We start from the raw sequence: 232,448 nt of genomic DNA on the forward strand, positions 1-232,448 counted from the left end.
TTGCTAATAGTCAGATGGCGTCTGTGCGTATGTCTGTGTGTTCCCACTTCCAGGCTAGATTCATTCTGTTATAGGTTATTACACAAATTTTTTCTTCCCCCCCTGCCCCAAATCTATATTAACTCTTGCAAAGATCCTGAGCAGTCTTTTCTTGATGGAAAAAATAAAAAAACCAGCCACCCAAACAGATTATTCTTTTCCCAGTTGATAGAAAACAGTAACCACCAAGAGTGCTATTTAAGCTTGGAAACTTGGATATTTAAGCTTACAGTGAAACTATTAATTACCAACCATGCTCACTGCTGAACAGGTAACCAGCTCAATTGATCTGGGGCTCATGGAGCTATAAAAAGAAAGCATTTCCCTTTGTTTTATCCACAAACATATTCTTGTATAAAGGTTTGTTTCTTCCCAATCCCTATTAATTGGTACTAATGTGAACAGCAATTATATTACTACACACTGAGGGCTGAACAAACTAATTGGTGCAGCCTGAACCAGACCCACTCCAAACATGGGAGATGTGGGCCAGGCAGGCAGCAATCTGTCCACGCTTTCTTTTGTGCTGGTTTAAAATTCACCAGGGACCTCACAGAAACCTTACCTATAGCAACTGCTGAAGAGAGTCATAAATGCAGCTGCTCCCAAGGCCGTTAGTGCTCAGACAGCACTAGCTGGTGCCACATGCCCCCTCTCCCTCCTGGAGGAGTCTGGTTTGTGTTTGCTGGAAGGCATTGCCGCATCCCTCTTTGCACACACATTTCTCCAAAGGCTCTGCCCTACTGCTTGGCCAAAGGGGTCAGCCAAGCTGAATTTAGCCTTAAATATACAGTGATGGCTGTATACTTGTCTTCAGTGTTTTCTTTTTAGATGTAATTCGGTAGCGGTTTTTACCTGACAGAGATCTTCTTTGCCTATTTTTTTCAGTCAGTCCCTTTCTCTTTTTGAGAGTCAGGTGTCAGACTGGTGGCATGTTTCTAGCACCATATGAAATAGTGGGGAAAAGGACATAGGCCTCTACAGTACACCAAATCTCTTGAAAGGATTTGCGTTAAATATTAATTTGAATCCGGTCATAAAGTTGCAGGAGTTGCTGGATTTAATTCCTGAGCAAAGATTAAAAATAAAAAGGTCCCCAAACCAAACAGATTGGCAAGTCATAAAACCAAACAAAGAGAGCAATGGCACAACCAGATGAGTTTCTATAACTATGTGACCAGTCCAAATGCTGCACTGTTTACATAGGTAGTAAATTGGCTGCTGTTCAAGAGGATATGCTTTTCCTGGAACACCGTGGCTCTACTTTGACCTGAAGGAGAGGCACACCTCATGCCACCAAGCCCTGCAGAGTATTCGCAGGTTGCAGCACGGCCGCTGCAATGGGCCTGAGCTGCAGGAGGCCAACACCTACCCACCAAAGGACTGTGCCTTAAGAAGGAGGGAAAACAGCAGGATCTCTGTCCCAGTGCCTCACAGACAATGCTGCCATCCACCTGTGTGGACTAGGGGGTGCTCACGTCATGCCTCCACTCCCACCAGTCTCACAGGTAATGTAGTCAATGACACATTGCTATTGCCAAGGAAGCTTTGGATCCACAAAAAGCCTAGGGCACTTGACGTGCTCGACTTCCACTTCAGGCACAGAACCATAGCCCTCCTGTAAGCCTGCTCTGCTGTCATCCCACTGAGGAAGCATGCAGCCCCCTCTGTTTCCAGGCTCAAAGCTCCCTAAGGGTTGTGTTCCAATCACTCGCAGAAGCACCTTAGGCTTAGCAGGACTGCATTGCTCAAACCTCCTCAGGCCAAAGCGGCATCAACCTTCGCAAACTATAATCCTTCACCTGTTTCATCGGCGAGAAGTTCTCAGACACACTTGATACCTGCTGAGGGGGAGCTTTTTACCAGTGATCACTGTTAGTACAGCCATCTGGGACCTGAATTCAGCTTCCACCTCCATGTGATGAGGTCCTCAACCATACTCCTTGCTTTCTACAAAAATGACCAAACTACCAGTCTAGGGGCTACCTAACAATACGAAATTTGTCATTAAGTTATTACTGTTGGTTGTCTCAGGAGAGAAAAAGAGCACACTCATTTATGAAACTCTGTATTTTAGTTGTTAGGGGAACTCATTTGCAAGAAGGGAGATTTGGGTTCCAGGCTGCAAACAGATAGTTTATATTAAACATTTTTTTTTTAAATGTTGAAATTATTATTAGCAGTAAAGTGAATGTTAGCTGTATCCAGTTAGCACCCTAAACATTACACAGCAGAGTATTACTCTTCTCCTCTGGTAGTGAAATCACACCATTGAATTTTAACCTGTGGCTGTAAATGCTGTAGTGGGGGAAACAACTGTGCTTGCACCGTCCACAACAAGGAATGTTTATCTGTTCCACAGCAAGTGGAACAGCCCCACAGCTTGGCTGCTAAGGCCCTACAGTGAGAAAAGCAGGTTTCAGTGCCCTCAGGCAAAGGAGGGGGAGTATGCTGGAAGAAAGCGCTAGCCGCTGAGCTGCAGGATACAAGGGACTTTTGAGGGTTTGTTTCAGAAATGAAGAACTAAACTACGAAAGCTGTGAATCCCCAAATGAAAGAGGCACCCCTCACAGCCCAGACACAAGCAGTGAAAGGTAAGAAGCACCACAGCAGCCGCAAAAGCTCTTTGCAACAGTTTCTGATAAAATGAAGGGTAACATTTCTCAAGAAGTGACACTTATTTTCCCAGCACTTTCTTACCACTCCATATGCTTATATTTGTATTTTCTTAACACAAGAATTTCTCAGGAAAAACCCCAGCCCCAGGCTGTTCTTTCACTTTGGCTTCTGTTGGTTCATTAATCTTTGAAAGTAATTTTTCCTGTGTTTTACTTCACAGTCTTGCATAAGCTTGGAATTTCGGATGATAAAACTTGTGATACTTGTTCTTCTGGTACTAAAACCGCACACCCTGAAAAACCGCACACCCTGAATTGTAGCCTATGGCTGTAAAACCTGTAGCAGGGCAATTTAAAAACAGAAGTTATCAAGCAATTTCCCACTGAAGATCTCATTAAATTAGAAAAGATGGGGTTTGCCCAGGCTGAAAGTGGATCTCAAGGACCATAGCCATTCCTGGGATTATAACCCATGGTTATAGTTGCTCAAAACCAGTTGTAATATTGAATTAATAACACAGCCTACAAACTGTTTTTCCACATCACCTTTGTCGAGCAGAGAGGAGGGAGCATCATAGCATACAGCATCACATCCACTGAAACGCTGTTTGGACCAACTGGCAGAGCACCCATTAAAAACTGCTCTGAGTCAGCAGGTTTTGTAGTCACTAGGGCAGAGTCAGACAAGGGATTTAAACAGGTCACAAAGCACACTGCAACTCCTACTCATCGTGCAGCTTTTGGAGCGTTCTCAGGGAAGATGAGGATTAAATGGGCAAAGGCTTTTAAATATTCTCTCATGCAAAGGAATGGAATTAGGCCCACAAAAGTAATTTGCCTGGAATATTAACCTGGGAAATGGGAGATACGTTTGAACTCCCTTGTGGCAGAAGAGAAACTGAACTTGGGTCATTTACAACCTGATTACCCTAACCGTGAGTAATTTTAAATAAAAAGAGGGAACTGGGATTTCTTCTCCAGCTGTGCTTGTCACAGGGCTTGATCTTATAATTGTGCTCTTAGGATATCTACAGGATGAGACAAGCCGAAATTAGACCTAGGAATGAGAAAGGTTGATGAACAACTCAGAAATTTTAATATGTAGAGAGTTCAAAAATACCTGATGTATATAATGTTATAATTAAAATGTATTTATCTAAAATGACGCACAGCTTATGTAATGTAGAAAATACATAAAAATATTGCAAAATAACCTTACCTAAGGACTACATTATGTGGCCCAGGGCTTAGGTGCTCAGCTCAGCCCTGCATCTGGCTGGATGCCACGTGAATTAACCACCGTGAAGCTCCACCCTGCCACGGACAGGCCAGCCACTGTACCCAGGTATCTCATTCACTGCTTTTGCAGGCACTGGTATGTTGCGTTGCAGGATACAGACAGGCCATCCCTTTGACAGCCCCACTCCTTCCTTACTGACTTTACTAGCAATACCTTAGCTGCCTAAAGACCTTGCCTATGTATGGGATTACATGAGCAACAGGTATACCCCCAAAGCCAGTAATAAATGGAAGAAAGGAAACGAAAGGTGTTATGAGAACCAAGGAAGCAAGTGGAAACACTGCAACATTTATAAACACCATTTTTCATTAGAGGCTGTCGTTTGGAGTTTCTAAAGCTGCACAAACCCGAACCGATGGAAAATATTAGGAAATAGGGAAAGGTAAAATGAGAATCAGAGCCATGTCCTCTCCCACAGTATCAAGACAACAGAAGTTTTACGTCTGCCCCTCCTATAGGGTTGGGGTTTTTTTTGGTGGGGATTTTTTCCTGGTAGATCACGCCACATGACGGCAGCCATCAGTGCCACCGAGGGAACGCGATTCCAGGCTGTTCCGAACGCCGAGCTGTAATGGATGTCCACCACAGTCGACACCTGTCCGTCTCCTCCCTGGCTCCACTCAGCCGTCGGTAGGTCTCGCTCCAAGTTCAGTTTAAAAACCGTAGTGGAACCCTTGCGAATTAGAAAGGCCAACTATATCTTCAAAGGAGCAAAGACCGCTGAACAGCCGCGAAAGCCACCGCTGCCTGACCGGGAGCGGGGCCAGGTGTCACTGGGACCGCCCAGGCGGGGATCCCGAACGGCCGCTGGGCCCGTGGGCATTCCCCCGCCGTTCCTCGGCGGCCGGGGCGGCCCCTCGCGCTCCCGGGGAGGGCTGGGGCCGCTGGGGAGGCAAGGGAGGGCCGGGCCGGCCGCGGTGGCTGCCGCCTGCCGCGCCGCTGCCGCCGGAGGGTGCCGCGCTGCCGTAGCGACCGGGGCAGGCCGGGCGCTCCCCCGGAAGGGAACGCGCACTGCCCGGCCCGGGCTCGGCGCGCGAGCCAGCCCCGCCCCCGCCCCCTCCCCGCTCGTCAGGCGGCCCGCGCGGGGTGACGTGTCGCGCGCGCGAGAAGCCGGAAGTGGCGGCCGTCAGGGCGGGGGGAGGCGAAGCCGCGACCGTTGCCGCCGCGGGCGCGCGCCAGAGGCGTCCAGGGACCCTCCCCCCGCCGCCCCCCGCCGCGCACCCCCGCCGCGCCCCCCGCCGCCCCGCCATGGCCCTGCGGCCGCTCCTCGTCGCCGCGGCGCTGGCGGCGGTTGCGCTCCCCGCCGCCGCCTTCTACCTGCCGGGCCTGGCGCCCGTCAACTTCTGCGAGGCCGGCAAGGAGAAGCCCGAGTGCAAGGTGGGCCCGGGGGGCTGGGGCCCGCCGCGCCGAGGGGAGGGGAAGGGGGGAGGCCCGGGCGCCGCCCGCGCCCCTGCAGTCGGGCTGGGGCGCGGCCTGGCTGGAGCCCTCCTGCCGGGGGGCTGTGCGTGGGCTGGGGGGGTTCCTGGAGGGTTTGCAGCTGCCTGGTTGTAACGTGCCAGGCGGCCCAGGGCCTGTTGCGACAGGGACGCGTGTTTCAGTTCCCCCTGCGATCGTCAGGGTCGGGGCTGTGGGTGACGGTGGCGTTGCGGGAGGAGGCGGCTCCGGCCGCTGGTCTCTCGGGCCCGTTTGAATGCGTGTGGGAAGGCAGCGGGAGGGCTGGCAGCGACAGGTCGAGCTGGGGCTGGGTGCGACTGTTGGCAGGAGGCAGCAGCCGGTGGCTGCAAGCAGGTATAAAACCAAGGCAGGCGTGCAGTGACGCTTTCCTGGCTGTAGGAATCTGAAGTGTAGGGGCTTCTAGGCCCCAGAGCCTCAAGTGAAGCTTAAACTTATTTTTGTGCCCACGTAAGTGGTAAGCAACGTTCAGGTAACCAAAGTACTTGTTTGTAAGGATGTTGTCAGGTTGGAGGTCTGTACTTACAATAGTCTTTGCTCCATTGTGTGAACTTTAGAGGTTGTTTGCAGCTACTGTGGTGGAAATTACACTAAAGTGTGCTTTGAGACTTGAATGAGAAAGTTCAAGACCAGTCGCTTTTATGGCCCATTGCTCTGCTGCTGAAAGTGGCTATCCCACACTTTATAATCTCTCTATATTACTATATTATTATAATATCTCTATAATCTCTGTTACACGAGACACTGGTCCATGATTCTTCAGAATAAGTCTATTTAGACTGTATGCTTTTGGCAAATACCTTGCACCTTACCCGTTTTCTTGTCATGAACCAGTAGAGTGGGTAATAAGCCAATCATATAACAGATGCGTAGTTGCTAGAAGTGTCTTTTCCCTTCTTTAAGTGTATTGGTCCATTCAGACCAGCCAAGTCTTGCTCCTAATACATAGCTGTGGATTTTTTCACTCTTGTTTCCATGCCGCTTCTGTTGTAGTAAAACATTCAGTGGACATTTTTTTATAGGATCATAGAAATGGTGTTTGGAAGTGACCTCAGGAGGTCATGAAGCATGACTGTTGCCAACACTAGATCAGCTCAGCTCTACCTTTGTTTCAGCAAGCCTTGAAAACGTCCAAGCACTGAAGCGTCCATCACCTCCCGGGGTGACCTGTTGCAGTGCTGTACTACCCTCTTAAGGATTATTTTGCTTCAGATACAGGCTAAGACAAGCTGCAGTTTGTAGTTTTTCACAACATCCCTGAAGAACATGGCTGTGTTTAATTATTCCCGCTATAAGCTAGGATTGTGGCAGAAGGATTATTTTTTTTTTTTTTTTTTAAGTCAGGTAAACCATTGCACACTGTCTTTTGTAACCAACTTGAGGCACTTCTGGGGTGATCTTTCTCAGATGTCTCTATGTTTTTTTCCCTCATATAATGTGTACAAAACATTTGTCTCATTATTTTGTAAATGTGAAGTGCTTAGGTAATGTAAATCTACCACCAGTGGCTAGCTGAACGTTACAGGATAACCCTGACAGCTGTATTACTGCAAAAATATCTTTTTTTAAATTAGCCACCTCTTATATTTCTCTGCCTCGTGCCAGCGAATTTATGTAGTAAGTGAGACTTAGCCACATGGAGAAGTCTAAATCACTCTTCACATCTCGTTTTCTCCATGTAGTCTGCAACTGAATGTAGTCTGGTCCCTCATGAGGAGAGACAATATGTGATCAGATAATTGCTATATCATAATATTTACGTAAGTGGGTAAAACTAAGCTTACTGGATAACAATTTTTTACATATTCTCATGGATTTCTTACTGTTGTCACTGTTGATTATGATGTCAGTAATAATATTGGGCTTTCCTCTGCCTTGAGGATTTAGTTCCACTAAATGGTACCTTTTATCTATTACAATCTCTGTGGATCTCCTGTCCTATATTGGCAACATTAGATGATGTTAGTGGACATGTGGGCACATAGCTAACAGTACAAGAATGATGAGACTCGTGACTTTCCCCCTTCCTCCAAGCTGTTTGCTAATCTGCTTGGGCAAAGTCAGTTTGGCTGCTTTTCCTGTTTCTGGTTGGAGTATCATCAGGAATGAGATGTGATCTGTGCAGACTGAAATGGTAACTCTTGCCTGAACATTCAGCATCCTTACTCAGTTTAAAAAAATTACTGATGACTCCAAAGGGATCATGCTGTTGTATGGGAAACTGTGTGTTAAAGATGCTGATCTACAGTAATGCTTATACTTTGCATGCAAAATTGGAGCATTCGGTTAAATCTGCCCTTCCAATGAAAAAAAGCTAATCTGAGGCCATGGTTCTGTGACCAACTGAGGTGGTCTAATTTCTTGCTGCTTGGTGAGAAAATAGGTGGCTTGCTGTTGAAAGCATTCAAAAAATAGGTGGCTTGCTTGTTCCTGAAAGCACTCGCCTTCCTCTTCCTGTCTCCAGCTCTTGTCTGATTGCGCAGTAACACAGTTCAACTTGCCATGCTGCTAAAAACTGCTCTTTAAAAATTTGTGGGGTAAGTCTTTTACTGTTTTAGCCAGTTGAATTGATTTACTGTGCAAGCAGGTAACTGCCAAAAACAGCGTAAGTTAAACAGTTGGAGTGTACTGGGACTGTGGGACTAGAATAAGGGAAAGGATTCTGAGACTAAGAAGGAACAGTGAGACACCTCTTCCTTTCTGTAGCAGCAGGTTACCCTGTCGATAACTAATGTGTATAGACCAAACTAGTATGAAACCACAGCAGACTGAATTTCACGCTCTTATGCAAGAGTTGCTAGAGTTATCGATAAACTTTTATAAGAAGGTGAATATGGATATCCTTACCTTCTCTTTGGAAAGAGCTTCTGTTCAAATTTAAAATAGTGTATCAGTCTGAATACGTTGTTTAAATCCTCATAGTTCAGTTTTCAGTTGCTACATAGATAAAATTGTGGAGCAGCTTAATTATATTTTTCATGTTCTTTTAAGACTTCTATTACACAAAGTTGTGGTGATGACTAATACAGCTGTACGGTACATTAAAACACTGGCAGCTGTGGTAATTCTTGTGCATGATTCCTTGCTATCTTGTAGTTTGAATGGTTTTGTTAGCCTTAAAGTGGTTTGTTTTGTCGTGTCACTGTTTTTGTGATGATTAGATAGTGTTTTACTTAAGCTCTCAGGAGATACAGTTCATTACACATAGATTCTACATTTCAAGACATAATTACACAAATCTTACATTTTCAGCTTTCCTTTATCTTATTCACACAAATCTGTTGAAATATATCTGTAGGAATTGAAGAAGTGCTTTAATATAACTGCTGATTATCTCCACTCTTTCAGTCTGGAATCGAGCTGTTTGTGAACAGGCTTGACTCTGTAGAGTCTGTCCTTCCCTACGAATATACTGCGTAAGTATATTATACTGTTTATGTCATTGTAGTTGTCAGTTCTTCCAAAAAGGTGAATTTAACTTACCTGAAAACTATTATCTAGATCTTGCTACAGTAATATGCCAGTGAGGAATATCTATCCATTTTGCTGACATAAGTTTGCAGATACAGAATTTTCAATGAGCAGATAGATGCATACATTGCTTACTTCTCAGTTGTCTTTGCTCATACTGTAGAAGTAGTGCCTGGATTTTTAGGCCCTCATGTAGGTCGGATCACTGCTTTAGCAGTTTAAAATGTGTGTGTGTATATAATACTTACTCTTCTGCATTAGTTGTCACTTTATAGATCAAAGTATTACTACTGTCTTTAGTTGCCTATAGCCAGATGAGTTAAAGTGGTAATGAGGTGTGAACTTCCCATCAATTATCTTAATGAGGTGTTAAATGTTTTCTTAGTACACAGCATAGGAGTGCACAAAATGTATCAGTGCCTAGTACCTTTAGGTAAAGTTGTTACTTCAAGGAATAGTTTGACTGTTAACCTTGGAGAGGTTAAGCACTAGTTATGTCTACACTTTAATGCATACAGATGTGATATACTTGAAATTAGGCTGGAAAAATGTGTGTGGGTTTTTTTGGTTTGGCTTTTTTTTTTTGCTTTTATTATTCCTCCTGCCCGAGAATCTGGCCTGCATGCTTTTCTCTCAGAGCCATCATGAAACTCTTATGAAAGTTTAATTCTTGGCTAAAATCCCTGTTCAAACAGGAAAATTCTAATTATTTAAGGAAATTATTATGCTACGTTTCATATAAACTGAGCTCTGAAATAGCTGATTAAGAGGTTTGATTATTGGTTTTGTTTTGTTTGTTTCAAAATGGGACTGTGATTTTCACACTTTGCAGGTTCAGGGAAGAAACTGTTGTCTAGAAGGAAAGCTGTATAGTTCCTTTACTTGTGGTGAAGGGGTTGATTTGGGAGCACGGTTTGAGGTCTAATATTTGCAGCTGAGAATATTTTATTAACTTCTGTATCTTTTCTCTAATTCAGGTTTGATTTTTGTCAAGCGGAAGGGAAGAAGCGTCCCTCTGAAAACCTTGGCCAAGTATTGTTTGGAGAGAGGATAGAACCATCTCCTTACAGGGTTTGTTCTCTGACAAGGGGTGTTCGGTAATACATACGTTCAAATGTAACCAAAGGAGATGAGAACCTTGAAGATCCTCTTCACAAGGGCTTTGCCTCCAATGAGGTTCAAAATCTGAAATTCCACATAATAGAAGTCTGTCAATTTAATCTAATTGTAACTGTGCACTTTGCATCATGAAGCTGTAGCCTCAAGTGCCCTGGAGGTTATCTTCTCTCTTTGGAACCTGCCAAAACCTGATTGCTCCTCAGCTGTCCCTTTATTAGAGAGAATTGAGTATTATTTATTGGAACCAGATCTGAAAGCACCACAGCTGTAAAATGGAAGAATTGGAAATGGTGTTAGCCAGCTTGTCTTCTGGTGACTGAAGCTCTTGCCTTCTGTCCTACATGTAGTAGGAGAGAAAGTTATCAATTGAATCTGCCTGGGACAGCATTGCTGCTGTGAGGCCAAATGACTTCTCTGTTAAATTGTTGCAGAAAACAGTTTTTACCAGTAACAGGGAGCTCTTAGTGTAGGGCTCCTACAGTGACCACAGGAGGGTTTTATAGCGCACACACTGATGTAAAAACCTCCTCTGGAGGGTTAATATATGTAGTCTTCGTAATTTGTTAGGTGGTTTTATTATAGTAGTACAGGCAATTATAAATGCATGGGAGAAACTTGTTAAATGCTGAAATGATGCAAAGAAGTTTTTTGCTCATATGTCTTTCATTTTTCTTAGTTCACATTCAACAAGAAGGAGACATGTAAATCTGTTTGTACAAAAACATATGATACCACAAAGCCAGAAGATAAACAGAAATTAGACTTTTTGAAAAAAAGTATGCTACTGAATTATCAACATCATTGGTAAGTTGATATCAAAATTCATAAATGGTTAGCCTAGTATTTTGGTGTTAATTAAATTTAGGTTATCATTTTGTGTTTGCGAAGTAATACAGATTGAACACTAGGTATTTGCACTGAATCTATTCCCCTTCTGTTCTTGCAAGACATGTTATATTGTTTTTCTTCATAAAAAAATTCTTTCACTTGAAGGATAAGCACCTGGTATAATGAAAATCAGTCTGTTTTCAAACACAAGGCCTTGTGTGTTTTTTATGCTGCCTCCGTGCTTACTGTAAAATACTGCTATTTCTTTGCATCTGTAAATGTACAAGTTAATCCTGCCCTAGCTTGAGGAAAGTCTTAAGGGACCTTCATTCTGTTACTGTGTTGTCTTTGTTTTCCTCGAGAGCCTTTGCATTCCCCTTCAAACGCAGTGTCCAGGAGATTGGATCAATGGTTCCAAAAGTTTTATGCAAAGTTTGTTTCTCTTATAGAATATGGAAGTGAAAGGTGGTTAGTGAAAATTAATCAATGAAATAATTTTGAGAAACTCACAAATACTTGGTCCTTTCCTGAGTCCTTGTGTAACCATCTGAGTCATCTTGGAGCGTGCTGGGGCTCTGTTTCTGTTTGTTCGTTGAGGTCCTCTTCCAGTGGGCACTAAGGGTGGGGCAGGGCTGAAGTGTCGGCTGAATCTCATGCTGATTTTCCGTTAGGATTGTCACCACGCTCTGCACCGACATCTGAGAGCTGGAAAATGTTTTGAGCAGTCTCCATCTTGAGACTGAAAATACCCAGCCACGCTATCAGTGTTCATATAGTGCTTTTGTATGTTGGTATGCTGTGCTAAAGCAGCCTTTGGGTGGAAGGAACAACTTTGGGATGAGGTTGTCAGAGTTCCTGTGGTGTGTCTTTGCAAGTAATACATGAGCATGATTAACCAGTGTTGCCCATATGGTTCCAAATATGTGTTCCCTGTTTCACAGAAACAAACATTTTGTTCTTCGTCTAGTTAGATTAAAACTTTCTGGGTATGTTAGTAAAAATGCAGTTGAAATATCAAATGTTGCCACTGTCATTAAATGTTTTTCTGTCATGCCACATTCCATTTCTTTGGTTTTGAAATGGCTACCTGTGCTGGAAAGGCAATGAGTGCATTTTCTACAGTTCTTGGGAACTGATGTGGGGTATCCCTTTTCAGGGATAAACTATGGCTTGCTGATGTAAATCTTTCTGGGAACCTCTTGAAAATTGGTGTAGTTGGAAGCTGACAGATCAGGTCAGAAGGATTCACAGGCAATAGCCATATGTTCACATAGGTGAACCAGGAAGTAATAAAGAAACCCTGAAAGGTACAGCTACGTTTGCAGGGATTCAAAGTGTATATACCTAATGCTGAAATAAGTAGAGCTTCAACTATGCTGGATTTGGTTATATTCCTATTAAATACTGCATATATTTATAATATTTACACCACTTTGCATTTCACTGATGCATGTTGGTCTGGCATAAAGCTTCAGCTTTAAAAGTTTGTGTATGTTTTAGTGTATAGATGAAAAATAGTTTCCCAAGGGTATAATCCTGTCACTCTTTGAAAGAAATTAATTTTTTTTAGGAAAACTTGAAACTTAAGCTGACAGAAACTGAAACAGACCTATGTAAAACTAATCACACAGACAAGTACTTTAGACTGTTTCCACACCCCCACCCCCTTAGATTTAAACTGTATTACAAATGTGTTTAGTGTATTTAAATATATTTTTTAGATGGTATGACTAACTTGACAGGAATGTTCAGATTTTAGTTAGATGTAGTTCTGTGTTTCAGTGTGAAAACTTACCTTTAAATTTAGGGTACTATATATATATATTCTTAGTTCTTTTAATAGCACTTCTACATTTAATTTTTTTGCTACGCCCACTGCCCTAAAACTTTAGAACTAGTGGCGTGAAGAACCCCTGTTTATGTCTGTCTGGTAATGATAATCCTTCTCAGCCACAGCTTCACAAAATGGAAGTGGCTGGATTTTGTGATGAATGATGTGTGGTCCTGGGGTATGTTGTACAGGGATCAGCAAGGTAGCATAAGTGAGGATTTAGTGGAGGTTTATTATCCAGCTTCAATTTATCATAAAATTCCTGGGGAACACAGATGGTGCAAAGTACTTTTAAGGTTTTAAAAGCCACTTAGTAAGATTAGGAATTGACATACTGAATTGGACTCAACAGCCATACTGGTATCTTGGCTGACAATGTTCATAACCAGATGTTCTTGGGAGACATATAAGAACACCTTTGTATAGCATATTTGCCCACATGTATAATCTCTTCAAGTCATTTTAAATTTGAAGATTAACTGTGAAAAATGATTTGCGTCTTAAACCATCAATTTGTTCCAGCATTGCTGCTTAAAGGCAGCTCAGTATGTCTTTGCTGCAGAAGATGCAAGGGAAAGCCTTAACTCCAGCCAAACTCATTTGCAGTAGATTAATGCTTTACCTGGTTTTGATAATGAAATTAAAATACTAACGAAAGCAAGAGGTATCTCTAGCATATATTATGGAGGTAAAATTCCAAATATGGAATCATAGAATCATTTAGGTTGAAAAATACCTTTAGGGTCACCAAGCCCAACTGTGTGATGGGCTGACCCTGGCTCTACACCAGGTGACCACCAAAGCCACTCTATCACTCCCTTCCTCAGCTGGACAGGGGAGAGAACATACAATGAAAGGTTCATGGGTCGAGATAAGGACAGGGAGAGATCGCTCAGCAATTGCCATCGTGGGCAAAACAGATTCTACTTGGGAAACTGGTTTAATTTATTATGAATCAAATCACAGTAGGGTAATGAGAAATAAATTCAAATCTTAAAACACCTTCTCGCCATACCTCCCTTCTTCCTGGGCTCAACTTCACTCCCTGTTTCCTTTACGTCCTCCCCCCACAGTGGCACAGCGGGATGCGAAATGGGGGTTGCGGTCAGTTTATTACATATTGTCTCTGCCACTCCTTCCTTCTCAGGAGGAGGAGTTCTCACGCTCTTTCCCTGCTCCAGCATGGGGTCCCTTCCATGGGAGACAGTTGTCCATGAACTTCTTCAACGTGAGAACTTCCTACAGAATCACAGAGTGGTTGGGCTTGGAAGGGACCTCTGGAGATCACCTAGTCCAGCCCCACTAAAAGAAGCAGGGTCACCTAGAGCAGGTTGCATAGGATCATGTCCAGGTGGGTTTTGAGTACCTCCGGAGAAGGAGACTCCACAACCTCTCCGGGCAGCCTGTTCCAGTGCTGTGTCATCCTTGAGGTAAAGAGGTTTTTCCTCATATTCAGATGTAACTTCCTGTGTTTCAGTTTGTGCCCATTGCCCCTTGTCCTGGCACTGGGCACCACTGAAAAGAGCCTGGCCCCATTCTCCTGACACTGACCCTTAAGATATTTGTAGAAATTGGTAAGATGCCCTTTTCATCTTCTCTTCTCCAGGCTAAACAGGCCCAGCTCTCTCAGCCTTTCCTTATAAGGGAGGTGGCTCTAGGCCCCTCACCATCTTTGTAGCCCTCTGTTGGACTCTTTCCAGCAGTTCCCTGTCTCTCTTGAACTGGGGAGCCCAGAATGGCACACAGTACTCCAGATGCAGTCTCACTAGGGCAGAGGATCACCTCCCTCAACCCGCTGGCCACGCTCCTCCTAATGCACCCCAGGAACCCACTGGCCTGCTTGGCCACCAGGGCACACTGCTGGCCCAGGGGCAACTCGCTGTCCACCAGAACTCCCGGGTCCGTCTCCACAGAGCTGCCTTCCAGCAGGTCAGCCCCCAGCCTGTACGGGTGTGCGGGGTTGTTCTTCCCCACGGGCAGGACCTTACACTGGCCTTTGTGGAACTTCATTGGGTTCCTCTCTGCCCAGCTCTCCAGCCTGTCCAGGTCTCTCTGAACAGCAGTGCAGCCTTCAGGGGTATCAGCCGCTGCTCCCAGCTTTGTATCATCAGCAGACTTGCTGAGGGCACACTCTGTCCCTTCATCCAGGTCACTGATGAGTATGTTGAACAGGACTGGACCCAGCAGTGACCCCTGGGGAACACCCCTGGCTACAGGCTCCAGCTGGACTCTGTGCCATTGATCATAGCTTTCTGAGGTCTGCCATTCAGGCTGACATTCTTCAAGAACTGCTCCAGCATGGCTCCCTTCCACAGGGTGCAGCACTTCAGGAACGGACTGTTCCAGCATGGGTCCTCCGCAGGGTCACAAGCCCTGCCAGCAAACCTGCTCCAGCGTGGGCTCCTCTCTGCACAGGGCCCACAGGTCCTGCCAGGAGCCTGCTCCCACGTGGGCTTCCCACAGGATCACAGCCTTCTTCGGGCATCCATCTCCACTGGTGTGGGGTCTTCCACAGCCTGTATCTGCTCCACTGTGAACCTCCATGGGCTGCAGGGGAATCTCTGCTTTGATACCAGGAGCATCTCTTCTCCCTCCTTCTTCCCTGACCTGGGTATCTGCAGTGTTGTTTCTCGCGAATATTTTCACTCCTCTCTCTGGCTGAAGTTGCCATTGCACCACTTCCTTGCTCCCCACCCCACTCCCGCTTCCCTTCTGAAATATATTAGCCCAGAGGTGCTACCACTGTTGCTGATGGGCTCACCCTTGGCCAGCAGCAGGTCCGTGTTGGAGCTGGCTGGTATTGGTTCTGTTGGACATAGTGGAAGCTTCTAACAGCTTCTCACAGAAGCCACCCCCACTACCAAAACCTTGACACACAAACCAAATAGAAACATAACCTAACACTGTCAAGTCCACCACTAACAATGTCCCTAAGTGCCACATCTACACTTCTTTTAAATACTTCCAGGGACAGTGTCTCAACCACTTCCCTGGGCAGCCTGTTCCAGTGCTTGGCAACCCTTTTGGTGCAGAATTTTTTCCTAATATGCAATCTAAACCTGCCTTGGTGCAACTTGAGTCTGTTTCTTCTCCTATTGCTTGTTATACTTGGGAGAAGAGGCTGATACCCATCTTGTCATGACCTCCTTTCAGGTAGTGGTAGAGAGTGGTAAGGTCTCCCCTCAGCCTCCTTTTCTCCAGGCTAACCAACCCCAGTTCTCTCAGCCGCTCCTCACAGGACTTGTGCCCCAGACCCTTCACCAGCTCCGTTGCCTGTCTCTGGACACGTTCCAGCACCTCAGTGTCCCTCTTGCAGTGAGGGGCCCAAACCTGAACACAGGATGTGAGATGCGGCCCCACCAGTGCTGAGTGCAGGGGGACAATCACTGCCCTGGCCCTGCTGGCCACACTGTTTCTGACACAAGCCAGGATGCTGCTGGCCTTGGCCACCTGGGCACACTGCTGGCTCACGTCCAGCTGGCTGTCAACCAGCACCCCCAGGTCCTTTCCTACCGGGCAGCTTTCCAGCTGCTCTGCCCCAAGTCTGTAGTGCTGTGTGGGGCTGGTGTAACCCAAGCGCAGGACCCGGCACTTCTAGTTGAACTTCATACAATTGGCCTTATACAATACGGTCCAAGTGTAATGAATCCGCACCTGGAATAACTCCTAACTAGCAACTCAATTGGACCTCATAGCAACATGGTGAAGCGAATAGGATTTGGTTGACATTGATGCTGCCTGTGACTGTGATAGTCTTTGGAGTCTCCTGAGAACCTGGAAACTGTGGTTTTGGAGGGCCTGTCTTCACCTCTTCCACTGTATCAGTATGAGCTAAGAACATTGCTACTTCTGCCTGATAGCTAATGGTAGGGGTGATGGGGATCTCTTCATGTTGTGTGAACAAAGGCATCAGGTGCAGCAGCTCTTTTTAGCCCCATCTGTTGGTGTGCTTTAAGAAATAGTGCTACTTTAGAAGACTGTTACAATACACAACAGACTAAATAATGCTTTGGGTTTGTTGTCTGGAGTCATAATTCCTGTGCTTAATTAGGGATTCAAAAGTTCCTAATGAGGTGTTATCAGGTATCTGTTAACATTAATAGCCTAGTGGTTATAATGATAAGACATGTAATTGTAAAGGATATTCAGTAGCTTGATAAGTTTTACAAAAACTGTATGTTGTTAACTTTCAGTGGGATTTCTTTTTTCAAGAAGTGGCACTTGTCTCATGTCTTCATGTGTGAAGTTTATTAATAGACCTTTAAAAACATGCCTTAAAGCAATTAGTGTTGCCCTAAAGGCAGCTGCTGAATTTTAAATATGCGTTGAATTACTTCTTTTGGGATTTATGTTTTAGCTAGTTAAAACATTTTATAACATAAAGGAACGGGTGTGGGTTTTTTTAGTAGTTCCTCTTACAGAGGGACAGGGCACTATTTTGGGTGTTTTTCTCTATGTTTGTAAGTATGGGTTTGGTTTTGACATTTCTACTGTTTGTATCATGTTGGATACTTGTCTTACTGTCTTACAATTTTCTGCAGCTCATGGAGTTGTGGGATTCCTCCAGAAATTTTTCATTGAAACTGAACTATAAACCTGCTGGGCTCAGGATTTATGGCTAATATGAATATAAATCTTGGGAGGCAATAAAATAAAAGCAGCAGGTAGACAATGGAGGGAGGTTTGAAAGTGATTGCTTTCCCAACTGTGTGGTGGCTTACAATTTTTTACTCATGTAAACCATCTAGTTAAAATACTGCATACTCTCAGGGAACTCCAGCTGAGGTCAGTGGTCAGGAATTCACTTAAATAGCAAAAAACCCCCACCAAAACCAAAACCAAACCAAAAAAAGAACAAAAAACTCCTTGCACTTTAGCTTAAAGTGCCATGAAAAATGTATTTTGCAATGGAAAATCAATGAGGAAGCTGGAGAATTAATATGTGTGTAGACGTATTTTTTTGTGTGTGTTTTGTCTTAAACTTGAAATTATCAAGTTCATTTTAGCTGGTTTAGTGGATGATTTTGGCCATTTTAAAAGACAACATAATGAAGTTGTTAGGACTTTGGAGTGGGAGTTTTATGTATTGGGCTATAAGGGGACTTCAGAAACTAGTCCAGTGAATAGAATGTTTTGGTGGTCACAGAGTAAGCCTCCTACTTCCAAGGCACCTTCTAAAGAAATAGATTGATTTTTAAAATATTTTTTTCGTAAAAAAAGATAAAGTTTCAGTTGAAGAGCTGCATGCTTTTATCTCATCTGGAAATTGGATTGGCAATCAGTGTAATTTCATGGGTTAAGATTTAAAAGAAGTATTCTTGTAGTTAAAGCTTCCAGTAATGAATGTAGCAAAGTTAGATTAATATTAATCTGGTTTTGTTTCCATTATACTGTGTATTTTGAAAGATTGTGGAATGTCACTATGCCACTTACAGGATTGTGGACAACATGCCTGTGACCTGGTGTTATGATGTTGAAGATGGTCAGAGGTTCTGCAATCCTGGTTTTCCCATTGGCTGTTACATTACAGAAGATGGCCGTCCAAAAGATGCCTGTGTTATTAATGTATGTTTATGCAATTATTATTATTTTTTAAAACCCCCTTTTTATTAATTTAAAGACTGGCATTTCTCCTATGTCATGTTTCTATGGTGAGTTCTCACTATCTTAAGAACTCTTGTTGCCTAAAACTAGATGTTTTGTTATCTCTGCAAGTACCACAATTTGTAAGCCTCACCTAAGCCTAAGAACTTTGGTTCCTTCTGTTGCATAATACAGAAGGGCTCTGAAAGACAGAGAGGAGGTGAACATGCATAACATTAATACGTTTAAAGGATGAAGGAGAAAAAAAAAACATGTCATCCTTCGTTTCCTAAACATTTGAAGGCTTGGACTTTACATTTTTGTGGTATAAAGGTGTTTTCATGGAAGCAGGTTTTCATTGATATATATGTACCACTGCATGGAAATTAATACTTCCAGAAGGATTGCTTTCCCTAAAACTGTGTGGGCTGATGGAAGAAGGCAGAATATAAGATTTCTGAGTGAACAAAACTGTGAGAGACAGATCTGCTGGATTAATGGGTAGAGGTCCAGATGAATGCACTGTAAGCATTATGGAAATAAGAATGCAATAGAAAGTCCAGGGTGTCTAGATTACCACAAAACTCCGTGGAGAGGTCACTGAGAACCTGGAACAGGTTTTTGGTTTTATCAGATGAGTTGGTTTTACTTAATGGATCTTACCAAACCAACAGTTTCTGCTGTTTTCAATTTTATTTCCATGCCTCCATAATTAATTGGTTTCAGAGGCTCCATATGAATGGATGCATTTATGATCAGATATGTAATCTGGCAATATTCTTTTAATCTTTTTTAAATACTTGTTTTTAGTAAGAGGAAAATAACCTTTGGAGTAATTGAAGGACTGTAGAAGAGCACTTCATCTATATAACATCTACATAACTATTCTCTAATTAGGGTGCTTTGTAGAAAGGGGTGGGGATAGAACTGTAAAGAAGTTCAATTCGGTAGACATAATGCTTGTGATTTAACAGCCTCCTTAACTGACCAAATTCCAAGCTGATGTTTCCCTTCACCTGAGATTTATATTCAGCATTCGTGGCTGCTGCTTGCAGTTCATTCTTGTGCATCTTTGGTTTCAAATGTCAGGGCGGTGCGATCACAGAGAGCAATTATTTGCATTGTTTGTCTTGGAAGGTTCTGTTTAATCTATGAAAAATACACACATTTTAAAATAGCTGATGCTTTTGAATACCCTTCTGATATGAAAGTTGTCGCATAGTTATCTATTGTTTGCTACTTCAATTAAATAAAATAGAACATCTTCAGTTACTGAAATAATAATTATATTTAAATTTATAAATATGTTTTATATTGAAATACTTTTTCTACTTTTCAGTTATAGTAGTTCTTAATGTTAACTTGTCTAATTTGTCGTCTTAATGCAGGGAAGCATGTTACTGTCCTTGTATTCTCAGAATTCTGCTTTATTTTTGTAGGAGAACTTCTTGACAGAAAAAATGTATGCAGTCTAAAATTCTGTTATGTAAGCTTCTGTCTAAGGCTTTTATGATGTCCTTTTTGATTGTTTAACATCATCTTTTATCATTGCAGTCAGAATTTCATGAAAAAGATACTTTTTATATCTTCAACCATGTTGACATAAAAATATATTACCATGTTGTGGAAAATGAAGCTCTGGGAGCAAGACTAGTTGCTGCTAAACTTGAACCAAAAAGGTTGGTACTCATAAGTAACTTGTCATCAAACAGTGGTCCATCCCAAGATACTTGCTTTGATCTGGGGACCTGTTGCTAGTCAAAAATGTTTTCAGATACATGACTAGTAGATTAGCTTTCCTGTCAATTGATATAGTGTAATGTAGGACAGTCTAACATAATTTTGTTCTGGATTTGATAGGACTTCGTGCACTATTTCCTATTTGGGCCAAAAAAAGATAAACTAAAACCTGGAAGTGGTGTGTGTTCTGTGAAGCAGCCCTCATTTCCCTACTGGGGAGCATTTTGTTTTGTGACAGAATAGGCTGCCAGTGCCTGATGCAGGAGTAATCGGAGTGCAACATTTGATGTTTTCAGCAATGAGGATTCAAACTGAATGAATTCGCAAATATATTTGTCAATTGTTCTGGTGTCTATGTGGCTTTTGCACAACTGATGACTGTTTTGTTATTTCTTAGCATCTTGTCTTTCCTTTCTTTTGTATTCTTGGTATAGCTGAGCTTGTTGCATTGTTGGTCCAGCATCATAATGAAAGTATTTTTTTCTGGCAGAAATTAGTAATTCTGTTGTAACTTCTCAAGTGTTTTCGATGTTCTCAGCAGTACTCACACTTCTTTAATTTTTGGTGCTCTGTTTTTGAGACTGTGCTCTCTATAGTTTTCTGTTTAGAAGAGACAACTTTTAAGAAGTTCAAGTATCAAGAAGTTCCTTATGAGTTCTGAATTTTATGAGGCATTAAGAACTATTTTTGCAATTTAAGCAAATTTAAGCAATTTAAGGGAAGAATCCTGGAGGAAATCAATGCTTTTGCAAGATGAATGCATTTTTTCTCAAGGGTGTTGTCAGTGAAGCTGCTTTCATTCTGTGTTTTTTCTTCCCGCAGTTATAAGCATACTCATCCAGACAACCCTGATTGCTCAGGAGTACCTATGGATATAAGTAATAAGGCTAATGGAGAAGTCAAAATTGCTTACACATACTCAGTTTCTTTTCAAGTGAGTACTAAGCTTTCTGTGGTAGTTACCTCTCAAAATCATGCATTAATACTCTGAATTACAAAGATGGACAAAATTTATCTCAGAATACTAAATTTGTGGTTTTAAAATGTTATTTGAACTGGAATGTCAAAGATGGCTTGGGATTTAACCACACACTTTACAGGTTTGTATACCACCCAGCACACACTGAATGTGAAATGCATATGTGTTTTTTTAAAAAGAATCACATTTTCTGTGTTTACCTGGGCTTTCTGGTAGATTATTTTTTATCCAAGCTCTTTAAGTCTGAGAAATTGTGTGTTTCGTCAAATGACTGTTGTAGGTAGGTTGAAGCCGATCATTTTTTGCTCTCCTGCTGCAAAAGTTGTCTCCCCTCCAAGATCTTCCTTCCATGGAAATCAGTAAAAGGGTAGGAAGCTGGTATTCTTTTGTTCCTCTGTTCTCCATTTAAAAAGAGAGGAGCAGTATATTGAGCAACTGCAGGGAGCAGTGATGCTTGAGGATGTCTCATTCTGGTGACTAGCAAGAAAGGTTTCTTTATTTTTAAATTGAGTTTGCTGTACAGATTGTTTCCCAACATTTCCCACTCTTTCCCAAACTGTTTCCCGATTAGTCTAAGACCTCAAAATGCAAGTGACTCGCTAAAAAGTGCAGTTTATAACTGATTGGATTTCTTGACAGCTTGTGTATGTATTGAAGGGATAGTTCACACACAGATATTCATATTTTCATATTTTCACATTTTCAACATCAGTAATTCCATGATTCTTCTGGACATGAAGGAATCTACTCCTTTTTTCTTTCCTTGTATTTACAGACTTTAATTAAAATCTTGGAGATTAATAGATTAAAAAATAGCAATAAGGCATTTTTTTGTTTTTGTTTAACCTTTTTCTTGTTCTGATTGCAAGATCCATGGTGTCTTTCAAAATGATAGGCCGTTGTTATATCAAGGCTTTTCATATATCTTTCTTAATTCTGGACTTGTAGCCTGCCTGTAAGATTCAGTTCAACTGTGGCAAAATGGAGACTAAATAGTTGATCTTTAAAGTTAATTGGAGGGTAGCATTGAGTTCGGGTGCAGGATCCGCCACCACTGTTGTAAGAAGTATGCAGTAACACGCTGGTCTTAAAATATCATTATATTGCCACAGTATCCCATGCATGAACGCCTCTTATTTCTTATAAGCTGATATAGCAGTGTTTGTAGAATTACCATGATGATTCTTTGCTCTAGTAATGTATTGGATTACATCATAAAGTTCAAAATACAATAAATGGGATAAGAAAAATATTCAGAAGGGGTTATATTATGGATGATGTAATAATTCTATTTTGAGGAATTATATCAGTTACGATGCTGAAATTGATGTGTAATCTGAAAAGCAAGTACTTCTGGAAACCTGTGAGAAATTAGTAATTAAGAATGACCTTAGCTTCATGCTATTAGAGTGTTTCTCTTACAAAAACAATTACATGCCCAGCTCTGTGTGTGTTAGTGTCCCGTGCACAGTGTTGCATCACTTGAAGGTCATCTTCTGAAATTCCAATAGGTTGGCGGATCAAGTAATCTCAGGAAGACAAGAAAAAAGGCAGTGTAGGTATGGGGAAAAATGCGATTCTGTCCTAGAACCATTGATAACGATTGCTTGCTTTGAGACCTAGTTTTATAGTCTCAGTGAACTAGATACGTTATCTTGGCTAAATTTTTTAACTTGCTGGGTTTTATATTTTCAAAACCTGGCTTTACTGGAGAGCACTCTTGCTCTGGTATGTTATAAATTACGGAAATAAAATCCTGTCAGAAAGACACCTAGCCATTTTTATTGTTACTAGCGTTTATGGTTTAATAGCAATCTTCAGGTTGATCAGCACTGTTTATTCTTTTTTTCATGTTTACTCTGCAAAATAAAACAAAGAAAAGTTTTTTGAAGTTTTGAATGTTCAGTCTGAGTAAGTATAATCTGTTGAAATGCCTGAAGGAATTATTTGTTCCCCTCTACGAACAGTGTAAGTTCTGTAGTATTGTTTCCCCATCTGTTCTGCAGTATAAACTGCACGTAACTGGATTGGTAGTTGGTACTGAAACGATGTTATATGAAAGCAAAGGATAATTTGCACAGAGTACTATCTAGAAAGTAGAATATTATGCTGGAGACTATATAGCAGAGTTTAGTTTCTCAGCATCTGTGTGTTGCCTTATGCTAAGGAATGCATGTTCTTTTATTATTCTGCTCTTTATTTGAATTCCAGATGAATTATGTAATTCTTGAAGGGAGGAAGCACAATTGAATTAATTTGATAGGCCTTTATGCTTTAAGACATGGATGCTCAATACTATTCAGAAAATACTTTGGTTTAGATTGTATGGTCAAATCTTAGGTTAGTTCTAGGTAGCCATTAGTAGACTATTCTCTTTAAGGCATGCAACATGAAATTTCCAATTTGTCATGAGACTTACGATTGCTTTGCATGAACATCCACTTGTAAATGTACAAGTTGGATACTGACTGTATCTGAAACTGATGTATTTAATCTTTCAGGAAGAAAAAAATATAAGGTGGGCATCAAGATGGGATTATATTTTGGAATCCATGCCTCACACTCATATTCAGTGGTTTAGGTGAGAAGAAAGTTTGTCTTCAAGTGTACTTTACTGAAGTGTATATACTGCAATTTGAATGATGATTTTTGTAATTATTTTTTTTTAATTCAGTATTATGAACTCCTTGGTGATTGTCCTCTTTCTGTCTGGAATGGTAGCTATGATTATGTTGAGGACACTGCATAAAGACATCGCAAGATACAATCAGATGGATTCCACTGTAAGTCTAAAATGTACCTCCTAAAATTTATTTGGAATGTAATTTTTTCAGCTAAATGTTTTTCTGTAACAGGCTATTTAAATGGCAATCTACTGTATTAAAACAGGTGTATTTCCTTTACAGGAAGATGCTCAGGAAGAATTTGGCTGGAAACTGGTTCATGGTGATATTTTCAGGCCCCCAAGAAAAGGAATGCTGTTGTCTGTTTTTGTAGGCTCTGGCACACAGATCTTAATAATGACTTTTGTTACCCTGTGTAAGTAATGGAGTGGAGAGGAGTTAGTTGAGTACAGATGATTTTTCACTGTTAATTGCATAGTACTAGTAAAAATAGTGGTATAGTTTTTGTCTAGAAAGAAGTCTTAACGTTAGAAACAGCTGAGCTGATACAGTCGACATGGAACTTAGTATGCATAGTTTTTAAGATAACTGATATACTGGCTTTAAGTCAAATGTATAGTTAATTTTAAAATTGTGTGTCTTCTGTTTCAGTTTTTGCTTGCCTGGGATTTTTGTCACCTGCTAACCGGGGAGCTCTAATGACTTGTGCTGTAGTTTTGTGGGTACTACTTGGAACTCCAGCTGGCTATGTTGCTGCCAGATTCTACAAATGTGAGTAAACGTTATTTAAAATGACAAGGCTTAAGTTCATTAAAGTAAATTATCATCACAGAACTGACTTTTAGTTTGCAGTACTGTTTGTAGTTTCCCTTAGGGTAAGTTGGAGAAATGTACATACCTTAACAACAGAAAACACATAGAACACTGACATAGTTAGATTAGGTTTGATGTTCATGCCTGAAGACCTTGATTTGCTCTTGCTACTACGTATTTATGGAACTGGGAACCAAATTCCATTTTACTAGTACTAAGCTCATTACATCAGACAGTTTTGTACTTCTGTTTCCTACAGTGGGGGGGCACAATGTTAACTTGCATTTAGTTTTAACTATCAGTGTTGCTTGGTAACTTTTTACTTTATTTCATTTTATTTTCTTCTCCCCCAGTCAAGAACCTCTGTTCTTGCATGCCTGAGATTTGTTGCCTCTTTTTAGCTAGTTCCTAGATCCCTGGGAGAGTGGTACTTATCAGACTGTGACAGGGGCACAGGGGGAAGGATTATTAGGTGTTCTGTAGTTGCAGAAATCAACTCAGTGGTGTTTGGGCACCTGACAGTAGTTGGTTGATACTGTTTTCCTTCACTAATCCCAGCTAGCTAATGTTTCAAGGCCTGCCTACCAACCTCGAACTGCTGCTGTACCCTCTGGTTTACTTTAAGGTGAAGTACAGCTTGTTTTAATTACCTTACTAAAGGTAAAAGACTCTATGACTGGGTGAACTGGATCCTTCAGACTATTTTAGTTCTGAACATAAGGGACTAGAGAAGGAATTTATTTCTGAACTTCAGCCTGGCAGTAGCCATTGGAGTTCTTCATTCTAACCATTTTGTAATTTTCATGTGTGGAGAACCACTGGGGAAAGAGGGTTTGTATTTTGTAAGGAATTTTCCACAATGGTAGTGACATGATAGTGAACTATTCTTTTTCCTAATCCTTGAGCCAATTAGACTTAAATGGAAAGAGACTTTTAGACTAAGAGCATAACTGAGGACAGAAGTATTCTTTATATTACGTGAATATTATGTGTTTTGAAGGATATTTTGAATTGTCTTGATGGTAAATTGAATCCTGTGTCTTTGGTGGAGAGGTAGTTAGTAATAATTACACTTAATGGGAATAATTCAGTTGATACTTGAATATTGTGTTTAACTACAAAGACAGTGAGTGACTGGTGCAGAGATATTCTTGTTATAGCACAAGGTGGTCCATACATTGCATAGAGCATGTAAACATGAATGTTTCTCCTTATAGTATACAAATAATGTGAGACATAAACTGCAATGCAAATCAGATGGATATCCAGTTTTAAAAGGGGTGGGTCATTTTTTTAACATAGCATTTAAAAAGTGAAACCCGAGTTGAAATTAAATGGTTAATCATAATAACCAGTGCTATGTTCTACCAAGATTTTATGAAGAAATAGAAACTTAATTAAAATCACTCTAACCATAATCACTTCTGACTCTTGAAATAAAGAAGCATGTCATTATGGCAGTGCTCTGATGAAATTGTCAGCTTCACTGAATTCCAGCAGGATATTTTCATCTGAAAGTATGCTGACTAGAATTTTTATAAGCATAGTGCAAATTCATAAAGATTTTCTTAATAAAGCTATCTTAATAAAGGTATCGCCACTGCTTAACGCTGTTAAGACTTAAGAGAACATCACTACTTCCTGTAAGCATGTTAGTCCTGACTTTCTTGTAGGAATCATAGGCAAGAATTATTTCAAGAAAACTGTTAAGATAGCTTTTCACATATTTATGTATTTTTCTCCTACTGACACCTGCAGTCAAATGCTGGAAAGCTTAAACTTCTTAATCACTCCAGATTTAAACTGTTCTTTAAAGACTTAAAAGTACTGCAAATCTGCTTCCCCCTTTTCGCAGAAAAAGTGGTCAGAGACCCAGTTTTAGTTATATACTTTTCTTGACCTTGGTCTGAGGCTTTGCTTTGCTTTGCAGCTCTGTGATTAAGCAGTACGTTCAATTTTATTACTGAAGATTTGGTTTACTGTGTTAAACTTGGCATGATAACACGTTTTTTGAGTATTTGCGAGCTAAGTATAAGGGCTAAATGGACTGGAAAATTAATAGTTGTAAGATTAATGCATGTTTTGATGACTGTCAAATGTTTTAATACAGCATTTGGAGGTGAGAAGTGGAAAACAAATGTCCTGCTGACATCATTCCTTTGTCCTGGGTAAGTTGAGAATATTGCCATGATTAAAAGAATTAAATTGCTTCTCTGACATGCATAGCTAATAAGTTTCAGCTATACAAGTAAATGTTATTACATTGTCCCTTTATTCCAGAAGCTACAAGAATATCACAGCACTTTCGACAAAGATGAATATGTTAATGGCATATTGTCCTTAGATATTTTTTTTCAGTAAGCATTTGTTTACTCTCACAACATGAAGAAGTTGATTAAGAAAGAGCATTATGATAATATTAAGTTTTCGACAGGCACACTTTTTCATTGCTTGCTTTTACTCTCTAGGCTGTTTCTCTGACCACACTGTAGTTGGTCTTACATAGTGTCATACACTGTATAACCACTATGATAAATTTTTCTACTTAATCACAGCAAGCAGTCTTACCCTGAAGTGTAGTTAAGACAAGCATATATTTGAAATTGCTTAGTTGGAACGTCAGCTCCTGCTGAACTTCAGTGCCACCAGATTAACAAAGAATTGCCTGTCTGACCTCTTGCATTTTGATATTTTGTGTGTGTCATTTGGTTTTAACGGAGATTTACACTAAGATCTTAATACAGTGCTATTGTTTTGTTAACATTGTTAAATATTAAGGAGTATTTCTGTGTTTTAAGTGTGTTACGTATTTTTCAGAATTGTATTTGCAGATTTTTTTATCATGAACCTCATTCTCTGGGGAGAAGGCTCTTCAGCAGCTATTCCGTTTGGTACTTTGGTTGCTATTTTGGCACTCTGGTTTTGCATATCTGTACCACTGACGTTTATTGGTGCCTATTTTGGTTTTAAGAAAAACGTAAGTGTTTTTGAGAAACTGTGTTGTAAGTGTATGTATACATATATATATATACACACACACACATGTATATTCTTCACTGTATAGACTATGACTGAGGTAGCACCTAAGCATTGTCAGCTCCAGTTCCGTTTTGTTACTTTAGATCTGCATGAGATATCTGATCTTGGGATTCCAAGACTTTGATATTCAGTTGGTTGTTGGTGATAGTTCTCTGCAATGATGAGGGTTATCATTGTATTTAATTGAGTGACTACTCCAGATAAAGCAGTGATTTGGGTGTGGGTTTTCTTTTTTAGTTAGCATCTTTTCCATTACTAAAAGATTAGTTGACCCAGCCAAGCATAAGGGAAAGCAACTTACGCGTTTCTGGTTTTCCCCCATGTTTTTTTTACTGTCTGCCTTCTACACTGAGGATATTTTCTGATCAAATTGCTAGAGTTCTTGTGACATCTGTTTACATAAGTGTTCTGTAAATGGTTATTCCTGCTTGGCAGACATTAATTGGGATTTACTCTGAAACTGATCAGTTTTTCTTATTTATATGATGGCTCTTTCTGACACTGGTGACCAAACATTCTTAAATAATGAAATCGGTGCTTCTCTTTTTGCTTAAAAGTGGTTTATTGTGGCCCACAAACACAAAGATCTCGAAGTTCATATATTTCTGTGGTTTTCCTCTATAGGAAGCCAGAGTTCAAGCTCTCTGTAGCTCTCATGGAATACCTTCAGAGAACATTTAAGTATCTTAGAAGGCACTTTTTAAGTCGATTGTAGTTATTCTGTTTTTCTTAACCAGAATTCTATGTTTTTTTTCTGATAACCATGTTGAAATTTCAGTAACCCCCCTGCATTTACCTTTAAGAAAGGAGGATTTGATAAACTATAAGGCAACATGACAGGTGTCACAAATACATTCAAATCAAATCAGAAAGCAAGTACCTAGCAAGTGTCTATTGATGTTCTTCATGTAATCTTTACGAAAGGGGAGAGATGGCTAAGTATGCATTTATCTGCCTTAGATTTTTTCTCCCACCATGCTGATCTATGCACGCATCTTAAATTAGAATTTAATTGCTAGATTGAATCCTCTCAGTTTGTAAGTTTCCCTTAATGTAATTCTTGGAGTAAATCCTGAAAAACAACATACAGGGATTTTTAGGAGGGGAAAGCAAGAGGCTGCACCATCACTACCCCACAGCAGAAAATGAGAAATCAGCTCAGGCTCTGTAACAGATCACAGATAGGTAATCATAAAAAGGGAAGTCCAAAATATCTGCTGGTATGTTTTCAGTAAGAACTGTCTTTTAGCTTGTTTGCCTAACAAATGTTGGTGGCTAGGCTGGTAGCAAAAGCAGATGTAGTGGTAGCTGGATATGCACATGCTCAAAACAAAATGCAAAATCAAAGACTTTTGCTATTAGTCATTTCAAAAAGAAAGCAAAAAGTTAGTGTTGTAGTTCGACATTTTACTTATTTAGTAATTTCTTAATTTTCGTTTAAAGGCGATTGAACACCCTGTTCGCACAAATCAAATTCCTCGTCAGATTCCTGAGCAATCATTCTATACAAAGCCGTTACCTGGCATTATCATGGGAGGGATTCTACCTTTTGGATGTATCTTTATACAGTTGTTCTTTATTCTCAATAGTATTTGGTAAGTTAGCCATGATCTATTTGAATTTTCTCTGTCACAAAGGGTGGTAATTTCTTTGTGAAAAGTTTTTCTTCAAGATGCTTTGACTGATTTTTTGGTGACGCCGTGTTACCAGAATACTGGTTCAATAAAAATTTAAATGTTAACATCTTTTTAATATTTTGTGGTTTAGAAGGGAGGTGGAACTAAATGATCTTTAAGGTCCCTTCCAACCCAAACTGTTCTATGATTCTATACTCGGTGCCTGTTTTGCTTGTTGAGGTGTGAAGAGAAGCGGCTGTGATATGCTTAGCAATTTACAGCTGACCTACAGTATTCAAATAGCTAGTTTTCTCATGCTATTCCTCTGACTTCATGTGGAAGTGGCTCTGAAACTGACATATGGCATATAACTTGAAAGTAGTAAGTATAATAAAATTTATTTGAATTTTTTGTTGTTGTTTTTGTTGTGCTAGAAAAGTGTAATTACTCCTGGGAGAAAAAAGAATCAAGAACAAATTTTGTGAAATCTTTGTAAAGGCACCAGAGAGTAATTCTTTTCAAAAATAAAGCACCAAAGGCCAGTCCATTATAAGTGAATTCTGATGTGAGTGCATAGCACACTGACAAATTAATCTACTGTGAGGGATTTGTCTTCCTTCTGGCACAATTTAGTTACTGGATCTTGTTAAACTGTTTCTGAACCTTGAATAGGTTTCTCTACCCAATGTAGACAGCTACAGCATTTGACATCTCTTGTTAATTTGCAGCTCTGCCCCTTTGATTGAAATGTGAGGTGAAATCCAAGTTCTGCTGAAGTCAGTGGAAGAGGTCACGCTGACTTCACTGGAACTGTATTTTCACTCATTATGTCTAGTCAGTTCTTTCCCTAAAATCCCAACCAGTAGCTTTCTTTGGGCTTGCTTTTCTCACTGTTTTCAGGCTGAGCTGCCAAGGCTCCTGTTCTTTAGTTAGAAAATAAATAAGTCAATTTTATGGCTGCACAACTGGCAGTACTTCAATAGGAAGAAGAATACTTAAGGTGAAGGTGATATTACTGTATATGAAGAAATAATATTAGCACGGTGTCTATTTTAATTTTTATGGTTTTTTAAACTCCCTTTATAGGTCTCACCAGATGTATTACATGTTTGGCTTCCTGTTTCTGGTATTCATTATTTTGGTTATTACATGTTCTGAGGCTACAATATTGCTTTGCTACTTCCATCTATGTGCAGAGGTAATAAATACTCTTCAGTATTCATACTTGATATTGTTTTAAGAATGTTTCCAAAAATGTTTAAGGCTTTTATAATTTAAAATAAGTATTGCAGAATTCAACGTAAACACCGTAACTAAACGAGATGTACTAAAACCATGTCTTTAAAAAGTGAAGCTGGCTACTTCTGGCAAAACTTGTAACAACTATTAAAACACTGCACTGAGTACTGCTAAGTCAGATATGTCATCTTTAGATTCTAACACCCTGTTTTCTGAAGATGCTAAACTAATTCATTAACTTTGTTCAATCAAAGTGCATTTTGGCCATGCCCAGCCTTGGAGAGGAGGGGATCTCTGTGGTTGGCAATAGTAGGTCTGGCTTATTTGGGGTTTTAGATTTTTGCCTATTTGATATTGATCTTTTGATTTTTTTATCTCTGACTGCGAATGGTGTAGTTAAAGCAGTATTGATTATATATAGTTATTTTTCCTGTAGATAAAAAATAAAAACTCACTTTTGGATAAAGTAACAATAGAAAAAGTAGCTCTGCATTCAGTAATAGGGTCAGTGTGTTAGAGGTGTATGGAATATTACTCATACTTTTTTTTTTTTCCACCCCTCCACCCCTTCTAGGACTATCACTGGCAGTGGCGTTCATTTCTCACTAGTGGTTTCACTGCAGTTTATTTCCTAATATATGCAATACATTATTTTTTTTCTAAACTGCAAATCACAGGAACAGCTAGTACCATTTTATATTTTGGTTATACCATGATCATGGTTTTGATCTTCTTCCTTTTCACAGGTAAGTGTATTGAAGCTTGATTTTAAATTTTGAGTCTACCTTTAGCTTTGCATTGTAGAATTCTTGGAAAAACTTATCTTGATATACAGGATTATAAATTTAAATATGTCTTTGATTGGGTTGGGTTTTTTTTCCCCAGGTAGTTGTGTAGCATTTTGCAACTCTAATCACAAATTTTACTGAAAGAGATTAAGTGAGGATGAGGCAGAACTACAGCTAATTTGGGGTGTGGCCTATAATTAGTTCTTCAATTATGACACCTTTAAACATCATAAATGCTTCTCCAGATTTCTTTCCTATGTTAGACATGTGACCAACTCAGTTTTTTTGATTAGTTGTCTTTGGAGAAATGCACTTCAAATCACACACAATCAAGTATAAAGTTACAGTGTCAATTCAGGAAAAAATTGCAGCTTTTGTGGAATATGAGGAAGGAAGAGAGAGGAATAAAAGTTGACAGAGAGGGCTGTTGTTTTTTTTTTCATTTGCTCTCTTCTGGAATGTCTTTATTCTCCAGTTGCATTGAAGTAGCACGGGAAGCAGAATTTCTTAACCATTTTTTGATGCAGTCTTGTCAGCACCTTGTCATCTTTATTGTGAGCTTTTGGAAAAGCACCCATCTTAGGTGCTGTGTTTCAATTTCCTCTTCATTAAGTGAGATGAGGTCACAAGAATCTTCCTTTGACATCTTCAGCACTAAGAAGGAATCTTCAGTCAGACACTTATCCTTTGTTTAGGGTAAAAGAATGACAATGAAAATGGAAGAAGTCTCCTTTCAAACTCATGCAAGAGGGCAGAAATCACCAACTCCTCAAAAATTTTTAAAAATTATAAATTCTGTTCCAGCAGAATGTAATCTGTCTTTGTGGACTTTATCCTACAGAGCAATAGTTTTGAAACTCTTTTGAACAGATCAGTGCTTTAAATAATTTCAAGCTCCACATTTATGAAGAAGCTTAATGATTCCTAAGGCTTTGATACGTATTTGTGTCAACAGCTGTACAGGCTGTATTTTGAGGCCTCCTAGAATACAAATGGCTTGTCATCAAAGCTTTTAATACAGATCTCACTATAAGTAGAATTTTCATTTCCACTTAAAGTAGGAGCACAAAAAAAAAAATCTAGTGGGAAAAGAACTGACATTTGAGAATGGTGTTCATTTTAAGTGTAACTGAATATTAATTTCAAAGACATTGCCACTTCAGCTTAGGAAATACTGAAGCTGTTTGTGCACCATGACTGAATGCAGATGATGAACAGGAGCAAGAGCCTGCAAGGAGTTTCATGGGTCATTGCCTAATAAAAGGAGGGAATGGAACTTAAGTAAATTACATGATCTCTTTGAAAAGTGATCAAGCTGTGTTCCAAAAGTGGTTAGTTTTATCTTCCATCCTTCTTTTTAAGTCAGTCTAATGTGTTTTGGCATTGCTTGCAGATAGTTTGTAATTTACACATCATCTCTACTTTCTATTTTGTGTACTGGTTAGCAAGTCATTCTGAATGCGTAGATTAGTGATTCTGCCTCCCTTTCACCCTGCCTTTCTCTTAACCTTTATTTCTGATCTGGGTTTGCTAATACTCTCACTGAACTAAAGAATTTAAGAATGCATGGTTGTTCAACTAGAAATGAATGTGTGCTGCTGCATGTAGATCAGTTTTAAATGCGATGCAAACTTACGGAATAACGTGAAAAAATAAATAGGCCTTACATAAGTGTAAGGTCAATTAATTTAGTTTCACTAGCTTTTGCAACAGATACTCAGCATGTCCGCCTTTCATAGTAAACAGTTTTGGCCAAAACCAGAATTGTTTACCCTGTCTCTTTTGTTCAGTCTCTTTACTTTGGATGCATGCGGTAATTCTGGAGTGCACACTTTCAAGAAAAAGGGGATTTAAGTAAACTTTCTATGAGACATGGCTTAGGTGCAGAAAGGCAGCTAAGGTACCCATATAATTTCATTTTTTGCCCTTATTTTTTCAAGTCAGCCATGCCACGTGACATTGTCTAAAGGCATTAAGATGTGTCCAGTGCATCCCCCTTCTCCTTTGCTCACACGTTCACTTTCAGCTGACCAATTGGCTGTGCAGTGCCTGCCTGCAAATTTGGGGGGTCCTTTTCAGGGTAGGTTCACAAGCATGCAAAGAAGAGGTGGTTTATTGTCAGATCACTTCAGATGTTTTCCATGGTAGTCATTTGTATGTAATTGGGACAGTGGAGGTATGAGCTATGCTGTGCAACTTGAACTGAGCTTTCAGAGTTTGTACGCTTTGGTTTTTTCAGTTTGTATATTGAATTTAGGTGAGAATACGTGTGAAGTTAACCAAACAGAACTTTGAAACATCATATTTTAACAATTTTTTTTGTTTACTTCACACAAGATTCAGTGGAAATTATCCTTTAGTTTGAGGGAATATTCCTGTTTCTTAAGATTTAAGAATAATTTTATCCATTTAGGTTGATATGCATTCAAAGGCAGTATGTTCAGTTCTCTTAAGATTTACTGAAGTGCTTTGAGATAAGGTTTTACTGAAAAAGTTAGAGGCAGGGTAAAGGGACAGGCAGTTCTTCTCCAGTTTCTTAAATGAAAAAGCATATTAGCTATTTAGCAAAAACTGCTCCTAAAGGCAACTGACTTCCTGTGTCAGGATGATAAAGAAGCTAAAACGAAAAAACTGTAATTGTTGTATCAAAACTATGCTGCTGCTGCTTACTCATCTGTTAAAAATCGTCAGGATCAGGAAGCGTTTTGACGGTGCCCTGCTGCTATGTCAGTGTAACACATGCTTCAGGCACTTGCATCCATACTGCATTCCAGGTCATTGATCAGACTCAGCAGGCAAAATACCGGGAGCTACATGACAAATCTTTGATTCACAGCTGGGACCACAACTACGTATCATAGTAAATGAGTCAGTTAAACATCAGTAGTTTAGTAAGCGTGAAGGGAAAAAAAACCCAAAAAACCGCACAAAATTACCATGATATCATTCATGGTTCCTTCCAAGCTTGTATAATGAATGAATTAGCACACAACTTTTGTGGTGCCTCTTACCAGATCAAAAATAAAGGCCATTTTTTTTCTTTAAAGAACTTACTTGTCTATTGCGTAAGTTTAGGCTGTGATTTTTAAAAGAGGTACTCAGGCAAAAATCCGATAATCTTTAGGGCTTTTTTTCCTGTCCTAGTTTTTGTGGGAAGTGAACATTCCTGTAACAGGTGTTCTGAGATGCTGTTTGGTCCATTATCATTCTGATCGAGGCTGTATTTTGAACTAATCCAGTTAAATTAACAAAGCCCAGCTATATTAACTACTTTGCATTCAAAATAATATTTTTTTAAAAACTTTTGTTGAAGTTTCACAAAGAGAAGGGATGAAGCTATTTTTGTTCAGCTATAAGGATTGTTATCAGGGAAACAGGCTTTGTCCTTAAATTTCAGTTCAAGTTTGCTTATACCTTTTGACTGCCTGAAGTATTTCAGAAGTGTTTATTTTTAAGGTATGTAACACATTTTCAATAGGAAGTACAAGTGGTGTAGTAACTACACTATGGTTTGAAATGTGTGTTAGCTTGATTTTTGCAGAAATAAAGGGTAGTGCTCTAATTTCCCAAGACCTTAAAGTATAACTAATAAATGGAAATTCCGTTTGATGCTGTCAATCTAATTGGTTTGTTAAATAACAATATTCTGACCAGCTGAGCAGGTCAGGTAAAGTGTGTATGACTAGTCACTGATAAGGGTGAAATGGAACAATGTGAAGGAGTTGGATTGGGGAATAATGAAGCAAAAAAGAAAAATACCTTGGAAGGGAAATAATACAGAAACATCTTACAATTCCATGTGATCAGCTCGATGATTATGAAAATAACAAGATGCTTTATATAGTAGTTGATATATATAAAGACCGTAAAGACCAGGTACTGTCTGTATCTTTCCATTATCTGGTCTGATGGATGAAGACTAAAGATAGCAGATTGCATATATGTATGTATGTATGTCATGATTTATGAACTACAGATAGAAATCAGTGTTTCCTGTGTCAGTTTCCCTAACATGTAACATTCTTTTTTTTTTTTTTTTTTTTTTTCTTTCAGGGACAATTGGGTTCTTTGCATGCTTTTGGTTTGTAACCAAAATATACAGTGTGGTGAAAGTTGACTGAAGAAACCTATGTAAAGAATTAACACAGAAGAGGTTTAATCTTCATTAACGTAACTTAAAGACCTGGTCTAGTTGATGAACTTGAGCTTTATCAGAAGTATTGGCTTCCTATTCTTTGAGAATGATACTGAATATGCATCTACTTTTTCCACTAACACGTTTGTATTGTGACTTAACAACCTGTTTTCATTCAGATCTTAATGAAGATCAGAGTTCCGGTATTTATGCATTTGTAAATACAACTATAAAAAGAAATTTTAAATTCTAATGGCAGAAGTGGTGGTATTACACAACTTATTGATACTTCTGATCAAAGTACAACTGTAAATAGATTTTTCTAGCTTGGTAGGTGGGACGAATTATTTTTCTTTGAGGGAAATGAGAACTTTTTATTATGCTGACTTTGAAGGATGACTCTTAAGAAGTGTTGCTTTTAGTTTGGATGTGATTTTTATTTTTTACTGGTGTTATGTCCATAAATATTCTGATTTCTGTGACTTCATTAGTTTCAGTGTTCTTGGCCTTTTAAACTATGTGCCTCTGAGTCCTTGAATTTATAAATTCATAATCTAATAAATATTGTAAAAATGTCTTCAGTGGCTTATTACATACTATAAGTTCAAAAAATATGTAAATACAATTCTGTTGAAGACAGATGCTTAAAGATTGCATAGAGTATTTTATGGCATTTTCTATGGTTCAATGTATATTGACACACCCTTAGATCTACAAGAAATGTTATTTGTGCTACATGGCTATAACACAAAAATGTGATTGTGGCGCATGAGAATTAAATTATACACACATTTAACAAAACCACTCTGCAGCATTAATCCAGTCATTAACCCAGATATGCTTTCAGAGATGGCTATGGAATTGTCAGTATGTTGAGAAGATCTTACAATGCATGAGTCAGCATTCTCTGCTGATCTTGCTTTTAGATCTTGATGATGCGTATTCTATATGGCAACTATTGCTGCTTGTACCTAATGTAGGTTAAAAAAATAAAAGAAAATTAGTATTTTTGCCTTATTTTAAGAGACTAATGTTGATTTTGGATGACTAGCATTAAACCTATATTTGCTTTTTTTTTTTAAATGGAGTATTTTGATCATTTCTTGTCTGGTAATTTTAGACTCATAACACAATTCAGCTTTTGGCCTGTTTTCACAAGTCTGATAAAATTTTGTTTAAACTTAACGTACCAATTGCCATTCATAAGGTTGGGGGGTTTTATTCTTACCAGTTTACTTTTCTAAAAGACCTTGACCTGATGATGCTTGAATATGGAATCCAATAAAAATATCTTTGGTTAAGGTAACTTGTCATTATTAACCTCCTAAAAGTTGGCACGCAAAAAGGCTTCAGGTGACATTTCCCCAGTTGCTGTGCTCCACAACCCCTCCCAAAAGAACCACACCACTCTCACGCTCTGCCTGTCCCCCACCACAGCTCTGTTCACATGTTGTGGACAGGTTTGTTCTTGTGCCCCTCCCCACATGTAGTCATTAGGAAGTGCTGATTTTAGATAAATCTTCCATGTTTTAAGTTCAAAACAGGAAAAGGGCGAGTATAGGAAGCGTTTGCTCTTTACTAATGTAGTGAGCTGTAGTGTGACTCTATTTAAATTTTAGAAAGCATAAAATTGAATATTTTTAATATCCCTGGTTTTGTGATCACCTCCAGTATGTATAGTCAATGCTTAAAATCAACAGTAGTTATTGCACAAATGGCAATGCTTAGTTTGAGAAACATAAATCAGTTTTCTGTTATTGAAATAGGACTATAGGTGCTCAAGAATTTCACTGTAGTGATCTGAAAACAGATTTTTGTGATGTATTTGCAACTGCTGTTTAAAAATCAGATTAATAGAAGTGAGATCTATCTACTGTGGTATGTATATGAGTATATTTCCCGTTTTCCTTCCTACAGACTAGTTGACGAGTCATGGCAGCTTCTCAAGTACGTTATTTTTCACCTTTAAAGGGAGTTTGTGAAGTGTGTCATTATCTTCTGGAATTGAAACCTACTGCATACACAATTTTTCAAGCAGCCTTGTACCTTGCCTTGTAATAATTGCAGCTGTTTTGGAATTGAGGTTTCAGTGTGCAGTACTTGAGACAATCCGGAAAGTTTAATACATCACAGACTTTACAGAATAGCTATTCTAAAGTGGTCCCCTGCCTTGAAATCTATTATTGCCTCAGGTAGTTTCAAGTTTTTCTAGCATTTAGGCTTCTGGTGTGTGTTAGGGCATCCAGATGTTCTATTGCGTACCCTGTCTTTTCTTCAGATCTCTTGGGAGGCCTGAGTTTTTGTCTGAACTTTAAAAATACTGGCCTCATCCAAAATCTTTCTATACTGCCAGATATTTTCTTAAAAAGCACTTATTGCATGGATATCTGAGAAAATGTAAATTAGTAGGAGGGTTAAGAGGTAGGAACAAATTGTTGAGCTGCATGAAGGTAGGCCAAATTTAAACAAAATATAACGCTTGAGACCAGTGTCAGTTTTTTGGTAGCTGGCAGATAATTTGAAAACCGTTCTTGAGAGTCTGAAAAAAGTGACCATCACTGCCAAATGTAGTCTGAAAGTAATCCGCAGTCCAAATCGTGGTTTGAAAACACGATATGGGAGTTACTGGTTTGGCTTGGTCTGGTTTTCTTTAAGAAAGAAGAAATAAAAAAGCAGCTTTATGGCAAGTTGTATCTCATGGCAAGCTACCTGGTCCATCCATCTTTAGCCCTGGTAGCTGCACTTCTTACTCACATGCTTAGCTGTGTTTGAACAGCCGTAAGAGTCATTAAATTTTTGCTGTCGTACTGATTGTGTGTGCCCTTAGCTGCTTTGCTGGAGTCTTGCAGCCATATCACAAGTATTAGTTGACTGTGAGGTAGTCATGGCCAGCACTTCATGGGGTTTGTGTCATTTTCAGGTAAAAGGCAGTGAGGGGTGACTGCACTACTGACCTCACCACATTCCCAATCTCCTGCTTGCTGCTTACCTTTCTGCCATTTTGCAGTTTTGCGAACATGTTTCAACCCTCATGAGTGCAAAGAACAGCCATTACCCTACCTGGCTCTTGCAAACAGGACAATCCTTTTTGGAAACTCGGCTACCAGGACTGTGTGTGGTTACGGCATCTGGGCATGATGCAGGTGTAGTACCAAGCACAGAGGTGTAGACAGCATTGTGGAAGCCGTAGCTGTATTCCCATGTTTTTGTAATGCCACTGCTGTCCCTTTGGGGCTTGAGACAGAGTGATGGTATCACACAGAGGTCCATCAATATTTGTGGCTAGAGGAGAAAGCCTGTCCTGTGGGTGGTGGTGAGCTGTCTTGTTGTTGGATGCTGAGGTAGAAGGACGGTAACTAAAGTTTCTCTGCAATTGCCTGAAAAATGCTTTATGTGGGTACTTCAGTCCTGTCGTGGGTGGTACCTGTATTTTCTTCAGGAAAGGTTAAGTCTGGAAGAAAGTGAGGAAGAGAGGGCAGAAAAGGATAGCATTCAGGCAGGTGCCTGAGATGCTGCCACAGTTACACTGATCTGAATAACCGGTTTGAAGGGACGGAAAGCACACAAGTCCTGTTTGAACTGATGTACAAATCAAATAAAAAATGTGAAATGTGGATGAGAAACATCACTTTATTAGTACCAGTAAAGGCAAAAATACCATTCTCTAAGTTAAGAAAAGTAGGCTGGAAACATCTGCACTTAAGGGGAGGTAGGGGAGGAGTGAGAGACCTTGAAGGGGAAAGGGTTTGGTGCATCTGACTTCAGTCAGTAAGTGGAGTGTGAAATTATGGCCAAGTGTTTCTGGAAAGCTTTGTGGGACTGCTGGGGAGGGGTTGCTGCAGCCAAACCTGACTACGCTAGCAGGGCACAAGTCAAAACTACGGTTGCTGGGTGAATTACCGTAACTCAGCCGATAGAGATCTTGAGGTTCACAGGTAAGGAATGAGTTGCATGTAATCTTGCACCGGAAGTATGGTAAAACCTTAACAGTTGGTAGAAGTTTTTGTATTTGTTGGTTGATAAAACATTGTCCTGAACATCACAGAACCATAGAACAGTCCAACATTTTTTTTTTCTTTTTTTCTTTTCCTTTCTCCTTGAATGTTACTGCAGTGTTGGGTTTAATTTTCCTGCTCCAGGAAGGACTTCAATAAGCTTAGCTGGTGCAGGACGCATATGACCATGACTTTGTGCCATGAGGTTACATGCCATCCTCTTTCTCTGCCTTACTAGTCCAGACAACAGCTTCGTTTCTGGGGACAGCTGTAGCTGCAGGAGCCACCTCACACTTAAGTATTTTCTTAAAGGAAAGATTACTTCTGTAGAGATGTTCTCATCTTCTGCCAGATATACTGTTTCCTACAATTCACCTCTATTTTCATTTTTTATTCTTAGTATCCCACTGTTTCTCCTTATGCCAGACAGTTAATAGCCATTTACTTATTCATGTATCTCCATAAATCTGACTCCTGAAATACTTCTGTTACCTCATATATTGGCTTTGGGTACACGTGCATACACAAGTGCATGACCCTTCAGCACAGATCTTCAGGGACTACTGAGGGTCTTAATTTATCGGCTGATTACTGTACAGCTGTCATCCTGCACTTTTGTCTTACTTGAAACATCTGGAACTCACTGTTGATGAGATGAGAGTACTTAACTACTTGTCAATCAGATATACCAGAAGATTGCAAATGAAACCTGTCACGTTTGGGTGATGGCACACTTGCTGCTTCACAGGATTCTAGCACTTTCAATGAAAATGCAGTATAAATTCTTCCGTTCCTCAGAGGTATTTTAGCATCACCTGCTGGCCACAGCACATATGAACTTGAAGTGCAGGAGCAGAGTTAAGGGCATGATAGGAAGGTTTTACCGGAGTTCTCTACGGGAGAGGCTTATTGTTAACGTTTTTTGTCTTTAAAATAGGGATGATCGTTTCAAAGTTGCTGGAAGTAGGCAGCCAAAACTCAAGGCAAAGAACAGTAAACATAATTATACAACTAATTTACCAGTGAAGATGCTAAAAACATGTCTCCTGCATCTAGCTAGTATGGGCACATGGCTAGCAGGGGTCCTTTAGAATGAACTATATTTCAGCTAGACAGCCTTGCTTTATAAGGATTAATTGTCCTTAATCAGGTACCCACTGTGATACCTTCAAACAGTTTTTCTAAGTTCACCAAAAAAAGGCGTGCTTCAGAGGGGGCCTCACAGAGTGTCCTGAAAGGCTGGCCAGCCTGGGCAGTGAGACTGGCCAAAGGCCGTGTCCCAGCTTCGTGTCTTCAGTGGTGCCAAGGCCTCATGTCTGAACAGTTCAGCACAACTTCAGCTGTTTTGCTACTCCTGGTGCAGGATTTACTTCGGCTTGTGTGGTTTTGGGGGGATGGGTGGGGGTGGGGGGTGTTTCGTTGGTTGTTGGGTTTAGTGGTGGGGTTTTCCTTTCCACTGATCATATCAAGTCAAGAAGATGGTAGATTTAATTTTCTTTCTATTTGGGGGACGTTATTAAGGTAGTGAAAACCTTCTTCCTCATATATTTCCCGACTTTCCACAACATATCTTTTGATTTGTTCACAATTACCTATTCAGTAAAGGTATGTAAAATCACAGAATAAACTGACTCAGCTCTGGCTGCGCGAGGGAGAAGCAGCACGTGACGCCCTGCCAGCCGGGCGGTGCACGTGCACGGTCTGGCCCCCGCTCGCCCTCGGCGTTGCTGAAGATGACGAAGCTTCTCATTTGCTGGAGGTGGGTAAAGGCAGGTGGGCCACGTTCTGCTCCTGCCTCCAGCCTGCAGTAGGAATGAGTCGCTCTGGGATGTTTCTGAGGAAGTCAGTGGGCCGGCAGGGAGGCCCGTTCTCTCCCATTGTGGCCGGAGGACACAAGAAGCAGCAGGGTTGTGACATTTCTTCTCTAGCCTTGCTTAGGAGCTACAGAATGGAGCAATCGGAGGGTCAGATCTCTTTCCTACTTTTTTCTGCAGGTTCTCACAAGGAGTCCTAGCACTCTTCCCCTGGAAACTGCTCGTCTCTGCCCATTGCAGCAAAGCTAGCAAGACAGCTGAGAAGACACGGGTGTTTCGTTCTGTCACCCTTTTCCTGCTGTCTCCCGGCCATAGTGACAGCAACAGAGCTAAATTACACAATTATGCATGTTCTCCTGCTGCATGATGTCAGATCAGTGCAGCCCGGAGGCAGGTGAAGGACAAGGCAAAGGGAAGCAGCGGGTGGCCTTGAATTTACTGTTCGTCCCAGAAAGCAGGGTGACCATAGTAACTCTGGACATAAATTGCAGAGAGGAAGACAGAGGCTTCCTTGCCTTCGAGAAAGACAATATCCAGACCCAGGGGGGCAGAACCCAAACAAATCATTGATTAATGTACCAGAAAAATGCCAGTTTATTAAACCTCAGTCTTTTCTGTCAGCCAGTTACCAGTTTCAAGCGGGGGTTTTTGCTGGAAGAGCCATCTTAGATCCAGAACAGAATTTCTGAAGAAAGCAAGACAGGCAGACAAATTTAGGCAGATTAGGAACATGACTCTAAATCCCCAGAGATTTTCTTGACCAGTGAATCATTTTAGGGTTAATATGTCTTATCTTTCTGTCTTTCAAAACGGTTTTACTGACAGAGGTTTGTGAAGACTGCTGCTGCACCGAACGGGACAGAACTTGCCATCTCAATCGTTTTGGACAGGACACTCTCTCCTGTCCCACTCATCCCTGCCACTTCAGAGGACTGCTGGTAAAATAACCCGAGCAAGCCATCTGCCATGTCATTTGATGCAGAAAAACACCTCTGCGTGCTGTAAGGGCAGTCCCAGTGCACAATGTCCCAACAAATACCCAGCAGGAGCCCCTAGGGACAGAGACAGTCTGATGGGCCATCCCTGTGCGGGGCAGGGAAGGGAAAACTGCAGCCTTGGAGTCCTAATGAAAATGCTGCCAAAGAAAAAAGGGGATAAATAGGAAACAGAAATTGCATGGAAAATGTTATCAAGTTCTAGGGCTGCAAATAGATGATGGCAAAGACAAATACTCTCTCTTGCACTTTTAATAACTTTGAATCTTACAGCCTGAGCAAATATAGAGACAGCTGCAACACACTACTAGTTCATACACCGTGTATAGCAGAAATCCATCTAAGTCAGGGCTAGTCACACCAGAAGAAGTTAATGGAAGAACAAATAAATATGCTTTTAGAAGGTTTACAAGAATCAATAAAAGAGCTCTATTTACTGCAGTTAAGCTCCAAAGGAAAACCTGACTGGAATGAAAGGGAAAAGGAAGTGGGATAATTTGAAAATTTAAGATGATATAAAGTATAAGTTCTATTAAAATAATTTTGCTGGTGCGTAGAATTAATTGAATTTTTTGTTAGGTTTTGGTAAATCCATTGCAAAGGAACTGGGCGTTTTCAGAAAGTCATGATGCAAGAGTTGATGTTAGTTTGCTTTTGTTAATAGGACTGAGTACACAAAGAAAAGGAAAAGTGCTGTCATAACCCAGCTGTGCAAAACCACTGTCCAGTTGTGGGCACAGTGTTACACAGCTCTCTTGCCCCCATGGGTTACAGATTCCTGAAGACAGTAAAAATCCCGAGACCATCTCCTCAGCCCCACCAAGCTCTGCCCTTCTGTGAGGCTGCAATCTGGTAATGTTTCAGACTTCCAGGACCTTTTTGGTCTTCTCTCTCTTTCAGTTCCTCCTCAAGTGCCATGACAGCAAAATTCCTGCTCCCAACATCCCCACTAGCACCGCACGCGCATCCCACACTTCACTGTTCCCTGAAACTCTCAACCTCCACCACACCAGGCTTGATGCTCCTACCAGGTGCCATGTGTAGAAACACCATTTTTATTCCGGGGCTGAACTAATACTTGCCAAGTACCCAAGGCCAACAGATCCCAAACGACGCCTGTGGCAGGTGTTGGCCGTAGCTCTCCTGCAACAGCCGGCAGGAACGCAGTGTGCCATGTTCCATGCCCATGGAACATGGACATGTTCCAGCCCTCCACATTTATTTGCGTGGGTGCAAACGCTTATTTCTTCCTTTTATTTTTTAATATAGCTTCAAGGCAGTAGCTGCGTATTAACAAGTGGAGGCATAGGAAGAAGCAGGTGTTTCCCACCATGTCTTGCCAGCTGCGGCAACATCCACAGCAGGGATAAAAAAGATTGGGTAGGGCTAACAAATTAGAGAGTAATAATTATAACCCACCCCTTTTGTTATAACTTTAGGCAATTTGTTCCATCATTTCTCTGCCTGCCCTGAGAGCAGTTTTAGGGGGTTTTTGTTGGTTTTCTTCCCCTCCCTGTTAGCTGTTGCTCAGTCACGGAAACTCCCAGAGACGCTTGCCAAAATTTTGGTTAGAACCTGCAGGTCAGTGTTAATTATTAACACCTAATGGTCTTTGGGAAGTACTGTGGAAGTCTGTAGTAAAGGATCATGGATTGGTGTCATGCAATTGGTAACATTACCAATTAAATTTCAAAAATCTGGCATTTTTGAGGGGCCAGATTTATTCCTGCAGATGAACCCTGTCAAGATTTTTACATGTGGAAGGGGGACTGAATTCATACTGTGGTCACCAAGTGTAGCAGTCTCATTTTCAACTATTCTGTTAAAAACTGAGCAACTAAAGGCTACTCCTAAATATTCCGGTGCCACGATGGGTAATCAGGCCAACCATTGTTATCTGGGAGATATACAGGTGGCTGTCACAGTAGCTGTCACTCACAGCTGCACTAAGTATAAATCACAGCATTAAAATTACAAACAGAAGAGGAAAGCTGATCTGCAGAAGGATTATCCTGGGTCCCATCCATACTGAAAACACCACATGACCTTCTTCATGAAATGGTAGTCAAAGAAAATCACTTGGTCGCATAGCAGTGCACGTTCCCCTGGTGCAACTGTGGAAGGCAGCCTCTTCTCAAAAATACTCCTGCTAGAGATTTTTCTTGTACACTTAGCACACAGATTTCTCTTGGAAGATTATTTCAGTATTTCTGAAGATGATGATCTTTTTTTTGAAGACTCTGTGCTTCCACTGTGGATGACAATGGTTTTCTGTTTGGTATATGGTATACATCTACTGGCCAAAACGATTTGTAATTTTTACTTTCAGTTTAACTTAGGTTTAATTGTCTCGATTTAAGCCTCTTGTGCTAACACTAAGCTGCTTTTGTTTTTACTTTGGATCCAATAATTTTAATGTTTCCTCCATATGGCAGTGGGTTTTTGAATGAAAAAACAAAGTCTGAGATGGAGTTATTTGAATGGTTTGAAATTAGAAAAGTGAAACTAAAAATACAAATAGAAAATACCAGGCTAATATGACATATATGTAGGGAATTCCTGCATGATAAAAACTTATTCAGAAATTGGACAAAATTTTTCACATTTTATGTTCAGCCCTTCTGTATGTGCAGTGAATTTACCGCACCTTCAGCAGCAGCTGGATAAGCAGCACAGCTACTCTGGGGTGAATGTCAGAGAATAACAGTACTGAAATACATTTCAGTGATTCTAAACAATGACTTACACATCCTTGTCAAAAGTATTTTTGTCAAGCATAATTGGCCTGTGGGCTTATTCTGTGAGTGTGATGTACTTTGTTACGCAAATTTCCTTTATAGTCCGTTGGATTATTAGCACAGGGGCAAATACAGGTCTGCCAATCCAGTTGTTTAGTCCAATAGGTATATTGGTAAATATTCTCCCTTTGAGAACATTTAACCATTTGTTAAATTGGTAAAACCAGTGTTGCTTTACATGAAGTCTGAAATCTGGGTCCTCTTCCAGTTGTGGCTGTGTCCTGTGAGGCCAGGCTGGGGGGCTTCACTCCCAAAGGTGGTACATCAGAGACTCTGTTCCCATTAGCAGGCTGAGTTGTTCATGAGATGACCCTAAAGTCATTTCATTTCAAATATGCTAGGTTGGCCAGGACCTCCTACTTAAACCAGCTGATTTCCACTAAAGACCTTTAGAAGCAATTGTATGATCCTTTCGCTCAGGTCACCAGGCATTTCAGGAGGTCCTGCAGATAGCAGTAGGACATTTATGACCACAACTGATGCAAATCCAACTGAAACAGTTTCTACATGCTTTAATTAAAGCACAAATATTTTTTTTCCCCTGGAAAGAAGATGTGAGATATGGGAGGTGGCTAGGTGGCCTGTTTCTGCATCTGCTAGCATTCATCTATTTGCATTTAAGTTGTAGGTCACTCTCCATGGCTAGAGTCTGCAATGGGAAGTTCTCCAGTCCTTGGCTGATCCCAAAGTAGCCTGAATTGTTAAAGAACAAATTTCCTGCCGTGTGATAGCCATATGGTGATCTCTGTGAAACAATTGATGGATCCAGTCTAGTTGATGGCAGAAAATGTTTACATGTCATTTAAACTGTTGCGACAACCACTACTTTTCATGCCACATCAGTCGCAAAACTGAAGGTTAAACAGAAAGCGTATTTCCAATATACTCCTGTAGCGTCAGTCGCTGTGGAGCTACTGAGATGTGGGGGCTGCGTGTACTTGTTGGCCGTGATAAATGTGGATGACAAAGTCAGCAGATGCTTCGGTTCAGGATCTGGGACTGGCACTAAATTTACATTCACCTTGTGCACATGGAGTCTTCAGAGAGCTTCCATCTTGATTCTGCTGTGGCGTGTGGCACTGAGTAGACACGAGTCAGTGAGGGGGCTACCTGGTATTTTTACCTCTCCAGCCCAATGAAACAAACACAAAAAAACCCCAATTCTAATTAATGCAAAGAGGGGAAAGGAAAATTAAGTCTTTAAAATCCTAGCCAAGACAGAACATGGCATGCAGAGCATTTCTGTGCCTTTGCAAGGGATTGATTCCAAGTTCTCCCAGGGGCCAGAGCCCACTTGAGCACCTGTGAGGGGCCTGAGGGAATTCTGTTGTGTGAATGGTCTATGCTTAAGGAGCGGGGTGTAAAGTAATTATGTCCCACTATTCATCTGATGAAGATTCTCTGTTTCTGGATGGATTGCAAGGGTACCCAGGTTATTTGAGGAAAGCAAAATCATTTCACTTGATGTTTCACGCATCAAAAACATTCACAGAATCTTATCACACTTGCCAAATCCTTTTGTTCTCCTTATGAAAATGAGAAAATTACCTCATTCAAGTGATGTGAGACATTAGACTTTGGATGTTTAATGATCTTTGGAAAACTATTTTATTTTGAGATACACTGCTTTCTGACATGACGGAAAGCAGTAGCATCTGAATGATGTTTCAGTCTCCATAAACAGAATAATATATTCAGAGTACGTACTGTATTCAGATTATATATTTTTACCCTCTTGATCTTGGCAAATTTACTGGTTGAGAAAATCTTACTGGAATCAGTGAAAGCTCTGTTTTCTGGTTTTCTTTTTCCACTTTTTTTCCTTTTGGCATTAAAGGATAACGTACTACATACAGTCTTTTGTATAAGGACTTCAGAAATGTTAAAAAATGATGGAAAGTCTGTTAAAATGGTAGGTAGGCAGGCTAGATTTAACTTCTCTAAGACTTCTTCAAATGCTTCTTTCATTTGTTATTATAGTGGAGCATAACTTCTGAAGCTAGCAGCAATCTAATCCAAATTGATAGTACCACAAGGCTAAGTTATAAAAGACTTTTTAACTAAGAAATAAAAGCTAAGTTGTACAAACGTTAAGTTTAGGATTAGATAAAAATTGGACACTCTTTAAATGTTGCCTCACAGAGAGCTGTACAGGGAAATTGATTTATCAAAGCTCACCAGCTTTTTTCTAGGTATTTTCTCCTGTAGTTTCCTGATGCCAATTCCCCAGCTGTTTGGCCACAAGTGCTCTTTCGGAGCTGCGCTTGAAAGGCTGGCAAAGGTCCTTCTTTTCTTTCACATTGATTCAGGTGATACTTTTTAGAATATAAAGGTTTCCCAGTCCCTGCTGCCCCACCCTGGGCAAGAGCATCATTGCCTACAAGTGCAGTAGTCTTCCCTACGTGCAACTCGGGTTTGCTCCCAAAGCAATGCCTTTCTGGATGCCTTATGCTGACTTCATTTGCTGTGCCCTTCTGTATGGGGTTTCATAAGCTTCTTATAGACCACAGCATCATATGTCCAGGGGTTGTACAGATGTAGGAATGGACCTGAAAACTAACAGATACAATAAGCTGATGGATAGTCCATGGAAATCTCCAGCACAGGCACACTTGCAGGAGTTTAATTTGCTTGATATGGAAGTGTCTGAACCTTCATTCAGAAATACCCGCTCTTCTGTAAAGTGCAATACAGCCTGGACTAGCAACAACAGGATTTAAAAAACAACAACAACAACAACATAAACAACAACAACAACAAAACAACAAACAACCTAAACCTGGGATCAGAAACAATTTCTAAAACATGACTTGCAGTATAACTGAAATTTGATACAAACATGTTCCACCTTGGAAAAAAATGGCTCTGTCCTACTTACCTTTTAGTAAATATCACACGATTTCTATATACAATTTTTTTCTTTTCATGTTGGCATTTTGCAACTGAAATTTTACTTTGCCTACTACTTCGCTTGAAAACAAGTGTCAACCACAGTTCAGCTCCCCATTATACAAAGTGAGCTTTAAAGACAAGGATCTGTGGCAGGCACACAAACAAACCCAAGGGTCTCTGCCTTTTAAACAAGCCCATTTCCCTCCCCCTTCCAGCCAGTAAACAGCTTCTGGCTGCAGATTTGGTCCTTTTTATAGAAGAGGTTTTTAAGATGCCAGCTGACCTGTCCAGCAGCCTGGTAATCCTCAAATCATCTGCTCGCCATGCTCATGTGGAGATGTCACCGAAAAGGCTTGTTGACAACCTTCTGTTGCATTAAAGATAAGTGTAAAACTGCCACTATCTCACTCAGTTCAACTTTACCACACGGTTGAATAAAACTTCCTCTTCTGACAAATTCAGAAAGACTGTTGGCAGAAGAAAATTGTATGGAAAAAATACTTCTGGTTTCCAGTTCGCTTTGGTTTAGATTAAATTGATGCTGAACTGTGTAACAGCTTGCGAACTCTTTTAAAAAAAAATATTTGACAAGTTTTTATTTTGGAAGTCTGAATGTCCTTCCCATGAACATTCTCATACAATGCATTTTAAATCATCTAAGTACCATATTTTATATTAGTATGAAGATACAACATTTAAATTACTAACAGATTTATGTCAGTTATTCAGTTTTTACTTTTTCACACAGTGATGAGTTTATTCTCAGGTCTTAACAAGAACTCATGTGGCAAAAAGGCAGTAATTTAGTGATCAAATACAAACTGCAGTATTTCAAGCATCTATGAATCCTTCAATCAATTTTTGCATCGAGTAATAAATACTAATCTCAGCTAAACTGTTTTATTACATATATACCATGCTCTGATCCCAAACGACTCCTTAATCCACTATTTTAATAATAGTCTATGGATTAAGGGATCTATATTGTATACTGACACAACGTATTGAGTTCAGATTCTATAGATGAACATTTCTGTGATCCATTTTAATGGCATACAAGCCATCATAGTATTATGGTGTCAACAGCCTGCAGATTATCTACTGGCTTTCAAATCATCCTGCAGCAATGAGTTTAATGAACCTCCATAAAGGTGAACATACTATCGAATGTGTGGGGAGAGAGGACTTTGAAACAAAAGCACAGAGTATATAAATACCAACAAGCATTTATATATAATCAGCTATAAGAAATACAGAATGTTTCGAGTTTTGAAATCTTTTAAAATAACAATGTTAAGAAGGGCAATGCACTTTCTTGGCCCGCTCCTCATCTACATGTCCATCACACTTTTCTCCCAGCATCCTCATTTCCCTCTCACACCTTGACAGCATTTCATGCAGGAATTTCATCATGATGGATTTTACTTATTTGCTCCAAATAGCTCCATGTCTGTTATATTCCTGCTTCTGAGCTATAGCATTGCCTGCCTCTTGTTAAGTGAAATGGATAGCACGCTAGCAGCAGAAGCTCTCCACCACCACGTAAGGCAGTGAAGTGTCCTGACCACCCACCTTCACCTGGCACCCACACTGAATGTTTAAGGTTATTTTTCCCAATCTCTGCCTGTAGTCAGGCAAAGGATGCGCTCCTGCAGACAGCAGTTCAGGCAGGAGTCATTGTCACTCTGAGGTGCCCTCTTCTTGTATGTGGAAGGTGTTGAGTGGGGTGAGCCCCGGCAGGCTGGAGTCAGTGCCCATACACAGCACCACATCCCCTGGGAGCAGCATTGGCACCCTTGCAGGCCCTGCTCTGGGGAGAGAGCTGGGACCCCGTCTCCTCAGTGGCCAAGCCGGCACATTAGGAAGCCCAAGGTAACACATGTAGGGGAGAGCATCTTAAGCCATTCCTGTGCATCATTCACCCCTAAGTGACTGGCTAACACTCAGGAAACAGCCCCACTTCAGTCCAGTGAAAAATCTGCTCAATGTATAGTACCAGATGAAACGTGGGGATGTATAAGGAATGAAGAAGAAAACCAATACTGAAGCCACACCACTTTTTGTAAGAGATCACCTGCTCCCACCTGGAGGACTGGCAAGCACATCTCACCACATCAAACCCTCTTACAAACTCTGTTTTCCAGTTGTTTCCCCTTTTTTTTCCCCCTCTAATTGCTTCCAGCCAGTGTATAGAGCACATAGGGTGTGTGCTCCTTCCCAGCATGAAAATATTTTGACTTTTCTGAATTCCAGTGATTCCACACAGTCACTTTTCAGTAATTTTATCCCAAAGTTGCACAGTACATAACAACATCCGAACCGGATGGAAACAAATTCACTGTAATGTCCTCCTGATGTCTGAAAACAGGTCTCCCATTCTTGATACCACTTATCGAGCATTTTCTTTGATTTATGGCTGGACCTGCTCCTGTAGTTTCTGCTCCCTGCAGCTTCACCTCAGCTACCGGTCCTTCATTTTTTTCCAGACGTTTCTCCCTTTTTTGACTTTCTTGTTCCATCCGTTGGTGATGCTCACCAACAGCTCATCTGGGCAAGGGGAAGGGTTTGATTTCAAAGGCGGAGAACTCGACTTGGACAAGCAACCTCAAAGAGCATCTCTGGCAAGGAAGCTGAGGACAGGCAAGGGGTATTTACATTTCCTGAGGAGCTTCCTGTGATCTGGGGAGGGTTCACACGCATAAGGCTGCGTATTTCCCCTGGTTCGATAAGATGGCAGTAGCAGGTGCTCTGCTCTCCCCAGGAGGAGGAAGCGGCTGCCCGAGCTGGGCTTTTGAGGTCGATGAGAGAGGGAAGCTGGGGTGCTTCAGGCCCTTCAAGACTGCAGAGAGAGCTTTTCTTGACAAAATGATCCTGTCTCAATATACCAGGGCAATTTGATCCATTTTCACCAAAATCCACTTTCCATCACACTAAATGCATAGGCCCCAGACAATGTAAATCCATATATGGATTTGTGGTGGATTAAAATACTATGCACTGCTGGAATATGACACACACTGCAATTCTGTTAAACATAATGGTGCAATGAACAGACATTGGAAAATTAATTTTTCACCCATGCAAGCTATTCAGTGTTTGCTGGCTTATTTCTAGTCTTACATCAGTACAGCTTTGGGGGAGGTTCCTCAAGCTTTTCTTGTTCCTAGAGAGCAGGTTCTTCCTTGGGCTGTCCTCCTATGGGAGGAACAAAATTGTCCCAGCAGTTCCCCAGGACCAGCTACATCCCCGCACGTAGGCACACTGTTGACTCTGTGTGGAGCAGTGGGCCAGAACAGTTCTCCCAGGAGATGGGCACATCCATGACGGCCAGGACCTGTGGGCAACATTAGGCGGAGCAAATGTGGCCTGGGTGCCTGCTCCACCGGTGAGCCAGGTGCTACCATGCACCTCAGCCTCAGCAGTAGTGGAAGACAGGGGTCCTACCTGGCATGGGAATACAGAGTCCAGCTCAGCTTTCCAGATCACCAGTAAGAAATACAAGGTCTCAGGCAAGGAGGCTGGCGGTACCATGGGCCCCATTCAGTGGCCTGCCCATAGATGTCCAGTGCCACCTGAGATGCTCTTAGTTCGTCTTGAACAGATGCTGGGGCTCAAGAAGTGTCTGAGTTCTGTGGCATATCTGCTGCCTGGTGCAGATGTCTCACATGGGACTTAAGGGGTTATATTTGTGTGGAACAACCTCTCCGTGGACGTCAATCCCACTTTGTGTGAGGTCCAGGCATTATTTATGGTAGCCTGGACCCAAGGAAGAGTTTGTTGTCTTGGCATGTGTCTACACAACCAGTAGGTCCAAAGCAGTAGAGTGGTTTCAAAGTGAAATCCACCACTGCACTTATTGTGCCCTGGGTTGGCTCTTCAAGCATCTGTGAAGTTCAGGAACTGGATGTCTTTTGAAGGAAACTGAGCCAGAAGCTGTGCTCCAGTGCCTGCTGGGGACACCGGTGTCCAGTGTCTAGGACAGGGTTGAGCTGCACCATCATGAAGTCTCCTAACACAGATGTGCCAATGGGAGATGGCTCTTGCACCATCAGGAACTTCCAGAGCACTCTGAAATATGGGGCAAGTGTCCTGCCCTATTAGCCTTCTGACTGCACAAAGTCCTCAGTGCTTCATGACTCCCATGGACCTTTCTTCTGGCTCAAAATCCTTTTTCCACCTTTCCTTGCCCTTCCTTAGCCACCTGTATTCTTACCACCCTTTCTATTGTCTCCTTAATCCACTGTCCAGGCCAAGTCAACCCTGTCACTCTTCCAGAAAAGCCAGTGAGTCCTGACCCAGGTCCCTTAGGAGATGTCACTGTGGGTCACTGCTGTGAGGCCAAAGGCAGTTTCTCAATGGCCAGGTGATCCATGGTGGTACTGTGGAGGTGCTAGCCTCCTGGCTGCTACTGGGTCCAGGAGGGACCCTTAAACCAAAGGTGGCAAAGGCAAGACACCTGCAAGAGTCAGGACACCAGCTGGGTTAACGGGCAAAAGGTGGCCTGGCAGGCGTGTTCCCAGTGCAGGAGCTTGAAGATACCTTCTGACATCAGTGTCCCACCAGCTGCAGGGATGGCCATGTGGCAGTGTCTAAAGGGTAACATGTCCTCCCACCCTGCAGGAGACCCAGAGAGGGACACCGGCACCACAGCCTGCAAAGAGGGCCTCGGTGTGCCCTGCGGAAGGGGCTGGGGGTGCAGGGGTGTGCTCTGTGCTCCGAGGGTTGGCAAAAGCAGCAGCCAGAAGGGGTGAGAGGCCTTGGAGAGCCAGCGTCATCATCATCGTCGTTGGTGTGGGCAGAGCTCTCTGGCATGCATGGCATGAGGCAGGCATGAGGCCAGCAAGGGCTTCCTGGGGTGCTTGCAGTGGGGAGCAGAGTTTTAACACCTTCCCTCTGTGCCTTTGTTCTGCAAGCCTGGAAACACAAACGCAGGTGGTAGGGGAGACCAAACACCACGCACTGCTAGCAGCCAGCGTCTGAATAAGGGACTGACAATGCCCCTTCTTTTTCTCTGTGCCATTGAGCTAGAGCTGGCAAGTACAGAATACAGATGTATAACTTAAGGAAATGCCGTGAGCTGTTTGGTGGCACAGGAGGCACTGCAGGAGAGGGCTCCCACCAGGCAATGGGTGCACTTGGAGCCAGGAGGCAGCTGAGACTCACAACTCCTGCACTTGGCCAGGTGGAAGACCAGGCCCAAAGCAGTATGCGCACCACAGAGGCACTTCAACACCGCTGGTCAGCAAAAATGAGTGCCTGTCAGAAAGAGGCATGGAAATCTCAGCAAGATTGGTGCCAACAGTTATTTATTTCCCATTTTTGCATAATGAGCTCAGGAGAAGGACATTGCTTTGTGTTCACAATACCAAGAGGAAGGCATTCCATTCCTTAGCTGTTACGACGCTCATTTCTCTCTTAACAATCAAAGTAAATGAGTGTCAAGAGGACACTGATGTGCCACAGCTTCAGGCAGCAATGCAGGTCTTTTTTCTACTCAGACTCCACACAGACCAATAAAAGATTATTTTTATCACCATGGCTCATTAATAATTCTACGGTAGTTCTGTTCTACACTGCTCCTTTTTCCTTCTTCTTGTGCAAAAATACCTGTTTTAGCCACTAATCATATCATTGAGAAATAACCAAACAAACAGAAAATGAGCACAGAGCAGTGACAAGCATATCTTCTTCCAGAATATTTGGTTTACTCCTTCATAGCGACGTTATGCTTTCAACACCTCAGAAGCTACTAGACCACCATTACAAAGAAGGCATTTGAAATGTAACAATTGAAAAAGATAGCGTACATAAAATGTACGTTGGAGCACTGTGGTTGCTGTGATGCCTTCCTCGAATAAGAGAAGGAAGACTGGTAGGCATTTATATTTTTTTTAGACTATTTTGCCTAGTCCATAAAAAATGCTAAATGATTGTCAACAGTGCAGTCATTCAATCTTCGTAATCTGTTTTCTATCTGAGAAGTTTCAGGATTGCTTTCTCCCGTTAATTTCTGTGTGTAGTTATCACACATTCAGGTGAAACATTTGTGCAGATGAGGTCTTGCAAGGAGACAAAATAACCAGTAGCACTGACAAAAGTATCATAATACTGACTACCAGGCCCAGCTGAGCTCAGCAACCCTTTTCTCCACATACTCCTCACGTACATATGGCTCCAAGGGTCTTAGCCCCAAAGACACTGATGCTATAAGATTCACATGCTCATAAGTACCTAGGTGCCTAACTCTTGAGAACGTCGATGGGAGTTAGGCCCATAAATACCTTCTGAACATCCTGGAAAATGTTTTATTGGTGTAATCTAATTAATGGAAAACGCAGCATTTTTAAAAGGCTTCCAGTTTTAAAAGGGCGAGACAGACAAACAGTATCTTTCCCAGAATACAGAAGGGAAAAGACAGTAACGAGATCTAATTGGCGTCCCTGTGTTCCCTCGATCATTTGCAAGTTGAAGGGGCATATAACATTTGGAAATGAGCAGGCCAGGCTGCCCCGGGCTTTTTGACACTGGTTCATGCAAAACATACACTCAGCTACTAGTGCTGAAAAAATGTTTCTTTGTTATCACCCACGACTAACATGCAAGATTACAGAGGGGAGGGAAGTTGAGTGCAGGTCACTTTCATGCTTCAACACAGCTTATATTCAAAGCAGTGTATTTCATTTTGCTAGTAGGGGAAACTCATACTGGCTGACACCACTTCCCCAGTAAAGTGATGTTAAGCCAAAGCAGAAAATTTCTACGCAGCCCTCTACAAGCAAATTGTGTGTCAGGGAAAGAACAAAGTTACATGGCAAAAGTCAGCAAGTGAGAGAATAAAAAAACCTCTTCTGTGAGGACCTGAGCTTGACCTACATAGATATGAGCTTGGACCTTCCAAGGAGTTGGGGTGCTGGTTTGGGGTGTTGTTTCATTATCCTTCTCCTGTTTTTGTGAAAACTGTTGAAACCGAGTATCTTGGGGGTCTCTGTCTTGTGACCAGACTTGGTCCAGAATGAGCAACACATTCAGCAGTTGTAGGATGGTAGGAATGGGAGATGATGGGACAGATAGGTGGCATGATCCAAGCTCCCGTCCTTAGGAACCCTGGCAGAAAAATCCACACTATTGGAGGAGCTTGCTGGGATTACGCTTTGTGGCCACTCCAGCACATCTGAGCAGCATGACAAGGAAAAATAGATTCTCAGTCTAGCTGTGGACTGATGGAAAACAGATCAGCAGAATCCCCGCTCCGTTTTCAGGACCCTTTCCTTCTCAGTTTCATTTCCTTCCTGCCCCCTCCCCCTGCTACTTCACACTTTACCCTTGGTCTTAGCCCTTTACCCTCTGCATGAATGAGCTATTTCCACTCGCGACAGTTACTTCCAAGCAGAGATGTGTAGAGCAGAAGCATCGCTGCCAGAACTGACCCCTGCAGTGGAGCCACCTCTGCCGAAGAGCCCTGTTGTAGCAGCGGGCCTGCCTCAGTGCTCGGGTTCTGTCAGCGTTTCCCCATGTTCGTGCTGAACCCAGCAGCCCCACCACAAACACCCCCACCGCGTAAGCGCTGCTACCCCAAGGGCTATGCCAGCACCCGGCTAGCTGAAGCGGTTACCCCAGCGGCTGTTCCTGCACAGCCACCGCTGCCCGGGAAGGAGAACGGAGGGCGCTGGCGGGAGTGCCGGGCAGCGGTGCCGCTCACCCGCTCACACCCCTCTCACACACACCACCCCGGGCGGGCTTCAGGCGGCCGAGGCAGGTGCGAGCCCGTCTCCCCCTCCGGCTCTCTGGCTCCAGGGGCCTGGCGGGGGGCGGGAGCGCGGCCTGCCCGAGGGCGGCGGCCTGCCCTGGAGCAGCGGGGAGAGGGGGCAGGGAGCCACCACCCTGAGCCGCGGGGGCAGCCCGCAGGCCCGGGTCGGCCGCCAGCAGCGACTGAGGCCCGACAACCGGCGGCGGCCGGTAACGCGAGGCACGCCCCGCCCCCGTGGTGACGTGCGGCTCCTCTCCCGCCCCGCGGCGCCCGGCCGGCCCCGGCACGTGGGGGGCGTGACGCGGGGCACGCCTCCTCCCCCTTCCTACCAATCAGCTCCGCGGGAAGGAGTGGCGCCGCGGTGGGGGGTGCCGCAGCCCCAGCCAATGGGGCGGGACGGGGCGGGGCCGAGACGGGGATGATGGCGGCGGCGGCGGCGTGGGTCTGCTGGCGGGCTGGGCTGCGCCTGTGGAGGCGGAGACTGTGAGTGACGCGAGCGGCGGGCGCGGGGGGCGGGATCAGCGGACCCCCGGCACCGCCCCTCCCGCCCTGCTGGGAGCCGCGCTCGGGGGGTCTCCCGTGCTCCCCCCGGCCGGGGCGGTAGGGGCCGGGCGGCGGGTCCCCGGCGCAGGCCGGGGCGGGGGGGCCGGGCAGCCCCGCAGCCGGAGCTGCTGGGGCCGCGGCGCCGCGTCGTGGCAGAGCTGGTGTGGGCCCGGCGGGCGGCGAGCCCCGGGGCTGCCCGCGGGGGCCGGCCGGGGCTGGGGCGCCTGCAGGGGAGGAGCGGTGGTTCCCTGGCTCTGCCGCTCCTTTGCCCGCCTCAGCCGCGCAGCAGCCGGGGGAACGGCGGCCTTTCTCTCCCGCCCTCGGGCAGCCGCCTGCCCTGTCTGTGCCTGCGGCGCGGGGCACCGGTCACGGGCCGCGCTCGGGCACGGGGAACGTGGGAGCAGAAATGAAGTTTCTTCCAGTCACGCAGCGCTGCCCGGCTGCCGGCCCCGGCACAGCCCCGACGGGGCAGCGCGCTGGGCGCCCCCGGCCCGGCCCCGGCCTGGCGGCCCACGCGGCCGCTGCGCCCACCGCCCGTGGCGTGAAACCCGGGGGGGCCGGGCCCGCAGCGGGGCGCCCCTCTTCAGAGAATACCGTGCTGAGAAACCACCCGAGGTGGAGCTGGGCACAGCGGGGCGTCAGCGGCCCCCGTCCCGGGCGTGGGGAGGCCCTTGTGGTCCGGGGCCCCGCGGCCGCGGCAGGGCTGTGTGGGCCGAGCTCAGCGGGCGCTTCCCCGCCAGGGGCCGCGGGGGGCGGGGGGTGCTGCTGTGGAGCCAGAGAGGCCACCGGGCAGGTGGAGACCACGGAATCTGGGGCATCCAAGAGGTCGGAGACCAAAGCAGGATGAGGCATGAGGAGTCCTGTCTCACCTTTGAGCTGGGCAGCCATGGAGCTGTCTGGAGCGGGGAGAGAAAATACAGGGATGACTTCACGTGCATCAATTGCCAAATTTGTTGGTTGGATTTAATTAGCAGCTCCCTGCTTTTTAGCAGGAGTTGGCAGGTGCTGCTGGGTCTGGACCCTGATGCTTGGGTCCCACAGCACTGGTTGCCATGCTGTCAGGCTGGGACCGTAATTACCGCAGGTACCTCCAATGCAGCACAGCTGCCTCTCCAGCTGCCACCATCCCCTGTTCACACGGATGTTGCTGCCCCTGTGAAGCCACTGTGCAATGCTTCCATGAGAATGTGGATGGAGTGTTTGCATCATTGGCAGGCAGGCAAAACCTGTGGAACACGGAGCTGGTTTTGCTTACTTGTGATGTTCCAGAGCCTTTTGGGCTTTCCCTGTCTGCAAAAGATTGTCTTGTTGGAAGAAGTTTTAAAAAGACTCCTTCCAGCTGTTTTTTAATAACAAATGCGGCATTTCTTTCTGTTCTTGTTGTCAAGAGCTTCAAATGTGCTTTTAAAGACAATGCTGCAGTAAATAATTGACTATGAAAACTCTTGCTGACAGATCTTTGTGAAGCATTCTTGCATTGCTTGGTGATTACACTGTAAGAGCACACATAAGCGTGATCACCTGTTTGCTCTCAGCTAGCCGAGTGCATGTTGGCTTCACCCCTTTACAAGGTTTTTTTAGGTGTATTTATTTAAGTAGCTTATTCCACATGCCTGTACTAAATCACTCAAAAGTGGCTTCGTTAAACTCCCATCTTGGTGGAGCGCTGCAGTGTATGGAATATACTGTGTGGGCACGGAGAGTGTGTCATGCCAAAGGTGCAGATACACCAGCATGCCTGCAACGACCAAAGGAGCCCAAGAAGAGTAATAACCCCGTGTCAGACCTTTTTCAGGGACTGTGCCTATGCCAACTAAAATTTCTGGTGTTTGGAGCATCTTCTCTCATCTCAACTGCCAGGAATCCGCCGCTGTTCTGTCTTGCGCTTCACACTCCCAAGTTTGTATCTACTTTGCGCCTCAGTGATCATGTTGTTTTTCATGGATTGGACACTGGAGGGTGCTAATGCAATGGGAGCTGAAATTGTTCCAGCAAATTAAAGGGTTCCCCTTTGTTAGTTGTGAAATAGTTTTATTCTTTGTTGCAACGTTTAGATGGAAAGACATGAATCGTGGTCCTTGCCGTAGCTGATCCTGCTCGGTGTGTGTAGAGCTATAACCAAGAATATCAATAAAGTGTTAAGTCTGTGAGGGATTTCTTTTCTGAACCTCTTATCAAAAAAATCACTCATTTTATGTTCTACACATTTTTAAGTGTGTCTTTTGAGGTTATGGCCTCGGGGTGAAATTTATTTGAAAGTGTGACTTTCTAGTGATAAAACCACTTTATCTGGCAGAACTGTCGTGCCGTATCTGCAGAATGTGCTTTTCTACAAAGTCACTTTGGTTCACTTAAACTGATGATGTCATGTTGCTGGCAAGGTGACAACCTGATAGCAGCTCACGTTAGGGAGGGAGGGGACACCTTGAACATTGCTAATCAAGTCTCTGGTATTGCCGTATTTTCTTTTGGGGGTGGGCCTGATGGAGCCTCAGTTTACCTTGCAACCACTGTCACTGGGCCACACATGAGGGAGCATGTAGGATGGGGCTTTTTTGTCAGCCATCGCTGCTAGGTCAAGTGAAGCATGTTTTTGTGCAGGTTAAAGTTACATTGGGAGGTCTTATGCCAAAAGAGGTATTACCTGTCCGTGCTGCTCCAGCCTTCTGCTGAACTGGGTCTCCACTTTCCTCTGCCCTTGGCAGAAATACACAGGGCTGACATAAGCTCCCCGTTGTGCACTCTGGCAACTCCATACTCGGCATTAAGGACTGTGAAACTACTGCCTGAGCCAGTTCTCATCCTGGCAGCAGCAGAGGTATGATGCTGGCTAATTAATGCTAATGAGAAGCAGGGTGCAAAGCTGAGCATGTTCAGCTAATCACCACTGGCACCCCAACTAGTCTGCTTAAAGCTGACACGGTTCTGGAGAGTCCTGCCCAGTCCTCTTAGTGGACCCATTTGCCAAATGAAAGCCGGTGTTCATAAAATGTGTGAGCAAAACGGAATGGGTACAAATGCATTTTCCTTAGAAGTCTTTTCCATTTGGTACAAGTGGCAAATGTATTACTCCTCTGTCTCGTTCCCCTTTGCAAATGAATTGGGCTGTCCCCTCCTGGAAAACGTTGTTACCTTGCTGTATTATATTGGTCAGGTTTTGTTCTCTCCCAGGTGTTGCAGTTTGCTAACATACAGCTGGTTTAATTTTTCTTTCTTTTAAAAATATGCATTTTTCTCTGAATTCCTCCTTGAACTGAAGATGTGTATGAGCACAGAGAAGGAGCCTGTGGATCAAGGAAACCACAATCCCCTGCTGTCCTGTTCTGGTACCGGTTGAGACCTGCTGTTCATTTTGCAAACAGATGCACAGCCACTTTCACAGAAAAGTTGCTCGGCTGTTTATCAGAAGCAGCAGAAACATATCCAGCTGAAAGTTTACAGCTCTTTTGCAAACAGAATTTTAGTAGCTTACCAGAATAGGGTTGTAAGGGGATGTAAGCAGAAAAGCTTTTTAAACTCACTGTAATAAATAGCAGTACTGAAGACAGCCTGCTTAAGAGGAGAAAATGTAGTCTAAGCACACAAAAAAAGAACTGGTTGACAGTGTATTCATCTTGTTTACCAGCTTTTAGGAGAAGACCGCTTCTTCCATCGCACCTTCATGCTTAGGAGCAGGGATCCAGGGTACGCCTCCTGGCTAGTTTCAAGAACCAACATGCTGGCTGCAGTGCCAAAAGGATTTGCCGTTGTGCATTTTATGTAGGTTGTGTCCTAATTTGTCCCAGGAGACCTTTCTCCAGGCGAGAGGGTTTACCAACCTTCCACCAACCCTACTTGATCAGGTTGACTTTAAATGCCACCAGTGGCAGGACGCTATCCTGAGGCTCAATGCCAACCCTGCTTTGTGGCCCTGGGTGGGGAAGGAGGGCGTATGTTCCCTTGGGGGGATGCTTGGTGCCTTCCAGCATTGAGCCTTCCTATGCTTGTGCAGTATCTCTTGGCCACTCAGGTCTGGGTGAGTGGGGTCTCTGGGGTTTTCATGCCTTTTGGGGAGACCAGGCTGCTGTACTTGAAGTCTCTTAAGAGTCGTTCTGGCAGGTAAAAGCCCCTTGATGCTAACAGCTTTGTAGGGTTTTTGTTGATGAACCCCAGTGTGGTATTTTCTCTGTCCTCTGCTCATCAGGTGGGCTCCTGGTGGTGGTCTCTCCTGGACCCCTTTCTTGCCTCTCTGAGCCTTCTTGTTTGGGAAGGGGGCATAGTCTGTTCACCCTTATTTTGTCAGCAGGGCTGTGCATGGAGGTGTTTCTCTGGCCGCTGCCCTTTTCACGCTTCCCTCTCCTGTCCCGCGAGGCTGCGCAGCACAGCAGGTCTGCAGAACTTTGACTGCAAGTGGGTCTGGAGGTCAGCTGCATGGTTACTGAGCCCCTGGGTGTTCAACAAGTCCCCTTCACCATTTTTCCCTTATTTTCATGTTGGTGCTATATTTACCTCTCAAGTCTCCCCGTGCCCTTTAAATCTTGTAGTATCATTGGTGTAAATAGGATTTGCCTGTCCCTGTGAAAGAGGCATCGCTGTGGCTGCCTGCCTGGCCTTCTCCAGCCCTTTGTGGGCCGGGGTTGACCAGTTGTCACGGGCTGAGCAGCCAAACCTGCTTTCTTCTCTGCTGTTTTAATTAAAAATGGTTGGCATCAGGGGCTCTGCAGCGATGAAAGGGAAATGATGAAACTGAAGAATTTGGGGCATAAAGTCGATCTCTAAATTTTAATGTACTCATTGCACTTAAACAGTTGATACATTTTATTATTGAGCTTTCAGGTGACCTAATTTCCCTTAGTACTGTACATTTAGCTTTATACATCTGCACCTAATTTGTAAAAAAGGACTTAATGAGAAACTTCAAACAGTTTAAATGTCAATTACAAAGAAAGCGAGGTTTTAAAGTTCCAGTAATCTGTCCATATTGGTCATCGAAACATGATCCCAGGTGGACGTTAATTCAAGACAGATGGCATTCCAAAGGCACAATTACAAAGAGCTTATATATTTTCAACACTAACAAGCTGTCACGCTATGTTGTAGCTACACTTCCAATACTGTATAACCACAATTGCTGCTTTATCTGCTGTAGACTCTGTAGTAAAGGGGTTTGATTCCCCACCCTTGATATTGTCAGTGGGATTTTGAGGCGGAGTGAACTGGAGAGCGGGGTTAGTTAGCATGAATATCTTTCATTCACTCGATCTGTTGGGGGTGGGGGGTGTTTGGTTTTATGTTTTAAGTTGGTGAAATGCTCTTCAAAGAAAGGAGGGGAAATGCTGAATATGGGCATAACAAGACTGGTTCATTGCAGATATATTTCTATTTCCTGGCAACATTAATTAACTTCAGTTTTATCAGCTGCTGGGCGATAACTATGATGATTTATTAAAACCCCCAACATCCTGGATGTTTTCAGTTAAAAAGTTATCTGAAAGCCTTTGCAGTAACACACATGTTACTTGGAAGACTGAAGTCCAAGGGATTGATGGTGACTTGACTTGCAGTGGTGTAAATGGCCAGCAGCTCTGCTGCAGCCAGGCAGGAGTGCTACACCCTATGCAGAAGGCGGTTTTAATTATTTTTAGGTTTCTGAAAGTATTCCTAGGCCCAGAGGCAGAGGCGGCGGGGTTGGACAAAGCAGGGTCAAGGTAGGACTTCCATTAGACTGAAGCATCAACACATGCTGTAGTTGATCTAGTTGAAGATGTCCCTGCTTATCACAGGGGGCTTGGACTAGATGACCTTTAAAGGTCCCCTCCAACCCAAGCCATTCTATGATTCCGTGCAGTAGATGGCAAGGTTTGTTGTAGAAAGACAATGCTTGGTACCTAGTTAGTCGTTGAGGTGGGCGATGATCTGTGTAACTGAACAATGAAAGACAATTGGGCATTATTTCCACTGATTTTATTTTTCTGTTTCTTGAAACCAGGTCACAAAAAAGCAAGACTTGCACAGCTATGACTAGACAGTGTTTTAATAGGCTTTAAAAATTCTGTGCTGTTAGGAGCAAGATTAGTAATGCTCCCCAGGAAGGTTTTTAAGCTCCTATGGGCGTGTGTATCCTCTGAAGAGGTACTGAGAATGAAGAGCTTGTATTTCTGCTAATTTATCTACCTTTCACTGGAAAGTAGAGAAGAAAGCAGAAAGGCTAAGATGCTTCATCCTTGGAAGGCAGGAATTAAACGGTGAGGTTATGCTCTTTAATTTTTGTTTTTCATTAATGAACACTGTAAATGTGTGGTTTTTGAAAGCATCTTACTCTGCTCCCTTTTTGGAGGCAATACAAGTGCTATTTGAAATATGTAGCTCGCCAACAAGCGAATTGGACTCCTGAGCCACTCTTGAAACAAAATGCCAATTTTACCTACAGTTTTACTAGGTTTCCTGGTTTATGCAGTGGCATTTGAATGGCCTCTAGTAATTGTTTTTAGCGGGGGAAAAAAAATTCAAACAAAAATGAAAAACACAACCTGAAGCTCATTAGCACTGTATTTAGCATGCCATGAATCATTAAATCTTTATATAAATGTAAAAGTGATTTGTAACAAACAAAATCCTTTATTTTTTTGGAAAGACTTTCTTTAGAATTTTTGTTTGGACTGCTGAGGTACCGTATGTTTTCCAAACAGTGGATGTTATTACCGGAATAGCAGAGGAACCAATTCATGTTTTAATTAAATATTACACATAATTCTTGAGTTTCAGATATACTTGGTGTAAGTAAATAAAATTAGGTGGAAAACAAAAGACAATAAATAAATGCTTAGATAGGGGTTTTTAACCTAAATTTTTTAACCTAAATTTGATGCTAGTGTGTGTTGCTCTCAAGTGGTTTCCCCTTGGATTTTCCCAGTGCTTATAGGGGTAACATACTGCAGTCTTTTTATTTAGATCAGGCTTCGCTTTGAGAGTTAACTAATTGTTCAAGCCCAAGTGGGAAACTTTCTTGCACCTGGAAAATTAGGAGAGCAAAAGATGTCCGCATCCTTTCCCTGGTGGTTCTTCACCTGCGAATTTGAACTGCAGCGGTAATAAAAGTTTTGTGGACCTCATTTTATGTGAGATCATTAAGCGACAGGAGAATTCAGGACTAGCTGCCCTTCATAATTCAGGACACTGAAAGGTGCCATTTATAAGCTCAAAGTGCCTGCAGGAAGGCAAAACAGGCTTGTAAAACCCGTACTCCAAACCCTGAAAGGGAACCGGTTTGTACTGTGGGTTGCAGCCTTGGAGTGGCAAAATTGCAAAGGTGGTGGGGACTGGGTTTAAAAAAAAAAAATGGAAAAACACCTGCCTCTCATAATTAATGTAATAACCTGGGTTTTCACGCTTCTTGTGTTGATATCTTTTGTCCAAAAAAACCTGAAAACATCGCGGGCAATGATCCTGGTAAAAACCTTATCAATTGTACTGCCCAGCTGTTGGGCTTGTCATCTTTCCTACTATAGCCCAGAGTTTTGCTGAGCCGCTCATTTGGCTATAAAATAAGTTTCTCCTGACTTTTTAATAATATTTTGCAACTGGTGACCTTTGTCCCTTATGTGGGCCAGATATTTTGTCTGGATTGCTCTTGCCTCCTTACTGCTTGAGAAGGAGTAAGCAGCATGCACAACACTTGAAATGAAGAGAGGTCTTCAACAAAGTGGGTGATATGCCAGCACACCCAGTCTTCCTAAAACTGTTATGGCTCTAAAGAGGCAACGTAATTTGTTAAATTCACAATATGCTGCAGCTTTATGGGCCTAGAAAGCCTGAAAAGCACTAAAGTGGCAGCCCAAGGAGACGTTCAGTCCAGTGTTCGTTCTTGGAGCTGGTATGGCTTTCTTTACATGCTCCCCTGTTACTCCTCAAATGGGAGTTGGAGCAATCGTTTTTAAGTTTATGACCAAAACGTAGCAATTGCTACCTGGAAGTGAGGCATCCCTATCTGTAATTTTAAGTGGCTGGCACTTAACTCTTCTAGTCCAGCCAACCTAAGCCACCTATTCACAGCCTCATTAATGGCCTGTGACTGAAGTTACTTGGGTGCCAGTTTGCACCCGCAGAGCCTAAATTCCATTGAAGACAAAAGCCGACTGCATGTCAGATTGGCCTGTGGCGCCTTTGTTTTATTAATCTGTATTAGTTCAATACCTCTGTGTTTACGCACACCGATTTCGGCAGCAATGGGCTATATGGTGTGGTAGCTGGACTGTCATCCCTCTGTATGCCGATCACATAGGAGCCAGAGAAGCAGTCGCACTTCAGGGGTGTATTAGTGGTATTGCATTTTCTGATGCTGCTTTTGTTGCCTAGATTGACGTGCTCAGGGCCCCAAACATTACACTGAGTTTAGTATGACCCCAGGGCCTTTGCAGAGTCGACTGCAGGACTCAAACCTTTATATCCACTATTAAAAGGCAGTTATGTGACTGTTTATGTTAGAGCCAGGTGCTTTGTTGCCTGTGGACATGCTGTTACTTGACAAAAAAAATTTTTCCCCTTTATGGTCAAAATGTGATAAACATACTTACCTGAGTACCTTACTGTTCACAAATGGTCTGGCTGCCTTCAGCAACCACTTGGATTTCTGCAGGAGGACGGGAGTCAGGGTTTTCTAGCTCTCTGTAGGGATGTGTCCATGGCAGCATTCCTGTTACTTCTATATTTTCTTTGTGAAGGACATACAATTTCTAGTCATTAGTATATTTTTAATGCCATTTTTTTGTGGTATTTATCATTTAAGTTCTCTAATTTGTAGTGTATTTCTAGCTCTGGAAGGTTTGTTAATTTAGGCTTTATATATGAATGCATGCTTTGTAGGCTTATCGCATTAAACATTCATTTATTTTTTTGTTAAATCTGTAGCAATACTAAAGCACTGAAGGTGCTTTGGATTGGGCCAGTACCAAATACTGACTTAAGCATACTGGAAGTATAAAACCTGTTTTTGAGAAGTTGATAGATGTGAAAACCATTTAACAGTTGGTTTTTTTCCTTTCCTGTTAAAACTAAGGTACTGAGGAAACCTTCCTACTGCTACATGCTGCAATATGTCAGAAACACCGTTATGTTATAGTTGCATCATTATCTAAAGGAAAAATTGAGTGTGGGTTTGAAGTCGACAAGTGATGAAAGTAGCCCTGAGGTTGTCAATTAGAAAGCCAAGGCCTGGAATTGATAAGTTAATGGCCAGTTCCCTTTGCACCCCCTCGCTTTGCTGCCTGCTCCTGCCTCGCCCCGCAGCAGCTTTAAAACCACTTGGAACATAAAGAAAAGGCTCCTGTTGCTTTGTGTCCCAAAATTTATCTCGCTGTTATGATTCACTTAAATTCTTGGCTGGTTGCAAAGTTCTTAGTATGGACAGGTAGTTAAACGAGGAGGAATGAGATGCAGCAGGTAGAAAATACAATCTCAAAACTATGTCTCCTTTTTGTCTTTTTTTTTTAATTTATCTGTTTATTTTTTGTTTAAATGTTGAACCATTAACACTGTTGATTCAGACCATCCTTCTGCAGTACACACAGTGAATTTAGCAGCAGTGCATAATGTAACTTCTACCGTATGTTTGCAGGTTTTAAAACCTGAAATTTAATGACAGCCAGTTGGAACCCATGTGTTCCTCTTAAAGGTGGAGGGCAACACGTGCAGTTTTTCCTGAAGGGAGATACTGGTTACTAAAGTTTATGATATAATGTAATATAATACATAGTGTTTCTATTTCGCTTGGGCAGGGGGGAACTAACATGTTGCCGTTTCTCTGAAGGAACACATGGGTTTAGATGAACAGGTAAATTATGGAAGATAACAAACAGGATTTATTCAGATCTTAGTTGTTCTTGGTGTGCTGTGCTGAGAAAGCAGTAGCAACCTTATGAAAAGAGCTTAATGGTATTAGCAGTAGAATATAGTTCAAACAAGCTTCATGCAAAGATGTAATTAATCTTCAGTTTTTGAAAACTTTATGTACAGTGTGAGTTTTTGGGGCTTGTAAAAGGTTGCAGATGGGCACTCCCTCTGTAGCCTGCGATGCTCTGCTGGTGGCACAGCTGCTTCAGTGACAGTGGAAATTTAAGATTTTTTTTCCACATAGCCCTGTCTCAACCTAGAGTAGATGATTAATAATCACAAGCATGAGAATGCAGTTTAATTTCTAAGCACATTCAGGTTTTTACCTTTCTGGTGATTTCACTGTAACCAGCAAACATCTGTTGAATAATAAAAAAATTGCAGTTGCTACTTACCTGCCACAACGAGATGAAACAGGGAGCTCTGAGCATGGACTGCTGCTCTGGAGTCCCTCTCTTCTCCAGCCAGATTTCAAAACATGAAGTAAATCATCTTACTCTAGCTTAATTCACAGGAAAAGACATTGGATGATGTGCTCTCCACTTGATGTGCTAGGTTTGCCCAAGACTCACATGGCAGAGCTTTTTCAGTGCTTCACCAGAAGTTCAGTGCAGAAGAGGTAGTACGTGATTTTCCAAAAGCATGTGTTAATTCTGTGCCATTCTTTGACTGACTGCTTGAGATAGCTGTCTCATAATACCCATAAATAATGAAAAACTGTAATGACATTTTTAATGAGAGGTTTTATTTTCTTACGCGGCGTGACTTTGGTGTTTCTATAGGGTAACCTCCAGTGGTGGCCTGCCGCAAGAGAGGTTATCTCAGGGATGAAGTAAGAACGTTGTATCTAGTTTAGCCTGAACTGTCCGAGTATCACACCTACCAGAAAGCCTAATTCTGGGGTTTCCTTCTAAGTTGGTCCTTTCCTTGGATTGCAGGTTTGTCTTTGCAGGAATCTTCTGTGGTTGTTTTTTGAATGAGGTTCCGAAAGTTAATGGTGTTCAATCATCAAAACTTGTCTTCCAGAGGGATAGTCATCTCTCCCAGGACTTCTCTTCTCTTAACCTTTTTTATATGCTTTTATATACCCATCAGTCCACCAGAGCTTTTGTGCAAGGTACGTTCACGTGCTGTATGGAAGCCACTCAGCCAGAGTTTGGTGGAGTCAGCCACTGTTCCATAAAAGGCAGACTGATGCCAGAAATCTCCCATTTCTTTCAGCAGGTTGCTGCAGGATTTTGGTCTCTGCTCTTCTGGGGTCCATCCCCCCACTTTTTGTTGTTGGTTAACTGCATTTTCTCACCCGTGGTACTCTTTCAGTGTGAGAGTCCTCTCACCATGTGTTTCTTTACTTTTGTCATGCCTTAAGTACCATCTGCATTTTTCAGTATGGATGAACGTTTGACTTGTGTGCTGTCTGCTCACCAGCTTGCACTAGTTACTTCCATACTTCCACAGCACATGAAGCACAAGGGTGCTAAACAGTGCCCATCTTGGGGTGAAGGCTGTGCTGCTCTACAGAGGGGATGCAGGTTGAATTGGTCTTTTGCCTGCTTTCTCTACCTAAGAAGAGTCTCATTTTAAAAGGAAAAGTTTCTTTGTTCCCAGCTAAGCTGGGCCCACATAAACTCTTCAGCTGTCTAGAAGTTTGGTGGCATTGGATCGCTTCTGTCTGAAGGTATAAAACCCTAGTGCTGGAGCTTTTGATGCTATAGAGCTTTCTAACGCTAAAAATCGAAGGGGTTCCTTTCCACTCACAAACTTTTCTGACAAATACTGCCTGAGCAGTGCTCTTTCCTACCCACATGAGCATTCTCAAGCCCGAAGCTCCTGCTCCACTTCATTTTCATCTGTACTCAGAGAAATGTTGGATAGAAGTGAAAATTTCTTACCAAAAGTGGTGTGACATTTCCTAATGTTTTCATTCCAATATGGAGTTTTAAAATAGGGAAAAGCTTGTCTAAATGTGGTAATTTGGAACAGATAAAACCCTATTTTATACACTAGGGAAGAAAAAAAAAAAGGAAACCCCAGTGCTTGCACAAAGGCACATTCAGAGTGAGAAAGCTGACTTGGCATTTCTAGATTTTTAACTTCTAAAATAAAATTAAAGACCAATGTTGTCTTTATGCAGTCAATATAGATTTTCTTTGAGTATATCTGAAATGATATGGAGTTCAGTTAAGTTAACTTTCTCTTTAAGGTCAGTATCATCATCTAAGAGGAGCTCTGCACCAATGTTCCTGAACAAGATAAACCAGAAAATGGATACGCTACTGAAGGGCTGCATTTCTCTGGGTAGCTGTGGGGGGTTTTTTATCAGCTTCTTAGACCACTTTTGTCTGGAAAATGATCTATTAACCTTGAAACGCTACCAACGAAGGGCAGAAGCTAAAAAAGGAAAAATGAAGACATGATGGTTTAAGTTTGTTATTGTAATCTTGAGTGTATGAAATCACATATTCACTATGCAATGGTCACGTCATGGCAAAATTAAATAGTTTTGAACCAAATGTAAACTTGTTGGAGGAAACCAGCAATAGTTTGGACCTTTCTGGTACTGTAGACCTCAAAGGTGTTTGGAGGCCTTCACTTCAGAGACTTGAAATATTCACCTCCTCCTTGATTCATCTGTTGCAATGCATGACAGGGTCTGCTGTGTGGAGAGGGATGGCTGCAGGATGCCTTCACTCTGCAACCATGAAGGGATTTAGTTCAGAAGGGAAAGACATTGAATATTTTTAACACTTTATACACTTCCAGTTTCTTTTTCAGACCACTTTAAGCCTGTTCTAAAGCTGATAAAAATATTTATTTTCTGGCATTTTTATATAACATGTGTGAGATGTAGGTCTTGCTGCTTTCTGCCGCTAGTAATGGTAATGCTGGCACATCCCTCCACTGAAAAAAAAACAAAACAACAAACCGGAACTAAACGATAAGCAAAAAGCTGAACGCTGAGTCAATGAAATAGTAGAAACTTAGTGCTCAGAAATAAATAACAAAGTTTTCAAAATCTATGCTGAGTGTATTTCTCCCTAAAAATACATCTATTAACAGTAAGCTTGGGCTTTGGCATAATTTTATCTGCCTAAATCATTAAAAATAACAAACCAAATAGAAACAATGCTTCCAGGTTGTGGGTCAGACCATTCAACTGATGAAAGTTACTGCCTAAACTCTGGAGACCCAAAGTGTTTGAAGTACTGAATTGGCTTTTGAGATCAGTAGTCTCTTCTCCAAGTACCAAGAGAATATTTTCTTCAATATATTCAATTAGCTCAGTTAAATGACTAATTTATTCAAACTTGACCAATTGGGAGTTGAAAGAAGCAGAAAAGCTTGTTCTTCTCTACCAATCTGTGAATAAAAGCTAATTATGAGAGGATTAGATTTGCTAATACTACAATATTGAAGGATATTATGACCAAATACAAGATTGGTGCTAATTCTAGCTAAGACAGAGTTATTTTAATAGATCAATTTTTAAATCAAAACAATTTTCTTTAGAAATCTAGCCTCTTTAAGACTGTGCTGTGCAACTGATAAACTGTCTTGCTACATTTTAAGTTGCATTCCAGTTTCCATCCAAAGAAATGTAAATCATAAGTAAACACAAAGGAATTAGCTAGTCAATAAGGATTGTGCCATACGTGATTTCCTAACAAAAACAGTAAAATTAATCTGAAAAAATGTATAATGAGATATAGAAAAGCTTAAATATATATCAGTGGAGCTACTCTGTCCTTCTGGCTAGCAATAAGAAGTGCCAAATTTAGTGTAAAAGCTATATTTAGTTACAAAGCAACATACTTTAGTGGTTACAAACTGAGAATTAACCTTTTTCCAAGAAAATAACTAAAATGTTTAAATGGGAAAACAAGATTCAAACATTATTTAACTCAAGGTTTTCCTTTTGGTGGTTCAACTTGTTATTTTAAAATAAGTGGCTTAAAAGACTTCATCCTGCTGAAAGTCATCAATAACTGAGGTACCTATGAGGGAACATAAACTAAGTGCAAACTTGACATAAGGATCCAGAAATTCAGCCAAGAATGTGATGTCAAGAAAATGTGAGGATAAAATTTTCAGTCCTGTCCATAAACATTTGGTATATGGGGCACCCGACAATGTGAAAACAAAAGGAAATTTAATTACCTCTTCTGCTGATAGGGTCATGAAAAAAACCCATTGTTTTGGGTACCACCAGAACGAGATACGGAGGGCAGGATGGAGAGCGTCTCCGCCATTGTGCCTTTGCTACAAAGATGCCAAGTCCTGCTGCTGTTGGCCCTGGGAGTCTCAGACTTCGAGACAGACACTGTCATGGTTCCTCTCCAACTGCGGGTCATATCAGAAGCTGTCCCTATAAATGCTAATTCTTAACTTTTCATCAGATTGCTTTGAAAAAAACAGCGCTTTCTGTTGCTGACTATTTGAAAGATCGATTTGACAGTGGTTAGGCTGCCTGGTTTTTTTAGATCCATTCCCCCACAAGCAGAGTCTGTGAACAGTGCTGAGCTTCCGAGAGGTGGTCATTCTCCAGTAGCTTACTTGACAGCGTGGCTGGCTGGCTCTTCCTCACCTCCTAGCTGGGATGAACGACTGGGGCAATAGACAAGCGCTTGGTGCAGTGCTGCCAGATCAAGAAGCACATCTCTGGGTGCTCCAGTGCTGTGCTGTCTGAACACCTGCTGCAATGTGCCTGGCTTGACCTTGCTGTGTAGCTTCTTTAGGTTTTAACCTCTCTTGTACATGGGTTCCTCATTGTCAGGTGGTCCATAAGCCAGCTGTGTAACTCAGAAGTAGCCTACTAGTAAGTAGAAAAGGAGTTTATGGCTGGAAATTTTGCTGGGTATGATGGCCTGTTTCCCCAGCTCCGCCTTTTCCCAGCGTTAATTCCCAAGGCAGCCCTGTGTGGTTTGTCTATACGTCCTGAGCCTCCTGCTAATCACTTCTTTCCTTGATGAGCCCAGAAGAGGATTTTCTTAACTGGCCACCCAGCCTCCTGCCCAGTGCCAGAGGCATGGGGATGTAGCAATGAGGGGTGCGTAACTGATGGAAACCCTAGAGGATGGCATCCACCTCCCCAAAACTATTAACATGAACAGCCTCTGTTCCTCTCTGTGTGATCTGCTGTCTCCCTCATCGGGCTCTGGGTTCCGTGGCCCTGGCTTGGGCGTCCACCGTGACAGCAATGAGGCTCTATATGTTTGTTGAACTATAACAGTCAGTGTAAAGGATGTTGAGATAAAGGATAAAGGCTGTGTGTTACCTGCCCTGTGTGCCTGCCTGGGGTCCAGATTTTTAAATATGCTATTTCTTTGTAGTCCTTTTCAAATAAAAATCCAGGTTTTGTCATCCCTCCCTTGCGTGCATCCACGTGAAAGATTAGCACAGTATATAGGTTTTTCCAGACTGATTTTCAGGACACCTTGGACCTTTTTTTTTTTTCTGTGATGTTTCTAAAACTGGCAGAAGGAGAACTTTTTTTTTTTAGCCTGCATACGCTGCAAGGAGTATTTTAAAATAATCCCTTTTTTTTAATCTTTAAGCGTGTTTAATGCTTGTATAAGGTGCCAGATTTTAATTACAGTTGGCATTTATAAGCGTGGTGCTGGCAATGGCAACCATATTGCTGAAAAAAGGCATAAATTTTGACACTGGCAATATGGGAACCCAGCATACGAGACTGTAAACCTCATTGCTTTCTGTTTTAATATACTAGTTTAAGGGAAGAACTTTTAATGGTTAATATTTAAGTAGAACATTTAGGGTTTGATATAAAGTTGTTCTTATTTCAAGCTATTTAGTAATTTAGGGCCTATCAATGATCGGCTTAGGTAATAACTTTCTATTAAACAGCCTTTAAATACGCATGCTTAAAATAGGGAAAATAAGATGCTTCATTACAAGAAATGAGGTTGGCATCTACCAGGTTTTCCATTAAGTTCCAGGTCACAGACAAATAAAGGAAGTATGTTAGGAAAAAAAACCTTTTTAAAAATAATTAGGGAGATGTCTGTTTTGTTCACCAGATGGAAAATCAGTAGTTGTGGGTGGTCTGTGCTGGATGGGGCATCTCACAATTGGCAGAACTATGCCTTTAACTTTTAAAGTCCTGGGACAAAATGTGAAAGTAATTGACTGTTCAGAATGCTCTCTCTCTGGATACGTAGCATGCTTTTAAAACCAAGATTTAGTGAGTTTCTGACTTCCCCCCCCCCCCCCCCAAGAATGTCAAGCTGTTGTGTCTAGTATTAGGCCAATTGGGTGTATTTTGGGGAGCTGTTTAGTGGGGCTGTTGTCTTTTGTGCTTGTGCCTGTGTGTGCCTGAACTTACATGTGCACGACTGAAATGCCACAGCTTTACGATTCTCCATTAGCATATTGTACACATGATTTTCATAATACTGTCAGTATTTGCCGTGTTCACTGTGTAACTGTTGGTTAACATAATCTGTTTCTTTCCTCTAGTACATCCTGTTTTAAGGGATTTAAATCTATCCATTTGTCAACATGCTAAAAAAACCAAAATTGCAACCTTATTTTTGCAAACAAGAAGAAAATTCCTGTTTTAAAATAATTCAGGCCTTTGCAAAAGTATTAAAAATCTGTAGTAGTCTTTTTTAAAAAAATCCAAATAAAGAAAATGTGTACGTGTGTATAGTACGTGTACACATATGCGTATTAAATAAAGTCATTTATGAATATGTTAGGATCTTCTTGGTGCAGTTTCTAACTTTGCTCGCTGTTTCAGAACTGATACTTTCTAATTGCCAGATTTGAGAAAACAGTACTTTGATTGTGGAAAATGGGTTAGAAAATCCTTTAATTCACATTAAGAATAACAGATTTTATTATCTGAACAGCAATAAGAATGTGTGCTGTTCTGCCTCTGAAAGGATGAGGCAGAACCCATTTATGGCATAGGAGGCAATTGCTTTATATTTACCTTACTTTACGGACAATTTTTTTGCAGTTATCTATATGAATGGTCACAGAGAATTGTATGCTGTGTTATATCTATATTGTAGCTTGCGTTAAACCGATCCTCACACTTACTGTGTAGAAGCAATCTTGAAGATAAGTGAGGCACTCAACTTAGTGCCTTCTTTGTAAAATCCCTTTTGCTATGCATGACATGTACTCTGTATCTTTTTCCTTGCAGTAAAATATAAAGCTTTTTTCTTTCCATGAATCTCCTTCCAAGAAAACACATACAGCCTAATAACACTCACCTTGAGAACCATGCGTTGCCTCCACTACAAAGCCATGTTTTCATTGAAAAGATAATTATAATATGGTTTAATGTTCTTGTCAACCCTGAAACACTGTCCCCAAAGAGTGTTATTCTGATGAAGAGAGTTGAATGTAGCTAAGAAAACATACATATAGCCATGCAGTTCTCTGATACAAGACAGATTTTTAATACAATATGCGCTTTCTGATAAGAATTATATGTTTCCTAAGGTGTTAGTTTAGAGCTGCACCTTCCTCCAGATTTCACTATTAAAAATACATAATTTTTGCTTGGATTTATTTACTTTGCTTTCTTCCTTGCCCCACCCCCACCCCAATTATATTTATAGACTTTAAACCTATACAAGGACATAAACTTTAAATCTATACAAGGATTAATTGTATATTAATATATTAATTAAAATGCTTTTAATGTGCTTTGAGGCGCAGACTTCAAATGAGTAAAAAAGCCCAAACTGGAACACAAATGGTTCTTCCCAGGCAACAAACACTCTTGGCTGTTGATATACTGTAATTTTCTGCTTTACTTAGTAAAAACAGCAATTACTTATTTGTTCCATATCTCCCCCCCCAGCACAGATGCTACTCAGTCTGTCCATTTTCTGAGCACTGAGCAGGCTGCGTGTGTTCGCGTGGATGCGCGTGCATGTGTTTTAATGCGACCCAAGTCAAGTTTTCCCTTTGCACGCTGTACTGTTAACAGCATTTATTTGCCACTGCTGCTGGTTTACCACCAGCCCAAGACAATGGTGTGCTGGAAGCGGCTGTGGCTGTAAATATCTCGCTTATCAGTCTCTCCTGCCGATGACAAATGTTTCCAAGTGCAGCTTTGCGAAGCACGGAGCTGACCTCACAAACCAGTGCGAGTACAGATAAAAAACCGGACAGTCACAGCAGTTAAGATTGCAGCCTGGTCAAACAAATTTTTAACATCTTTTTTTGCTGTATTATCTTTCATGGAGGTCTGGTGGTTGTGAACAAGTGTCTGGTGGTGCTAAAAGCTACGTAGTCTGAAGCAAAAAGCATTCAAGACAAATTAAATCACAGGCAGGCTGCAGGCAATGCAAAAATTCCGCTTGGCTTCAGGCCATCTGGGATTTCCCCCTTGAGTTTCAAAGCCCGGCTAAAGGCTGGTAAGAAAAATGTTATCTGCCACACCACAAAAAGTACATATGACCAAAAAAAACATCCTGAAAAGGTAAGGACAACATAACTCGGTGCTCATACAGCGAGTGTGAGACTGTTAGTATGCATGGAATTGCATGGCTCAGCACAATGCAACCTGACTGCTGAATCAGGTGCTTGGGATCTTGCATGTAATACCCAAGTACTTTGAAGAGCTGCTGTTCAAATGAGGAACGTGAGCAAATACGTTAATCAATCAAAAGGCGTTTTATTAAGTATTTAATTAGTATAATTCTGGAGAGGTAGTATAAAAGAAGAACAATACCTGGCAAAAGTGTTAATATTTCAGTCTTCGTTACAGTCATTAGCAATCCATTTGCTTCCTCTGAAGTCAATGGGATTATTTTATTTCTCCTTTGAGGAGGAATTAGAAAAGCCTTAAATAAATATTGCAAATGATCTCTCTGGAGAAATTTTTCATTGCAAAAACTTCCACAACAGGCAAGTGTTAAAATGTTTCTGGTGCTGCATGGTTTTAAAATATCCTTGAGGTTTTTCCCCTCAGGTTTATATATTCAAGCCAGATAGCCACCCTTCAAAGAATAAGCAAGTGGTTCTGGCAAAACCTAACATTTTACAGTCATGTAAAGTATGTTTTGGTTCCCCCACCATTTTCCTTTTGTTTTGTGGAAGGAAAACATAGCCTAAAAATGCAAAATCTTAATTAATGAACATAGATGCTAAGTGGCATGAAAAGAAATGAAAAATGCTGGTTTCCCATTGCCCCTTCTTTTCGTATCTATTGATTTTTTACTACAAACTTTATTTTTAGGGTTTGTTTTCTTTTAATAAGAGCTGCTGTGTTCCTACTTAATATTTCTATGCAACTCCACAACTAATGTTTTGATGGATGTTTCTTGACTTAAATCTTGAGTTTAGGGTGGTTTGGTTTTTTTCCTAAACTACTTATTTTCTTTTTTGAACAAATAACTCATTATGGGATTAAATATATGACAAAATCATATAGGACTTTCCCAACAGATGAATATACATTAGTTTTGCAATTATATTTCCTAATTTATTTTGGACTATATAAAAAAATATTTTAACAGTGATGATGTCCCATATAAAACCATTGCTACATTAGATGCTGCTATGATCACAGCTAAGGCTCAGTGATCTCTCTTTGGCAGACAGGTATTTTTGCTGTTGCACATCCGCACAAATTTCCGTCTCTCTGAGAGAGACTGTGGAGCGATACTTCCAGACAGCCCATTTTGTGCAGTCCTCCTCCTGCTGCCCAGAGGCATGCTTGCCAAGGCAGCTGTTCCTGCTCCACTCTTAACATACCCTTAATATTCCACTCTCCTTTTCCATGTAACTTTGCAGATAAGGAATTGTTAAGCTCTAAATACTCTCAGTGTTTGTTTAAAACCAACTTGACTTTTAACACCTAGTATTTTTAAAGGCACTTGATCTCCAGCTTTCACATCCAAATGTTGAGGCAGAGAAACTGCATGGAAGGCTGCATTTTTGCATGTTGATAACCAAATCTTGTTTAAATGAGTAAGTACTCTCTTTGACCCCATTTCCTCTGGAAGTTCCCATTGGTTGCATATTATTGCTGTGAGATGTAGACTGATTCACTACTATTTTCTTGCCTTTTACAAGACTGGAGTAAAATTTTGCTGAAGTTCTCTTTTGATAATTTATTTTTAGTATTATCATTATTATTGTTATAATAATAATAACCTTGTTTTCTTTTATGATACTGGCATTCATTCAGCCTCTGTATCTCCTTGCACAATGCATTCCTGTAAGTCTTTTCTCATAAGGGGAGACTGCAAAGACATGCAACAGCTCGAGAAGCCGCATTAAGGCTGGAAAGTAAAATATTCAGGAGTTAAGAAATGTCAGAATTAAGATAGCTGATTCAGTCTAAGTTCAGCCTCCTTATATGTTTGCATGATAGCGTAGTCTTTTAATTTCAGTATCATACATGGGTTTTTCCACAGGATCCCTGTCTCAGTGAACAGGATGGACGATGCTGAGTTAATGAGCAGTTATTCAATATTTTGTTTTCTCCTAATTTTTCAATGTGTAGCCCTAGGCCTTATTTACTGCACACTATTGAAACCCTGCTGTGAAGACAGAATTGTTAATTTCCTCATGAGCTTTTCTATGGCACTTATTGCTATAAATATCTGAATGCTTAACAAACATTAATTAATTTATCTTCAGAAAACTCTCACAATGAAAAGGGCTGGTATTACTACTGTTTTACAAATAGGAAGCTGAGAGTCATGAACGTCCCATAAATTTGGGTGCTCAGTTGTCAGCTTACAATTAAGGAGGTAGAGAACTGTGTTTCAGCATTCAATTTTGAGACACCTTGAGCAGAAAAGTAGATCAATAGGCTTTCTCTACTCTTTTAGAAGAGCTAGTGAGATGAGCTGTGCAGGGAGCACTAATACCATTTATTGCACTAATAGCTGTTATGTGGGAAAAAAAAAACCCAGAAGCCTTGGGCATGTAAATCCTCTTCACCTGCACTCCTTTACTTTTGACTGTGTGAGTAATTTTAATTCAGTGCCAAGTAGAAACTTTTAAAGAGACCCACAGAGCATCATGGCTGTGACTTCGCTACACTTGAGAAGAGCTGGAAATACTTGAAGATACAGTGAGCAAGGAATCACCTAAATGTAGACACGGGGAAATACTGCTGAATAGCATTCCTTAAATCACAGCCTTTTCATAGATTTAGTATTCTTATTGTGAGTTACAGGAAAATCCTTTCTTCCACTCAAGATTCAGAGCTCTTAGCCCTTTATTCGAGTCACTTACCCAAGCTCTTGCTACCAAAAACGTTCTGGAATTTGATTTAATGAGGTAGGACCCTTCCAGAAGAGTACAGAAACAAAAATGTTGACAGGAGTGTCCTCTTACTTTAGAAATTGCTCTGTGATAAGAAGCAATGGCATCACTTAGTTCTTATTTTTGACACGACTCAAGCCTATATTGCCAAAACACTGCTTTAACTAGTGATGAGTTAAACTATTACTTTCTAGATGAATAGGTAGAAGTGCTCACTTGGTAGAGGGTGGACCCAGTTCCTGTCCTTGCTCCAGTTAGTTAACCAAGTAATTGGTATTAATCAAGTATTGGTTAAAGTAAGAAAGTAGGTTTTAGATGAGTCTTCATAGACTGGTCTCAAAGGTCATGCTTGGGCATGCTCCCTCGGATCCAGGGAATATATAACTGTGTGTCAACAAGCACTCTTCTGCAGTGTGTCCCCAGGTAAGGGCAAGACCTTAAAAAACCTTAAAGTGAACACACAAACAAAAAACCTCTCCGGTTCCTACGGACAATAATCTTCCTTATCCAGTCATGACTCAGGTCTGTCCCATAAAACATCTCTGTGGGAATATATTACTGAAGACAGTTTCATAAGCTGTGTACCCTGAGGGCTGAATGTGGATTACACAGGAACATCAACTTGGCTGTTTCCTACCTTTCTGCTAGTTTGCCTTGCAGTAGTATTTTAATGTGGTTTTCGTAGATTAAGGGGACATTTTAGCCTGAAATGATACTGGACCCCACGCGGTTTGTCAGTATGGCTTGTGAGCTGGAGAGCACCAAGCCGCAGTGGGCAACATGCAGGTAGTACTGCAATATTGCACTTGGCAATATGCATATGGCACAAAGGTATGAGGCGCTGGTACGATGTTGGTGTCCTCTGTGCAGGTGTTACGCCTGCTCGGTGTGGCCTGGCATCGCTGAGCTGCTGTCCTTGCCACCTTTGTTCCTGGAGCATGGTCAGTGCCTGGTGCTGTCCGTGGGGAGGGAGGGAGCCACGCTGCTTCCTCAGTACAGAGCTGGGGCAGGCAGACAGGAGCTTGTCTTCCTAAGAGGGGAGTCAGAAAACAGGACTGCAGGGAGTGGAAGGAAAACAGGGACTGTAGTGCCCTTAGGGCTACTTTCTGCCACAACATTTTGTCACAATGTGAGCAAGTATGAACCCCCATTATGAGCAGATCCCAGGACCTGCAGCCTGCCGAAGTCCCACTGACTCATTATCTAACAATTCAATTATAGTTGGTGGTTCTCTGACACTTTTTCTGTTTTTTGGGGAGGAATCTCTGCAACTAAAGATGCCCAGGTGCATCAGGGGGCCATTGCAGGTGATGTGATGCTTTCTGCTGCAGCTCTGTCTTGTCCTTTCTCTTCCTCAGGTCATTGTTTCAGTCCCATTCCCCTTCTGAGGCTTCTCATTTACTTCAGCCCTCTTGCCAAGCCAGGACTAGCTTTCCTCTTAGGGCTCAGCATTTGACAGAAGGTTTTTGGGAATGCTTAAGTAAAACGCCTTCTTCCCACATTTTCCTAGAACTGTTAGCCACTGCCATTGGGTAGTAGGTTTGGGGTCTGTACCTCAGCTGTGCTGTGGAGTTCCCTCGAGGGGAAGGGGTACTGCACAGTCTGGTCTGACCAAGGGCTGGAAGCGGAAGGGATACAGCAAAACATTTAGATTATTACGATCTTAAATGAAACAAATCTTCCCTGCCTATGTTGAATTGCAGTTTTTCAGAGCTTTTTAACTTGATCAAATTTGGGTAATTTCTAATGAGCATGACAATGACATACAGAAAATACAAAAGACGCACAGTCCTCCTTGCTAAGTTGGAAGTAATTTGAAAAGGAATATTTTTCAAGGCCTTGGTTATTTCAATATGCAGAGGAACCTCACTCTTTGAAATCACCTGTTACTACTGTAAGGTTCCCAGAACTTTAGCCTGAAGTGGACACGAAGCACAAACAATTCCCGTCCCCGCTGTCAGCAGAATTGTGTACAACTGAAAAATCATCTGGCAACTTAGTAATAGGCCACAAAATGATCCTAACTGTAGTGTACTTCCATGAGGAAGGCTGAATGTAGAGAATGATGTTGCTGTGTTAATGGAGAAACACAACTTTCTGCAGAGCTCATGAAGGAAAATGGGTACTTTTCCAGTCTGCTTACGTGGCAAATTCCAGAAATGTAGGCCAAAAGACTGAATCCAAGCTGTAGGCAAGCAGACATCACTCCCTCTCCAGTGCTTAGGTGCATAGCTAACGAAATGTGGAGGTTTGACTTTTTTGTTAACAAAAAGACCAACTTTGCTAATGCAGACCCCCTGCTATTGGAACACCAGAAGTGCTGGACTAACAAATAAGCACACAGGAAATCTGCAATTCCAGAAAAACTCAGGTCTCCCAATTGTAGCAATTGTTTACATCTTTCTACAGCAAAAAGGCTATTTAGTTGTGTTAAATTACAACTTTGTGTACAGATAGAGGATGCTCACATTATTGTCTTTGTGAAGATGAGTTGTCACTTCTCTGATCTATTGCTGTCACAACAAAGAGACAGTAAAGCTTTCTGTTTGACATAGAAGAAATGGAAGAACTTGTTTTGGTGTTAGGCTGTGCAACAGTTTCCCTTGTACGAGCCCTAAATTTTAGCCTTTACTAATTGGTACTGAAATTAAAACTAATCAGTGCAATGGAAAGGAATTCACAGCTGAATTGTAATTATTGCAGAGACAGTAAGCAAAACTCTGCTTGGGCTGTGCAGAAGCATGGCACAGGAGTGAAATGCTTGGCTCGAGCTTGTTAACTGGAACTGATGTCCTGAAACAGCTCTGCGTGTTTGCTTTTACTAGCAGCTGGTAGCTAGGTCGTAGCTGTACATTTTGGAGCCAGCCATGCTGGTTGAGAATGGCACCACTCCCTGTCTCACTGCTGCTCCGGGAGAGGCAATTGCTCCCACAGGTAGGCCACGGAGAAGTTCAATACACACTAATGGGGCTCATTGTGCCTGCAGCAGGGTCTGGGGCACTCATGCAACCCCTTCCCACCAGTGTGGTTGCGGAAGCAATCGCATCCAACCCATGGGTGATCTCAAGCACCCCAGGTTGATGCCATCTCAGGTTAGGTTCAGAAGAGGACATCTGCCTGCAGCCTTCAATCACTGAAAGCAGTAGGTGTCCTGCAGGCAGAGGTTTTATGGCTGCTGCTTAGCACAGTGCTCCCTGGAAAGCATTTCATGTTCCTGTTTTCCCTCTCCCTAGCTGAACTGTGTAGGCTTTCTTCCCACATAGGTACTCAGTCAATGGAAATGGATATCTAAACAATTTAATAGAAGTGGATTTTTTGCATATTCTCAGTGGAGAGTAAATTCATCCACTGGTTGATGTGCTACATCTCTACGAAGCTCCTGTTCAGGTAACATTAGAGCTGGTTGAAAAATATAAAGCCAAATATCCAGAGTTTTGGAAAATGCAAATGTTTCCTCTTGATATTTGTTGTTTTAAAAAATTAATGATATTTTGGGGGGTTTTGTTTTTCTTTTTTCTTCACACTCTCTTCCTTTTACCCTTTTCATCTTTTCCTTTTTCTGGTTTGCCTTTGTAAAAATAGAGGGCCAGTAAAACGAAAACGGTGGATCAGGCTGTGCCCATATTCTTTGCCTTCCAGTTTTGACTGAAATAGTGAAATGTCAAAACTTTGACAGTGTTTTTATATTAACTCTTTTTTAATAAAAAAAAAATAATCAACCAGCTCTAGTGAGTAACAGCTGCACAGTACTCTTGGTGGTTGTTCATAAGCAACAGCAAGTGGTGATGAATTTCTGTTGCGGCAGTATTCTGTAGGCTTGTATCCTTCTGTTTTGTGTCGAGGTCATGGGGAAACATGATGCTGAACTCATACCCCCTGTGCAATGTGGAATTACTGTTACTTCCAGCTTGGGCTGTTTCCGTGAGGAGCTAAAGCAATTGCAACTGTAGCTGTACAGAGCAAAAAAATATCATGCCTTTTGCAATCTCTTTTTTTGATAGACTTGTAAGGATTTGATTTGAATTGGCAAATGGTGATAAATGCTGATTTTTACAAAAATTTTTTTTAAAGGACTTAAAAAACCTTGAAAATCTGATGGCAAAAATACAGGTGTCCATCTGACTCTTCAGCATGTGCTTGTTTCTACTCATGTTCTGCTCTAGAATCATGACACTGTCTTTGCCCTGCGTATTTAGAGGGACTCATGCAGGAGAAAACAAGAAAGGCTGAACTTCACAAAAGCTATACTTGCCAATTATCTTTGGCAATGCTGAAATCTATTAACCGTTGATTTTTTTTTTCAATAAAAAGTAGAAATTAAATCCTACTGTGCCCATTGCAGGCTTTTTCTAAAGGAAGAGTTACTGATGAGCTATTTTTCCATGATTGTGCTGGTTTCTCCAAGTAACAACATCACTGTGTGTTTTTCTCAAAGTGAGTGTAATTTGCCTAGCATGCTTTTGGGGGTTTCTGCTGCCGCCAAAGCTAATTTAATACTCATTAAAGTACTGAGCAAGTCTAATCCAAAGCCTTATGGGCCTTCAATGCAGGCCCATAAAATGTGCAGATTTGCACTTGCTGGGCAGCTCCAGGGGAAGCATGCTGTGGGAACAGGGGGTTAGTGTGCATCCTGCTATCAGAAAGCTGCCACTGCACTGGGGAAAGTTTGGAGAAGATTCTCATAGCTGTGGGCAAAGGTATCTATCCTCTGGTAGCAATCCTACATGCTGGAGCCGCAAATGGAGCTAGGGGCCAGCTCTCATGATGGTTATCCTGTCCCAGAAGGCTGCCTGAGCTGTGTGACTGGTCCTGGCATCCCATCAGGGACAGCTGGCATGGGCTGGTATGACAGCATGGTTGTCCTCTACCTTGTGCCCACAGAGGTTGGGCTGCTGAGCTGTGCCACCCACCAGCCCTGCTTCTAGGGAGGGGGCTCAACGCTCCTTTGCCCCCTGACATTTCCACCTCACGTGGAGTCTCTCCGCAATGGGTAAAATCAGGTCGTGGCCAGCACTTTCCATGGGGCCAGGGTTTTGCCCAGTCTGTTGTAGGTGCTGAGCAACCCTGCTGCCTGCATTGACAGTGGGGCTCAGGCGACCGTCTGCCAGCATAAGTCAGGAGGTGGCACATGCATCCTGTGGGCAAAGCCACACACCTGAGCAATGCCTGCTCTGGCTTCTGCTGCTGGTGCAGAACCGCTTGGGCTGAGCACTGCTGGGGCATGGAGGGGCCGCCACTGCCCTTGCCTACCCCAGTGATCACCCCGCTGGCAGCTGTGAAGCCAGCCCCTCTTTTGGCTCGTGTGTGCACCACAATTGGAGAGGTGTGAAATAGGACATGGCCACACTATAAACACTCGTGCAGAGGCAAGAGGTGGTCGGTGGCGGCTCCTCCTGGTTCCTGCTGCTCCAGCTCCTCAGCAGCGGTGGGCTCACTCCTGACAGGGCACATACCCCTGTCCTGTAGCCCACCTGCACGTTCAGGGTTGGCTTCTTACAACTCACGCCCCGCCGGTTGTTTTCCAGGCCCAGAAAGCGGGGTGGCCACAGCGGCCTGCTGGTGGGCATGCCGCACGGGGTTGGCCTGTTGCCCCATTGGTGGCAGTGCCCAGTCTCTCCCGTGCTGGCAGCCAGCCCTGGCACAGCTTTGCTTCCTTCACGGTGCTCTCAAGCAGCTGTTCTTGCCCGGGGAATACGCTATCTGCCCCGCATGGGCAAACAGCCGGCGAGCGGGCTCCCGGCACACGGCTGCTGGCCCGGGTCCTTCCCGCACCCCCATGAGCAGCGCTTCAGCGGGCCTGGCAGCTGCGGAGCCCGAGCCCGGCGGGACCACAGGGCGGGGAGGAGGAGACCCTGGGGGGGCATGGGGGGACAGGGGTGGCTCGGTCCTTCTCTGGACAGGGCACGGGGCGGGCGGCCCTGCGCGGGGGCGGTAAAACCGCGCCGCCCCGCCGCTGCCACGGGCCTGCCCCTGGCTTGGGCCTCCTCACACAGCGCCCCGCGAAGGCGCAGGGCGCCATGCGGGCTGCGGGCGGCTCCACGCACGGAGGGGCTGGCCAGTTCCTTCCCCGGACGCAGCGTGCCCCCGCCAGCCGGAGCGGTAGCTCGGCCAGCGGCAGGAGCGCCCACGGCCAGCCCGCCGCGGCCTGCCCGGCCCGGCCCGAGGCCCGGCGCAGCGCGGCCGCCGCTAGATGGCAGTGCCGCCCCGGCGGAGCGGGAGGGGGCGGGGCGCGGGGCGGGGCTGCCGGCCGCGGGGCGCCGCGCACCTGCGGCCGCGGCGGGGGCCGCGCTGGCGGGTCGCTGGGCCTGGCCGGGCCCCGGGCTGGGCTGGCGGGGCAGCGAGCTGGCCTCGCCTCCTCGGCCGCAGAGCTCTCCCGGAGCCCGCCGGTACTTCCCGGCGCTCCGCGCGTCCCGCGGGAACCCCCCCCCTGCGCCCAGCTGCAGCCCTGCGCTGCGTGTTCTGCCATCGCGCCGAACGGAGTATGTACGTACGTAACGATACACCGTCGTATGTGCGTGTGTAGGCTGTATTAGCCTTTCAAATATAAACCTGCGCAGTCGGTCTCTTCTTCGATCACAGAAGCTTCTTCCATCACTTTAATGCTGTCTTCCAGGGCATGACTGCTGCAAATACTTTGCTTTTTATAGAGGCTTTATTGTGAAACATAGATAAATTGTTCCTGGCTAGTAATATAAATAGCAACAATTGAGTACCTCTTACAACCGGCCAGCGAAGCATTAATGCCGAGACTGTTCCCAGCCTGCTTGGTGAAGAAGCAGAGGCACAATGTCAAATGATGCTGTCTGCAAGCCGTAGGCCTAAGTCCCTCACGCTGTAAATTGAAACGCTGCCATTTAATCCAAAGGAATTACACTGGTTTATTACAACAGAGAACAGGGCTGGAGAATTTTAAGTGTGACCGTAGTCACATAATATTTGGGAAATTCCTAATTTGCTGTTGGAAAGGAAGGAACAAGTCTCTTTCAACCATCGTCTGTGAAATGGTGGCAGGTTGGCTGAGGCAGCCCTGCTTCTGCTGCTTGGTGAGATGTTCAGAGCCTACGTGCGAGAGTGATTCATCTCTGCACTTCTTAGTTAACAGCATCGCAAACCCGGCTGTTAAGGTTAACCTGTACACTGCATAAGGACAACAGATGGAAATTCTGGTTTAGAGCCACTGCAAAAAATAAAAACATGTTCCAAAGGGAAAAGAAGGTTGTATTTCTGTGTTTGAACCTTTGATCTTCGTTCACATCTGAAGGAAAGAGTAGACCTTTTGCTGAAGACACATGGTTTTGCATCTGTGAAAACACAGCTGTATAGAGCAAAACAAAACTGGTGCAAAACACAATGGTTTTGCTGTGTCAGTTTAGCTGTTGGCGTTAAAATGCTTTAGAAATAGTGGGGGTTTTTAAGAACCTTTCAGAAAGTCTCTGTTTTGCACAGTTGTTTGTTGAGATTTTACTCTGTGGATTTTAAAGTTCATCGGTGATCAAGAGACAGCTGCTACCTAAATATTTAAAGCGAACTCATGAGAAAGTCTGGCATTCCCTCAGCAATCCTATTTTAACAGTTTTCTAAAATATATATATAAATGAAAGCATCAAAATTTACAGGAAGATCCACACTGGCAAAATAACCTTGCTTCAGAGAAAAAATAATCCACATCTTATTAATGCTGTAATTACTAATGCTGTACATGCGGTACAAAGCTATTTCATGATAACATTGCTGCCTTTCTGGAGTTGCCCCAGCACACCCTCTGAAAGTAAAGGGTCGTCACCCGGTGTTGGTCGTATCGTTTCCCATCTGAGTGTGATGGCAGAGCTGCTCTCCAATGCCTGCCTGTTGTCTCCGGCCTCCCTGCATTTGCAGCGACACATCGCTGTCCCAGCAGTGTCCCCAGCAGCCCTGCTGCCTCACTGCATGGCCCAGCACCTACCTATCCCCCCCCAGTGCCTGTCTGTCCCCCCCGCCCCAGCACTGCCACTCACTCCCTTGTGTCAGGAGCCTGGCAGCATGAATCGTTTTCCACCTTAAATCCCTACTCACTCCAGTTGGTTTGTTGTGAAAGACAAAGAGAGGAGCTGGAAATGAGGAAGGCAAAATGTGCAAATGCAAAATTATTTCTTTAAATAGAAATAAATATTCTCTTTATTTCTTAACCACCCAATTCCTTTTTTTGGCAAGGAAGGAATCAGACTCTGTTTTTTAATTCTTGACATCAGCACAACAGTGCTTGGCTCTTGAAATTATCTGTCCTGGAGCCTTACAGTGAATTTTCAAATGTGTTTGGGTTCCTAAACATGCAGCTGGCACTTAATGGGATTTTCAAAAGAGCATAAGCAGGTTAGACATCCTCCCATCCATTGAAATCAGTGGGATTTAGGTACCTATCGTGCTCAGTTGCTTTTGAAAATCCTGCCAGGTGCCTGTCTGCATCTTCAGTTGCCCTGGAAAATCTGGTCCCCATCTATCCCTGTGACCCCCGGCTCCCATCAATATTTATCTCCCGTCTCTGTCGCCCACACCCTGGCCTGTATTGATGCCTGAGTCTCCTCCTTTGTAGTTCTAACACCAGGAACATCCCTCTCCTTTCCTCTCTACTAAACGAGCTCTTCAGCTGGTTAAAGGTTCAGTTGAGCAGCTATAAGCGTGCCCAGATTTTTCAAACTAGTTTCCCTCTCCTCCTGATGTTTAATTCTTGCTTGGTGGTGTTTTGACTGCGTAAAAGCATTTGGGGTTAAAAGACTCTGCAAACGGGTGTGAAAGTGAGGAGCGCCCTGTTACATCTCTGTTAGGTTTTGTGTGTCTCTAGGCTGAATGCAAGGAGACGAGGAATTAATTTCCCGATCAGCCTCTCTCTCCCCATCCCCTGGAACGGTAAAGTGGTCAATGGGGTTTGTATTTAAAGTCGAGAAAATTAGTATTTTAATTTCTGGCTCGACCACAGCTAGGGGTGACTCGCTGGGTCTCCTTGTGCAAGCAGTTCCCCATCTGTAAAATGGATCTCCGGGTCTCCGTTTGCATGGGTATGGACCACGGGTAATTAATTAGTGTTTGTGCAGCCCTTTGAAAATCCTCAGACAGAAGGTGCTAGAAGGTGCTGCGGGTTGGCCTGAGGCTGAAGAGGCTCACCCCAGAGCCCGGCTGCCCTCAGAGCCCCCTGGGGGGGGGACGCGAGCTGCAGCCCTGGAAGGGTTCCTTTGCCAGAGATTATTTTCCATTTTCTTCAGGGGAAAACAAATTGGGAAGGGAGTTAGCGGTGCGCACGCCTCCTTCGCCGCGCCTTGCCTCCTCTTTTCCCAGAGAAAACAACAGCTTCATTAGCAAGCTGACAAAAAAAAAAAAAAAAAAAGAACGAGAGTATTGAAATATTAATAGTAATAATAGTCTGGGTAACGGAGAGACAACAACTCTCGTCTCTGCCTCATGCAGAAAGTTTCCGCTTTGAAGTGGTTGCTTCCCTCCTCGCCCCGCCGGGAGGGAAGGGGGAACAATTGTCGAGATCTAAAGCCAGCCAGGAATGCTGAGCTGATGGCTTTCCTGCCTGCCCCCTGCCCGCACCCCTGCCTGCCCATATCCCTGCCTGCCCCTACCTGCCCCCACGGCCCTGCCCGCCCCTTGCCTGAACCCCTGCCCGCACCCCTGCCCGCGTTACTCTCTGCCCCTGCCTGCCCCATCACATCCCTGCCCGCCCCATCCTTCTCCTCCCTGCAAGCCCACTGCCCAAAGCCACACCTCTGCCTGCCACTGCCCAGAGCCCTGCCGGCTCCCCTCGCATCCCTGCCCGCATCCCTGCCCGCATCCCCGCCCGCATCCCTGCCCGCATCCCCGGCCGCTCGGGGGGGTGCCGGCCGCTCGGGGGGTGCCGGCCGGCCGGCCGGGGGCTGCATTCTGCGGCGGGGCCGGCGGGTGTCACTGCCGCCCCTGCTTTCCCCGCCCGGCGCTGAGGGCTCGGCCGCCCCTCGCGTGGCGTGGGCCCCGGCCGCCGGGGGGTGTTACCCTCGAGGGGTGAAGACCCCCACCCCACGTAGCGTCCTAAAAAAGGACGTTTCCATAGGGGCACATCAGGCGTGGGAGAGAGTTTCACAGGGTCGGGTGCTTTGGGTTTGTTTACTGAGGGGGGTTTATCGAGTTTTTTCCCCGCGTGGGGAGGATACCTACACCCCCACTCACACCCGAACACACACACCCGAACACAAACACACACACCCCTTTTCCTGAGCGTGGCGGGCACCCTCCAACTTGGGCTGCAAAACCGGCTGCTTGGAAAGAGCGCGATTCCCCTCACGCTCCTTCAGCAGCTGTACAAATGCCACCCGTAACAGCAAAAAGGGATTTTTTTTGCCCTGGAAGTGCGGTTGTGTAGGGGTGACGGGGTGTAGATGTGTAGGTGTGGAAGGGTCTCCCTGCCGTGCACCGTGAGGACAAGAAATATCTACACTTGGCTGAAGATCATCAGCGCACATGAGCGAGAGAACTCCTTGCCGGGCTTTGACCAGCGAGTGAGGCGGCTATAAATGGCTGTTTGTTCTTTTTAAAAATACACACTTAAACCATTTTTTCCCCGTGAAAATTCTTGCGTATCTCATGGGTACAATTTCTTCCCCATCCAGGATTATTTTTCTGGAGGATTATGATTCTTCCCTCTCCTTTTCCTCCAGGAAAAAAACAAAACAAAACAGAACACAAAGATAAATACTTTTAAACATCTTCCAATGTTATGGGCTATCCACAGTTTGCAATGTATTCCCAGTAATTTGCAACTTTTGAAAGCCGGGCATTGTTTCTCTCTACTTATTGAAATGCACAGATATGTTAAATAGGAGGGGAGAAAAAAACCCAGCCCCAATGACTTCTGTTTCGCTGCATATGCAAAGAGAGGGCAGCTTGACTCTTCCCTTGGCGTTTGTTAGTCACATCCTCTTGGCCATTGTTTTGCTGTTTGTGCTGGGAATCCAATTTATTTAATGGTAAAGAGCCAGGGGTTGGTGGTTGTTTTCTTTTTTTATTCCAGTCATTCTAAGCTGATCTGAGAAAGCAGAAAAATATTAGCCGTGCCAAGGGGCAGCTCCCAAAGAGAGCTACAGTCGTCTTGTGGGAGGGATGAGGATCTCCCAAGTGACCAGATATGAAATATACAGCGTTATTAGACTTTTTAAGTGATTTTGGGTTGTATATTTAATTTTTTAAGATCTTAAAACCCATCCAGTAGATAGGTGGAGTAAACTTGCCTGTTGTTTCAGATGCTGGGCTGCATGTACAGTACTTCTTTCTGTAAGCCTTAGGAGGTGTTCCCCCAACTGCTGTAGGTTGCCTGTTTCTTGAAATTCTTATCCCAAGTCCCTCAGAAAAGCTGTTTATAGCAACAGGCCTATTTCCAATGTCAAAAAGGCGGGGTGGAGGTGGCATCGTTTTCAAATTATGAGTTTGTATTTTTTTTAGGGAAACAGAAACAAGTAGGGTCCTTGTGAGAAACGTGTGAGTTGCCTAAATTGAGAAACTGTCCTACCTTTGAAAGCTCCAAAGTCCCAAAATGATTTTATTAAAAAGGACATAGAGGACCAAATTTCTGACGTTGTTATGGCAACAGAAATAGTTGGGTGGCAACGTGGGCATCCAGAATGTCGTAAGAAACCAGCAAAATAAGCACCATGTTGTATTTGGAAAAACAAATTGAATGGTAGTGGCCAAGTCTTAGATTTCTTTCATTCAGTGCAATCCCCATTTTCATGTGTCCAGCCACGCCGACTATGCCTTAACGAAGGTGCCAGCAAGGCATTGCAATATTTATTGCTCTTAAATGCGACCTGAGATTTCAGTCTGTTATTTTTGCTATTGACATACTGGAAGAAGGATGTTTCCTTATGTTTTATGTTTACTCCTTCTTCACTGCCTCCAACTTTTTTTTTTTTTTTTTTTTTTTTTTGTGCCTTTCTCTAGTGACACGTGCTCCAATCCCTTTTTGTCCCTGTGCTCCCTACCTCGCCGGCCACAGGACCTTCGGCAATGCCCCCATAAAAAGAGCTGAACATGCTCCTCTTAAACCCCTGCAATATTAAAATTTTGCTGCTGTTTTCATTTCGCTGGAGTTGAGGGAGCCCCGTCTCCCCTAGTTGAGAAACAGCCAAAGTATTTGGGAAGCTCGCGGGTCCCTACTGTAACACGCTTCAGGGACCTTTTGTACAACAGCCGAACAGGATGAATTTGCCAAGTTTCAAATTTCAGGGGCAGGCAAGACATTTGTATGTCGGTGTTTTTGTTATTCTGGAAAAGTTCTTTGATTTGTAGGCTTTGCCTTTTTTTTTTTTTTTAACTTTACCTTTAATAAAAAGGAGATGGAGTGTGACATTAAGCAATTTTACAGCATTAGCAGCTTTGGGCTGTAAACAAAGACAAACGAATTTCAGTCTCAGAAGTTTGCTGTCAGTTGGTCCTATACTGGGGACTCGATCTTACGGGACTTTATTCAAGCAAAACACGGCTTGAAGTCTCGTAGAGTTGTGCCTGAGTAAGTACTCTGGAATCAACCCCTCTGCCTGCTGAAAAAGAGAAGTGCTGGTTATCTCCCTGTAAAGATCTTTGCTGCAGTTGCACACTTCATCCTAACACTTTTGATTTGCTTTGAGATTGCCTTGCTAAGACAGCGTCCTTGATGCAAAAGCTGGAGAGCAAAAGGGAAATCAGTGGGTTTTGAGTACAGCTGGGTTTTTTCTTTGTTATTTTTTTTTTTCTTTAAAAAAAATCTCCTCCTCCAAATAAAACAAACCAAAAAACCTTTTATCGAAGCATCTGATTTTAATTTGATGTGATTTTTGTTTCAAGGTTTCTGAAAAAAATTAAAATGTATTCCCCCAATGTTTTGAGCTTCAATTTTCAGCATTTTACAATGTAAGATTACTTGACATTATTTAATTGGACATGAGGGTGTAATACAGGAATTTCCGTTATGTGATGGATTAATTGTTTTCCTAATACTTTAAAGGCTGAGATCCAAACATTTTTCCATTCTATTGCAAAATTAACTGCAATAAATCTGTCAGACCCAATTATTCATTTAAAACATTCCACACTGATTAAATCTGCACATTTGCCTGCATGCGAGTGCGAGTGAGAGAGAGGAGGTGTGCGTGGAGGGGGGAGTCCAGGTTTACTCACTCTCCTTCTCAAAACGGCGGCGGTGTTAAAAACAAGTCCTTTAAATTTAACCTGGAAAATGTGATTAGCTAAATAGCCTAACGAGAGGATGAAACATATGTGGACACACGTCCCTGAGCCTCCCTGCCATCCCTTCTCCTTGCTGCCAGGTCCAGACAGGCAGAAGCATCACGTTTGGACGTTTGATGCTATTTGAAAAGATCATATTTTACTTCTGGCAGGGGTGGGTTTTTGAGGGGTTTTTTGGTTTTTGTTTTTTCTTTAGTTTGTTGATGTTTTCAAAGTCTCTAAACAAAGTCAGATGTGTTAACAGTCTTATTAACAATGTTAAAATGGAATTAGCAGCTTGTGGATACCTCTGGAGTACAATAGCATGTCAGCCTACCCTGCCCCCTTATAAATCGCGTCCCGCTGTCTTTCTTTTGTTTTGTGCCCAATCAGCAAACTAAAGTTTTGTTGAGACAGAAGGGCAGTTCAAGTGTTCCTGCTCTGGCGGAGGGAGGAGCGGCAGCGGGGTTTCTCCCCGGCCCCGGTGAGGCCCCTGCATGAGCGGGGAGAGGGACCGACCCCCAAACCTGCCGGCAGGGCTTTGCTGACCCGCCTGCCTCCCTGACCTCTGCCGTGCTGTTTTGTCAGTTTAAAAGGCTTTACCAAGGTTGTAGTTTACTTTTATGGGCTTTTCAGCACGGCTACAAAAGCTTTTGTTTATTTAAGATGTAGCGCAGTTCAGTTTTCTATTAATCTTCATATAACTTCGGTGGCTTTGCCACTTCTTTAAAGGTTCCTCGCCAAAATGGTGCCATGCCTGGTCTGAGGCAGCCAACATCGGCTGGGTAATGACAGCGAGTTTGGGGTATTTCAGAAATCGTTTGCATCTGAGAGTAGGAATCAGCACCAACGCGTGCTGCTGTTTAACTCAGTTTCACCGTAGTTTGGTTTCTGCGCTAAGGAAAGAGTTTTCTTTTACCTTTTAGTCCTTCAAGTTTACCTCTTGCAGTCAAACTCTTCAGAAATGTCACCCAGCTGATTTCAGCGTTAAATGCAAAATAAACATTTAATGAGATCTAATTTTTTCATGTGGCTAAAATCACCCCGGGTTAATTTGCATAGAAAATTTATGTCAAGAGTCATTCCCCATAAGGAAAACGCTTGTATGTTTTGCTTTGTGGTAATTATGTTTTTACTCCTTTCATCCAACAATATCCAAGTATTTACAATTCCTCCAAGAAGTGCATAGCACTACCAGGCAGACATGCATTTCAAGCCCTTTTATCCGTCAGAAAACTGCAAGACACAGGCAGGTTGCAGTTCGCCCAAGGACTGCAAAACAGTTGCAAGCCCAAAACAGAAAGCCATCCCATCCCTTTCGTCGGGGGGCTCAGGCTCTGCATGCTCCTGGCCAGCCCTGCACACCGCCCCAGCAGTGCCCATCCCACCCCTCTCCGGCTCCCTGGCCCTGCAGCTGCCCACCGGACACAGAGGGTGCCCGCTGGAGATGTGCCGGCCCACGATGATGCTCCAAACCGGGCAGCCTCCGAGTCCAAAGGCTGCTATCCAGAGCAATAGTTTTGTCTCCGGCAGTCCCCTGTGCCGTGCCCTCTCTGAAATAATTCGGCTGAGCTGGGCTACGCTCTTCCCCTGCTTTCCTCATGCTCCCAGGTGTCGGCTCCCGCTGTGCCCCCATGTGTGCCCCGCAGCCCAAGGTGCTTTGCTTTTGCTTTCTGTGGGGGTAGCAGAGGGATGTTTGGTTTCCAGAGCCAGGCTGCCTGGCCCTGCTCCCTCAGTCCCCTCCGGTGTGTGCACATCTCTCAAACCCCAGGCTAAAACCCTGCTGCTCTCCCTTCCCTTCAGTTTACACAGCTGCTCTGTAAGTGGAGAAGATGATACCAAACGCAGTGCAAACTGATCAGTAGCCCATAGGCCGTTTGACTCCACTGCAGCGCACACCGAGCATGGCTCACCCTTGCCACAACAACACAAAAACGCTTACCCTTTTTCTGAGCATCATGTCCCCGAGAAGGTGTGTAGTTGATGAGAATTAAGTTCAAATCATTATTTTCTTACCTAACCGGTACAAAAACTCTCTCTCAGGGAAGCTTGTACCAGTTTTGCACATATAAAAACCAGTATCTAGTCTTAATAATGAAGGAATCAGGGTGTAAAGACTAAATTACAGAGGGATTAAATGCATGTTATTTATAGTATAGCTCACTTTACCCTGTTGTGAAAAAAATATATTTACTAATATTCTAGTAATTCAGCTTATTTTAAATGCTCTATGTCTATTTTTACCCTGCAAAGGTTTTACATCACTTTGAAATTCTACAGATAAAAGCATGTATTTTCATCTTGTTTTAAACCTTATGAAACTGTTGAACAAAGAAAAATGTATAACCAAGTGCTGGTTTATTTATAGAGAAAAAATAAATGCCTGTTTTGAGGAATTATATTCATTTTTGTGCAACATCTGCTGAGAGAACAAATGCATCTTTTGTCTGACTACTAGGAAACCCATAAATAGCTGTAGTGTTTGTTGAGAAAATATTTTTTGTTGATGGAAATTGTGGATTACAACAATTATTTAATACTGTGCATTTGTTGTCATCTTCCAGAAATAGGACATCTTAGATAAGCAGTCTTCCCAGGAAGGGTGCAGAGGGATGTGGAGGCGAGCTCCACCGGGCACCCTCTGCACCCTGGTGTTGTGCTCACCATCGGCAATCCCTATCACCTGGGATATAGCCCGCCCATCAATTATATATATGGTGCTTCTGTTATTGTTCCTGTAAATCTCGTTACTAATTAGTAGTGGATCAATGGCAATGGAGGAGCCTGGATGCAGCATCTGAGGAGCTCAGAGTAGCTGGGCAGTCCTTGCCGGCTTACCTTTACAGGGCCCCAGAGCCCCCAGAGCCCAACCACTGGAGGTGCTGAGACCTTCCCGGTGGAGCGGCTGCGGTGGAGTGGCAGCTGCCTGCTGCTTGCCACCATCAGGCCTTGGCATCATTTTGTTTTACAGAGGCTTGCTCTTGCATGCTAGTTTTCCAGATTCCTTGACCTACGCTTTCATTTCTGTGATTATGCAGAGATCATCTTCTTGCTAGACACCTAGCGAAAGAAGATTTAAGAATAATCACCTTTTCCCCTTTTTATTTCTATTCTTTATAAATTTTTAGCAAATTCCTATAAAAGGTTAGTATTTCGTGGAAAACAGTGTGGTCTGTTTGCATTTAACATATGGCAATTTTGTGTCTGGAGCTATGTGGAAGTTCACGGTATGTGTCATCTTCTTGGTGAGCTCTCGGTAATACCTGCAGCAGTTGCAGGAGTTTTCTGAAAGGAGAGCCCCACAAACTACACAACAAATTTTAAAAAAAAACAACAAAGAAAGCATAAGCAAACTTAGTGCCACTGATTTAAAAGCAATCATAAGTGAGAGAATATATTACCTTTTTGCTCATCCATTTGTGTCCAAATAATTCTACAAAAATGTACAGCAGAAATTGAAGCATAAGAGCAGAGTGGAGCTAAAGAAGTGTTACATTACATATCCAGAAAAATGTACCCATATATTCCATATTACAAATGCAAAAAGACCTACTGAAGGTAAAATCAAGATACTGAAAAGAGTCTTTCCTGGATTAGGCCTTGATGCAAATGTTGCTATTTGATATATGATATTATATATATGATATGATATGATATGACATTATAGAGTATGATGGCATCTTTTATTTAAGTCTAAAACTAGTTATTGTACTTTTGGACATACTTCCTGTTGATACTGGGGAGCTTTGCTTTTTCCAGCTGTTGGAGGTAGGCAGGATGGAAAGGAAGGCTCAGTTTTATTGAAAAGTGGCTATGCGACAGAGGCAGTGCTCACTTGTTGGCTGGAGCAGAGGACAGGGCAGATTCAAACCCCCTGGGGAAGCCCCTTCCCCAAGACCTCAGAAGAGGCCCACAGATGTCCGTGGCAATCCTTCCATTGCCTTCATCTGCAGGAAAAGCCAGCGTGTGGCTTTGGGGCAGGAGGAGAGAGTATGGCTTTGATGGGTGCCAGTTTTGGGGGTTCTGTTCCTACGAGTGAGCTGCACACAGGCTGGGCCAGCGTGGCAGTCAGGGTATGTGCTCGGGGCAGAAAGTCCCATCTTTCCCGCAGAGAAAAAAGAGATGCCTTGACACAGAAAGCACTGTCCTGAGCAGTGGGGCACGGCGGCGTTTGAGATCCAGACGTTGTCCGTGCATCTGCCTGCCTGGCGCTCAGCTGAGTGGAGGGCGGCACTCGGACCAAACTCCTGGGGACTTCACCAGAGTGTTCCAGGGGTTCGCCGCTACACTTAAACCCCTCCTGAGTAAGCTTTTCTGAGGCAAATAGTTGTGTTCATATTTTGTGTTCGTCTGTCTTGGATGATTGATTTATTTACCTTTTCTGTACCAGGCAAGTCTTACTGAAGACATCCTGCAGTCTAACTAGTTGCAGGTCACTTCAGTTGGGGTGGCTTCTGCCCTTGGAGGGAGGTGCAGCGTGGTGGCTGGAGGGAGGTCTGCGGGGGGCCAAGGAGCCTGCATTTCATCCCCAGGTGGAGCTGCCGCGGGGCTTGGGGAAGGAGCTAAAGGAGGTTGTGCATGCCAGAGAGGGGCTTTGGCTTCCCCAGATCAACTAAAGGGTGATATCACAGCAATTCTTTACATGAACACATACTCATACTAGGAAATGCTGCTTAAAAATGTTTGAACTGTATAGGGTACCTATATAGAGATTTTTCCGTAGAGGTATAATGCAGTAATAATTTATGTAAAAAGCACAAGATACATTTTGAAGATGTAGAGCCTTTAATTCTATATGCTTTCCTCTTGCAAGCTGATTTTTAAATTGGGAAACTTGGGAAAACCTTGTAAATGAGGCTGCCGGTTTATTTATTTATTTGTTTCATTTCAGCTGAGACAGATGGGATTCTCGGATCATGCACTGTTAAGCCTTCCTTTGGAATTCGCGCCACTGTGGCCACAGAGCCCAGATGGTGCTTAAATCTGTCATTTTTTAACAACTCGTCTTTCTTAATTTTATATCCAAACACATTGAGCATTCGAAGTGATTAATTACTGTCCAGATATGTCTGTGCTGCAGCAATTTACTGTCGTGTGCCAAAGATCATTTCGTTTTGGAGTAGGTAGTTTGGTGAGGGCTGAGCGGGTGGTGAGAGACTCACCAACAAATACTTCTACGTTGGAAGTAGCAGCGCAGTGCCACTTGTATTGTCCTCCCACAGCAGTGGCTTAGCAAAAAGTTTCCGTAAGTAAAACAGAATTTTAGTGCACATGGATATTTTACAGCTTCCTTGGGGATTTTCACTATTGCCATATAAGCTTCAGTCCCACCAAATCTTCCATTTCCCCTCAAAAGGGAATTTTTTTAATGTCTGACAAATACCAACATTATCTTGTCAGGATTTTACATCCAGACACTAGTAAAATGGCCAAGATTATAATGGCCCAGTATTTAGTAAGAGAAAGCAGAAGGGTTTTCTTCAAGAAGCAGAGCTTGCTCCAGAGGTTTTGAGAATTAAGTGATCAAATTACTGTAATTCTTCAGAATCAAATGCTTCTCGGGTGGCTTCTCCTCAATTTTTATTTTAAAGTGGTCATTCTTCTGGAAGAGTTTAAATATTATTTGCAAGTTCAACATGTGCATCAATTTTCATGTTTGCAGCAGGGTGCTATCAATTCCTCGATTTTGGGAAATGAGGGAAGAAGTGACGCTGGTATGGTCTGTGCAGCTCTAGCTCTAGCTTTACAGGGGCATCAATACAGCCCATCAAAATCCTTGAACTGCTGCTGCTGTTCCCATTGACCAAGCACCATTACACCTGAAAGTTATTTTTGGATGTTACTGCATACTGTGCATTTGAGTTTGGTGCAGGTCAAAGTGTGGCTTTCAAAAAGCCCATAGAGGTGGGAGCTTCATTTGGTGTGCCTGGAGTCAACCAGGGTTTCTAGGGCTTTCCTCCCCTTTGCAAAGGAATTGTAGAGCTCATGCTATGTTAAACACCAGCAAAGCAAATGTCAAACTCCTTCCATTACTGGGGGACACTGGGTAGCATCAGGCTGTGTCGCACCTTCTTCATACAGTCTTTATAGCTTGTACAGTCTTAACTGTTAGCACCAGTGTTTTGTGTTTCACCCATCAAGCACACCACTGCTGAGGACCAGTTCATGGGAAATAAAAAACCCAAGCTGCTCAAGACGGATTTGCACTTAGCTGAGGCGTAGAAGTTTGCTGGTGATGAATTTTGGTTCTTAAAAACCCAGAGAAGGAACTACTCCTCACTATATTAACACACTTTAAAAGGAAAATTTACTTCTGGAAAAGAGCTCTTTTTTTTCTCCCACTTTCCTGGAATCTGCATGGAATGAAATAAGTATAAGTAATCAGATAATCAGACACCATGGGCAAAATGTGTGGTAGAAGCTTTTAAGGAGCACCTTCTACTAAAATGAAAATGTACTGACTATGAAACAGGCACCATTCAAAGACTCTAATAGCCAGAGTGTAATGTTTGAAGGAATGGCTTCTACAGCAGTGAGACTTAGCTAGATTTTATTGTTTCCTTGAAAATAAAAGTGTCCTACTAGCTGCAACACAGCACATGCTTGGAAATTTTGCAAATATATATATATATATAGGTATTTATAAAGTGAGTTTAGATGAACACATGTATAAAGTGAATTTACATCTATAATAAAGTGAATGTGTTATATTCATATTGATGTGTTGTGTGTGTGAGAATGTATAATCAGTATGAATGTTTCCATTTTGAAATATACTGAAGTTTTTATTATTTAACACACTGCTGTAGAAGGCTTTTATTCTGAGATCACTACATCTCAATATGGACATTTCCCTTGTTAAATTTTGGTTGAATGTAATTACTGACTGGTCGTCACTGTTGCAAAATTGATAATATTAAACAGCTAATGCACAGGGTTAAAAAAAGCAATGCTCTTTTGAGAAGGAAGGTGCCTCAGCACCAAAGCCCAGTGCCACATCCCAGCACTGCTTCTGGAGCAGTGAACTTCTTTCACATCCAAATTTTCCTCCCTGCTTTTAACACTGTCTAGGAGGTCTTACAGTAATTATATGAAGTTGCAGCCGTGCTTTGATGTTTGCTTTTGGTATGTGATTGAATAAGGCAGGAGAAGGCTGAGCGGACTCTGGTTTTTAGGAGAAATTTATTGGCATTGTGGGGCAGGGCGTTCGAGTTACTGTGTGTTTCCTCACTGTCTTACTGGTGATACCAGTATCTAGCATGACATTTTTTGGACAGACTGAGTGCTATAGGTAGGAAGAATTTCTTCTGTCCTTTCTGGTTTGTACTCTACCATATACTAAGAGTTGTGTAGATGACATCTCCTATAGCATTGAAGTGTTCACCTAATTTTTATGGAAGTTATAAACCTGAAAGTTTATATGAAAAGAACTGATAAGCCCTTAACGTGAGCCCCACTATAAAAAATAACCACTGTGCATTGTTAGTATTAGATTAGAATAATGAAGGGTAGGTTTTGGGTTTTTTCCTGTGACAAATAATTCAGCTTGGTAGCAACTCTATAAGCTGTTAATAACAGGCATCATAAGTTTCCATTAAAGTGGATCATGGTGGTGTGCTGGGAGATTATCCCCTCACTATGGAGGTTCAGTTCTCTCCTTGGCTTGCTCTTGGGTATCATAATACCTAAGTTTCGGTAGCCCATTAAATGGCTCTAGTAAGCATCAGCAGTTACTTCTGCAACTCCTAGGTGCCCCTAAAATGTAATAATAAGAGTTTCTTAGATATTAAAAGTGACAGTTTGGTGGCTTTTTTCGCTCTCTTTATTAAATACAAATGCAGGCAAATTTACATTTGTAGCTTCAGTTGTGTTTTGTCCTTCCTATATAAAGCAAAATCCCTTATATTCCATGGAAAAGTCCCGGTTCCAGTTACCTTTATTTCCAGGTAGACATAGAAAGTTTGCACTGTTCATGCTACTTCAGGGCAGTTTTGCCTGGGAGGAAATCACTGCTGTTGACACATGAATATTGTATGTTTGGTTTTGGCACAGAAATTACTTGGAATATCTCTGTGCCATCTTCCATAAATCTTGCTAGCCAGAGAACGACCTGGCAGTGCTCACCACCTTTTGACACTTCAGATGCCTTGAGGGTGTCTACTCCTTGGAGTCTACCCCTTGGGAATTCCTAGAAATCCTTTTGATGAGGGAAAGTTAAACCAGGTTATCTAATCAAAAACCCAAAACACAATCAAAAGGATGAAACTCCCAAGAGCCTGGTTCCTATCCACCTTTAAAAAAGAGCACGTTTTATCTGATTCAAATCTATCAACTTCTATCTTAACTGTTTCCAGCACTGAAGGACTTTCTTTCTAGCAAACTCTGTGTCGTTAGGCTAGGGTTCGCATTTTCACCAGTCCTGTCATGCAGGATATAAAACTTCAATAGGAAAGACTGCAAAACAAGCTGCTTTTTTCTGCAGCCTACCTTTGTTGTGGGGTCAAAACACGACGAGGAGAAAGGGTATGCACCCTTACTAGGGCTCCTTTTTCCTTTGTCCAGGAGCATTTCTTCCCAACACCCCAAACACTGGACTCTTTGGGATGCTGCTGTAATCACAAAAAAGCTGTCTTTCACAAGTGAGTCTTTTTAACCTTTTCCTAATGAGTTCCCAAGTGCTTTTTGGCCATAGATATTAAAGCTTGTGTGTTTGCAATTTCCATGGAAAGCTGCTGTTTGTAAAGTGTATAGTGGTTTTTTGGTCCTTTGCCCAAAGTAATTTTGCAAGAAACTGTAACTGCATTTAGTACATGTCATTCATTGGAGAAAAGTCATTGTAATTGCATTTGATCACAATCAGTTTATGGGTCTTTTATCATGTTTTCATGCTGCATATCTACTCAAACATCATAGCAAAACTTAATGGCTACTGTTTCACTTCTGCGTAAAACATTTTATGGCCTTTTTGTGCAGCAGACATCAGGTTTCAATCACTGTTGCCCCATAGAGAGAGAAAAAAGTTGGATGAAGAACTATCAAAAGTCCTTAACTACATAAAATTTTATTTCAGGTCAACTTCCCATAAAAGATATTAAATGTATTTTGTGGTTTATTCTGCACGTTAACAATTTTAGAGGAGCTGCAATATTTGGGGGGAAGCAGTATGAAACAGGGAAGTTAATTCACAGAAGATGTTTTACATTCGGGGTAGTTTTCCCTTGTAAAAGGATGAATTTGGATGTGGAAGGGGTGGCTGGAGAGTGCCGCCGTCACATTCTCAGAGTGGCTTTGAAAGCTTGCTGTTACCTCCACAGAACTCAGATTTCTGACCTTCTGCTGAGCCCTTTTAATCATTGCTTTAAATTTTTGATGTTCCATTCATAAAACCCAGCACAATTCATGGGCCTTAAATTATATCTTTTGCTGCCTGAGCACTGCCGAAGTTCCCAGCTGAAAACTTTAATTAAAAGGGAAACTTTGACATGCTGCTGAGAAGATTAGTTCGCGTTAGAATGGCAAGATAAAAGAAAATTTACTTCTAATCTAATTAACACCAATTAAAAGATGTAAAAGAATTTGCATCAGCCAATTGTTAATTATGCATCAATTTGCCTTTCCTGTGACAAAAAAAGCAAAACATGACCTGTTTTGTTTTAGGATACCTATAGTGTGATGATATTGCCACAGTCATTTTTCATGTGAATTGGCTAAGATGGTAACACTTACTTCATGTCATCCCGGTGCTTTGGTTTGTGCTCAAGATTTTAGTGGAAGGTTATTTCAGCCTAATTGGTCTGTAACTTGACAACTGTATGTAGGGATGATGGAAATGCAAATAAAACCTCAGCTTTTGCAAAAACCTATTGTATGTATTTGCTTCTTCTCCTTAAATGTATGTATGTGATAGTTTGGAAGTGTTAGAGAGGTATGCCTATCCACTTCTAAGTGTGCGTGTATTTACACATGCTTATATTTATTTTAATTCACATTTTTTTTGAGATTACAGCTGGGATTATCTGGTAATAAATATGGGTTTTTTTCCACATGCCTTGATAGTGCTTTTATGCAGGATGTAATATTTTGGGAGGACTGATATAGGTACTGACCTTCTCAGTTTGCTTCCAGATGGAAGGTTGAAGATATTTCATGGCTGTACGGTAGACGCTTGCTGCAAGTTTAAAATATTCTTTATTTTTTTTAATGTACATTTGGTTTTTTTGGTTTTGTAGATTTAAAATTTAAACGTGAGGTGTCTAGTTCAGTATAAAGAAAGGAACCAGGCAGAACAATACTGTTTACATTTTTTTAAGCACTTTATTTTTATTGAGTTTATCATATTACTAGATGATTTTATATATAACATATTTTTGGTAACACCACCAAATGAACAATTAGTTTATGACATGGGTTGCTGCTTGTGCCTTCAATAACATTAAGATAAATTTAATACATGAATTAATGTTTACTTTATTATCTTTTTTAACTCTTTCATCCCTGTCTATCTGTACAGCTGATAGTGTAGATACGGTTTGCCCTCAGTGTGACAAGTCTAACGGGTTTGAGAAGATGTCAGAGCCCTGAACAGCAAGAAGGTTGCATATTTCTGGTAATCAGCTACAGAGGAAAGGAGGTGCATGCTTGGGTCTGAAAGAGAGATTATATCAACCCACTTTAGGAAGGTAATATGGAAATGGAATTTTGTGGCCAAATTGCATATTATGGGAACAAAAGAAGACAGGGAACATGTCAAAGGGAATAGAAATATTTGTGTTACGATATATCTTACAATCAAATGATATAGAGTTGTAACAATGTCTTAATTAAGCATTGCCCTGAATTTTCTCATAATATTCAAAAACCCAAGTAATTCTTTACTACTGTAAAAATGTATGAAGTAGCTCTTCTGTATTTCTTCTTGTTCATGTTGTGCCTTGCTGTGCTGTTCTGTATGCTTTATACTGCCTTTTGTGAAAAGCATCACAAAGGTTCTTTCTAAAGAAAACAAACCAGGAGCTAGAACATTAAGAGTACATTATATATTTGACCAATCACTTTTATAAAGTCTGATGCAAGTCTTTAATCTGAGATCCTTGGAGAATGCTTTAGTTTTTAATATTTCTATGACCTTCTCCAGAGGACTGAAAAATTACTTTGAAGTATCAAAGTGGTGCATGGAGTTTTAGCTGTGTGATTCCCATTAAAGTCAGTAGGAGCCAGGTAGCTAAAACTCAACACAACTATGAAAACATACTCCTTGTGCAGTGTTAAGTAGTAAAGCAGTTCTGTGACATGGCAGTGACATTTTACTGCATTTGCTGGCTTTATAGAGCCACTCAAGGCTAGCTTGTATTTTTACTGGAGTTTTACTGTTCAGTGAAAATAATAAAGGAATATTCAAACGTAGGTGTAGGCTATTCTAGTAAAAGGCACAGCTGTTGGGAAAAGCTGGCGGCTTACATTTATTTTTAATGTAAAGTGGCACAATCCATTTTGCAAACTCTGAGTTTATCACCTGCACGCTAGTCATACCGTAGAGCATTTGTTCAAGGTGCCTGAAAATACTTTGCATACTGTCAGCCCAGGACCAAAATCAGCCCTCGGTGACCAATGGTGCTGGCAGGCAATGGGGCTTTCTCAGCTCAGCCATGCTGCTGTCCAAGGAGAAAGATGAGTCAGTGCTTCCCAGAGGTACTGACAGGCAAAGCAGCCATCCTGAAGAGAAGCGAGATCTAATGAATACAGTTTCTTTCATCTGAAATACCTCTGCATTTAGCAAATGTATCTACAGCATGGGCATTCAGTCTCTGAACCTCAGCAAAGGCAGAGGGATTGGGGGTTTTAGGGGGTTTGGTGCCTTTTTTTTTAATATCAGGGTTGTGGGAATCTCAAAGAGGGCAAAATGGTTTTATCTGATGTTGTTTCACATATGGAACAAGACTTTCCATGGGAGCTCCAGCCATTTGTATTTAGGGATTGCCCTGACGATTTGTGCTGGATAGATCTCAAAGAAGCGTGTCACCACATCTTAATCAAACATTGCCACCAGCTTCCCGTAGCATGCTTTTACTTTCAGCTCATGGCAGTAAGATTTTTAGTTTTGTCTGCCAAAGATCTCTGTATATTATATTTTATATGAGCTTCTGATTGTACTTCAAATCCTGCTGCAGTAAGTTTTACCCTGTACAAAACCTATATATATTCTTGTGTGCTGACCATGATAATCTGCCCTACATCTTGTCTAGCAAAGACAACCCATAAAATCAGAGGTGTTGGCCATCCTCATTAACTACCTTTCAGCAATTCTGGATTTGTTGTTCTTGATACTTTTTAGCTATAATGTCTGTCTGATTGAGAGCAGCTGCTTTTTACAGAAAACCTCTGGTCTGGCAAAATTTACACCAAATCAGTAGCCTGGAATGTGAAAAGATAGTGTCTTCTGCAGACAGCTAATTAATTTCTTTTTGAATGACAGATAAGTTTCTGTATCAGGTTTTCTGAAAGAGTGTGGCAAGTCTGATTTATGATATTGAGGGAGGAGAAAATGCAATGGTATCTCCATTCAGTCATGCCCTAAGGTCCAATTATATAGAGGTTTGATCCTAAATTATAAAACCCAGTCGCCCTTTTCCAAAAGAAAAGCCCATGCTTATGTTCTTTTCGGCTCTGGAGCTGCATGCAGAAATCCATAGGGTTGTCATACACCAGGGACCAGTTAGAATAATTGATAATATGCTGGAGGATTAACAGTGCTTGAGAAGGAAGACCATCACAATCTTTAAGCAAAACTCAGTTCTGAGTTTTCCTGCCAAGGTCATCTTTTCTTTGTCCACTACTTCACAAGAAGACCAAGCGTTTAGAGGAACTGGCAATTGGAACTCCATTCATCTCCTCAAACTTGGGCTTTGTCCATGCTGGCCTTTGTCCATTTTGAAGGAGCTTTGGAACCAGCATGTGTCCTTTGCATCCTTCTGCCCCAAACCAAAACATCCTCTAAAAAAGTTGCAATGAAATCAAGCTGTTCAGCATCTATGAAGTTTAATTTATACTTATGTGTATATAATGAATAATTATATTTATATATATGTGTATATAATGAATAAATGAAGTGTAAGATGAGAAGTCAACCGTTGTATTCCTCTTGTCTAAAGTCAGAAAGGAGGATTTAAAGCTTCCAGATCTTGTGTTTCACAGCAACATCCAGCAGCCATTTGATGATCTGGACAGCCTTCTAATGGCATCCCTGTCTGGGCCTGCCATGCCCTCCTGAGCAAGGACCAGAGCTGTCTAGCAGTGCTGCTGGCTGGGACATGCTCCTCGGTGCAGTATTACCTCACAGACGTAGCTTCTGAGAGGAGTCCTCCAAGTTGCAAGAGGTTGGTAGAATACTTGATGAGGAGTATTGTCACAAAATGTTGCCGAGGAAATAAACTTAGAGCTATCCTGTCCGTTTCATAGGCAGCACTGCAAAATCAAAATCAGTTACTCCAGAATTTTGGGGCCTGAGTTCAATCTCTAACTGACATGACCTGCTAAAAAGCCTGCAATACTCAAAAGAGAAATCTAGCCATTAATATATGACTACAGCTTCTTGATGGCCAGTATTATGCTGACATTATATTTTCACCTGAAAATTGTGAAATGTACATAATGCATCACATTACCTTAATAATGCTGCAAGTTTTATGCAGCTAGAGAAGTATATTTATAGTGTTCAAGTTATAGTGTATCACATTTTATAGCATCAAGCGTTTCATCATTAACATGATCATTTCAGGTTTTCTTAAGCTGACTGAGAAATTTACAGAATTAAAAAATGTGGAAGGATAGCAGGTAGTGTCCATGGACTAATATATCCTTAATCCCCAAATTTTTATTGTGTAAATCTCAGCACAGTTTGCCAGGAGCTCAAGTGCTACACAGGGTTTTCAGAGGAAAGTAATGGTAATTCATCTTAAATATGGGCATATAGCTGCCAGAAGCCACAGGCTTCAGTATATTAAATGACCCAAAACACAGACTGCAGAGATAAAAAATCCATATGAAAGAGGAGTTTTGAAACAGTACGCTGCATTTGGAAGTCTTAGTGTTGACTTCCTTGGTCCATAATTTATATGAATTCAATTTCTTGAGCTTCTGCGCTTTTTTAAGTGCCATTTTGAAACCTTTTGGGATGGCTATATTTATGAAATACTGACCTATGCTATAGGGTCCAGGTACAAGGCCAAGGATTTGCTCAGTTGTCCTCCTCTGCTACCCCGTGCATGTTTATACTGACCTGTCAGGAGATATATAGTGATATTTACTGCTATATGACAATAAAGAGTAACTTTTCTTTTACAGTTAATCCAAAATGACATTTCTGTAATTTTTAACAACACAGTGTGTGCATGGGCATCTGTATTTGCGTATTTAATTCAATTACCAGTAAATTCTTGCCCTTGATTTGCAATAAATAGCAAACGTCTGAATAATAGAATAAATAATAGTATCATTACATTAGCATTATTAGACTTTTCAGGTTTAAAGATGTAAATAGATTATGATTTTATTATTTATTTCTCTTTAACTGAGAAATATTTTGAAGTGTGCAGAGACTGAACAGAATTTTCATTACATACCTGGTCAGGGACCAGGCTAAATGATTCTTTAAGCAGTTTGGGAAAAAAAATGCTCATTGACGACTTGTTAAGTCGTGTGAGAATATGCATTAAATGCTTATCTCTCCTGTGGGTATGTAGGTATCAGCTACTTGGTTTACTGTGTGAGGTTTAATGCTTTTCTTCTAATTTCTAATGAACTTTACCACCAGACTACTTGATCATGACTAAGCCTATGAACAATGCAAATGGAATTGCCCCCTGATGGTGAGGAATGGGGCCCAGATGGCCCTTAAAAGGTGATAATTAGGAAATATAGCATATCTGAGTAAGCTAGAAAGAGAGAAATTTGTTGAAGACAGTCAATCTGTTTGAAGCAGTGGTCTTTCCCTTAATTATATAGATTTTCATTTAATGCTGCTTTAAAGTAAATTTTCCCAGAAAATTTTATTTGCAACTGGAAACTAGAAACCACTGATTCTGCTTCTCCCTGTTTTAAATTCTCTGTGGAACCTTTTCGTCTCACGTTGTCTTCAAAATATGAGTGACAGGCTGGCTGTGTATGTTGTGGTAGTATTTGGGGTTGTAGGTATTCTGCTGCTGCAAAACAGCAACAAAATGAAAAGCACCAGAGATAGATTCTGGTCTGTTGTAAAACATGTATTTCCAGAAGTCATCTGTAAACTCACTGCATGAGGATTTGCTTGCTTCTGCAAAGGTTTGTCACTGTTTTGAGCATTTCATTGCTTTTTGGCAGTTTCATAAAGCTCAGACTTTTATTTCTTTATTTAACTTTATTAAAACACTGCGATTTGGAAGTATATTGTTGCTTTAAGTTATAGCTCAGATGTTAATGAAATAGTACCACAGGTCATTTAAGGCTTTCCATTGTAACTCTCCTTTTACAGCTGCCTTATGAAATGAGGTTTTTTGTTGATTGTCTTCTCTGTGTTCTGAGAAAAACACCAGTGGAGAAGGGACATCCATGTTGCTAGCTTCTGGGAGGGTATTATGGGAAAAGACACAAATTACTAGTAAATCCACTACTATTAGTTTTGTAAATTCAGTAAACTCTGTACCTGAGAGTGTGACTTAACCACGTATCATAATTTCAGAGAATGAATAGATAGATATCAAGGTAGAGACATATCACAGGTAAGTGTATATCAAGTATTAATTTGTTGAACATGAAATCTTGAATTCAAGTATTGAATGCAAGCCTGTGACAAGTATATAGCAGTAAAATTTGTTGGGATGGCCTGCTTGCCTCAAGCTTACGTCATGATTTGCTATGTCAGAAATAATTCTCCAAAACAATGGCATATCTTGCAGACTGTTGTTGCTGCAGGAAAGGGCAGACTTGATGACAAAGTAGGGAAGGTCCTCCAGGAGGATTATTTTGTCCCCTAAAATATTTAATTCGGTCTCATACTCTGTCTCTTAGGACACAGTACCATGTTCTGACCCTGTCACATTGAAATGGAAATACAGGGCTCAGCGGTTGCTGTATTGCCAGGGCCCAAAAGTTCTCTGATCGTCATCACCTATGTTAACCTCCACCTTAAGTTACATATTGTCCTCTGTTTCTAAATGTGTTTTCCTCAGCTTCTTGTTGGCTGAATTGGGATCATCAAAAGGTCAGCTTTCTAGATCTTTAAATATCAGTACATTACTGGGTTCTTCTTCTGCTGCAGAATCCTCTTCTTACGAGGAACCAAAGACCAGTGCTAAAGGAAAGACAGCCTACTGAGAGGGAAGCTACAGGAAATCTTTTTCCCCATGATTTCTTTTGATTTTCTTTCTTCCAAGTGTGGTACTCCAGTGCATAGAATGGTATCTATATTCAGTTATCACTTCTATGTCTAGTAAGTAAATACAGCAGATTTTGTCCTCCCCACCTCACACATCACAGCGTACTGTAAATAAAAGTGTAACTTCAGCAAGGCCTGTGGGATTCACCACCTGCCTGACACAGGAGTGGTCCAGATGCAGACCCCACTGATCAGTGTCCAGAACCAGCATGTGAGTGAGAGCTGTCATGGTGAGAATTGCCTGTGGCCCTTGCATAATTTAGATGATTTTGAGAATGCTGGAATAGCACAGCACATTTGGATAAAAGCAGTTTAGCAAACACATAAAAGAGGTTGTGCTTCTCTATCCCAGTTGTGAGTTTTCCACATGCTCAGCTTTACAGCCATCTGAAGCAACCAGCACATCCAAGTGGATGGGGTTGAAAGTGTGTAAATGGAAAGCAAAGAAGACAGGTGGTTGACATCTGCATGTAAGAAGCTGGTTGCCTGTTCGTCAGTTTGAGAAGTGACTTTCCATTTGACAAGTCATGTGTGTGTCTTCCAGGAGGCTCCCACCTTTCCTTCCTTCTGTGTACCTGTGTTGCCTGCTGCAGCCAGCTGTGCCCCCTTCCCTGCCATAAGGGAAGGCTTTGCGTTTCCCAAGGCTGCGTTTCTTTTTGTTCTGGCTGTTGGAAGTCAACTAAGGAAATCTCGTCCACTAGGTGTGATTGCGCTGCTTCCCAGTGTTTCTGTATGGTCAGCGTTTTGGGTTCCCTTCTGCTTTGAATGGAGTAGTTCAGTTTATTCCACTGCTATTTCATAATTGGTTTAAAAAGAAGAGACACTTTTGCTGTCATTACCGTTGTTTGTTATTCAGAAAGAGTGGGTTTAGTCTCTCTAACCATCCCAGCCTACCAAAAACCTTCCAGAACATTCCATATTCTGTCATTTTACGAGTAATTTATTGCAAGTTTAATTTTACATGGCAGGAAGGAGAAGACAGAAGTGGAAGGTTATGGCATGGTGCTCTGATGCGATTCAGTGTGCTTGTTCTGTTTATTATAATTGATTGGGAATGGTTAAAGTACCTAACAGCTGCCCACTACATTGTGCTGATATTTATATGGTACTTTTATATTCTGTCTGAAACCATAAGCACAAAGGGTTTCCAAAGAATTAATATAAAACTTGCTTGTAAAATTCCAAGGTTTACAGCACGATTCCTTCAGTGCAGACCTGTTTGGTTTATGTGGGTGGATGCTACTTAACTCTGCACGATCCTTTTCCATGCTTCTCTCACACAGAAAAACTCCAGGTTTCAAGAAGTTTAAAACCTTTTATCATACTGAGAAAAGCCTGCCATCTTTTTGTAAGGAAGTTATTTTGAAGTGACACATGGGAGATTAATGTGTCGTAGATATCCTGAAGTACTTTAAATCACTTGCATAACCAGTGGCCACTTCTCCCTAGCACTTGGAGTCTTTTGTTTAGGATTAACTCTTCAGTAGCTTGCTTCTTTACCCTTTCAAACAGACAGCCTAAGGCTCGATCCAGGAGATGATGCCAGTGCAAACTGGCTCAGGATCATCTTTCCCCTTTATCCAGGGACCACACTTGCCATGAAATGGGCCTCTTCTGGTACTTTCTCCAAAGCTGAAGTTACGTTTTTGTGTGTTGTACACCCAACCCTGAATCTATGGCTCCCAGTTTCGTGGTGCACTAGTACAACCCCATCTCTGGTTGGGATCAACTGCAAGCCCTCTATTCCCTCCTGAGCCTGTGACCATCGCAAGGCTTCGTACCACCTCCATCCAGCCATATTGGCCTCATGTCGGCCTGTTGTCAAAAGGGCACCATAAACTGGGGGAGAACCTGCAGCTTTTTCTAGGTATTGGCAAATCTGGATGTCTCAAACACATCCACTGGAGCTTCTCCCACTACTGCTGTGGTCACTTCTCCAATTTCCGTGACTTCCCGGGAGCCACTGTATTTCAGTCCCATAAATAACATTATCCTAGTGCCACCTTCTGCTCTACATAAATACTCATTGTTAACTCAACGTAGACCATGCAAAAGCTGAGAACATCTGGGATAAACTGAAGGGATTGGGGGAAAGAGAGCAAGCATATTAGTCCTGAGCAAGTGGCTTTGCTAAGGGCAAAGAAGGTGTGATACGTTTTTTTTCCAAGTCCTTTCTGACTGCAGGAGGTGATTGAGCTGTCCTGGCCATCTCCACCTCCAGAGAGGCTGGTCTTTCCCTAACCTGCAGCCTCTTGGGATTTGCTTTGCCTTCAGTCCTGGTGTTTGGCTAAGGAAGACCTTGCAACAGGCGGGATGGACCAGCCCAGTTGCAAACTGAGCCCGGCTAGGGACCAGGTTTCGTTGGAGCCAGGTTAGCTGCGCGTGGCACTGACCTTTAATCCTATGTGGTGCTATTACCCTGCTTAGTTGCCCTGCTTCAGTGTTGTGTCTGCTGGAGCACCTGAGTCTCCACTTTCCTTCTTGAATGAGGTTTTAATGAATCCCCACCTGAAACATTAAAACCCATGAGGTTTAACACGTATACTAATAGCGCTAAGAGTATTCTGGTTTTGTACTGTGGGTTTCCCACAGTTCCAAGCTTTTCTCTGCAATCAGCCAGTCTTAAGATTTACCTTCTTTTAAAAATCATCAGGTAGGTCTATGACTCTCAGAAAGGAAGTGTGAACAAAAGACAGCATACCATGTTTTATAATGCTGATAAGTCCCAAAGGGCACAGTTGGCATACTGAGTGTTGACAAAAAATGAGAAGAGGCAAATGCCCCTATAAGTATGGTTGTTTGTGCGCATTTTCTTTTCAGGGGCTGGATTTAGCTTTAATGAACGCATCAGTGTTCCACGAGAATCAGGGATGCTCCCTGCCTCTTCCCACCCCTCCCACCCTCCCACTGCCCCCACCCCACCCCCATCCGGATGTTATTACACAATGTTAAGCATATTCTTTCCTGGACATTTGCAAGAGAATAGGAAGATTACCTTATTTTCATGTCTATAGCCTGCATCACAGATAACTTGTACCCTGTTAGAAGTACTTATATTTGAAACTAAGGCTGTAGTTAATCTGCACCCACAGAAACCTTTATTAAATGAAGAGGCAGAAGCAGTGTGGGATTACAGAGAGGAAGAACTAATTGGTCACACAGAAGGAGCTCTTGGGCTGGTGTAAGAAGAATAAGCTCCCATCACATGCATTCTCCTTATTTTGTTTTGGGTTGTATTTGAGCAGCTAACCCGTGGATTGCATACATGAAAACAGGAGACTGGGAATTCACACTTCAGGAAAGGAGCAAAGCTGCCTGCTTTAACGCTGTGCTCCGTAGTGGGATATAAGGATCATCTTCACTTTGCAAAACCGTTTTGAGTTCAGGTAGCTAATATACATCTGCTGCGCTCAGGTAAAAACACAGTGAAGACGAGGCACTTGGGTTTTGTTCTGAGGTCATACCCCGACTCCGCATGGAGTTAACCTCCTGATAAAAATGAAGTACCTAGTTTCCACTGTCTTTCTACTTGCCAATATCTGCCATGCACAAGTTATTCCAGTGGAAGGGGTGGGGGGGGTGGGGGAGAGAAAAAAAAGCTGCTTTTGTATCAGGGAGAAGCCTGAGGCGGTGGAATCCTCAGCCTTTACAAAAATCAAATGACCAGGCTTTGATTCCTGCAGAAGGTTTAAGGCTGATTATTTTAAGAACCGTTGAAACCTGAAGCCGCAGCCCTCTGATTACAGTCCTAGTCTGTATTTGACATAGTGCAGTAATGATTTCTAACATCTATTTTAGTTTGGATTTAGAGAGAGAGAGGCAACCTACATTGAAGTATATTACCATGCTCTGACTTGTGAGCATTGTGTAGGAGGTTTAAGTCAGATTATTTTAAGAACTCAACAAGCCTGAAACAGCATTTTTATGATTATAGCTTTTTTCCCCCTCCATCCTTTCCACCCAGAGCAGTAGTGAATTCTAACATCTCTTTTAGCTGGCTTTAGAGCTGGAGCCAGCCTACACTGAATTGGCCTCTTTTGATGCTACAGTATTGACTGAGGGGAGGGACAGATGGAACAAAAATCCTAATTGCCCAAACTTACAATAGGTTCCCAGCAGCAGCCATCACAAAAGAAATGTTAATGCAGTAAAAGGTAAATGGAAGGAAGCTAAACTCAACTTGTGGACAATTCAAAACCTACATCAATTTATTTTAAACTGCTTCCTGCAGTTTGTGAACACCTTCCTTGTCATAGTGGAATTATATTTGTTTTAACATTAGTCACTGCTCTGCAGAAGTCTTACCATGCTTCTGCAATTTGTAAAGTAAACTGGAAAATGTCATCTGGCATGAGGAACAAATGACTTCCTATGGTCTGGGGCCAATGCTCTTGTGCAAATGGTCAACTTCCCCTGCATAGTCTTCACAGCTGCAGCTGAACACTCTTTTCTAGCAGTGAGAGTTAAGGGTATCTGCAAGTGCAACAGATGGCAGTAGTATTTTGATGCTTCAGCCATGAAATGGGGGGGCAAAATGTCATTATCCATCCATCCATCCATCCATCCATCCATCCATCCATCCATCCATCTCACAACAATTCTGTATTAATCACATTTATATTTCCCATGTTTTCCATTTTCTGATGCCCTTACCTATATATATATGCCTTCTAAAATGCAGCTTCTGTGGATGATGTTGCAATTAATTAAGAGCATGCTGTAAACTGAAAAGTGCTTTGCAAGAAGCCTATGTCCCTGTTCCATGCCATCAAAAGCTCCCACTCATTAAACAAATTTTAAGAGTTAGTTTCTTTGGCTGACCATCATTACCTTTTCTAATAATGGGTACAGCTGAGGATTGTTTTGACTTCCAAACTAGACATTAATTCAAGATACGATTTTAACGTGTTTTTTGCCAGCATGTAAAGAATCTCTAACCATAGAGCAAGCCCCCTTCTGTTAGACCAGATATTTACTATTTGGGAAGATGGTCCATCCTCTAAAGAGACAGCAGTCATAAGTAATCAGTATGTAATTTTCTGAACTTTTATTTGGGATGATTTTCATAGGCTCTTTGGAGTCCACTCTTCTATGGCGGATGGATACCTACAATTAGACTCTTAGGAGAAGCGCATAAAACTGTCCTTTAAAATTAAAGTGAGAACTGGTCCATATTTAGCACAGAAGATTTTCATTTTTTCTGGTCTTTTAATAAAAATCATTAACAGTAAGTTTACAAGGACCATGCTTGGAAACTAAATCCCACGATGACTGGTTCAGTACCTTACTGAATTTAGCAGTCAGGTTCCTCCCGTTGCCTTCTTGTAACAGCACGTGTCACACCAGCAGTCTTTTGTGGGCAAGAGCTGCAGAGGACAAAGCTGTTGGCCAGCAGGCAAGGAAGAAGAAAGTGATTTATGCAACTCGTATTTTAATCAGAAACTTTCTTAGTTGCTATACATACAACGTAAAGGACTCTGAGATGCCATCATGGCAGTCTTATAAAGAAAAATGTGGCGTATGATGCACAGACTCCGGGAGCGGATCAAACACAGGAAGACACTCGAAGACACCTCAAAGACACTTTATTAAAATCAAGCAAGTCTTTTATACCTTTACAGGGGGCTGACGTGTCAGCCTGTAACTATGCTCAGTAATTTTCCACTCTTAGCTCTTTTTTTATTACAGACACAGCAGCTTAGCAATTCCCTTTATCTACAAGGCCAGCTCTGCAGACTACTCCCTATCTTAAAGTTTCTCTTCTTGCTCCCATGGCTTCCTTCCAACAAGCATAGCTGTGTCTCTCTCCCAAGGTCGGTTTTCACTCACTGACGCTGTTGAGCTAGCTTGAGACATACCCACATCTCCCCCTTATTTATATATAAAAAAGCCTTGTTTCAATGCTCTATCTATTAAAGTTGGCACACATTTTAACATACCCACAGAAAAATGCACCTTTCAGGTGCAACTGTATTTGTCCAGCCATGGGGTCATGTTCAGTGAGATGGTTAGTGTCTCTCCACTCCTCTGCAACCAGGAGGAGGCATTTAGGGTCTTGGACATGAAGCAAGAGATGCCTTGAGCTTTGCTGGTATTAATGTGAGCATGCTTATGTGGACACACTTGTATGAAAATCTGTGATGCTTTTATTGCACAAAAAAGCCCCAAAGATATCTATATGGTTTGACATCATTCCTGCATTTTTTGGAAAAAAACATGGAATTTCCAAGTGCAAAATCTGACATAGGGTTGTTCTCTAGGGCTTACCTGTGGGTGCCTTGTCAATAGTAGAAGTGCTAATTACTGAAGCTTTTAGAAATTCCTGCAGAAAACTGTGCTGGAGCTCCCTGCAGGGCTCCCTCCCTCCCTTCTTCCCTCCCTCCCAAGGTGCCGAGGTACAGTTGGCGTTTGCCACTCTTGGTTATTTTTAAAGCTGTTCCCCAAAAAGCCCCCCTCCACTGACACTACAGAATTGCTGTTCATTATCACCCAGAAACCTTTGATGGGACCACAGTCAGTCACTGTGTCCAACATTTGTCACCGTTGCTTTTGTTCTCGAGAACCTTTGGGTTTCCCTCTCTATCCCTGGGATGGCCTCAAGCGGGGTGGATGAAGGGGTGCAGCTGCCAGCTCCTCACATCCCATCCTCTTGTGCAGCTCCAGCTGGGTTCAGCAGGATTTAGCCTTTAATTATAAAGTGCTTTTTCCCACCTCTGCCTGATTATTAACCCCTTCTTTGCCTGGCATGTGCACCACCGGTGGGAATGCTGCGAAATGCCTATCTGGGGTCCCTGGGGAGATGCACCTGGTGCTGTATAGCAGAGGGGTCATTAGCAGAAATGAGGCCTCATCTCCCCTCCTCCCGTTTTCCTTTCTGCCTCCTTTTCCAGGTGACAAGTTTTTACAGAAACTTGGATTCTTGTAAGCCCGATTATTTCCACCCCGTAGCTGTCCACTACTGCAGGGTGCTCAGCCTGGCAGAGGTTGTCACTTGCTGGTCCCCTCCACGGTAACAATTCAAGGTCTGTATGTTTAGTTATAAAAGTCAAAGGTTAAGTGATTTGGGAATAAAATGTCACCTAATGCGACAGAAACACGACAGAACTGAACCTGCTGATGCTTGCGTTACTCCTGGGGTTTTGTTTTCGCTTGCAGGCTCAGTGTTAAGTAATTTTATTAACTGAGGAGGGGAAACATATTATTTGCTAACATTTTTATCCTCATTGCAAAATTTATTGTGTGTTGCTTCGTAAGGATTTGAAAGTGGTGTGATTGGGAAGGCAATGAAAGTAAAAATTGAACTTTTTTTTTTTCTTTTGAAGGTGTTATTTAAAACATTGTACAATTAGTCAAAAAGATTAATTGTTGCTTGTGGCTAAACAGATGATAAATTTTAAAATTATATTATTACAGTGTGTCAGCATAAAAGCTCTGTGTCCCAAGTGTGTCGCCTTTTTATGTTTCTGTTGACAAGGTTCACATTTTATAGCACACTACCAGAAAGTGTTGACACATATTCAGATCACTGATTAAATGTTTTAAAAACGTGCCACTCAGAAACTAACCCTGATGGTCTTGGAGACAGGCATTTTAGGAGTCTGAATGCATTTCCCTTCATCGGTTAGGCTATAGCACAGTAAGCAGTATTAATTAACAATTTTTTTTGTTACATTACTATTTTAAGAACAAAGCTATTTATAATATATTTTCAGGCACATATTTTTATGGTTGTCTTCAATATGGTTTAAAAAATGAATGTTAAATATTTACTCAGATACTTAGGCATTTAAACAGGGGGCAAAAATCATCTTTCTCATTTAGGTTTTTGTGGTGTTTTTTGATTTGGAGGGTTTTTTGCTTTTGCTCATTGTTAACACTTTGATTTGTTTGCCTTGAGACCATTGGATGATGTTAAAATGTACAAGTCAATGCGTCTGTAATTTCAGGCTGGAGATGCTTTCCTTATTTTGGAGCTTTCACTCGTGACTTTCTTCAAAGTCCTGCAATATGATCTGCCACCTCAGACTTTTTCTCCTGCATGGAGTTCTCTGGAGGTGGACAAGCTCCGCCCAGGCCCACTGTTCAGGCTTGCTCCACGGTGCTTTATTGCCTGGGCTCACAAGTTGCTGGGCAGTTCATGTTCCCACTGCTTTCACAGAAAGGCTGCTTCTTCCCACAGAAGAGTCATCAGATAAAAAGCAAAACCAGTCTTGAAAACACAGGTTGGGACCCAGGTATTTCCTCTCCCAGCCCTGCTCACTTTCCCAAATTCAGGCTTCTTTGTAGTTTCTGCCCCCATCCATTTTCTGTTATTGTACACCAAGCGACCCGTTAGCAGGGATAATGCCAGGTGTATTATTGCTTGGCTGTAGAAGTCCCTCCTGTGCATCATCATGTGTTTGAGCCTCCTAAGCCTGAACCTAGCATGAGAACCCCAGCTCTTGCTCTGGCCAGCAGGTGCTGCGTAGCTTCTTCACCACTTACCTTTCAAAAGAAAAGAATGAACACTCATTAGAAAAACATTGCTTTTCATTGGAGATATGCTGTGAAGCTCAACTTACTATTTTCTGCTGGGTTTGGGGGCTTTTTTAAAGAGAGAAGGTGTTACTGAAATAGGAAACATGCCATCTATTAGTGTCCTTTCTCAGCATTTGCAACTCCAGCCTGTCCTGAATGGGGTCATGGTATTTCTGGAGTGGAAAGTTTAGTCAGGTAAGAGTACCTGGCTGACAAATCACCTTGCTATGTCATGGGACAGGAATGTTTAAAACACAGTGAACATATCTTTAATTATCTCATCTCTTCGTTCGCTGGTAGATTTTATTGTGCCTATTATTGTCCATCAAACTCTATTCATATTACGAGTGCCATCTGTATTCTGTTTTGTTGTCTTGCAATACAACTTTTCAGAGATATTTTTATTCTGGAAAAAAAACTACTAAAATTTGTGCAAATGATGAAGCTGACTAGCTGAGTGGAGGTGGAATTTTTAATTGCACTGTTTAAAGCTTTTTGCATGCTTCGTTTCTGAAAGATCATTCAACATGAAGAAGAGGTGGGGCTTCAATTTCAGTTTCTAGTGAAAACTCCCTATAAATATTTTTAAATAAAAAAATTTTGAAAGGAGACTTCCTCCCATCTTTAGGAATTAAAATAACCTATTGTGGGAGAGATAAGATCTGTTCCCACATCTGTAAGACCTGGAAAGCATTGAATATATGCACAAGTAGAGCAGATCAAAAGAGTCTGATCATCTCCCTTCTGCTCTTGTGGTGATGCCGACAGACTTCTTGTTTTCATTCCCTGTTATGCCACTGAGGAGCCCTTTTCTAGTGGCTGCACTGTGAAACAAACCCATCCATGGGGCCATGGTGCAGTCATACATGCAGCAAGTCCCTCTGGTCTGCACCTCACCCAGGAGCTTGCCCCTGCCCTCTGGGGGCTGCCACCCTGCTGCTTGTCCTCTCTGCCAGTGGGAAAGGTAATACAGCTCATACCATACAGTGTGGTAGGAGTGTGTTAAAGGGTGGAAATCATTATTTTTCCTCAGGAGAGTAGTTCAGCCCATCCCTGAGGCAGCGGTGATGAACCATCCCATGGGGAGCTGCCGCTTTCTCCACAGGCTGCCTAAAGGAAACAGAAACTCCTGTAGGCTTGAGACCTGATATTTAGTTGACTAAAGAATTTTAAAAGTCAGACAAGCGAAATCCTGGCTCCATTAAGTCAGTGACTTTTTTATTTCATTGAATTCAGTACTGTGGAGGTAATGCACCCAGAGTGTTCTGGAAAACCACGCTCTGGCAGTCAGGTAAATGGCCGAGTGCGGGGCACCTGGAGCTCAACCTCCCATTTGATGAAGCGATGTGACTGACACAGAAGTGCTGGATCGGTGGCCTCAGCTTGGGGTTTTCCAAGATAAACAAGAAAGCATTGCCACCATATTTGCTTAATTTATATTTTTGAAAAATGAAATACCTCCTGAGCAGTAGCAAATGGAGCCATCACTGCACTAACAGACATGAAAATGCATCCATTGCTCCACTTATGCTACAAAAAAGCCTGCACCCAAACTCCCAGTTGGGTATTATTTCCTGGATTTACTACAAAAAGAACAATGCGTGTTTATTAAAAACAGAGTGGCTTTTAGCAGCAGCCGTAGTGCCGTGCACAATACACCAAAGCACAACGGGGGCCTTCTCCCAGCAATTGATGTGGAGAAGACCTTTGGCAGAGCAATATGGAAATTCGCATTCAGTGGCTTGATTAATTTGGAGTTTGGAAGCCACCTTCCTGAGATGGATGACAGTGGCTTATTAAATAAATAAATAAGGAGCAAGCTGAAGCCGCGCCGGCGTTATAGCATCAGATTTATGTCATCTGCGCAGGCAGAAAAGGCCTTTGTCGCCGCTATTGTTCGGCCTGTCAGCGGAGGCCTTGGCAGCGGCCTTTTGTCAGGGCTTGTGTCGGGGGTAATAACGGGGAGATGACGGCGGTTGGTCCGTTTGATGTAACCCGGTTTTATGGATGCCGGAGTTGGCATCCGCACACGCAGGCGGAAGAAAATAAGCGTGCCGGGGCGCCGGGCCTGCCTGCCCTCAGCTCCCCTCACCGGCGGGCGGACCGGTGGGGAAGATGCTGGCCAGGGTCCCCAGGGCTCGGCTTTGGCGTGGGTCGGCCCGTGGCCTCAGGCTGTCACCCAGGAAGTTGGATGGGGAGGAGAGGCTAAGAGGGACCAGCGGCCCTCGGGACAGCAGGTTGTCCCTGCTCCCAGCCGCCATGGCTCCCTCTTTTCCCTGAGCACAGCACTGGAGTCTCAGGAGCCTGTGTGGGTCCTGCGGGAATATTGGAAGCAAGTGGCAGGGTTCGGGGTGCCTGTGCCTAAAACTGTTTGGAAGTCATTAGGAACTGTCTGGTACAAGTCAGAATAACGTGGTTTATAACAGTAATCTGGCACAGCCAGGGTAGAAGCAGATAGGAATGTTAGGGGGAAAAAAAAGCCCTAACTGCTGCACCACGAGTTATTTATATGACATTTTTAGAGGGGTGAAGGGACTCTAATGTCACATCTTTTTAGGGAAAACAGTCTGCGATCCCTGTGGTTTTTACTAAGGTATTTGTACTTCTTTTCAACTTGATATTTTAATTTCTTATCCTTATAAAGCAGAAGACTTAAAAAAGCAAAACTTTATTTCAGTGCTGTGTGATTTGTTTGCTCTACAGAAAGATAAAAAGGCTTATGTTGATGGTGTAGAAGTCACTTTGTTGCTTGTGATGAAGTCACTTAGTTCTTCCACATTAAATATGAAAAGTAAACAGATCACCCCAAGTCATCAAAAAATGTGAGCACACCGACCTGAAGATGGGAGATAAAAAAAGACTATCGGTTTGTGGACATCTTTTAGAGCAACCCATTTTATTATGCCACAAAGCAAATATTGTTGGGTAAAAGTTAAACAGGATTTGGCACATGTTGAAAGCACCTGCCTGGTCTTAGCTCTGTGGCTGCAGAAGAGTTTGCATGAGGACTGAACAGTTGCCATTCACACTGGGGGCCTTAATTTCCAATTTGCAAGCAGAATGTGAAAGTCATTTAAACTCCACCAATTCAAAGTTGGGTAACAGAGAATTTATTGTAAAGAATTCTTGAACTGTTTTTCCTACTTTGGCATTTCTTCTGAGGCGAAATTTCAATTAACTGTCAATTAAAAGTGAACTGAGTTTGACACCAGTAAACCAAGTAACCCATTGAGAGAGACTCTTCATCTAGAAGCTTTGGGTGTTTTTGGTGTGGGTGCAGGGGTGTTAGAACAAAGTTTCCTACTTGTTTTGGGTGTAGACTTTATACACATATAAATCTTACAGTGCACGAGTAAAAGACCCACAGTAATAAAAACAAACAAAAAATAACCCCGGACAAACATCTTACCTTAGTGCATCTCATGTCACTGCTAACTACAGGCTAAAGAGATTTGCCAGGGTAGGATTACAACACAGGGGTTTGCTATAAACTCCACTGGGCAGAATTTAATCTAATTTGTAGAATAAAAAATCTGTAAAGATACTGGCCACTATTCTGGCTTATGCCCAATATGTGTTTTTGGAAACAGGGGTATTAATTCTTTGTGTGTGCATGTGATGGAGGAAAGTGGGTTTTTGAACCAGCTTACTTGCTCTGAAATTGGAGAGGGAGCTGAATGTAGAAAAGAAATACATTTTACTGGTTTCAAAAAAGTTAGTACTGTCTCATTAACTAGATGTATACTCCAACTGGACCACTTTGCATGAGGATGCCGATACAATGTTTGATACGGTCAGTGATGTTATTAAGATTGCATGGTATTGATTTGGTAAGAACCGAGATCTGTAATAAAGTAATTTCATTTAAGAAACTGCACATTCTGTTCACCTTTCTGTGACTGGATGAGTTGAGTGTAAGCAATGCCAATTTGCTTTAAAAAACTCTGTACATTGGTAAGACAGAACTGCTGTTGTAAGCTGAGAAGGTCCATACTACATGAAAGGTTGACAACATAAGGGCTAAACATTATAAGAAGCCATGCACATCCATTTAACTGAAGTCTTGTAAATTCATGTTTTATATATATATATAACTTTGGAATGTATTTTATTAGTGTTACGTAGAAAACATCCTTGCATGACTTTAGATTAACTCCTGCACACACACCATTGCTTCTTAAACTGGTTGATGGTTGCCTTGGTGCAGTGCGAAGTGTTGGCAACTTCTGTGGGGACAAGTTTTCAGCCGCAGTAACCTTCTAGAAACAGAAAATCCTGTTTCCAAAAGATTGTCTTCACTTCTGTGTGATTTCAGTTGGTGACTTGAGGGCTTTGGATGCTTCAAAAGAAGCAGACCTCATTTTGCAGGATTTATCTACCTCGATTTACCTATGTGAAAAAAAAAAACAAAACAAACCCAACAACCAACCCTAAATTGTTTGTAAAGCATACTTCTGCTGTACATGCAATGTGACTTCTCGTTATCCCTGGAGCTATTCTTTCATGAGCTCAGTTGTGAGTGTAAATTAACGTTAGACAATGTCTTTAGTTTTAAAGAATTTGTGGCATATATCAAACATAAGGCAACCTATTGTGGTTTAGACTGACAGAAAATAAGACACTAAAAAGCTGGAATGTTTCTTGGGGTGAAACAAAGCCCATATTTTCACCTTGCAAAAGTATCAAGAAAACTTTCTAACCCACTCAAATATCACTCATCCACCACTGCTGTAAACATGAATATAGGCCAGCCAGTCGCTCTGCTTACCAATATAACTGTTCAACACCTGCACACATTAGAGATTTTGTTTGGTTTTATTAGCCTTTGGCTATACCATTGTCTGAAAGTCTTGTGTTTATCATTGATTTTGCTATGCATTCTCCTAGGTTGAAAATGTATTTAAACAAGAGGCTTCCCTTTAAAAGTGTACCAGAAGTTAGCTAATGGCATTTATTTGTTTCCTGTTCAGTCACGGAAATCAGTGGAATTTTTATCAGAGCAATGTTTTATCTGGAATGGTGGGTATGTGGGTTTCTAAAATGTTCTCCTTCAATAAAATGTTAATTTCTGTTTTCTGCTCTGATAATAACTACATGGATGTGGTGTCCTTCCATCAATCTTCTCAAATCTCCTTTTTTTTTCCTGTCTGAGTGCATTTACTTTTATACTGTTTCATTCTGTAGGAGTTACTCCTTTCTTATTAGCTTTTTCATAGCAAACAGTTCCAGTTGCATTTGTTGAGGGAGGGCAAGCATTCTTAGGTGAGGGTCTGGTCCTCCAGGTACTGAGATCGCTATTTTAGTTAAAGCCTGCATACCCAAGCAGCCCTTAGCCTGCAGTCAACATATACTCCAGGAAACTGAGTTTGCCCCAGTAGTCAGATGCAAAACCACAGCAAAGCTGTTACCTTGGTGTTTCCTTTGTAGTTCCCTGCACCCTTCTCATCTGGCCAGTTTGACTGAATTTTATTAGGAATAAAAATTTAGCACCTACTAATTGGTATTGAAATGGTTTTGGTAAAACCGTATTACAGGTCCGTGATGTTATGGGACTAGAAGCAAAATTAGATTCCAAAGCTCCTATTTGACCCGTGCATTAAGATAGCTGAAGACCAAAACAACCAAAAATTCATGGAGAACAATATCTGAGGAAACAGTGACCATTGTAGGTGTTTATGCGGACTAGTAAAATACAACTCCGAATCAGAAAACTGTGGTTAAAACAATGTACTTAGAGATCCTGCTACTACTGTTTTGTAATATGCTGAAGTGGGTTTTTCTTATTTCTAAGCAAAGTTTCCAGATCCTAACCAGATCTTCCAAAAGAGAGTGGAAAAGAGAGAAAATCTTTATGGAGTTTGCCCTGACCTATAAAAGCACAGCTCTGCAGGAGTTACAAATGGCTTTTTGGCTAAGTTCAGCAGCTGAAAGGGCCTCTGCTTGTTTTGTCTCCCGCTCTGACAATAGCCGTGGAGAAGAATGTCTTCTTTAAAAGTTCTGGGGATCAAGCTGAACCTTTAGCTGCCAGAGTTTCGGCTCTCCTCTTCCCTGCCCAAACAAAAAAAGCAAAACAAAACTAAACAAAACAAAAAAAAGATATGTTAAAGGGCCTAATCCTGCTTCCATTGAAATCGATGTAACTTTGCCTCTTTTCAGTATTTTTTTTTTTTTTTGGTAGGGTCTTCTTTTGGGCTGCTAGAAGGATGTTTTATGCTTTTAGGTTAAAACCAGGCTTCATATTTTACAGTACAATATAAAAACATCTAAGGAAAGCAGACAAGATTTCACTTCTGAAAAAACTGTTCAAGTTTGGTAATAAGTAGTAGTAAGCTGATGTTTTCTAGACAGTTGTAGATGGTATAGAGCTCTCCTGTTCTATTTGCAAGCTTGTGTATCAGGGTGATGGGCAGCTGTCCCCCAGCACTCAGGATCTGGCAACTTCAGTCTCTCTGGAGTCAGGTAAGTAATGCAGTTGTTCCAAGAAATAGCTGAGCTGTCAGCAGGTCTCCTTGTTTATCTCTTAAAAACGCAGGGATTTGGTGCCCACTGTCTTTCTGATACTCCAGTGCTACCTCACCTGCCTGGGCAGTGAGAGCTGGGCTCTGTCCCACCATCACCCTGAGCAGGTTCAAACATGCCACTCCAAAAATGCCCAAGTCATCCAGCCATTTGCTGTTTTGGTGGAGGATCCCCTATTCCTCCTGTTGAAGCTGAGCAAGAGAGAAATACCAATGTTTTTTTATAAGGCCAAAAGGTACCTACACCTCAGCCTTCCCCAAAAGAGCTGGTATCCTGGAGAGCAGGATCTCAGACAGCATGGGCTGTTCGGGGGGACCCAGGCTCCTCTTCCCTGGGACATGCTGATACACACTGTGACCTGCCCCTTCTTTTCTCCATCCATGTTTTAGAACAGTGAAGTGCCTGTGAGGGGGCTCATGCTGGACTGGAGATGCTCTGCAATGTGGTCCGGCCCATCAGAGCACACTTTGTTTCTCCATCCCCAGTCCTCACAAAGAGCTGCTGAGGATGGAAGACACTGCAATACAATACGAAGGGTTAAAAGCCTCCTTAATTGCAATTATCTTAAATTGCTAAGACAGAACCCTTGTGATGTAGCTGTAGCTTTTAAAGTGCAAGTAGGTTGGGTAACTTCTACAGTCAGTAAAGGCAGAGAAGGGCATCTGGAGGGCAGGTCCTCCCAACCCAAAGATACCAAGCTTGCTTGCTATGTGACTTGTCGTTTGGAAATACCTGATTCTCTTTGTTGATGGTAGGGATCACCTACACAAGGTTTTAGATTACTAATATGAGATGGAATGAAATCTACTCCTGAATAGGGAAACTATTTAAACTGAAAAAGTCATGATGCCACTGAAAAGGTGGCAGTCCCAAAGCAGCTGGGGAAGCAGAAAAATCATTCCGCGGCCAAAGTCTTGTGGTTAGCTGCTGGAAAAAAAGAAAGAATGATCCCAAAAGGTGTGGATTTCCAAAGGACTATACATCTGAATACATATCTGTGAGCTTGTAGAACTGTTAAAAGAATACGTTATGTTTTGCATAGAAATGCAAAACTGGCATCAAATTGACAAAATCAGATTAAAGATGATTTATTACAAGATAGTAATGCCATTATTGCTTTTCATTATTCATATTTTCCATATGGAAAGGACAAGTAGGTATCCAATTTAACAGCTTCTGGGTTTTAGCTTGAAGGGGGAAAAGGACACATGGAGACTTCTGAGAGACTTACCCTATAGCGAGAACCATTTTCAGCAGAGGCTACATTTGATGGCTACAATGTGCTGTCACATAGAAATGTTTAAATTACTTCTGAGTGAGCTATCTCAGAAAGTCAGAGCAACGTAATTGTATTAAGTGCTCTACTCAAGCTAATGTTTTCTTCTGCTTGTACCAGGACAGCTTTGATATGTCTGATAGCATTACATTAGGTGTGTCAACTTGCCTAATGCACAGAGTAATGTGCAGTGCCTAAGTGGGAAGACCAACACAGGTGCCATGAAAAGAAGCAACTCAGTGCTTTTGACACCACGTTATTAAACTTGCTTCCTACAGGAGAGGAATGTCATGTGTGTGTTTGCAGGTGCTGTGTAAAATCCATATAATCTATTTCATACAATGTCAGGCATAACGTAGGGCCTTAGAGTAGGATTAAATCGGAAAGAAAAACAAACAAAAGTGAGATGGTTTGGCCTCCTAAGGCCCTTAAGGGAATGGAAAACAAGTTTAACAATGTGATGATTGTAGCTCCAAGTTGTCTCCTTGGCATGACACCGTTGTGGGGCTCCCTTGTGTACCTACGAACCAGGGAATTTGGCTGTGCAGCCCCCCAAAGGCAGCCTTGGGTGCCGGCACCACTCTGAAATCACAGCTCACCAGGATAAAATGGAGAGCGGCGCATTTCTTTAAGGGTAGAGAAGCCCAGAGGATAATGGAGTCATTTAACTGCCTTGCCTGGCGTGATGTATGAAGGTGGATTCACGAGTAGTTCCCATAACATTTTGCTGGTGGTTTAATCATTACCAAGAGACAGGCCTAAAGAATGCAGAGAACAGGACACTGCACTTGGTTTTTTTTCAGGGGTGGTGTTTTCTTCTGTTTTTAAGAAATGCATGTCTTTGATGAGATATGGCTGCAGGCTACCATTTTACATTTTATGGCTGCAGGCTACCATTTTACATTTTATGTCGGCTACCTTTTGTCAGCGGCTCATTATTGATGCTGTATTCTGTTTTAATTCACACTTCTTTGCTAATCAATTACAGCATTTATCCATTAATCAGGTACTCTGGCAGGGTCAATAACTGCTTTGCAGTTTTGTGGGATGTTGCACGTTATCAAGCAAGTAGCAACAGTCGGTGGATTAGTTTAGTATGGTGTTGTTTTCACAGGCTGGTGGACGTTCAAGGGAGTAAACACCTAGTGAGGCTTCTGGCAATTATTCAGTATTTTTGGATTCCTTGTCAAAAACCTCATCTGTTTGCAAAATTCATCCTCACTGGTGGGTGTGCGAGAGCGTGTGAATGAATGCGTGCACTCACGCATGTGAGCCTGCATGCACCCATGTGTGCCTGCCTTCCCCCATCTGTGTATGAACAAATAGACGTAGGTACCCTATAGTCTAAATATCTACCTTATAAAACGTGCCAGTTCAGCTCTATGGCTTGTAACAGCTATACTGGCGGTAAATCATCACAAGCATTAAAGATTATTTTCATTTTAGCAAGTGGTGTAGGTAACAGAGGGGGCAACACTTAATTGGACAGTTACAGTTTTGGTAGTTAAGTTACCGTCTATAATGATGGTAACAGGTTTCAATTATCTTTTTTATGACAGATGTACCAACATTTAATTGTTTCTCGTCAAGTGTGGAAAGAAAAGACACTTCTGTAGATTTTTCAATTCTTCTACATGTCACTTAGCTGTCTGCACCATTGTTTGAGCTCCTTTCTCTCATCCTTTTTGCAGCAATGAGTTGTGTCATTCCCTCATGATCAGCACTTTTGTTGTCTTTGTTTTTTGCTGTACCTCAGAAGTCCATCTTTTCTTTCATCTCCTTCCCATTCATGCATGAGGGAACAGTTGTGCTCTGTTGTGGGGATGTTCCGCTGGATTTCAAACAGTAGGGTTTCTTTTTATTCTCTTCTAAGTAGTACAATGGGGCTGAATGTCTGTTGCAGAATGCACACACTAATATGCCAGGTTATTTGGTTTCTAAGAAGTCAATAAAAATGCTACATTTAGGTTCAGTACTTGGCTTGCTTTTTTTTTTTTTTTTTGCTGTTTGCCTTTCTGTCTTCAGTTATAAATCTGTTTGTTTGTTTCTGGTTATAAAATACAATCCTCGATATTAAATCCAAGCATGGAATCAACAAACACTTAGGAAAAAATGTTACTGGCTATGGAGTATTTTCACACTAGCAGATTTGGCAGACTCTGTCTTCCCTGATAAGGAAGGGAAAACTGCCGCCAAATCTAATTAATGGGGTCTATAACAAGGAAGGAGAGAGAGGGAGAACGGGGCGGGGGGTAGATGCAATCATGAGTTTGTCTTGGCAAAACTTTCTTGTTTCTTGGAGACTTAGCTAGTCTCTGCATTTAAGAAAAGGTAGCTTTAGCCGATTTCATTTTTAAGGACTTTTTTTTTTTTTTTTTGCTTGAGCACATACTTAGTTTATTCATTCGAAAGCCATTTCAACAGCGAAAGGCTAAAGACATAAAAAACTAGAGATATCTTCAGACACTTTGTTCTCATATTCAGGAACAATCTTCAAAATCCTTCTTAATGAGGTCATAAAAGAAAAAAAATCGAACAAGTGGTACTTGTGTACCTCTCTAGGATGTGTCATCGGGGTCACTTGCCACTAGGTTATCCTATTTAAAAAGGGATTGGGATAGTTCAATCAAGCATTGCATTAAGAGAGAGACTTTGATTAATTCCTTCTCTTCTCTATTGTGCTATAGATAATTTCAGTAAATTTGTGATACTTTCTTCTTAGTCAGTGTTGAGGCTTAACGTTCTCGATGCGTCATGCTGAGTATTAGCATTTATTGGGCCTATTTGGCTCTAGTAAAGAGGAGTGTAGGCTGCAGACAGCCCTCTAATCTTTGACAAGTGAGGCCATTCTTTCAACATTACTGTTATCTCAGGTCATAGAGAGAAAGTGTTCTCTTACAGGTTTGCTGCAGGAACAAATATGGCATGTAAAGGAAGTGGAAGAAGAAAAAGTAAGTAGGCTGATGATTTATTGCAGATTTCTTTTTGGAAAAAATAGAGGTCACTTCTATGCAGAAAATTACTGTCTCGCATAACTTGTTTGTTTTCTGACACAATGGGAGAGAAGTAAAGAAAGGCAAAGCTGAGCTGTGTTACTAACTCGCACCGTGGCTGGAGACTTGAAACGCAGCAGAACTGCAACTCAGAACCCAGCTGCGATTGCATTATTTCTGTACCTCATAAAACCTAACTTTTATTTTAAAAAGTGATTGGTTTTGGTGGGAAATGTCCTTTTTCATTTAATTGTCATTTAAAAAAAAAAAAAGAAAAAAACCTAAAAGGACCTGCTTTGACAATGAAGAAATCGCGTTATGTCCTATTTCTCAGCCTAACATGCACTTTTTTCCCTTTAAATATAGGTCTTTACAATTTGCATGATATGTCTTTTATTTGTTGTAAAAAATTTCTCTCTTTGCGTTGCTTGTTGTAATCTCTCTTCTCTTCCCCGGCTCATTTTGAAAACGTGTGTGATAGTCACTCCGGAGACTCAAGGCCCTGTTGGGTATACACATATTTAGGCACTCTTTAAAAAGTGGATTTTTGACCTGATAGACCGTAACGGCTCCCAGGGAGCCACTATGGTCATTGTGTAAATCCTTCTTAGTTTTCGGTTTACTCACTTGATATACCGTAACGGCTCTTAGGGCCGTTATGGTCCATTGTGGTAATCCAGCTGCTGCACATGCGCATGAAGCTTTTGTGCCTAAAAATCCTCGGGAAGTTTTGTTGGGAGCATAGCAGGCATATCCAAAATTTCTTCCTTTCTGATGGTGGGGATGAAATGGCTGGAGAAAAAAGCAGTGGTTCTCCTTTTCCCTCTGGCAGCAGCTAAACACACTGGGACACCTAAAAGGCTACCAGCCTGCCAAAAAGTCTATTAAAAAATAACCCCAAAACACTACTGTCAGATGCTCAAAATGTCATCTGGAAAGACTGATTTGAATCAAAATGTTCACAAGTGTGAAACAGCTGATTTTTATTTATGCATTTGTTTAATGTATGTCTAAGATGTGTGTCAGGCTTCTGCCCAGCGAGATTTTTGACATCTGAGTTATTGACCCTTGAAAACAGGGAGTTGTAAGTGGAAGGCTGATATAGTCGTAACTATAGCAACACTGTCAGTGTTCCTGTAATTATTAACTTTTTTTAATAAAAAAATTAAGGACCTGTTTCTTTTCTTAAAGAAACCTCTATTGCAAACTGATGGTGCCACCCCGGAGATGCGATATGCTAACACAATGTATGTCAGTTAGTTATTAAATAATCAAACTTCCAGGAAAGTATGGAAAAAGAACTAACCATCACTCGCTTGTATGAATAAGGCCTGTTGGCTCAAACTGTTCCTATGCTCCAGTGATGGCAGATAGGTTTAGCCATCATTTTGTTGCTGTGTAAAGCTGATGGAAGGCTACATTTTCATTACTTGTGCAACTTTTCATGCCATGCTGCCTTGAGAGAGCAGTGTTTGTTCTGAGGCTGTAGGGAGAGATTCAGACATTTATTTGGAGTTAATTGGAGTGTATGGGGCAGAGTGATCTAACTGGGCAATACGCATGCCTGCTCTCAGCACAGAGAGCGGTGATATCTCCTACTGATGCAGTTTTACATGGGCTTCATGGCAGAGAGCACTGCAGGACACCTAGGACTCAAGACGATGCCACCGGGCTATCAGAGCCACAGTAGCCTGTGTTACACCCTCCCTCTGCTAAGGGTTGCCAGAGGCTGCAGGTCCTTATCCTGGCACAACACTAAGCACATGTAAGATGTAACTCCCTTGTGCCACTTCAGCTGCTTCCCATGCTTTTCTCCCAGGCCTCTCGTCTGAGTATGGTTTTCCAGGACTATATGTGTGCATGTGTTGGGAGGGGGGGATCAAGAGGAGAGGGAAAGACAGTCATACTTCAGCAGGATCTCCTGAGCAGCAGACTGCTCACAGAACCCTGTTACGGCTTTCTAAGACTTGACAAGTCACCAAAGATTTTATTATTGGTCTGGAGTTTGTTTGTGTTTTTCTAACAGGGATAAGAAAAGCCCATTATGTATAAAACATGCACACCTTAATATTTAACATGAGCACAGCAAGTATTTGATACTGCCACAAACAGTGGCAAGTCCTCGGTTTTCTTATTCCTTAGAATCCTAACTATTGATTTACTGCGTTTAATCGAGTTCTTTAATTGCTTCTGTTAAACAATCAGTTGCTAAGGTTTCCATAGTCAGGTTTTAGATAATGGCTTTTGTTTTTGCTTAGCCATCTGTCCCTGTATTAATTGTCCTTTTACCCTAGCATCCACCCATAATTTTGGCAAACTGGTTCCCAAGGTTGGTCTAAACTACTTTTGCCTCATTTTCTGTTGTTGGGAACTGTTACCTTTAACATTTCACACATTTAATGGATGCAGTTCTGGCTACTGAAGGGAAGTTCAGTCAGTCACACTGCATCACAGGGAGCTGAAGTCACTTTATTTTTGTGCAACATTAAGTTCTGGCAAAACAGTGTAGAGGCTTGAATTAAAACAATCACTTGTGTGCAGGAAATCAGTGTGTAGGACAAGTAAAAATATTTTTCTGCTTTCTCTGCGAGGTGACATGACAGGTCAGAGTTGGAGGGTTTCAGAAGAACTTCTTCTGGGGTCCACATCTCAGTTCCTATTTAATTTCCATTCTGCGTGCTGAGCTGCCATTTGTTCTGTGTGGTTTACACATCTTCTTTCCCAGACTTTGATTGGAAGGCTCCTGAACCAGGTCCTGATTCAGGAAGGTGCTTAGTCAAGTGGTATTATTAGTGCGCTCAGACTCTTCACATTGTGCTCAGCTACGTGGCTGAATCAAGATCCTACTGTCTCCTTTTTGCTTCCTCCTCCTCCCCTGTACTCCCCATCCTTGCTCCCTTTTCCACTGCTTCATCCTCAAAGACTTATACCGGGTTACCCTTGTTTTTCTTAAATGATGCAGCTGGTTGCCATGAGTGAATACATTTTGTCTGTCTCTGATGCTGTATCAAGAGAATTCTCAGTCCCTGCTTTTCATTGATGCTTCCCTCACGAAAATCTCCGCCAACATTGTCCTCTTTTTTTTTTTTTTTTTTTTAATTACATCTTCACCTTACTTTTTTAATCTTGCTTTTGACCTTGTTTTCTTCTGGCTTTATAAGTGAATACCTATCATGCTTCACTTTTTGGATCCCTGGTTTGGTATCTGTTTCACAGTCTCACCCCCTGTCCTTGTGCATCCCTCCCACACTCCTCCCCAGTTCTCCCTGGTCTTCACCCATGGTGGCTTGGTTGGGATCATGTCCTGGCACTGTCTGGCTCACCACCTGCACAAAACCTGTTCCTCCCTTTGGTGCCCAGGGGCCATCTCACCAACACCCCTCTCCTGGCCAATTGGGCCACCCTGCCTTGCTGGGTGCCGGCTGTCCAGGATCGCCTCTCTTGCTTTGACTTGCCTGTAGAGCTGCCTCTTGCATGTCACTGGCTTCAGATTTCTTGTCTACTCTGCTGAGGTCCTGGGTTTTCCTCACATCATCCCCCTAGCAGACCTAGCTTCTTGCAGCCTACAATTGCTCTTTTATTCTCTTTCTCCTGGTGAAGCATTTTAATCTTCTTCCTTACTGGCCCTCAAATGTGAGCAGTCTTACCAAAGTCCTCCATCTTCTCTGCATTCAAAGCCACCCTAATACTCCTTGTGCTAGGTTAAACGTTGGTTTGTCGGTTGCTGGTTTCCAAGCAATGGAAAAGGTGTATAGAGTAATAAAAGTGTATTTTGAATCAAGATGTACACACATCTAGTTGAGTAACAGTCCTGAAGCCTTATTTGTCTCTCCAGGCTCTTGTCTCTTCACTTCTCCATAATTCAATCTATCCTGGTCTAGAACTTGTCTACTGTTCACTTTGTTCATAATAGGCAGCATTTTTTGCAGAGGCTAGAAAATAATGAAACAGAATATTTTAAGATTGGTATATCTAAAATAACATAAAACTTAATTCCCAGTTATTTATTTTTCAAACCAATATAAGCTCCTGAGGCATGATTAAATGTACTTACTAGTATTTATAATATCCTTTTTGAGGATCAAAATCTAGCGAGATCCTTGAAATGCTTGAGTTAGCAGACATGACTGTTTTCATGGTGGGAAAACAATTTACATTATATCTGATTAGGACAAGAACAGGGACAACATATCTTTAAAAGACCCCAAAACATAACTGTATTTGTTGAAAGGCGAAGCAGGGTTTCAGGCCTGATTGCACCAGATTTGTTTTCCTTTGAGTGTGCTGAATACTGGGACTTATCTTGTAGAGCATCAGGAATGTCCAGCAATGGAATATTTCCTCTGAAGAAGTAGTTGTTGTAATATGTAGTGAAATAAATTATTTTAACACAGCCGCTAGCAATGGCAGTGGTGGTAATTACCTTTCAGCTATTCCAAAGCTGTACAGAACAGCCTAAATTGATATCTGTTTAGGATCAGGTATCTAAGATAGGCATGGAATTTTTCCCAGGGACATGCCTCTCTTCACTGTTGCCACAGGGGACTTGAGTCTGTTTTGTAAAGGGCTCAGCTGTGGTTTTCACAGCCCAGCCTGGGCACAAGACCTGTGCAGCCTCAGAAGCCAGGTTGAGAACAGCTCATAGAATCATTTAGATTAGAAAATACCTTAGGATCATCATGGCTCATCATGGCAAGGGAATGCCCGCCCTTGGCCTGCTGCACCTCAAAAGGGAAGAAAAAATTGAGTTATCCCTCTGCTTTTGCAGTGCAGTTCAGTACCTCTGCCTATCATTGTAAATGGCTGTTTCAGCCAAAAAGTTGGTCTTTCTTTCCATCTTTTAATGTGTAGTAGTAGACTATTGATGAAACAGCCGCTAAATTCCCTCCTTGCCCTCCAAAATAATCTGAGCAGGGACAAGAAAGGAGGATATGAGATCATTCTCTTACTTTTTTAGGGCTACAAATGTTGAGCTCCAAGAGATGAAATGGAAGGAGGGTCACTCATGTGAAATAGCATGTTGCTTGCTTTGTTCTGGCAGAGATTTGGCAGACAGAAAGCAGTAACATTAGGAGCAGAGCTGCTTTGGCTCACTGAGATATGTCTTTGGTCTACAGCAGCTGTAAATCCGCAGGGTCACACCTGCACTTGCAAGATACACAGGATGCCCACAGTGTGTGGATGCAAAGTGTGTGGTGCAAAGTCCACAAGCAATGCAAAAGCAAGGCACTGGCATCAATAACTAATGGTGGAACAACCTTCAGTCTAGTGTATGTAGGGTCTTGGGGAGACTTCATATTTCATTGAAGAATTGCCACTCCAGTGCCATTGCTGGAGCTGCAGGAAAAGGCAGTTTATTCCAGCAAGTATGAGGAATATTTGAGACTAAAAGTCGTAGAAAAAAGTCTTATTATTTCTTGGATTTATGGAAGATAATTCTTTTTGGCACTTTCCATTGTTACGTGCTACTGTTGTACTGTGCCACATTGGGTGTCTTTATATGCGTGAACATGTATGTATATGCACATTTATATGTGCATAAATAAATAGATAGTGTATGTAGATATCTATACAGGCACATAAATATATAAACAAAAACATAAGCATGCACATATATAAATAAATGTTCACCTCTGACTATGGTGGTTGCAAGCCTTACCTTTAAGAGCGGGGATATTGCACTGTCTGTCCAGTGTCTCACATTTTGTTCTTGCTTGCACACAGGGATAGATAGGTTATTATTTTGCATTTTCTCCTTTAAACTCAAGTGACCCAAAAAAGGAGGAAAGACTTTGCCTGATGAACATGTTCTGGAGAAGAGAGTGAATATGCTACAGTGTTTTCCCAGCACAACTGATGCTAGTCTCTGATGACAAATCTTGCCATTACAGAGGCACTAGCTCAACTAAACTGTTATTCAGGAAGGTAAAAATGGCAACATCCATTATGTTCCTCCTATCTGCAAGGAAACAGATAATGGCAAGGGGCAATGTGAGACTAAAACTGATGCTTTGAACCATCCAAATTCCATATATATAATCTCAGCTTTGAGAGAGGTACTCTGTTTCTTAATGTAAGTACAGATCACTGACATGCTTTGCAGAATTAAAACATATCTCAACAATACAATTTTACCTTTGTACTAAAGTATATCTAAAATGATACCTAAACAAAAATAAGTAGACAGATAGAGCAATGGAATATTGTTCCTCTCCATCCAGTACAGGATAAAAGACATATGTAATCTAATTATCTCATTTCCTTAAGTCTGAACCTATATTCATGACAGAGGTTGTTAAAGAAGACTTTTAAAGGAAAACCAAGTGATGTCTTTGTATATTTTCACAGGGAGTTTTTTTCCACAGGGTTATATATCAGTGAGTTCAAAGAGTCTGTATGTTGCTTAGTTTTTATACAGATGTGGAAAGCTATAACACTTACTTAGAGAAACACAGCTGCTCATTTAATGTCATTAAAACTGTTATATGGAAGTAGACCTAATCCTATTTCTCATTATAGATTTTATTTTCATGTAATCCAGGGCTTTTGCTTATCTATTATATATCATCACTATGAAATAAAAGCAATTTTCTGTATTTGTGCAGGTTGCAAGGGAGGCAGTGTGTTTTTCTTCCTCACTTATTTGTAAATAAATATTGAACAGCCTGTGTCAAGAATTTAGAGGGGAAAAAAATCCTTACTCTTAAACTGGGGCAGTCTGGAAGAATATCTTCTTCGCAGTGCTCCTGAGCAAGCTGTGTGCTTGCCAATGCCTTCTCCTGCCTTTCTCTTCCCTTCCCTCTCAGCCATGTCCACCTCTTCCCTCCCCGCTAAGCAGCCATTAGGGACAGGGCTGTTCCCTAAAATTTGGTTTTAAGTGAGAGGGACCAGTGATGATGATGATGGATGTTGTGATGCAGTGAGGTAGGAAATCCATATTTAACGAAACTGAGGTGTTTGGGGGAAAAGGGGCATCCCAAGAATCCAGGCCATTGGCACAGAGAGCAACTTGGACTCTTGAGCTTTACCTAAGTTTCAGTTGGCTTTTTCATGTGTTCATCAGCCATGGTAAATATATGCTGTAGCAACCGTAACCACATAAATAATCTCACCTGGGAAATACAGATAAGAAACTCCCACAGAGCATGTAATAAGAGTGCCTGCACTCACACTTGCATAGAGCAAGGCCTGTCAGGTGCTCTCAGTGCCCCAAAAGGCGCTGCTAGCTGATAATTCGACTTTTTTTGCAAAAATAAACCCATCTTGATTTGCAGAGAAGTTGATTTTCGCCCCATCTCTCTTCCACTCTTGACGATGATGATTTTTTCAAGTTCCCACATCAGTGATCAAATGGGATGCAACTTACTAGGTGGGGGATCTGCAGTGGGGACCTGGGAGCCAGGGGTTTATGACCAGTTGTTAAGTCTCTGGGGATGTGGCAAAGCTGATCTGAAGAGTTCTGTGAAAATGTAGATTATTAAATTATAAAAGTGGCTTAGAAATGGGTTTTTCCATAGTGGGTTTCTGCATTTAATATTAAAATGTGTCCCTTGGCCAGCATTTTTCCTTCATCACACTTCCATATTATCTGCCCTGCCTTTATGGTCTTTGAGCTTGCCTACACAGCAGAGTTCATCCTCCGCAAGGCGGGCTGTGATGATATGACCAGGATGTCCCTGCAGATTAGTTCCCTGCCTTGGACACCCCCGGTGAGGTTCATCTCGTCCAGGTGTGCTCCCCACCTCAAGGTGCTTAATGAGCTGCCCGAGCCGGGAGCAGGGTTGTGGCTGAGTCCCCCTGTGGAGAGTGCACCCAGGGCTTCGACCACACACCCCAAATATGCACCCATGGGGGCAGTGGGACTCGACCCACCGGCTCAGTAGGGTGAGAGGTTTGTCCCTTTCGGGGTAGTGCCATGCAAAGGCTCATTGCTCACTAAGGGGAACTCGGTGGCTGGAGAGGTGCTGAGTCTGGAGAGCCTGGTGGGCACTAAATTTACTGTGTTTAGTTTACTGACCTTACCAAGGAGACAATTTTGGAGGGCCATTGCTGCGTTAGGGGTTGGCTTGCCTGTTTCTATGTAATAAAAATATCCTGCCACTGCCTATGTGGAAGATCAAAATGAACTGGCAACTGTCACCTTTTTATCATTAGTTTCACAATATTTGGTATTTCCTTTAAGCCTGGCTTCCTAAATTTTCACCTTCTTTTTTTTTTTTTTTTTTTTTTACTTTTAAAGGCAATTTATGGCTTTTGACTATTGCAAGGAAGAGTTTGAAAATATGAAGCCAGGGACACAAGAACCAGAAAATAATATTTCAATTTGCACTCTAAAAATGTTGCAATTTTTAGTGCATCACACTGTTCATGATTTTTTGAATTCTTGATGTTTTTAGCAAACAAAAAATGAACAGTTTTTTTCCAGAACTGTATGGAATAATGGGCAGATGCAGGATAAATGCTGAAGAAAATGTAGGTGTTTCATTGTCATCTGTAGAAAAGCAGTAATAATGTTCATTCTTGCAACACACTGGAAAAGGCAGGAAAAAAAGGGAAATTTTATTATTGGATAATAAAGCTTTGCCAGTTGTTTATTTTCTGTAGATAAATAAAGTTCTGTAGTTTCCATAAGGTTGTTTAATCCCACCACTGCTACTAGTTTGGTGTGTTTTAACTTCAGATAATTGAACAGGGACATAGTTAAAGGCGTGCAAATATAGAAGTCAGAGTTTTGGGGCGTTCCCGGCTGTCTTTTGAAATTAATAAATTAAGATCGGGTTTTCAGCTGATTTCATTCTCAAAGAAAATAGGGCTGGGCTTATTGTTACTACCACAACTGTCTGAGAAAGATTCCTACGTTTTGCTAACATTGAGTAGTGATAGCGGCATAGAAAATTCATTTGATCTTATGTAATGTTTTCATGGTTAATAAGATTTACATATGACATTTCTGTATGATTAAAAGTACTGGAATTTCATTGCAGTAGGCATTAACTCCTGTGATTGAAGTTAAGGGAGATTTCTTTTTTTATAGCTAATCAAGAGTTTAACTGCCTCTGGGGCATTTTAAGAAAATGTTATACTGTACTTAACGAACATTATACTACAAATAAGAGTGATATTACTGTAATTAAAACAATCTGGATATTGCTTAACGAATGTTTTTCTTATCTTAATGTATAGGCAGTAAGGATTCATGTAGTTGCCTTTATTAACTTGTGGAGTTAGTTAAAAAGCTGGTTAAAACAGTAAGTCCATATCAGGTCAATATAAAATGCTTATGTAGGGATTTCATTGCTCTTATAAATCTGACTAGTTAAAAAATAAACACAGATGCTTGTTTGTGCCATCCTGAGCCATACTGCAGGGTAGTATTTCTGCCTGTAGACATTTCTAAAGTTAAGTGTTGCCTGGAGCACTGCAGGATTTGCAAGCGTTCTTCTTTATCGTCCATTTAGGAAATATTTTAAAATTTCCACCAGGCTTATATTCAAAAGCAGAGAGCGGTTGGTTTTCAATTAGTGTACCTAGAGTTGCTGTTGAACTAACAGCATTGTCCATTCGTTCTTTTTTCTGTCATATTGCATCAGCCTTGATGTAATTACAACATTTTACTTTTTTGATATAATTGTGGTGCATTTTGGTTTTATAGTTCTCTTCTTCAGCAGTTTCATATTTACTAATTGCTTGCTAAATTGTTCTTAACTGCTCAGTTATTTGGCACAGAAACCATTCTGAGTAAGTTCAGTTTAATACGAAACAATTCTTCTATATAATTCTTCTACGTAGTAATTCTTCTACAAAATAATGCTTGACTAAACAAAAATCATAATCTTACTTTTAATCTTACTCTGAAAACATCATGCAGAGTGGAAATTTTTTTCCCCAGCTGGGATCGAGCATCTTTATATTGTTTAAAAGATATTCACCAGCTGGACTGCATCTGCATGCATCTAAGTCTCAATTTTGCACAAGTCTCTGTGCCAAAACCTGAAAATAACAGGTTGGCCCACGTATAGCCTAAGAACACATGGAAATGGAACAGTTTCATAATCCAAAATTAATCCCCAGTCCTGCAGGCACTTAAGCACATGGTTAATTTTAAGTGTTTGACTAGTCCTTTTGATTTCTCTGGGCTAAGCACATGCTTGAGTGGGTTTACAGGAGCAATCTCAAAGTGCAGAGAAGACTGCAATATTGTTTTGTTTTTCCTAAGTAGTAAAAATGTCTGTGCTTTATTTAGGAGCATAATTTACATACATTTCTAAGTACAGGAATCATTGAGCTGTTTGTATTTTGGCTAAGTATAGACTGCCATAAATTTCAAATCAAGATAAAATATGGCCTATTTAGTGAAAAATCCTCAGAAGTATGAAAGGAACCTCAGTTTGTAAAATATCCCCACCACAACCAAAATTACAAAGATGACAATTTGTCATTAAAAAATCAGAAATTCTGAAAGACCCAAAGTGGGTGACAAATTTCTTATTTCTGCAGCACAGATATATTGACACTTGATTCATTTCCTTCTGCTAAATACTCTCAGGCACATCTTTAGTGTAATTTTATTTTAACTCACATGTAAATCAGAACTGATTTTAAGGACTGTACTGTTTTCCTTTTCTCTCATGCTGTGCAAATATGGATATCTAACCTGCATAGCCTCTGGTGAGCATAGTGGCTCTGTGTTACAGCAAGGTCATTTAACAGGCAGGAATGGCACTTTATTGATTCTAACTTTATCAAGTGCCTGTTTCTTGTTTTACATATAACTCGTTAGCAGTCCGCTCCTAAACTGCTGGGAAGGCTTTGGCTGTCTGGGACTCAGACTGTAATCACAGTAATTAACACTGAATTTTTGAATCCTGGTCTCGATCTTGACCTTGCAGCATTTAGCCAACATGCACACAGCTGGATCAGTGGCAGGAGCTGCAAGAGCTCAGCAGTGGGGATGCTCCCTGTATCCTGGTGTGGGCACCAGGATGGAAAGAATAGAGGGGAGAGGGGAAGAAAAGAGGGGAAAAGCACGTTCAGTGAGAAAAGAAATTCTGTCCAAACATTCTTATCAATTTTTGTGTATTGTGTACATAGAGACATGGGTGGGTGCAGAGTCGGTGTGTGTGAAAATGTTCAGGCAGAATTAGTAGGAAGGGAGGTACCCGACAGTGAGCCAGAGGGGAGAACTGGAAGAGGCAAGAGTGGTTTTGCGGTGACAGAGAATCTCCTCAAAGTTTAGCTTTTCTGCAGAGGCCACCAACATGGGTCTGACTTTAGAAAAGTGCAACCATTACAGATTTGTGAGTTTTATATGTTCACTTCCTAAGAGAGAGTTTGGCATGGGATGCTCCAGGAGGGCTTTTGTTGTTGGTATGTGCCTGATCCTCCTGAACTGGAAGATGCTTGACCCCAGAGGCCATGCTTTTTCCTTTGTGTTGCACAGCCCTGAGCACACTTGGTACGTACTGGTTTGTACACAACAGTGATAAACCAAAACAAATCATACATTGATGTCATACATCCAAGTAATCTCTTCTTACTCCTCAATGCACATCTTAGAAAAGGCTAATTTTATGTGTAGTCCTATATAACCTCTCGATATGGTATTGAATCTTTATCTTTATTGTGGTATATTTTTGCTATTTAAAATGCGTTGTAATTTTCTGTTGCAGTTGCTAGTTGCAATTCTGTGAAAAATACATAATGGAAGAGTTTCTGTTAGGAAACTGTATATAGCTAAACAAAATTTTACAAAATCTCTTTACAGTGTTGTAGATTCAAAAAATGCAACGTAGAAACAACATTAGTTAAATACATAAAAGCACTTACAGTTTACTAGTAGAAATTAGAACTTCAAAACTGTTTATATTTAGTGTTTATGTTTATTTATATATCTTTATATTTAGGAAAACAGGGAAGTTAATTGTTATCTTAACTACACCTTCCCTTGATTAGTGTGGCAAAGTGAATTGTCACAGAGTGCTTTTCCGTTGCCTTGCAGTGATGTGGTTTGATTAAGTAGCAGAAAGCATCCCAAGGAGCCAGAAACTTTGCTAAGAGTAAAAGCAAAGTGAGGCACAGCTCAGCTCGGGAATACTTTGTGAGCATGACAAGTTATTCAGAGTTATCCACACCGCAAGGAAGGGAGCAAACCCTTGACTGTACGTCACATATGTTAAAGCTCCCCAAGACAGGACACCAATTAACCTTGGATGATAGCAAACACACACACACAGGCTGCCCGAGAGAAGCAGCCTGTTGCCATTAGTAGGAAGCGTCAGCCCTTGTCACCCTAAGCCATTATTTAAATTTCTTTTAAAATTCCTTTATTAAATCAAAGAACAGTAGCACTCTCCTCTTCTTCACAAACAGACTGGTTTTGCTGCCATGAAAGCAGGAGACTTTAGTAATATAAGAAAAAATACCCTACAACAAACTGGTCCTTTTATTTTTATCCTTGCTGTCTAATTTGGCCATTTTGAACTGAGAAGAAAAAAAAAAAAAACCAACTGATCTTCAGTCAAAAGCAATTCAAGGCATGATGGAGCTTGGAGTGAACCAAAACAACAGGGTCAAATGTAGTTGAAAGAACATGGTGGGGTAAATAAAAGGTCTTTTTTTTTTTTTTTTTTTAACATTTAGTGCTGGTGGGAGGAGAAAGTTTGGTTAACTATTTAACCTATGATAGCCTTTTATCATTTTATGGCTTAGGGGTCCGTGATTTTAAGCCTTTGTCAGTAAGTGCTTGGTTTATATTTGATCTTTTCTCTGGTGTGCAGTTATATGACTTCCATATCAATTTACTGGAGAGGAAAAAATTATAAATAGCAGCCAAAGACACATATTTTTCCTAGAATTAGTTGCCCGCAACTCTGGATTTGGTACTGAGTTTCCATTTAAACCTGAACTGCTTGCGTCCACTCACACTCCTCTGCCTTGTGATTTTTTTTATCGCTGGGGCTCCCCTTCCCCATTCGGTTCGCCTCTCTGTTTTTTGGCTGTAACGTGATGTGTCCTGATCAGTTGGAGAAAAGCGCTTGCAAAAGGTCACTTGGAAGCCCCCTTTTCATTTCTCCCCGCTACAGTTTTTCCAGCAGGCAACCGCGCTCAGGAGCAACCCCCTCCAATCTGTCCCTTTTGATACCCAAAGCTGGTTGTTACGGGGGTTAAATTTCTTAATTCGCTGAGTTTTTGTGAGCACTTCTTCAGCCCACCGCTCGCAGTCCCCGCGGCTGGGTGCAGACTGCCTGTCTCCCTGAGGATGCTGTGAAAGTGTTAGAGTTTATTCTTTCACCTCCTTCAGACTTGAGAGACAGGGGCCATTTTTATACCTGTGTATCTCCTATCAGCTTCAGGGGAATTAATATCCATGTTACATCTGTGCGAGATCGTATCAGGCTGATGGAGGGAAGTTTAAAATTAGACAAAGCCTCTTCCAAAGCACTTTGACTGGGGAGGAAAGTTGCTTGTCAAGAGATCTCAAACCTACGAGAGCTGGTGGCTTCTGCCTGCCCTGGCAAGAGTTCAGGTTTGGGGGTTTCTTAATTAGTTTTTGGAAGGTCAGGGAAATGACCGTAGTGAGTCTAGAACAAAGGAAGAAATCAAAATGTAAAGCTGAGGGTTTCATATGTTGATAATCCCCCAGTTTTAATTTTAGCATAATTGGATCAGGGTTAGTGGCAGTTGTTAGGTAAAGTACCTTCCCGAAGTTCTGACTTTATTCAAAAGTAAATATAGCTCTTCTCTTTTAACCTAAGTTTTTTTCTTATACCGCCCCCCCACCCCCCCAAGAAAGATCGCTTAGTTTACCTTGGATTTATTTCCACTAGGAAAGCACTAAGATTTCGGGGACCTGTATTCAGATGGTAAAGCTTGTGACATGAGCTTTTGTTTACCATGCGAGGAAACGTTAACATTTTTTCACATGTTAACTTTTTAACAATTGCGAGGAATTTCTTTTCCTTGAAAACTGCCGTCCTTTTCTTTTTCCTCCCCTTTTCTCCCTTCTTGATATTTTTATTTCCCTTTTATATGGAGACTTGTAGATTTTGTCACTTCAAACGTTAGCTGTTCCTCCTCTTTTCTTTCTTTTTACAATACACACTAGGAGTTTTTTTTTCTTTTTTTTTTGCATATTCCTCCCCTTTCTCTGTGAGATATTGTAGATGACCAAATTTAAAACACTACAGTATTTAGCATCCCTGCAGTGCCGTTTTAAGTATTTGGACCTGGAAAATGCCCCAAGTAATAACTACCTGAATTGCTTTTAATTACACAATATAGCTGCATCATTTTACTTCAGATTCTTTTTGATTGATGCTGTAAGGCAATTGTAACCATGGATGATGGGATTAAGTGCCTCTTGAAGTGACTTTAGCTTCTTGTGGGAACAAAGGGAAAGAAGAGAACACTTAGTCCCTTTTTGAGTGAACAGCCTTTTTTCACTTGCTATATAAAGAAATACAATTAACAAACATTATCCCCAGAGGTGAATTGAAATGTACATGCGGACAATAACCGCTCTTGACTGCAATTAGACATATATGATCCGAAGTATTTTGGCCATTCATTAGTGCTAATTGTTTGAGAAACAAGCCCAGAGAACAAATGATTAAAATGTTAGTGCCATAACCAGGATTATTAGCATGTGTGATAAAATGCATGCGCCGCAGCTGTACCAATAAAACTCTCCGGCAAGTTGCTTTGATTCGACAAATACTCAGCTCGGCTGCGAGCCCTTCGTATTTGCACAGGGCCTGCTGCTGTTTATAACAAACAACTTATACCTTCTTTTCTTAATTAGAAAGAATTACTATGCAAATTACGGGGCTTTGTAATTTTGTAGAAGTTTCCTTTGTCTTTGGCAGGTTATTTGTGTGAGGTTGTGAGCTACTCTGTAGTAAATTCGACATAAGAAAACCATTACATTTACTCAGGGGGGAGTGTGTGTGCACATATTGGAGAAATAATTTGTAGGACATTTTGCTGCATCAGCTGGGTTGTGTTCAGTGGGGTCTTGGGTCGGTTCTGTCCTGCCACAGCACCACAGATATCCAGGATTGTGGTTGGTATGCAGTTATGTGCATACAGGTCAGAAACTCACATGTGGAAATTATCCAGCCTTCTTAACAGTTTCTAGTTGAATGCCTAAAAATGCTTTTCAGAAACACTTTGCCAGCACTGTGCCAGAGATTGTAGGAGAGATTTGGCCTGTTGAGCAATGGGTATTTTTCCATGCGTTAGGCAGATCATGGTGTAGTGTCTCTTCCAGGCATGATTTGATCTAGCAGATAAACAGGGAACAGAGGTGTGGGTTGAAGTGCTGATCCCAAAAATCACTTGTGGGAGTACTTTACTTTGTGAGCTGTATGTTGTTGGCTCCAATGAGACCACACAGGTGTGTACCATTAAGTATACGTTGAGTATAAGCAACGCTGGAATGTGAAAATGCAGTTTAAAGCAGGGAAATGTGTATAATTTGGGGTAATTTTACTGGTTGCTGTCACACTGTGTAGCTGCCATTGCAAAGTGCAATGTCTTTTAGTCATCAAAAAGATTTTCTTTTCTCCTTCCTGAGGATGAACTATTTGCTCTTGGGTGAGATGGTTCTCAGAGGATCACGAGTAACTTTAACTTTCCAGCTACTTTTACATATTTGATGAAGACTTCAGTAGAATGTTGTTTGCTGAAAAAATTTAGTTTCATTTCCAAGACCCAAGAGCATTCAGCGTGCTGCTAGATGCTATGAATGAAAATAGGCTGCTGTAAAACAATTTAATGAGCATTACCCAATAGCCTAGTCCTTGTTTTAACTTACAGTGCTTAAAGGAAGAAACATTGTCTTAGCAAATTCGCTTGGCTTATGTCCATGTGTTTAGTTTAAAGCATAGTCAAGCTTAGTTTGAATCATTAAAATACTTGCAGTCAGGAAACATATGTAAGATTTTCTTCCTCTTTATGGCATGGGGTTAACAATATAATTGAGATTGCAGTGCTGTGTGGGTTTTTTTGTCCTAAAAAAGTAACAAAATAACAGAAGTCAAGATAATCAGGATAGTGTTTCCTACCAGAGTAGCTAACTGCTCATATGCATAGCACACTGGGCCTTGCCACTGTTTTAAAAAGGTCTGTAGGCAAATGGATTTCTTAATAAATCCACTTCTTCCTCTATATTTCATTTTATTGTGGAACATAAAATATGGCTATGTGAGGAAAATGCAGAGTGAGAACAGCAGATGATTTTTTAAGAATACATGTCAAAATAATGAAAACATTTACGGCAGTAACACCTAGGCATACTTGTTGAAAACTTTATTTTACATGTACGTTTCTAGAGCTCTTTGTTTTGAAAGAAGAAGGATGCTAGGTTGGTCCACTGACACCAGTTCCTCCTGTACGTTCTTTTTTCTGGCCATGCCTCTTGAAAAAAATATTGCTTCAACTTGCTAAAATGTTACATAAAACTACTAATTTGACACATTGACAGTATATTTTTATAATAATCTGCGTCCTGAGTAGCCTGTGTTTTGGGCCCTTGTGGCTACAAAGTTGATTCCTGAAGAAGAGATACCAGTGCTCACAGGCCATAGTATTTCTAACATTAAGCCTTTTAGGTGATGGTATTTTAATGGATTAAATCTACCACTTCTTTGGAGTCAGGAGGTCTGCTGGGGAAGCCATACTACACCCCCATCTAAACAAAAGTTCATAGACCTCAGTGGTGACACCTGACTAAATCTGGTCTGCAGGTAATGAAGGTTTTACCTGCACGATGCTACACGCCATTTTGCGTGGCATGCAAAGCAGAGCTGCCTTCATGGGGCTTGCAGGCAATGAGCGGGAAACCACCTGGTCAAACAGCTCTTGGTTTGATGACAGCCCAGAAGAAATCCTGGGAAATGTGTGGCAGGAGATACACCTCATCTCAGCATGCTCTGAGATTATAGTGTTAACCATGTTTATCAGGTTTCTGGTGGGTTGGAGGGGTGGTGAGAAGCAGTCAGTCATTAAGGATGCTTCAGGGGCTGCTTGGCTCTAGGCTGGAGTTAACTATTAATGGGCTGAGCTCTTTGACTCCTTTGTGCCTTTGGGAACTACAGGGTTGAAGCCATCAGAGAAACAGAATAGAAACTAATCACTTTTGTCCCCTCCTATAAGTTTAGTGAAGGATTTCGAACTTCTTTACTGACCCCTGTGTCACACTGAAAAAAGAACCTCCTCTTTGAGATAAACCACTCTTCCACTTCCACCTCCTCCTTGCTCTCCCAAAGTGTACTACTGCAAGAAAATGGGATTAAGTAGATTTAACTAGCAGCCACTTGAGTTGCCACAAGTTGTGTAACCATCCCCACTTCAACATGAAGCAGGGGACGTGAAGTGGTTTGTGGGAGAGGGGCAAAGAGGGTACTTAGGAGAGACTCAGTGGATCTCAGTTGCATGTCTCCAAATGTTGTTAGGACCTCCACCACCTAAGTATTTAAGTTCTTGCTGTTAAAGATTAAGAAGATTTATTAACAAGGGTAGCACTAGCGCTTGTAATAAAATGTGTCATCTCTATTTAACAGCAAAGCTGCCGCATTTCTTAGGCCGAATTAAGCATTACCAGGCATATTACAAAGAAGAGTCTGGCAGTGGATTTTTGTGGGCTCCTAAAGTGGCTCCACCCAGGACACGCAGAGGTGCAGCAGAGGAGATGGTGGAAGAATTGTCCTTTTTAATTTAATTTACTGAGATAAAATGTAATAAAAGTTTTCTTCCTATTTTTAACCCAAGACTTATATTCAGCTTTAAGGGTGCACACTGCAGGGGAAGAGACGGTTCTTCAACAGGGTTAGCTTAGAAAGGCAAGTATGGTAGTGGTCTGTCAGCAACGTGCCACGTTGGCCCTGATTTAGATTGACTGAACTAATTTCCAAACATTTGAGAGGGTTAGTCACATTCACTTTGAAGAAAACCCACATCCACATGTAGCCATGCGTCATCCAAGTGTAGCAACTTGGGAAGCATTATTAAGAGGGGCACAGGAAAATGCATGGGTCCCTGGCATGATGCGATAATGACATGTTCAGCATGGTGCTAGAAAAGCTTTGCATTATTCAAAGTGCTGAATAATATGCATGATAATGCATAATGGTGTTATATGGTAGGATTATTTTGTGGCATAAGTGACTTGTGCTCTGAGTATGAAGGCAAATTGTATTATTTTGTCCTCATTTTTGATGTAGCAGAATAGGCCTGGGGAGTACAGCATGAAATGGGGAGGAACAGGAGCAGCCAAGGCAGTTTTTTTGGAAGGCCATGAAACACAGTGGCACCCTCTGCAATTTATTTCTCTATGCTTGTAATTATGGTGCAAAGCAAGCTCCCTACTGTACTCAAGGGCAGCCTCCCCCAGCAGCCCCACTGCCTCCAAGTGCACCAACCCGCCTTGTGCCTGGGGTGGGTTGGCTGGTCCCTCCCTGGGAATACTGGCACAGGGTGGAAACTGCCACAAGCCTGACGCCTATGGGCCATACAGGATGCCACCCACTCAAGCCATGTGGCACCACAGGCTCACACCCGCACCGAAGTGTGGTGTATAAAGCATTTATAAATTTTGAAAGGCACTGCAGCCAACAACCTGTTGCTGATGCTGGTGGGCTTATGAGCCCTGTCAGTGCTGTGGATCTCAAGGTCTGAAGGCTTCTGAGAGAACATGTTGGGATTAGTGAGGTTCCACATTACATGGGGGATATTTTCATTCCTGTTTTCCTCATTTCCCCCTCCATCCATTTTGCTTATTTAAAATTTGCATGCAAATATGTTTGTTGATACAACACCAAGGTTGCAAAATCAACTTCACAAACCCATGTTTGTTTTAATCAACACCCCTGCTTCACTCACAGCATGCTGTCCAGCTCCTGGAGCAAACATGGCAGATACCAGCCTCCTCCCTAAAGTGGTCCTGATCTGTTTTCAGCACAGCCTTCATCCAATGGAGGAGTCGTATGACAGGCGAAAAACCAAGCACCACCCTTCTGTATTTAATACTTGCCGTAGTGCACAGAACAGGCAGCTTAATTAAGACTGCACGGACAACCTTAGCCCTGGCAGTTCTTCAGTTCTGAGTGTTTAAGTCTGCAACTTCTGTTGAACATAGTAGTTTTGGAGTTTTATACTGTGATTAACTGTAATACCTATATCTCCCTACCTTAACTCTTCCTAAGGAAACAAACCAAAAAAAAAACCCCAAAACCAGCACTAAGTAGGAACGTTTCTCTTTTAAAATATAGTCAAGTATTCTTTACAACATTGTAGCCAAGAGTCTAATTTTAACAATATACTTTACAGGGTGGATTCTCTTCTGCCAGCTGGTGTTCCTAAGCTTAGTTATCGCTTTGCATCATCTCACAAGTACGTGCCCAGGCGAGCTGTGCTGTATGTACCTGCGGATGATGAAAAGAAGATACGAAAAATCCCATCACTAAATGTAGATTGTGCGGTGCTGGACTGTGAAGATGGTGTGGCTCTGAACAGAAAGGTAATTAAAAATTATCTTGTGATATGATCAGCACTAGAGAGACCTTGTGGAAAAACATTGCCTTTGCCTTGGGGAAGTAACAACCAGAGAGACCAAGATAAATCTTAAGATATACAAAGTAATGTAACAGTGATAGGCTTTGTGAAGGTGTTGGGAAAATCTGCTTACCCAGAACTCAAAGAGATGCCATGTGAGTAAGCGGGGAGGGAGTTTTGAAGGAACACAGAGCTGGGCGTAAACTCTCAGCACAGAAGAGTGGGAGATGCTGTTATTATTGCTGCATATTTCTTAGGGAGGAGGATGAAATGGTCTGTGAGAACAGAAGCAGGAAAGGAAGAGTTAGTTCGGAATCACCACATGGGGGGTTTGTTGTTGAAACGAAAGCATCTTCAGATTGTGAGCAAAACCAACATGGGTTTGGGTTTGAGCCTTGGGGTGTTTAGAAAGATTTACTTCCTGAGCTTTTTGGAAGAAATGCTGTTAGGAGTGCTTCTGAAGGAAGGAGAACTTAGAACCTGAACGTACCAGGATTTGGAGGGCAGTTTAGATTGAAGGAGCTGCAAGAAAGCAGGGATGGAAAGCAGAGTGGGAGACAGATATAGATGTGTCAAGTACCAGTGCCAGGTTTTCATTGACATTGAATTGTGAGAGAGAACCATCTAGCATGCATTCCATTTTGTTTGCAAGCAGATTTTTTAAATATATGAAAATAACCATTTTAAAATATTTCACATCTTAGAATCACAGTATTGTTTAGGTTGGAAAAGACCTTTAAGATCATTGAGTCTAACTGTAAACCTAACACTGCCAAGTCCAGCATCTTAAACAATGTAAACTAACGTACATGTTTCCTAGTGAAAGCTATTTCTTAATAGGAATGTAAGTTTGCTGTCACATCATTTTCATATTTGTCAGTTTTCCTATCTACCTTACAGTATTTGAAATTACAGCAAACAGTGTTTAGGGTTTGAATATGAATGCGTTGTCCAGGAAGTTATGAAAATAGGCTTGAAAATTTTCCTGTATTATCTCAAAAATGTGGATTTTATTCTTTTCTGTTTCTTGGGACTTAATGCTTTCCAGAAGGACTCTCTTGGATAGTGCTCTCTTTAACCTTCAGTTCTTTACAGGTATGTTGGAAAGAAAAAAGTTCACAGAATTTGCATATATCTATTTTAGTTCTGAAAAGTGAAAATAGCATTGCTAAATGTTCATGTGTACTGCTGAAGACAGTTGGAAAACATTTTCCAGTTGCTAAAATTCTATGTGGAAGACTAAGATTATATCTGCTGTCCCAGCTGATTAGTATTGTTTAGGTCATATTTGGGAGGCTGCTGCTGTAAGATGACACAAGACACAATTGTGTATTAAACTATAGTATTTTTAGGTGCATCTTAATTATTTGTAATAGAGGATGTCAGCAAAACAAAATTTTATGATCAAGGTGACAAAGTCGATCGTAGTGATTTCTAAAGGGTGGTAAACTCTTGCTTTGTTCAGGTGAAGGGGAATTATGCTACTGGGTATAATATTTCGAAGAAATTAGGGGAGAAATCTGTAATAGGAGCTTGAGATGACAGATGAGCCCCTGACTGAGCTTAAATGCAAAAAGGAAGCAGACAGGAGGTAGAAGTGGGGACAGGCTACCAAAGAGCAACACAGAAGTGTGGTCCAGACACTAGGTGCAGAACAAGGAAGGTCGAGGCTTGGCTGGAATCAAAACTGGTGGAACAGGACAAGAATGACTACTATGAGTGCATCAGCAAAAAAAATTAGAAGGAAAATCAGGGAAAGTGTGGACCCACTGCTCCATAAAGTTCTCAGGCCTACTAGGTCATCTCCTAGAAGCAAAACTTGGGGGAGGGAGGTAGCAGCCACAGTAGGGGAGGATGAAGTTAGGGTCTGTTTAAATAAGCTGGTCCATGTGACCAGACAGGATGTGCTGGAGACCGCTGAGGGAGCTGACTAGTGTCATCCTGGCGCTTCTGTCTGTCATCACCGAAAGGTCATGGTGGCTGGGGGAGGTTCCTGATGCCTGGAGAAAGGCAAATGTTGCAGCCGTCATCAGAAGGGGTAAGAGTGAAGAATTCTGGGCCCATCAACCTCAAGTCAGGCTCCAGGAAACTGGTGGTGCTGGTTCTCATGGAAGGTATTTTAGGACTTAGCCAGAATGGATTGATCAGAAGCAAGCTGTACCTGGCATTCTCCAAATGAATTACTGTCTTTGACTATGAAAGCTGAATACATGTTGCCTACCTTGACTTTAGAAAGCTTTTGCTGTGGTCTCCTGTAATACCCTGGTCATCAGCCTGATTAAAAACGGACTGGATGGATAGACTATAGGGTGGATAGCCATTTTGCCGGAATTGGGTAGTCTATGCTGTGTGCTGTATTGCAGCTACCTCTGCTGGGGCCAGTCCTGTTTATCTCCTTCACTAGCAACCAGGCTGATGGGATGGAGTGCACTATCACGAGGTTCATGATGAAACCAAACTAGGGTACAGCTGATATGCTGGAGGGCATGGCTACTTTTCTGATGGGGCTTTGCAGTCAGAGGGAAAACTCGACAGAAACATAGTAAAATCCAACAAAAATAAACACAAACTCCCAGCACAGGGCTGGAGTACCCACACACAATCTCCTTGTGTCTAGAGGCAAAATGCAGGGGAGGGAGATGTTACATGCAATAGAGGGTGGAGTTAGGATCTATTTAAATAAGCTGATCCATGGAAGCAAACAGGACACGCTGGAGGCTACTGAGGGAGCTAACTAGTGTCATCATGAAGTTGCTGCCTGTTGTCATTGAAAGGTATGGTGGCTGTGGGAAGCTCCTGATGCCTGGAGAGAGGCAGTCATTACAGCCATCATCAGAATGGGTAAGAGCGAGGAGCTGCGCTCTCATCAACTTCACACCAGTCTCCAGGAAAGCGACAGTGCTCAGTGTCATGGAAGATACTTCAAGGCACCTAAAGGACCTAACCAGAACGGACTGATGGGGAGCAAATTGTGTCTGACAAACCTGATTGGCCTTCTCTTTTGCGATGACTGGCAGTTTGGATGAGGGGAGAGCAGTAGATGTCTTTTATCTTAGTAAGGTGATTAGTAAGGCTCTTGACATAGTGTCCCGTGATATCCTGGTAGCCAGCTGGAGGAGCAAGGGACCATATAAGCAGCCTGCCTGGCCAGAAGAGCTCAAACAACAACGCTCAGTAGATCAGAGCCTAACTGCTGCTTGGTCAACGGTGGCATTTTGCAGATATTGTGTAACATTTTAGTCAGCAACCTGGGCGATTGCATGCAGTGCATGCTCACGCAGCAGGTCTGCGGGTGATGGCATTTTGCAGAGGCATGACTGGACAGCAGGACTGCCCGTTAGAGGGGTTTCTGCAGTCTGGAGGAAGGGGCAGGCAAGAACAAAACCGAAGCCTGAGTGCAGGGCTAGGGTACTCCCACACACCAGCACAGGCTGGGGCTGGGGCTCCCCGGGGGCACCTCTGCCGAAAAGGCCCTGGGAGCTGTTGTACCACAGGCTGAACGGGGGCCAGCGGTGGGCCCTTGCGGCAAAGGTGACCGACCACCAGGGCTGTGCTGGCAGCGGGGCAGCCAGCAGGTCCAGGGAAGGGGACCCTCCCCTCCACTTGGCTTGTGGGGCTCTCCCGGGGAAGGGGAGCTGTGCCCAGCTGTGGACCCCAGGACAAAAGGACTGGCCAACCAAGGGGAGCCCAGGAATGGCTGCCGAGGTGGTCACGGCGCAGGAGGAGAGGCTGAGGAGCTGGGTTTGTTCATCCTGGAGAAGAGGCAGCTGAAGGGCCTTGCTGAAGGCTTTGCTGCCTGAGGGGAGCTGGTCGGTGGCAGAACCAGGCTCTTCTCAGAGGAGCCCAGCAACAGAGCAAGAGCAATGGCCACAATTTGCCTGAGGGGAAACGCTGACCGGAGACAAGGGAAAAAAGTCTTCCCCATGCCGGGGGTCAAAGACTGGAAGAGGTTGTCCAGAGCAGTGGGGCATCCTCCCTCCGTGGGTGTATTTGAGCCTTGGCTGGGTGAGGTCCTGATCAACCTGGTGTAGAGCGGTAGTTAGTCCCGCTTTGAGGAGGCAAGTGGACGAGACGGTCTCCTGAGGTCCCTTCCAACCTGAATTAGACCATGCGACTGCACAATCTAGTAGCAAAGCATAATTTGAAGTGATTGGAAGATTGAATTTCATTTTTAGATCTGCCACAGATACTCAGGAAGACTTTGAGTCTTAGGTTCTGTGAATGTGAAGCTGAAATTATTATTGCTCTTGCAGCCTAATTTATTAATGTTTATGAGGTGTTTGGAGAGTTTGTGTGAAAGATATGTCAAGAACACGCACTAAAGCACAATACTCAGTGGCCCATTGCAAATGGGTCATCTTAAAACAGAGAAAACCAACACTGGGAAACACAGTGACACTGAGTCTGTCCTTTAATCATTATTCTTAAAACAAATAGTACCGATGACTTTGACTATTTATTGCCATGTTGTATATCACTAAAAATGCTACATGCAGATTTTCTTGAAACTGCTGCAGAAATGTTGAATTTTGGGAAAATCAGGACCTGATTGAAGGTTCACAGTGCTTTGGGCCAAACTTACCTGTCTACAGGAGGCCTTCACTTGCAGCAAGTCCAAGCAGCAAATTTGTACCACATCTTAACAAGTCTATTTTAACAAGATGCTGTGGGTTTGTGTTAGGATTCAGTTAGATTTGGAGAGATCAAGAATCTGGAATGTCAGTAGCTCCATTTGGTTAGAAGGAAACAAGTAAGATGACCTTCCTATAACTGAGCCTGATAACATTTGCAAAACTGCATCTGGTTGCAGTAGCTGCTTTTGAAGCTGCAGTAATGAATTAAAAACCTTTAACTATTTTGTATGCAATATTTTCTCTCAAAGAAGTTTTGGAAGATACCCTCCCCTGTGCCCTCCCTGCACAATTATGTTTTGTAGTGGCTCACAGAGAGCACCTGAAGAAGAGAGCCCATAGCCATACCCTAATTTACATACTATTTTGGTGCCTGAATTTCTTACCTTCAGGAGCTACAGTGCTGACCCTGATTTCAGGTATCATCTGTTGACTTCTTCTTTTCAAACTGCTTTTCTAGTTGATATTTTGACTAAATCAGTAAAAAAACTTTGCAGCAAAAAGTTCACAAAGAGAAAATTTCTCAACAAATTTTCTGAGGGGAACTAGTGGGAACAAGTGGCTAAAAAGCAGAGTTACAGTATGCTGAATACTAAGACTGCAGGTAGGGTGAGAGCTGATCCTCGTGTGAGTAGGACATGTGAGGCTTTTGCAACCCCTTTGGGACTAGACAGAGCTGTAGGGGGTCTTAAAAAATTCAGAATAGGGAAGATGCCAGGAAGATATCCTAGTGTTGCTGAAAATTTCAGCCTTTTTTTACAGAATTAGCTCTAGTCTCGCTGTACATATCCTACTAGCCATGGTGACCTCAAATCTTTGCTGGGGCTCCATGCACTGTTTTTAAAGGTTCAAATGCATGGTGTCACATGGTGCAGACTGTCAGCTGCCTCTCCAGGTGTCTGACTCTGTAAGGCATTGGGAATTTTTATGACAGGAATTTAGTTTTTTGGCTGGGGGGAGAACTGAATACTGCTAAAGGGAAATTACTTTCTCTGGACTACTGTTCACAAATATAGGGGCTCTTCCCCACTGATGTACATTTAACATTTCTCCAGTGTTGCTACACATTTTAAAGAAATTATTCAGAATGGCTCGCTTGGTGGTATCTTCAAGTGAACAGTTCAAATAGAAATTTTAGAACTCTAAAACTAGAAATAATACAGATTGCAGTGTTGATATGTTGCAAATGCATCACACTCTAGAGACGTTTTGTGAAATGGTACAAAAATAGCCTATATCTCTTTTAGCTTTTCACAGGAGAAGGCCTGAATATTCTTTCATTTTAATTGTAAAAAAGAAAAAGATAAAAAAGATGGCTGTATCAACATGCTTGACCAAGTCATATAAGCCAGTAAGCTGAATTGCATTTTATGCCGTTGAGAGGTCTCTCTGCAGGAGCTGAGCTGTCTGAAGATATCTTGAGGGCTCTCAGCCAAGCCAGCACTCCCCGGTATAGCTTTCTCTGTAGAGCTGCATTACTCACTGTGATTCCATGCCAGGTGAACCTACTATCGGGCGGAAAAGTTTCCTCCTCTTGTTGAAGAAAGAAAGATTTCCATGCCAGTGCTTTCATTTTCCAAGGGCAGAGTGAGCTGAGATTTCCTAGTTAGTTCCCACAGGTCTTGTAAGGTTACCACCTTTACAAGAGGGTTTTCTAGAACAGCATTTTTTCCAGCAGGATCCTGTCTTCAGTGCTGCTGTTCTTCAGAGCATCCAGGAGGTGTTAGCTGCCAGGCCAGCCTAGCAAGAGACCAGTTGGAGCTGCTAGTGTAGTGTTTATGTCTCTTTCTGAGCCCTTGACAAGAGTTTCAGAGCATTTTGATGCCTCCAAACCAGTGCTATTAGTGGCTTTATCTTCACTGAGATCAGTAGGATGGTTATGAATAATTGAGATATATGGCACCTTACTCTGTAGCTCTCTTTAGTGTACACATCTTTTCTATATTAGAGGTGTAAAAGCAATCGGTTGGAGTGTACATATGGCTGGGTAACATCTGCACGGTCCTCTGGCATGAGACATTTGAAAATAGGAAATGTATTTGTTGTTCCTCTGGAACTACATAGATCTCATTCATTCAAAAGAAGTTACTGATACTCGGGACTGCACCGTAAAATGATGTAGGACTGTTTAGGGTTTAAGTTCCTAAGCTCTTTTTGCTGTGAACTGTGATTGTATCACTTTTGTCTCTTCTCGAATGAAGTTGTGCTCTCCTCCAGCACTTGAGCAAGAGAAGGTGAGGAAGGGGAAGCCTCAGCTCTGTCCTTTCCTCACATTCCTTCCTCAAGAAGGGAAATGGCAGCCCCTGAGCCTCTTCTGTTCTCCCTGCTCCACTCAGCAGTGAGGGGAAGTTTGGTTGGGCTAAGAGGATTGGTACAGAAGGACCTATCTTGCTTATCTGCAGCATGGCCTCTTAGGGTTATAGCATAAATTTGTTCCTACTTAATATATTGTAGCCACTTAAAAGATCATCACTGTGCTGTGTCACAGAAGAAAAAAAAATATTTAATTAATTCTTTTGAATCATCTGTTTTTAAAAATAGGATTAAAGCCTGACCACTTTTCAAACTGTTCCATTATGAATAACACATACGTAAAAGATGACTCTGGGTTCATTACAGTTAAGAGCAGATCATCCGCATACATGCTGATTTTATGGAGATTTCTCCCCACGAGAATGCCTCTTCCATCTCTCTAGTGATCTGATCCTGGGGTCACAACAAACAGCATGCCAGTGAGAGAGCATCCTTGCCTACCATTTTTCCCCTAATCTGAGGCCTTGTGACCTTTTTATTCCTTGTCACTGATGAGAAGAGGCTCTTGCATATAAAATAACACTTCAACTAAATTTGCGGGTGGAGATAAATACATAAAATGGGTCAGCATGGTATACAAAAAAAATCCTCTGCTTTCCTTATTGAAATGAATTTCCTTATTGATCTTATTGAAGGCTTTTACAGTATCAGTGGGAAAAACTGCAGTTGGTTTCCATGAATCTGTAGCTACTTCAATTAAAATCAACAGTTTTCCTGTATTATGTGATGATTTTTTTTTAAATAAAGCTGAGTTGGTTAGGATTTATCAATGCCACAGGTATTTCTCTCGGCTCATAGTGAGAATGTTAGCTAGTACTTCATAGGCACAGTTGCATGAAGCATTCATAACTAGGTTATTTTACCAGGTCTGTGCTTTATTTATAATAAATTAGTACTGTACCTAATTGTATTCCTCCTACAGGGAGAAGGCTTGCTGATAAAGTGTGTAGAGAATGATTAAATGTACACAGGCGCATAGTAGGGTGACTTCTCTTCAAAAGTTGCACAAAATTAAAATGGGAACGCTGCTTTCCCCAGTGGCTTGCCATTATTAAAAGTCTCAGTAGCATGGGAAATTTGTTCTGTAGGAATTGGGGAGTCCAGAAGTCTCTCTGGTTTATTGTAGGGAAGCTGAACTGTACAGTGAAACTCTGCAAGGCCTTTTTGATCCTTGAAGAGTTCTGATGAATATACATTTTTATGAAAGTTGTAAAGTGTTTTCATTTCCTTATTAATCCCACCATGGTCCTGGAAGAACTGCCACTCCTGAGTGGTAACTGCAACAATAAAAGTTTTTGTTCCTATTGTTTTACTCTACAAGCCAATCATCTTCCTTACATAAAGATTTGAGGATTCGTAAGGACGATCACAATATTCAGCAATTTTCTTCTTAATGAGCTCAGTAATGCCCGTGTCTCTTCGAACAGAGCTTTTGAATTGCCAGTTACTTCTTTTCCACTGATTCAGATGTATCCAATTAAGTTTGACTTGCACATGTTCTGATATAACTTACTGCTAACAGAATGGTGTCTAGAATCTTAGGGAAAATGTCTTGGTTCAGTATTAACAGGAGTTTCAGGCAGGAATACATTAATAGACCTCGGAAAATATTTTAAAACATGCAGCTCATGTTTGTATGGACTTGGAATTCACAGTACTTCAACTCTGTTGTGTAGTCTACTGTCCACAGGCACATCAGCACACCTGGGTACTGAAGGCTAACTGTAGGACTAGAAGTCATGAATTGCTACACATTTTGGGACCAGTTTTCAATATTTCATCTGTTTTCGTAGCAGGAAGGAGTTGGTTGCACAGCCATTGAGCATCTAGAACTTAGTTTGAAGGGAGCTGTTGAGTTTTAAGTGTGCTACACAATGTCAAGGCAATACAAAAAAATCAGTATACACATGTAGCTTAGAAACAATCTGTTGGATTAAATTTGGACAGACTTTTGTTTGTATGCAGAGCCTTGTGTTGGGTGGTGTCAGTCAGGGCTGCAGTGGTACTGTGGGTGAGGAAAACATAAAGGTACTCCCAGATTGCAGTCATAGGGGTTGTCAGCACTCAGCACCATTTCCTCCAGGTCTCCTTTGCTTCTTGGTTGGCCATGAGCAGGCAGAGGAGTATGTTTGTATGTCCAAGTTTCTATTGCAATTAATCTTGAAACCTAGTCTTCAACCTAAGACTCCATCGTGCTTATAACCAGTAGTCCACCCTGCTTATTCTTCCACTTTGGAAGGGCCACATTTTGAAAACAGAGAGACAGGCCAAACATGAGGAAACCCACAGACCCCATTAACGGACATGGATCAGAAAGTTGTGGGACACACAAAGAATACAGCACTTGCTCTCTTTGGTAAACTTTTCTACAAGGTACCTCTACAGTCACAGTTAAGGTAGTGGTCTAGTGGACCTTTGGTCTGATTTAAGATGGGCAGGTAAGGGAAGGTAGAAATTAATGGCAGTTTTCCCAGTGCAGTGATGTCATCAAAGCTGGACCTGTCCCAGGATGGTGAGGAGTGGAGGGAACCTTACAGATACTCAGAAGATTATGGGCAAAATCTGTGGTTTATTTTACCAAATTGTTTAAATGTTACCTGTTTACCTGGGGTTTAGTGTATTATTAGGTAACAAAACAAGGAAGTGTGGGGGGATGCTGGGTACGAGAGAATAATTTCTGGTGTCAGATGGAGGAACAGCATAGCTGTGTATATGGAAGTTGCAGATAAGGATAAGCATGGTCATTGCTAGTCTTGGGAACCTTGGCAGGTGTCAGCTGAAAGCATGATGTTTAACCTCTGTACCTCTGGTTTCATCTGTTATTCTTCTGGAGACCAGAGGAAAGGATCCTAGCACTCAGTGGTGGGAACTAAACCACCAGTACCTATGTGGAAGCCTCATCGCATTTCCTTCCGCTGTATGTCCAGTCAGTAGGAGTCCACAATACTTACGATGCCACAGATGCTACAGTCCCTATTCAAATAACTTTTCATAATGAGTTAAGGACATTTGTGTGTAAATGAGTAATTCAGGATTAAGCCTTTCAGGAGTTTGAGCTTCTTCCTCCTATACACCACTATATATTGAATTGAAGGCGTGTGTGTGTGCTAGTTGTGGGACACACCGTTCCCAAAATAAGTATAGAACCATCTAAAACCTGCCTTCTATTTCTACAACAAACTAAGCCCATGCCATGATGTCTCTTCAACTTAGAGTGGAGTAATTTATCTCTGTTCAACAGAAGACAAAACACATGGATCATGACTGCCTAAAGGTTTACATATTCTGTGAATTACTTTCTTTTCTGAATTGTAAAAAGACTGTTATCTTAAACAGTGCTTTATATACCAAAAAATAAACTTTCATGGAACAGTCTGATACCCAAAACAGCTATAAAAACACATCTCTGGCTTATTGAAACTGGAGAGCATCCAGAGCATTCATTGCATACTTGTACCAGAAGAAAACATAATGTGCAACTCTTGCGATTTTTCTAGAACCTATTGTAAAAGCCATAATAAACAAGGACAAAGCATTAGAAAGTACATGCATTTGTTTACTCACATCTACCTGCATAGCTCTGCTGGTTACATAGTATGCAACAGGCTCCAGGGGCATGCGGGCTTTTAAGGTGTCCCCAGGTTACACATTAACATGCCCAGAGTCTGGGCTTCCAACCGAGGAATCCTTCTGCAAAGAAGCAAAAAACATGACTTTTTTTTTTCATCTTGGGGAAGTCAAAACATTTAGCACATTTGGAATTTGCTCTTTTGGCAGTGTTTTTTATGTGTGTATGGACCATGTGTAGTTGTTAGCACATCTAAATGCATTGACCAAAGTATATTGTATATCTGTCTCCAAAGACAAATGCACCCATCTGCAAATCCAGCATACTACAGATTTGGCTGTTAATGTAAGCTGTTCTGCTGAGGTCACCCATCTTTCCTTTTGGCTACGAATATCACAAGGGAGATTATGATCTCTCTTGGCGTTTATCAATAAGGAAAGTAATAAGCTTACTGTGGAGTCTGATCAGCACTTTGTGTCTTTTCTGAAAGGATAAGTAAAATCTTAGTGTTTTCTGAGTTTGTTTACAATTTCTATCTTTAAAGCAGCTTGGTTGCTCTGAGATTGCTGTTTCAACTCCTGAATGGTTGCATAACATAAAACTGTCTACTGTGGATCACTGTAGTAGCTCTTTCACTGCAGTGTGTTAGGACTACTCTCTCCAAAACAATGTACTTGCCAGTTGTTTCAAGTTTCGGGGAAAAGAATTATAAATATTTCTCTTAATTTCTGATCACTGAGCTCCAGAGGACCCTAAATCCTTGTGTTGTTCCTCATTTGGGAGGATATGGTTGTAAAGATCCTGGCGGTTCATTTTAGGATGATTATAAACCATGGCTTGTGCATTCTTTCCTCCTTACTTGTTATAATCTCTTACTAGATTGCCTCAAAATATCTGCCTCTATGCCAGGCTTGAGATAACTTCATCCTCTAAGGTTTCACAATACAGTTGTGCGTTAAAAGGGGATATGTTGAACAAATTAGTATTTTCTTCCAGCTTAGTCAGATTATTTGGTTTCATTTTAAACTTTGATTCCACACAGACCCAATCTTCCACTCGTTAACCAATTATTTTTAAAGAGAATAATTATAGATCATCATTTAGTATGCATTTTCTTGAGAAAAAGGGCAAATTAATACATGCAAACATGGGTGAATCTATTTAAATAAACTGTCCACAAAATCCTTACAATATGTAAACAACATTTGTTATGCCTTAGAGATAGCATATGATTGGACTCATGAGACCCTGTTTATCCTACTGAACAGTTTCTTTTATAACTTCAAAGGGAATTTTATATATTTATGGCAATAGCAGGGTGTTAAGTGTAGCTAGACAGAAATTATACCTCAGCTATTTAGTTAATGCCAATAGGGATTAAATTAGATTTTATAGCTGTTAGTAGAAGTCTGTTTTGTAGCTAACAAGTGGGATTTTTAAATCCTGGAAAGCATAATCCTATTATAAAACTGGCAGCTGAATTAACATTATCTAGGAAGCAAGTCTTCACAGATTAACATTTTTTGACATTAACAAAGAAAAACTAATGCTACAGGGATATTAGATGCTTTTCCCAAAAGTAGGGGAAAAAAGGAAAGTGAATATAGGACAAGATAAATGGCACAAATACTGCAGGAAGAAAAATGGAGTGAAATACGCATGAGATGAAATCTGGAACTGGCCATGTTCTGCCTGTACAAAAGAAATACACTGGGCAGGAAAAGGCTCCACAACTGATAATTCATATGTTTGCCCATGCATTGATTTATACGTGCCTTGTGACTAATTCACAGTTACCCAACAATGAGCATGGGATAGCCACAAAGGCCTTCTCCTGTCCCAAGGTCTGAGGTCTTTGCATTCCAGCTAGATGCCATAGGAGCCAAGGACTGGCAGCACTGCAGAGGAAACGCTCATCCCTTTATTGAACAGGCCCATAAAGCTGTTTCACAAAGTCCATGATGAAGTTCTCCTTACATACCTTGAAGGACACATGGGACAACTGCTATAGGCAGTGGTACAGGAGATGAGTGGGTCACTGAACTTGCTTGTCTTGCAATACTTTATTCTAGGCATTGATAGACTAAGTAGCTATAAGAGTATATGCCGTGTCATATTTCAATTAAAAATTCTTTGTCCCCATCACAGTTGCAGAGAAAACCTTTTATTACTTAAAACTGTAAAATATCCATCTCCTGTAAATTATTTTAAAAGCTCTGTGTTTAGTATCTGAGCCCTTATTCACAGCTGCAGTATTGAAATAATGAAAGTAGTATTTTGTTATGTGGAGGATTAAGAAGAATCCACTTGGTAAACTTGTAAGTCACAAAAACATGCCAGACAATTTCTTCCAGATTTCACAGCATCATATTCAGTGTTGTTGACCCAGTACAGATTTTTCTGTTACAGTATCTGTTGGCTGTCTTCTTGTCTCACAAATTTCTTTCTTCTTATCAAATGGAGAATTTCATTTATTACTAGTGAGAGCTAAACTGAAACTATTTGTTCTAACTTTGCCATCCAACCTCCCAGTTTCTTGGTTCAAGTAAAGCAGAACTATCTCTGAGTCATTGTCAGACTGGGATTTTGTTATCAGAGATTTAACTGTGGCTTTGCAAACCTAATACATGGCTTCATAGGTTGATTCTCGGTTTGGTGCTTTTGAAATGCTGCATTTTCCCTCCTTGTGGATTGCTGCTTTAACCATTATTACTTACTGGCTTACATTTTTACCAAGCATCTTTTCTGCCAGAGCACATGTGTTTAGCCATCATTGCTGTGGTAAATCTGTTACCAGAGGTGTGGCTGGGACTGCCTTAAGGGCTCTCTTAAATCATGGTTGGGTAGCATAGACTTTACCTTGCAAAGCATATAACAATATCTAAGCTGTGGAAATAGTGTGAAATTTCCAAGTTGCCAAACTGCTCCTCTGAGGTTAGTGCCATGAGGAAGAACCTTGGCTCCATTATGTCAGTGGGAAAACTCACACCATTTGGCATCAATAGGACCAAGATTTATCCCCTGTTATGTGCATGTTGTAACAACAATAATGAACCCTAGTGGGAACTGGAAATAGTTGCCCTCTGTTGTGGCTCTTTTTCAAAAATCTGCCCCCCAAATGCTTTTTTAATTATTTTTCTGTATGTAGGAGTATGCAACAGTCCATAAACCTGGTGCTTGAAAGCATGCAGGTATGCTTTAGCCATTCCCAACAGCCCTCTGAGGTGCTGGCACCTTTGGAGAAATGGGAGTAGAATGTGCCTGTGATTTCTCACATCAGGATGGACATGAATTTGATGTCTCCCGGAAGCATGTGGTCCTTAGATAAAGGACCTATCTTTCCCTCCCCCTTAAGTAATGAGCAATTATATAGGATTTTGGAGTTTGTTTCCAGTTTTGCTGTCTGAGTTGGAAGTATACAGATTTGGCCCAAAAGGCTTGGATTGTTTTTTAAAACATTTGGCTAGCTCTTCAGCTCGTGTAAATAGGTTTAGCACTTCATTTTTCGTTTTCACAGCAGGTGAAGCAGCTCTCAAATGAGAACTAAAGAAAGATTATGTGGGAAGAGAGCATTGTATGACCAGGGAATTGCATCCACATCACCTGACTGGACACTCGTCATCTGCCTTCAGTCTCTAGAAGAGAGAGATGGAGATGCGAGGGAGTGATGTGGTTACTGAGCAGAGCACCTTTCATCCTCGAGATGACCCTGCGCCTGCTATGGCCAGCTGCTGGTTGACTGTGAAAGTGCTCACTGAATCGGGGGGAGGGATGAGGGGTGCATGTCTTTGCCACCCAGCACTCTTGCATCTGCGTATGTGTTTTTCTAGAGTAGATGCTTTGTAGAAACTCATTCAGGGCCAGCACGTGGAAAACAGCAGCAGCAGCACCTGAGCATTGCCAGTCAGGGCACCTGATCTCAGGATTTGCCTTCATGTTGTCAAATTTGCTTATCATTGGTGGGGTACAATGGGGTGCTGAGAAGAAAAAGAAATTCCCAGAAATGTGGTGGTAGGTTGTAGGTTTCAGTGCCTGAGGCTCCTACAAGTACCCCTGCACACACAGGTTTGATTTTGTAGCTGGAGAGGATTCACACACTGAACAACCTCTGAGTAGCACTTGGTGTGACTTGACATAAACTAGCAGAAAGAGCAGCTGGCTCCTAGCCTGTGACAGCAATCCTGATCCCCAGTCAGCAGACATCACCTGTTCCTATGTCCACCTCTTCACAGAGGTGTGGTGCTACATAGCAAAGCATTTCATGGCTCGTGCCTTCCCAGGGGTGACATTTCCTGCAGGCGGAGTGACAATACTTTGCCATAAGCACAGCCAGTGTGTTGAAGGGATCTCAGAGACCTCCCCTTTCTTTTGCCACGGAAGCTCTGAGCTTTCTCTGTGCTGCTACAGGTGAGCAGACCCACAAGGCTTACCTTTCCAGGCCATATAGTCTTGGCAGGCAGCCTCTTGTCATCCTGGCTAGGGTCAAAAATTACAATAATAATGCATATTATGCATACCTCTGAGCACTGAAGACCAGGTAGTGGCAGAGGGACCTCTGTGAGCTGGTTATGGCACACTGCAGCTGAATCTGGTAGTAAGGAGGCTTTTTTCCAATGTGGTCCACGAGTTGGTAAGCCGAGGACAGGGTGTGGGGAAATGCTAGTGAAGCAAACAAGATCCTGCTGAGGGACACTGCACAAAGCAGCAGCTTCTCAGCTCAAAGAAGCCTTGCCTGGGGTTTCACACGGGGCTGCCTATAGGCCATTTTTTTACTCTCACTGTTCAAGAAAAGAGGAAGCTCCCAACTTGTTAGCCGCTGGCTTTTTCACACCCAGAACTCCACAAGTGCTTAGTAGAGTTGGTACGTGTAGTAAGTCTGCCACAGCTATCAAGCCTGATTCCTTGAGTGAAGCAGAGCATTTATGGAATTGTGTCTTTTTGTTTGTTTGTCTTACTGATAAACATATCTGGCAGGGGAAACTAGGAGCTTCGTTTGGGATCGTTTGTTGAGGGTTTTCTGGTGTAAGAGAAGCACTCAGCTGGAAGAGCTGTCATCATCTAGTTCAGTCCTCTGACTGAAGCAGGATGAAGCCTTTCCAAAGCACTCTGATGGATGTTTCTGTAACCAGTTGTAGAGAATGTCCACAGATGTCTCTGGTCCTCTTAGTTTCTATTCGGGATTTTCTAATAATTTAACTTAAAGCTATTTTCAGCAAATGAGATGGATTTTGTTGTCTGTGACCACTTACAGAAAGAAAAGCAGGAAAATGTAACCCTTACCTGTACAACATTATTCTGTGTATTGAATTGTAACTAATGGCTCCTATAGATTTTCTCTTTATAGTGAAAATGACTGCCTATCCTTCAGCTTTTTCTAACAGGACATCCCTGAACTCTTATTAATCTTCTTGTAGGTTGGGGGACTCTCTCCAACTTTTTTCATTTCTGGTCCCCAAAACTGGATATTTCAACAGAGCTCTTACAAATGCAACATAAATCAGTGCAATTACTTCCTGTTTTATTATAGATGATGTTCCTGTTAAGATATTTCCAGAACTGGCTTTGTCTTCTTTGTAATAACAGTGCATTGGTGGCACTCATTCACTTCAACCTACTGCTCTTAGTTCATTTTCAGCTGTTTCTGCCTCTGTGTCTCTGTCTTATATCTGGTATTGTTCTCTTTTTCACTTTTTACTGTCTGTCCAGTTCTCAGGAACATCTTTGCATCTCCCTCCAAATTACAGGTCTCTGAAGATACTGAAAATCTAATCTCTCTTGCACTGCCTAAATTATAATGAAAATCCTGAAATTATGCCCCTTCACCCTTCAGGAGAGGTGCTCAGCTGAATACTGGTTGCTGCTTTTTGAAGGTAGGTTTCCACATTAGCATGTTTCCTTTGAGGTTGTTATGTGCAGCAGTGTCAAAAGCTTTCTCATATCTTGAGCACCCTTCAGAGTTTTTCAGCACCTCTCTTGAAGTGGGTGGCCAAAGCTGGAGATTGTACTCCAGGTGCAGCTTCACCAGTGCTGAGTAAAAGGGGATAACAACCTCCTTAGTCTCCTGGCCATGCTCCTCCTAATGAAATCCAGTGTGCAGTTTGCCTTGTTTGCAATGAGAGCACACAATTCCCTTGCTGCCCCTCGCTCAGGTTGCCATCCACCAAAGCCCCAGGCACCTTTCAGCTGCTGCACCCTGTAGCCTGTCACCTCTGGCCGGGTAGACATGTGGAGTTATCCTGCCCTCTCTGTACAACTTCTTGCTTGTCCTTGTTGAGCTTTCTGGGGCTCCTGTTGTCCCAGTCCTTGAGTTTCTCATGGTGCCTTTGGTGGTGTCCCTCTGGTTTGGTGTCGCTGGAAAATTTGCTGAGGGTTCATTGTGTCATCACTGAGATTCATGTGAAAGATGCTGGATAAAATTGGCTCCAGTATCAATGCCTGGGGTTCTCCACTTGTTACTGGATGCCAGCCTTCAAGCTCAGCTGTCCAGCCAGTTTTCAGCCTATCTAATACATTGTCAGTTTTTCTAGCCCATATTTTCCCAGCTTCCAGGTGAAAATGCCACACCCTCTAAAGTCAGGGTGTATTGCATCTGCTGTACTCTCTTTCCATGTAGCCAGTCATTTTGTCATAAAAGGCCATCAGGTTAGTCAGACAGAGATTCTCCTCCTCCTATCTCCAACCCACAGGAGCTTACCCATTTTCTTCTCTCATTTGCTTGTCTGTGGTTATTGTGATACAAGGATTGCAACCTGTTCTGTCCTCTCTTCTTTACCCAGCTAGAATCAATAGACCTAATGAACAAGATACTTTATCATACATGTTCACAATGTCAGGTATTTTGAAGTGTCCTTAGCACTGGAGCATATTATACTTTCTAAGCATTACAATTTCAGTTGCCTTGAGTTGACGTTAGACACCTGCATCTGAGAGTGCGATTCCCAGCCACGCTGCTAATCCCTGCATGTGCTCTTAAGCGCCTGAAAGTCTGCTTTTGTGCATACTCAGAAATACTTCTGTCCTCTTCTGGCAGCTTGTTGTCTCTCTCGTGCCAAGGCTACCAGAAATATATCTTCTGTCTAAGGCCCTTGAGCAGACGGGATCAAAACTTGCCTAGCAGACTGACAGAAGACATATGCAAAGCACAGAAGCCATGGCCTTCTTACTTAAAAATGGCTGGGATAGGAAAGAAGAAATAATGGTCATGTCCATGGGTATGGGTTACAGGCTCACTGTGAGCTGGTGGGTCAGGGTCAGAGGGGAAGCCAGAACAGGGGGGTGTCATGGTGATGCCTGATCAAAGAGAGACTGTGGACAAAGATTTTAAACAACTGAAAGAAGTATCTCAAATTCTTTTTGATTCTCATGGAGGACTTAGCCATGCCAGTATCTACTGAGAGGACAGTGTGATGGGTCACAAGCAGCCCAGATTTCTTGAGTACATGGAAGACAGTGTTTTGATGCAAGTGCTTTGGCAAGATGCTTTGCTGGACTCCTGAATAGGAATGAACTGTCAGTCAATAGCAGCCTTGACTACAGGAGCTGTCAAGCTGGAGTTTACCATATTGAAAGCAGTGAGGAAGGCGAGGACACAAGACTTCAGCTGGTAGGCAGGACTGATCTCATGTTAGGCTGCCCCTGAAGGTAAGGGAGCTCATAAAGGCTTGTCAGACTTCAGTGACAACCTGCACAAAATGCAAAAAAAATCATCTGAAGGGCAGAAGAACAGGCAGGCATGGCAGGAGGCCAGCTTGCTGAACAGGAAACTTTTGATTTAACTCAAACACAGAAAGGAAGCCTACAGGAAATGGGAGAAGGAATGGGCTATCAAGGAGGAATAGAGAAATATTACCTAGGCATGTAAGGACAGAATGAGGAAGGTCAAAGCTTGGCTAGAGTCAAAACTGGTGAGGGACCTGGAGGGCAACCACAAAGGTTTCAATGCTTTTATCAACAATGTAAGAAAGAACAGGGAAAATGTGGGTCTACTACTGAGTGGTGGCCTTTGCTTGCAGGACATGGATAAGGCTGCAACGTTCAATACTTTCTCTGCCTCAGGCTTTATAGTCAGAATCTGCTTTCAGGTCTCCTGGTCATCTCCTTGTGTCTAGAGGCAAAATGTAGGGGAGGGAGATGTTACATGCAATAGAGGGTGGAGTTAGGATCTATTTAAATAAGCTGATCCATGGAAGCAAACAGGACACACTGGAGGCTACTGAGGGAGCTAACTAGTGTCATCATGAAGTTGCTGCCTGTTGTCATTGAAAGGTATGGTGGCTGTGGGAAGCTCCTGATGCCTGGAGAGAGGCAGTCATTACAGCCATCATCAGAATGGGTAAGAGCGAGGAGCTGCGCTCTCATCAACTTCACACCAGTCTCCAGGAAAGCGACAGTGCTCAGTGTCATGGAAGATACTTCAAGGCACCTAAAGGACCTAACCAGAACGGACTGATGGGGAGCAAATTGTGTCTGACAAACCTGATTGGCCTTCTCTTTTGCGATGACTGGCAGTTTGGATGAGGGGAGAGCAGTAGATGTCTTTTATCTTAGTAAGGTGATTAGTAAGGCTCTTGACATAGTGTCCCGTGATATCCTGGTAGCCAGCTGGAGGAGCAAGGGACCATATAAGCAGCCTGCCTGGCCAGAAGAGCTCAAACAATAACGCTCAGTAGATCAGAGCCTAACTGCTGCTTGGTCAATGGTGGCATTTTGCAGATATTGTGTAACATTTTAGTCAGCAACCTGGGCGATTGCATGCAGTGCATGCTCACGCAGCAGGTCTGCGGGTGATGGCATTTTGCAGAGGCATGACTGGACAGCAGGACTGCCCGTTAGAGGGGTTTCTGCAGTCTGGAGGAAGGGGCAGGCAAGAACAAAACCGAAGCCTGAGTGCAGGGGTACTCCCACACACCAGCACAGGCTGGGGCTGGGGCTCCCCGGGGGCACCTCTGCCGAAGAGGCCCTGGGAGCTGTTGTACCACAGGCTGAACGGGGGCCAGCGGTGGGCCCTTGCGGCAAAGGTGACCGACCACCAGGGCTGTGCTGGCAGCGGGGCAGCCAGCAGGTCCAGGGAAGGGGACCCTCCCCTCCACTTGGCTTGTGGGGCTCTCCCGGGGAAGGGGAGCTGTGCCCAGCTGTGGACCCCAGGACAAAAGGACTGGCCAACCAAGGGGAGCCCAGGAATGGCTGCCGAGGTGGTCACGGCGCAGGAGGAGAGGCTGAGGAGCTGGGTTTGTTCATCCTGGAGAAGAGGCAGCTGAAGGGCCTTGCTGAAGGCTTTGCTGCCTGAGGGGAGCTGGTGGGTGGCAGAACCAGGCTCTTCTCAGAGGAGCCCAGCAACAGAGCAAGAGCAATGGCCACAATTTGCCTGAGGGGAAACGCTGACCGGAGACAAGGGAAAAAAGTCTTCCCCATGCCGGGGGTCAAAGACTGGAAGAGGTTGTCCAGAGCAGTGGGGCATCCTCCCTCCGTGGGTGTATTTGAGCCTTGGCTGGGTGAAATTACCCTTGGCTGGGTAGTTAGTCCCGCTTTGAGGAGGCAAGTGGACGAGACGGTCTCCTGAGGTCCCTTCCAACCTGAATTAGACCGTGTGACTGCATGATTTTGCTGGTGGTTAGAAAACATGTCCAGAAAGCCAGGAGCATCCTTAGCTGGAGGGAAGACAACACTCTGCTTGCTAAATAGAACTACTCTGGTACACCATCTGTATGCACACACCTCTGTGGTGGAGACATCCTCCGCCTTGCTTTAAATAAGTAACTGGGCCAGAGAGCGAATCTAAGCCTGAAGCTGACTTTCTAGCTCAGTGGTTAGGGCATGAACCTAAGAGAAGAGAGACTTGGATTTCTATCTGTGCTCCAGAGACAGCTTATACATTTTAGCCTATGGCTTTTTTTTTCAAACATCACAGTTCATGTGTCCCTGTGTGGTTCTAGTCCTAGTTTACTAATCTAATCAAGAAATCAGATTCTCGACAGGCATGAAACTGGTGCCATCAAAGGTACCACTGTACTACCAGGGAAATTTTCATTTATGCTTTTTCTTAACAGCCTGCCACCTCCACGAGCAGCTCTTTCTGTTTAAAATCCTTGAAACAATTCACATCGTTTTTACTGCTTTTCTAGTTGTAAGTGGAAGGTTATATGTTTTACTTACAACTGCTGACAGCTATATCACCCATTGCAGTTTGAAAAACAATTCAGGCCAGCTCTTCCTTTTGTTGGAAATGTCTGGATAGAGACTGCAAGGGTCAGGAGGAGAAAAAACCCCAGCATGTTAGGAGTTGCTGGATCCAGCAGCCCATTAGTGCCAGTTCCACCATCAGTGAGGCTGAGCAAGTGTTCCCAATAGGCACATGCATACCCGTATTTACATATGTGTGTGTATATATGTATGTATATATACTTTCTGACTGTGCTAAATAAACTGAGTGGCCAGCCATTCGGTTCACAGTCAGAAAGTAGTGGCTTTTACCAGCACTCACATAAACACAGTGCTTATACAAACATGGACAGCATGGTGGGCAAATCCTCTTCCCAGTCCTGCATGCGCTCCCTCTGTATAGTAGTATGCATGTACACACAATGTCTCTACAATATATATCTCTATATACACATAATACAGACCAGCCGTATCTGGCCTTTGACAGTTGGTATAACCTGTAGCTGGCCCCGGATCCCCTGGTCTCGTCAGTTTCTGTCCTCTGGGCCTATGAAGCATGGAGGTTCATGGCCCCACTGCAGTTGCTGTTAGACTTCTTTTCATTAAACACACACACACACTGCAGCACTCCTGTAGTTGGCCCCGGATCCCATTAACAGTTCAACTTACCTTACCATTAGCCTGAGAATTACCACTTCTTATTGCCCATAGCCATATATATTGTTGGTAAATTAAGGGCAAGGTTTCTCAAAGTCAGAAACTAATGATAAGGAACTTGCTGTCACTGTTTTTTTTTCAATAGGAGTTGGGTGTTAAACTGTTATCCCAAACCCTGTTTATCTACAGATGTAGCTATGAAATGAACAGCTCAAAGTGTGACGTGCTTGAGCATCCTATAGAATTAGGAAGGAAACTTCACAAAACTGATATATGCTTTACTTGCAATTAAAAGTGCAAAGCACTGTATCACTTAGCTGCGCTGACCCACATGTGAGGGTCTGTATGTGCAGCGTGTTTTACCAATCTTTTTGTAGAACGTGGAGGAGGAGCAGCTCAACTGGGTTAAGCACAGTAGATGGTATAGATAGGAGCTTCTGGCTACCCTGCTGCTCTTGCAGTTGATTAGCTGTTTTCAGTAATTATGCATTTCCATCAGGGGTGCAATGGTTATCACCTCTGGTAATGAGATTGCTCCCATTTCATACAAGTGTAATGTTCTGCCAGTTCCCTTTTGGCACTTTACACGTTTCCTTGACTCGCGCTCTCAACGCTTGCCGACGTTGCTCACCATATTCTCTCCTATGGACTTACCGAACCGTGCAAATGGGTTCCCCAGTATTTGTCAGTCTCGTGGTAGCAACCTATAGGCATGCCAAGGTAGCCTCACAGCACGTTCAGTAAAGAGCTTGCTTTGCAGTAGCTGCAGTGAACTAGTTCAGGGTTTTTTGTTTTTGCTTTTTTTTCCCAAGTGGCTGCAGTAGGCTGTCACAGAATGGGAATTACATGTTTTTCACTTACCTGAGGCATCCCTGTTAGCTATGACATAGCATCCCAAAACCCCCAAAACATGGGTTTGCATCCCATGACAAATGCACCACATGAAAAACTGGATAAGGCACTGTCCTTTCATTAAGATATTGAAAAACTTGCAATCTTTGCCGGGACTCCCTAAATACAGAATATTTGTTCCCCAAAGCACTGTTAAAAAATCATTACTGCCAATTATAGGACAGGCCAGAGAAGTAGATGCTGGTGTTGCATCTGCCTTATACAAATAACTTATTTGTTCTTCTGGTGCTGAGTATTTGCCCTGGAAATTTCTTAAACAGGAAGAAAGAGAGATACCCCGGTAAAAGACAAATAAATCATTGAAGATACAAAATTGTAATGCACGCTTCTGGAGCTTAACAAAGAGGAAAGAGTACACAGTGAAACTTTACACTGCATGGAGCTGCAGATTCCAGGCATTCCTTTTGATGGAGCCTCTGAAGGAAGGATAGACGCTGTGTACCCCTTTTGAGACAGCTTTACAGGTCACATATCTGGCCTAAACAAAAGTATTTTTTTCTAAACTACTCCTTTCATTTTCCTCCTCCTCATGTCAGGATTCCAGCAGAGTTTCGTAAGCAGTTCGAGGGCCGTCCTGGCAGCATCTACCTCCCTGCCTCTGGGGACCGATTCCAGGTCATAGATCAGAGGGAAGGTATACTTCATAGAGGGTCTTGGCACAGGCACGCCTCCTTTCATAGTTGTTTTTTTTTTTCCTTCCAGAGTGTGGCACGAAAAGGGCAACACTGTAGGCTACCAGTCAACCACCTCCTTAAAATAAATCCCCTCATCACAGTATTTTTCATGTAGACATCCCAGGGAGTAAGCTGTGTGGTGCAAAGAAGGGCATCTGGTTTTCACCCTGTTCTGGAAATCCAGTGAGTACATAAATGCAATTTTTGCCAAGAAATATAAATGCAAGTGCTTGCACGGCAGCCTTGGAGCACGGAGACATCCTTGACTCTCCATGTGGTCCCAGGAGCCATGTGACAAGTTGCTTTAATGCTTTTTCCCATTAAAATTGATCCAAGATTCCAAAAGATAAGCTATGAAATTCCCCTTATGTGTGAAGCCGCTAGATTTCCAAAAGGAAAGAATCCAGTTGGGAGACCAGAAAACAATGCTACATCTGCAGAAAACCTCCTATCACTTCAGAAAAAGATCTTCATCCTGAAGGTGCTGTGTAAACCAAGTGCTTCCAAGCAATTGTATTCAGGGGAAGAAAGACTGAAGGTGCCTTCTTTAGGAACTGGAAGGCCCGAGCCTCCCACACCAAGAGGAGGCACAAAGGAGCTGTCAGACGAAGCCTGCTGCTCAAGGGAATGGTCTCCTCCCTTCCTGCTTTTCCATATATCCTTTCTTGCCCACAACCCTTGTTTTCAACGTGCTAAAATGAGACAGGGTGGTGCTCAATCCAGTTACTTTCTTTGGGCTTTAGAGAGTCAGGCTTTTGGAGGCTGGGCACCAGCTGTGAAGTTAAACTGATAAGATCTACATTTCAGCAGAATTAGACATATAATTCACCCTTGAAAAGTCAGAAGCCTTATTTCTGAGAAACTGCTACTTAAGAGAAGATTTGACTATACTCTTTAATTCAGTCTAATCTACCCAGTCTAATTATATGCTCGTTTCTACTCTAGTTTAGAAGAACAGTAATATAAAAACATCACACAAAATTTGGGATCTTTTTCAGCATTGCATGAGGTCACCAAGCTTGGGTCATGTAAGTGCTGTGAAGGCAACACCATGGAGTTTTCATTGAAAGGGTTTGTTAAGGGACTTACATTGTTGCAGAGGGTAAGGCACTTGGAAAATCTCTCTATTGAACTTGTTACTTCATGTAAAGCAGTAGCTGCAGTAATAAGAAAAAAAAATCACATCTCATTTCCTGGAAAAGTGGGAAGTAAAGAGAATATATTTTAATGGCTGTCATATTATTAACTCTTTGAGATTCCAGTATATTTCAATGAACTCTAAACACAGCTGTAACAGTACAAGTGCCAGTGCTGGCACGAGCAGCATCTGAGAAGGTTCCCTGTTGTGCCAAGACTGTGACATTGCGTTCTGCTGGAGATCTCTTTGGCTCTGTTTCATGCATACCTAGCAGATTTAGCAGATTGTGAAAACGAATGTTTTCCATTCTCATGGCTGATTTTTGCATGCATCTGTTCACTCATCTAAACCTTAGTTACATGCTGCTATGAGAATGAAAGGCTATAATTTTTTCCTTGGAAATTGGGATTGTTTCATGCACCACAATTTCTGCTTAAGGATCCTACACAGAAATTGTGAAACACTTGTCTTGCTAATGTCTTAGAAAAAATAGTAGCTACAGGGATGTATTTTTCCCTCCTTATGCATGCATATCTCGGCTTCAGTTATAGGAATTATGTGCATAAATCAAGAGAAAAGTACTCCCCCTAGAACGGAAAATACCTGTTGGCAGGTACCAAAAGAAACATTTAAACATGGCATTTGCATATGACATTAATAAACTCACACTGATTATGTCACAAATTCTATATTGTAATTCGTAGTGCTTACTTCCTATACCAGGTTGCAAGTTATTGTGAGTGCACGGTTTGCCAAATTGTTTGAATATTGTAGCTGTGCTATATTACAGGGCTTACACTGGCGTTTATATGCTGAATATTCCTCTTTTTATTTTTTGGGGAAAAAAAATGACCTGGCAATTAGCTCAATACAATAAGCCTGAATAGAGTCATGAAAGAAAACTGATGTATGTGACACTCCAGAATTAACAATGTTTACACTCTCACTTTTTAAAACTTCCATTTCTGGTGTGTTAGCTTTTTATGCTGTAATTTCACTGTAAGTGTTTACCTTTCTAAATACCTTTCATTAATTCTTTCCAGGAAGGAGGGGTTTAAATGGTTTAACTACATTCTCATAAGAGAGCTAGGCAAAGACAAAAGCTGAGATTTAGATAACTCTCAGCCCACCCAACCCCTGCAGTGTTTCTAGTAAACAGCACAGGTCTGGGGTTTTTTTCCAAATTATTTGTGCTCTGCAGATTTGTATTCCCTTTGTTGCAGCAATGTACTTTCTGAGACTTGTCCGTATGCCACCAAAATTAACACGCACCATCTAAAAGGTAAAGACAAGGATACAAAGGCAAAAAACTCATCAGTGGAATCATAGTGCCCCACAGTACTCTTAAAACACTTGCTTCTTGTGCATCCAAAGCACCCATTAAACCTTTATATCACTCTTCAGAGACTGTCATTTCTTTTTCCACAGCATAAAGTTTACTGGTTTTTCTCTTTTCTAAGGCACCCTCTTTGCTGAGTAGTCACACAAAAGGAACAGAGCTAAAAAGTGAGTCACATTAGTCATGCTGCGTAAGGTCCAGTGAAGTGGATTTCCAATTATTGCTAATTTATTCAAGGGTAAATTGTTGCACTGCGAGGGGGCTAGCAGTAGGGGTGGGTGCAGAGCCACGCCGGCCCAGCGGGTGCCCAGCGGGGCACATCATGCAAAGGCTGTCATGGTTGCTGCATCTCCTGGGGGCTGGCTTCAAAATCACGCATGCACGTGCAGGGTGGCTCCATCATCTCACAGAAGGAAAAAAGAAAGGTTGGGTTTCATTGTCCCCTTGCTCCTCTGTGCACACTCTGGGGACCCTGGTTGCGTGCGGGAGCTGGTCTAGACCTGAGCATTGTGGTCAGAGGAATGTTTGGTCTGCCCTTGTGGTTGCGTCCTGCCAGGGGCTGGAGGCTGGTGATTCTCATAGGAGGATGGGGTGCTTCTTGCTCAACTGTTTCACCTGCACTGCATTTCCTTTCTGGTTTGGGGGTATTTTGTGGAGGAGAAAAAGGGCACTGTGACCCAAGGCTACCATGTGGCAATGCTGCAGGCAGCTTCCGGGGCCCTGAAAGGTCTCAGAGTGAGCCTCCTCTGCCACATGTGCCAGCCACAGAGACAAATGAAAAAACTTGGCCATCTGCAGCTGTGCGCTTTTAACTGGCACTTTGTAGTCCAGGGAGCTTGTAGTCGAGCCCTTCCCTCCTGCCTTGTGTCCATACACAGTGTTGCTCCTTCAGCTTTGTCATCAGCGTGAATTTCAAATCATTGCACATCTGGCACTGCTCAGCCCTCCATTATCTTGTCTCCGACATCCATGGCTCCAGTAAGGACATGTAGAAGAATTTGTATTTTGTTTTCAAGACCCTGTCCCCTGCAAGCTAGTACATATGCTAGCCATGTTCTGTCAAGGCAGGGTAGGAAATGTCCCCACTCACCTCATGAAGCAATTAATCAATGCTTTTTTAATGCAGCTTACTTGTGCCATCTTCTTAGCTAGCATGGTCAGAGCAGTGGATAAAGACACTTTGGTAATTAATAGGTATATAGCCTTGTGGTTGAGAACAGCTGGTTTGGTTTTAGTGGCAAGCATTGTGTTTCTGGCTGGGCGATGTAGCTGACCATGGGAGCCAAGTCCATCTGGGCCCTTCCCCAAGGGCCACTCTCCCTGCTATGACTGAAGGGTATTTCCCCATTGAGCTTGCCAGCCTTTCTCTGCAAAGGAGCTAGCTACTAATTTTTACATGCTATGCCTTAGTGAACCTTTAGGGACCTTCTAAAAAGCTGGGGATATTTTCAATGGGGTTTAGACACACTGCTTGAAAAGTTTCATTTAGCCCACCCAAACCTCTAAGTCAGAGACACTTTAAGTGTTTCGTAGCAATTTCCCCTGCTCAGTGATCACGGTGGTACTGTGATCAGGAAAAGGCTGTGTTTTCCTTCTGGGCTAGGAAGAAATACAGTAAACCAGGTGGGGTTTGGTGCTTTACAGGTTGGAAGTAATCCTGCTGTCTCTTGCACTATTCATTTAAAATTTGCATTCTGTTGAATTCAAAGGGAAATAAGAACACGTGTTTCTTCAAGGAAACCAAGTGTCCTTAGACTTTTAAGACCCTGCACACTAGGTAATAAATAGCAACAGTAAGAAAAGCCAGTCTTATTTTTATCAATTTCTATTTAATTTATGATGCTTTGCAAAATTTTTCTGCACATTTTTAATATGAGTGTGCAAAATTGTTGTGGAATTACAGGTGCTGGCTTTTGGTAGAAAGTTGTAAAGTGTATACATTTTTGAAGATTTTGTTAAACTGGAATGCTACTGTATTTTCCACTTATCTAGTATTCTACATAATGATGATGTAATTTTGCTTGCCTTCCTCTTTTTTTTTTTTTTCCATTCTAAAATGTAAGAGCTGAGAAGCAATTAGAAATGGTGATTTTCTTTTGGCAACTAAAAACTGTTAATAGTTGGAAAGTTATGTTTGTGGCATAGATTGCTAATAAAATTCGCCTCTTCCTGCCAAAATCAGAGAGTCCAATTTTTAACATCCCCCCAGTCTCTCTCTCTACACAAGCCATTCGCACCGAACTGGCTGCACTTCTGGCTGTTTTGCTTGTGCACTCTGTCAAAAAATATTTTCTGCATCTCTAATTTCATCAAGATATGCTTGACTGCGAGTGTCAGCATCGCCGAGCACTAGTGTTTAATTCAAAATTCACTGTGGCTGTGGCTGCAGCAGCCAAACAACTGAAATATCAGTGAGGAACCAGACCACTGAGGTGCCGCAGTTTGTTGGCATGTTTGTGCTATTAGATGGGAAAAATCACTCGTGTGACTGCCCGTGCTTCAGCAGTGCTCCATTGACCGTGTAGTGTCCATTTCTAATATTCACATCAGCAAAGGGCTATATGTAAAAACTCTGCATTAAATTGTTGTGTTATAGAGGTGTGTGCCATATTATGAGAAATAAAAAATACTCTTTTTTCTTCCCCCGTTAGTCATAGTAATGCATTTTTAAATAGCAGTCTGCAGCGATAATTATCTCATCTGTGCAATTTCTAAGGTATTTCTTACACTGAGATACCAGGAGCAGCATTCAGGCTTTAGCACTCCTGAAGTCAGACATGGGTAGGATGGCAAAGGTTATAAAGAACTAAGACTTGAAGAAAATAAATGGAAAAAAATTGGGGTATCTGCTTGCCTCTTAAATATGGGTAAGTTTTAGGAGCATCAGCTGGTTGTGAAATGAAGCTGTATCATTTATGCTTGATGTGACCTCGCTTTCACTGTTGATTGTGATCTACCTTGGTTGTATGCTGGTACTGATTATCTCCTGCTCTGGCTATTTTATTGTCCTGCGTAGATAGTTTTTCTTGAGCACTGATACACCAGGTGAGCTAGATGCCCCAGGTATTGAGTAAATCACATTAAGGCACTGTGCTTCCAACTGGGGTTGAATTTGGACTGGCTCTTGTACAGTGAGGGGACACGGTTTGGGAACAGGCAGCTGCCCGGACCCTCGGAGGTGTAGGGTACAGATGGGCTGGTGTGGCCCAGCGTAGCAAACAGGCCACTGAGCTCGATTCACATCGTGTGTAAATCCAACTATTGCAGATCTTCCCCTAAATATATTTAGCAAGGGAATTGGGCTTGATTGGTGATTGTTTTGAATGATGAGCTGTTCATTACATCTGTTTTCCTTGACTGCTGATGTGAAATAATTGACAGATGAAATGTGAGAGGATAATTTCATGTTTCACACCAGTGACTCCATTTTATTTGGTATCCTTCTCACATGATTGGGAAAGACGAGTGTCATATGAAGCCTTTGCCCAACTGAACAGTGAATCAGCAGGTCAATGAGATGAGGTCATAACAAGACCTCCCGAAAAGCTCTTTGTTGTTGTTTTGGTTGGGTTGGGTTTTGTGTAGGCTTCTGAATAGGTTTTGTGATGCAGCGTGCAGCTTGAGTACTTGTCCCTTGCTTCGGATTTATTCCTAGTTGGTGCTGTCAAAGATTTTAACTCTGACAGCAACAATACTCGGCAGCGCTCCCTTTTCTGGCAGGTTTAGCAGAGTCACCAGTGGTTGATCAGACAGAGACACTGACCTCTGCTTTCAGTCCAAGGAAAATATCTTTGTCTTGGGGGTGAACAGTGCTTGCATGAGATTGTGTGATACCTCGTTAGGGAAAACAGCATGCCCAGGCTCTGCCTGCATCAGCTGAAGCTAATAAATCATGGGGTTTAATCAGAAGGGAAGGGCCAGACACAGGTGAAACAAAACCTGTGGTAGGTTTTATCCTGGTGGACAGGCCCAAAACATCCTTAACTGATTGTTTTGCTTTTCCAGTAGCTTCAAATGCCACTGGCTCATAGCAGAGGGCAGCCCTGTGTACTAGGAAATCAAATGACTGATCCAAACCACAGCAGGTACTTACTGTGGAAATGAGACCTTAGTCACTGGGGACGGCTCGCCAGTGCAGTCACAAGTGCTCACAGGCTGGACCCCAGGAGAGGATCTGGCAAAGCAAAGCAAAGGTGCAGAAATCCTTCCCCTTTCTCTGCTACAGATGGGAAATTAATGTTTGTGTCATAATCCTAAAGCTGCACGGAAGTCTATAAAATAGACTTTGTCCGACATATGATACTGAAAAGATAACAGCATTTCTTCCTGCCGCCCCCATGACAGAATAGGGTGTGGGGCTCAGAGCACGGCTGTTAACATGAGCACAACATCGGCGACAGCATCCTGGCATTCACAGTGCTAATCCTTTCCGTATTTCTGAGGTGCCTGTCAGTAGGGGTTTCTGATGCATCAATGCTCTGGGAATAGAGCCGATTTCTAACTTATGGAGGGCTCCACATGATACCCCCCCTCACGAACTCCTAACACAAGATAAATAATTGTTTTGCCCTTCTGCTTCCTATCAATGGTACTATTCTTGCAACCATTCCCAGCCCCAATGCTCAGTCTCCCAGCCAGCAGGTGCGGGAAGCTCAGCCAGGGTGGTCCAGGCTCGGCGCGCTCTGCGAGAGTGTATCCTGTGTTTCTCAATAACAGCCTCTCCAGCCGGCGGATGAGCCCCAGAGGGAGTCCTAGACAGTCCTGCGTTGGGCAGAAGAAGTTGGCAGCAACACAAGGCCTCAAGGATGGAGTTTATAAAGCCGGGAGAAAGTCCCCTCCTGTGGTGTGATGCTCTGTGCCAAGGCCATCATCCTTCCAGCCAAGGCAGGCTGGATGGGTCTCCCGTAAGAGCCTGTCAGCCCCTTTCATTAGGCAGCCGGAGGGGCTGCCGCTGAGTGATGCACGGCACCTCCTTCCACCCCGCGCAGGCTCCCCGACAGCCAGGGGAACAAGAGGCTGGGATTAGAAATCAAACTCCAGGTTTTCTGCATGACTGTGCAGGGCGTATTAGCCTTAGACCCCCTTTTTTTTATTTTTTTAGTATATATTTTATCTTTGTTTTTTTCCCAGCACCAGTGATTTGTCCTTGCCCCCTCCTCCCCATCCCCATGTCCCCCCCCCTCCGTCAGAGGTGTGGGTAAATGGGGGATTGTTCTGCGCTGAGCAGAGGCCTGGATGTGGTTTTCAGGGTTTTGTCCATCTCATTACAGCAAATGCATCACCTGCATGACTCAGTCATTCTTCAGCTGCCTGGGGAGAGAGGCCTTCAAGAGCAGTTGCAACAATAATCCTGCCTCATTACGGCACATGGCACTGCCGCTGTGAAAGTAGGCAAGCTAGCAGATCTCCTTCTTAGAAAATACCAGTCTAGCCGTGCGGAAAAACTACCTTCTATTACTGGGTAGTCAATGCTATATTGTGGACTTCTGTAGATGGGGTAATTTAAATCACAGTAATTAAAGTGAAAAAGTGATGCCAGGACACTGCAATATCATTTTCCTTCCTCTAACACCTATCGTAGAAAAAGAAATTGCAAAAATCTCTGTTGATAAGAAAAAAAATTAAAACAGATTCTGCAGCCCATGTGAATACTAAATATTTGTAAAAAGCAAATGTACAAACCCCTCATATTTCTCTGTATTTGTCTAATGATTTTTCCCCCTGCATTTGCATTTGGGGAAAGATGCTCAGACTGGAAGCATTCAGCAGACCCTACTTTCAAGTCACTAGCTTGGTTTGCCACCATTGTGGTCCACAACATTTTTCCAAACTGCAGCCCATTCTCTGGAGTTTTCTTCATGCCTGCGCTGCTTCTGATGAACATCCACCCTTCAGCTACCAGGGCTGGAATAGGTTTAGGTAAATCCCCTACATAAGGAAGATCTGTGAACTGTTGCTGGAGGCTTTTCCTATAAATCCATCTATAAATTAACCTGGAACCACTGGGAGCTGTACCACCCTATTATAGCCTTTGTCCTGCTATAGCCACCATCATGGGGCAGCGCAAAGCTGCTCCCCTCTGCCCACCCTGCAGCCCTGGCTTCCCTGGCGACTTTCCCCTTTGCCCGCTCCCAGGGCACTGCCGGGGAGCTCCCAGGGGCTGCATGGGGTCCTCTGTACTGGGGGCTCCTGGAGCCGGAGTTCGGCTCGCTCCTGCTCCCACGCAGGGACCAGAACAGCACTGCCGTATTTTAGAGGATTCGCTGCAGGAACCTCCCCCCGAACAGCAGATGTCCTTGCCAAAGAAGGGTAGCCAAGCTTATGTTTTCTGTAAGAAAGATGTTTCCTGAATGATTAGATTTTTTTTTTCTCCAACTGTCTGTATTACAGTATTTTTAAAAAGGAGAAAGTATTACTTCACACATGTGACTCTGTAGTTTCAATATAATTAAAGGAAAACTAGCTTTCTTTCTTCCACTAAAGAATTGCATTTATACATTTTAATACGAAGATATGCTCAGTAGGGAGCAGGAGCCTATCATTGGCTCCTACTGCAGGCAACACAAACTGCAAATCTAAAAGAAAGGGCTACAGCACAGAAAGGAGGAAGCGAATTTTAGATGCAGAGGGAGAATACAAGTATTTAGACCATATCTGTAGCTATAAAGCTAGAGATAAAAGGCTTTTTCCTTTATATTTTCTTTTTATTGTTTTTTATAGTGCAGTACAATACAAACATTACAACCTGGCTGACTCCTGCAGAGATGCCAGGCACTAGCATCGTGTCCAAAAATTAGCTTTATACATATGCTAAATTAAAGATTGGCAGCCGCAGCAGCACAAATCCCATATTGGCAGCAGTTTGCAAATCCCACGTTGGCAGTCTTCTCCACATGAAAGAAGAGAGGAAATACAAAGGGCAAAAAGCCCAAGAGACTTTCTCTAGCGAATAGCAGCAAGTAGAACATAGAAACTATCTGCAGGGGAAAAAAATCTCCAAATTACTGAAAATAAAAGAATAAAGCTGAATCTGTGATGAGCTCAAACAAGGGCCCATTTACACCTTTTGGAGAAAGAGCCATTAGTAAGCAAATGTTATTTTGGTGGGAAGGACGGGAGTCCGGTGCTGGGCAGCGGAAAGCACTAGCCCCTGGGGGGCTGGAACCAAGGGGGCTGGGTTCTACTCCAATACTCGTGTAAAGCTCCATTTAAAACTCTTAAATTAGGCTTGTGCTAAATATATTGGACCTAAAGCATATACAGTTATTTGGGTTCTCCTTTACAACTTGTGTATTTTGATCTATCTGCCGGGGGGGGGGGGGGGGGGGGGGGGGTGCGGCGGGGAGGGAATAATTGTGTTTTTTATGAACCAATCAGAATTGTCATTGCTTTTAATTCATTAATCTGAGCATCCATATTTTCATATTATTTCAGTTTATAATGGCATTCAGGGTGCATTTTACAACAAGTAGTTTCTCTTACATGTATGGCTGGCAGCAGTTCCTTCTGGCTCTGGCCTGTTGGGATGGATTACTTAGCTCCTTCAATCTACCCACCTATGTTGTTTTGGCTGGCATTGCTTCCTTCTTGAGAAGTTACTGCATCTGGTAATTTACCATGAGCAATCCATTCAGTGCTTTGACTTGCCTGGATTTTAGAAGTCATGCGTAGACTGTTTTCAAAACAGACATCTGGACTTGAACTAAGATACGCAGTAGTAAGTGGCTGCGTGAATGTAAAAGAAGAGCCACAGGTTAAGAGAACTCACCTAATAGTTCTAATCCTTGGCTGTATCAAAAGGTGGGTCCCAAGATGGACATGCAGAGAAGTAGAATTTGAATTTTTCTAGAGCTTTTGGGTTTGGCTAGTCTTTTAAAGTCCCTGCAAGCACTGAAGTATTTTGTGGTCTTCCAAACCCAAATCTTTGGTCTAGAACAAGACATGATTTCCTTTTTTTCCTCAGAAAGGAATTTGCAGTGAATCAAAGAGCAGCAAACAACAGCAGTTTAATTCCTTTCCATCTGTGTGCTGCCTGTCAGGTCTCACCACTCCTGTAGCCAACTCCCTCCCAAGCCGATCCACCCCAGGCTGGTGCTGCGGACCTAATGCACTGCTGAGTCAGTGCATGCTGCTCCGGATCAGGCACCTGCACTGAGCAGGGCAGGGCGTGTGGGACAGTGGTTTCGCCGGTGCGGGAGACACGTCCAGGGTGCAGCTTCCCCTGCCCTGTTGTGTTTGGCTTGCCCACCCCCTGCAGTGTGGGGTGCTGGCCACCACATCAGATAACCTGCCAGAGAAACTCTGTGACATTTTCAAGAAGCCATTTGCTTTTCAGCAGCTCATAAGCCACAGAAGCACGTGGCAGGGGACAGCAAAGACTCCACAAGTTGGAGCAGGGCTGTGCTTGAAGTCCCCAGCCTCAAGTACAATCTCCTGTGCTGTCCAGACCATGCACAGGGAGAGGCTGCAGGTGAAGCTGGGCTTGTAGAGCACTCTGATGTCTGTCCTGCAGGAGGAGGCAAGGACAGGAGGTCCAGCAGCAGCACAGTGAGGGCTCAGCAGCAGAGCAGGAGCTGCAGAGTGAGAATGACCACATTCATAGCTGTTGAACCTCCTTGCAAAGAAGGAACAAAAGCACTGCCGCAGCCACCTGGAAGCTGGTGACTGCTCAGCTTTCTTTGCTACGCTACCAAACATTCAGGGCTGCAAAGTGAAAGCCAGCAAAGCTCTTGGCTCTCACTTCCCGCAGGTGATGAACATGTGGGTTGTCAGAACAGTCTTTGCTTGTATTGGGCCTTCCAACCGCATCAAGAGGTGGGATCTAAAGGCTGGACATGGGATTTTGAGGAGGAGAAAGTGTTGTTCCTGTATTATTCATTAGATGACCTCTGCTAATCATGTCCTGGACAAAGGCCCTTACGTTTGCTGCTGAGGCACCCACTGAAGCCTGGCTGTGCTCCATGCTCATGGTGGCTTTCTCTGCCAAGTCTGATTTTGCACGTTCACTCTGTTGAGTCTTCTCTCACCACTGCAGCCCTGGTTTTGTTCCCAGTCTTTCTCTAGAGCCTGTAGGACCAGCTGTGTCCTTGAGTTGTCTGGCTTTGGCCGTGGATGCCAAGACACTTCAAACAAGAAAAATTATCAAGTGGCACGTTCCAAGCAAATCGAAAAGCAGCTCTGTTTCACACAATGCGTAGTTAGGCTCTTTTCCCTCTCGATAGTGTGGAAATGAACATCAGTGCAAAAAGCAACAGAGCATATTCATGAAAGAATCCAATCAAGCTCTATTAAACACAAAGACACTGCTTCTTGTTCCAGAATCCCTGATCCAGTGTAGGTAGAAGGAGAAAGTTATTTTCTTTATACTCCTGGGAACAGAATATTTTTGACAGCCTCAGCGGAAGACAAATGGATCAAGACCGGCTTCCAAAATACAAGAGAGTGAGGAGAAGGAGCTTAGATTGACTTTTTGGTGATCGCTCTGACCATTTGAAGGCACCATACAGATCGGAGGATGTGACTTGGATCCATGCTATTCTAGGCTGACGAATGCGCATCTTCACTCATGCCAAGCGTACCGTTATTCTGTGATTGCATACTGTGCCTGTAGTGCATTAAACCATAAGAGCACAGATCTGCACAGGTTTCTCTGGAAAAGCTTGCTGTGCTGGGAATCCCTTTTGTTATCTCAAGTTCAGGTTTGATTTTTATAAATCCTGATGCATTAGATAAAGTTCAGAGGATGATCTGTAATTATGTGTGGGCTTTGCTGTATGAAATTCTTGGCTTTCATAAAATCAACACCCTGTGATTCATGACCATTAGTCCTAGGGAGGGCAAGCCCATAAGGAGAAAAGTCTTAGACCCTGGGAAGTTCAGACCCTGTGCCAAGGCCAGGACTGTTTGGGAGTATGCAAGGCTGAGACAGCTATGTAGGTGTGCGTATGTGTGGGTGAGAGAACAGACCTGCAACCTTTTTGCCTAGTACATCTCAGGATGCCCAGGAAAAAAACATGAAACAAGGGGCAACAAAGGGCCTCCAAACATTGCTTTCACACTGAGGGACATAGAAGTCAAGCTAAATTATGGAGATCTTGGGAAGTCAATGCTTCAGAGAGAGAGGTTCCCTCCAGTTATCTCTTCTCCATTTATGGTGTGGTCATTAACCTCTTTTGGAGACAACTGAGTTGCCCTCCGTCAAAGGATGACTGCTTCTCCAAGGAACCTCCTGTTGCATTTGCAGTTATGTCTGTGTCCTTGTTTGGATGCAGGCAAGCTCCCCGTAGTGCTGACCTTGAATGTCTGCCATTGCCCTTGACCATTTCGTAAGCTTAGCTTAGCATTTTCCCTTGACTGTCTACTGCGCCAATGTCCTAAAATATCCACGTGGTATGTGCATGGCAATGTCCTGAGCTCCCCCTGGTTGCCTCTGTGTGGCTGCAGCCTTCACAACGCAACCACATTCAGTGCCCTGACCAAATGCTGCCGTTCCCTGGGAATACCACTGTCAGCACGCAGTTTCCATCGTGTTTGGCTTCGGCCACCAGCTCAGCCTCAGTACTGGTGATGGGCAGCAGTGTGGCTGACTGAGGCTATGGTGTCCTGGGAGCAATTGAGTTGGTTCAGGTGTTTTGCAATGGGCAAAAAAAGGTTAAATTTAAGCCAGTTTCCTCATGAGTTATCATGACTCTGCACATAAGAGAGGGTAACCACATCCAAGAGACAACCAGGTAGCTTTGGAGGACAGGGAACAGAAAGAGGATAAGAAGGGATCCATGAAAAGTCTGTGGTTAGCTGAGGGAAGTCCAGCTAATCTGGGCTAAAATTACCCTTCCAGAAAGTATGAACAGCCTTCACCTGGCAGAGGGACCTCATGCCGTGTCAGTGCTTTGCATCGTGTGGTCAAAATGATTTTAAAATCTTGGACTAGGTTTTATAACCATGAGACACACTTCCCCATTGACAACAGCTTTATTTTTTGTAACTTCTTCATAGTACTTATCCAAAATTCTAGTGATACTTCTCTTTTACTTTGTTCAAGAACTTACCACTTTCACTGGAGTGTTAACATGCTTAAATTATTTGTATGTGCCTTGCGTCTTGATTATAGTTAAACCAGACAATACATATTTATCTCTTTTAATCTCTTTTTCACTTTAATCCTTCTTGCTTCTGTACCGACTTAATTCTATTTATTATGGTCTTTTTGATGACAAAGTGCCCAGAATTAGAAATAAAGACTGGCAGTACTGCTGTTGTTGAGCTGCACTGAGATGTATATGACATGATACAGCTCCATTGGCTGTTTTTTTTACTACTGCACAGTCACACAGCACATCCCTTTCTCATTTACTATCCCTGGTTAGCCACACTGCCACTTCAGCTTTGTCTTTCTCACTGATGGTCCATGGCTTTGAATTTTGCTTTTCTCCTTAGCTCTTTTGTATTTAGTTCTCATCCTCTTGCACTGCTTTTGCTTTTTTTTTCATGTTAGGGTGGCTAGAAAAAATTTTTGGGGTGATGTTCACTTTTTCTTCAAGACCTTCAAATTGCATAGATGCAAATCAGGGAAAAAAATCTACCAGGAGTACCCTGGACACTTTCCTGAGCTCGATCTGATTATTTTACTGTTTATTTCAGCCTATAATCTGCTTAACATTCTTTTCCAGCAATGCATCATTTTTGCCTTTAACATTGATTTTGAGCACTCAGGTCTCAGAGGTAAAATATATAAACTGCACTGAAATTATGAGAAAGTCTTGAACAGTAAAATGCTGCTGTAATACATAATTGTTTGGATTGTCCTCCTGACTCCACTGCATTATTTTCCTTCTATTATATCACAATGGCATGAGCACATATATCAAAAAGCTGAAATGAGTCGGAATCATGACCGTCTACTCCTCCCCCATGTCCTGTCAGTTTCTTCATCCCAGATTAGTGTCTGTTGGCTTGGGAAGCAAAGAGGGAGCAGATGGACCACAAAATGAGATTCTGTAACCTTCTTACCCAATAGATCTGCTTTCTGTGTGTATTCAGACATATTTACTTACTGTAGTGACAATTATCAGTTTTATTTCTTTTAAGAAAACCAAACAACTTCAGCTCAGTATGAAAGAGAGCAAACTAAATTGTCTTCTGGCACTGTTACCATCCATGTAATTTTAAATCAATTAGGAGTTCTGTGGCTGGATTCCTATCTGCGTTATACCTGAATATGCCCATTAAATCCATAGACATGCTTAGATATAAGGGGACAGACACAGTATGTACAGTCTGCGGACTCTAAGCTTTTTGTTGTTTATAACTCAGGTCAGAAGAAACGGTTGTTTATTTCCTGGGATATCTTGTTGGAATGTACTATTTGGACAGCTAGATGAAGCATCTTTTTACTTGCAAATGAAGGGAGTTGGATACAAAAGTAAGCAAATAATAACAACTACAAAGCTTCAAAATGCATCATATAAAGAATTCCATTTATTCAGAAACTTGCATGTTTCCTGTGCCTCATTTGACACGCACCCATTCAGAACACCAAGTGTATTTTAAATGTGAGGAAATACATGTAGTTGGCTAGTGTTTAGTTAAGGTGTAACTGTGAATGAAAGCATCTCCCTGCTCTCAGCCATGGAATGTGTCAGTATAACCGTACATGGAGCTTATCCTGAAGATCCACTGTTCATGTGATATTCTTATAGCAGTAGAGGTCTATAGTTAGTTAGATAAAATGTCGTGTGTCTCATCTGGGAGAGGAGCCACTAGCCCCGAAAACAATGAGCTGAGTCTCACCTTGCCTGTTGCAGCTCTCTAGGAGGAAGGTGCTTCCTCTCAACTAGCTGCCGAGGATCCCTGGATATTCAGCCAAGGAATCTGGGTGCCTCCAAGAAGGCAAAATCATCTTTATGCCTTAGGCAACTAGTCTAGGAGAAGATAAATCTCCTTCCAGATATACCGAGCTCTCACTCTCAGCTGTAAAAAATCTCCAGGAAAAAAACAGAGACCAGACACCCAACTTGCAGATGACTCAGGCTGGATGTGAGGGGTTCAAATACACTGTGACAATGTATTTGGCCAAATACATTGTGACAAGCTCCTGTGCTACAAAAATGCCTTCACTGTCATGCTGAGCAAATGGGACTTGTCCAACAAGTATATGGCACACATATGGCCACTCACTGGAAACACGGGGTGTCTTCCTTAGGAGGAGAAAGGAACATGTCAAACCTAGTGATTAGGACCTGGAGTTTTAGGAATTTTAGGTAATGGGAAATACAAAACCGAGAGGTAGAGACTTTGTGTACAAGAATTGCCTGGCTGCCTTACATGCGCGGGTGCGTTGCCAAGAGCTGCAGGTGTTCAATCAGACTGCTTTTATTTGAGGTGCCTAACGTGAATTTCGAAACCACGACGTAGGCAACCCGGCTTGAAAATTGACCTTAATTTCTTCTAATTGCATGTCGTATTCTTCATTATTTTTCTTGTTAGAGACAGAATTTTGAAAGGCGATTCACTAGCGTAGCTATTTTTGACTCATCGCTGACTTTGTCTTACTTCGTGTTATTTAATGGGTTCCAGTGGCCATATGCTGTGGAGAATCCTGGAACAAAGTGAGTAAACTGGGAGGCATTGCTCGGAAGGATAAATTTCACAGTTGGAAACACACTTAATACTGAGCCTTCTAACCAGTTTTTCCAGAAATCGCAAGCTTGATTGCCATGATATCTGAACATGGCATTAGCTACTCTAATGAGGAAAATAATTGATATACTATGGAAATTAGGTCTAATTAGATCTTGTTAAGATAAATATCTCAGTTCAGCTGAAAACTTGAAGAGATACATTTTGCAGCATTCCAGATTATAAATATGACCCTTGTTCTTCACCCCCCTCCCACTACTGGCAGAAGTGAATGTGAAAAACCTCCTTATCAGAATTGTTGCAGTCTGTACCCACTTGACATGGAATAAGTGACAAAGGTGCTAGTTAGTTTAAATCTTTCATAGCTTAAAACCCACTTAGCTTTCACCTCAGCTTTAGACAAAGATCCTCATTTCAGAACGGTGCAATAAAATGTCTATTTGGTTTTTTTAAATTAAAGAAATAGGTTAGTTTTATACATTTTCAGATACACAGCAAATAAGGCTCTTCAGTGCTCTTTAACACTGTCTTCTGTGATTTTAGAACAACATGCATGTCATATTATATCAATAGGATTTTGATGGAGGGAGAATATTGAAAACTATAACAAAATCAAAGTTCCTTTCAGATGTTAAAGGAAAAAATCCCAAGGATGAAACCATACTGGCAGCTGCCTCGTTTTCTTCCAGCTTGCACAAAATGCAGATCCAAAATCTTTACTGTCCCAATGGGCTTGAGTTTCCAGCTTGCACATTAACACTCCTTCTGCAGTGCAAAAGAGAGGGGAATCAACGCTCTTCAATAATTTTAGTTTGATATTTTCTCATTTTCCCAGAATAAGCTGTTCAAAGTGTGCCTTTTAAAAGTCTGCTAATTCTTCAGAGTGCCTGAGCTAATGACCTACAAGCCCTAAAACCACACAGGCCCTAACATTGCAGGCCATTTTAAAAACTTAACATGCTAAGGAGACAATTTCCATTATTTGCTGCGATTTCTTTGCTGTCAGCCTGGCAGAGCTGGCAGCTTTAGCCAGCTGCTCCTGTTCCCTGCAGCCACCAGCTTGCCTTTGGGGACCCCGCTGTACCTGGGGGGTGACTCTGCAGGGTGATGGGATCTGCTCTGAGGTGCATCAGTGTGGCTGGGAGCCCAAAGGCATGAGGATAGCACAGAGGACCAGCCTCGGCCAGGGGGATTTGTCCATGAGGACCACTGCTCCAGGAGGCAAGTGGTCCCAGCAGGGATGAGGGTCTGATGGCAGAAGGCACAAAAGCTTCTTCTAAGCAAATCCAGTCCCTCTGGGAAAAAAAATAAAAAATCCATCTGTATGTCCTGTTCTTGGCAAGTCTTGAGCAAGGGAAAAGGTGAATGATCTGATGTTTGCAGCCATGGTTCCTGACAGCTTTCAGTTTCTCTGCATCTTGATAAATACATACCTCTGTCCACCAGTATTTTTTGTTACACAGTGAGTGTGGGGGAGGCTGTGGCAAGCTAGTGTATACCATTCCTGGATGAAGGTGCATAGTAAGTGAGTAAAACGAGATGACTCTTCCTGTGACCTTTAAATATTAGTAAATTAAATATCAATTTGCATTACTCATTTTCTATTATTTATGTATTTCTCTTCTTTTATTCTTGGTCTGGCTGATGATTACCACTATTCTGTATCTTCCGTTTCAGAAAATAATTGCAGTCATTATGAAGATTCCCAAACCCTCCATGTATAGATGTACATACACAGTCACTGGATGAGATACCACGCAGACTAGCAGCAGATGTATGTAGATTTTTTTCAGAGAGAGCCTATTGCAATGATTTCACTATGTAAGTCACACAGCACCAAGGCAGCAGTTGGGGTTTTTTTAAAAAAAATTATTTACTCTTTTTGTGACAAACCTAATGATTGCAGAAATGAGAAATCAGCCTGCAAACAGTCCAAATTTAAATAAAATCACCCCCACAGTAGACTATAACAGTGGCAGATGGACAGAGGAAGAAAGTGTATATAGTCATATTTTTTGCCATTATAGTATAGACCCTTTCAGATTGCAGCAAGCAACTTGCCATCTGCAAATCTGAGTCTTTCCTTTTCTGCTGAGGCACTGATTCAAGAATCATGATTTCTGAAGTTTGAGTTGAAGTATTAAGTGGTTTATCTCTCATTTTAAAGGCATACTCATCTCATGATTTTACTTCAAACACATGGGAAAGGCATCCTGAGAATTTCCCTCAGAGTTCTCCTTAAGACAAAACCCAAAGCCACTGGCTCGTATTTAGGTATGCAGTGAGGTAATGGGTTGTGCACATGAATAGCTTTTTGTCACATAGTCTCTTATTGCTGTTGTTCTCATGGCTTTTGTTTGGTTTACTCTGTGGGGAAATGATTTGCGCTATATGCAGTACACATGCTCAATATCAGCAGTGGATGTTTGGTTTTAACATTGCCCCTCAAAAGAGATGAGAATCTGATCACTGCATAAATGTCATTGATTTTTAAGGGCCAGATCTTCATGTAAATGGCCACTGATTTAGTGGGAGTGTCAGTTAAATACAGATTTGCAAACAAAAATCTGGGCACATTTTAAAAACCCCACAGTGTATCAAACCACTGTTTTTTTAGACAGTTTTATCTGGCCATAACTTTGCAAAGTGATGCTGAGGATTTGACCATCACAGAGCTCAGACAAACATATGCAAGTTACAGCCTGCCAGAGTTTCTGATGCTTTCATGTTATGGTCAGGGAGTTACTTAATCTAAGAGTCAGGACTCTCACACAGGTTTAACATTTTTTTCCCCTCTGTGTAGCCAGCAGTAACCAAAAAAAAATCTCCTTTAGGGATGAAAGCCCATTTTGAACTTGTTTAAGAAGAAGAAGATGCAATTCAATTCTGGCAGTTCCCTTTCAAGAGGTGCTGCAGTATGCATTGAATCACAGTACTTCTAATTTCACCAAATACGGGTCGCTCTCTGCGAGGCAAGAAGAGGAAAGATTTCTTTTGTTAATCGTACATGCAAGAGCCATGTACAAAATAAAGTATTAAATACAGTAATTACAGTAATTTTTGTTAAAATATTTCTACACAATAAACCTGTGGCTTTGAAAACTCTACCAGAAGCAAAAGAAAAACAATCTGTAATGAAAAAATTGAAATCAGAAGCCACTAATAACACTAAAGGGAGCCCAGAAGCCAAATTAATGTTTCTACAAAGAAATACTTTCCTACACCAGGCAAATTCCTAGTAAGACTCTTACCTGGGTCTTTATGTATAGGATTCAGATTTCATTTTGAAGCATGCTTTTTACAAACTGTTTAGTGTTCATATGTCATTACCACTGTTGGGCCAGATTGCACCTGGCATCGATATAAACAAAGCTTTGGCAAGAATTCTTTCCTTTGGGATGGAGACATCTGATTTTCAAGCTGAAAACATGTCAGTGTTGCAAGACACTCCAAATAGCCTGTTTTACCAGTGCAGTAAATTAACCCGCCTGGTGTAGTGTTAAATGCTTTACAAACATCGACTGAAGGCGAGGGAGGGAAACAGCAAAAAACAAACAAAAACAATTCAATAACTTGTTTGACTATGAGCAGTGAAAAAAGTACAAGCAAAGCTCGAAAGGAGGTGGTGATCCTTGGGAGACAGGACAGCAGAAGAACAAATTTTCAGAATGTTGTCCTGTATTAAACCCAGAGAGTGTGCCATGGCATGAAGAGACACAGAAAGAGCAGAATGAGTTATATAGATGATAGAAAAGGCACCTTTATTTGAAAAACAGATTAGGATAACAGCAAACAGTGACTGTAACTCATCGTTGCCTTGTCTACAGGAGGAAGGCTTTTTGAAAGCGATTACATGCAAGAGGTTCGCCTTTAGCGCCACAAACTGCTGGTGGACAAAGACTACATAGGCAAAACAGAGGATAAAATATTAGGCTATCCCCCTTGCTTCCCCATTGTTCAAGATGAAAAAGCTGAGATGAACTTCTGGGCACGCAGAATTGGCTGAGTGAAAGCTCTTGTCACTAGATCGTGCATTTGTGCTAAGCCTGAATGGTCTAGAGGACAATGGGGTTCAACTTGCCTGCGGCTCTACAGTGATTGTGCAATATAGATATGAAACTAGAATAGCCAGAAAGTAGGTCCACATGCATATGGAGTCAAACAGCAACCTGTCCAAACACAGGCACAAGCAGTGTTCTTAAATATATATATATTTATATAGCTATTAGACTGAAGCCATTTTGCTACTCTTTTCTTGCTATTTTAATTATCCTGATAGCTGTCTACTTACAAACGTGCATGTAAGTGGGCTACAGTAATTAATCATAAGCATTCATAAATAGTGATAAAGTTATGTTAGGGTAGATGATAATTCCCAGGAGGATTACATTTGTCTTAAGTGTAAATTTATATTACTAAGATTCAGCATGATTGATTCTTGCTTGGCCAGCAATAGAGGACTTAGTGTCCATACTGGCAGAGATTGTATCTGGTCAACAGGAAAGGAAAATTGGCCAAGAAACTGCCAACACAGAATCTGAAGCTGTGAAACCTGGTCAAGAAGAAATAAAGCCAAATAAGCAACAGATGAAATATTATCTTAAAGCAAAGATTAAATCACTCAGTTGGAAACGAGAATTATATTGAAAGAGGTGATGCTGAGAGTATGAAGGGACATAGGAATTTTTTAAAAAATGGTATTAACAAATAAACTAGAGTGCTGAATACCAGTTGTGTTTTTTTTAAATAGACCTTAATTTTTTTTCAAAAATAAAAAGGTAGATAGTTTTAATATACTCAAAGTCTTCTGACAAATAGAAGGGAGAACTTCTAAACCTTGTGAATCATTTGGAAGAGAATGCCAGAGATCCCAGTCCATGAGAGCCATGGACATACCGGAGAGACCCAGCAAGGGGCTGCAAGGATGATGAAGGGACTAGAGCACCTCTCCTGTGAGGAGAGGCTGAGGGAGTTGGGACTGTTTAGCCTGGAGAAGAGAAGGCTCAAGGGGAATCTCATCAATGTACATAAATACCTGCAGGGAGGGTGCAAAGAGGACAGAGCCAGGCTCTGCTCAGTGGTGCCCAGTGACAGGACCAGTGGCAATGGGCCCAAACTGAAACACGGGAGGTTCCCTCTGAACATCAGGAAACACTTTGTCACTGTGACCGAGCACTGGCACAAGTTGCCCCAAGGAGGCTGTGGAGTCTCCATCCTCAGAGATCTTCACAAGCTGACTGGACACAGTCCTAGCAACCAGCTGTGGGTGGCCCTGCTTGAGCAAGGGGGTTGGACAAGATAACCTCCAAAGGTCCCTTCCAACCTCAGCCATCCTGTGATTCTGCAACTTTGCCTGAAGCCTACTGGGGAAGGTTATAGATTGAATGAGGAGCCAGAACAGAAAGAAACTTCGGTAAGATACACGCTTTGCAACACTTGTCTGGTACTGTTGTACCTGGTATGGCACCCTTAGACATTGGAGTAGCCCAGTGGGCTCAAAAGGGACAACAGACTTGTTCCCACACCTGTGTTGCAGAAATCTACTGCCTCTAAAGAGGAGATTTTCTAGGAAGTTTATTGATGATTGCATGCAAATGAAAGTGTGGGGAGAGAAATGGGTAGGCAACTTGCCAACAGATAAAGTTGAATAGCACTGGTGTCACTGTGCAGTTTGCCCTCAGAAAATAAGTGAAGTTCTCTAGATGTAGAGCAAGCCCTTGACAAAGTGGTGTGAGGACCACTTTGGATCACACTGGCCACAGCCCCATCCCAAGCAAAAGTAAAGACACCTTAACCAGGAAAGGACCTGAACAACCTGCTGTATCCAGCAACATAACCACACAGCAGTGCAAACGTGCTGGCAGGGACGGTGCCTCGGTGCCCAGCTGGAATGAGAAAATGGAGCCAGGGAGCTTCCGGAGGTTGCAGGGGCAGCTGCCAGACAGACGTGATGCTCAGTGGCAGGCTGGCAGCAGAGGGAGCAGCCACTGCCAAGGACAGGGAAGGGAGCATCACCTGAGTCCCAACAGGGTTAATCTGCACCTGATGCAGGTGATGGAGGGGACTCTGGCTGGAGAAGCTGTCTCTGAGCACTTTGGGGGAAAAACTACCTTCTGTTCTCAATGCAAAACACATTATTAGTGGGGCAATCAAAAACTGTAAACAGGCTTAGCAAGTAAGGCAGAACAGTTTCCCTTAAAAAGCATTTGTTAGGTAAGTAGCACAAGTTTTCATGTATTTCTTGTGGCAGTCCTTCATTCAGATTGAGAAGGAGATGCATAGCAAGTCAAAGGGACAAAAAAATTGCTAAATACATACTTAATCCAGACAGTTACACAACAGTAAAGCAAGTTGGGCAAAAATGGGAGGGGGGAAAAAATGCAAGCAAAAATGGCAGTTTAATGGGTGTCAAACTTGTGAATGCTGAATTACGTTTTATCACTGTTGTTTTAAAATTAATATAATAAAAACAAAGCAGTAGTACTGTATGCATGCACGCAATTAGACCACTGTAAAATCCTGATTGTCCATGAAGTTCATTCACACAGGAAAATAAATTATACTGCTAGCAGCATTTTGGCGAACAGATGCATACCATGGCTTTGCATCAACTTAACATTATTGGTGTCAACGAAATTCAAAGTGGTTAAAGCAGTATGAAAGCAGGATCCAGACTGGCACCAGATTTATTATATCTCTTAAGAAATGGTCCAAAGATGAACCCATCTTATTAGTCTTTTGTTGACATTGCATTTGGTAGAGTCATTGTCCAAAAAGTGAGAGAAAATACTTGATAAGCCAGATGTAAAGAATTTGAGCTCCAAGCCTGACAGACTGCTTGAAGTGGGTGAAATCCACATCGGATTTGGACTTTGACAGATATAAGAGCAGGTAACAAAAACACAGGTGAAAGAGCCTGCATGTTCAGACCTGAAAAATGTTCCGAAGGGAACAACTGAAGTGAAGGCAAAAGTTGTGTTAGTCAAGTAATCGATGACTTAACAAAGTTCCCTACTTCCAGATGCCCTGGTCAGTTATGCCATCATTGAGGTGACATTATGGGTAAATACATATGGATGTAAGAATGGGGGCTCGTAGTGACAGTTGTTATGGGATGCAGGCATTTGCTTGCATCCTACCTGCTAGTCTCCTTATTAACACAAAACAAGTGAAATGATGGGTGCTTAGCTGGTTGGCTTTGGTGGAAAAAACAAAAACATCTCAAGAAGTTCCTCTTTCTATGTTGCCCTTCCTAGCTGCTTATTGTCATCCTCTGCAAACCCCTTGCAGTGATGCAATTGTTTGTATGTCTCTGTAAACCAGACTGCTGAAATGGTCTGGGGTAAAAAAAAAAAAAAAACAAACACTGCTCTCCCACCCAGAAATAAAAAAAATCTGAGCTTTTCTAATGTGATTGCTTCAGTGATCCAGTTTGCATCTTGGCTCAAGAAACAGTTGCATTGGAAACGCTTGCATGGGGAAAAGGTGGGGCATGTAGTGGAAATAAGCAGAAAAGGGTAGGAAATGCTTAATCTTGCAGAAGTAATTATACATGCATTTATCCTGGCCTTTTATTGGGGAATATGCACCAGCGTTACTTCAAACTTCACAGATATTCTAGAAGGCCTGTTAAGGAGCACCTTCTCAGTCAGCCTAGCATGTAAAAATAATTACATCAGAAAAAAAATACAGTTGAAGAAAAGCTTGGGGAAAGAAATGTAACAATTTTCAGTAATTTGTTCCACTGCAGTCAGGAATAGCTAAATGAGGAACTTAAAAAGGTTTTGAAGAACACCAACAAAACAATCAAGATTTCTTCTCTACATGTCTATAAAGAAGTGTATTATATTGTACCAGTACAATACATGCATCAGTGATGTACAAATACCATACTACTGCCATAGGATTGACACGGGGGAGATTTGACCTAGAAAATAACCACCTCCTCAGGTCCCACTTTCAAACTGGAGAAAAACCTCCATTCCTTTAACACTAATCATAGCTCTGGGCCGGGAAAAATTCACATTTTCAGGTTTGGTTTAGACCATTGAAAACAAGTGAAGTGATTTCAGAGAAGTCCTTACTCCTCACCATGAAGACCTGATTCATGGAGTTAATCCTATTTTATATGAGGGCTCAGTCTCTGCCTCAGCTAGTCACTGCCTACGTGGGGACATGTGGGACATGGCATTCTGGTGCTGTCTCCCCTCTCCCACTTCGGGGGTGTGGGGGTGGAAGGAAGGGGGTGCAGTTGCTTTTGTACTGCTGCCCATCCTTCAGGGACTCTGCCAAGTCCCTGTAATGGGCTTCATCATGTTATTAGGAGCAGCTGAGAAAATGTTGCCTACAGGAGGTGCTAAAACCGGCATTTGGGGTGGAGTGGGATGTTTGGGTTCCTTGACTCACCCTGGGCACTCATCCAAGTGGGATCTGTTATCAGAAGGAAGCCCTTCTGGTAGAAAGAGAAGAAGGATTTCTGGCAAAAATCCAGTGTAGTGAGGTGGGTCTTTGTTAAGGTAAGCGTTGGCTGAGAAATACACATGTAAAACAAGTTTGCTTTGCAGGAAGGCAAGAGCTGTGTCAGTTTAGTGCAGAGCTTGTTAGACCAAAGTTTCTGTATCAAACATCTCCTGACATTATTCTTCCATGGACGTAATTACTGCAATTACGGGCTACTTCTACAGTGCTAAATGCATCTGACCCAAAGAGAGATCTTGGTGCCCTCACCTCGTGGGGCAGAGGGGCTCGTATCCACATTGCACAGGGGCAGACTGACAGCAGTGACAGCCGTGTGTGCAGCACATGGATCTGGCTCTTCCCATGACACAGAGTGGGGCTTTGATGGACCTACAGCATAATTGTTTTTCTGTGTGGTTTTTCTTCAATTCCAGCAGCTGAAATAATATGAGCGGTGTGCCATATGAACGGTTGGGGGGGGGGGGGGGGGCGACGCGTAACCTTTAGCTGAGGATATGTGTTGCATGCCCTGGGGCATGGCGAGAGGAGATGTGTGTTTGAAGGTACGCAAGCCTTGCTGGAGCAGCGTCACAGGGCTGAGCAGTGTGGAGGCAGCTGGACTTGATGCAGTCCTGCCCATACTGCTCTTTGGGCATGGCACCTGGAGAGCTCCATCTCTAAAACCATACCTGTGCTTTAGTTGGGGGGAATAGATGATTCGCTCCCCCAGTGTAAATGAGCAGTTGTACCTTGTGGGCAGTCGGGGCCCAAGACCTTCAGGTGAAGTTGGGAGCTAAGTTACCTGATTGTATAGAGTTTGTCAGAGTCTATAAACCTATAAATATGTAAAATATAAATAATAAAAAAATTTATATGAATGACATGATCTCACAAGGGCACACAGGGCTACATGAGATAATTTCTGCTTTAAAAACCTGCCTGTGAAATGAGAAGGTTTAAGAAGTCCTCTTCTGGACAGTGCAAGGACCCGCCTGGTGGGAGGACTTTGTGGGGGTGTCTTGCTCAGCATAAGACACCTGAGTGGCCCATTAGTTTCACGAATCCCATGCTAAACCTGTTACATGGAAACACACGCATCTACAAGGTGACAGCACTTAACTTTAAAATGTAGGTTGAAAATGAAGAGATGAGAACTTTTCTGCTTTTTTGCACAAGTACAATTTTACTGTGGACATGACCTGTAAACACTTGGACTTAGGGAGTTCTGTGGGATTTTGATTGCATTACAGAATATTAATTTGCTAATTTACCAATGCAGAAAAAGCACTTTCTGAAAACTGAGATAAGAGCTGTTAATCAGTATTTGCACAATACCAAAAAACATGCACAGTTGTTCCAAGTTTTCTCTTTGAAACACCTAGTTTTATTGAGACTGCAGGTAGATTGGGAAAAGTTTCTTCCAGAAAAAAGGATGAAGGAAGCCATGGCACAGCTGACCTGATTTTTCTTAATGCCATCTTCATTCCTAGGGGCTTCCGAGCAGCTTGGGGCAGACGCTGGCTCCTTCAGTACAAGCCTCTGGCCAGTTGTTTTCTTGCTGATAAACTTTTAATTTGACTTTAGCTTGCTTTTAACTTCCCATACTGTTTAATGTTTACCTCATTTGGCACTTTTTTTTCCCCCAAATAATTTATTAAATAATTGAGGCAGTAATTAGGTGATGCTTCTGATAGTGCCCATTTGCTGATCTTCAAAACATTTTATCCATATTTCACTTACAATCACCACACCTGAAATCAGCTGCTGAGCAGAGCTACTGATAGTTTGCTAAAGCAGATATACTTTTGGCAGACCACAATGTATTTCATTATCAGGATTAACAAAAAGATACCTTTATAAAAATAAAAAATGGATTCCCAAATGTATACATTTTCAATAATAATTTATTACATGGTGCCAATTAAATATACCTTAAACTAGAATATTTTAAAATAAAAAATAAGCATTACATACAGTTAAGTTCATGTGCCAGATGAAAGAAATGTGTAGCCTTTTTTTTCTTATTGATACATCAGATTGAGTATTTTGTGGTCTCATTTCATCATGCAGCAGCTCATTTGGATTGTCCAGGAAGACTAATTAACACTAATGCTTCTAAAGAATTTTCATTTGTGATGCTAATCTGTCACAAAACCAAAAGCATCCTCAGAAAGCCAGGGAAAGAAGTAAAGAGACTACATCTTGCAGCCAGCTTAAATTAGTGTTAGCTTGATTTGTCTTAATTGAAAGGTTGTTTACATCTCTTTTGTAAGTGTTTATAGAAGTTGGCAGACAGAAGAATAGCTGCGTACGTACATGAACAAAATTTTCTTTTATTGAAGCTGTTGTATAAAGTACTGTCATTAAAAAACGTTTTGAAATATTTCTGTACACATAGGCTTAAGGTATAAGCCTGTCTCTGTGTTTATGTATATACACACACAACATGCTGCATTATTTTTACTACTGAAATTTTTATGCTAAGTCCTTACATTGCATGAATATTTCTACGTGCCAATTCATTCTATCAGCCAATTGGCCTCTGTTTAAACTTCCATGAGATACGTGCAAGTCAGAAAAATATCTTAAACACAACTTGTGAAAATGTCTTGCTTTTGCACTAGCACTAATATACATGTCTTCAGATACCCCAGCTCAGCAGAAATGTAGTGCTTACATAGCTGAGCACCCCTAAAGCTTTATTGGGATTCATGAGCCCTGGGTCCTGGACTGCTGGCTAGGTGGACCTTGGGTTCTTGTTCTCTGGTTCTCCACGTTCACAGCATCTCAAGACAGGCCATCACCCAATCATCATATACAGAAATCACCCAACTCTGCTGATGTTGGGTAGACCTCACCTAATATCTTCAGGATCCACATTATCCATGCTGGCAGAGGGAAGGAGAGGCTGCTAAGCTTACATGGCAGCAAGCAGCTCACAGCTATTCATAAACAGCTTTAAGAGATCTTGTCCTTTAATAATACAGGATAAATATTGTTGATAGGCACACTGATGCGTTCCTAGACCTTAAATGAAACTTAAAGGAAAATGGGGAAAGACATTAAGATTCCTCAACAGAGCATAATTGAATTGCAGCTTAGTTCATAATGCTGACCACTGAAGTTTGCTTCGTTTTAGCATTGCTAGACCATGTACCGCATGTAAAGACAATTAGCAGAGCAGAGAGAAAAGCAGCAGATGCTAGAGATGAACAGAGTTAGATGACTCATTATGTCATGAAGAATCTCTTTCAGAAAAGTGAAAAGGTTGGTGTAAAACAAGAAAAGTCTTGAATAGACAAATACTTACTAAAGAAAGAATTTGAAGATTTCAGGAAAGAGTAGCGGAAAAATTAGATTCTTACAGTGCTCTAAAACATGCGTATGCCTGAACTGCAGAGGATAAACACAGACATACAAGATGGAAATTCTATTCTCCATTCTCCTCCCCACTCCTGCCTCTTCTTTCCTTTAGGATTACATGATTGATGGGTTTGGCGTGTTCCCTGTGGAACCAAAAGAAAATGTGTTTTAAAACTTCCTAAGTCTTTAAAAACTGCTCAACTGATTATCTGCTGGAAGGTAACTCTAAGTGATTTAATAACAGCTTCCTGAAGGTTTTGCGATGTATGCACATTTTACAGCAGCGTTTCAGTCTAACAAGACTAACTAGAAATAAGTATTTGCCATTTCAAAGATTTGTTCTCGCAGGTACCTGGTGCATGTAAGGTAGAAAGCAGGTCTCTTGAACCAAGAACCTCCTGTTCTCAGAAAATGCTCCACGGTTACAGTTCTCTTTGTTTCCTTGAAAAGAAATTTAATTTGTCTTTGCAATCTCATCTGTTAATTTGAAACTTAAAGAAGTGTCTCACTCTCTATGGTATCACTTCACTGGTGGAGAATTAAGCATGTAAAAAATGTCAGGTTTTGCCTCTGCAGAGACTGAATTTTGCCCAAAAAATGCTGTGGGTTTATAATATTTGTGCGCTTCTGCAAAATCTTATTTGGGAGATGCCTTTGTCGGGTATGCATTAATATAAGTGACAAAAGATTCAGCAATGTCAAGTCCTGTAAACAAACCACTCCAGTGAAGTAACATTAACACATAATTGTATGTTTTTACCATGTCAGACCTGTCACAAAAAATAACTTGAATTGTGATTATAGTAATTAATTTTTCCTCTGCCATTTGAAACATGCAAACTTATTATGGCAATGAGGATGATAGATACTGGCCTGCCATTTTAGTGCATCATATATTTACATTTCCATATGAAGAATTATTACCAAAAGATGTTAACAGGATGAGATCTATACATAAATGTATCTTTAAATATACCCACTTTCTTTACATTAAGACCTGAAGGTCTTGAGGAAAAAAAAAGGGAGTAAAACTAGGCAAGAAAGATAAAGCAAAACAGATTTTTTTTCCCCAAAATCAGAGAGGTCCAGAAATCACAGTGCTGGAAAACTGGTTTGTGGGGTTTCGTACCAGTTTGAACAGAAAGAAGAAAATGTCATTTTTCCGTCTGCTGTTGCAGTCCCCAAAATCCTGTTAATCTGACCATCTTTGCTTCGTTACTGCTGTATTAACACTGTGTCCAGGGTGAGTGGGTGGCTGAGCTTCCAGCTCTGTGGCATTCCTTCTGTTTCGAAGCGGAAATTTCTATGTCTTGACATATAACTTAAAGAAAAAAAGGGGGAAAAAAGGAAAGAAGGAAAGGTGCTGATTCACTGGTAGGAGGCGATGACAATACTATAACCAAAGGCACTTCTTTATGTGCGCTTACACTGTGTAGTTTTATAAATAAACCCGAGGGGCTCCTTCTTCACCACCACCCCCATCCCCGAGTATTGCGTTCTGCCTGCCTGATCCCATCCGACAGTAGAGCTGATACCGCACTAATCCCCGCAAGTTTGGGACTAATGAACTAACTGCTGGGCTGCCGCCACGGAGCTTGGTCCCAAACTATACTGTACTTCACACTCGATTTATTCTCCAGATGGCGAGACTGCGCAGCCCCGCCGCGAGGGACCACCTCTTCCACTGGAGTGTAAAAGTGGACGGATGTTGTTTTCTTTGCAGATTTGATAATTCAGAGCTGGGAACTCATGAGGATGGTTAGTTATTAGGTTTAATGGGTGCCAATTGCACCAGCAACACGCGTATTCCCATCTTTAATTTCAGTGTCTGTTTGTCTGGGTGGCTGTGGATTTGTCAGCAATGCTGCGTCACTGAAACCTGTATCTTCTCCGGTTGGCGTAGCTCCACGTGGTAGTGAGCATCCTCCCATGTCCTCCTCAGAGTCAAACAGAAGGGATGCTAAAATAGCACCCTGACCAACGTTTTCTTCCCCAGTGGGTCTTCCAGCATGAGTTGCAAATGTAGCGTATTTTAATAATGTCACTGTTTAACTTGAAGCAGTCTGTTGTCTTTCTTTCTGGTTCAGTTTGATAAAGAACCCAACCCACGTGGGACCCAGTGGGGATACCGCCATCCCAAGCTACCTGGGGATGGAATCATTTACTTAATGATCAGATTTATTTCTTTATCAAATATTCATTCATGAATATCTGATGTTGTAGTTCTCATGTGAAGAACAGGGTAAACCATTTCTTTCACTGTTTCTTAAAAAATCTAGTTTGACCACTCTTGGCAGGGACCTTACATAGTATTTGGAGAACGTGTTTATTATTGTATCTACTAGTATTAAAGACATTATTGTATCAAGGACTACTTTTTTCTATACTGTTGCAATTTTCAAGTAGTTTAGCTAGCTTAAAGTTTTAGGTTTTGCATGGATCCTGCAACAAGAATAACATCTATGTTTCCCTGCGTAATAAGGCAGAAAGGGCTCTTCCTTTCCCCCATGTTTATAGTACATACTGTCAGAGGGTTTAGTAGATTTTTTTATTTAGCCATGAAATGTTTTATTGGAAGCCTGTGTGGGGACCTGATACACCCCACTAACATCAATGAGATTTTCTCCATTGCAGGAAGAGTAGGCACCGAGTCAGCCCCCTCATGAGCTCTGACTTTGGCAGCCAGGTACTCCGAGTTTGTCCCAAAATTGAAAACATAAATTGAATCCTGATGTGGAAACTATAGTGACTAGAAGCATTTTATCATGGAAGGGAAATGTTTCCATTCCTGGGGTATCTAGGCAGACAGATCTAAAACGTAGCAGTTCGAAGAAAACGCATCAATTCTCAACCCAACAGATGGCATGGGTGTGTTAACTAACATAGCAACATATTTCCTATTAAAATATGGGGAAAAACAACAACCCCCTCCCCATGTTTGTTGGTTGGTATAAATTCAGTGAAGTTGTTGGTTATTTTTGGGATACGTACCAGAGGGCTGCACATTTAGTTTATGTAAATTGATAACAGCAACAGCCTGTTAATAAGTGTTTTGTATGGAAATATACCTAGAAAGACATGATCTGTCTTTTTGGGGAAGGGAGTTTGCAGCCTGAGGAAAAAAATAGCTAATGAGATGGTCTACTGCTCATTATTCTAATCTGAAAAAAATCGTAACGAATTAGGCTGTAAGTTTGCTAGAGATGTGCCTTCAGTTGGAATTGGATGCTGCCTTAGTGGATAATTTGGGGAGATCTTTCTTTTGCAAATTGGATCAGTGTGTGCTGAAACGGTGATAATCTGACTTTAATTAAAAGCATAAATTGGTTTGGAGCATGTTTTTAAGGTACCCTCCTGCATCATATCCAGAAACTTTCAGCCCAGCCCTGGAAAACCATTACCCCTGGTCAGAGAAGGAAAACGTAAGGGATTTGTGTTAGCCGGTATTGGCATCATATGGTTCAGAACAGCCATTTCAGACGGCTGTGTGCTGGAGCTGTCTTCCAGCTGGATGTGTTTGTAGTAAACTGCATGCATCTTTGTGTGGCTTTCCTAATGGCCCCAGTCAGAGTCCATTCACAGCAGTTGGAACGTTTCGGGTTGTATTTTCCAGAGATTACCTCTGAACGTGCCCCTTGATCGCAGCACAGGGATGCGTACATGTGCGCCTTGTTCCCGTCTGTCCGATTAACGGGCACATGCTCCCAACCTTTGGAGAAGCACGGCTAGTAGCCCCAAGCTGAAGGCTGTTTGCTTCAGATTTCATTAACTTTCTGCTTCATTATTCCTTCCTTTTAACCAGTTAGAGCCATCACTTGCTTTTCTCTAAACTTACCCTAATTATCGGGGGTCCCAGCCCTGTAAATCAGTACACTGCAGAGCTGTCTTAAACTGGCCTGGGAGACCCTGTTCTGATCGGACCTGACAACTGTAAGCTACTGTTCCCTCACACCGTTTAACTCAGACCACATTGGGAAACTGCCTCTGCCCCTCTCGCCAACAGAGATTTGCATCCGTCTGGTTTAAATCTACTGTCATGTGCTGTCTTGATGATTGGTATTAGCCTGGATATTAACTTTGATGATTTTTTTTAGTTTTATTTTTTACCCTTGAGTTTGCCTGTTTTCTTGAAAATCATCTCTATTCAGCAACTGCATATTGTTGAAGTCGTTCCTGAACCCGCGAGAGTCAGAAGCTTTAAAGTTTTATTAGCCACATAAAAACTCTTCACAAATGAAATGACTTTTGATAAGTGTGCATTTTGACAATGCAAATTTGTTAGGGGCTGTTGGTGAGTGGAAGGAATTTGGGGTTGAAACTGCAGTTGACAGGAAGCAGGGAGCCCAGCACCCTCCTTCCCCCCCGCCACCTTCTCCAGGCCAAGAAATGCATTTCATTTCAGAAAAGCATGCAAGTATTCTCCATGCAAATTGACTATTAAACAGATTTGTAAATTTACATCCACAAAAATAACGAACAGCCACAGGAAGTGTGTGTCTTTGGAGATTTTATTTTGTGCCGGTAGGAAAATATCATTTTTATGTGGTTCAGGAAAAATCTCCCGAGTTACTTTGACGTTGTTTTCACATGCAAGTTGTAAGCTCTACCACAGGCTTTAATACACCTTGAATACATGGGGAAAAGGAAGATGTATACAGTAAAGCCAAAGTATACGTACATGTGTGCTTACTGACATTCAAGCAATATAGAGATTAATTACAAAAATTAATTGTTTAATGCAAGTTTAATAACATGCCATTTTGTGAGTACAGACGGTTAGTGCAACATGTTGTGGTTAGCGTGAAGATTTTTGTTTGTTACATGTGTTAAGCACTAGTGGACACAAAAGTCTTGTTTTCTACAAGTGGTGGTGTAGAAATACTTAGACATAAAACCCAAGCATTTCATTTACCGGTTATAAAGAAATGAGGAAGGTAAGACTGCGAGGTGCTGGTGATGACTGCTTCAGTAAAAGTACAAGAGTGGCAGACATTTTGGGGACATCAGTACACTGGCTGTCTAGCTTTTTCCTCATGTCGTTTCAACAATATTTCTCCTCGGTGCACTTTTCTGTCAATAGAAAACATGCTTTCTTTTTCTTTTCTTGTGCCTCTAAACTCATTTATGTTGTAGAGAGAAGCAAGACTGACTGTTGTGAAAACCCTTGAAGAGTTTGACTTTGGCCATGCTGAGAAGTGTGTTAGGATAAACTCTGTGTCCAGTGGTCTTGCAGAGGAAGATCTGGAGGTGCTTTTGCAGTCCAAGACCCTTCCTTCAAGCATGATGTTGCCAAAGGTTGAATGTGTTGAAGAAATAAGATGGGTGAGTACCAACAACACAGTAGCTTTTGACTGAAGCTGTTGGGCCAAGTTCACACAGGCATAGACATGAATGACTCTTGAGTTAGGAAGGCAGCTGCAAATACCATGTAATGTTGTTGCTTGGCTAAGGTCATTGGGAAATGCATCCACTTAAATGTGTGTAAGATGTGCTGTATAAAAAGCATGCACAGAACACCTTGCATTTATAAAGAAAATCAGGTTTATTTCTCACACAGTCAACGAAGAACCAATATTGATGTCAGAGTTTATTATCAGAAACAGAAGCATAAGTATCTGACTCTTCTCTAACTATCCTAACAAGCAAAATTACTGTCTCTGTCCATGAGCATTATTTACACGCATTGTAAGCAGGAGATGGGAAAACTATGTTAGCGACATATGAAAAAATGGGTTGGGGGGAAGGTCACTCCTTGGGGCAACTGGAGGAACAAACAGGAAGCTTTTAACTAGTGTTTTTAATTAGCACAGATATTATTTCCTGAACAGTTCTCTATTTCTTCCTTTTTAATTGCTGACAGGTGTGTTTGTGTTTCACGACTGACTTTTCAGCCAATAAAAACCTGAAATGTAAATGGTTGGCATGTCAAATTACTTAAGAAAACTTTGAAATAGGCCTAATTATGCTATAATTGTTTTAATTGTCAAGAAAGGGGGACTTTTGTTTAGAGATATCATTATTGCTGTAACATGCCAGTAAAAGAATAATGCTTAATTCACTTCTGCATTTTTGCAAACCACTAGCCAAGCAACTAGCACACGTGTAAGCTGTGATGAAAGGCAGGCAGACGTATTAGGATTTATTTTAATCCCAGCATCTAACCTTGATCAAACCATTGAGATTGGGCGTGTGCGTACAACTGAGCAAACACACTGGGTAAGTGACGAGCCCCGTCCACTCCGTGGCACTGCCCCTTCGGCCTCCGCTGCTCGCAATGGAAGGTACACCATCCCCTTCCACCAACGTTTAATTAAATTAACCAGAGTATACCTCTCAGGGTTTACAGCCGTGTAAGTGTTAGACATAACTTGTCAGTAATGAATATTCATGCTTCCAAAATGGCAGGGCCCTTGCTGCCACCAAATAGGTTTTGCAGGGAGGTGGGATGCGGGGGCTTTTTTGCCCCCTCATCCCCTTCCACCTTCCTTCTCGCTAACTTTCATTTCCATCATGGAAAACAAGCCACCCCCAACAACTTCTGCCTCATTGTCCGCCTTGTGCTTCCCTCTCACTTTGCCCAACCTTTGCACACAAAGAGCACGCTCTGCTTAACGCCGCTACCTTCTTTTCCCAATCCTCCCAAAATTCACTCCAGCATGATTTTTCAGCCTCCCAGAAGCTGTTTATTTCCCCCTACACATACCCACCCCCCCCCCCCCTTCATTTTTATTTATGTGCAGCAGAAAACCTGGAGGCTGATGCACAACTAAAAGATGGGCTTACTTGTTTTCTTTTGTGTGAGAATCTCTTGCTTTCCTTTTGTCCCTAGTGTGGGTACTTGTTTGACTGGCATGGCTTATTGGACTATAACAAGCGTAACTCTCCCTCCTTTGTGGCGGGACAATTCTCCCACAAATCCTGACCAGTGTGCATTCTTCCCGACACACTATTGGGTGTGCACTGGAATTGAAAGAATTGCTGAGGCCTTGCTACTTCATCCCCTCCCCAAGCTTTGTGGGTTTTTTTTCCCTCCGCCTTCCTTTTTTTTTTTCCCCCTTTCTCCCTGAAATGAACACTTTACCGGGCCGGAAACATTTAATCGTCTCCTTTTGAAAAAAAAAAAAAATTAATTGAAACTTCTCCACTCGTTACCTTTTGTATTGGTGCTTGCTGCAAATTTTTTAAAAGAGAGAGGAAGGGAGACAATATTTAATTAAGCATGCTTTTTTTTTCATTTACCTTCAAAACAAAAGGTAGAAAAAAATCCCAGGAGTGTGACTTTTAAAATATTTTCAAATAAAAGAAGAGCTCTATTGCTGTAACATGCACCTAAAATATAAACCCAGTAGCACATTTTACTTTTTTTTGCTTAAAAAAAAAAAGATATGAGCGTTAAGAATATACGCTGATGCTATTATATTACCTCATTTTCTGCATGCGCCTGGATGAAGTTTACTGTTTTCTGTCACTATAGTACCTGCTATACTGTACACTCCCACGTGTGAATTGCATGGATCTTTCTTTCTTTTTTTCTCCTTGCACATTTTTGGGTGGAATTCTCTTCTCCAGAGAAAAGTTACCAAGTGGGCCACAGTGACGATGCAAAGCAGGGATAGGAAGGGCAGAATTCTTCATCGAAGAAAGCTGTGATTTATTTTGGCCTAATTGTAAAGTTACTGCAAATTGCTGGAAAGCTTTTTTTTCAAGATCTGGGTGATTAGATTTTCCTTCTTTTGGGGAGGGGCAGTGGGGGGAAGCTAAAAGGGGAAATAACACCTCTAATCCAGCTTCTGGTAAATAGGCTGCCAGCTTTTAAAATGAGTTTCCTTTCTATTAGTCAGAATATTATGCTAAGCCTTAAGCATTAGTTTTTTATGTTGCCATAGCAGCCTTATTCCTGCAGGGTTGTGACCTGCGATGATTACAGTACAAAGCTTATAGGGTCTTGAAACCCCCTTTGAAGATGAAAAGTCTTTGATGGTTTATATTTATGCAAATCTCTTAGATATGATTTACCCAACTGAGACTGAATGGAGAGATGATTAAAATTCCCTTTCCTTTGATATCCATTAATAGTCGAATATTCCTTAAATTTAAAATATATGCATATGTTATTTTTGTCTTTATTTACTAACATAATTTCGCTGTACCTGCGATATGTTTATCTCCACGCAAATTACTCAATCTGGACAGACATAATAGAATTACAATATAGGGCTGAGGGTTTTTTCCCCTCTTTTTTTTTTTTTTCCCCCTTTTGAAAGGGGAAAAATCTGTGCGAGAGCTTTTGTATGTTTCCAGATGATAGATTTTGGAATTTGGGCTACCCCACTGGCAGCTCAGAGCTAGCTGTGAACTGGTCTCATGGAAAAAATTGGCAAGCTTTGGTCTTCAAAGAATTAAACTTCCTTTTTAAGGCCTTCCTAGGTAAGCTAAAAAATTATGAAGAAAAGCCTATTGAACAAAAGGGTAACGGTGCCGTAATGAATAATACGGATGCCACTTAGAAGGCTGGGGAGCGCTTCCAGTGATGGCAGTGCTGGACCTGAAACAAAACCGGACCTCAGGTACAGCAGCACTTCATTGTTTTCCAGGGCCCGCGGATTTGCATTTCACTAAGCCAGGGTGAGAGGTGCTAAGCCTGGATTTTTTTTATTTTTTTTTTTTTGCAAACCAGCCTCCAAACTTAGAAATGTGTGGAAATGCTGCAGTTTCAAGTCACAGGCCTCATTAAAAGCTGGTTTAATTTTTTTTTAATTATAAGTTTTTTGGGGTGGGGAGGGATGATGTTACAGCCAGGTGAAAATTTAACCTGTTATATGTACATGTAGAATGTTCTTTTTTTTCTCTCTCTGATAGCTCATACTGTCTAGCTTTAGTTTTCAGACAAATTCTTACATCACCTAAAAGGCCGAACACTTGTAGAACCAATGAATTTTATCCCCTTTGTGGAAACTGCAGTGGGCTTGCTCAATTTTAAGGTAAGCAAGTCTCAAAGTGTTCATATTATGCCACCTCAGCAAACTAGGATAAACAGAATACTCCCCAGTCTCCTCCCGATTTCATCAAGGAAGAGAGGTTAAAAAATACTAAGCAAATTGTTCAGTCCCCCACAACATTTGTACGTCGAATTCCAATGTTTCTATTGTAAAGGCCTTCCTAAATTCAAAATACTTCAGTGACAGAACACTTCCAGATAGTCCATGCCAAATAATAAAACCTCTCTGTATTACTGTTATCATTTTGTAACACACTTGGAGTGGAAACGGGCTTCTCCAAAGGTCTGGAATACTCACTGTTGCAATACACTTGGCTATTTAGTTGCTATCAAACTCAATGGTTGTATAACATTTAATTAGAAAAAAGAATTAATTATCATTTCACTGTTGCTGAACTGGCAGATTTATAATGGTTTCTACTAATAACATTACAACCAAATTTCATGTTCTCATTTTTGTTTGTGTATGGTGGGGTGTTTAATGCTAAGATCAGAAGTAGTTTAATGCTAAGATCAGAAGTATAATTAACTTTGAAAATAGGAAATACCTGAAGTGTGCACTCCTTTTTTATGGTAATAGATCAAATCTTATTTTTAGTAAGTCCATTTTAATATAAATTACTCCCCAGTCTTCGCTGTGAAGTCCAGGTTTTTCAGAAAGGCAAGGCGGTGTGGTAATGAAACGGAAGATCTCATGCATACACCAGGAATTCAGCATTCTCCTCCCAAGCTCTAAGGGGAAAGTTTCGGACCAGCTGAGGACACACACATCAGAAGTACCTCCAGAAGTACCGACAGGCCTCACAGGCAGCTTGCTCGTTTGATACAGCCATTTATCTTACAACACACGCTAACATATCTGGGAACGCAATAAAGCAGTAACCAAATAGATACACTCCTGTCTGGTGTGCATACACAGAATTAAATCATATTTTAAACCAGCTGAGGTTTTCCTTCACCTACAGTTTTATAGTGGAATATGTTACAGCAGAATTTTTAATATTGCAGTTCCTGATCTTGGCAGGAGAGTTGCCTTTTAAAGCACTCTGATAAAGAATAATTTCTTGTCCCACCAGCTGCCATAGAAGAACACCCATTAGGAGAGCTGGTCATTACGTCTGTCTCTCTCCATATACCTTAGCTTTAAAAAATACGTACTACTATCCAAACATCAATATTGAAGAGTAATATTTTGGAAGTGCACTTCTGCATAGAATAGCTACAGCAGCAAAATTTTTCTTGCTTTTATTTTAATACTTTTCTGCAGCACTTGTGCTTCTCATTTCCTTAGATAATTTTTAGTTATATGTAACAGGCGGCTTTAAATTGGCAATCCTGTAAGGAATCTTTGCATCTTATAAGGAATCTACAACCATTTTAAACCGTTCATGTTATTTATTTAATAAAAGAGATTCTGATCTTTATTTCTGTTTCTCATGGAGATATGTTACTTGCCAAACTAATCAAATTAATACTTTTTGTTTGCATTTAAGCAGTATTTGACAAAGTATTTTGTTTCATACTGTTACATAAATATCTGAAGTAGTGATCACAGCAATACCCAGGGCATTATGTCAACCAGAAGGTAAGGAATCTGCTACAACATCCTGTATTTACACAGTCTAGGCATATAGGTGCTCAGGGAAAGATAAAGTTTTCTCTTTTGCTGAGTCATTTTAAAGCAGTGTGCATAGTCAGGCACCTACAATGGCTTTGCTTAATAGGAGCAATTTTAGCTGAAGGATTCTGGTAACACTGAGTTGCTCTAATATCCTCTGTAGCCTCTCTGCATCCTGCATCTCTGTGGAAATTAATACTCTGTTCCCATTTGAAGGCTGTCTGTGAAGAAGCACTGAGAACAGGATCCCAGGCTGGCTTTCATTTGGACGCAGTCGTCTTTGGAGGAGAGGATTTCCGTGCCAGCATAGGTTGTTACCTGTGTGTTTACTATAAATGTTAATGTGTGGCATTTGCACTGGTGAAGCCTGATGTGATTTATGGCCTTTGCTTTTCTGACAGCAAAAATTAAAGTAATGACAACACTTGATCTGCATTTTACATTGCCACTTTTCTCCATAATTTTTTTCAATGCAGAATGTATTGCTGGCAAATTTAAACATGGTCCCTGAGTCTTATAGGGCACTGACACTTTCTTCTGCTTCTCACCATGCAGTAGCAAAAATTAATGAAAAAAAAAACAAAACAAAACCTGTTGAATCACTAAAATTATTGAAAAATATGATATTCATAAAAAACATACACATGCTTTCTAAAACTATGTTTAAAGTCCTAAAATTCTGATGTCTGCTTCATCACTGTTTTAGACAATTACCAGTCAAGCTTTTGACATCATGCACAAATACTCTCCTGCTACATTTTGCTTTCATAAATTTACTTTAAATATGTCCCATGTCAATACAGCCATGTATTCATATGAAAACACTACTAGCCTTCCTCAAAAATAAAAAGTATTTCACAATTTCTTTTATGAGAGGCTGCTTAGCTTCTTATTAATCTGATTCAGTTTAAAGATAAAAGTGCAGAGATATCAACATTTAAATTAAAAATGAGTACATTGATGTAAAGATTAGCATTTCTTTACTAAAATATTCCTTACAAACTGGAAATCTGTGTCTACATAGTGACTCTAAGGAAAGGGAACATATTATTAATACTATTATTTTTTCACACCAACCTTCATGTGAGCACACTGCTTAGCTGGTGCCCTGTGAGCACATGAAGTCTCGTGAATACTTCTGCTTCTTCTCAGAAGTCATCTACCATCATTTTTTCATTCAAATACTAAAGCTTAAATATTCAGCTTGGGACATCAGTTGTGACAAGAATCAGAACCAAGGAAAGTGCAATTCTATTCTCAGCGTGAATTTTTTAACCATTTAGTTGTACCCAGTATATCAATTTGTGTAAACTTTCTCTTGCTGTAATGCTTCTTACTGTACATACAGTAAATAATATAATCAAGTAATTACTTCATGTTAGTTCCCCAGTCAGCAGTCCTTACCAGCCGAAGCTTCCACTGACTTCAGGCTTACATACAATGTCTGATTTGAACTAAATCAAAATTTGAATTTTATAATCTAGTGTTTAAAGAGAGATTTATTTTTTTTTTGCTGAGCAGCTTTTTTTTTTTTCAGAAGAGTATCATTTTGACCACATAGCCTTGCACAGCTCCTTTGTTTTCTAAATTGGTTAAATAAAATCTCAAACTTTCTTTTTTTTAACATAGGCAATATTTAAAATAGAAAAGTTTAAAACACTCTTGTCAGTTTTTCTTTGTTTTCATCATCTTCGCAGGTGCAACAAGCAGTAAGGAAACTCATGATATTCTATATGCCAGGCAAAAAATAATAGTCACAGCAAAGGCATTTGGCCTTCAAGCAATAGACCTTGTTTACATCGATTTCCGAGATGAAGATGGGCTCCGCAGGCAATCAAGAGAAGGTGCCTCAATGGGATTCACTGGTATGGCTTTCTGCCGATGCCTCAAAATAATGCATATATTCTTCAATTTAAATATATTGCTACATTTACTGTCACTTAGACAAGTAACTTGGGTTTTATTTCAGGTCATTTATTGAAAAATTCAGTAATACCAAGCTCTTCTATGCTTATTAGCACCTTAAAAATTGTGACTGGAAATCTTGCCCAAAATGTCACAGGCTGCTATGTAAAGCCACATCCCACGAAGTGTGTGACTGTTTGTGAAGAGCAGTTGGGGTAGGGGCTGTGCAGTGATTCCTCCCATCACAGAGCACAGGAAAGGTGATACTGTACTCTGCGATGGCCACTCTACAATTGCTTTTTGAAATATTTGGATCTCTTTCTCCCTTTTTTTTTAAATGGCAGTTGTTAAAAAATACCTTTTAGGTGAAGAAGTTGAGAAGCAAACCTCATATGCTAATTGCTAGGGGAAAGTTATTTTCTTATTATTTTCTTTGATTTGTTTTTCATCTCCCGGCTCCCCTCCCAGTAAGTGCTGGTGACACCTACGGGTATTGGCAGACAGCAAGAGCAGCAGTCTCCTTGCCCCAGAGTCCTGTAATGCAGCCTGTTACCCCGTGACTGGTGTACCAGATCACTCGGACACCCTAGTGAGACACTGCAGCCAACAAAGGTTGGGGTTTTGCAATAGACGTCAGCCATTTGACACATGTGTTAGAGAATTCTAGCATACAGGACAAAACATTTTACTTTTTTTGTCTCTGACCATCATTCAGGGTATGCATACAGTAACAGTACATCTCTCAGGTTTTTGTTACCAAAGGCATGGGTCCTAATGATGCCATCTAGCAAACTATATTTTTAGAGCTAGCAGTGTATGATATCTTAAAGCACCAAGCAAAAAAATAAAGTGTTCTTCTAAGTGATCTCGATGTGCCAGCGAAAGAATAGCAATCAATGCTCTTCAGCACAAATTCTGCCTTACTGTCTGTTGAGCTTCAACGTTTGCAAAACCAGGTCTTGTTTCAGAGGCAAAATGGTTAGCTCCTCACAGCTACATTATCCACATCCATGTGGACTTCCATCCTTCATTCATCTGTGGTTGAAGTTGGGAAAATAATACAGCTCCTGAATGGTGGCATCTGCTGATGGCTACCTAATCTCCACCAGTATTTCCTAGCTTACGGAAAGGCTTGATTTTTGAAAAACTTAAGCATCTGAACCTCCTGTTGACTGAAGATGGAGCTGCAGATGCCTAGCACCTTTGAGAACACTCTTTTTGAACACTTAATGTGTATCTAAATACTTAACTTGGGCTGCCAATTTAGGAAATTTAGAAATGCTCAGCATAAACAACATTGATGGTGGTTTGGACTCCACTGACTTTACAGTGGAAGTTGTCTGACATCAGGACGGGGTCCAGATAGGAGACAAATAAAAAGGTCATGTGTGACAATTTAGGGCATAAAGTGAATTTCTAACTCAGCCATAGAGGTGTCTTGCCTTTCTGTATGAGGAGTAAAGGTCTGTAAAAGGTACAGACGTCATTAAGGTGAACTCACAGCTCCTGCTCTTTGCCTTCTGCCTTTCTGCAACTACCATCAACTCATTTCCAAAATCCAGCAAACTGCCTGACCACCAGTCCAACCATAATTGGAGACAGAGCAACACTGACTTTTCTGATTTGGTGGCCAAAAAAAAATTTCTTTAAAAATGTGTTTAAGTCAAAACAAAACAGCTTTTTTCATATTTTTGGTAAAAAAAGAAAAAAAAAATTTGAGGGCAATCCAAAATGTTTAATTTGTTCTTTTGTTCCTTTTGCTTTCAGTTTTTCTAATGTTTTCATAATATTTCTTGCTTGTTTTGTCTAAAATAAAATGTCATTTCAAAACTGAAAGCAAAAGCATTTTGTTCCAAAACTATATAAATAAAACATTTTAACATTTCCAATTTAATATTCATCACAGAAAATTACAAATGGGTCTTAGCTTAATCCATGACCTTGTATAAAGCAGAAGTCTGCAGATAGTATTTGCCACTGACAATCCTCTGATAATGTGAAAGTAAAATACTGAGATATCACCCTAATAACGAGTTCAAAACATGTGATTCTTGTTATTTTAAGATAATTCAGAATCCTTCCTGCTAATTTTTCATAAAGAATCAAAATCATTTAAATCAACAGGACTAAAACAAGCTGAGGCTTCCAAATTGCTCTCTTAGCTGGAGAACACACATTTATTTGCACGCGTAGGGCCAAATTCACCACCCTCAAAACTAACGCAAATCCAAAATATTGAGCAAAGTTTTATGTCCTTAGATTTTCCCATATTCAGATTTAGACTGATAGAATTGGCCTTAATGTATTCAAATCTATCCAGTCAAGATTAAACAAGCGAAATAGTGTAACAAAGAATTTACCAGCTATTTAGTTACTATCATGAGCCTCATTGCTTATTGTAGCCAAGTTTTCTTCCAGTTATCTTAAAAGCAGCCTGACTTCCCTTCAGTGAGTGTATTTACATAGTCAAATGTTTTCAAATGTAATTTAGCTAAAGTAATACATCTTTTATATGTAGATTTATATTTATTTTATATATATTAGGAGAGATAGATAGATAGACAGACAGACAGACAGATAGATTTTAGCAGGGGGGGGATTGTAAATATATATATCCACACGCATACACACTCGGCAAGATGTTTTACAATACCAGAACCCATGGACTTAAAGTCTGTTGTTGCCTATACAAATGGTCATCAGTTTTGGGAATGTTTATGTATAAAATTAAGTAAACCTTGCCATAAGCTTTAACAGCTGACTTAGTCATTATAGAAAGTCCTGTGCTACATGCTGAGAAGCCAGATATAAATAAGAAACACTATAGCTTTCCCCTCTTTTTGCAGTCTTTTGTAGAAAACTAAAATGACACCATCATACAGTTACCTAAAAGACTTGACAGGTATCGATTTAAAGCACGATATATCAAGTGGTACTGTAAAAAGGATTTCATGGTCATAAATTTTAATGTCTTCCAATTTTGGAGTCTCTCAGAAACTTGTCAATAACAACAATTTTGTTTAAAATACTTGTTTCTTTCCTGCATGGCATTGCTCTGTTATACAGTTATTTGGATACATAATGTGTGACAAAAATCAACTGAATGCTATAAATCAAAAGTTAGATTATATTCTCTGTAAATTGTTCAGCACTGTTTCAATGATAAAAAGTATAGCTTAATGCTACAGATATTTTTATCAAAAGCCAATCTTTTTACACTTTAAAAAAATCATATATAAATATTTTTATGTTTGTTGTAATTATGGACTGACTTTAAATATAATTTAAAATATAGTCTACATTTTTCCCAGAAAGTTAAGCTCCTTAGGGTTTTGCAGGAATTATTTGTACACCCTTCAATTTTAGAATTAGTAGTTTAGCTAGGGAGAATTTGTTGTATTACAAATAAGGAACATCATAATCTTATTAATGGTGACATTTGATTAAATTGACTAAAAAACCTTTAACTGGACCTAATGTAAAACACATTAGTTAAGAAAATTTGTCTGCATATCATTTCTTTCAAAAAATATAGTTCTTACAGAATTCTAAGCTTTTGCCTATTTTTAAGCTATTTTTGAAATCGTTTTGACTTTGGAAATTCAAACTGAATATTTGGATGCCCATAAGATCATAAACTAAAGCTTGTTTAATAGGAAATAAATAAAATAAAATTGAGCTATTTATAGCTTTTTAGCAAAGAAATGTAGCAACACTAAAACATTACTATTTCTTTGCTCATTAAGTAGTTTGTGCTGCTGCATCCCCAGAATTTGTTTGTACTGCAGGTTATCATTCAGCCCCGCCGCAGTCTCATAGAAGTAATCCCAGGATTTTTTGCAGCAGTGATTTTCCGTAAAATAGGTGCATCTTTGTGGTCATGTGTGAGTCTTCTTGGACCAGGTGATGGGCTGATTTCTAATGTACAGCTGGCTTAACATCAGTAAGACTGTGGGAGCAGAGCCGGTTGTACGCAGGAGACCTCCCTAGGTCCTGACACTTCAGACTTTCCCTTGCCCCCACGAGAGGCTGCAGTGTGCAGCAGGACGGCACGGCTGTGGGACCCTCTGTGTGCAGGAGGCTGCTCACTTGGTGGCAGGTTTGCAGGATCAGGCTCATCCCTCTCACTAGTTTTGTTATCTGGCATGGAGGAGAGTCGTTTATTCCGCAGGAAACTGGGAATTACGGTAGCCTTTCTTTATTAAAGCGCTTTGAAACCGAAGTGCAGAAATCACACCAATCTGTGAAATTCCCATAAAAATGAACTAATAATGTCAAATGTTACACTTTTTAAACTGTCAAACAAATTAGATATGTATTTGTTTTAAGGTAGCGAAATACAATAACAGATTAAAACGGATTATGTGGCTGTCTATTCATGTTTGAAAATCTCTAGTAAAAAAAAAAGGCAACACCTAGTTTTATTTTCTTAACGTGTGTTTATACAAGAAAGGATAAAAAATAGTGCTTCATAAAACCTCAGGGCACCACTGCTAGTTATTTAATATACCAGTGACTAAATAAATATTGCAGCCTACCTGCAACTGCTAACTATTGCACCAGCAGCAATTTAAACACTGTGGATTTTGTGATGCTAAGCCAATACTGAGAATTTAGGGCATGATCCTTAGGTGCCTGGTAACTTTCCTGTCCTACAGTCTCTTGCCATCTTCATCAGATCTCATTTTCTGACGCCTTTTAATACAACTTATTTAAGAGTGGCTGGAGCTGTTATTTATAGCATTAAATTCAGAGGTGCATTATACTTAAGTGTTATTGACTGACCCAGACAAACACTTGCACCTGAAATTACTGAGAGATGTATGGATTGAAATGGGGAGGGAGGAGAAAGAATCGTGTGTTCTTTCAAACTATATTAGAATGCAAGCGTAGATCAAAATATTTTCATTCTTAAAAAAATCTGGCAAAAGGCTATCTGCCTGTTGTCCAGTTTAAAAAATAAAAGACACCAAGTGAAATAATTAGCTAAAGAGCAAGAAAGTCTGCAAGGCATATGAGAGCCTCAAGTGGTTGGAACATTTTGCTTGAACATCTGTTTGTCGATGCATGATTCTGGTGTTATTAATCTTCTTTGTAGGTAAGCAGGTGATTCACCCCAACCAAATTGCTGTTGTCCAGGAACAGTTCTCTCCGAGCCCTGAAAAAATAAAGTGGGCACAAGAACTGATTTCTGCTTTTGAAGAACATCAGCGATTAGGCAAGGTAAATATTTTGTTAATATGCCATAGTGGAAACCAAATTTGCATAATATTTAAGATTTATAAAGATTGGTGATGGCTCTTTGCATTTATCTTATGAAGTGTGCTGTAACTGAGAGTATTGCTCATGAAATCTGGGTCTGGATAGACTATAGAGTGTATATTTATTATAAATGTGTCACTTCCCAATATATTTACAAATAGACCAGCTATCTTTTTCTCCCCCCCCATTTTAACTTTAATTCTTTGATTACACAGCCTTTTGAGTACCTGCACGTATCTACAGCATCGTTGAATTAAAACCGTTTCTCCATTATGCTGCAGAATCACAGTGTTACTGTCGTAGGAAAATATTTGCAATCAAAAGGCAGGTAGCCTGGGAGACAACTCAGACTGCTTGTGCAGATATCGTTTATGGAAGGAAATAAACAGATTAGGAAGTCTTGGTTTTCTAAAAAATCTCTTTGTTGGTGAACCTGTTTCACTTCTAGGGGTTTGATCCCGCAAACATCCCTAGCAGTGAGTGAATTTACTTTTGAGCAGAACTGCTTGCAGATTGTGGTTCTTAATCATTAAAAATGGGAATGTTTTATGTGTATTTGTACCAATTGCTGGACCTGAAATTTGGATAGAGGAGAAAGCAAATTAACACTGGAATATGATTGTTCCTAATTTAGTGCATCATTGAGTCTCACGTTTCCTGCTCTGTGGGTTTCTGCTATGTAAATATTGCGGTGGTGATGCACAATCTGTCTCCACTTTGTGCCAGTAATACTTAAATTAGGGGTCGCCTGAAGGAAGATTTTATGCTAGTTGTGGCATTGTCAGTTAATTATCTTAAAGGTTATTTGCTATAATCCAGTTTGCCTCTTTTTGAAAGAAAAAAAAAAGTTGCAGCTAAATATGTTTATCTTAGTTGCAGCCAAGCCCAGGCTCGCTAAAAAGCAAAGTCCGGATGTCAGAACAGGGAGTGCAGATGAGCGGGAACGGTTCACTTGTGCTTGTGTGGCATTCAGATGGGGGGCCAATCGCTTCAGCAGTGAAGTTCATATATAAGACTGTGCACAGGCTCTCACTTTCTCCAGTGTCATATGAGGGTTTTCTGTACATTTCTTCACTTTCTGGTGGGTAGGAAAGTAATAGATTGGTGTGTGTGCCTTCCCCATTCCCCTGCATTTCTGATGCTGCAGATGTTGTGCATTAGAAATGCTAAAAAGGCCAAAGCAGAAATGATGCTTTCATCTCAGGGTAAAAGTGTGCCAATGTGTTTGCTATTGCTCTGCCCTTCTCTTTGCTAGGCTATCGCATCCCCTCTGTGGTACCTGGGTGTTTCCAGCACAGCCGTGACTGCATTATTTGGGTGCTACCCCGAGCAGTTATTTTAGGGTCACTATTAGGATGCTGTATGCTCATATCTCTTTGTTCTGTTCCCTCGATTTTGAAATGTAGTTGTCTTCATGCAAACGATTTAGAAATATAAAATGTATGACTGGTTTTGCCCATTATTCCGATTTACAAAGCTTGGCTCTCTTACAAAAGGCATCATTATAAACATACTGCTGGTGCAAACATGTAGGCAGGTAGATGCAGAAAGAAAAAAGTCAAATGACATACTAAGCCAAATAGTGTTTATGTTGATGGTGTGTATAATACTATTAATTCAGCTGAATTTAGTGTCAGAAACTCATCTAAGGAATATGCCTGTCAAATGAACAGTCGATGAGGAGACAGGACTGAATTTAACTCTGGTCCCAGTATCACACAATCATGAAGCCAAACATGTTTAATATTGAAGAATTCTGTATTAGGTAAGCATTAGTCTTCGGATTTGTTCTGAAGCTGTTATTTTGCTGACATGATGCTGGTTTCTTGCTTATACCAGCCATTCAGGGAGGCTTTGTTTGGGTTTGGGGTTTTGTTTTTTAAAAAAAAATAAATACTTTTAAAATAGGTTATAAGCTTCTATAATCAGCTGCAAGAACAGATTTGCTGAGGGTTTGTGGTTTGCACTGTTTTTTTAACCAACCAGGTTGCATGCTTCATATATTTTTGTGTGTAGCCGTCTATCAATAAAAAAGGACTGGCAGGTTAATATGTGAACTTCTGGATCTTGTTATCACTGCCGTATTGCCAGTCTTCATAACAAAATGGGAAAAATAGTTTTCTGTGTAGTGCTGCAAACTTCTTAACCAAATTTGCAATTTGGTGTTATAAATGTGTCAGTAAGAAGAGGCTGAACAGTCTGATTACTTAGTATTTTTTCCAAAGCAAACATATCTCACTGAGGGATCCTCTTGCTCTGCATCCTAGCGACATGCTAAAATGTAAGTAATAACTCTTCCCTTACCACCTCCTGACAAATACTCCACACAGCGGTTTTAGTAATCCTTATGTCCTAATGAAACACCTCTTCTGTTTTCCTTTTCCTTTTATTATATTAAAGTGTTCATGTCAGTAAGACTAAAAATATAGCTGTGGTTAATATGGTTGAGACTTGCATGGTTTTGCCATGTTATTAATCAAAGTTGAAAGCCTGGAAAAAATAAATGTGAGGGATTTGTGCGGCTGTTTGTGTGGTAGATAAGTTGCTGGTCTGCAGTCTCTGGGATCATAGTTTGTTATTAATTTGGTTTAAAGTTTGATGCCCTTAGTCAACAATATTTTATATTAAGATACAGTAATAAGCTTTTATAATCTATTCCAGTTTGAGAGCTACAATTGCCCTAATAATCTCTCTTTGAGAGAAGCCTGAACCAGGCTACTTCATCCCAGAGGCTGAAATGCTTTGACATAGTAGCCCCCAAATGTGAGTACTGAGGTCAGGAAAAATTAGGATCTCAGATGAGCACTGTGGAACTGGAGATGCTGTGGCAGTGTCCAAGCAGAAAGAAATTAGAGAGCTAAGCAGCTAGCCAAAAGTGTTCGGGCTTACCTTACAGAGATAGTCCTGTTTGAGGGGTTATTTTGGTTTGGCTTCTAGGTTGCTTTGGTTGTGGGGTTTAGGTTTTTTTTTTCACATTTCTAATCTGACTGGAAAAAAGTGTATCTAGGAAATAAATGCTACTGTTGTATTTTGGACAGTTAGAAGACCAATGTTGAAAAAGTACATTTTTTTTGTTTTATACAACTATTTATTAAGTGTTCTTTTGTATAGAACTTTGAGATCTAAAAATTAAACATGCTTTAAAAGAAAAGTATTTTTTATATCATTTCAGTATTTTTCAAGTAAAATTATGTTACTAGAGGATATGATTTTCAAAATTAAAAAAACCAACCTAAAGAAAGCAGGCAGAGCTGTTGGGAAAGTCTAAACATAAGAAAAATGTCAGTGTGTGTTCAAAAATGAAAAAGAAAGGTAATAAATATTGTTCTGGTAGCCTAAAGGACAGTTTCTGTTCTGAATTTCTGAAGTATTTGTACCACATTAAAGAAGTGATCTTATAAATCAAGATTAGCTGAGTACAAGAAGGTAGAGTTAGTGCAAGAAGCTACTAGCTTATGTCAAAAAAAAGAATAAAAGCTTGGACTTCTATCAATTAAGTCTTTACTATGTAGGTAACTCCTGTGTTTACATTACCAGGACACTGGATACAGAAATATAATTTCTTCTATATGTAGTCAGTGTTTATATATGAGAAGAAAGTAAGACACTGAAAATGCGTTTTTGAGCCATTTGACTTGTAAGTACATCAGGCACAATAGCATTATCAGAATAGGATCTTCCCGAATCATCTGTTTTCCAAATAAAATTTAGAAAGAAAGAAAAGCAGAAAAGTAAGAGGTTGCTTACACATTTATCTTGGGTAATAATTTATAAATGCTTTCAAAGGACCTGCACATTTAAACAGGGAATAGTTAAATGCTGCCGCTGAAGTCACTTGTCAGGTAAGAATTACTTAGACTTAAGGTAAGACCCAAGCTGTAATACGGGTTGAATATTTCAGATCCCATGGGGCAAAACAGAAGAAATATCTGTACATGCCACATACGAATGCACAGAGTGCTTCTAAGAAGACCTTTAGCATATGTTTCTTGCATTATATTCTGTTCCATTGTATATCGTGCTCCCAGTGGCTGAGGAATAATATATATGAACTCCAGTGATTTACAAACTATACAGTTTCTTTTATGGACCTTTCCAGGATTATGAAAAATCTTAGGAATGCATTTATTTACACAGCATCTACCCAACAAAGGAATGGAAATTTCCAGCAGTTGCTCCCTTATAATGCTCTTTGTTTAGGAAAAGCTACCCCAAGCCACTGTATCTTGGAGACGATGCGCCCTGGTGCTTGGGCCAGGTCCAGCTCCCACTGCTGCCCAGGGAGGTCTCTCCCCCCTGCCCTCCCTCTCCCAGCAGTGCCGCGGCTCCTAAGAGGGCTCCCTCTGTATGGCCCCAGCCACAAGGGATCCATCCTGTCCCAATCCAGCCTGTGGGTGCTGGGAGAGCAGGACCATGCCCTGGGGGTGGCAGGCTCCTCTGGGCTGTCTCCTGGGAGGGATGCACTGGAGCATCCCCCTGGCATGGGGCAGTGTGGGACCCCATCAACCCACAGGCATTATATCGCACTTTATAGGGCATTATATCTTAGGGTTTTACACGGAGCTGGGGGTGAGGGAGCAGCCCAGCTCCGCACTCCTGGAGCCCAGGACAGACTGCAGGCAGAGCTCTGAGGTGCCACCAGCTAAGCTGGATCCCATCCTGGGGCAGTGCCGACAGCACAGGATACCTCTGTGCATGCTGGGTTGCAGCACTGTCAGCCCTTGCTCCAAGAACACGGGGCGTTTGCTGTCATTTATGTTAATTAGGCAATGTATACTCCTCACGATGCAGAATGGGTGATTCAGGGGTTTATGATAAATTGCCACCTTTTATGAGCTTCTGCCTTAAGTATAGGCTCAGGTGCCTCTCTATGCACTGATGGAGAGCACTGGTGGGATTTAAGCATGGGCCACTGTTATGTTGTTTATCTTTTTAAAAAGTGGCCAAGTGAAATTTTAACATGAAAATTTATTAATAAATAGAGGTTGAGAGAGCTTGTGTCGGTACTTGAAGTTTCTCTATAAGTTTTATTATTTGAAAAAGGGTTTAGAAATGTATTTTGTGTCACAGTTGAAGGCTCGTCTCTTAGAAAGATCCATCTGGGGGCAAATTTTGAACCTTTACAGCAGAGCAGAAGGAGCTGTATTAGCTAATTGCTTGTGCTATACTGGTTTCTACACTGGTGCAATCAGTCCTGAGGGAGTTATGCCAGGTGGGGAGAGAAGAAGACAGATTTTACTACGCAGGGCTGCAAAAGCTCCGAAGCAGGGCAGAAACTCACACAAAACATTTTCTTGCCAACTCCCCCCCCAGCCCAACTCCCCAGCAGGCATTCGGTGGCTCGTAATCTGTTTTCCTCCACTCATTAAAGACCTGTGTCCAAAACACGGGGGGAGAGGGACTCGGATGGCACACTGACATTTCCCGCAGGGAGAAGTTTCTCCGCGAGCCGGGAGCAGAAGGGCAGATGCTGTGCCCCTTCATAGCCTTTCCACCCGCAGGTAGCTCCTGGTGGAGGTAACTCCTGTCCCAGGGGACGTGGGCCCTGCAGAGGGCATGGGATGGCATCCCTCTGGGCTCTTCCTCAGCAAGGCATGACCCCTCTGACCTTGTCGGCTCAAGGAGGTGTATGTGGGGTCTTAGTGAGACAGAGTGAGTGCCCTTGCTTTTTTTTTTGAAGGGCTGTGCTGTGCCAGCATGCTCCCAACACAGGTGATGTTTTTCTGCAGGCATGGAGCAGGGAGACACCCATTGCTGCAGACACCTGCCCGCTGTTGTGCCAAAACCTGCTCTGCACCAAGCAACCTGCTGAGGCAACTACCCACCTTCCAAATCCCTCTTTAAAAAGCATCAACAAGCGCTCACAAGCCTCATTTCAATTTCCAAAGCAGGGTCTAACCAGAGATGTGACATTCTGACCAGATGGGTCTTTTTAAGGCTTACTGAGGGAACTCAGAAGCCTGTACAGCCAAATTATTGTTTCAGTTAATTTAAGTAACAGTGGTCTTGCTGCCTCTTCACTCCTTTCTGTGCTAGCCAGTTTCTTCAGGGACCTGAAGAAGCTCTCTGCAAAAGCTCTTTCAGCTGAAATAGAGAATTGCAGTAAAAAATGGCTGTTCAATCCTGTTCAGAAAATGAATCTGAAATTAGAAAAAATATAGAATACAAAAATACCGGCAATTCCATTCTTGTTGACAGAACGAGCTTCACTGTTATTACTTTTCTCGCCTCCGTTGTATTTTACAGTTACCTTCCCCTTTTGTGTGTTCTTTAGTCATTTACTTCCAGATGAAATTTTCTAGTCTATATTTAACAAATTTCTTCCATGACTATAAACCTCAAGTTAATTCTAAATGACTTAATTAAGGGCATCTGAGGATACTGAAGTCTTATTATTAGTTACTTTTCATTTTTCCATATAATAACCATGACGCTCACTAGGGGAAAAAAATGCATGGTTGGATAGGATGTTTGTCCAGGAAGCTGCTTTTGTGCTATAAAATAAAGATTTGCTTGGCAGCGGCAAGTGTGCTCTCTAGGATTCTTCCGTTCCCAATACATTATAAGACAGAGGGGGGGAACCAGTGGAGAATATTCCTGATTTCTAGGACTTTCTTCTGTTTTAATTTTATTCTTTCCTACTCTAGAGGAGCACACAGGAAGGCAACAACCACAGTGAGAAGGAAACTAAAGAAAATTTAAAGACAGCAATAAAACCCCCTCGTGTCTGCCTTTCATTCAGGGATCCTAAACAGGTTGTTTGCTCAGTGAGAGACACAGACTGGTGGCCTGAAGGAGTTTCTGCAGCTGGACCAAGTGGGATCCCCGGGCCCACCCCAGCTGAAATGGCTATCCCCAGTGCTTCAGGCAGCTTGAGGGGCTGTAAGAGGGAAAAACAGCTTGTGTGGCTCACGCAGCAGGGTAAGACCCTTATCCGTAGGCTGGGAATGGTAATGTCAGGTGGAGGAGAAGTGAAGGACCTTGCAGATCCTTGTTCTTCATCTTTTCTGCCCCACTGTGGACTGAAGGGATCACAAAGTCCTTCCTACCTGTTGAGCTTTAGAAAGGGCTTTTTCTGTGAGAGTTCTTGTACTGCTGCTAGGGAGTTATTTGAGGTAAAAACTAATCTCTGTTTCATGTGGTAGTCGTTCTTACTTTCTCTACCTTTTGTGTCCTTCCATCTGCTCCTAGAGGTAGAAGCCTATCTCATAAAAGCAGGCCTGCTTCTGGTATTGCAAACTGATTTATCCTCTGAACTAACTAGCTACTTCTACTCTGGTGGAAGTTTACACTGGTGAAAAGAAGCAAAAAAACCATTTTCTTCATATCAACAAAATGCCTACAGAAACTTGCTGGTGTTGATGCTTTGCAGAATTCCCTCCCCATCCATGTCTTCCTTCAACAGATCACGGAGAACCACTGAGCATCTCGTCTTGCCAAAAAGATGGTTTTGACAAACCTTTTCAGGGGTCATTTCTTTTCCCCAAAGATTTTAAGTGTCTTTCCTCCCATAACATTGCTACAGAAAAGGGGCGAATGTTAAAGCGTCCAAAGGAGAGGATACAGAACTACGTAACCTGAAAAGCTCTGTCTAGCTTGCTGCCTGTGATGTCTTCAGTTTGTCATATGTGACTACACTAGTGATAGCAGCATTTCCTACCTGCTGCAAAGATGCTCAAAGGCCATAGCTGGGTGTCAGCCTAATCTGGAGGCAGAACAGGCCTGAGCAGAGAGGAGAGCAAGATGTTATCTTGTTATAGCCTGAAAAACGTGCTCAGTTGACCCAGATACCGTCAAACACCTCCTAGAAGCAGAATAACCTTTGGAAGTTCATCACTAAAAGGCAGAATTGTGACCCAGCTCTTTGTGATGGCTCTTTGGCTACAACTTGCAGAAGAAAAAAATTAATTAAACCTGCATTCAGCACCATCACAGCTGTTAGCTTATTTCCTACTCTTGACTTCCCAAAAAATATGGTTTCAACCTTCTGTTTCAAGGAAAAGTCATTCCTTTGTAGTCAGGATAATCACTCCTCCCCTAGGCACAGACCCAACACCATTTGCTGTGACCAGGGCTCTCTTCTCTTTTGTTCACGACCTGCAAGCAAATCCAAGCATTCTTTTTAAGCCCCAAAGCAAAGATTTCCAAATTTCCTCTGCAGGGGATCACTTAAACATGTGTTTTCATTTAATCCCAGGGGAATTATCTTCCCGAATGCCATGCTTTTCAGGGGGACCCTTTGCCATCCACCTGCTTCCTTCCCTCCTCAGAACAGCAGATCTCCAGAACACAACACTCTTAATTTCCTTATAACAGTTAATATTGTGGAGGATTAAAGATAATGTTCTCAGACCCAAACAGATTTCAGTGGGTTTATTCCACATATTTTTGTGGTCTCCAAAAAGTCAGAACCAGACCTTTGGGTTTTAGAAGTCAGCAAGGCACTGAATTACCACGGAAAGCATTAATGTTTCTCAGATAACTGTGGATCAAAGGTTTCTTGCATCTGTGGACTTGAGGATGCTGGTCCATACAGGTTCTCTGTTTCCCCTTGTGGGAGGTACGCAAGGTTTGCACCAGCCAGCTGGCATCACCATTCTGCTTGTTTCCATTTAGCCTGGCATCTGCCCACGAGTGCTGATACAGGTCACAGGGGTTGGAAGGGGACTTACATAATTACTTATTTAGACAATGACTGTATTCACACACAAAGCCTCTGGCCTGCCTTACCCGAGCAGTGCGGGAGCTCTGTTTGATTCACAACATCTCCTAATGATGGAGGGTGTGGAGGAGAGAAGGGTGGCTGGCTCACTGGTCCCCCTACGCCCATCTCCACTAGGTCATAGATGCACATGCCCTCAGAAGGCAGCCAAGGAGATAACCCGACTGCCACACACTCATTGCAGGGATTTAGTCTGCAAAGGAAAGTATTGCTAGCTGAGCTGTTGAGAAAAATAATTAAAGAAAACCAAATCTTCGTCAGCGGGGCAGCATTTCTAACCCTGTGATAGCGGAGTACCATCAAAGGACCTCCTCTCACTCATGAGTTTGTCCTCCGAGCAACAGTCACCTAACTGGTGGCAGAAATTTTTGTGGCAATTCCATAAGCATTACATAACTCCTATCTTAGACCTATACCTAATTCAAAATTGAGCAGCAGGTGCTTTCTTGTCCATATTGCACTTTCAGTGAACATGACCTTGGCTTGCTTTTCCTTTTCTTCCACCGGCCGGCGTACCCAGTCTCCCCCATGCCAAAGCCTTACCTACTACCAGGATCCCCTAGCACCTCCAAGCCTACCATGTAAATCCACTGACTAGATACTCGAAGTAAACTGCTTTTGAACGTTAGCTGTCTCTGCATAGTGGCCCAGGACAGCCCATACGTTGACACACGGCAAATTAATATAGCACTATTGGCTATATTCTTTCAGCTGATGCAAGACAACTGATTTTTTTCTTTCTACTGTAGACAAGCCACAGGCTTAATATCATCTTTATAAATAACTTTAAGAAAGTCCTGGACACTGTCACATGGGAGTTAAAGTTGTTGGCTACATGTATGATGAGATCTGGTAGAACAGGGCATCACATCAAAGGTTTATTAGCAAAGGGTTGCCAATGATTGAGGTAATTAATAAAACAGCGGTTCCCAAAACAGACTGCAGAGTTCTTAGAACCAGTGCTCACGTTTGGAGCCCCGTCTGCTTTCAAACAGGAAGCCAGCAGGCTTTTTGGAACTTACAGGACTTACTTGGTACTTCAAAATGTATATGCTTGTTAGGAGAGCCAATCCTCACATTCAGTACCAGTGCAGGTGATTAGTAGATTCCAGTGGTCTAAGAACTGAGGGTCTGCAGTAGCCCTCATAGTGAGTTCATTGCAGTCATCGGGATGGACATGGGTAGAGGCACAGATAACCACAGGCGGAGCAGATGCTGGGGAAAAAGCCACAGGCATTCCCAGGTGCAAAAGTACATCTAATTCTTCCATCTTGTCAACCAAAGGGGACTAGCTCATCTGATCACTGTCCCACATGTCCCAGAACAATTATTATTTTACTTTAATTAACTCATGTACTTTAATCCACAGCTCAGAGAGAATTGTATCACGCAACTATGAGGTGCCTTAAATGTTCTCTATCATGATAGTTTTAGCCAACTTTTTTCTCTTGTTAACCCGTAAGGAAACAAAAGGTGGTGCGAGTAAAACCCCACATAACATTGCATATTATATAAAAAGGACAGATTAAGAAGTATGAAACTTTACTTCCCCTGATCTTCTGGAAAAACATGAAGTGTACCTCACTTTTGATCCTGTGCATCCCCCGTTGTAGTCAAAGCCAACACAATTCTACCACCCATGATAAGTGCTAGCAAGAAAGTTGGCTGTATCATTTCTTCCCCTTTCCTGGTTCCACCAGAACACATTGATCCCCAGATGACACAGAAATCATGGATTCTGAATCCCATCCATTTAACTTCTAGAAAGGTAAAATGCTTCTCACCATTAAAAAAATTATACTGTGTTTATCAGATAGTCGTATAGATTTACCAAGCTCTTAACTACTCCCGAAAGTTTCACAGAGCAGCTGTTCCTGGATGCTGCCACACACAGACACACACAGAAAGAGGAGGTCTTCATGTTCCAGGAAACACTGCATTAACATGATCATCTTTTGGCTGTGGCAAATAACAGAGCAATGATGAGACTCTTTCTGCAACTTGATACATGTCATTTCTTATAGGAAAGGAAATCTTTAACAATGACATATAGATAGGACAACAGCCATGTCCAAGACCCACAGCAACATACGGCCAGAGTTGTCTTCTAAGTTGTCAAAGAAGAGCCTTCAGTTTCCTATTGAACTTGGCTAGACCCGAGTTGTTTTTGGTAGTGGCTGCATTTATCCAAAAGGAGGTTCCTAAGGTACAAGCATAATCTCTGCCGAACTGATGTGTTACAAAGATTGGTTCTGCATCTTTTCAGTCTCTCTACAGCCACCTGAAAATGTATTGCATTCATTATTCCTACTGCACAACTTAATTTGCCCCGCTTTTTCATGAGCCTGTATCTTCAGCTCCTGACCTGTGGAAATGACTGTTCTCTTGTCAGCTCTGTCTTATCACTTCTCTTGTCTGTAAGCTGGATCTTTGTATCACTTGGGGCTGACCGTGCTCAATTCTCTTTTTTCCAAGACTATCATTTTTTGCTGTTCCCTTCAGAAAAAAAAAGAAAAAAGAAAAAAATAAAACAACTAGCAGCTTTCTATAATTTTAATTCCCTTCCAGCTGTTTTCTGTATTTGCCAAAACAGTCTCTGTTCCATTCTCAAAGCACTTTAGGACATATTGAAATTCAAAGTAGAGCTGTTAAGACCTTACTCAGCATGGCCTGCATCTTGCATAAATAGCTGTTTCATTTTTTGAAATGTTACTACTGTTTTAACAGAGCATTAAATGTCATTGTGACTTTATTGCGTTCAAATACTACATGGTTCCTGGGGGATGCAGCAAATTGCACAGTACTGGTCATGCATTGTTCCGCCTGGAGAAGGTGATCTGATACCAGAGACAGAGATGGGAACATGGTGACTTGGTGGGCTCCGTGAGCAGCTGCAGTAACCGGGTGGCAAGAGGAGCTGGGTGTCACTCCACTCTCACAGAGCTACCCAGAAGGAAACACCTTTGTGTCTTTCCTCACTTGCCAGTCAGCTGGGGAGGACTCTTCGCTAGTCTGCGGGATGACCCCAACAGGGAATGCTGCCCGTTCACTTTCTGCCTTGATCTCTCCCCCACAGCCTGCGCTGACAGAGGCGTACAGCGACCAGGCTGAGGGAAGCCAAAGGCTGTGCACATACAAACCCCTCTGCTGTGTTGTGCTGCCTCCACAGCCGTACAGCGCAGGCCAGCCAAAGCGCTGGTACCTCCCATGCCCTACAGGTCAGTGAGTACCAAAGTCACCTTATTTCTCACAGGGCTTCACCCCTAGTGCGTTCACTGTGTTGCTGCATGAAGGATGGCACTGGATAAAGACAGCAGAATAGGTGCTGCATCGCTTGCAATGGGGGCAGTGTCTTTGGCCACCCATTCCTCAGAAGGACTACACTTCCAGCCTGCTGTCCTACGGCTGTCACAGACACAGAATGTACTCCATTCCCCCACTCCTCATCCCACCTGAGTCACTTGCACCCATGCATCATCACCCAAAGGCTGTGCCCACCGGCTGCGGTTTTGCCTCCTGGCTGCTGCTTCTCCCAGGTTCTCTGTCAGCCTTTGCCTGGAGGGTCTGTCTCTTGCCAGGGCAGGTCTGACACGTTTGACTTGCCTGATGGCCGGGTCCTTTTTACAGATTTCTGAAAAGGCTCCCACAGAATTATGTGTATGGTTACACCGCAAGCGAGAACCACAGCCACTGAATGGCGATGGATGCAAACCCCAGCCTTGCACCACGTACCCACCATCGTTCTCGTTCGTGCTGCAAGCTTCCTTAAGAACAGACCCTTGGTCCCACAGTTGTACTACTGGAAGTCTAAGTACAGGCTGGAAGCATGAGATTATTGGTAAAATTAGGCAAAAATAAAATTTAGATCTATGACTAAATTAATCCCCAGATTAATGCTATCAAAGCAAATGGTGTTTATAGAAAGTCCTGTTTTCTTTATATTCAAGCAAGAGAAAAATCAAAAGAATGCTAAAGGCAAATTTCATCTAGCAGAACTGGAAAAGAGAGCATGGGGACAAAGCTGTAATTACTGGTATTTCCTATCTGTTGCAACCTGTGGGTGGAAAGAGAGGCAGTGAATAGAGTATATTCAATGGCATTAAAATTGGTTTCTTTTTCTGGACTTTAGCTCAACACTGCAAATTAGCAGGGAGAAAATAAGCCTCAGAGTGAACAGGCAGAGAAGCCAACTTCTCAGTGTTACTCTTTGCTGTTGCGGGGGGGGGAAGCATATTTTACCTTCAAGAATTCAAGTTCCTAGCAACCCAAACTACAGCTGCACGCCGACAAGAAGAGAACATACAGCAGATCTCAAGTGGTTCAGTGTTCATGTGTCCACACATAGACTATTATCCTGGTTTCCTTTCTAAATATGTTATTTTAATGAAGAGAGGACAGGCATGCTGTTTAATTAACTCCTGCTTTCTAAAAAAGACATTCTGACCCTCATTCATCATGCTCCGACTTGGGCACCTGCAGAGGTATCTGACTCCAGAGCATCCTGTACACAGTCAATGGAAGGGGTGAGACCCTCCCAACCATGATTCAGACCACCAGAGATCAGAATTGTCGCTGCTAGGTGCCCATCTCTTTCTGCAAACTATTGCAGGTAGTTAGGATAGCTGTGCTCCTAAGTCAGCCATTTCACAGAACTAGGAAGGATGATTCCAGACCTTAACATATCTCTGCTTAGCACTGTCATCCCACATGCAAATTTCTCTTTTAAGCAATAGCTCTTATTTGACTGAATGCCTGTAGAAAAATAGGCATGACAAAAACATGTTTTTCTTACAGTGAAAAAAAACTGTCTTGCAGTGTAAGATCACTGCAAAGACCTGAATTATTCCAAAAAAGTTGCTATGTCATGAAATGTTTACTTGGTTCCCAGTGTATTTTCACAACAGTTAATCTATGGAATAGTTTGAGGCTGCATTTTCTGTAAAGGTTTAAGTGTAAGTGAAAACAGCTGAGATGTAGCTAAGTAAGATAAAAAGTGGTGTATTATTATTATTGTTGTTGTTGTTGTTAATAATAATAATAATAATAATAAATTTTGATGTGGTAATGTAGGGTTGATTGGTTGCTCTAAACAAGAAATTCAATTTGAAGCATCTACCCTTGAGCATCTGTCAGTCCCATTATTCTCCAAACCCACCTAAAATACTGCAAGCTATGGTAGGAAATCCTACTAAAAATAAAATAATAGTTTTAACTGTTGGGCTCTTAATGGCTTTAATGCAGCCTGTTCTTACATGCAACAGTATTGATCTGCACAAGATGACTGTTTAAGGTGGATTTTTGTCTTAGCTGTTCTGGAACATGGTTTCATATTTAATGCTGCTTCAGTTGAGCTAGGTATGTTGCTGGAGCAACACATTTCCTAATCGTTTCTGTAAATGGGTTGTATTTTCACCTTACTTACCAGAGTCCTCTATTTAATGATTATCGAGCCTTAAATGAAAACCAGAACAATAAACAGCTTCTTCTCCCCTGCATTTCTCTCGCTATGCATGCACAGACACACATGCCAGTATCGTACCTACCCTGTTCTTGGTTGTCCTCGCTCACTGCCAAATCTAAGGCCAGCCTGTGATCCCATATCGATTGCAGCAGGACATTAAAAGGGTGCACAGTGCTTCACAGAGGCATCCTACGCAACACTGGGGCCAGACCCTCAATCCCTCAATTCTGATTCCTTCAGGGAAGAGATTGCATCTTTGTATTTGTTTTTTTTCAGGAATGTGTCAAAGTACTGTCAGAATTACAAATAGATTTTTTTTTTTTTTTTGCCTACTGAACTTTGTCATGTGTTTTATCTTCAAAATCCTACCTCAGCAACATGTGTGGATTAAGGCATCCAGAGGAACAAGTCAGGTTTGGCTCTGTTTAAAACATGTGTCTTCTGTTTAGGGTTTAACTATGATTCATAGTTAATTATTTTAAACTTGTCACCATGGCACCAACACAAAATCCCTAGAAATACAAAGTGCCCTCTGAAACCTGCCCTGGCTCTCAAATCACCACTGCTGAGGCACACCAGCTAGTTCTGCATCCACTCTGGGAAATTCCCTATGTGCAGTGCTCAGGTGGGCTTTACTTGGCTCCAGAGCAGGTTGGGGCAATATTATCACGACAGCCATGTGGTTTTTTCAGCTTTCATCCCAGCTGTTGGTCTTAGCACAGGCCCAGCCTATCTTCAGTACCAGACCCATGATGGAGAGGTGCAGCAGCACAACCTCAACAACACCCCCAAGTCAGGAAAACTTCCCTCCACGACCCCAAACACTGGCCGCTGTTTCCTGACAAAGATAACGCTGCAGGCAGCGCAGGGCCGGCCCTGTGGCTCAGCACCTGTGCTGGGGGGTGATGCTGGATGTGGGGAGCAGACCTGCCCCCCAGGCACAGTGTCCCCCAGCCCCTTGGGTGGCACGCACTGCCTTGCTGCTCTTGGCCCTCACTGGCTGCCAGGTAGAGGGGCCGAAACAGGCAGGCTGCACACTGGGCTCCTCTTGTCTCTCCTGTTGCCTCCTCTTTGGAGCGCTTGGCACCCACCACATTTCTTTAATTGCATTTGCCCTGTCTGGGTTAGTTTGTCTCCTAACACTCGTTCAGGATTCCTGTGGGAGATGATGCTTCTCGGTGAACGGATGTGTATTTAAAGGAAAAGACAAGCCAACTATGATTTCCAGAGGTCCTCTCAGGAAGTTTATATTCTCTCTTTTCCAGGGTGCATTTACTTTCCACGGGAGCATGATCGACATGCCATTACTGAAGCAGGCACAGAACATTGTTACGCTTGCCACAGCCATCAAGAAAAAATGAGCTGGTAAATGAAGCTCTCGCCATGGGGGCCCAGTAGCTGTTTTAAAAGATGACTATAATACTGGGGGGGGGGGGGCAGGAATTAAAGACATCAAGCTTAAGCAGAAATTCATTTCCATTTTGCAGATCTGTCATAGTTTGCTTACCAGAATCACTAATTACTAAAACTATTCCCAACTCAAACCACTGCTCGGTCCCACACGGCCCATGTACTACTCATAGCCTGCCACAAAGTTACATCACCAACTGTGTGACATCACTGCTAATTACTACGAATGCAGGATTATGATTTCACTGAAGGAGAAAGGCAAAACGTAAGCTGTGAGCTCTGTCAAAAGAGCAGAGGAAAACCAGTTCAGTCGCTTCTATTTGTATCTATGCTTCTTCCTGCTCCAGTGCAGAGCTTCCGTCAGAGAGGGCAAAGCCTTGAATAATTACGCACCGGTTGAAATAACTGAGATGAAAATCATTACCCTGTGCGAGCTTTGCATCCCACCCCACCCCCCTTCTGTAAATTTGCAAAAGCCATTAAAAATATTGGTCTGACAAGGCAGGACTCTTGACTTTCTTCTCTTCTTTTTTTAAGCAGTTGCTATTCAGAGCGTTTCCTCCTGGAAGCGTCCAGCCCGGGAAGGGTTGCACGGCAATAAACTTGTAGTTTTTGGAGACACAATGCAGCAGAACTTGTGCATATGGTCTCGAGTCAGATTTACATCACATTAGGGATACGGCTACAGATCATGTGGGCCGTGTGGTTAACGGGCTTAGTAAAGCTGTTTTGAAGAGGTTAACCCAGCTTGTAGTAAGGGTAAATAAACATAACAACCAGGCATTGTCCTCTATTCAGCATGTACTCTTATATGGAGGGCTAAAGGGTATTGAAGCTGCAGAGGATCAACTTGTGGTTGCCAGAGGACTCCAATGAAGTTTGAAACACCAACAATCAGAGATTTTGTTTCTGTTCCTCATTAAATCATGAGCTTTTGTGCTCAGACTATGAACGACTGTTCTTTAAGAAATTAACAGAATGGGAAGTTTTAAACTATGCACCAACCTTTTCATGACCTACACAGCAGCAATGCTGCTGCACTTAGACAAACACCGCGGGGAAGGCTGTTCTGTTTATTTAAATTTGTAAATAGAAAACAGTTGTTTTTTAGTTTCATTTTTCACCGCCTCCATGGCCATTTTACGTATGGAGTCACAGTGGCTTATTCCTCCCATCTGCTCCCTTAGTATGTTTCCCCTCCATCTCCGAGCAGCGATTTTAAACATTTAGGGTTATTTTGGGTTTAATTAAGGGGAAAGGAAATGGGGGGGGGGGGGGGGGGGGGGGCGCGGGGAGGAGTGGAGGAACCCAAGCAAAACCCCACACCCAGGCCCAACCCGCGTGGAAACGGCGCGGTTCCCCGGGAACGGCGGGGCACGGCCGGGCCGGGCCGCGGGCGGTGAGCGGCGGGGGGGCGGGGGGGGGGCGGTCCCCTCCGCCACCCCCGCAGCGCTCCGGGGACCGGCCGGGGGGGGTGTGGCAGAGCCCCCCCCACCGCGAGGAGTCGGGGGGCTGGCGATGGGGCCGACACACGCAGAGCCCCCCCCAGCCCACCCACCCCCCGCTCCAGCCGGGTCCCGTCCCGGGTGATCCCTTACAGCGCGGGGACCTCCGGGCTAATCTGATTAATTAAAGACTACCTGTTCATATTGCGCCTCGCAGCTCCCCCCCTCCCCCCTCTGCTCCCCCCCCCTCCCCCGTGCCTTTCAGGGCACCCTCCGTTATTAATTCTTGGCTGACTAAATTATGGGTAACACTATTAAAACATTATCAGAACTAATGAGAAACAATTACTTAGAAGATGAGCTGGGACAAGCCGGCGCTGGGCACATGTGTAGTTATCCCCGCAGATTACCTTAATAAATCATCAGGTGCAAGGCAAGACGCAGGCGAAGCCTGGCGCAGGGAACGGAAAATAAGATATATGAGATATAGAGGTGGGGTTTTTTTGCTTTTTTGCATAATTTTTTCATTAATCTCAATAGGACCCGTGTGGTGTAGATTGTTTTATTCCCTTAATACCGCGCCGGAGAAGGCGGGGGGGGGGGGGGAGCAGAGACGAGAGGAGGATTTCAAAAAATAATGTCTTCATTGTTTTACTGAAGTCTTAATGACAACGTGTGACAAGCCCGCGGGAGCTGCGCGGCTGCGGGGGGCAGCGCGGGGGGCGGCGGAGGCGCACCCAGCCCCGCCCGCGCCCGCCCCCCCGCGCCCTCATTAAAATCAAGAAATATTAATAAACTCTCCTGAGGTGTTTACGCGCAACCTCAGCTGACTGCTTAAGTAACTTCGTGACCCGTACGCGGAGAAATCGAATATGCAAATAAAATGTGGAATACATTCAGATTTTTCCTCGAATTTCCCCGATATTCCGCCCCCCCGCCGGAAAATCCTGCTTCCACTTAACAGTCTTAACGATTTTCGCTTTATAAGAAATAAAATCCCATTTATTTGTTCTTTTCGATTACTTTAGGAAGCTTTCTGTGTTTTTTCCGGCTTTATTCTTTTCCTCTTTCTTTTCTTTTTTTTTTTTTTTCTTTCTCCCTTTTCCCTTCCCGCCTGGTGCTAGGCAAGCAATTGATGAAACAAAACAGATTATAAGATTAGCAGCAGGATTTTGTGCA

At 42.1% G+C, this 232,448-nt stretch overlaps 2 protein-coding genes across 4 annotated transcripts; both read left to right on the plus strand.

Moving 5' to 3' along the window:
* Positions 1-5,019: 5,019 nt before the first annotated feature.
* TM9SF2 (transmembrane 9 superfamily member 2) lies at positions 5,020-36,515 on the plus strand. Its single transcript, XM_056328150.1, has 17 exons — positions 5,020-5,334; positions 8,758-8,825; positions 9,858-9,951; positions 10,676-10,803; positions 18,094-18,223; positions 19,796-19,920; positions 20,804-20,915; positions 23,462-23,541; positions 23,635-23,743; positions 23,867-23,999; positions 24,236-24,355; positions 26,508-26,565; positions 27,215-27,374; positions 28,880-29,031; positions 30,139-30,250; positions 30,866-31,037; positions 35,133-36,515. Exons 1-17 carry the CDS (start codon positions 5,206-5,208, stop codon positions 35,198-35,200), a joined length of 1,950 nt encoding a protein of 649 aa, XP_056184125.1. The 5' UTR covers positions 5,020-5,205; the 3' UTR covers positions 35,201-36,515.
* Positions 36,516-55,867: 19,352 nt separating this feature from the next.
* CLYBL (citramalyl-CoA lyase) lies at positions 55,868-230,331 on the plus strand. 3 transcript variants are annotated; one of them, XM_056329076.1, is made up of 9 exons: positions 55,868-55,938; positions 145,376-145,565; positions 201,582-201,770; positions 205,328-205,429; positions 207,281-207,374; positions 208,762-208,929; positions 214,068-214,192; positions 229,680-229,779; positions 229,902-230,331. In XM_056329076.1, the coding sequence occupies exons 1-8, from the start codon at positions 55,874-55,876 to the stop codon at positions 229,773-229,775; spliced, it is 1,029 nt and encodes a 342-aa protein (XP_056185051.1). In that variant the 5' UTR covers positions 55,868-55,873; the 3' UTR covers positions 229,776-229,779; positions 229,902-230,331. The 3 variants fall into 3 exon arrangements, with proteins under 3 accessions (XP_056185051.1, XP_056185050.1, XP_056185052.1); XM_056329075.1 differs by having other exon boundaries at positions 229,680-230,331; XM_056329077.1 differs by lacking the exon at positions 205,328-205,429 and having other exon boundaries at positions 229,680-230,331.
* Positions 230,332-232,448: the final 2,117 nt, after the last annotated feature.

This window comes from Falco biarmicus, chromosome 2 (genome assembly GCF_023638135.1).
Source record: "Falco biarmicus isolate bFalBia1 chromosome 2, bFalBia1.pri, whole genome shotgun sequence".
Taxonomy (NCBI): Eukaryota; Metazoa; Chordata; class Aves; order Falconiformes; family Falconidae; genus Falco; species Falco biarmicus.

Coding starts and splice junctions, on each gene's coding strand:
- TM9SF2 (XM_056328150.1), top strand. CDS start 5,206: ATGGCCCTGCGGCCGCTCCTCGTCGCCGCGGCGCTGGCGGCGGTTGCG. Junction 8,826..9,857: donor CTTCCCTACGAATATACTGC/GTAAGTATATTA, acceptor TCTCTAATTCAG/GTTTGATTTTTGTCAAGCGG. Junction 30,251..30,865: donor ACTTCCATCTATGTGCAGAG/GTAATAAATACT, acceptor CACCCCTTCTAG/GACTATCACTGGCAGTGGCG.
- CLYBL (XM_056329075.1), top strand. CDS start 55,874: ATGATGGCGGCGGCGGCGGCGTGGGTCTGCTGGCGGGCTGGGCTGCGC. Junction 145,566..201,581: donor GTGTGGCTCTGAACAGAAAG/GTAATTAAAAAT, acceptor TTTATGTTGTAG/AGAGAAGCAAGACTGACTGT. Junction 208,930..214,067: donor TGCCTCAATGGGATTCACTG/GTATGGCTTTCT, acceptor TCTTCTTTGTAG/GTAAGCAGGTGATTCACCCC.